Raw genomic sequence first — 243,388 nt, 5'->3', positions numbered from 1 at the left:
GCTGAAGCGTCGCATCCAGGAGCTGGAGGATGAACTGCGCGATCCGGCTACCAAGCCCGAGCAAAAGGAACGCCTGCGCGCACGCATCTCGGTGCTCACCAATGGCGTCGCTGTCATCCACATTGGCGGCACAAGTGAGGTGGAGGTCGGCGAGAAGCGGGATCGTGTCAACGATGCTCTCAACGCCACACGAGCGGCCATCGAGGAGGGCATTGTGCCCGGCGGCGGCACTGCTCTGTTGCGCTGCATACCGAGCCTGCAGCGACTGGAGCCGGACAACATGGATCTCAAGAATGGCATCAACATTGTCTGCTCGGCCATGCGCATACCCTGCATGACCATTGCCGCAAATGCTGGCGTCGATGCGGCCACGGTGGTGGCCCGAGTGCTCAACGGCGAGGGTGACTTTGGCTACGATGCCATGAAGGGCGAATATGGGAATCTCTTCGAAAAGGGCATCATTGATCCCACCAAGGTGGTGCGCACCGCCATACAGGATGCGGCGGGCGTGGCATCGCTCTTGAGCACAACCGAGGTGGTCATCACAGAGGTGCGTAATCAGGATCCTTTGGGTGCTCTGGCAGGCGACGGTGGCGGGCTGGAGGAAGCGCTGGGCGGTTTGGATCTAGGCGGCATGGGCGGCATGGAGGCTCTGTCCGCGCTGGGCGGCATGGGCGGCATGGGCGGAATGGGTGACATGGGTATGGGCGGCATGGGCATGGGCATGGGCGGCATGAGCAAGGCCGAGGAGATGAACCAAGCAGTCCAGAGCATAGCCGGCATGGAAGATGTCACTGTGCACGATATCGACAGCAGTCAGTTATAGGACGTCCCCCCTTTCTCTCTCTACCGTATCCCTAATATATTTTGTGTGTTTGTGTCTTTTCTTTTGTGGTTGTGTACCAAATTCCTGTTGATTTGCTGCCCGAATAAAGGAAAATTCTTTACAGTGCGCCAAATGGAGATCTCAACCGGGTAAAAAAAAAAGGGACATGGGCTGGCGCGCCGTGGACGTGCAACAAGCTGTGACCCAGTGAACCTGCGCTTGTAATGCTATCAATAATTAAGTGCCGCTGCCACCTCAATGGACAACGGACACGGACATGTGGACAGCTGATGGAGCCGGGACATGGGCTGCTTAATAAGCGGCGTCTGCTGCATAAATTTCCACCAAAAAACAGGAGAAACCCATATAAAATTGATGGCAACGAACTCTATATGCTCTGCAGATGACATAAACTATGGGAAATATGCCTAGCCCCAATGAAATTGAAATTCTTGTTCAGACTAGCTAAAATCGGTTTTTAAACAATCGTGAATTAATCGTAAGATTAGTTGTGCTCTAGCATTCTTTTCTTCATCCTTAAACATTTTACCTTAAAAATTAATCGTGATATTAATTGTCCTCTAGCATCCTTTTAGAAATCTCTCTATGAACGAATTGTGTGTAAAAGGTATCTAATAAATTTATCAAAAAAATACAATTGATCGAAGGTATATAATCAAGGGTTCTATTCGACATCAGAAGATGTCGAATAGCTAGCTGCAATATCTTGGCCGATTCTTAAAAAGGTCTTCAGGGTATATTGGATACGCTGACAAATGTCTACATCGTAAATTTGAATTAATAAAACGATTGCTATCATTGCGAATTCCTTCTAGAATCATATTCCTGGAAATATGATAGCTTACTTGTGGCATTCGATGCCACAGACACAGTAAATATTTGCTAAGCAGAAGTTAACCTTGCTAAATCCATATTCCATGAAGCTAGAAAACCCTGGGATCACCCCGGATTCTAAGATCGACTGTGAATATAGCCCTACACGAATAATTATAATATGTATTTCGCTGTTGCAGTCAAAGTCAGTGGGAAAACGAAATTAGCCTTTGATAGGGCATTTGGAGAAACGGACTCTGTTGTTCACTTTTGAATGCGCACGCAATGCAAAAATCTTGTTAAGAGCTGGCAACAGGCAGCGCCGAATGCTGCATTGGAACTGGCCATGGAGCTGGGCATTGGAACATGTGCAAATGCGCATGCGTAATTATTGAAACAAGTTAATTACTGTGAAGGTGCCTACGACTCCGACTCCGACTCCGAAACAGTTCGCCAACTGCTCGATTCGAACGTTGCGCGGGCGACTCTTCGACTGTTGCGACTGGTTGCTTAATATATGCATGGGGCATGGGGCAGGCAGCCAGGCACATTCCAGACTTGTGTTTGTGGCATCCTTTTATGGATATGTGGCCATAGGTCCTGCTGCTGCTGTTGCAGCTGCAGTTGATCAGCGTGCAGCGTGATCAAAGTGTGAAATGACTTGTTGCTGTCTGATGGCCGCATACAAATTGCTTGATGCCTGCGATTCCAATCACAAAGTCGCCCCCTTTCCTGTTTGATTTGCTTCTGCCAATGCCCTGGTCTTAATTAAGTTGTTCGATGTTTGCTTCCCAGGAAGCTCGCGCACTTACGGCCGCTTCCCGCTAAACGTCAGCTCCATAAAGGCAAACTGTAGAATGCCAAAGTCGTAGGAGCTAATGATCTAATGAAATTATGGCCAAGTTTAGACCAATTAAAATCACAAAAATCTCATGATTGTCATGCTTTGACAGCAGCTTCAGACTGAGCTGCAAGCCAAGGTTGAACCTGAAACCTGGTGCAAATCGTTAGCTCAAAGAAGATGGAAGATAACTGCCTTATGTCGATCCGGGCAAGGCCCATAATCTAAATTATTTCATTCAAATTTAAATTAATAAGGGGCATTAAGGTGACAGCCCAGGTTCCCGAATCAAGCCCAAAAAGAAAGCATTGCTTCGCATCGTAGGCCGTAGTCGTGACAACTTGAGTTGGACTTTTTTTTTTTTTTGCGGCTTATCTATGGAAAAATCTATAAAAATCGGCGACTAAATGCACGTCAATCATATTCAATTATATTCAATGGGTTACTTGTTTAACGCTAGAAATAAATAAATAAACGATCAGTTCCGTTGACATCGTTACCAATTTGTGGACCCAAAATTGTAGGTATCAAAGCGGCAACATATGAAGGGAATTTCGAGTTCACAAAAGTTCCGATAAGAATCCAAAGACAACAAACTGTAATGTAATCTTGGGACTGTGGCAAATTTGATAGCTGTCTGGGGGCAGCACGCGCTCATCAGCTCAAAAAGCAGAACTTTTATAGAAAAATTCAAGTTTTCGGATTCCCCAGCAATTAGCTGGGACGTCCCGCCGGCAGATGATTGGAACTGTGCTTTGTTGTATGCCCACTAATTATATAAGGTCTATCGATTAATAATCGACTCAGTTGCCGGCCGAGTCGTAGTTCAATCGAGCAACGCCCTCTCCACGGTAGTTCCACATTATTTGCATTCTTAATTTGTTCCTAATTAAATATTCATCTTTTGTGCCTGGCCAACAGCCTGGTGTGGTGCCATCTCCAGCTCCTCTTGAGTATCTCACGCTGTGTCACTTTTATGGCACTTGATTTATTCGAATATCTCTGATTAATTGAAGCCGACTCGCGTCTAATTTTTTCGGGGAGAAAGTGCGAGCGCTTGTTTTAGCTATGAGTTCGAACTCTTGGGGTTCCATTAGGGCTCGTTAAACAGGTCCCCTCTCTCCGTCTCTCTCTCCCTCTCTATCTCTCTCTCTCTCTCTCTCTCTCTCTCTTGGGCTCGTCCTACATTTGCTACGGTTTATTTTTACGCTTGAGCCACATAATTTAATAACCTCGAGCCGTTGTCTTGGCATGTGCATAAGGTCTTTAGGCTTAACAGTTGCTTCCCCTCCCAAGACAAATGGGTTTATTATATGATGTCTGAAATTTATGCGCGCTATTAAATTGTTTATTAAACGACCTCACGGCGCAAATGGCGAAAATAAATCGCTTTTCACTTTAAAATTAATTCAGCGTTCCTCTCTAACACTCTCCCTCTCTCGCGCTCAAACTACCGCTTGACCAAAGGAGCTGCTGATGAACTCATTTGTCAACGTCGCCTCGCCAACGGGAAGAGCTTTGATGAGCCCTCGGCCCATCTCTTTAATTATCAATATGCTGTTACCAAGTAGCTTGTGCATCTCATAATTGCATTGCCTTTGCTCCTCCCCAAACTCCTTCTGTTTCGCCTGCTTCCCGGCCACACAGTTTACCAACTACAGTGAAGATCGCTTAGGTACTTACTCCCAGGAAATCATTTCCACTATGGCAGATAATCTCTAACAAGGCTTCTCGCTAGTTTGCCAACTCGCCAAATCTTCTACTCGCTACTTTACTAACTCGCCACTCGTTAGTTCAACTACTAGCTAGATCGCCAGTTTCTCCACTCGTTAGTTTAGAGACTCGTTTGTTTGTCAATTCGTTACCTTATAGCTCGTTAGTTTTTCCAATTTGTCAAATAGGCCACTAGCTAGTCCATTCTCTTTCGTCTACTTGTTAGTGAAGTCTGCCTGTCTTCGCTTAACTAGCCGCTTCGCACACTCGCTGGCTCGTCAATTTCTAACAGGGCAGCTGGAAAAGCTCACGTGCTGGCTCGTTATAGTTGGCCAACTCAGATCTGCCGTACACATGTGCAATTTGATGCTCGCATGTAGTTCGTTTTTATCACATCTTTACTGTAGCTGTTGACGTGGACTACCGTGCGCGAGTAGCGGGCAAGTGGAAAACGGAAGCCGAGCTTAGTGCGAAATTCAATTTGCGAGCCTCTGGGAAACCTTTTGAAAAGCTCCAGCAACAAGTTATACTTATAATGATGGACTCCCAGGCTTGCTGACTGACTGACAGACAGACACGTTTGAGTATAAAATTTACATTCATTAGCTCGTTATCAATCTTAATGCGGTTCGCAGTCATCTTTAGGTACTTATGACTTTCAAGCTTGCAGCCAGAGGTAGCTCGCATCGACTTGCCACATGCGGCCAGCTATAAAAATTTGCAACTAATTACAAAATGTAATTAATAGTGAGCTCAGCTCTTAATGCTGCCACGGCGCCGAACGGTCGTCCAAGCCGGAGGCGGTCTTCGACCCATTGGAAATACTCGCAAGCATTTCGCAATGGCGGCGTGAAATCAATAAATTAATATGCGACTAGAAAGGACGGCTAACTTTGCATTGGATCGCGGACTGACTACCCTTTAATATATGGCCAAGTCAGGTGGAAGACATAGCTATTTTTATAATTCGATATAGCCTAAAGCCAGATTAGATTTTCCCTTTAAAATTGCCTTCGTCTTTGAATGAGGATTTGAACTAGCGTCCTATTTAATTATTGTCTTAATGAAAAACTGTTCAAAATTCAAATAATTCCAGATTTTTACTTATAAGCCTAAATAGTTCTAGGTCCCATTCTTAAATTTAACTGCTGGAACTTCTAACGATATTAGAAATTATAATAAAATAAAATAATATAATGGAAATGTTTCAGTTGAAATTTTAACTGAATTGAATCCAAATAAAAATGGTGTAATTTTGTTTACAGCTGGTTTTCCAGACTTGATATAAAGTATTACACATATGACTTACAGATTTCGAGACCTTGAACCACTCAACTAATTTTCAGAGTTGAAGCAGGAGTAAAATAACTCACATTAAAAAATGCCCTTAGTTAGGGTATGCAAAGTAATATGCTAGTATTTAAGAATATGCCAGCCATCCGGCATAGGCCCTGTGCCAGCTGATGTGGTCGTAAATTTAGCCAGCGGTGACATCAGTAGCCATTGGACACGGGACACGGACTTCGACATGGTCGTCGATAGGGATATCAATATGAACGGAAGCAACTGGGCCCCGGTCAAGGGGTATCGGCGGTGCACTCAGCAGCATTTACAAGTCAATAAAATCAATTTGGTAGGGGAAAGAAATAAACAAATTGCCGACAGACAAACAGACAGACAGACAGACAGCAAATTGGTATATTACTTAGGATAACACATGCCGCAGACCAATTATAATTCTAACGATAGCCCAGAAGGCACACAAAGCGCCTGTACAGGCCGACCTCTAATTAATCAATTATATAACAAACGAATTCGATGCGTTGATAGCAGGAGAAGCGAGCGAGACACAGAACGAGAGAGAAACGAGGGTCGCGACGCGCCAAAGGGATAAGCGAAGATTGTGTGCCACACACACACACATCTGGGACCTGATCCAAACAGCTGCTTGTGAATGGGCAACCTTTTGGCAGCCACTAAGCAGTGGACGCTATGCATCTGCAGGTTCCAAAGCCATGTCCATTACCAAAAGATATCTGAGCATTTGGCTTGAAGAACTTTTGCCTGAGGTAACACGATTTTTTATATGTTATACTCTGTTCTAATGAATAATAAAGAAATACTTAACTAGGAGTTAAAAGCAGTCGGCTAACTTTTATACAAAAGCGAAAATCTCTACATTTAAGCATAAGCTAGGCGTTTTAATTCACTTTGGGGAATTAGGACATTTAGTCAAGAATTTAAAAAACAAAAACCAAGCATTCCATGCTGAGAAAGCGAAGATTAGATTTTGAAAAAGCAAGTCTGGCTTATCTGATAGACTCGGCACTTCTTGTGGAATACCAGAGGCTGCTTTAGAAACTTACCAGAATTCCCTTCCCTTTCTCCACCCCCAACCGAGTGCTTTACTCAAGAGAAAATGGAAAATTTGCAGAAATGTTCAAAATACTGCGAGGCATTCAAAATATTGAAGGCCACTTTTTGCGAGATAATTCAAATATTCTAATCAGATGCGATACGAACTGGTCATTGTACAAATTATATTTAATTTACTCAAAGCTACAGACATGAAAAAGCCGAACCTAAATAATTTTAATTGACGCACATTAAACTGAAATTACCTAAAAAAAAAAAAAAACAAACAAAACATTAATTTGCAAAAACAAAAAGGCGAAAAACGAAAGCCAAAATGAAAACTAAAAAATTGAAACTGCAAAACAAAAGGAAAAAAAATAAAGGCAATTAAATAAAAAATGCTCAGCGCTACCCGGCTAGCCACGGCTTTTTAGCCGGTACACGCACTAATTACCAAAAGTATTTTTCATTTTTTTTTGTACACAACAATTGCGAGTAGCCATGAGTTGTTGTTGTTGTTGTTGTGTTTTCATGTTTTCCACAATTAGATTTACGAACAAATGAAATTACCGCGCTTTCGTTTTAATTGTTGCCTGCTTATTGGGCAGCCGAGGTAGTCGGCATATCTGGAATTGTTTGGGTAATCGACAGTGTGGGTAACCACACCCGCACCCTCATCCTCACCATCCAGCCAGCTGCCTTATCGTTGGCTGGGAATCTGGCGATTATGGCTTGCATAAACCAGTTAATAACGCGCTTCCGCTTAAGTCAAATTTTGGTGGCCACGAAAATTGAGTGAAAATGCACTTGGAAAATAAACAAAATTTGTGTCGTAATGAAAGCAAGACAAATCGTCGTATCAAATTACCAAAAAAAAATTGTGGGCGGGCGCTTTAGTCAGGGGGGACTGTACACAGCCCTGCCAGGGCACCTGGGCTCTAGTTACACTCCTTCATATACACTCCCCCCTCCTTGCCAGTCATCATTAGCTGTCAGTCGATTATGTCACACGCCTGCCCCATTTTGTGGCAAGCGCAGCCATTTGTAATTGAATTAATGTTAGCTGCTGTTTTTGGGTTCGGGTTTGGGTTCGGGTTCGGGTATTTAGTTGTATTTGGCCGCCTGCTATTTATGGGCCAAATGACAGGCGATGTCGCCTTATCGCTGGCATTTGATCGCGCGACTCCACTAACCCTAACTAATCGCACGTAATTAAATATAATTTGGTATCGTTTACAGTTGCGTTTCGTTTCGTTTCGTGCCTCTGCACCGGCAGGTTGGCAGCCAGGCGGGGCTACCTATGTAGGCCACACTGAGATTATGCCAAACGCATCGCTCGCTCGCATAATTAACCCACCCTGAAATCGACAGAGCCCAAGAAAGCAGCAATTGCAGGCGTGAAAGTTTTTCATACTTAATTCAGATGAGATATAACAAAAATGAAATACTATTTTTGGAGAAGTATGAAAGAAATGTAAAAAAGCCAGACATATCCGCAGTTGGACTTATTTTTTTTACTGTGGTTACCTTATATGTTGAAGTTGTAGAAGTTGTTGTGGGAAAATGCACTCGCATCAGTCAGGATAGTTTTATATAGAGAGATAAGAAGAATAATCATAAAGCTTGAGAAAGTTCCCTATCAAAATGTGCGTTAGGTATATATGGGAATGATTCTTTACACTTAAATCCTCTTCCGCTCAAACGGAATATGTTATTGCCCCACTCAAAGCGAGGCAGACTGATTTTAGAAACGTTGAATCATTCTAAATCTATGTGGTCTTCCTTCTCTGCAACAACCTCATCAATGATTCCCATTAGCTGGGCTTGTGTGCTTTAAAAAAACTAAGTCCAAGCCATTTTAAGTTTTAAACAGAATTTAATTGAATCTAATGCTCATCTGAAATATGGCATAGAATGGCATATGCTCAGCACAGAGATCTATTTCACAGCATTCCATCTGGCAGTTGCATTCGTAGTCTGGTAATGAAGAGAACGCCTCGGACAGGCGATAAGGCTCACACACACACACACACATACGCAGAGAGGATGGATGGATGCACATAGCTGCAATTTGTTTGGCCCGGACCCGGTCTCTCAACATCAACTGGCACTTAATGTGCAGTTGGAAGTGAGCGCGCGCACGCCGAGGAAAGCTGAGGAAAAGGCAAGGAAAACGCGCAGCAGAAATAAAATTATTTAATTGCGCAATTAAGTGCACATTTGTAACGTTTTGCGCGACATCTGTCCCCAGGTCGATGAAGAAACGGTAGAGAGACCAAAGCCTCGGACCCAGAGACGAGAGACCAAGACCAAGACCGAGAGACCGGAAATTCAATTGTTGAGATAATAATTACATTAGGACGTGCGCGCATGCGCGACTCTGACGCGGACACAGACTCGAATTCAAACTGGAACTGGAAGTCAAAGTCGAGCTGGGACTCGGACAGAGCATATGGACTGACCAGGGACTAGAGCGTCTGGCCAGCTACTCCAAAATGAGCGCGCACACCTTGCGCGACGAGCTGATTGACACGGCCACATGGGGGACGCGAAGACCAAAGACCAGATAGCTTCCCCAGACGACCTGCTGTACATTGAACCCGAACCCGAACCTAAGCCAGTGTCCGTGCCAGTGCCCGTGCCCGAACCCAAGTCGAGCGGCCTTTTGTTTGCATTTCGCCTGTAAATGAAGCGTGAAATTGGCTTCAAGTGCAGCGACTGCAGCGTCGCATTGTTTACTTCTTGTTATGGGCCCCCGACAATGGTATAATACCTATAATATGTCCATATAATGGCAACACCAAACTATTTGTATGCAATTGCCATTAACACTTTATTTATTGCCTGCCCGAGAAGCGCACAGAGAGGAAGGTAGTAAGGGCGAGAGGGAGAGCGGCGCAGGGGCTGCAGCAGTTGCAGCTAAATGGAGCTGTGTGCTTGGTGCCGGGTTGAGGTTTAATGAAGTAGTTAGCCTGGTATGGAATGATTACAAATGGTCAGCAACAAAATAATCATACGGATCATGTAATAGCCCAGCGGCAGGCATTTAAATATAACATATATATCAAGTGAGTTGAATTTAATTTAGACCCAGTGCTGCCAAGTGAAGTCTGTGGAGCAGCGCGAAAATGTCTTAGAAAGTTGGTCAAACTCTTGCAACTCGAAAATTATTATAGTTATAATGCTGCATTTTATTAGAGCAGAAGCATAGATAAGTCTTTTTAATTTAAAGCTTCAGGCTAAATAAGGGGAAACGGAAGTAGAGCTAACTTAAACACAGTTCAAGCCATGTAAGAAAACGTGGCGATTGTACTCAAAGCGATCAAAACCGAATCAAACCTATATATATATATATGTACTAACTAATAACTAATCATAGCAGCGTTAAATTAATGTAAATATTACGAAAAGAGATGATATAATATGAATATGTATATCATATAAAATGGGAAATTAAAAAAAAATATATATTCCAGCAGCATGGCACAAAAACCAAGTTGGCTTTAGTTATAATATATTATTTATATGTTTTGTTAGTTGCGCCAAGAATCAGCCATTAATATCATCTATAACAGGACAATTAGGTTAAATTTAGAAGCCACGTTCTGTCAAATGGACTACGTTCTCTTGTTAGTTACCTTTATAAACATAATTATTATACTTAATGCCCGTTTAGCTGTACACCATTTTGCCCCGCTTTCCCCTTTCTCTAGCCATATCAGGCAATTAAGACCCTTGACAGTCGCCTCGCAGTTGGATTCAATAAACCAACAAAGTCATTTACGAGGCCCTTAACACTATCCAACAAGAACAACAACAATTCTCAGCATATGCGTGATAGCTAAATTATTTAATTTACGAGCCGCAACAACAGCGGAGCAAAGGGAAATGGTTGAAGAGCTGCGAATGCATCGATAGAAAACGCATGCGAAAGCAAACAAAAAGTCGGGGAAATAAATTTCCATTTTGCTAATCAAATTTATTGCACTTTGTGCGAGGCTTATTCAATTATGTGCCACTCCACACACACTCGCGCACACACACATACGGATGAATACACATGTGAGAGCGAAAGCGAGAGCGAGCGAGAGGCAGGACTGCAGAGAGAGAGCTTTACAGCTTTACAACGCCGACAGCGGGCCGGTTAGCCGCCATTATTCGAGCGCTCATAGGTCGATGCTGATTGGCAGCGGCATGCGCTCTCTCGCTCGCACTGCAGCAAAGAAAACAGAGAGAGAGCGAGAGTTAGATTGAGCGAGGCGGAGCGCTGCTGCGCTGCTCACCTGCCGGCCCGACACCTGTGATCCGTTCATTGCGATCGCGCCTGCCTCGATCGCATCGCGCTCTCTCGTTTCAGCACACGGGCCTTCCAGCAGCAGCAGCAGCAGTAGCAGCTGGCGGCAGCTTCTCTCCAACAGCCAAACAACCGGTTGTTGGCGTCTGCGGCCCACCTGAAATTTTTGAAATTTGTGCCGGCCTCGCTGCCAGCCGCCGCCTGCTCTTTGTGTAGTTCGCTTGCGGCACTGACGGAGCCCGGTCATCAAAAGCCGTCGTCGTCGCGCTCGAGTCTTGAGTCTGTTTCATGTGCCGTTTACCCGCAGTTCTCTGTGTGTACGTGTGTATAGGTGTGTGTGTGTGTGCTAAAACTATTACCAAAATTGAAGATCTAATAAACGGGCTGATCTAAACGCAATATTCAATTTATTCGAGTAGCTGTTGACTTGACAACAATTGAAACAGGGCTTCTGTGCAAAGACCGTCGGCAGGTGTTTCGGTTGTGTGTGTTTCGCAAAGGTTCCTTGAAAAAAACCAGAAGAAACTAACAATATCGATAACGATAACGATAACCGTGTAAAGATCACTGCATAGTCACAGCTCTGCATTACAGCTATAGTCTTTAGTCTAAGAAGAAGGTAAGTGAATCGTTTTTAAGCACAAAATTATAATGAATTGAATAAGAACGTGAAAGTTTTAAAAAATATTCATAAAAATACTAATAATCATACCTCAAAGGTAATTAAACTTATTTAACTTACATTATTGAAATTTATATAAGTTGTTTTGAGTTTTCACCCATTTTCCACGCGACAAGTTTTAATGTAGTAGTAGTAAGTTCATTGTTTGGGAATAGAAACCACCCATGTTCCACACAGCGTCGGGGATTCGATTACGGGCAAGCCCATATGGGCTAGATACAAGATAATAAAATGTCAAACACACGCGCCGATTTTCCCAGAGAAGTTTTTCAAATCGGTTGTAAGACGTATTCATTGTTGTGTGGCATAGCGCTTTAAAGTTAGTTTCTTAGTTTCTGGGAAGATTCTCCACAGATTATCCCCAAAGGAAACTGTTGATATACATGGCTCTTATTGATTAGATAATTTATATACACATAACTCACACCCATTCTACAGACAGTAACATCTAAGAATCACATAAGTTTTGACCCACATTGTTATCTACACGAAATTCCTAAACTGTGATCTTTCTAAGCAGAAATATCGTTGTCGGAATTAAATATATTCCTATAAGAACTGTGAGATCTCACATAATCACAATTACCTCAGTCTATGCTCTCACTCTCACTCTATCTCCCCTTCGCTCGCTTTGATACCATCATCTATTCAATATTTGTCTTACAAAATAACCTAGTTTTGCGTTACGATCGGATAATATTACATATTGCACAAGTCGAGTAATCAGGGTAATCGGTAATCGACAATCACCCATTCCAGAAATTTGACTAAGAAAACGAAAATTAAATATCATTAAATTTGATTAATTCACTTGGACATATCGTATCGCCATGTACGAGCACGTACCTTAACTAGCCCAAGCAATCGACAAAATATTATTATTATTATACGTTTTTGTCTTCATTTTTTTTTTTTTTTTTTGATTAACCGTAGTTGGGTATTTATGGACTATGCCACATGCTGATAGGACGATGGGCTTATCGCTGATTGGCTTTAATTAAACACCATTAAAGAGTACAAAAAATTGTCAGAGTCTGAGTCGTTGGTAAATAAATCACGTTTTGTCATTGTGATGTTTTCAAAATGTTTGCCTAATCGAATAGCAATGAAATTTCCACTCGTACACATTGTGCTACAGCAACAACAAACTAAATGAAATTAACTGGCCGCAATTATCAAGACGAGATAATCATGTCAAAAAGCTAGTCGAAAGGCTGAGATATGCTTGGGTCAGTCAAGTAATACGAGTACGAATCCGTTTAGATAAGTCAAGTCATATCAACGTCACGTCAAGGGTGGGTTTCCTTTCCGCTTCGCACCGTTCCGTTTCTTTCCGTTTTACTTCTTTATACTCTTGCAGAGAGTATTACAATTTTGTCGTGAAATCTGTAACGCATAGAAGGAGACAGATCCGAACCCATATATATACATATTCCTGATCAATATCAACAGTATCCATCTAGTCTCTCAGTTTTAAAGCTATCTTTATGAAACCTTGCAGAAATGCTTCTTTCTGTTGCAAGCAGTATATATACCGGAACCATTATATCATATAGTTGCCATAGAAACGATCGGTCGAAAAGTAGGTTCTTGTATGATAAATGTTTTGTTTATCAAGATATCTTAACCAAACTCCAAACTAAGTTTCACTCAGTTAACTACTTTTATGCAAAATCTTATTTGCATCGGATCTCTATATCATATGGCTGTCATAGGAACGATCGATCGAAAAGTAGGTTCTTGCATGGAAAACTTGTTTACTATTCAAGATATCTTAACCATACTCGGAATTAACTATTTTCCATATGCCCACGAGCACTATGAGCATTAAGAAAAGGTTGGCTCTGCAAGGGTATTAAATCTTCGACAAGCCGAAGATAGCCGTTCTTTCTAGTTTCTTTTTCTTTGTGGTTTGTAGAAGTATCTTGACGAGTTTTGGTTTCCTGGCGATAATCGATAATTTTGCTCTGATTTAATTAATAATAATGCGCATGTGACTTGTCAATTTCGTTTAGACTGTGACGCAAATTGTCGGCCCTATCTATGAGGTAGCATCAGCTGCAGATAGTGTGGGCCACACAAAGATCTTCGCATCCGATTAGATAGTTCTTTCTTTCTTTTTTAGGGGGTAAATTAAAATATGTTCCACGCCAAAATAGCAATTGAGGTATTTGCAGCCCAATTCAATTAGGCCAACACACAATTAAAACTTGTCCACAGATAGCGTCTCGCTGCAGTTCGTATCTAACAGATACAATGGTTGGTTATCAATTCCGTCTTCGTGCTGGCTACACAACCAATGCGACACATTTCCCAATTTGTCAGAGAGAAAGAGAGAGAGAGAAAGAGAGAGAGAGAGAGAGAAAGAGAGAGAGAGAGAGAGAGAGAGAGAGAGAGAAAGAGAGAGAGAGAGAGAGTGAAAGAGACGGGGACTAGAAATACACTGTACAACACAAACTAGGCGCAACACCCACGCTCTCAGCTTTGAGCCGAGATAAGAGTCGTGGCGCCAGGGTTCGAACCCGGCCAGCTCATTGAGAGCTGTGCATATGCTTCATTAATTCCAGCCAAAGCCAAAGCCAAAGTCCGGGCCCAAATGGAACATGCGAACATGAAATATCAAGCAGAGACACAGTCCCCAAATTGCTCGGCGTCCGTCTGCGTCCCCTTATCAAAGCGTACAAGACAATGACAAAGGGCAGAAACACGGATGCACCAAGTCTCTCGCTTTCTGTCTCAGCCTCAATCTCCAGTCTCTGTCCCAGCCTGAATAAACTTAGCCAACAAAGCAGAAGGCCAGCGCCAGGCGTCGAGCAACAGTTGTTCGGCTACAGCTTCACGCCGCCGCCCGCTCCTCCCGCCTACCGCCACCAGCCTTTAGCTCCTCCTTGGTCAGCGTTTTTAACATGCATTTTATGAGTAATTGGCCTCGCATCATCCACATCAACAGCTACCCGGAACGTCGGGACCTGAGTCACTGCGGCTGGAGCCTGAAACGGCGACTACCTTTGGCTACCGTCGACAACTCTGCCATTAGGGTGGCCAAGGCGCAAAGAAAAACAAGAAAGGAAAACCCCTGCAATGCCGCAACGAAGTGCTAATACCCTTAAGGATTGTTACTTAGATTTAAACTGAACATGGAGGACAGCGAAGAACATTTGGCGATTATTTGGGTGTATTCTTATGATCATGTTGGACAGAATTGTAAAATGACCATGGAAAACAGAGGGTAGCAGAAAGTGGCTCTTGAGAGAGGTGTATGCTGTTGAAATACCATAAAAAATCTCATATATTTAAATAGTATACTGAGCTCAAAGTGGCCATGGAGGACATTTATTGGCAGAAAATGAAAATTTGTAGGAGTAACTGCTTAAGGCCAGGCTGAGATCTGAAAAGTCGAAGCAAATAGTTTTCTGTTCTTGGTGGAGTAGTCTTAAAGTGACCATGGAGGACCAGGAATATCAGATAAAGTCCGTCTATGTAGATTCCTTTAAACAACTTTTTAAAGACGCAACTTTTTACATAATATCAATTGACCAAAGAGGTTAGCTGCTAACAGATATGGACAATGGGGCAGAGTTTTGGGGCGAGGCTTACAAAATTAAATAAAATAAATAAAATAATACAAATAATAATAGGAGCTAAAATTCGTTCTCACAAAAAGTTTCTTTTAGTAAGGGTATCCGTCAGTCGTTGTGATTGTCTTTGATGGGCAGTAAATTGAATTAAGATTGCGCCATCAACAAATGAGGCTGCCGTGAGACTTCGACACAGGATATGAATAAACTAATTATAATTGGGTGTGTGTGTGTGTGTGTGTGCATTAGAGGCCCATAATGTACCAATAGCATTGTAAAGTCTCGCCCTATGCCCGGCGTCTGGGGCACAAGAAGAATGCTGTCTTATCGCACCTGGCGCGTCCAAAGCCGGCGCCAACACGAGCAGCAGCAGCTCAGGTGCAGGCCTCGGTCTCTGCTCTGGCTATCATTTTTATGTTATTTCGTTTGGTTTTTTTTTTTTTTTTTTTTGTTTTCGGGTGACTCACGAAATTGTCGCTTGTCTGCGCTTATACCAAATAAATAATTGACTTTATCAAGTGGGCAACAAAGCAGGTGGGTTCACTCTCTAATCCATCAACTGCAATTGAGGACGTCGAAAGGTGGAAGGGAAAAGTGGGCAGGGGGGGACCACACAGCATTATCGTTATGATGAGCACGAGCTTTGCGCCACCCAAAAAGCTGGCCAGGGCTTGGAAGAGGGCGCTGGTCTGATCATCAAAGTGTGACTAAAGTGGTTTAGCCTAATGTAAACCCATAAATAAGCTGCAGCAGATACCAAGCAGCTGAGCCTGAGACCTGGCCGAACAGACGCATTAACAAAATGCCAGAAATGAGCTTCTGTTTGGGCTGCTCTACCTGAACCGATCGGTTGGCCCGGGCCCGTTTCCATTTAATGAAATATGCCAGTCCCAGTTGCAGTCCGCCGTCCGAGGAGCGTGTGGAACACAAAAGTGCAGCCATAAAAACGACACCAAGCGACATGGCGCAGCACAGCGGGCAGCAAGGAGGCAGCTTAAAGGATGGACAGGGCAAAACATTGATGCTTATCGACGTGACAGAAGTGTTTGGAGGACCCTCAAGCAACTGTGCTGTACCGCATCATTGTTAGAGTACACGCATGTGCGGTTTGTTATTAGGCAATAATTTCTTAATTTCTGCACTTGTCGGCAGCAAGGACAATAAATACATGTATTGCAAAAATGCCCGACTAGTAGATACCCTAAGCTGAAGACCTAGCTGATTTTATGCAGTTCCTTTGCTTCTTCCTTTTCCCTCAGCTCCCTCCCCCCACCAATGAAACGTGCATTCCTAAACAACATTTTTTTCGGGCTTCAAAATGGCATACAAGAGTGTGTATATACCAAAGAACAAGGATTTTGCCCCAAGCAGAATCCATTTTTTTTTTCTAATTTTTGGCAAAACTGGGAGGAGGTATTCAAAATAAACGATATCTGAAATATTACTCATTTGTATATACTATATAAATACAAAAAAAATATTATAAAAATTGGAGCAGGCATTGAAAACGAAGGAATAAATATGCACAACAAAAAGCCAATATGCTCTTTACACTTTATGAACAGCGTATAATTAACTTGGAAACCCACACGCAGCTCTCACAATGTTGGCAACAAGAGTTGCTCTTAAATAATTTCCAGACACTAATGGAGCTTATCTCTAAACGAAACAAGCAACCGCAAACAAGTCTGGCCAGCACGTAGAAGAAGAAGCACCAGCTGCAGACTGACTGACTGACTGACTGACTGACTGACTGACAGACTGAGTGACTGGGGCTGAAAGACTGCAGACTGCGGAGACTGTAGAGACTCCTGAGACTGGCGCTTGACTTGATTAGCATGTGAGCCCTAAGCAAGACAGTCGCCACAGTGTGTCAAACAGTTGGGCACGACGAGCTGGTCAGTCATCCCCTTCCCCTTTCCCCCTCTCCCTACCACTTCTAGTGGACGAACCCCTCACAGCGGGGGTAGCTGCTGCTGCTGCTGCTGCTGCTGGCCAATTGACCATAGCGGGAAAATCGCACTATCTGCAATTGGGCAGAGCAAACGCAGCGCTAACTTGATTAGTTCTGGCCAAGCTCTCGTAAATAAAGCCATGAAAGCCAAATAGCTGTAAACATGGCCAAGAGCTGTTGCTGTTGCTGGGTTGACAGTTGCTGACTGAAAAGTTTTTTAATTACCGCCGCCGAACGCAACCGTCAATCACAGTCCCAAACACTTTGTTCAACTGACTCCTGCTCCTGCTGCCCAGTCCTGATTGCTCCGTGGCAATAATAAAGTCGTAACGCGTTTACAATTATAAGGCGGTACGACAACAAAGCCAAACGGCACACATTCTCCGCATAGCTGAACGAAGCCAGAGAGCACTTCCACATTTTCTGAGCGAGCGGCAGTCAAGCTGGAGTGTCTACTGTACACCGACATTGTATCTACACAGTTCGCATGCAATGAATTAATCAGCGCTTTTTTATGATCTGAGATTAGACTGGTGGGAACGGGCGGTATAGGGGGGTAGGTGGGGCTCGCCTTCATCCTCAGCATAATTGCAATTCGTACAACTAATTTAATAATTTGCAGCCGAGTCTTACACAAATTAAGTTTGTCAGCTGTCAATGCGCGGAATTTGTTAACAACATTGAAAACTGACAGTGCGAATCATCATAAAAGTTATTAATGATGAGAAATGAGTTATGAACTGACGGATGTGTGTAAAAAAAAAAAAAAAAACAAAACAAATAAAACAACTTCAGCCATGAAAAAAGTCAATTGCAACAACGAATTGCGAATACTCTGTAAAGGCTCAATCAATATAAAAAATTAAAAAGTGAACGACAAAGGAAGTTGGAATTGATTGAAAAGTAAAATGGGTGAATTAAAGTTTCCTTGAAGTTAATAAGTTCTGTACTTAACGATATTTCGATATTCGTTAAATTTTTTCCCCGATATACTTTGTAATTTATTTCGATTTCATGAGAAAGCAATTTAGTCATTTCAAAAGATTAAGAACGTTTGTGTCAGGAAATAATACGTTACAAAAGCTATCGATAAGTCGTGAAGGCATTCGATTAGTTAAGTTGCTTATCGATAATTCGTTATCAAATTAAATATAAAATATGCTAGCAACAAATTGTGCGTAATAAAACTTACGATGACCCCTGTGCCTATCGATAATCGGCACAGGGAGTAAATATAGTTTTCTTGTTTCTCTGAGCTCGATGATTTTTTGCCTATCGATATTTGTTAAGGATGGGCATAATAGCCGAGCTCCTATATAATATATAATATTTTGTAAAATCTTTTTAAAAATGGAACACAAATACAGGTTTAATACAAATACAAAAGTAAATTGCTCGATCACTTATGGGCCTATCGAAAGCTTATAAAGTACAATAAGGTAGAGCTTATGGGAGAAAGGATATTAAAATATTCAACTTCTCTACTGTTTTAAACATATCGGCCAACATAGCCATAATGCCCTTACTTGTACCTCTATCCTGTCAGTGACATGGCAACACAGTTCCTAATGATCATTGTCTCGCTCTGCCGGCTACCCATTAATGATGTTGTTGTCTGGAGCAGCGGTTGCAACTTCATTCGGCGCAAGAATGCAACTAAATCAATCAGAAGCACACTAATTTGCCATTTAACAAGGTATTTGGACAATTTTGATATATGTATTCAGCCAGGCCGAGGCGAAATGTCAACGGTAGCATCAACGAGAACGACAACGACAACGCCAACTTAGGGACGGGGCCATCAATCAAGCAGCCATTGAAGCCCCCGGCACGGCAACGATGCGACGGCAACGATGCAACGATGAGCACCTACAAAAAGCATTCAACATACAAAACGAGAAATCCGAAGTACTTCTTCGAGACATTGGCACTGGGAATGCATTGTGACGCTTACATTTTGGAGCTAACCATTTACTTAATTGTCATTAAAGCGCATTGTATATTAATTAGCAAAACATGAAATTAACAAAAATGTTGGAATTACCGAAAAGGTCGCTCGCTGACTGACAGCAGCCCCAACAACTGGCACCTGATACCAAATATACAGTTCTGATCTGAACACGTCAATACACGGCCAAAAGGGGTGAGGGAGCGAGTAGGGGAGGGCGGCAACTCCGGTTGCGGTTGCAACATTGCAGCCGTTGATGATGATGAAAATGAAGTTGCCGCCCAATTTAATTAAAATTCCAAACGATCTGCACATGAAATGGCCAGCAAAATAAACGCAGCTCGTGGAAACGTGTTGATGAAAGATCAGCTGTGCCTCGACTCCGGCTGTCTCTCTAGGCAGATGGCCGATGCCATCGATTTGCATTGAGTACGCCGCAGCTGCCGCTGCCGCTGTTGCCCAGACCAGACCATGGCCATAAGGCACGCGGCCAGACCACAACACTACGCAGCAGGGTATTAGGACCAGGCTGCTTATTTATAACAGTTAACAAAATGTAGACTTTCTTAAAAGCTCAAGCACATGTTGAGAGGGAATAACCTGGTGTCTTAAAGCGAGCTTTCAGCTTTACTGTTTGTGTAAAAGAAATTTATTGCACTTAAATGCTTGTGGGTTTAAAATAAAATAGGCATATAGCTTTTTTTTAAGCTTTGGTGCTTTTGAGCCAAAATAAATATGTATATATGTTAAATATCTTAACTTTATAATAAAGTTCATGCATATATACAGAGACAAGTATTGTCTTAAAGCACATTCTGTAAAAAGCGCGTTCATTGAGCTTTAATGTTATTGGTAAATTACATTTGTTGATCTAAAAGCTTAGTTGCGTATTCAATAGCAAATTTGGCAATCGCTCTAATGTGCTTGCATAGAAAATAATTAAAAACGTAGCTTATCATTCTAGCTTTTGGATTAGTGAGCTGTAACGCTTCATAAAGTCGAGTTTATCTCAATCGATTTTTGACTGTCCAAGTAGTCTCTCGAGTTCCTAAAAAAAATTGGTTTAATATCTCTGACTTCAGAGTGTATCAAGTATTTGTTTTGTTTGTTGTCTTGTGTAATTATTAAGCTACAAGCAAAGCGCAACCACAACAGCTAAGCTCAGTGCCGACTCGGAGCCTTCATGGCTATTGAAAATTATAGAAATTGGCGTAATAAAGTGTACGATAATTGCATGTTTAGTTATGATTGAATTACGAGCTTCTAATGCGAGACTAATTCGCTGTGCATTTCTTTGTCTCTCTTAGCAGCTGCCCGCTGGTAACTCGGCCGAATCGCTGCCTCTTGGATTATGGGCATATCGGAGGAGGTCAAGCTGGAGGAACTACCGCAAGAAGCCAAGCTAGCACACCCACATCCGGATGCCGTGGCCGAACGTGGTGTGGCATCCGCCTCGGTCACTGCTTCTGGTGCGGTGCCCAGCGGCGCCAGCGGCGGCACCAACAGCCCCATCTCGGATCCCAACAGCGATTGCGAGGCGGATGAGTATGCGCCAAAGCGCAAGCAGCGCCGTTATAGAACGACCTTTACCAGCTTTCAGCTGGAGGAGCTGGAGAAGGCCTTCTCGCGCACCCATTACCCCGACGTATTTACGAGGTGAGTTAGAAACCGAATGACAAAAGATAATAACCAAATAAACGTAATTTGCATAAATCGATTTAATAGTCCGTCTGTGGCCGCAAAAGAAAGAAAATCCGGCTATAAAATGATATGATATGACCCCCTGTGAGCTGTTCCAACTATTTGGAGCAGCATGTAGTCTCAAATTACGCTGAAAAGATTTTCAAATCGGTGTCAATTGAGATCCCCTAGGGTACAAGTAAATTCAATTAACATGCAGAAATGCAACAAGATATAGAAAACTGCATTAATAATTGCCATAAATTAGAAACACGCCTCTGACGTACCGACCAAACGACCAGAACTGACTGCAACCAGCCGCTAATTGGATTTGCACAAAAAAGCAACAGCAACAACAACAAAGAAACATTTGTAATAACAACAATTAGAGCAACTTTTTGTGGGCACTCGTCGGGTTTTCATTTCATTAATGCAACCAGTTTAAATGCTTCACAATTAATTAGGCAAATAAATCACAGTATCTCTGTTTACACTTACCTCGATTGATTGACATGAGAATTATATAGAGCGGTGACAACGGACAGTTTAGCTGCAATGAGAATCGCAAAGAGAGGCGTTAGACAGAAGTGGTGTAAATTAGAAGAAAAAAAAAAACATTGAATATTGATTGCGGTGCGATAAATATCTAATTTACATGAAAATGTAATTTCCATATAATTGTATATATTAATTATTTGTTCATTAATTTGATCATTAATTGCAAGCACAGCAATACAAATGCAATGTTTTTTTTACATTAAAGGTATATTGCCTTAAAGTTTTTTTTGTCTGACCATTTTTCTTTCTTTTTTTTTCTCTTACAGAGAAGAGCTGGCGATGAAAATTGGATTAACCGAGGCGCGGATTCAGGTAAAAGCCCAGCACCCTAGCCATACAACCAATTGTGGTTCAGTCCGATTAGCGTGCTTTAAGCAAAGTTAACAATGTTGAAAATTGAAAAATAATGGAGCATGTCGCCCCTAATGAAAACGCTTCAAGACATCTTTGGCCCATAGCCATAGATTGGAGCGAGCGGAAATCTTGCTGCCAATTTTTAGTGCCGAGTCATTATGAGCTGATCCGGTTGGGGCCTGGCTTTGATCTGGTTTTTTAATTACCGCTCATGCTAAACAACATTATTTGTTTACATACAAATTCTAGCGGTAATTGCCAGTCGAGGCCCCAAAGGGACACAGACTCAGGCTCAAGCTACAAGGCTTCCAGCTTCCAACTTCCACTTCAGTTTGGACTCGGTCTTGGACTGGCGCTGCAATCAGCCACCGTTCTCGACACGAATTCAGATTGTTATGTTAAAAACTAATTAAATGGGCGTTTTCAATAGTCACGCCCATTAATTGGCTGCCAGTGGCAGGACACAGTAGCCTGTATTAAACACATAACTCAACTCTGGCTCAACTCTTCCCCCTTTTTTTTGCGCCCCACTCGTGTAGGTCTGGTTCCAGAATCGACGCGCCAAGTGGCGCAAGCAGGAGAAGGTTGGACCGCAGTCACATCCATACAATCCGTATCTGCCGAGCGGCGCCGCCAGCATGCAGCAAGTGGTAGGTGCCGCCCTGCCGCCCAATCCGTTTACCCATTTGGGCTTCCAGCTGCGCAAGCCATTCGATGCGCCCGCCAATTTGGCCGCCTTTCGCTATCCGCACTTGTCGGCAGCACCAATGATACCATCCGGCTACTTCAATCAGTTCCAACGGTAAGCGAGATAGTTGATTATTTTTGCTTTTGGTACTTAAGCTAAATGCTTGCTTGTCCCTTTTGCAGTGCACCGCCGCACATGCTGCCGCCAGGCATGGCTTCCATGTATTCGCCCTCGAGCTCCTTTCAGTCGTTGCTGGCCAATATGACGGCTGTGCCGCATGGCCGTGCGCCGCCCATGCCCGCTTTGGCTGCCAAGCCGCCCATGCTGGTCGGCTCACCGGATCTGCATTCGCCCAATAATCATATGCTGGCCTCGCCGCCCAACTCGCCCAGCTCACAGTTGTCGCAATCGCAGTCGCAGCAGCCGCCGCCGGCGGGCCAGTTATCGCCACAGCAGCTGGTTGGCATCTCGCTGACGCATCAGGCACCACCGGCCGGCTCGCCCACACAGACGGCGCCTGTCGCTTTGACCTTGGCCCACGGCCATGGGCACTCACCGCAACGGCAGCTGGCGCCGCCGCCAACGCGTGCTGCCACGCCGCCCGAGGATCGACGCACCTCGTCCATAGCAGCGCTGCGGCTGAAGGCGCGCGAACACGAACTGAAGCTGGAGCTGCTGCGTCAGAATGGCCACAGCGGCGATGTGGTCAGCTAGCCAAGCAGCTATCGTACAATCCAATTGGTTAACTGTAGTCCTAAGCTCCTAAGTTATTCGAAAGCGGACCTTGCATTTTATGTTTGTAACAGAATTCACGGAATTTCCATTAATAAAACCAAGCACAGACGTCAAAGTGTTTGTGATATACACACAAATAAATCCTCTCTCCATTTTTATTATTCTCTTTTATGCCCTCAGTCCATTTAACATGGGCAGAAATGGTATAATTTGTGCATGTTATGTAACAGAAGGTAATATCTCCGACAAAGAAAGGAATATATATATATTTGGAAGCCATAGTTAAACCCTAAACTTTAAATAGAGAAAGAGCCCTCGAATGTGCGTAACGACGCTGGTTACAGGGTACCTCCTAGTCAATCACGCACCACTAGAGCACTCTTGTTTGGTTTTTTGTTTTTTTAGCTGGCATCGAGAAATCACGTAATGCCCACAAATTACATTTAAGCCGAGTTATACAAATGGCCTGGCCCTAATGTGCGTAACAACACCTAGTTGGGAGCAAGCGCTAACAGGGCCAACAACTGATTCACAGCCACTTGGACAAGCTAACAGGGAACAGCTACTAGCCAGGCAGGTCGGATGCCATTAATCAGCAGACTGTACATAAATCAGCGCTGGCCAAAAACAAAAACCACAAGCCGGGCGGGTGCTACAAATATAAATTTATGAATAAATTAGAAACAAATTAAGTATGTTAATGAGAGCCAGCCCAAAAAAAACGAAGATACCGAACGCATCTCAAAACGAATCACAAACGAATGTCGAACGAATATACAAGACAAAAAAAAAGAACGCCGCTTAGCGATTTCTCTCGTTTATACCCTGTAAAATAGCTGATATATGAGTATCACAAAGTCTAGCATAACTAATATAATCGAACTAACATGCACTTTGTTCCAGAAGTGCACTTTCAGATAAGTTTCAAATTTATTTAAAAAAAACAAACATAAGCAAAAGACTTAGGCAAAGAACTCGAATAAAAGACTTAGGCAACGAACTTGACTAAAAAAATTAGGCAACGATCTAACTGGTAAGATTTTTCACGTTTTTAAACTGCAAACAGAATTTCAGAGAGGAGCTTTGTGTTTTGGGTGCAAGCATTTTGACATTTGGAATATTTTATTTATAATATCAAGAATAAAAATTAATTATTTTTTAATCAGCGCAATTATTTGAAAGATAAGATCATGAGATTAAGTGTACGCATACATTAGCATCTCATAACACAAACCAGAAAACTTAATGGCATTCGCTAAATTTTTTATTACAATTACATAAACATATAAGCGAGATAGTCGGGATGTTTAGTGCACGTGAGATGCTTAAGACGAAGGGTTAATTAAATTGTGTAGAATATAGATTTCGATTAAAATAGGGTATAAGTAAAATGCATATAGAGTAAGTCCGAGTCGCGCACTCTTGACTAGTTCATCTTTTTCTCGTTCTCTTTTTTGGTTTTCGTATATTTTTGGCTTGAATTATGCGTGGTAATTAATAAAATGGAATATTTATGATAACATTTATAAAACACGAAGCTGCTTAATTCGATTACCAGATATTTTTTTTGGTTTGCTCAAAGCTGAAAGATGCCCCTCAAAAGAGGAAAACGGGCCACATTGCCCGGTAATTGCCATCAAAAGGTGGAACTGTGATAATCATGTTTAACCAGGGCCCTCGGGGGTTCTTCGACTGACTTGCTTCAGTTTTCGATTTGTTGTTGTTGTTATTGTTGTTATCTTCTTCAGATGTGGCAACGCTTCATGCATTTCAATGAGTTCGTCAAATGCAAAAGCTACCCATTAATTTGCATAATAATCAAGTCTCAGCTTTATGGATGGGGCGGAGCGTGGCGGGGGGTGCTGCGAGACTTATATTTAGTCTGGGGCTGAATAATGTGATACAAAATATCGGGCAACAACCGATATTAATAATCATTAATTAAGCCGACTAATTAACGCTGACATTAAAAGACTGCATTTTAATTACGATCAAATCACCTAAGCCCAACCTCCGCCCCCCTCCCATTGACCCCTCTCTCCCTTACTAACTTGTGTTTGTAAACAAAAAGCAAACAACACAATCGCTGCAGTTGTTCATGTTTTTTGTGCTCGACTAGTTTATTTATATTGCTGCTGGTGCTTTTTGTGCTGCTTCCTCTTCTTCTATGCGGCGGGGGGCAGCCCCCGCTTAACATCTCTATTTGCAGTTGCATTTCATTTGCACAAACATTCGTTTAAAACGTTTTTTTAATTCAATTTAACTTCAACACAACTTAATTGTTTTTCAAGAGCAATGAGCACTGAACTACAACAACAACAACAAATAATAACAACAACAACAAAAGCAACAACAACAAGCATAAGAAACGTGAGCTTGACGACGGCAACGGCTGCCGTTTATTTTATTTTTATTTTTTTTTTAATTTTTCTGTAAGAGCAAATGTTGTTGTTGCCGCTGGGATATGTAATTGCATGTGAGTGTGCGAGTGTGTATTAGTGTGCGAATGTGTGTGTGTGTGTGTGTGTGTTTCGTGTGTCGGCGCAATTAAGTTTGCGTTTAATTTGCAATTATCCAAACGACTCAAACTAATTAGCGCCACTTTGATTAAACTTTGCAAAATTGAACAATTTTTTACAAGGAGAATAAAAACAAAAAATAAAAATAAAACAAGTGTGCAAAATTGAATGCAGAGAAAACCACAACGAAAATTATGATAAGAAATTACACTTACAAATATACTCCACAAAAGAATATCTTATAGATATATACGAATTCTAAATCAGCTCTCGAGGCTGCCAAATGAAATAGAATCTACAATTTCCTTTAGTTTATTCACGAATACCCATGATTATATTCAGCTGAGCGCTTATCTAACAGCTTGCCTGAGATATATATTCTTCGTATCAATACATATCATCATCATCAACAGCGACAACATCGTCATCGGCGATTGTGAGAAACAACATTAGCTTAATTTAATAAATTCAAAGAGCACAAAACAAAAGACTTAGGCAACGAACTTGACTTGAACGAAACATAAGTTAAGCTTAAAGCAGAAAACCAGATATGAACCTGCGCTTGTTTTTATTTAGTCATTCAGCTAGCGATACGGCAAACTTGACAATTTATTGATCCTAAAAATGTTTAACTAAATTTAGACAGCTTTAACTAACCCACTTATAAATATGTATTTATATTTCCATTTCGGATTTCCTATTGGTCGATCGCTAGATTTCACTGTCATTCATCTAGTACGGCTCGCTTTTTGAATGGTGTGCATTTAACTGGGCATATTTACGGACTAGAAAACATTTCTGACACATTCGAATGCTCAATGAATGTTACTCAATGGACTCGCAAATATATTTAGCTAAGAACTGCCTTAACTAAAAGTTTTATTTAGATTTTTAGTTGAATAAAACATTCTTTGTTGTTTATTTATTTTTCTAAGTGAAACATTCCATTCTGCTTGGATAAAGTTTTTAACTGTTCAGCACATTCACTAAATTTCGTTTATGAAGGTGCAATTAGACAGTTTTTCACAAATCTTTCTCTATTCTCAGAGTTATGGGACTTAAAACATAACTCATGCTAGGGTTCATGCAATAGAGCATCATTTCGAACATTCTTCAACTTTGGATCCTGAATCAAGGTACAGTGAAATGAGCATGATTACGACTATGTAGTTGCGACACAATTCGCAGTTATTTATTACGGAATCTATTTTGCATAGTATTGAACGTTGACAATGCACATGAATATTCCTCTGAATGCCCATTCCGCCCGAAGGAAAGCCTGCCCCCTTTTGCGACCTGGCACACTTTCAGCGTTTCACGTTTGGAGTCTTTGATCAAATCTGTGTAAAATGTAAACTGCCTTTTCCTTGACCAGTTGTTGTTGTTGTTTTTGTTATTGTTATTTGTTCGTTTGTGCGTCTGCATAAATTAAATTAAGTCTGAAATTGGCGCTGCAGTTGCAGCCAATTCCTTGGGGAACATGTGGAGCTTGTCCATCTGCGACTGCTGCTGCTCCCGCGCCTGCTCCCTGTCCAGCTACCGCTCCTGCTGCTGCTCCTGTTTCTGTTGTTGCTGCTGTATGCGTAATTAACTTGTTGCCATAATTGCTCACTTTTGCATTTGTGTGTTGCATGTGACACGCTGCAACAACATCAAGACCAGGACGCAGACGCAGAGCCAGACCCTGGCCACAGCCCATTGGCGAGTGCTACAAATTTTCTGTATAAGTCATTACACACCTCAACACACACTTTACTTTATGGCTGAGCCATACACACTCAGAGAGAGTCACCGACTGACCCTTATAAGCGACCAAACGGTAACGACGTGACTTTTATTATGCGCACGAAACAACGCTGGCGATTTGGAGCTGGAGGGGGGGAGCCTACGCGCTGGAGCTGAAGAGGTGCAGCGAGACAGTGGAGAAACATTTGGCGCCGCAGCAATTAGTTATCAAAGACGTCGCGCATTGACAAGCAAAAGTCAAAGCACTCTTCGAACCACCCAAAAAAAAATTAACAAGACTCCTCTAGTCGGCTGTGCCCGACTACAAGATACCCTGAGCCCATCGCCAGGCGGGCATTACAAGAACAGGCATCTTCACCTTGATTAACTTTGGTTCTTATAGTCCGATCCTTAGGAAATTTATTGAACTAGAACTGGAACTGTCTGCATAATTTCATTTTAATATGAATGTATTCCTATTTAGAGCTAGAGTATACAAAAAGTGGCATACTCTTAATGTAAGTATGGCATATGAAGGTCTACATACCAAGTATATAGCTCTTATAATCTTCGAGATATGCATAACAAAACAAGTATCCAAAACGCTATATATCGATATTATAAAAATGGAAGGAGGTATACAAGAAATATGGTATACCTATTCGGCGTTTGGTATTCGAGAATATATATTTTCAATTCTCTAGATCTCTCGTCATCCCGCTCAATAGTATAAATCTAGACTTTCTGCCTGTTACATACATTTGCACAAGAACATTATACCCCTTCCAGCCATTTTCAAGTTCAAGGTATATAAAAATGAAGAGCAGCAAGGCTATATGCGGATTATACCTCGTATATATATACAATATAATAAAGGTTAATATAAATGACTCATGTGCCAGGCTGAAGACAAGTCTGTAAGCTGAGAGCAGCTCCTGAGCTGCTTGTGGCTGGTCTGCCATCCATCAGTTGGCAGGCAAATGGTTGCCCGGTGCTGGGCTCTGGGCAACGCCCCAAATCGTGGCAGCGTGTGCCAGAACGAGACTGAGAAGCGGGCCCTGCTACTGCAGACATCATATTAAAACGTAGCCCAGCTAAACATTGATCCTTATCGACATGTCAGCGAAGTGACGACAAGAGAAGCTGCAGCTACAGTAGCCACAGCAGCTACATCCATCTGATCCGGCCCAGTTGCCGCAGTTGCTGCAATTGGCAGCCCGAACAGCAGCGGCAACAACTTAACACGATGCACAAACAGCACGCAAGCTGTAGAAAGCTTTTTTTTCTCTTCTGAGATCAAAGGATACAAAAAGTGTGTGTTTAGGTATACGAGTACGAGGCACAAGTTATACATAAAGCTGTGTATGTATGGGTGACAGTTTAACTGGAACAAAATGTTTTCAAATGAATCTTTACACTCTTATCTACTTTTCTGCAACCAAGATGCTAGACTAGTTGTAAGAGATAGGCTTGCAAAATACAATCTTTCGGGTTAACTAAGATATTTAAGGTCATTATTTTTTAGGAATTTTGTAAGAAAATATACACAGCGAAATTTATAGAGAAGCCGTTTGTTAAAAATGGAACCAGAACTCAATTCGTTTATAATTTCTAAATAAAAAAAAAAACGATTAAAAACCACGACAAAATTATAATACCCTCATCAAGGGCATAAGAAGGAGACAAATGTACTCTACTTATATACAGGCCCAGTGAAATATCATTCAGAGTTTACTTGATGCAGCTTTGCATAGAATACCGAAAGTTCAAGTGTAGCTTACAAGGTTGTGTAATTTCTACGGTATATACATTGAAAGGATGCTCACAATTATAGGATAAGGTAGGATAGGATATGATAAAATAAAAGTATCGTAATAGAATAAACAATTAAGTCTAGCCCTTGCTTAATAAATCTGAACTTCGACCTTTGTTAGGCGGAGAAAGCGTTCGATCTCTCATAAAGATAGAAAAAACTGAAAAAAAAGTTTTAAATTTGGAAATTCAGTTGAGCTTAGTCTTTGAATCCTACGAAGATTCAACAGTAAATGGAACTGTTTACATGTCAACATTTTTATCATATTTGACACAAAATTTGACTAAAGATTTTAATTAGTTCAGAATATGACTTCGGCTACAAATTTGCATATTCGCAAGCTGCTAAAAATAGACTTTTAAAACTCTAAAAAAAAACTAAATGGAAAGCGAAAAAATATTTGAATGCCAAATTAAACGTGAATTAAGACCAAATCGAAAAAGCTTCAGCTTATCGAAATCGCGTTAGTTTTGTCATCGCACATTAGGTGGGAGAACGGAATATATTATTAAAGTTATGTTTGTCTGCGATAAGATCTGTATTTACGAACCTCGACTGTGTTTTAGATGCTTGAATGCATAATTTGAATCAAATATGCACTAATTAAATATATTAAATAAGCATAAAAATCTCTAGAGGGCATTATCTACGCCTCTTTAGCTTATCTATCTACAAGCGTAGGGCCTAAACTGTTGAGACCCTTAGCAATGGCTAAAAGGGTATATTGATTTTGTGGCAATCTATGTAACAGGCAGAAGCATAAGTATATATATATATATATATATACTTGATCGGGACGACGGGCTAACTCGATTTATCCATATCTGTCGGTCTAGCTGGATTTGAAATTTGAAATATATATTCTTCTGTACCATATACATAACATTGTCTAGCTCGAAGATTAGCAGTGCTATAAACATTAAACTTGGTATAAAGGTTCTCGAATAGTATACACAGATTTAGAATAATAATAATAATTTACTTTTCGGATAGAGTGTGGCTGAGGTAGAAGTTCAATCGCGGCGAAAGGATTTATATGTATGTGTTTCATATTATTAGAAGAAGCATCGATTGCTTGAGGATATCTTCTAGTCGAGCACTGCCTACTTCTTGTCAGACTTTTGGCCATTTGCATAGGCCCCTACGCAGCCGCTAATGAGCTGGCCCACAGCTTTTTTTTTGTTTCTCGTTTTGTGCGTAGGTGTTTAGCGTGTAAGATTAGATTAGGCTAATCAGGCAGCGAGATCTCAACTATGGATACGAACATCAAACGCAGATCCGTCCAGCGCGCACACACACACACACACACAGCCGGACAGATGACGGGCAGATGCCGAGGCGTAGGCCCCAGCTCTGTTAGAGAGTAGAGAGCAGTTGCCACTAATTGCCGATAATTAACTCGACGGCGTTGCAATCGAAATGCGATTTATAATTTCTGGTCGCAACAAATTAAAATTGCCAACGGAAGCATTTGTGGCATGCAACTCATATGAAACGGCGCAAAATCTGACAAGCAAGAACAACATCATAAAACAAGTAGCAATGAACTAGCTGAGCATGATTGACTCAGCGATACCCTGTAGCTAAGGTTTTTAGCTAGACTAGCAAGCACTTTAAGCCATTTTTACAGAAATGCAAATGGACATTCCCAGCTGGACTGCTCAGTATATACGGACTAGCACAGACTAAAGCTCTTTATGCATACCCAGTAATGTTGCTGGCAACAGGGTATGCTGGAAAGAAAAAATAAACAGAATGTGAAATAAAATAGGTTGCAGCCAGCAGCTGCTCACAGAGACTGCTTGGAGACATTTTTAGGTGTGCCCGAAAAAGGAGCAGCCGAGCGGGTCACTAATTTGCCATTTAGGCTGGCATTTGCGGCATTTGTGACGGCCCGAATGGCAACAAGAAAAACCGCTAAAAAGTTCCAACTTAATGGCTTAATGTACACACAATCACAATTTGGCCCAGCAGCAGCAGCAGCAGCAGCAGGAGCTAAACAGAAATAGCCCAACAGCTGATAATTAACAATTTCAGGTGCCATTTGAGATCTGTCGAAGGGGGCTTTTATTTTTATTTTTTTTTTTGTCTGTTTCACAGTTCACAGTTTTTCAATCAGAGGCCAAATTACGCCCGTGGCTGAAATCTTATTAAGTTTTGTTTGTTTTCATCATTATTTTGCACGGTTGGATCGCTGAATCGTTGATCCGTTGATTCGCTGCCCATTTTCGGCCATTAAGAGTGAAAATCTTGTGTAAATCGAATTATTTGTAATTTATGGTGTGGCAGCTGTTGAATAAATGGACGTTATTACCAGGCCAGCAACAACAGCAACAACAATAACGGCTGGCAACTATGGTCTCGCCAGGCATAGCCTAAACCAATAACCATTAAGCGTGCTAAAATCAATCGACCCCTCCCCCACACACCCGCTGCCCAGCTAGGTGTGTGTGTGTGTGCCCCGACCTGGTCCAAGACCACGAATCCTCCGCTCAGTTAGCTTGCGGTTGCAATTTGCAGACGATTTGCGGTTCAACTTGTGGCTGTGCGTGTGTGTGCGTGCCTGTGTGTGTGTGTGTGCAACAAAGACACAACATGGCGTACTTGTCGGATGATGCACTCGCAGCCAAGAGCCAAACTGGTTCAAAGAGATTATCGATTTTCAATTACCCGGCGAGTGTGCGGCTAAGTAGTTTGCTTTTTTGTTTGGTCTAGCAATTTTCGTAACTGCAGCCGGGACTTGGACTTGGACTTGGACTTGGACTTGGACTTGGACTGGGACTTGGACTGGAACTCGGGACAGCAGCTAAAGCACACGGAGACACCAGGCAACAAAATCTGTAGATAAGCTATAGATAAGCCTTACGAGCTGATAGACGAATATAAATAAAAACTACAGGAAAGCTAGCAGATCAAATATTCAAAAAAACAAGTATTCAAGCTGTTCGAAAGAAACTTAGAACTTCGCTTATTAAGGGCTTGAAAACCAACTAAGGCTGGTTCAATATCTGCAAATGAGCTCAATCCACTCACTTTGCTCAATCTGTGATCCCCGAATTCAACAAAGTAGGTAGCCAAGGATCTTTGAAAGCCAATTTCCGGCTGAGTTCGAGGGGAATTCTAATTACATTTAAAAATAGCTTGATGCTAAAATTATATACAATTGACTTCAAGCTGAAAAGTAAACTGAGCTGTCATAAAAAGCACCTGAAAGAATCAGAAAACGCTCAATCAAAACCAGAATCAAACAAAAGTTAATTTGAAAAGCATATGAAAGCTTTCATAATGTAAGCTAAATGCAAGAAAACTTGCAAAAGGCTTTAATACAAAGATTTGAAAGAACAACAAATCCAAAAGCACATTTGGCAAAGCTTTAATAAAGCGTTGAAAGTATATAAATATTAAAAAACTGTATTAGCTATAAGTTTTCGAAAGCTCATTAATGTTGCAAGCTCTCTAGATGGCAAGTGCTTACATAAATCAAGTTAAAGCAGAACTGAACGTCTGAGCACCTCTGAATAAAGTTTTTAATAATCAACTTGTAAACTTAAGAAACTCTCGAATTGACTCTCGCTTTAAACAGCTTCAAACTTGTTACATAGTGTTTGAGGCTGAGATTTGAGAGTAGCGAACGTCAAGGAAATTAAACAAATTAAGTGCGACACTCGGCGGCGTGTTCCCAACAGCAAACAACAGGTACAGAAGCACACACTCATATACACATAAATATAATTATATATATATATATAATTATATATATATATATATATATATATGTGTATTCGTAGCAATATCTTATCTATCAAATCGTTTAACATTTATAACCCGTTTGTCGTTGTGAGTTCGTCGCGTCTATCTATGAATGAAAGCGGTTCTTTTTTTTTTTCTCGCATGTGATGCGACGTAATCAGCGAGCTAATCCCAGAGGCAGTTGGACGGACAGACGATGAAAGCGAAGGCAACTGCTCGACTGGCTTGGTCAATCTTTTTTTTGTGGGGAAGACGGGGGGGAGCTATGCTAATCGCTTGAGTTATAATTAATTAATTAGCCAGGCGGATGGGCAGGGGCACCAGAGAGTGTGTGAGAGAGAGAAAGAGATGCAGAGAGTGAGAGAGGAAGTGAGTGCCTGCACATGCAATAGCAAGTTCGTTGCCTAAGTCTTTTGTATTTGCAGCTGGCAGACGCAAAGCGTCAGAAACTTAATCGAAAAAAACAAAAATATTTCATAAATGCAGCACGAAAATTGCGCTTTTAATGACAATAATTTGCGTAATGGATTTTCATGTTTTCGTAATTGAATTTATTTTAATTTAAACCAAATTGCGCATCACCGCAGCACAGCAGGCCGCAGCGCAGCGCACCTCAACACGGCCGTGTATATAATTTTATGCGCTCACGCCGGCCGCTACGCTAATTGATTATAATTCTGTCAGTCGCCACCGTCGATGGTAGCTGTACCCGGCCACTGGCCCAAGTCCCATGTCCAGGCCAGCTACTGCTCCACATTTCGCGCATTATTTTCGCGCTCGTTAGCTCGCAGAGGCTGCGGCTGGCAGCATCATCTGAAGATGCATCGCTAGCTGGCAGGTGTTTTGGCATCGATCGTTCAGGCTGTTAATAAATGCTTGTACTCGATTTTCACCAAAAGCCAGCCCAGCGAGAGGTGTCTGTAAATTGTTGTTGTTGCTGGCATCGGGGATAATACACGTGCATTATTATGTGAGTCGGCGACTTCCTGAGTTCCTGCGCCCCTTCGGGCCAAGTTTGGCGCTGCTGTTGCCGCAATTTACTTTTTATGAATGTCAATGGCTTTTTAATTAATTACATGCAATTGCTTTAATGCTTCCCTTTTTTTTTTGCATACCCTGTAAACCTGCTGGGGATCTAGCTAAGGCAGAGAAAAAAGAATTGGTGGCAGATCACGCAGCGTCAGCCTTAACTCAGCCTGAAAAGCATTTGAAAGCTTCTGTATAAAGGGAAAGCTCCTAAAGCACATTGTTTTGCTTTTAAAGAAACTGTAAGCTTTAATTCAACCACATTGTGAAATTCACCTACTTGAAAGCTTTCTTAAAAAAGCTTGTGATTTATTTATTCAAATGCGCGCAAAAAGCCACATAAAGACATAAAAATGTGCTTTGAAAGCTCCAAGCACATTATATTTTACACACTTAACATGGCTTAGCTAAGTGAAATCTGAAATAAGCAGATTTGCAATTTTTCGAAAGTCAAATGTTTTGCAGCTTTTTATAACTTCCCCGATTTTACCCATATAAATAAATAAGTTTGTAATTAAATAAAATACACCAATATACTAAAACAGACGCTTTTTCGACTAAAGCTTTTCGACTTTTTTTTTTATTCATTAAATCAGATTCGTTTATGTGCATTTTATGATTCCGAATATATCGAGATCTTGAAACGTTCCACATAAATCTCCAATTAATTACAGTCAATTAATAAAAATACGCTGCGCTCGTAAACTTTAAGCGGCTTTTATGCGCCAATAAATTCTAAGTGCGGCATTCAAATAATTTCAAATTTCATTGAAAACTTTTAAATTTTTTTCATGTGTATTGGCTGTTTTTTTGTTTGTTAGCGGAATGCGCGCAGTTCATTAAAGGCGCTTAAATTGTATTTCATTGTGGGCAGCAGGCGTGGCAGGCCGTTGCGCCAGAAGCGCACAAATCCAATTTAAATGCAGCCGAAGACGCGGATCGACCAGATCCAGATCCAAGTCGAACCGAGCCGAGACGAACGGAGCTGAGAGCGACCCCCTGTGCGTCTCATTGTCGTAAATCACACATTAAAATATTTATTTGTATTTTTACTTGTTTAAAAATTAGTTAAAAGCCCGCAGTGAGATGCGGACTGAGACGGAGACTGGGACTAAGACTGAGACTGAGACAGACGGACGGACGGAGGCTGAGAGTTCTCCAAGTGGAGCCCGAAAACTTCTTCGCTTCTTCGCTTTTGTTGTGTGAGTGAATTTTAATTTCCTTTTTATGATATTTTAATTTATTTCAGCGTAAATCAAAACCAAAACGAGCTGCGCTCCACAGTCGGCATACCCCTAGCTGCCCCAGAGGCTGCACTTTTAATAAATTAGATTACTTTGCTGCGCATAACGGAGGCGGCAGCGGCGACAGCGGCGCTTCCTTCGCACGAACTGCATAAATCTTGCCTGGTTCGGGCCTAGAGTTGGACGTGTCGCCCCGTGACACGAGGCAACACGACGTGTTCGTGTCTGGCGAACGTAACAACTGAAGGCAACTTTCGCCGTTTCAAATCCAGCAGCAATATTTAATTCAATTAATTATTTTTTGTGGATCGACTACCCCAAATTAAATAAACTATATATATTTTAATATATATAATGATAATAAAATGATAACTTATATATTATTTGCCCAAATCATTTTGCATCAATATACCCTGACTAAAAGTCTTGCGTGCCGTTTATTATTTTCGTGCTTTTTTATAATACGTGTCACGTGCCCATCTCTAGCGGCCGCTGGCGCATTTCCAAGCTGGACTGGAAATGACGCGCAGACCAAAAGATTACTTTTTCACAGCTTGTGGTACGTCCGGCTGTTTATTAATTTGACGTTTCCAGTTGCAGTCGCTGCCCCCGTTGCACTGCGCCCGCCCGCGCCAGCAACAATTTGTATACATTTTCAGCAGCAGCGGCCAATCGGCCATTGGGGGGCGTGTCGCAACTCCCACAGCAATTAGACGACGGGCGCTGTGCGTTTAACATAAACCGTTGCCTGATGGCCGCAGCTCAATTTAAAATGCACTCGGGCTTCATCTAATTACGCGGGCCGCCTCGTTAACGGCCAGCAGAAGACTGACAAAAAGAAAAACAACAACGCGTAAGATATCGAAATTGGGTAAAAGCTTTGCGCTAAAAGCTCAGCAATGCGCGCGGCTGTGCTGCCGATTGTCGACAGATGGCGCTGCCTTCACTCTTATACGCTGTAAAGTATGCAATGGAACCTGTTGCAAGTCCTGGCCGCCCGCGCTGTTAAGGCACGCAACATGTCCACTTCAAGCCAGTTGCGTGCTGCCACTGGAAGTGTTCATTTCAAAAACAGGGGCAAACTTAACAGCGCTGCAGCTAAATGAACACACTAACAGTGCTGCTGGGCATCACTAACACTGCTGTTGTGTGTCGCTAACAGCGACTGATATTTGTGTTGGAGGAGGGGCGCAGCAGAGAGGGGTTGGGCAGAATTGTTCACTGTTGACAGCGCATGTTAAGAAGAACGCCGGATAAGTTAATGTAAAAAGTCTGTTCGCCTTTAAAAGCATATGAAGCTGTGTTTTCTTTATGCCTGACTGGAAGCAAACTATCCCTCCCCCCACACACACACACAATTTGCATTATATTTGAAGGGGTGGAATTTGCATAAAGAAGCAGCAGCAGAAGACTGCGCTAACTAGTTAGCGGACGGCAGCAGTTTTTACTTGCATATGCAGTGACGATAATGCGACAGCCCCCCTCACCCTCTCACACATGACAGTGGCGTCGTGTGTCTAAGTGGGCAGACAACTGCACAGTAAATCCATGGAAAATTCTTGTCATGCGTGCGTGAATGTAATAAGTTGAATTCTTGTCCCACATTCCGCACGTTTTCAGATGAGCTTGAGAATAAAATCAACGTCTAGTTTGGAACCGATATCCTTATTAATAGTAGAGAGCACTTTTCCACTCAATCAGCATAACAAATTAGGAAAAGAACAAGAAACTATAATAATAAAACTAAATTATTATTAATTATAAAAATACAACTCTTTCTGTTCATATTTTTTTTGATTTGTCAATCCCAAAGTACAAAGTTTAGGGTTCGCACCTACGAGCATAAGCAGAAGATTATATAAATAAATAGTAAAATGCGTTTCCCCATTTTTATAATAAACATTTATTTATTTTGTGTTTTTAATCGAAAGGCCCAAAGCTCACAATTGACATTCATATGCATGGCACTCATATGCATGACACTCATATGCATGACACTCATATGCATGACAATCATATGCATGATATTCATATGATATACATGTGCATGACATATATATACATGACATACATATGCATGACATACATGTGCATGATAAACATATGCATGACAAACATATAGATGACATACATATAGATAACATACATATGCATGACATACATATACATGACATACAGTTGCATGACATACATATACATGACATACAGTGCATGACATACATATGCATGACATACATATGCATGACACTCATATGCATGACACCCATATGCATGACACTCATATGCATGACATTCATATTATACATGTGCATGACATACATATACATGACATACATATGCATGAAATACATATGCATGACATAGATGTGCATGACATACATATACATGACATACATATGCATGAAATGCATATGCATGACATAGATGTGCATGGCATACATGTGCATGACATACATATGCATGATATACCTATGCATGACATATATAGTTATAGGAATCGGGCTGAGCAGTAAGTCAGCGAGTATTCGTAGTTTATAATTAAATGTATGGTGTATCCTTAAAGCATGCATTGGATTAGGTATAATGGACTCCAGTTTTACATATTCCCACTGATTTTTGTTTATAATTACCAAATACAAACTTCTCTGGAATCCTGATAGAAAGTCTTGAAAGTTATCATTTGCCTTCCTCCTACTGTGGCTGCTCCTGCGGCTCTTCCTGCGGCTCCTCCTTCGACTCCTGCTGCGGCCCTTCCTGCGGTTTCTCCTCCGACTCCTGCGGCTCTTCCTCCGACGCCTTCTTCGGCTCCTCCTGCGGCTGATCCTGCTCTCCACTTTCGGGCTGCTCCCTTTCGCTTTCAACGTCTGCGGCATAGGGCAATGCTCGCAGACGTTGCACCAAGTCCTCCAGTGTCTCCGCCTGGGTAGCTGGCACATCCTTGACCTGCTCCGGCTCCGTCGTCTCCTTACAACGCTTCTTGTGGGCATCTTCATGGCGTTTCGCCGCGCACAGCTGCGCTTGGGGTTGGCTCCTGCTGTGGTTCTTCGGTATGGCGCCTGTGGATTGCTGCTGCATGGCCAACTGGCTGGCGATGGTCGTGACCGTCACACAGCAGGCGGCTTCACTGAGTTCCTGCACGGTGCTCACTATGGGGGCATGGTCCAAGCTACTGGTTGGCTGCTCCTCGACGGGCAGCGTTTGCTCCAGCAGCTCCGCCTCCTGTCGTCGGCTCGCCTCACGCTTCGCGATGCGATTGATCATCGCGGTGCCGCGCTCGGATGTGTGACTCAGCCGGGCTATAAGCTCATCTCCCTCCAGTTCCAGGCGACGCAGCCGCTCCGCTCGATTCGCAGACACGCGCTCAATGTCCTCCAAGCGCTGCTCCACGGTCTGCGAGATGCTGGCCGCGGTTTCCTCGATAGGAACTCGATCCTGACCATCGTGACGTTCGTGCAGCGTGTCCAGCTTGTTGGCCAGACCCTCGCCGCGCTCCGTGTTCCGCGCGAGCTGTGTCAACAACTGCTGGCTCTCCTGCTCCAGACGCTGCAGACGGGCGGCACGACGCGTCGTATAGGCTTCCTCTTCGGCGGTTAGGACTGTGCTAACTGTCTCCTCCTTGGGCTCCTCCTCGGTGTTGCTCTCGAAGCTCGCCTCGCGACTGGGCGCACGTCTAATCCGATCCAGCGACTTCTTCAGATAGTGTCCACGATCCGTGGTGCGTTTGATGCGCGACAGCAGCTGCCGCGACTCCTCCTCGAGCCGGCCCAGGCGCTCGGAGCGCTTGCGCGTGTACTCCTCCTCGCGAGGCGTCAGACTCCCACCGGTGGCTGGAGCGGAGCTGGCGCGCGTCAAGCGCTCCAGGCGCTTACGATTGATGAACTCATCGAGCGGCACCGCATGCTGCACGGGCGCAATCTCATCCTGAAAGCGACACAGCTGCACCTCAAGGCGCTCCCGATTGCCACTGGTCTCCAGCACCTGCTGTATTAGCGACTGGCATTGTTGCTCCAGTTTCTGTATGCGACTGGCCGTGCCCGTGTCCGCGTCTGTGGTTGTCGACGAGGGCGACATCGAGCTGACGGCGGGCTCCAATTTGCCGCGCTGTCTGCTGCGTGAACTGTGCATAGTTTTGGCCACGGCGCCGCGTGATGTTCCAGCCACAACCAGGTCGTTCTCCTCCTCTTCCGCCTCGTACTCGCTGCCCTCGCGCCAGCCGCAAGTGGGCGGCGCGCTATTCCAACGCAAAATAATCTCCTCATCCTGCTCCGGCTCGGCTTCTGCTGCTGCCGCCGCCGCGGCCTGGCGACCCGGCGATGTGCTTTGCATGCGCTTTATTTTGCGCGTGTGCTTGAACTGATCCCTCAAGTGTTTGCGACGTGGTGCCGCCTCCGCCTCATCAACGCCTGCGGCAGCCGCTTCTCCTCCCACTGCTGCATCCTCGTCCGACTGTGGCCCGGAGTCGCTGTAACCACTTTCCGCGGAGTGATTGGCATCCTCGAGTTTGCGTCGCGCAAATTCGCGCCGCCAATCGTTACACTGTTCCTGGCTCTCGTCGTTCTTGGCCCGGGCTGCCGCCCATTTGCGTCGACAATATTCCAGCTCGTCCTTGAGCTCGCTGAGCAGGCGGCGCTTCTGCTGCAGCTGGTAACGCAATATCTGCTCCTGTGTATGCAGCTGGCGATGCTGACGCTGCATTTTGCCCACCAGATGCCAAGTTTTCGTCAGCTCCAAGCTGACCGCACTTAAACGCTTCTCCTGCTCGTTGAGTCTGTAGTCCAAGTGACAGTTGAGGGTCTTCAGGCGATTCGTTTCCTTAACCAGCGATTTCTTTTCCATAATCAGATCCTAATTTCGAGTCGAGCAGAAAATTTAGCTTAAGTTTGTGGCTTCTAACACGGCGTCAAGTGCTGTGGAACTGGCGGAAGCGTAGCATAAGATATCTAGGAACTAGAGACTGCCGGAAGACAACCCTCGTAGCGCCAAACAAACATGCCACAGTTCGGATTGAATTCAACTGGTCTTTTGGTCTAGAGTCTTAGGGCTATAATTCATCTAGGAATTTTGAGATTAATGGGTTGCTGGCAGGCAAACTTCATGAAGCCTAATCAACATTCCACAGTTTGGATTAATTCCAACTAGTCAATGACTTAGTTTCCCTTTATCTTACGGTCTAGAGCCTTAGGGTTCCCTTAGGCTATAAGTTATCTAGGAATTCTGAGATTAATGGACTGCTAGAAGACAACCTTCATAGCGCCTAATCAACATTCCATAGTTTGGATTAATCCCAACTGGTCAACAACTTAAAGTCTTTTTACCTGCATTCGGTCCAGGGGTTTAGGGTTCTCTTAGGCTATAAGATATCTAGGAATTTAATAGCCTGCTGGAAGACAAAATTCGTAGAGCCTAATCAACATTGCATAGTCTCAAGTCTAAAGCCTAAGGAATCCCTTAGGTGCACTAAGGATTCAATCTGGCCTTGCCTCGGTAGACTCTTCTATTGTAGTTTTTTAATTGATTTCAATTCTAAATAACATCTAACTATTCATCTCCATTTGATTTTCAATCAAAGCTTAGAACCGACTGTGAATCTAGTTCACATGTTAATTTAGTTACACTTTGAAACTTTTGCAAGCTTCAAATGCAGTTTTCAGTTTATTTCCAACTTTCTACTCGCCAGAGCTGGTAAGCCTATCAATATAAGCTTCCTATTGAGCAGCATCTATCACAGCCCCAGGTCTTTGTTCCGACTAGTCCCAAAATATACTTTTTGTCCTGCCCATCAATATCAGGTAATAGATGACGTGAACTTCAAAAGGGGTGTATTGTAGCTTGAAGCTTCATGTTGATGGACACTCACTGGTCTTCCGGAATGGAGTGCCGAAATTGTTGCTCACTGGCTTTGCTAATCCCGTCTATTCCCGCCTGCCGAAAAAGTATGCAACATGTTTTGTGCTCAACCGATAAATTCAATTATGTGCACAACAACTGGCACAGCCCACTTTGCTGACTCTCGAAAAACCCAAGCTAGTCCCTGCCCGGACGTCAGCAATAATGAAGCTACGCCTGCTTGGCCTGCACTTTACTAAATAAAGCGCTTAAGTGAATAATGCAAAACTTTGCAACAGCACCAGGACCAGCAGCAGCCAGGACAGACAAGGACTCGGACATGGGCTGGCTGGCTGGGGACGTTGCTGCACTTCATCAGCAAACCGGATGCGACAGCTAACAAGCCCGATTGTCCGCAGCACTTGAGCAGCAGCTCGACACCCGACGCTTGCCTCGATGCCAGGCGGCACTCACCTTCAGCTTGATGTAGGTCTTGCTGACGCTCAGCTCCGGCGCTTTGCCCGTTCCCGTTCCCGTTCCTGTTGTTGCTCCTGTTGTTGTTGTTGTTGTCGCTGTTGTTGTTGTTGTTGTTGTGCCCGCAGTCTTGTGGGCATCCTCGGTGGCTGGTGCTGGCTGCTCTTCAAACTGCACGCGCTCGATTTTGTGGTGACTCAAGAGCTCCATCAACACTTTCCAAACTTTTGGCAAGTTGCCAATGATTTCTTGGGCCGTAGCAACTTTTCCCATAATTTCGGGCTCATGGCTTTTTAACGTAGCCGCAGCGCTTGCACCACCAACTCCTCCACTGCGCCTGCGATGCTTCCTGCTGCCGCCGGTCTCCAGCCTCACCGAGTCAGTGATGTCTTCGCCCACGGCCCTGACCTCACTGCCTGCTCCTTGCTCTGGGCTTGGCGTGGGCGTGGGCGTTGCGCTGCGACTCTTGTCACTCTGATGCTCGTCGTCGCCCGATTTGGCCGCCTGCTCGACCAGCTCGAATAGGAGCTTGGGCAGCGTGGCGCCATCGCTGCAGCTGCCCTCCGCCTGGGTCATTTCGTTCAACAGGTCGCGATTCTCCTCTAGCATTTGTGTCAGGCGATCAATATCCAAATTATTCTTGCCATTGAAACCCATTACCAGCTGGCTAAAGAGCTATCGAAAAAATAAAAAAAGGAATAAGTATGTGCTTATTAAGATTCCGTTTCCTATCGCTCTTCTATCGCCTTTTTATCCTATTCCGTTTAAAATTCCGTACAATATGTGTTCCAAGCTATTCAAGATATCGCTTTTCTATCGCTTTCTTATCGTCAATTGAGCGAAAGATCTTTGCCTAAATGGCAGACAAATTTAAAAACTCAAAGCGACGCCTTTAATTTCGCATTCCTATTTTCCATTGGGTTAAATCATTTCATGTTTATTCCATGCCAAAGGTTCTTTAGTTCTTTAGTTCCTTTAAGGCAAGTCCTTTTCCTAGACAATATATATTATTATTATTTTGCAACAGAAATAAGTTGAGTTCCTTTGGCAAAAAATCCTTTAGCTGGGCAAAACATCCTTTAGCCAAAGAGATCCTATCCTATCCTATTTCGTTCTATTCCATATCGTGTTTCTATCTACCGTTAAGAGAAACTTATTTCATTTTGCCAGGCAGATACATTCGCGGTAGTAAGTATTAAAACTTATTGTCTGGTTTCATGATTAGCTTATCGACAGTGAGAAAGTTTTTCTATGGAATTTCGAAGTTCCTTTGGAAGTGCTGAGCCTAGAAAATATATCGCTTTCTTATTTTCCAATAAAAATAAATTAGTCTCCTTTGGCAAGCGTTCTATGCAAAAAAAAAAAAATCCTTAAGCCAAAAAGATTCCATCCTATCTTATTTCGCCTGGAGTTCACAGCTAAGATGGGGAATCAAGTATAATTTTGTTTTATATATTCAGCCGAATCCTTCAGGTTTTTGCGTGGATGACACCGAACGAAAAACACTTTAAATTGTTAGCAGTTTTTTTTTTGTTGCGCCTACCAAATTGACTGCGCCCACTTGGTCCTTGAGCGCCCGCTTCTCGAACTTGTGTTCGGCACACTCGTCGCGCAACTTGGCCAGCTGCTGGTTGGCTGTTTCCAGCTCCTTGAGCAGCTCTTGATTGCGCTCCTCGAAGCTTTTTGTTCTGCGAAAAGGGAAATTGAAAGTGGCGCACGGCAAGGCTCGAGGCTGGCACACTTACTTCTCCTGCTCCGCGATGAGCTCATCCTTTTTAATCGAGATGAGACGCTGCAAATTCTCATATTCCGCGGCGGCAACGCGTTGTCGCTCCTCGTACAATTGCCGCAGCTGTCGTATATTGACCAGCTGACGTTCGTATTCCTGGCGCAGATTATTGGACATGATCTTCATTTCGCGCTCACTGAACGAGTTCTCAATCTCCTGCAATTTCATCTTGAGCTGGGCAAGAAAAACCAAAACCTTCGATTAAACGGAAGCTGCCTGGGAAGCTATTTGGTTAGCTGCTCGAACCTGTGCACACTGCTCCTCCTTGACGCTGAGCATCTGCTTGCAGCAGCAGATGACCTCCTTGAGGGTGCCCACCTGACGCTGCACCACATCCAACTCGCTGCGCAGCGACAGATTATCCGCATTGGCCAATTGCAGTGCCAGCTGGGCATTGGCCAGCTCAATGTTGGCATGACGACTGCGACTGCTGGGATTCTCATCATCGGGATCCAGTTGCTCCTCCAGCTGCTCTTCCGCTGGCGCTGCCGTCTCGCCTTGTGTTTGCCTGCGCAGACGTTGATTTTCCGCCTGCTCCTTGGCCAGTTGCTGGCGCAAGTTGGCCAGCTCTTCGCGCATATCCTGCACAGCCGTTTGACGCGCCAACCGCTTGCTGGCCAGCTGCTCCCGGAACTCCTCTAGCGTGGGCTCGCGCTCTGCACCGGCTGTTTCCGGCTTGGTCTCCATGTTGGCTATGGTTTGCTCCGGCTGCAGCTCCACATTAGCTGGAAGCTCGACAGGCAGCTGCTGGAGTATTAAATTCTCGTGCTCGATTTGCTGCCACCAGGGCTCATCGGGCGGGGCTGGCAACGTTGCGCCCACGCTCGCCGTGGACGGATCTGAATCATGTGCTTCGGGCTGCGTTGACTCGGCATTGCCCATTCTTTTGCAGTGCTATATTCCGCGCAGCAGGCCAAGAACAAAGAAACGATCGGTTGTCTGCCCTGTTTCTGGTATGTGCCAAATGCACTCGAATTTATTGCAATCGCAGTTGTGGTTGTTGTTGTTTTTCTTGTTATTGTTGCCAGCTATTGCGTCTGTTTACTTTTTGTGGCACTCGTTGAAAATTTACGTTAATGCGACTTTTCAGCTTTTCTGATTTTCTGATTTTCTGCTTTTCTTCTAGAGGCACAGCCTCAGAGCACAAAGAACTGTTGAACCGTTTCAAGTTGAACAAAAAACCAACACAAAAACTTGGCACACACACATCCGTCCCTATATATATATATATATAGATATATACATATATATATAGTTCTATTGCACGCGCGATTTCGCAATTTTTTATTGACTTTCACTTTTAAAGGCAAACCAGAAAAATAAATGTTCTTAGAAGTTATAGAAGTCGTTTGGCTCTATATATTTACCGAAATATATATGCGTAAACTTCTTTGTTCGGCAAAAACTTTATAAAAATAATAAATATATATATGTATATATACTATATAGAAGCGTAAAGTAATTCTCTAGTATACATATGTTGTTGTATGTATTCGTATGGAAAATTTTCGATTTTCTATCCGTTGCGAGGCACTGTGCGCTTGGCCAGCTCGTGAAAAACTGAGAAAAATCATCTAATGGCTGGCTATTTTTAAAAATATTAACAACTTGCTCTCTTGTTCTCTAGGTGCTCTCCCGAAATGCTTTTGTTGCATAGAAAATATGCTGGCAGAGTCTGGCACTCGTGCGCGATCAGACAGGATTTTCCCCGAATTCCTTAATTTATATACTTTCGAATGCATTTTAATTAAAATCTATCATATGATTAAGTTTTAAATTTAGCTGCGACACGTCAAGCCAGATTATGACTAACAGACGGCAAAGAAAAACTGTTGCCACTTTTGATCAAAACAAAATAAGTAGCGAAGCATTCATTACCTTGACACTGAAAGATCTGCACAAAACTTGCATAAATATGGGAGAACAAGTTATCTTTCGGTTTATTGCAAGTTTGAATACCCTGCGGGAATATCGATCAAATAATAATAATATCACAAATAATAACCGTGAAGGTAAATGGTATTGTAATGCATATTGGAGCATACTTCCCTATAGGGAGTAAAAAAAGTGCAAAATAAATATGATCATATTTAATTTTAAAGTGCATTTTTTTTTAATATTTTCATATTAAATCGTATTACGAGCCACTTGGATTTCAAGAAAAACACACTAAAAGGCAATTCAATATGATTGGAACTTAAACTAATGTGCAAGGAGCTTATTTTTAAAGGCATGGAATCACATACAAATATATATGAGAGGGTATTTGATACCCCATAGGTACTTTAGAATATGATAGGGTATTTTAAAATAAAATCTTTTTCATAAGTCGCTCCTAGATGTTTTAATGTATTAAAGTTATGTCGCAATATATTTATAAATAAACATGTTTTAATGCGAGAAAATTGACAAATAATATATGATATAGTAGTCCGATCAGACCAACTACGATATATGTGCTGACTGCAGCAAAAACAAAAAAAGTAAGAGGTTCTAGTCGGGAGCTCACGACTAGGGAATACCCTCTTCTTTCCACATCAAATGCATATACAAATTCTATTTTAGAAGCTATATGTCAAGTTTGGGGACTCTAGCTCTTATTATTTACCAAAATTGCCCAAAAACAGGATATCGATATCGATTTTTATCTATTGCTTGGAAACGGACTAAGTTATCGATTATCGGAAACAAACTCGATCTGGCACTAGGAGCACCTACATCTAGAATTTCAAGTCTCTAGCTCTTATAGGTTCTGAGATCCTTGCGTTCATACATACGCACAGACGGACAGACAGACAGACAGACAGACAAACAGACAGACAGACAGACAGACAGACAGACAGACAGACAGGCAGACAGACAGACAGACGGACTCGGCTATTGGTGCTGATGGAGAATATATATACTTTATGGGGTCGGAGATGCTTCCTTCTGCCTGTTCCATATATTTGCATTTTTCACAAATACAATATACCCTTATACCCATTTTTAATGGGTTCAGGGTATAAAAAAAACATCACATTTCATGCCAAGTTTATACTCAATACCCCTGGCCAATATCCTCTCCAACAACTGTGCTTATGAGCTATCATTATGAAATGGGGGTCATAACTTTCCGCAATGGGATTTTCAGGCAAACCTAACATCTAACTTATTAAGAAAGCAAACAAATGCAAGTGTTTAAATCAGAGCAGCAGAATATCTAGTATATTTTTATATGGCGCAACATTTGTGTTTGCATTGTTCTTTGTTTTTTTGTTTTTTTAGATGCACTCCCACCGAAAAAGTTTTTGGCAAAAGTTTCAAATGAAAATGCATTTTGCAACAGATTTTTCCACTGGCAACGCCAATTTTATTTTCTATGCTATTTTTTTTTGTTTTTCGGCTAACTTGGCCATTGTCGACGGCATTTGAAAAAGTGGGAAACACGCAGCAATGACTTTGAATGAGCAGAACGTGGAGGCAAGGCAAGGCGGGGCTGGGTTGGAGCAAGGACACACACACACACACACACACACACACACACACACGCACACACAGACACATTTGGAAGGGTTTCCTGCTGCTGCTGCTGCTAAGTGTCGCCCTGCAGGAAAGGAAAGAAGCGTGGGTAGGCGACACACTCGAAGAGACATTGAGAGCTGGGCGAGCAGCTCAGGCTTGAAAATGAAAATCAACAATGCAATTTGCCATGTTGCCTCTTTGTTAGCCCGGCCAAAACAGAATGGAAAATAAAATGTAAGCGACTAAAACTTGAAGCGCGTTTGCCAAAACTTGCTAACCAGCCATGCCCCCCCGCCCCTCTCTCTCTCATGCCGCCCGCTCGTCTGAGATTGTGCGCCAGCCAAATGGGCAGCAGCACGAGTGGAAGTAAGAGAGCTAGAGAGGGGATATAGCGGGAGATGGTGTGAGCGAGATAGAGCGCTTCAGAAAATGTGCATTGTGTTCATTATAATAGCATAATAAACCGAAGCGCCTGTGCTGCAGCTGCTTTTGTTACTATTGTTGTTGTTGTTGTTGCTGCTGTTGTCGCTTGGCTTCTTGTGTTTTCTCAAGTTTCAGCAGTTATTCTTTGACTGAAGTTAATAATAACTAATGAAACTTTTTGCATCTTCATTATGCCGAACAGCTCATATGGCAGGCAGGCTGCAACAGGGTCCCTGTGCTTAATTAGCGTAACTTTGACCAAAATACTGCCAGCTCCCTTCCCCCCCTGTCCCTCTTCCACTCACTCATGCAAGCAGCTTAATCCGCAATGGGCTGCTCTGTCAAGAGGCAAGCTCAGGAGCTGCACATTTGTAAGCAGCCAACTCGCATACATAACTAATGCAACAAACTTGTGCATATATAATGCGGCTGCAACAACAACAACAACAACAACAAGGATATAGCAGGACAAGCAGGCAACTTCATTTAGCAGCAACACGTTGACACTTCCGACTTAGGTTTCATTTCCGTTTATACATACAAATTGTTACAGGACTTACGTGCTTATGTATCCTTGCAGCCATTACACACGATTGCACACCAGCATTATCTAAACTTTCGCACCTGCAACACATTTCTAAACAACACGGCACATTTAAAAAGAAACACTAATTTTGGCGCGAAACTGTGCGTCAGCTGCGCGAGAATTAACGCAAATGGAAGATTACGCTCGAGTGCGCAATTTGCATTACGTCATTAAATTCCAATTGGCCGTTCATATTGTTTCCTATCGGAACGTGTGCAGCGTGACGTCACAAAACTGCCGACAAGCCACCTTCTCAGATTCAATATGCTTTGCCTGCAACAGGTTGGCAGCGCCGCTGATAAGTATCGGATACTTATCGATAAGTTTAACAGCACGTGCAACTCGAAGAACCGTTTAACTTTGTTTACGTTTTTACTTGCTGGAATTCTTGAATTATGGACAACATGAAAGAGTATCCCGTGCTGACGAATTCACGGCCCGAGTTTAAGCAAATACCCGAAAAATTGAATAAGGTAAAGTGTTGCCTGCCGCCAAGTATAGACTTTAATGTAATACTTGCAGCATCTGGCCAATTTGGGTGCACCACATGTGGACTCTTTTGATGAAATGCTCAGCGTGGGCCTGGAGCATGTGGCCAGATATATGGTGCCGCAGCAATTCCAAACACCCGCCGGCGAGCGCATTAGCATAAATATTGAGAGCATTTGGATAACCAAGCCGCAGGTGCCGATGGACGTGATTGACGTGCGCACCCGTGAGATATATCCAACAGATGCACGCCAATTGCACGCTTCCTACTCGGGTGTGTGCTCCGTGCGTCTAGGCTGGAGTGTCAACGATCTGGAAAAGACCCCAATCAATATGGATCTGGGTGAAGTGCCGGTCATGCTGCGTTCACGCGCTTGCAATCTGGGCAAGGCCACGCCCCAGGACATGGTTAAGCATGGCGAGCATGACAGCGAGTGGGGCGGCATCTTTGTTATACGCGGCAACGAGAAGATCGTGCGCATGCTCATCATGACGCGTCGCAATCATCCGATCTGCGTGAAGCGCTCCTCGTGGAAGGATCGCGGTCACAATTTCAGCGAACTGGGCGTCATGGTGCAAACTGTGCGAGACGATGAGCTGTCCCTGACCAATGTGCTGCACTATCTCAACAATGGCACCGCACGCTTTATGTTCTCCCATGTCAAGCGCCTGTCCTATGTGCCCGTCTGCCTAATACTGAAGTGCCTGATGGACTACACGGACGAGCAGATCTACAATTGTCTGGTGCAGGGCTACGAATCGGATCAATACTATTTGACCTGTGTGCAGAGCATGCTGCGTGATGTGCAGAACGAGGGCGTCTATACATCCGCCCAGTGTCGCTCCTTTATTGGCACTCTCTTCCGTTCGCGTTTCCCTGAAGTGCCCGACTGGCTGCCGGATGAGGCCGTCACCGAGTATATAATGCGCGAGCGCATTATGGTCCATCTGGCGACGAACGAGGAGAAATTCCAGCTGATTGTGTTCATGGTGCAAAAGCTATTTCAGTGCGCACAGGGCAAGTACAAGGTGGAGAACGTCGACTCGGCTATGATGCAGGAGGTGCTGCTGCCCGGACATCTCTACCAGAAGTATCTGGGTGAACGTATTGAGATGTGGTTGCTGCAGCTGCGCCGATGTCTGCTAAAGAAACTCAACGCACCGGACTCGCTGGCGAGCAGCAGCATCATGACGCAGTGCATGCGTCAGGCGGGCGGTGTGGGACGCGCCATGGAATCCTTTCTTGCCACGGGCAACGTGGCCTCGCGCACTGGCCTGGGTCTGATGCAGAGCAGCGGTCTAGTCATTATGGCAGAGAACATCAATCGCATGCGTTACATGTCCCACTTTCGGGCCATACATCGTGGCTCCTACTTCACCACGATGCGTACGACGGAGGCGCGTCAGCTGCTGCCTGATGCCTGGGGATTCATTTGCCCGGTCCACACGCCCGACGGCACGCCCTGCGGTCTGCTTAATCATCTGACCCTAACCTGTGAGATATCCAAGCGTCCGGACCCGAAGCTGGTGCAGGTAAGTTACCTTTGAGTGATTAATCCCGACAGAGTTGAATAGATTCTCCTCTTTTTCAGGCTATTCCAGCTATGCTGTTGGAGATGGGCATGATGCCTTTGTCTCAGCAGGGCCAGCCGGATGCCAAGCTATATGTGGTTTTTCTGGATGGCAAACACTTGGGCCACATTTTCCAGACCGAGGCCACCAAAATGGTCGAGGATTTGCGCTATGCCAAGATCACGGGACAAGTGCCTGAAATGATGGAAATTGGTTTTATACCGTACAAGAAAAATGGCCAGTTCCCGGGTCTGTTTCTATCTACGGGCCCGACGCGCATGATGCGTCCAGTGTGGAACCTGAAATGGCAACGCGTCGAATATATCGGCACACTGGAGCAGCTGTACATGGAGATAGCCATTGATGAAAAAGAAATGTATCCGGATTTCACCACACATCTCGAACTCTCCAAGACGCACTTTATGAGCAACCTGGCCAATCTGATACCCATGCCAGACTACAATCAGTCGCCGCGTAACATGTACCAGTGCCAGATGGGTAAGCAGACGATGGGCACACCCTGCCTCAACTGGCCCAAGCAGGCGGCCAACAAGCTGTACCGACTGCAGACGCCAGCGACGCCGCTGTTCCGTCCGGTGCACTACGATAACATACAGCTGGATGACTTTGCCATGGGCACCAATGCCATTGTGGCTGTCATTTCGTATACGGGCTATGACATGGAGGACGCCATGATCATCAATAAGTCGGCCTATGAGCGTGGATTTGCCTACGGCAGCATCTACAAGTCCAAGTTTGTGCAGCTGGCCAAAAAGCAAAGCTACTTTGCCCGGCATCCGCACATGCCGGAGTTGATCAAGCATCTGGACACGGACGGGCTGCCGCATCCGGGCACCAAGCTCAGCTATGGTTCGCCTCTCTACTGCTATTTCGACGGTGAAGTGTCTACATTCAAAGTGGTCAAAATGGACGAGAAGGAGGACTGCGTCGTGGACAGCGTGCGTCAGTTGGGCAGCTTCGAGTTGATGCCCCGCAAGACAGTGTGCATAACGCTGCGCGTGGCCCGGCCGGCGACCATCGGGGATAAGTTCGCCTCGCGTGCCGGCCAAAAGGGCATCTGCTCACAGAAGTATCCTGCTGAGGATTTGCCCTTCACCGAATCCGGTCTCATACCGGACATTGTGTTTAATCCCCATGGTTTCCCCTCGCGTATGACCATCGCGATGATGATCGAGACAATGGCGGGCAAAAGCGCTGCGGTCCATGGCGGTGTCTATGACGCGACGCCGTTCCGCTTCTCGGAGGACAACACAGCCATCGATTACTTTGGCAAAATGCTGGAGGCAGGCGGCTACAATTATTATGGCACGGAGCGTCTCTACTCCGGCGTCGATGGACGCGAAATGACAGCCGATATATTCTTTGGCGTTGTGCATTACCAACGCCTGCGTCACATGGTCTTCGACAAGTGGCAGGTGCGCTCCACGGGCGCCGTGGAGGCGCGCACAAATCAGCCGATCAAGGGCCGAAAACGTGGCGGTGGCGTGCGTTTCGGTGAGATGGAGCGCGATGCTTTGATCTCGCATGGTGCCGCCTTCCTGCTGCAGGATCGCCTCTTCCACAACTCAGACAAGACGCACACGCTGGTCTGCCACAAATGCGGCAGCATTCTGGCCCCGCTGCGTCAGATCATCAAGCGCAACGAGACGGGCGGCTTGTCCTCCATGCCAGACACCTGTCGCCTCTGCGGCGACAGCAGCGGCGTCTCCATGATCGAAATTCCATTCTCGTTCAAATTTCTGGTAACCGAACTAAGCTCGGTCAATATAAATGCCAGATTCAAGCTGACTCACATCTGAGACTCATTCTCGTTATTCAATTGTTCTGCATACCTATACCTATTATCGCTATGACTAATCCCTTACATATATTTGTAATAAAGTTACCTGCTGTAAACAAAACCCCATTCGAAATTCTGGAAATTATTCAAATTAAGTGTCAAAATTCAAGTTCCAGACAAAGAAGGATATACACATATGCGGATTCGGCTGTTCGTTGATCACTTATCAGTTAGTCAGGTGAAACAGTCTTATATATTGAGACAAATATATAAATATATATTGGAAAAATGTACTTACCTGTCCAATGCACCATTATTTGATCGTCTTGTATCATTAGACGGGAGACGAAGTTTTATATTAAAACACTGAAAGAACAGAAAAGAGGGAATTATTTTCATTAGCTTGAAAACTCAGCTTGTTTTAAATGTAAAAGGATAACTTCAAGTCTATATATAATACGTACCAGTTTATTTTCAAATTTTCATGCCGCCTCCTCTGCCGAAGCCATAGCCACCACGTCCTCCTTTGGCCAAGCTGCCCAATCCTCTAATATTAAATCCGCCTCCTTCATTGGTAAAGCCGCCGTTTCAATATTAAAGACTGCCGCGTCCTCCTGGGCTTAGACTGCCGCCTCCTCCTGAGCTCAGACTGCCGCTTCCTTCTGAGCTCAGGCTGCCGCCTCCTCCTGGGCTCAGGCTGCCGCTTCCTCCGGGGCTCAGGCTGCCGCCTCCTCCTAAGCTCAAGCTGCCGTCTCCTCCGAGCCGCCGCCGCCGCCGCCGCCTTTACTTGAACTGAAGCCTATGCGACTTACTTGAATTCATGAGAATCGAGTAGAAGGGCCTTAGTTAAGAATACGTTTTTTTTTTAAATTGGTGTTGCATATACACATACAAATTATATGCATACATTCATTAACATATATAAATGCATACACAATATATACATATATATATGCACACACACATGCACATATACGTGCACACACATATGCATATATATATAAATATTGTTATATACACACATGCATTCATACAAACATACATACATACTATATGACACACAGACATACCCAAACGCATACTCATACGTACATACATACATATACATTATTGCCTTCATATATATACATAAATACAACATAAATATACACACATACATACATATATTCATACAGACATAAATACATACATATATTCATACACACATACATATATTAATACAGTATACACACACATACATACATACATACGTACGTTCGTACGTACATACATACATACAAACATACATAAATACATAAGTACATACATACATACACACACACACACACACATTCACACACACACACACACACATACATACATGCATACATACATACATACATACATACATACAAACATACAGAAATACATACATATATACATACATACATATATACATACATACATACATACATACATACATATATACATACATACATACATATATACATACATACATACATACATATATACATACATACATACATACATACATACATACATACATACATACATACATACATACATACATACATACATACATATGCATATTTTATACATGCATACATACAGATCTATATGCATGCATGCATACATATGCATACATACATCCATACATATGCATACATACATGCATACATGCATACACACATACAACACACATACACTATTTATACAGATGAGATAGCATTAAATTGTTTGTTATATTAGATTTAAAGTCAGCTTCCTCAGCTTTACACGGCCTTTTGTACTTACAAAAACAGAATAGATATGCTTGTGAGTTACACTTTTCAAATTTCCATAGATTTTTATTTATTTTAAATACATATTTCTTTATGTTTACAGTTAAATTCCTGCATTTGCTATCTGTAGTTTGTTGTTGTTTTGTTTTTCTTTTTTGTTGTAGTTGTTGCTGTTGCTATCATTTATTGTGGAATTCGTTTAACAATTTAACTATCGCAGCTTTAGAATATGAATTTCCAAACAGCCAAATAATAGCTTAAAATGTGTGTATATTTTATTTTATTTACTTATTTTTTCAAATTTTTTATTTGAATTATTTGTTCTTGTGTCTCTTGTCTGCAACATTTTATGGCGCTTCAGATGCACATCGGGGGAATAGTTAATACTTGCTGATTGATATCAATGTACTTAATATGATTATGTCCAAACAAAATTTCAACTCGATTTTGAATTTGAAACAATTTCTATATAGTTGCTTTACTTTCTCTTTTTCGTTTTTTTTTTTTTTTTGTTTTTTACATACATATCTATGGTACATATACGAAATAATACATAGTACATGTTCAGGATCAATCGAGAATTTTTGCTATACGTTTATAATAATAAGTTGTTGTAATGGTTGTCCTTTAATATATATGTACTTGTAGTAGTATTTGTAGTATACTTTATTATTATATTAGTTTGTTCAAGTTCAACAATGTTTAATGGTTGGTATGTATGTGTGTTTTATGTGTGTGTATGTGTGTATCGAAAAAATTTGTTTGTGATTTTCACCATCTAATTATTTGTCTATCATTTAATGAGATTTACGGCGCCAGCTGCTACTTCTACTAATTCCTCAAGGACCTACGCACTTTTCTCCACAATCTCACAATCTCACAATCAAAAAACACTAAACATTGAATTTATTTTCTTTTTATGCCTTTATGCGTAATAATTTGTTGTTAATAACATAACGATTTTTGTATTTATATCATTCCATTTATAAATTGTTTATAATTTGTTTCTTTTGCTGCTTTATTACAACAATGTTTATATATATATATATATATATATATATATATATATATATATATATGTGTGTGTGTATTTATATATATATATATATACTAGGTATATGCATGTATGCTTGTATGAATCTGTTTTATATATATAAATATATATATATATAGTAATATCCAACTGCTAATGCTTGTCATACAACATAATCTAATTATGTTTTACTAATGAACTTTTTGAGCTTAACATTTACAAAGAATTCTCTCTCGTTAGCAATTACAAAAAATAATAATAATAATAATAAGTATATTGAAAATGGAAAATCAGACGCATTTTAACAACTAGCGCGTTAAGAAATATATAAAACATGTGAAAAATTGCATGCGCTGAAAATGGGAAAGCAAAACTCACTGCAGTATAGTATAATAGGTGTGTGTCTATGTGTGTGTGTTGGTGTGTGCTAGTAGAGGAGGTAAACATGTGAAGAGGCGTGGTCGTGGGCGTGGCATACAAATACGTAGCACAATTAATGGCTTAAACATAGCCCGCATTTAGGTTCGAGGAAACACGTCATTATATACTTTGATTTGATATCATTCTCTAGGTGATTGGATTGTGCATTCTGTAAATGTGGTTTGCTGCAGTAGCTCCCTAGACATATCCCCCACTTAGACGATTGTCTGCCTGATTTAAAACTGATCCGACAACAGATCGCATATCTCTCGTGTCACTGTCTCCTTGCTGGCACGTATGGTTAACCGGAACATCTACAAAAGGTATAAATATATTAGAGTTGAGTATGCAAAGTTAAGGCTAAATATATTTGCTCACCTGTGCCTGCTTATTGGGCTCCAGTCGCAGCAGACAGCCCACTTGCTGTGATTGCGTATGTATGATGCCCGCACATACCATATTGTCTGGATTGGGATCAACCTGATCGAGCAGCTGCATGCCAAAGCCCATTAGCTTATTGCGTGCACCAGGCAAATCCAGCGGCTGCGCGGCCTTGAACACCTTCTGCGACCGCTGCTGTTCGCTGTGGGTGTGATTGACAAAGTAAAAGGATTAGGTATACTTTTTGATACTTGATCAAAGCGTTTGGTTGGTTACTCACCCGCTGAGATTCTTCCATCGTGCAAAAAATGACTCGGCATTCATTTCGGTTGGCTCGAAGAACTTATTCACGGTGAGCGGCAATTTGATGCTAAACTTTTGCTGTGTGCCATTGTAACGGAAACTGATCTCAATGGTGGGTGCGTCGGCATAATCCTCGATGCATTCAGCGGTCAGCAGCTGCTGGATTTGTGCGCCAGCCTCAAGCGTTGGCTCCACGGCCTTCATTTGCACATTCAACTTGAGCGTGTCCTCGGCAGACCATTGCAGCACAGGATTAAAGTTCTAAAATGCAAAAGGAATTAGATATATATTACTATATAGATTCATCCGGACAATTACTCACCGTCAGCGGCACTTGCGTCTTGTTGCCATAGAACAAGCCCAAACGACCGAGATTCTGTCTGAACTCGGACTTGACGCCAATCTGGAGCATCTCGTTCTCGAAGAGCACGCCGTTATTTTTGAACAGAAACTTCTTGGTGTTGTAGACGGCGGCATTGTTGTTTCCATAGATGTCGCCCAGCACATCAAGCAGCGTCGAGTTGTTGCTGTTGTTCATGTTGTTGATGTTGTTAGCGGGCGGCGTGCTGAGGCCCAGCAAGTCGGCATTGGCATTGGCATTGCTATTCAGTTTGTTGTTATGATTGACGTGCGCATTGTTCTGCGTAATGGATGTGGGCGCTGGGCTCTTCGATTCGCGTATTTCATTCTCGGGCACACGGCCAGGCTTCTTCTTCTTGAGCACCGCCAGTATGGAGCTCTCGCGCTCCGGGAATGAGGGCATCTCCTCCAGCACAGTGGCCAGGACATCGGTTGACGCCACAATGCTCAGTTGCAGATATTCGCTGGCGCGCTGCTGCAGCTCCGCGTCGGCGGAACGCAAATTGCTGTGCTGCCTGAACACCTCCTGGATGTTGGTGCGTATCTCGGGAAACAGATTGATGAACTTAATATAGGTGGAGAGCAACAAGGCGCGCGTCATGGGCGAGCACAAATGATACTTGGAATGCAGCAGCTTGAACTGCACCAGCGGCGCCGACCGAGAATCGCCCGCAATTAGATTGCCAAACTCGCCCAATATATAGCCGCCCACCTTGACCATGTTCTCGTGACAGGCGGGCGCCTGCAGTGCCTCGAACACGGTCTTGGCGGCATAGCCCTGCACCTCCTCGCGATTGATGACAATCTGTATGACACGATACCAGACCTCCTCCGACACATAATCGCCGGCGATGCGTATTAGATTGAGAATGACATCCACATACCTGAAACACAAATGAAGGTTGGAATCATTAGCAACAGGGAGGGAGTGGGAATAAGAGTGCAGTCTTACCAGGTGTAGTCCGTGGCATATTTCTCAGCCAGAATGGCCACCTTGAGTACCATCTCCTCACGTATGGAATAGTCGGCCGTCTCCAGATAGTTGAGCATCTCTTGGACAATCTCCTCGGCGTTGCCGCGATCGCACATGGCATAAAGCAAATCGACAGCCATTTGGCGCACCGAAACATCCTTCTCCATTTTCATAGATAGTATAACCACCTCCTGATGCTTCTTGACCTCCTCGTGCGAGAACTCCGACGTCGCCAGATGGCACATGGACTCAAGCGCCAGATAACGCAAATTGGTCTCCCGATTGCTAAGGAACTGGCCCAGCTGATTGCAAGCGCGCACGAGCAGATTGGGCTCACTGTCGCTATGTATAATCAGATTGATGGCCTCGAAGAGGACAGCATTTTTGGCATTCGAATGCTGAACCTTCTTGCTCTTGGGCGGCTCCTGCGCCTTATTCAGTATGGTCTCCAGCGTCTCGTTGAGGCGTGCCCGCACGCCGGCCTCCTCGGTAACCGGATTATAATTCTGCAGCAGCCGCAACAATTTCACCGATAGCCACGGTGCCGGCACGAAGTAATACGTGTAGTCCTGCAGATCGGTATAGCTGGCGGTCACAATGCGCGACAGACGCGACACGGCCAGATTAACGCAGCCCTTATACTCGTCCGGATTGCGTTTGACCAGGGCATCGATTAGCGATGTAGCTGCCGTTACCACGCCCATATGCTGATCGTTGAGCAAGTGTATAATGCGTGAGGTCCACTCACCGCCGGGTATAATATCCGGCGAGGAGCGAAACAGACGCAGCAAACACAAGGCCGCCGACTGCTTGACCACATCCATAGTATCGCCCGAGACGAGCAGCTTGGGTATCTCATTCGAGAAGGACTCGGCCATGTCACGGCTGCCAATGTTAGCAATGCACTGCAGCGCCAGATTCACGTGCACCGGATTCCGTGATTGCAAATCATTCTTAATCGACTGAATGATCAATCGGATCAGATCGCTGTTCGTATTCACCAGCACCGAAATGAACAGATAGCCCTGCAAAAAGTAACATTTTTTGAGTATATTTTAATAACAATTAGCTAAGTTCGTATTACTCACGATCTGCTTCTCTGAGTATTTGTTGGAGGACAGCAGATTGACCGCCTCCATGTGGCCAAAGTCAATGTCATGGCCCAGCAGGAATATGAACAGCAGCTTGCACACATATTTCTTCTTCTGATAGCCATCGAGCGTTTTATCGCCTTTAAATTTGCTACGTATGTTGGCCAACTCTTTGTTTATGCGTTTCACTTCCGCTTCTTTGCTTTTACCTGTGAATTAAAGAGAAAGATGAGTGAGTCTTTAGATTTTAAAAATGATTAAGTTTCTATTGAAGGAGGCACATTTGTTTATAGCACAAAAGGAATATATATACATATATATCTGATCGATTGTCAGCATCAACTGTCGAGTCGAATTAGCCATAAACATCTGCCTCAGCCTCTCAGCTAAGGTATCTTGCTGAAGCTTCTTATAAATTCTTTTAAATATACGATCTTCAACATATAGACATTATAGTTTCTAGAGCTTGAGTTCTGTTTTTTGGCTTTCCAATTTCTTTACAGGATAAGATAGTCAAGTGTGGGTCAAGGTTTGTGTTGTGTATTTGTATCTTTCTATGAGTCAGGGGGTAAGCTAAGCCGAATTCAACAAGCCGGAAACTCACAACTCTCCCGCTCAGTATGCACACTCTCTCTGTCTCTCGGTCGGCAATTAGTACCAGTCACCGATTTGAGCGATCGGGAGAACGGCCGCGCAATAGATATGCTGGCGAGTTAACCAGCAAATGGGCCGTTGTGTGTCTGTGCGATAAACGAATGGAAGAGCGTCGGGAGTGAGCGCTGGGCAAAGCGACAAGTTAAGGCTACAGAGTACAAACAATTTGCGGTACACACACATACACACACACACACACACTTGGACACAGATTGATATGAAAGCCGCCCCGCTTTGCGACTGTCGTTCTTCTCGTAATTGAACAAGAAATGTCGACATTGACGCCCCTATGAGAGTTATGAATATATTTGGATAAGAAAAGCGCTGATAAATTGAATTAAAAATTAAAAATAAAATAAATTCAAGTGAGAGTGCACTCGACTAGAAAATACCCTGTACCCAGAATCATATAATTTTCTTCCCCAAGTCCTACAGCATGAAAAAAATGTAAACAACCTTGAATAACTTGTGTTATCATTATGCGATTAATTTGAAAATTGCTGTGCTAAACGATAACATCCAAACGTGGGCATATACCAGAGATCAAGGATATAACTCCCAAAATGTAGATTTCTTTGCATTTTGAGTTAACCTGATAAAGCCTATTCAAAAAGATAATTTTTCTTGAGCCGCATTTTTTGATAAACTAAGTGTTCAATTCTGTTTCTCTAGCTTAAATTGTATAAAGCCTAAATTAATGATTATTTTAAAATAAAATCTTGCGTAAGCTTGCATAGCCTTATGGATCATCGAGTTTGATGCTGCTCAAGCATGTTTGTACATACATATATGTTTAATGCGGTCAAAATTCCGCTCTATGCCTCTTTTATATTTCCTCGAAATCAATATACCCATTTAAGGTATTTACAGAGTGTAATAACAGTCTATTACTGGGTTACGTATGCAATAGCTATGTCTACTCATGTGTTTACTTACAATTTCTTATATCCGATATAAACACGGCCAGGCCTCTCATGCCATCCCCCCTCACCGGCGCCATTGTAGTTAGCTTGTTAATTTTCGCTGGTTTTATGCAAACTCGGGGCGAAGAAAGATCTGTGCTCGAGCGCTCGAGTCGATGCGGCGCTCTTATCGCTCAGGCTCCAACGACGACGACGACGACGACGACGACAACAACAACAGCAGCAAAATGTCAGCAACAACAACCGCAAGAACAACAACAACTAACGGGGAGCTCGAAAACTGTGCGACGTTGCCACTTGCTGCAGTCCGTTGCTGAGACTGATGAATGGCAAATTTTGATTTGCTAGCGAAAAACAAAATAATGTTCTTTTCTCCTGCTCTCACAATCTCTCGCTCGCTGTGGCTCTCTCGGCAGCAAAAGACCTGTTGAGAATATAATATATATTTGTTTAACAATCAATTGATATCGATAACAGTTTTGTTATTGCCTAATGGCATATTTGGCGCAATTTGAACTTTTGACATTTGGCGAGCAAGCATACGCCCCCCCCCCTCCCCCCTCCTCCTTCGGCACACATACACACCTCTCCGCAGCCCACCCACTCGTTTATATATTTGGCAACCGCGTTGGCAGCACTTGCAATGTATATATATACATAAATGTGTGTGTGTGTGTATTTTAAACAGCAACAACAACGGGAACGGCAGCTGCAGGCCTGATAACGTTTGGGTTTTGATGACCTTAATGCAATGTTTTATCACAATTTGCACTTGTTTAGGTAAATAAATGTATTACTAGTGCACGATCAGTGCCACCGGCTGGAACCCTTTGTTGTTGCCAGCGCTTATTTTGCTTTCATGTCACGTCCCGCAGCCGTCGTAGTCGACGTCACTTTTTTTTTTTTTCTTTCTCTTCACATGAACCAAAGCCAACGGGCCGCAAGATGACGAAGTCGTTTTATTTGCACAGACCGCAAAAACAGCACCACGAAACGTTCCGAAAATTTCGTTTTTCTTTTTTTTTTTATGCCATAACACGCACACACACACACACACAATTGCTGTAAGTCGCGAGTCAAATGCGAATCGAATTTGGTAGCCGCTGGTGCTTACTTTTTGAAACGCTGCAGCCAAAATGTTTTTGCAGAGAGTTTGCTGGAATTTGTGTCGTTTCGTTTTGGCTTTCTCACGGCTGCGGCTGCTGCTGCCTTTTCGGGGTTTTCGGGTTTTCTGTTGGGTGTTGGCCGCGGAATGTGTCGATGTGTGTGTGTATGCCGGCGATGCAGCACTTTATTTAACCCGTGTATGAATTTGTATTGCGTTCAATTGCAGTTATTAATTGTAAACTAACGCAAAACAAGCAGAGCAGCCAGGCATTTCACGAACTGAAAATTTCTATTGATTTTTCCTCTACACTCCTCTCCATGCAACAGCCATCTAGCGGACACAGTGCTGTTAAACGTCAGCAACTGGCGCGTTTTGCGGCAAGTGCTGCATAATACATGCAAAAGCTGCATACACTTTCCAACACTACCACTTTACAACTCCGCCATTTTTTGCGCTACAGCGTTGCATATGCCGAATGGTCGTCGACTATTTGTAGTACTCTACGTTTTTTTATACTCCAAGAAAATAAATATAAAATGCTAGCGCATTTAAATGTGCACTAAGCGAACCGGCGAGCACAACGATTGCATATACGAAGGACAAGTGAACGGTTAACAAGCAATTACGCATGTGTTACGTACTGCCAGCGCCGTGTTATCATCAGAATCAGCGCAGCCGCCATAAAACTGTCTCGAGAATTGCAATTAATTGCGGAATCAATAGGAAACAACAGCATCCAGAGCCGCAAACAAGGCCGTGGGCGTGTTTGCCAAGCGTTCCAACATGAGTTTTTCCAGCGACGAGGTGAACTTTCTAGTTTTCCGATATCTACAGGAGTCAGGTGAGTGGAGGAGGAGACGGTTGACAGACGCCCCAAAGCTAACTCTCCCCCCCTCTCCCATGCCCATGCGTGCATGTTCTTTTCCAACGACAGGCTTTCTACACTCCGCCTATGTCTTTGGCATCGAGTCTCACATCTCGCAGAGCAACATAAATGGTGCTCTTGTGCCGCCCGCTGCCCTACTCACCATACTGCAGAAGGGTCTGCTCTACACGGAGGTGGAGTGGAGCGTGGGCGAGGATGGAGAGATGGCGCGACCCATCGAGGGCCTCAGCCTGATAGACGCTGTGATGCCGGAAGTGAAGCCGCCAAAGCCGACAGTCAAAACAGAGCCGGGCAAACCGGCCGTCGATGCCAGCACGCCGGCCAATGTCAATTCGAATAGCAATCCGAAAACGGAAATCAAGATCGAGCCGGGCACAGGCAATACGACTGCTGGCGCTGCCGCCAAGGGCACCAATGCCAGCACCGGCACCAGCACGCCCACCGGCAGCAGCGGCGCCGACACCAACGAGGTGGACTCCAGCGGCACCGCGGCATCCAACAACAGCAATACCGCCGCCGCCAGTGGTAACAATGCCAGCGGCACAGCTGCCGGCGCTGCTGCCGCCAACTCAACGACAGCTGCGGCCAGCGGCAATGCGGACAGTGCTGGCGGTGCAGCTGCGGCGGCTAACAAAAAGGCGGGAGCTAACGAATCTGGAGCCACCAGCAGTACGGCGGCCTATCCGAATGCCACAAACGCAGATGATGCCGCCTCATCTACGTCCACAAATGGCAACAGCAGCAACGCCAGCAGCGTGGAACAGCCAGCGGCAGGCGGCACGCCTGCCGTGCCAGCCGGTGCCAATGCGGAGGCTGGTACAACGGCTGCGGGAACTGCTGCAACGGGCGCCAAGGCGGCCAGCGGTGCAGCTAGCACGCCGGCAACCCGAGTCGGCACTCAGGGCAATAATGTGCAGACCACCTGCCCGACGACGGCGCAAAGTGCAGTCCCCAGCAGCACCACACCGGGCAACGGTGGTAGTGGCGGTGGTGGTGGTGGAGGAGGAGGAGGTGGCGGCGGCGGCGGCGGCGGCGGTGGTGGTGGCGGCGGCAATGGCGGTGGCGGCGGTAGCGGCACAGGCACGCCCGGCAGCACTGTCGTCGAGGCAATGGACATTGATCAGAGCATAGAGATACCTGAATCAAAGGCCCGCGTGCTGCGCGGCCACGAGAGCGAAGTGTTCATCTGCGCCTGGAATCCCAGTCGAGATCTGCTTGCCAGTGGCTCCGGCGACAGCACCGCACGCATCTGGGACATGTCCGATGCGAACGCCAACTCCAGCCAGCTGGTATTGCGGCACTGCATACAGAAAGGCGGCGCGGAGGTGCCCAGCAATAAGGATGTCACCTCGTTGGACTGGAACGTGAGTAGCCAAACATGGTTGAATTCTATCGATATCTGATAAGTCGCACATATCGTTATCGATATCGTATGATACTCACGAGCAATCGCTCGACCTGCAACACTGAAATTAATTTTAATTTATATCGAAAATAATTCCAATCGGTATTTTTTTTTTCTGTTGCAGTGCGACGGCTCGCTTCTGGCCACGGGCAGCTACGATGGCTACGCACGCATCTGGAAGACAGATGGTCGCTTGGCCTCCACGTTGGGCCAGCACAAGGGTCCCATCTTTGCGCTCAAGTGGAACAAATGCGGCAATTATATTCTGTCCGCGGGCGTGGACAAAACGACAATCATCTGGGACGCATCCACAGGCCAGTGCACGCAACAGTTTGCGTTCCATAGTGCGCCCGCCTTGGACGTCGATTGGCAATCGAATCAGTCGTTTGCCTCGTGCAGCACAGATCAGCGAATCCATGTGTGCCGGCTGGGCATGAACGAACCGATCAAAACGTTCCGTGGACACACGAACGAGGTGAATGCAATCAAATGGTGTCCGCAGGGTCAGCTGTTGGCTTCCTGCTCCGATGATATGACACTCAAGATCTGGAGTATGACGCGCGATCGTTGCTGCCACGATTTGCAGGCGCACTCCAAAGAGATCTACACGATAAAATGGTCACCCACCGGACCCGGCACAAATAATCCCAACACGAATCTGATACTCGCCTCCGCATCGTTCGATTCGACGGTCCGCCTGTGGGATGTGGAACGCGGCAGCTGCATACATACGCTTACCAAGCACACGGAACCCGTCTATTCCGTGGCCTTCAGTCCGGATGGCAAGCATCTGGCCTCGGGCAGCTTTGACAAGTGCGTGCACATCTGGAGCACACAGACCGGACAGCTGGTGCACAGCTACAAGGGTACGGGCGGTATTTTTGAGGTCTGCTGGAATTCCAAGGGCACCAAAGTGGGCGCCAGTGCATCCGATGGCAGCGTTTTTGTGCTCGATCTGCGAAAGTTCTGATCCGCAGCAGCAACAACAGCAACAGCAACAACAGCAGCAGCAGCAGCAGCAGCAGCAATAATTGATACATCTGCCAACTCCCAGCACCTTTTAGGTTATGCGTATTGACGTGACCTGGATTCTAATATGCTTTTCGCTTCTGTTTTGAATGTTAACTTCAATGTTCTGCCCACTGTCCATTCACTGAGTTTTTTCTCCCTCCTGCCGCCTCCCTCACTTCAAGTCAAGACACGTTGCCCCTGTCTGTGTGCTGCAAGTGTCGCTCGCGGGGCGTGGCAAACCGAGTTTAAGAACGCCTCGCGCAGCGATCTCGACCAGTTGTCAGTCGGCGGGAAACGCGCTTTTAATTTAGCCGTAAGCTCCATATGTTTCTAAGTATTCATTTTTATACACAGATAACTCGTTTAGTATATAACTTGATGCATTTTATTGTTATATTGTATACATGAGCGCAGTCTGGCCCAGGCCCAAGCCCAAGCCCAATTAAGTCTTAATCGAGCAACCTTTTATCGTTAGACCTAAGCATTATAAAGTGCATGCAAAAATATGTTAGTCGCCGGCAAACGGAGACGGAAACGAAAACGGAAACGGATCCAAGCTAAATGGATGACAACCGGCTCACGCTTACATTCGAACAGTGTAACTGCATCCCAACGTAGTGTGTAAACGATACTAATTATAAAGAATGGCCTTAACAGCGGCTACAATTAATTAAAGCTCCAAAATCGAACTAGAGCTTTTCTTTTCTGGTGCGAAGGCACGCTAGAGATAAGGGGACCATTGCAGCAAGTTTGAATGGGAATATAAAATAAAGCAATAAAAATTGCAGTCTCCGGTAAGCCGGAGATTGCATATAGAGTATTTAACATGTGGTATTGCTTATTCCAATGGGAGTTCATATGATAAAACAAGCTGATAATACGCTCAGCGAGCGCTGCCAAGCGAAACTGGCAGCACTGGTACCTTAAGGCGATAATGCACAGACAAACTGCATTGGCAGCACTGTCTTCTGCAGCAACCAGTGGTGCCAATATCATTTGGCTTTCCTCACACGCAAAGTAGATATCGCTTAACTACAAAATATATTGGAAACATCTCTAGGGTATAAATAGTTGGTGTACAATCTAAAATTCGGTTACATTGTCCAGGTGACACTGTTTGAAGAAGCGGCATTCCTCGCGCTTCACTTCACCCGTTTTGGTGGTGCCCTTGAAGAACTTGGTCAGCTTTGTGCCCGCATATTTGGGCTTCTCCGAGTCGGGCTCATCGAATTCCATGTCGTATGCCTTGTCCGCCAGCGCATTCTCCGCCGTTGACCAGCTGAAGCGCACCAGACGCGGGAAACCAAATACCAAATCAATGTTCTCGGTAAGGAATCGTTTGGTGACAGGATCACCGGGGTAGCCGCTGCCAAATGCATTGTCCTTAATGATTAGGCCCTCGGGAAACTGCCAGACCTTCAGAGCATGATCGCGGGTTACCTTGGCGCATATACTGGCCGCCGAGACAATCGGATAGGTAGAATCGGCCTTTTTGGCTACCGTTATTTTGAAATTAGGAAACCGTTTGAGCAGCTTCTCCTGATACTTCTCCGGCGGGCCCACCGTGTCCACGTAAACTTCGGCTATATTGACGCCCGCATCGATGGCTTCTTGTATCAGGCCCATGGCCGAATCCATGGAGACCTCATTCAGCGAGCACTTGGTGCGTCTGTACATGCTGCTGCTGATGACATTGGGTGAAATGATTTCAACGGCCCAGCCAATGCAGCTGTTCGCATACTCCAGCGTGTTCAGATCGTTAAAGATGATCTCCCGCTTCTCCTCGGTTAACTGCTTGGAATCTGCGCAGCCCAGCTCGACCAGAGCGCTCTTACGCTCCAGCGGGCAGTAGGAGATGCCGTACACCATGGGGCCCAGCACGGGACCACGGCCTGCCTCATCCACGCCCAGCATGCAGGGCTGCTCCTTGCAGATTGCCGGCACATCGCTCAAATAAATTGTATTTTTGCTGTTTTCGCGCGCAGCAATAAACGGCCCGAGGGACTTCAGTGAGCTTATCCGATTAATATCACCCGCGGGCTCTTCATCCTGTAATATATTGGGTTTTTCTTCACTTTCATTCTTAATTTCTATATCTTCCATTTTACGCGCGGTTTTTATTGTTTACCTAATCGATAGGCAAGAATATGTTGATCGAACATTGTTTACGTTTTATGGCAGTGTTGGTAAGCGTACGAGCTGCCGTTCACAGCGACGCGACAAAAACACTGCTAGACGCAGCCAACTTGACGTACATCGTTCTTTCCGGTTTAGGATTTTGTTCCGTGTGCTTGTTCTCTTTCGAGCTAAGGCCGATTATTATAAAACCTTAATTTTTGGCAACTTGCACCAATTATTAAATAAGCAAACAGTTTAACAATGTCGACAAAAGCTGAGCTCGCATGCGTCTACGCCTCCCTCATCCTGGTTGATGACGATGTCGCCGTCACCGTAAGTGAAAAAATGAACTTAAAAAACGAATCTGCAAAAATTGCGACAATCCCCAGCAATTGTTTGCTAATTTGCACATAGTAATATTTGCATAGGATTTGTGAACCTTATACTAATTGTATTTATTATTTTCGGGCTTTTGCAGGGTGAGAAAATCTCGACCATTCTGAAGGCCGCCAATGTTGAGGTCGAGCCCTACTGGCCCGGTCTGTTCGCCAAGGCGTTGGAGGGCATCAATGTCAAGGACTTGATCACCAACATTGGCTCCGGCGTTGGTGCTGCCCCAGCTGGCGGTGCTGCTGCGCCCGCTGCTGCCGATGCGCCCGCCGCCGAGGCCAAGAAAGAGGAAAAGAAGAAGGAGGAGGAGTCCGATGTCTCTGACGACGACATGGGCTTCGGTCTGTTCGACTAAACAGCAGCAGCAGCAACAATCATATAACGCCAACAACATCCATCGCGTGTGTGAAGTGAAGTTTTTATTCTCCACAATTTTCGTACACGTTTTAATGTACACAATGCGAGGAAATATAAAATGTTAACTACAACTGATCGCCATATTTTTCTGTATTTTATTGGGTCTCAAAATATGCCATTTTTCAACACTTGCGCTATGGCCCGCAGGCCGGCTGTGTCCAGCTGCTTCAGGCCCAGCCCAATTAGCAGCTCGGTGGGGCACTTGTTGAGCGCCGTCTTGTTGATCAGGAACTGGATGCCGCCGCGTATCTCGTCCGAATCGATGCCCATGCAACAGTTAATTGTCACCGGCACTGACACATGAAACTGTGGATCGTCCACGGGGCCGTGCAAATAGGGCAGCACCCGATGCTCGTGCTTCACGTCGAACGTCACATTGTAGAGCGCCGGTATTTTGCCCAGCTGTGTAACCAGCAGCACCCATTTGTTCTGGAAGTCGTGAAACACGAATTCCGTGTTTATGCCATTTATGTCAATTGCAAATTGCTTATCAAAGCCGCATTTATCGTTTTTGGTTTCAAACTCGCACATTTCGAAGCTAAAAAAAAACAACAACAAAACGTACTGTATAATTTTTTTGTGTGTTGTTTAAGGTTTCAAAAAGCATATGATTCTGGGCACAACTGTTGCGGAGCTGCTGCTCAGCAGCGTGGCACACTTTGTTCTGCGAAAGCCGGGCCTGGCTTCTGCAAATATAAAACTGTTTTATTTTTGCACAAACTGCAAAAAATAACAAACGAAACACAAATTTGAATTTCAGCAGCAGCCACTTGCATTGGGCAAAACGATAACACAGTGAGTCGGCGCATATTCTCGGTAGTTGCGCGTTGCCCAACACTGAAACTATCGCAACGAAAACACGAGTCGCCAAATTTTGTACAGCACTAAGCTATCGCTCTTTTTACATGCAGCAGCTTCGTTTTTAAGCTGATAGAGGGCGCCACAATGGGTCGTAACGTATTTTCAAAAATGGTTGCCAAGGCGAATTTGTTGTTAAATCGATATATGCAGATGTAGAATCAGATATATAGCGCTCGCAATGTCGTGCATCTGCCTTGGACCCAAGCGTGCTGGCAAAACGCATCTGCTCAAGGCGCTGCAGGATCCAGACTCCATAGATGAGACAAGCTACTCCATGCCCACCATTGGCACCGGCATCTTCCGCATCTTTTTCCCCGAGAAGTCATCACATGCCGACAGGCACAAGCCACCGCCGCCGCCGACAACTGATGCAGCCGCGGCCACGCCGCGTGCCGGCAAACATCTGGCCAAGTTCATACAAGTGCTCGAGATTGGCGGCAGCATGGCACCGCTCTGGCGCCAGAGCCAGTACTTCGAGGATGTCAAGAAGCTCATCTATGTGGTGGACGCGTCCAATCTGTGTCAGATATCAGCTGCAGGTGTGTAGAGCAGCAAGTCAAACTTAAGCCTCATGCCAATTTGTTTCATTTTCAGGCGTGCTCTTCTATTCGATTCTCACGGAGCCGCGCCTGCAAAAGGTGCGCATCCTTCTGGTGCTGACCAAAATGGACTACTCCTATCGCCAGATGCGCAACGAGGCGCTGCTCATGCTGCAAATGTCCAAGCTACAGAAACAGATACGCCAACAGGTGACCATCGTGGAGGCCAGCGCCGTCACCAAGGTGGGCCTGAACAGCATCTACGAATGGCTCCAGAGACCCTAGGGGGGATTATGTTAACCTATTGATTTATATTTCCAAATAAAGCACGTTGAAAAAGCTCCGCTCTAGAGTTTATAATTGAGATCCATGTACTGTAGATTGGCGTTCACCTCGCCGGCATCGGGCAGCACGTCCTTGGCGGCATTCAGATAGGACTTGGCGCCCATAATGTCGCCGCAGTGCGCCGCCAGCACGGCCAGATTGTTGAGAGCAGCTCCGTCGCGTGCGTCGGCGGTGAGGCACAGTTGCAGGCAGCGCTTGGCCAGGTTGAAGTCGCCCGATGTCTGTGTAAATTATTGCTTCAGTTGAGAAATGAATACAAGAGAGAGCTTCCGTCGAAGTTAGACGACTAGTAGATACCCTGTAGCCTGTTTAGAGCGGTCATAACATGATTGGTATGGGGGCGAAATATTCCTGAGCTGTGCTGTGGCAAACTTATTTTGTAATCGGCTTAAGGAATGAGGCAGGGAATCGATATTAATCGATATAAGATAAGATCGATAACGAACTTGATATGTTCGTGCCTTAAGTAAGCTTTCATATCAGTTAAATGAATACAAGTTCAAGTTTTTCTTCTAGTCATGATCAATTGATCAACAAATTGGCCTATTCAAACCCGATATTTATCGATTTCGAGAAAAGTAGTGAAAAAGTTATCAACATATATTGATTACAAATCAGAAAGATTAATATAAATCCGATAAATAAAATAAATAATCGATATATATCGATTTGGGAAAGAAAGGCGACAATGATCGATTGCCCTCTAAAACAAACTTGATTTGCTTAGGTCTTTAGGCTTAGGCTTAGGCGTAGGAAAAGGGGCTGAATAGCGATATTTATCGATTTTTGGGAAAAGGGGAGAAATATATCGTCTTACAAATTTAACATGATCCGTTTGAGTTTTAAAGAGGACTTATCATTGCCATTGCATTCCAGCTCTATGATATTTATCGATAACAAGTTATCGATTAACACAAAACTTGAGCTGTGCGTATTTTGTGATCTATCTCTACAGACTCTGAGAAGATTGACGGACAGATAGACTGGCCTATAGATGCTGATCAGGAATATATATATGCCTGAGAAGGTCGTTAATTCCTACTTCGCATCAATATGCCCTTTTTCAGCTAGTTTCAATGGGAAGAATGTTTAAGGGTCTACGATATACTGACCACGGCCACAAAGCTGAGGTTATACCAGACGTCGGCCTTCTGCTCCGGCTGCGTGGCCATCTGGAGGGCGCGCTGAAAGCAGGGCAGGACCAGATCAATCTGGCCGCCATAGAGACAGCAGAGGGCAATGTTGCAGTAGAGCTCGGCCGTGTGGACGCCGAGTGAGAGGATGCGTCTGTAGTACATGAGCGACATTTCTGGATTGTTGTCGTAGAAGTAGCCAACGGCAATGCTGGCCAGCGCCTCAACATTGATGGGCTGCAGCTTGGCCGCCAGCCGATACAGCTGCAGTGCATCCTCCTGCTGCAGCATGGCCGCATGGATGCGCGCCTGCTCCAGCCGATAGGCCACATCGAACGGCTGTCGCTCCACGGCCTGCCCGATCAGCAGCAGGGCCCGCTCCGGCTGTCGCAGGCGCTGATACAGGCGCGAGAGCAGCAGATACGTGTCCGGATGCGGGAATGCCGCCAGCGATTGCTGCAGCGCCGGCTCCGCGCGTCGCGGATAGTGCAGCGCCAGCAGGCAGCGGCCCAGCTGCTGTTGCCACCACCAGTCCGTACGGCCGGCATCCGCGGGCGTGGCCAAGGCGCCCTGGGCGTGGCCGGGCCGCTGCTGGCGCTGCACGTCGAGCACCGCCTGGCAGAGCGAATGCGCCTTCTGCACGTCCGCCTCGTGGTAGTAGAGAAACTGGAACAGCGCCTTCACAATGGCCTCGCGCTCCGCATAGATGGTCGGATTGAGACGCGACGCCTGGTACAGCGCGGCCGTCGCATCGCCCACATTGAAAGCCGCCGCCGAGGTGGCGCGCACCCGGGACGCGGTGCCGCAGCGCGAGGCGGGACGTGCGCCCAGCGCGGAGCCCGGCCGGCTGACGGCCGTGCCGAGTCGCGTCTGTGCCGAGCCGGGCCGTGCGCTGTCGCTGGAGCGGCTCAGGCCCGTCGCCAGGCGTCGCTGGCTGGTGCTGGGACGCGGCTGGAAAGCCGTCTTGATGCTGCTGCCGGGTCTAGCCGCCGTCGCGATCCGCTCGAATTCCACCTCCTCGTTGGCTGTGGGTCGAAGGTGAGTTCAGGTTGTAGTTGGTTCACCTTAAGCTAGAGATGGGCGCGTGTCGCTCTTGTCTTTGAGCAGGACATATCGATATATGGGAAACACGACTTTTATGTGCTAGTCGGTAATGCCCGACTAGGAAATACCCTCTTCACGATTTAGAATTACCCTAAGTACGACATATTGATATATTTTATAATGTAGTTGGAATTACCGACTTAGAGATACCCTCTGCACGTCATATGGAGATACCCTATATATTGGAAACAAGTCTGTTATGCTCTAGTCGGTAATGCCCAACTAGAAGATACCCTCGATATATTCTATGGAAAAATTATTCTTGAATAACTTCGGAGTGTATAGTCCGATCTTAACGTAATTTGCAAAACCTAAATAAGACGAACAAGGAAATTTCGTGTAACTGGGTATCATAATTTTCGAGATAGGCCTGAAAAAGCAAGTCTGAAAATCGATATGATGGGGGAACGGGAATGATTAACTCTTTCTACGTATGACATATCCGAATATATATATATTAGCCTGCTTATGATTAATTAGAATAAAGATATATTTTATTTTAAGATTCGCTTAGCTTTTGTAGTTTTCGGCTGCCTCAGAAATAGTTCTGGGCTATGATTGATGCTGATCAAGAATATATATCTAATCTATGGGGTCGGATATGTCTCCTGCTATGCTAAATAAACTTTTTGCGATACCGGAAATATGTCATAGGTCGTGTCACGACACGCGTCCATCTCTAGAACTCTGGACTTAGCCTTGCTTAGCTGTCACTCACCCGCATCGTCCGCATCGTCCACCTCAAGATCGTCCAGGTAGACGCGCTGCGTCAGGGCGCGCATCTTTAATTGCCAGACGCCCTCCATCAGCCAGGTGGGCATTATGGAGGCTGCGGATGAGGCTGAGGCGGCGGCTGTGGCGGCGACTCCATCGTGTCCATCGCCACGTACACGTCGCCTGGGGCCAATGCGCTGCAAATTGCTACCGTATCGACTGTGGCTCGACTCGTGCTCGGCCAGCTGCTGTTCCCGCTGCTCCTCCTGCTGTCCTTCCTTCGCCTGCTGCGGCGGCTTGGCAAAGATTTGCACATTGTTCTCATGGCCGGCTTGGAGCAGCGCGTTGCATGCCTCGGCGCATCTCTCGTAGCTGCGCCGCCGATAGAGCGAGATGGCACGGAAATATTCCAGCTCCAGTGTCGCCAGCGTCGCCGTTGCAGTCGCCGGCGCAGTCGCCGTTGCCGTTGCCGTCGCAGTCGGCGTCATCAGGCTGGCCAAGTGTTTGAATTCCTCTCTGTCGCGGGGCAGCTGCTGCGTCTCCTTCTTCTCGCTCCCGTCTGCTGTTGCTGCGCGTTTCTGTTGGAATTTTAAAACCGGATGCGTGTCATTCCTTGGCAACGCCCCTGCCCCCGGCCCCGGCCCCGCAACCGCCCGCGCCACTTCCTGCCCGCCTGCCGCTAATGTTTTTTAGTGGCTGCTTCTTCTTGTTTGTGCCCGCTTTTTTCTTACAGTTTTGTTGTTTTCTTTTTTTTTTCCGCGTCTCTTCTAATTTTTCTATGGCCATAATTTGTACCTACCTTGATTTATTTCGTTTTTTTTTTTTCGGCCCTTGATGAGTTTTAATTTGTGAAATCCTTTCGTCTTGCGGTTTGTTGTGGCCCGACGACTTTTTTCGCTTGGGTTTCCGCTTGGCTCTACTGGGAATTGCGGTTGCCATGACAGCCTTTTAGAAGGCCACAACAAATTCAATTAATTGTGACTCAGTTGTTTATAGAAAAATTAAAATCAAATATTTTTTAACAATTTTTCAACATTTTTCTTGGCGCTGAAAAACTTCTTTGAATATAGTTTTCCCTTTAAATTATTTACCTGGAAACACAAGAATTTGCATTGGTTCGGTTCACGCTTGGAACCAGTTCCCTGCCCTTCGGTTAGCTTATTCTTAACTTAGCTTTATTTTAAATTTACTCAAGAAAAAAAAAAAACAATGTTGGAATTTTAGCTATTTTATGGCTAAACTTGAAGAGCTAGAAAATTTAATAAAATTCTGTTCGCTAGAAATCCTTTTATCTATAATCTTTAATCTACAATAAGGAAGTAAGGATTTCCTCCGCAGGTCAGGATATAGATCTCAGATCTTGATATAGCCCAGTCCGTTTTTCTTCTCTCCATCTCTCCAACTATCTGTTCCTATGCGAACTTGACTCTCAGTCTTAAAGCTATTATCGGATCACAGCCCTATATTATATAGCTGCCCCAGGAACGATCGGTGCGAGAATAGCTTCTGGTATATAAAACTTTTTTGTTTAGCTAGATATCTTACCGAAAATCGACATTTATAGATTTAACTATATGCGCCAAATGTATGTAAAATCTTGTCAATATCGGAGCACTATATCATAAAGCTGCTATAGAAAAGATCGGTCTAAAAGTAGTTTCTTATGTGGCAACATGTTCTCCATTTTTCTGTAAAAGAGTAATGTCTGCAAGGGCATCAAATCTTCGGTGTGCCAAGTAAGCCTGTTCCTTAGTGTTTGCAGCCCTGGTACAAAATTTGTAGTTTGAATTAAAGTTGAACATTTCAAATAGAATACTTTGCTTAGCTTTATGGCTTTCAACATTCTTCAACTTTATGGCATATTCATGCTTAGTTCGATGTAGAACATTTTGCAATATGCTCCCCCCCTCCCACCACCTACCCGTTGCGAGTTCAAACCTCTCCTTCGAACCCCACAGCAATTAGCAGCGACAGCAAAAAAAATGCAAAAGCAAGATTCTGTGAGCTGCTGAGCAAACGTTATGCAAAATTTGACACAGAATCGAAGTGGAGTTGGGTTAAGGGGAAAAGTGGGGCGTGTGGGGCGGCTTGTCAGGTGTTCCGCTGATGATCAACAGCATCTGGTGCGGCCAACAGAAGAGATGTGGAGGGGGCACGGGGGGAGTGCGGAGTTGCTCAGAGACGCCGTCTCAAGCGCTGCTGCTGTTTGGCTCAAACAAATGATAAGCGCCAAATATTTGTTGATAAATGTTTGGAAATTAAATGAGCGGCAACAACAACAACCGACAACAAGTAAGAGTGCTCGAGAGAGTGACCGACTGGCAGATACCCTAACTTAACTGAGCAGCTCAAGCAAACATTCATCTATACCCTATATACTCTAAGAAGCACCGTTATGCACACATACACACACACACACACGCTCGCAGCGATTGCGCCTCTTCTTCTTCTTCAGCCTTCTAAATTCACGTTTTATACCATGCGCATCCTTTTTTAACTCGGGTATTTACAGTCCGATCTCTATGAAATTTTCAGGTATTATTTATGGCATAGAAAACTGCGTAGATACCAAAGCCTGGAGCTCCAGCCAGACAAATGTCTTATTTTCCAATTATCTGGGTATTGGCGAAAGGTATCCAAAAAGTGATTTGATTTTAATCTGTATATACTATACGAGAGCCTACATACCAAATCTTTCGTGTCTAGCTCTTATAATTCTCGAGTTATGCAAAAAAAAAAAAACACACTCTTATATATTTTGGAAGATATTGAAAGAAAGTCTATAGCTTCTGCAGTTGGGAGAGTTATGAGAGAAAGATATGTCTAGATCATCCTAGTTCGTCCTGCTAATCAAGTACCTATATGCCTTATGGCCCCGCAGATGCTTCGCTTCTGTGGCTAGATGGACTCAGCTCGTTCTGGTCGAGAAACTATAGACCTTCTGGCCACGCAGATATTTCCCACTGCCTTAACGTACATGCGCAACAAATCTATATACCCCGTGCTTGGCCATTATCAATGGGCAACGTTGACGTCCACGTTGAACTCATCGCGCTGGCATGCAAAAGCTAAATATATTTATCAGCCCCAAGTATATACATATATGCCCCAATCGAGTACATATGTATCTATATACACGCATAGATTCACAAATATTCTATGTAAATGTATCTGTATCTCAAAGTGTGTAAGTTAAGCTTTGGCTCCCACGGTTCGCCGCGTCGCCTTGCTAATTAAAATTTGAATAATTTTCAAAAGTGGCTCTAGAAATATTTCACTTCGAATGTTACAAAAGATATGAATACTGATATGAATCGAGTGGTGAATACAGTTGTGAATCAAGCTGTGAATACAGATAAATGTGAATACAGAAATGTTTAGATTTGGCAAAAAGTTTATGGCTCATTATCTCGACTGACAAGATACACATGTTGCGCGTATCTTGTATCTGATATCTTGGCGTTTGTATCTTGACTTTGGAGACATCCTCCCACCATTTAAACAGCTGTGCTCGACTGGCATAATACCCTGTAGTCTGTGAAGTAGGAAAAATATGAAATGTGGATCTAAAAGTGTAGAGCGCAAATTATTCGAACCTATTAATTTGTTAGCAAAAGATTGCTTGAGTAACTCTTATATCTATTTATGACAGCTCGATTTGGAAGAATATATATTAAAAATGCATAAATTAGTATACTCTACACTGTTACATACACTTCCACAAGTCCATCATACCCGCTTGCACTCTGTTTGCGCTTACAGGGTATACCAAATTTTTGGCGCTGCATTTGTTTTGCTTATCAGTTGGCCAAAATGCGTCAGCATTGGCAACTTGACTTTTATCACAAGCTCACACATACACATTGTTTTTCCTTTTTTTTTCTTTTTTTGCTAATTTTTGTCGTAGCTGGCATTAATCATACGCCCCGTAGAGGACGCGCCGAGGCACATCTCCAGCTCCACGTAACGAGCTCCACGTAACCCGAATCCCATCAGCCCATCAGCTGGGCCCAGCTGTCAGCTGGCCAGATTTTTGGAGCGAACCGCGCAGCTGGCGCTAGTCTAGCAATAAAAGTGCAATATATATATATATATATTTCTTTTTTTTCTCTTTACTCGTAACGAATTCCACACACAAATATTTGGCCGGAGACACACATGTGTGCAAATTGGAGAGCTGACAGGCGGGCTAAGCTTTCGTAAACACGGCAATATGTTTTGGGAAAGGTTTTTCGCTTTTCGGGGAATAAGACAAAAAAAAAACATAAAAATGTGCACTTAGGAATGCCAAAGAATAGTTGGAAATACCCGTGAAGGGGTGGATTTTGCGAAAAGTGTGAAACACATTTCGCGGAATTCTGAAGAAGATATTTTAAAAAAAATTCTATAAAGGCGTTCAGATGGTAAACAATATCGAGAAGCAAGAAATACTTCGGAATGTCAAAGAATAGTTTGAAATCTCCGCAAGGTGTGGATTTTACGGAAAGTGTGAAATACATTTCGGGGAAATATCAAAAATATCTTTGAAAATGTCTATCAAGTCGATCATATCGTAAGGAACATATACATAACAGTAAACGTGGCTGAAAATTTATCGATATCGATATTTATCGAAGAGTTGGAAAAGTAACTTTACGTAAAATCTGGCAGCTCTAGCACATACACATCTATATGACATATGGCCTGTTTTTTTTTTTAATTTTACAGGGTATAAAAAGCAAGTCTTTTATCTTCAGCGCCATTTTTTGTCATTCATATGACAAACGTGTTTTTGAAATAATTTTCACACATTTTCGTCTAGTACTTTGAGCTTTTTGTTAGTTCATAACAACAACAACAACAACAACAACAAAAACATCGTCATGATCATGAGAATCTTAACTATTGTGAACGTATTGATTATTTATACAAGTGTTTGCGGTTTGCAAAACTAGCCAGAGTTCCCGCATAGTTTCCGCAAAGTGTTGCCAATGTGCTAAGAAATTCTCGGATTAAGTTTTCTTTTAGTTATGCAAAGGGCAGGCGCAACTGTGGGCAAAGGGGGGGCATAGGGAAGGGCAGAATGCCCAAACACTGGCATTCCAATCCTGCGGCTGCCGTTTTGGCCATGTGGCCGCCTGTGCAATATAAACGATCATTAAAAGCATAAGAAAAAAAAAAAACGGCAGCTACTGTACGGCAATTGGTTGATTTTTTCGATTTTTGCCAGCAAATGCAGCAGCGAGAGTGGGACAGAGAGAGGGAGAGAGAGAGAGAGCAGACGCGAGGCAGTGCGAAAGAGAGTGGAGAGCAAGAAAATGCGCAAGAAAGCTGCAGCTGAGGTTTACAGCCTGCAGCCTGCAAACAGGTAAGCAAGAAATTGCCAAACCAACAACAACAGCAACAACAACACTGGCCCAGACATCCGCTGAGACTGCGCACGCGCGACGCTGGCGTCGCTGCCGCGGCCAACGCGCTTTTTGGCCTTTGGGGGCCGCTGCGACTGCGACGCAAGTCCCGTGCCGCGTTGTTGTTGCTTCTGCTGCTGCTGCTGCTGATGACGATGCTAAAGATTGCAATCGCGCTGCGCAGCACAGAATTTGTATCGGCGAGTGAGTTACTTGTACATCTGCGCCCCCAAGCCGATTGGCGCTGGCCGCGTGACACGAAGGCACGATATCTATAGAATGCAGCACACGATAATTGGAATTTGTATGAAACAAACAATTGTCCAAAAAGTACTTATGCATAAGAGAGAAGAACCCTTTGGATAATAATTAAGTATTTTGGTATTTTTAAGAGTATCTCACACGCTCAGCTTCGATTAATTGGGATTTAATTAGAACACAATAGACGGCAATTCGAATGCCATTGTCCGAAAAGTACTTTGGCATAAGAGAGAAAATCCCCCTTGAATGACAATAAGGTAATTTGCTATTCTTAAGAGTGTGTCACACGCTCATCTCTAAGCGTAGCTTCGATTCTTTCATTTCACTGGAATTTATTTAGAACACATTTCAAAGGCAGCTTTTTTGTTGCATTGTTGTTATGGGCTTAGCAGCAGCAATAACAACAGACACGCTGCATTCCAATGCCAAAAAAGGCAAATCCCCCAACAGCAGCCAGCAGCCAGCAGCAACAACAAAAGGCAGTCGAAATTTCATTGCAGTTTAGTCAGCAGCAGTCACCCCAACCCCAGCCCCACCTGCCCCTCCACCCACAGTAAACTACAACCACAACGGCGCCAGTTTGCAGCTCCATTGAAGCAGCATGTTGTTGTTGTTGTTGTTGTTGTTGTTGTTGCTACTGGCATGCGACTAGAGAAAAGTTTGGCTCGAATAAATTGAATTGAGCGAGATGCCGATGCCGATGACTGGAATTGGAGTGAAAGTAGGGTAGGCAGATTAGACACCGACTGACTCTCTGCTAGTGGACATTGCACACACACACACACACACACACACACACACACACACACACACACACACACACACACACACACACATACATATACACACTTCACATTCCACAATCGCAGCGATTGGCCAATGTGTTGCCAATATCTTAAGAATTTTTTTTTAGCTTCCAGCTCTATTTGTAACGCTCTCTCAATGCATTCACTTCCAATACTCTTTTCAATTTAGATTAATTTGGCAGTTTAATTTGCTTAGCATCTCCCTTAGCAGAAGCCTTCCAGTGACTTTGAGCTCGCGGTCAGGGTTGAGAGCTTCCAAAGAATAAAACCAATAATCAACTGGAAATGTCGTTAATCCATGCAAAGAAGCATGCAAAGAGGGGAAGCTAATGCTCAGCCGCCAAATGCGAACTCTTATTTACATTCAAATAAGAGAACAGAGCAGAAAAGCTGTAAATAGGAAGTAAGTTAGTGTAACAGAAGTAATAAAAATACCTTAAGCACTTAAGAGCGTGACAGCAGAGGCGCAGACGGACAGACAGAGCGACGAGAGAGAGGAATGTCCATGATATTAACATTATCGCTTGAGTTGCAGTGCAGTGGGAGAGAGTGTCAGAGAGAAGGGAGGACGGGAGGACTGGTCAATAATTTTCGGTCATAATAAAAGCAAAATATGCGACATAGACGCCAATGAAGCGTAACGCATACGCAGCCAACACACACACACACACATATATTACTAAATAAAAAAAAAAAGAAAAAGAACCAGAAAACGCGTTTAAATTCCAGGCGAATATATCGCAAGCAGCCACAAATGACAGAAACTACATTTTTGTTGCTATTCTTTGGCTTTCGAAATTCCTAACAGCCAGCGCTAAGAGTTGTAATTTTAGCATTAAAGAGAAGATTGCCAAAGATTGGAATTTCCCATATGCTAAGCACAGGCTGCAGGCAGTATTATAAAAAAAAAAAAAAAAACAAAAAAAATGGCCAAAAGCTCGGCTCTGGCCCTGTCAAATTGCGCGCCAATTCTGCCAGAGATTCGGTCAAGATTCGGATTCAGCTTCCAAAACAAAAAAACCCAAAGCAAAAAATCCAGCGCGTTAGGCTAAAGTGCCCGCCTAGAAGATACCCTGTATGCAGCTGTGGGCTGCTTAAGATATACCCAATACGCTCGTTATATCGGGATATGCTGAATAACGGTTATTATCGATTTTTTGTAACGGTAAAAAATAGTGTTTATTTGAAATAGACTTCTTCTGTGTGTGTGTGTGTGTGTCTGTTACATGCCTATGCACAAAGCAATCGACCCTTCAGTTTTAGTAATTTTCAATGATTACAGGGTATCAAAAAGGCAACAACGACAACGCCAAATCGCCTTCAAGGAATTGCATAAAATATTTTTGTTTTGAAGACACGGCCTCGACAGGCACAGGCTCCAGCATCCAACACACACACACACACACACACACACACGCACACAAACTATGTTGACCAAGAACGTAGCAACAATAACAACAACAACAACCGGTCTTAGAACCAAAGAACCAGAAACAACAACAACAACGACAACAACAACAACGGCGCATAGCAAATACACTCGAAGAAATCGAAGAGATCGCGCCAGGTTCCCAGCGCTGCTTTCCCGCCGCGCGGCCAACAAGTTATGGCCATGGCGACCCCCGACCCCCGACCCGTCAAGAACATGGCTCCAGCTTCGTGTCCGACTTCGTACATACGTGTGTGTCTGTGTGTGTGTGTGTGTGTGCGGCATATTTGAGAAAACTTTAAAATCGGAAGGCAGAAAAAAAAAACGGCAACAAAATAATTTCGAGTGTGCGTGCGTGCGAGCGAGACAAGGGCTCTGGAATAGATGGACCTAGAGCGGCAGTGCGAGTGGCTGCGCAACAGGCAAAAAGAATCCAGCAAATCAAGCTCACATTATGCTGAGGAATGCGCCCAAGTGACGATATCGTAGCAGCAGAGAACGGCGACGGCGACGGCGCAGTCGCGCTCCTACAAATGGACAGCGGGCAGCGCAGCCCCCTTCCAGTAAAGTAACCAAGGCTTGCCCGTGTGCGTGTGAATGTGTAAGAGCGTGTGTGTGTGTGTGTGTGTGTTGGTATTTCTTTTGCGCGTTCTTCGCTGCTGAAATCGTCGTCGTCTCAGCTTTTGCCGCGGCCTTGCGTCGCGCTTTTCTCCTTTGCTTTGCGCACACTGCGCATGTAAAACGAGCATATCAGCTATACTGCACACTCTGTGCGAAGGTCAGCGGAAAAGGGGCAAATGCTAATAACAGTTAAATTAAAGTGCTAGTTTAGTTAAAGTATTCCAGTATTTCAGTATTCCGTAATAAAATGTTCACTGTCAAAAGCCAAATTGACTACTCCGATAAGGGCATCTCTTGATCGTTGTTTATTGTGTGCTTGGTCTTGTTCTTGTTCGTTGTTTTCGTGTCGGGCTCCAAATAGTTGTTGTTGTTGTTGTTGCTGCTGCTGCCAAGATAAAACATTGGAATTTCACTTACACACTGACATTTCAGTTAGCTACTGGGATTCTCCTTTGAAGTTTTTATTTATTTTGTTCAGTATTTACCTTTCTTGTGTTGTTATTGTTGTTGTTGTTGCCGCTGTCGTTGATTTCGTTGGTGTTTTGTTTTTGGGCTGCGGCTTCAAGTTCGCATCTTAGTTGAAGATTTGCAAATGCTTCAGCCGCATGTCGAGGGGTGCAAGAGAAAAAGGTGCTTCCAGCGTATGTACATACATATGTGTGTGTGTGTGTGCTGTCAGAGAATTGTGTGCTGTTCTATTGTATTCTTTATGCTGTGCTGCTTATAAGCCCAGGCAGAGAATACCAGCAGCAACAGCGACAGCGACAGCAACGCAAGCAGCGTTTGCCGTCGCAGCCAAATTCTTTGCCAGCAATTTCAACCTGGCGGCCGCTGAGCTGCCGTCGCCGCTGCTGGAACTACAACTACAAAACGATCGGCTCTCTCTTTTACACACACACACACACACAGACTGCTATCATGTACGCGGCGCATTCCAATCTTAAATCTCAGTGGGAGATACTCACACTAACGCACACGCACACGCGCACGCTCATGCTCATGCTCTGTAATACAGTTGCGCTCTCATACTGAAACTCTCTCGACTCGGACTTTAGTTTGATTTTTGTAGCTGGACGAAGCAGTTGAACTGGCAGCAGGTTGCGCGTCGTGTTAAAAAAGTAAAACACACACACACACACAACAGCACGTACGCTGAATCGGCTCTCTCAAGCACACACACACACACACGCTCAGTCGCAGTGCCAGCTCAGTCGCGATCGCAACAGCAACAGCAACGACTGCGCGGCCCCATTGGAGCTCTGGTGATTGTCGCTGCCGCAGTCACAGTCGGAGTCGCATTCGCAGTGTGCGCGTTTCGTTAAGCGTTTTTCGCTTCGCTTCGGTTTCGTTACGTTACGTTTCGATTTTGGGTTTTTGGGATTCGGATTCGGATTCGAATTCAGATTCAAAGTGTGGCGTTGAATTACAAGCGCAAGTGCAAAAGCTTACTTCCATTGTGTTTTTTTGTGTGTGCTGTGTTTTTTTGTATTTTGGGCAGCGACAAAAATTCTCTGCAGCGACTCCCAACAATTGCTGCTGGTCAAAACAAATAGCCACACAGAAAGTTGCGACCCAGCAACAACAGCAACTACAACTACAACTACAACTACAACAACCACAACGACAACCAAGCAAACGGCATTCTTTCGCGCAACAACAAAAAGCAGTTGCCAAAGAGAGAACAGCACCAATACAAACACAAGCATTATAAACGGCAGGTCGGTCTCTCTCTCTCTCGCTCAATCGCGCTTGCTCTCTGCCCGCTGTATAATTTACGTGTGTGCATACATTTGTGTATGCGTGTGTGTGTGTGTGTGTGTGTACGGAGCTGCAGCGACCGTTTGATTAAATCGTACTGGTCCCCATACTCCGCTGCTCCTCTCTTGTTTCCGTCGCATCGCGTCGAGCGCCCACACAAACGCCTGTGAGAGAGCGCGTGAGCCGCAAGCCGTCCATTGGAATGCGGCCCGCCGTTGCCGTCTCCGTTGACTGCGCAGTCGCAGCGCGCTGTTAGTGTTTGACGAAGAGGTCAGCAAAAGCTTTCGGGCAGCAACAACAACAACAGCAACAAACGACAATTCAAAAACAACAATACAATTTACTGTTATTTTGACGTCGCGCATTCAACGGCGTTAATCGATTCTCAGTGCAAAAAGAAAAACAAAGAAAGTTCGCTCTTAAATACAAAAAAAAGTAAATTTGTGCATAGAAATCAAAGCGCAGCGATTTAATTTTTGGATTACGCGCCCAAGGCGTCCCCCCGTTTCCCACACCACCACCCCTGGCAGCAACAAACACGAAAAAATGCCGTCAACTGTTGCGGCCAACATCGGCAGTGCATAAGGTAAGCCAAAGAGACAAAATCCCAAATGAAGGAAGTCTTTTTTTTTTTTTTGCTTGGGTGTATGCGATCGGGGCATTTCTTTGGAATTTTAATTGCCCTTAGACGGGGCAACAACAAAAATTATAGCAAAATGTCTTATCTGAATCATAAAACTCGCCAATGGCTCTCAAAAAAAAAAAGTCTTAAAAGTCCGTACGTCTCCGCGCACTCATTGTGCAATTAATCAGCGCACCAAATGCGAGGGGAGTGTCGGCAAACGGGGTAAATAGCAGGTGTCGTAAATAGCTACACACACACACACACACACACACACGCACACAGACACATGTGCGGTTATGTCTTTTTATGCGGGTACCGGGAATAGCGATTCCATCAACAACAACAGCATGGGAGAGGCAATTATAAAATGGCGACCGCTGAAATCGAGCAGCTGATTTGCCCACAACAATTAAATGGAAATGGGAGCTGGAGGCGCAAACAGGCGACTAATTGAGCGTGCGCCGCCATGGGCGTAGGTGAAGTGTGTGCGGCAGGGGCCAGGGCATTGGTGAGGGGACTGGGGTAGGGGTTGCTTGGTTGTCATAGCTGATACTCGAGGTGTTGTATTGCAGCGCAAGCTGCAAAATGATAAACAAATGAGCAGAAACACACGTTAAACGCTAAAAAAAAAAAAAACTGTTAACGGTAAACGTTAAACGATTTGCCACCGCAGAGATGCGATATCGATACACAGTTGTTTATCGGTTTATCTGTTTGTGTTTTGTTTTGTTGCTACGTGCTGTTGTCGTTGTTGTTTTCGCTGTTTATTGTGTGTCTGTGTGTGTGTGTTTATTTGTTTTTTCATATTTTGCGGTTGCGACAATTGACAGCCGCCCACTTGGTAGAGAGGGGCGAGCTGAAGCATGCTTGACCTTAGGCTACAACAGTTGACAACTTCGAAAATTCCGAAATTCCTGCATGCGTGCGCATTGATAAACAAAAAAAAAAAACAAAAATATAATATGCTTTAAAGCAATTAAAATGTACAGCAAATTAAATTTTGAATGACAAAGCCGAAAAGAAGAGGAAGCAGCAGTCGCTGATATGATCGCTCACCCTGAAGCCTGCTCAGCTATTTGGCTGGCAGCGACGCTGGCTGCGCGCTAAGCAGCATAATTTATGCACACACACACACACACACACACACACACATAAGCACGCACGCACGCACAAGTTGTTTCGCACGCCTTTAAATTTAGCATGCGTCGCACGTTGCTGCCGCTGTCGACGTTGACGTTGGCAGAGCACTTGCTCTCATTTTAGAGCGGCCTCGCCTAGCTGTGACTGCGCCTTTGCCTGTGCCTGGCTGCTCCTTGCATTTATTTACTCTTGCTCTCTTTTAAGTCTGCATATTTGGCATGCTAAACTGCGCGATCTCTCGCTCTCTTTGCAATGTCCATGGGATATTTTAGGGATATTTTGCAAGATTATTAAGAGTATGTATCAAAAGCTTACGAGTTAATCTTTGTTGCACTCTTTATATGCCATTGCAGGGAAATTTTAAATACACAATCATAGGTTAGGGTACATACCCTATCCTTGGCGCACAGGGTATCTCCTAGTTGGACACTTACGATGAGAATTTGCTTATTTGATATTCTTAAGGCATGCTCTGGGACTATTTGCGCATGCGCAAAGACGTCAAAATTTGCTTAGCCTAACTGGCACGGGCAACAACAACAACAACAACAACAACAACAACTTTGACTAATACTAATAAAACAACAACAACAACAACGCAGCAATTTGCCGCATTGTTTTGTTTGATTTTCTCCCCACATTCGATTTTGTATTTGCCAACAAAACGCCAAGTTATTTATTTGATGGGAGACAATAAAAACAGCAACAACAACAGCAACAACCGACTTCATAATCGGCATAATAATTATAGAAATGTGCCTCGCCCGCTGCTTAGTCAATCAGGTAGCCCAATTAGCATTAAATGCTATGAATTCGGTTTACGTATTGGCCAAGCCACGCCCCGTTTTTTGTTGCCATGACGCGCATCCGCTGGCCAAATACATATATATATATATATATAAATACAGATATATATTGATATATATAGTTTAACAACTGTTCCGTTTGAGCGTGTGAAAATGCCAACGCTCTAAACTATTTCCTCCATTGACGCCAACTGTCGAACGTCGCCAATTTGCCGTTTGTCGTAATTAAAAAAAAAAAAAATACAAAAAATAAAAGCCAGACACACGTTTTTTCTTTTTTTTTTTTTTTAGACGCGTCAATGCGAGCCGTCGCTGCCGCCAGCTCATGAGCTAAAAATTCCACGTCAAACGTCGTCATTCATTAGCTCAGCTCCAGCTTCAGCTTCAGCTTTAGTTCCAGCTTTGGCTCGGGTTTGCTCGAGAGCCAACACTTTCAATAGAATCAACGAATCCAGTTTTAACAGCCACTCGGCATCAAAATCGCAACACTCTTGGCAGAACTCTAGCTCTGTGCGTGTGTGTGTGTGTTAAAGATTAAGCTGCTCTTGTATTTGTGTATTAGGCCATAATACGCTTGCCCAAAGTTGATTCACTATGTTAACAAGCACGCGTTGGGCTCCTTTAGACGCACGACTGTAAGATACCCTGTATCCAGCATAAACAAGCTTCTAGCTAACCTATAATTGGGTATCTGTGTCTTGAGGATTTGCTGCTGCCTCAGGCTATCCAGAAGATTGCTCAGCATTCCATCAAGAATGCGTATACATTCCTTCCAGCTCAGTTGCCAGGGGCTACGGTTCAATGGAAGGCTTGAGCACAGCAGCTCAGTCCGCTTGGACTGTCGCAGGCTTGAGCTTGAGCAGGCTCTAAAAGCCTTCGACCAGCTATCGAAACCACAAAGCAAGCCGCATATCTCTAGAGAAGGCGTCGCCTTTAAAACGATGTTAACGCTTGTCCGGTCATACGCAATCCAAGTCTGAGGCAAGGTGGCCAGGATCATCCTGGCCAGGCCTGGCTGACCCCATCAGAGAGAGAGAGAGAGAGAGCGAGATGCCTCATTTGAAGACCTGCTTACCCTTTCTTGTAAATATTCGCCTTAAGTTTATATCAATAAGTTTCTTGCTTGGCAGAGATCAGAAGATATCGATATGTCCGACAAATAATAATAATAATAATATAATAATAATAATAAATTCCCAGCGAAAACCTAAAGGAAACCCCAATAAATGTTGGTTCGAGCCTAATTTGACTGACAACTGATTTCAATAATTGTTAGGGCATCTCTGCTTCGTTATGTTGTTAAACTTTTTTTTTTATGATATTTGAAATGTTTATTGAACAACTCGCGGACTCGCGCACTTAAAAGCACTTGGCGCATTCCGATGCCAATTTCAAAATGAAATACATGCGGGCACACAGATATGCACATATATATATATAGATATATATTGATATATAGCTAGATATATGTCCAGATATATGACCAGATATATGCCTGTTTGTATGTATGTGCATATATATTTGTATCTATTTTCCGATTCGTTGGGCATTGCCAATAAACGTTTTGCACATGCGGCTTAGGCATTTATCACAGTTTATCACCCCACCCCACCCCCCCTGCCCATTGTCGCGAACTCGATTGACAAAGACACAGATACACACACACACACACGCTCCGCATGAGCTCACTGCAATGGCATGCAGTTGACACGGGATTGGATTGGAGCAGCAGCAGCAGCTGTTGTGGCACGGACTTGGCAGCTAGCTTGTTGTGTTGTTGCGGGGCGGGGGGCGTGTTTAAATGTTGTCGCTGGCACAACGTGGCGTATGCGCAACGTTTCGTTTCGGCTTTGCGCTTTTTCCGCTTTTATTCGTTTGTGTTTTGATACCCTTGCAGAGGGCATATCAATATTGTCGCAAAATATGTAACGCATAGAGGCAGATATTTTTCCATAAACTATATATATTATGGATCAGATCTGCAGACTGTGCTGCCGTTAGAAAATTGTGTATTCTAATTGGGCTTTTGCCATTTAATTTTCATAATTTGATTTGTCGATCCGGCCGGATCGAACGTCTACAACATATGGCTGACATATTGGTCGAAAATTACGTTGTTGTATTGAAAACTTTGTTTGTTTTTCAAGAACAAAAGCTTCAATCTGGTTCAGGGTATTAAATCTTCGGTGTGCCCTCTTCTAACTCATTTTTTTTTTGCCCTTTTTTTGCCGCTTGGCCAGCTTAACTTGGCCGCTGGCGCCTCGCTCTGCCAAAGCCACCCCTAGCTCTGCCCGTTGTCTTACATATATATTTATGGCCTGCGCTTAATTGTTGTTTAGCGTGTCGCTCTACCTTTTTCACCCCCCCCCTACCCCCTCTCGCTCGCATTTTGTCTCTGGCTGGGCACGCCCCGTGCTGCCAACTCCCACAAGTCTTTGACTTTGCTTTTGCTGTTGACTTTTATAATTAGCGTTCGACTGTCTGTCAGTCTCTCTGCTTCTTCTTCTTGATTATCATCATGCTGTTGTTGCTGTTGTTGTTGTTGTTGTTGTTGTTGTTGTCGTCGCCCGCTCTCATTATACACTGGAATGTGGTTAATTTGCTATGATTGAAATTCTTAAATGCTTTTTATTTGTTTGCATTTTAAATTAAGAAAACACATTCTACCACTTCTCCATCTCACTCCCCCCCCCCCCCCCCTCTCGCTCTCTCTATTCTGCCTGTCGTGAGTCATTCGCAGAGATTTCAACCTGCTCGCCTACTGCCTTACTTAATGCTAACAATGATAATTGCCAGCAGGTATCATTAGATCATGCCCACTCACATATCTTTAATGAGCGGGGTGGTCGCCGAAGGGGGGGGGGGGGCGTTTCTGTACCCTCATTCATATTAGATATAAAATGTGCTTTACCTTTAACTAAGTTGGCCGAGTTGTTTTTTAGAGAGTTTCGAATCGAGTAACAGTTCAGTTAAGAGTCTGAGATTTGGGAAATAGCAAATATATATGCTATATATATTACGATTAGTTTACTTGCCCCAAACAGAGGCAAATACACTCAGAGAAAAACAAAGTTCTTAACCGAAATAGGAGCTAGACAACATTGAGACAGTTGTCCTTTTCTCTGAAACTTTTAATTTAAGTTTTGGAAGAGAAAAATATTTGAATGAAGCATACAAAACAAAGTGTATCTAAAAACTATTTTTTATTTTATTCGAACTGTTAAAAATGTTCTTGAAGTGATATAAAATTGGGTCTAAAACACACTTGAAATTGATTTGAGTAGAAAACTCTTGTCTGAACTTGTCTTGGTTGAAAATAATTAAACGAGCGAGGCTTTGTCGAGCTGTGCTCCCCCCTCTAAAGCTGTCGTCTGCATTCCTTTGCAATTCGTTTTGATGCCCAATAAATTCCAACATTTAAATGAATTCTGGAGCAGCGATTGCTTGGCTATTTCGTAAAAGATTCCAGCTACGTTTCTGTATCTATTTTTGTGCCATGAAAATCGGCTTAGTTATAATTGATTTTCAAAAGCTTTTTCTTCTATTTGTTGTTGTTATTATTATTATTTTTTTTTTGAATATATTTGGTCGTATAGAGCCGAACTCATATACATATATTCTTGGTTTCTAATTTATGTCAAATGCGCGCTTTGATTGATGATCAGCGCCGGCTCTTGGATTGAGCTGGACTTTGGGGGCAACTGGAAATGCCAGGTGGCGAGGGGGTAGCAAGAGGAGACCCGATCGTAATAATAAGTCAGGGCGGTTCCGCTTGAATTGTGGCTAAAAGCAGCAGCAGCCTGTGTCTGGCAGTTGCATATATATGTATATATATGTACTTCTTTAGATAAAGTCTCGCTCTCAACTCTCTCAACTTGACTCTGAATAAATTTATGGAACGTTGAAATTTATTAGACGGCTGCGGCGCGCCAATATTGAAATTTATGCGGCCGCGGTTCGTGTAGAAACCGCAGACGCTGCCAAAGACCAGACACAAACGTATTAAACTATATATATAAATATATACTACAGACATTTGGAGGCTAGTCCAGCATAAGTTGATTTGATTCGATTTGATTTTAATTTATGCATCAAATGCTTTTCTTTCATCACGAAGCGAACGTGTGTGTGTGTGTGTGCGTGTGCTTGGAACTTTCTTTAACTGAATTTTAATAATTTTATGCGCAACGCACGCACGCACCGCCGCCTAATCAAGTTTGTCTCCTAAGTCTTTCGTTATTGATTGGTGAAATTGTTGCCAGTCACAAAAAAAAAAAAAACAAAAAAACAAATAAAAAAATAATAAATACACAAAAATAGTCTCAAATCCACAAACCAAAACGCGGCGCCAGCTGCCCAAATTCCATGCGCTGCATTTTCGAGCTGTGTGAGAAAAGTCTGCACAGATTTTTGAATTGAAAGAAATGTTAAGAATGTTTTGCAGTTAATGAACTTGTAAAGTCCAAGATATATAGGGTTATATATATTATAAGAAGCATAAAAGTTCCTCAAATAAAGTCTATAGATCAAATATTTGGTAATTAGATAGAACAAAAAGATTTTTCAAAAAGCTCTTATGATCCAACCCTTTTCATCTGTCTGAACTTCTCGGAAACTACAAAAGCTTGAGATTTGATATTTAAAATGTATATACCACGATATGCTCCAAGACTATAGCTATATAGAGCAAACCGCGGAAAGTAGATTCTCATGGAGTATGCATATATAGTATACATAATTCACGCTTGATTAAAAAAGTTCGAACTCTTCGCTCTTTTTATTAAGCTCGGACTACAAGGACCGAACAATATGCACTGCGGCTGTATAGAATGCTTATGTGAAGCTAGAATCTTGTTTAGAAGTTAGCATCTTTCTAACGACATCTTTAAGCTGAGTTCAGGGTATTGGCTAGTCGAGCATTGCCGACTAGAGCACTTTTACTTGTTATATTATATGTAAGCCTCTGCCCTCTACACCTGTTAGTTTCTTAAGAATGGAAATGCAGGCGCTTTCTTGTCATTTTTACTACATATTTTCCACGTTTTGCCCTCTCCTCTCTTTCCCCATGCAGCAGCAACGTATTTCGAACGCGCGCGCTGGATACGGAAAATGATGCAGCATGCGAGCATTTTGCACCGTCAGCGCGCCCCTGGAAGTATGCGCGTCCTCAGCCGAGCAACTGTCACCCGGCTCCCGATTTCTGGCACTGAGGTAACGGGCTCTCAATATATATATATTTATATGTAGATATTTAACATTTGATGTATTTTGCAGACTTCTCGGCCAACAGCAGCCGAAAACCCTTTACTTCCTAGTCGATGCAAAGAGTCGCGTCCGAGAGGTTTATACGCAGACATGTCTGCACTTTGCCACGCAGGGCATGCAGGACACCGAGCTGTTTGGTCTGGCCGTGCTCATAGGTGAGTCTAGTGTGCGCGAAACGGGCTTGAGATGGGGTTGGGTCGCGGAGGGGTCACGAATTGGGTTTGTGGTACGCCCTAAACAGCCAACTAGTTGGCCACTTGGCAACAGAGCTGTGGCCTGGACAGCAACGGGGCAGCTGCTGCTGCTGGCTAGTCGTGGCATGCGATAAGGCATGAAAAATACAACTAATAAACATAAACCAGTCTTTTTAAAAGCTGCTCATCATCATCAGCCGCGCAACTGTGGCAGCCGCAGCAGCGGTGGCAGTGGCAGCCTCCTTGCCTGGCCACAAACTCTTTTTTTTTTAATATTATTTCTGTGTACCCTGTAAGCGTTGCGAGAAGGGGGTTGGTTGTACAGTTAGATAAAGCATGGATAGTCGGGAATTTTAAGAGCTGAACTATATTTTCTGTTATCGATAACGTATTTTCCCAAACAAGTTATCGATTTCCGACTTAGTTTTTGCTTGGAGATAACAACTATAGATCGGCTTATTATGTCTTTTCGATAACACTCTTGTTTCTTCAAAATCGATAAATCGATAATAAATCGATAGATATCGCTTTGCAGACGAGAGCTGAGCTGAGCTGCAAACTCTGCGCTGTGTCTAGGATATCTATCAGTCGTGCACTTTCCATAAGAGTAAAAATTTTGTTTGTCGTATTTTTGTTGTTGTTTGCTGCAGCAATGCCAAAACACATAAAAATACTAACAGCAAAAAATAACAACAACAAAATGGCACATAAAACGAATAAAAAACGCAGCAAAAACAACAACGAAAAGGAGCAGGAGTAGAAGAGGGGTAGTGAGTGGCAGGGGAAAGGTGGAGGACGGCAGCCAGGAACGCGTCGCCGTCGATGGCGAACAAACAATTTCAGGCAACGGCCAACAGAAGACACAAGACGCGTGTTCAGTAATTCAGGTAGCCGTCGCGCGTTGCATTAACACAAACGAATCGACGACGACGACGACGACGATGCGGCCCCAGCGGAGCCAACACACAGGCAACAACAACAACAACAACAACTACAGCAACAACAACAACAGGCAGCAGGAACAGCCAGCCGAGAGGCAACATCCAGGCCTGGTTGGTAGGCAAGTTGCCTTGGCTGCAGCACAAGAGACGTCTTTGGCATTGGCCTCAGATGCGTCCTCCATAAACACACAAACACAACACACACACACACACACACGCAGCACACACCAACACACTACACACACAATCTGTACGGCAACTGTGCAGGGAAAACCCAACTATGAATACGCTCACAGAACTCTAGAGTACTTAAAGTTAGACGAAACTATACGATGTTGCATTTGAATGTAATCGAATTCCACTAGCCGAACTGAATGTGTCATTCCGAAGCACATTTAAAGGAATGCGTCATTTATTTTACTACAAATAGAATGAAATGAATGTTTAATGCCAAATTTCACCAGCTAAATGTAATAAATGTGTCATTTACTATGCTTCTAGTTGAATGAATTAGTCAACAAGAAAACCCTCAGCTCTGTGACTATTTTGCATATAAATAATAAAGAACCTGAAGGATATGTTAAGTGAATCAACTCGAATGACTAGAATGTGACATACGAAATGACAAATAGGGATATTTTTGGATTAGATCGCCTGATTGATCCAGCGCATTGGAGTTGTCATTCAGACAAAATGACAAAATGAATTTCCCAAAATACAAAACTAAGCAACTGCTCGCAGTGGAATGTGGCAACATTCGCAAATGACGCAAATGAAAATCAGAAAAACACACAAAAAAACAGCTCAATTCGCAAGTCTTACCACATACCAGTTAGGGTATACACAAAAGGAACGAGAGATAGCGAGAGAAGAGCAGAAGACGTAAATTTTCGAATCTGTTCGCCAGCAGAAGTTGGCATCACTTTTGAGGGGCAGCCAGAGTCGAGGCTGAGGCGACTCGACGTGGACTGGCGACAGGGAAGACGAAGTTGCCACAAAACATCTTCAGCGAAAAAGAATTTGGTATGCAGTTGGGGGCATGCCAGCCACAACAACAACAATAACAACTAGAAGAAGAAGAAGCAGAACGTTCGCGTCGTCAGATTTTGCCAAGCTGCCACATTGCCTGATGCTGCGGCAGGAGAACAAGAATGGAGCGAGAGAAGCACGAGGAGAACGAGAAGAATTAGCAACAGCCAGTGTTGCCAACTGTCGCTAAACAAAAACAGCTGTATTCAATGCAAAAAAAGCTAAAAATGGCTAAATTAAAAATTGACTGTGCGAAGCGTTTGTTTCAAAGCCCTTAAGCCTTAAAGCTAATTCAGCTTTAAACTAGCTTGGAAAGGTATTAGCTAGGTTTTTAGCAAATTTCAGCTGAATGTGGCAAAACATCTGAATTTAGCTAGAAAATATCTGAAAGGTTAACAAAGCTTAAAGTTCCAGAAAATATGTATGCAAGAAAAAAAACTTATGCAGCTTAAAAACAGCCAGCATAGGGCATAGCTAGCTACCTTTAGCCAGAAAATAGCTAAATGGGCAGCATTGCTGCTAGTCGCAGCGACTAAAGAATTCTCAGTTTGGCCTCAGCTATGAAATTGGCCGTTTGCATTTTGCGTTGCCTCGCAAGGATTTTTGCCAATGTCAGTCGCCAGTTCGAGTTTGTGTGTGCGAGAGTGTGCCTGTGTGTGTGTGTGTGTGTGTGCATGACTGGCATGCGGCTGTAGCAGTTGTTGTTGTTGTTGTTGTTGTTGTTGTTGTGCTGCGTCCATTGCCGCCGTCGTCGTCGCATACTTTCGAGCATTTCACGCCGCGCTCTTTCACTGCACCAAAATTGCCTTTAGTGGCAGTTGTTGTTGTTGTTGTTGCCTGTTTGTTGTTGTTGTTGTTGCTTTATAGATAGCATTTGCCAGTTTAGCTTTTGGCCGAAAGCTGCGTTGCACAAAAAGTTCAAACACCGCTAAAAATGTGGCGCGCGCCCGTTTGCCTCTTTTTGTAGTGTTTTTTTTTTTGTCTAGTTCGTTGCTTAAGTCTTTCGTATTAGAGTGTAGCCAGCGGATGCTGCCGCTGTCGCTGTTGTTGTTGCTGCCGTCCCTTTTACAGGCGCTGTCCATTCAGCGCGTCCGCGTCTGTCGCTGGCCTTTTTGTCGCCAATGAATTTCAATTTTATGGCCACGCAGCCGTCAATAAATTTCATCTTTATGCAAATTTTTGCGCGCGACATGAAATTCGCAGTCAAACTGTGTGTGTGTGTGTGTGTGTGTGTGTGTTTGTTGTCTCCTGGTCCTCTGTTGCTCCTGGACGCTGCCTGGCAATTTGGCAACATTGTCACCGACTGTTGCAGCTGCTGCTGCAGCAGCAACTGTTGCTGCAGCAGCAACTGTTGCTGCTCCATCCATGGCCACACAATGGGCGTCAACATTCCTGGCTGCTGCTTCCACTCTTACTCCCGCTGCTGCTGCTGCTGCTGCTCGCATTCCTGATCCGCCTGGCCCTCAAGCTGTTGCCGGCATACTGTGGCATCTCCAACTGCTGCTCCATCTCCTCCGGCTATTGCTCCGACTGTTCCTCCTCTCTGCTGTTCCATCTTCTAATTCTGCTCCTCTTTGCTGCTTCCTGCTCCTTATGCTGCTTTAGCTTCTCTCCTGCTGCTGCTCCACCCTCAACTAAGTCTGCTCCTCCAGCAGATGCTGTTATTCTAGCTCCTCTGCTACTCCGACTCTATCTTTTGCTCCTGCTCCTAGTTCCACCTCCCACTGCTCCTGCTCCTACTGCTAAAGCGCCTTTTGCTGCTCATCTAGTCCCGTCTTCCTGGTCTGTCTCCAACTCTTGGGTCTTCCTTCTAATCTAACCCCACTTCCTGCTCTCCCGCTTCCTACTTCTCTGACCACATCCCCTGTTCTTCGCCTTCCTCCTGGTCTTGATATATCTTCTCTTGCTTCTCTTCCTACTGGGAATACTCTCCCTCCCTGCGTTTCTTTCTCCTGTTGTGCTTCTGTTCTTGCTCTGCTCAAGCTCCCCCTTCTGACTCACTTCCTCCTTGTTGTAACTGCTGCTGCTCCTCCTGCATTCACTATTGCGCCTTCTATATCATTGCCACCTGCTCCTCCTGCCTCCGCCCGCTTTCTCCTCCTCCTGCTCCCTTTCTGCCTGTCTGCAACTGCTGCTTCTATTCATGCTCTGCCTGCTACTGTGGTTATTTCTCCCTCCCTTCTCCTGCTCAAGCAACAGCTCCTGCTGCCACTCTCGCCCATTCCTGGTGCTTCTCCAGCCTCTCTGCTGTTGCGCCTTGGGCAGCTCCTACGCTGCTGCGACTCCTGCTGTGGCTGCGCCTTCTACGCCTCCTCCTTCTGCTGTAGCTGCTGCTGCGGCTGCTGCTGGTGTTATTTTTAGCTGTCGCATTGCTTGGATTCCAGTGCCGCATTCCTTGGCCTGTTGCTAGTTGTTGTTGCTGTTGTTCTTCTTCTTGTTGTTGCTGCTGCTGCTGCTGTTGTAATCTGTAGACCAGCATTTTCTTTTCCATTTAATGTTAATGGCTCATAATCATTATTATATGGCGTTGGCTTGTTCATCTTCGTCTTCGTCGTTTGCGGGTTCTATAGCCCCTGCCCGCTTGGCCACGCCCCTTCTGTGACGACCGGCCTTGCAGCCACATGCTGCCTCAGCCGTTGCCTCAACCCAAGCTGCGTGCATCTGATAACATCGGAAATTAAAATTCTTTTGGTTTTATGTTGTTTCGTTCTTTTTTCATTTTTTTTTTCTCCTCCTCTCAGCCTGTTTCCACACACACACACACACACACACACACACACGCTGTTGTTTTTGTTTTTTTTTTGGGTTATTTTGTTGCTGGTTTGGTTATTATGGCTTTGGCTTTGACTGTGGCTGTGGCTGTGTCTGTGGCGTGCCTACTCAAAACCTTTGGAATATAAATCTGAAGAATGCCTCGGCGACGGCTGCTGCAGCTGTCTCTCTGGTCTCTGGTCGCTGGACAACGGTCTCTGACCAGGCACTGCCCTGCGCGGGCTTCAATTCTGCTCTACCCTTGGCTAGAGGGTATTTTAGTTGTGTCAAGAAGTATGTAACGTATGTATGGTCACAACTCTATTTAGCTGTGCCTATGTGCATCCAGATCTCTGTCATATGCCGAACTAGGCAGAAGTGGATTATTATATTATACAGCATATTCCGCTGTATAATTGATAGGGTATAAAATGGTCGGTTAGATCTGAATATCGTATCTGCTGCTATATAACTGATAGGGTATATAATTTTCGTTGAACTGCAACTAACTGTTCTTGCTTGTTGTTGTTAAATTCCTCCCTCTCACCCTCTCAACCTCACCCCTCTGTCTTTCTCTCTATTTGTCTCTCTGGGCCACTTGATGAGTTTGCCTGCTGCCGGAATCTCAACGCATTCGAGTCTGTAATTTGTGTTGCATGTGTTTCAAATTGAAGATTTATTTAGCCCCCCTCCTCCCGCTCCTCCTTCCTCCCAACCTACCTATACCCTTAATGCCTGTGTGTGTGTGTGGTTGTGTGCGTGCGTGTTAATTGTAAGCGCTGTGGAATGCGTTGGAAAATATGTTAATTATTAGGCTTTTTGCCGCTGGGCCCAAAGTGCCCAATGCCAGGCTGCACGTTGCGTGCTGCTTGTGGCCAGTTTTGAAGCCTTCGCACCTGCTCACGCTTAGACGAAGAAGAAGAAGAAGAAAAAGAAGAGGTAGCAGCAGCAGCAGCAGCAGCAGCCGAGCCATCCATCAGCTCCTGATCTGCAACTGTTGAGGTGAAATTTGAATGCGTTGCATTTGCTTTGGGTTCAGTTTTTTTTTTTTTTTTTTGGGAGGGTTTTGTGTTTGGGTTCAGCCACGCACAAGAAAAGAAATCGCTGAAGACTTTGACTTTGAGTTCGTCTTGGTCTGCTTTTTTATATATATATAGATATATACATTTTTTTTTTTTAATTTTTTCAACTTGGGTTTCAGCTGCCACAGCACTACGTTCGCTCTTACCTGTCCGCTCAGTCTGTCTCGCTCGGCCCGTTTCTACCTGTTTTTTCTCCCTCTTCTTCTTCTTCTTTTTTTTTTTTTTTTTGATCGAGCTGCGTTTTGGGCTTGGTGGGTCTCTTTGGTATGCGACTCGCTGCGACTTCGTCTTTGACTTGGAGTTGGACTCCGTTGGGGCGACATCGTCGTCGTCGTCGTCGTCATTGATAGGCACTTATTCGGACGCTGATGATTATTATGATATTGTTGCTGCTGCTGCTGCTGTTGCTTGTGTGCCCACATATTTCCATTTCATCTTTTTCTGCTTCTTTTTTGTTGTATACCCTGCTCAATGCTCAAATGTTTGCAAGAGGTAGAAACTGTAGCGATAGATATCCATGCCCAACTTAGCCTTACTTTTTGGAACAGATCGAATCTTTGTTTCACTCAATTAATCGATATTTATCGTTGTCTAATCAAAAATTGACTTTGATCAATAGATAAATATATGTTATCAGCTTAGCTGATTTTGTTTAAATAATAAATACATCGATTAATATTGATGCCTAACCTAACTTTGATCAATCGATAAATCTCGATTACTAGCTTAGCTGAATGTTTTGCCTAAATTAATATCCATGATTAACAGATTCACACTGTGAATTGCAGCTAATGTTTGTTTCGTTTAATTAATCGATATATATATATAAGCATAACGTTGTGAAAGGAAGCAACCTTTATTTTTCCCCAAGTGAATCGATAAATATCGATGTTCAAATAAGCGTAACATTGTGAAAGGAAGCTACCGAAATTAATAGATAAATATCAGGAGCCAACATATGAAAAGCCACAGTATGAAACGAAAATAACTGAATAACCCTTTCCCCAAATCAATCGATAAATATCGATGCCCAAATTTTTCGGAATGAACTACCCATTCGTTTCCCTTAAAATATACGTAAAAGTTAGTCAAAGATGAATTTTTCAAAATGTGGAGTGTAATTTTATGCCTCTGTCAAGCAACAGGGTATCGCATAGTCAAGCACTTTGGATTACAGCACTTTTATTATTTTTATTTTTTTTTATGAGGCTGCTCATAATTATTATTTTTCATCTTCTGCTGCGGCTGCTGCTTCATTTCGTATGCAGGAATTCCAATTTTTCGTTCGATGATGAAGTGTGTGTTGATTTTGTTTTTCAAGCATGCAACCGACATTCAACAATATCAACAACAATAACAACAACAACAACAAGCACATTGATTCTCGAGCATGCGGCATGCCCTTGGGCAAAGTTTCCGAGTCGAGTCGAGTCGAGTCCCCGAACTCGAATTCGGACTGTGATGCACTGGCAACTTGGACGACAACAGACACAGGCTGACAACCTGACGTGGACGTGTCGTCATCGGCCCTGTTGACGTCAATGGGTCGCTTGTTTGCTGCCTGACAAAAACTGACAACAGATTGGGCCAGTTGGGGCTACGGGGCGTTAGGGGGGGAGGGGGGGTTAAGAGGAGCATGCAGCTGCACGGTTAGCTGGAAAGAATTCGTGCCGGCATAGCCGAAAGTTCATTTAAAATTTTGATTAGTTCAACTGAATGAATGCGACCTTGGAGTCGTCAGGACTTCCGTCAAAAGCAAGCAAATGCCAGAACCCGATTGGATTAAGGATAATGCTTGGTAGAGCAAAACTGGTTAAAAGGGAACTTTAGCCAGTTTTCTCAAGTCTATAATTTCTGTAATATTAAGGGTATGTTAGTTAGCTTTTAGAGAATTTGCAACGGGTCTAGGTTGACCGGAAACAAGGAAGCATAACTGAGTTTCTTTTCTTTTCGCTTCTCTCGTTCTTGCAGATGGCGAGTACATGTTTGCAGATCCCGAGAGCAAGCTCTCCAAATACGGCCCGAAAAGCTGGCGTTCCTCGCACACGCACGTAAGTTAATCACTCGTTGAGTCTCCATTGCTTCATCTTTTTTAATCCCATTTAATTAATGCAGGGCCTGGATGCCAATGGACGTCCTCTCCTGGAGCTACACTTTCGCGTGCAGTTCTATATCGAGAGCCCGTTCATGCTGAAAGATGAGACGTCCAGGCACAACTATTACCTGCAGCTGCGGCACAATGTGCTGCACCGCGAGCTGCCGCGCGACCATGCCGACCAGGCGCTGGTCCTGCTCGCTGGCCTCGCCCTGCAGGCGGACCTGGGCGATGCGCCCACAGCGGCAGCAGCAACTGCTACAAGCACAACCACAACTCAAGCAATTCCCAGCACAAACCATCAACCAAAGGAGGAGCAGGCGGCGACAGCAGGCACGGCCCGAAACGGCAGATCCCTGGCCATGACGACGACGTTGCCCAAGATTCGAAAGCGTCTAAGCAGCTACAACGAGCGCATGCTGCGCCTCTCCACCTACGTGACGTCCACCAGCCAGGCGGCGGCGGCGACTGGCGAGAAACGGGAGGCGGCAGCAAATGAAGCGGCCGCCATCGCTAGCTCCACGGATTACTTTCGACTGGATGATTATCTGCCGGCCACGCTGCATACGGCGCAGGCGAAAAGCGCGCTGCGCGCCTGCCATCGGGAGCATCAGGGCCTGTCCGCCGCCGAGGCGGAGCTTCTGTATATAGAGCAGGCGTGCAGCCTGCACGAGACGATCAATGCGCACACGTTCCGTATGCGGCTGGCGAAGAGCGAGGTGGGTGTCGGCAGCGCCTGGTTTGTCATCTATGCGCGGGGCATAAAGATCTTGGCCACGGAGCCGTCGACCTTTCTGTGGCCCAACATAACCAAGCTCTCGTTTGAGCGCAAGAAATTCGAGATACGTTCCGGTGAGAGTCGCATCACGCTGTACGCCGCGTCCGATGAGAAGAACAAGCTGCTGCTGACGCTTTGCAAGGATACGCATCAGTGGAGCATGAAGCTGGCCGCCCGCCTCAAGGAGGTCAGCAAGCGCGAGGAGGAGGAGGCGGAATCGCAGTGTCTGCACGCCAGCTACGCCTGCTCGCGCAGCCTGATGCTGCCGTACAAGAGCAAGAACGAGCAGCGCATCTCGGTCATCTCGAGCACCAGCTCGAACACCACCTCGGGCATTGTCAGCGATCGCGTCCACTCCGAGGATGAGCTGGAGATCATGATCAATACGCCGCCGGCGCCGCTTGCCGCACCCTCCACGGAGAGTCTGGCCCTAGCGCATCTGCTGGACCGACCCAGCGTCAGTCGGCAGACCTCGTCGGTGGGTCAGATGTCGCTCAAGGATCTGGAGGAACAGCTGGCCGCGCTGAGCGTCGTAAGTGCGCGATCTACTGAAGTGACCAGTGGTCCACGCACCACAGCTGCGAGCAACAGCCTCAACACCAACTCCGGCAATGCCAACGATTCCTCCACAACGACCACGGATTCACCCAATTCACAGCACAACATTGGCTCGCAGTGCTCCTCCACGTGCAGCACGGTGGTGGTCACAACGCCGGCCGCACCGTTGCCAGCTGCCCTGCACTCCACCTCGTCCAGCTTGGAGCTAGGCTTCAGTCACACGGCACAGAACTCCACGCTGAGCGAATCCAATCCGGATGATGATTTTCTGGCCACATCCGTGCGCGACGACACGGAGAGCGTCTCTGGTGTGTCCGGCGTGTACACGCTGGCGCACGGCATGGCCGCACCGCCCACGGAAACATCTGGCGTCTATACCATGCACAGCAGCGAGCTGACCGGCCAATCCTCAGAGCTGGCCGAGTCCGAGAAAAGCTCACACTACGGCATCTTTCAGCCGGCCAAGGGCGAGTCCGGTCATGCGCCCGGCGACTCGGTGGATGGCGGTGGTGGTGCTGGCGGTGCTGTTACCCTAACCGGCGGCTCCGCCAAGAAGTGCAACGAGTTTCGACTACGCTCCGATTCCAATATCAGCACGAGCAGCAGCTTTCGCGGCGACGGCAGCGATCCCACGGACAACAAGCACACTCTGCTCTCCGCCGAGGAGCTGACCAATCTGATTGTCGGCCGCGGCACCTACCCCAGCCGCCAGACCGTGTCCAGCACGCTGCACTCGGACTGTGATTATGTTACGCTGCCGGGCGGTGTCTCCTCCGGTGAGCAGCAGCAGCTGGAGCCGGAGCTGGCGCCGCCTGCTCCACCTCCCTACAATGCACGGCACGAGAAGACGGGCCTGTGCGGACCGCCCGTGGTGCCGCCGCCGCCAGTGCCGCCCATGCCCAAGGCCATCAGCCTGGCCAAGCCCAAGCCCAAGCCGGAGCCGCCGGCCGTGCCGGCGCCTGCACCACCGCCGCCAGCTGCGGTCGCGCCCATTGCTGTAACTGCGCCGGCTGCGGCTGCGCTGCGTCGACGCGATCCGCCGCCCTATCCCACATCCATGAAACCGCGACCCACTTCGCTCATCTCGATGGCCTCCTCGGCGGCGGCGACGGCGGCGGGGCCAGCGCCCAGTGCAGCCGGCTCGATGAGCTCGTTGAAATCGGAGGAGATAACGGCACGGTTCATCACGACACGTCCACAGATCAGCATACTGAAGGCGCACACCAGCCTGCTGCCCGACGGCGCCAAGCCCAGCTATGCGGCGCACTACTCCTCGGCGGCCAGCTCCAGCGGCTCCCTGTGCAGCCATCAGCTATCACAGCAATCGCTGCACAACTCCAACTATGCCGGCGGCTCGCAGGCGTCGCTCCAGCAGCAGCATCATCCCCACCAGCAGCAGCAGCAGCAGCAGCAGCAACAGCAGCATCATTCCCATCACCAGACGCACCATCGTCACTCGGGCTCGGCGGCCATTGGCATACCCATAGTTCCATACGGTCTGCACCACAAGAGCACCGCCTCGCTGCACCATCATCATCATCATCACCAGCAGGCGCCGCCGCCGCAGCAGGCTTGCGTTCTGTTGCCCGTGATCAAGCCGCGTCAGTTTCTGCCGCCGCCGCCGCCAAGTTTGCCGCGACAGCCGCCGCCACCGCCGCCGACAACGCATCCGCATCATTTGGCGGGTTTGTATAGCAGCCAGCTGGCGGCTCGGAATCAGCTGGAGCTGTACCAGCAGCAGATGTACAGCGACGTGGACTATGTCATCTATCCCATACAGGATCCGGCTGTCAGCCAGCAGGAGTATCTGGATGCCAAGCAGAGCTCGCTGCTGGCGGCCATGGCACAGGGTCAGCCGCCAACGCCGCATCATCCGCATTCCTATTTGGCCTATCCGGCCGGCTGGGACACATGCAAGGGTCACGCCATTTACAGGAGCACGCCGTATTTGCCGCTGGCGCTGTCCACGCACTCGCGCTATGCCTCCACACAGAATCTGTCCGATACGTATGTCCAGCTGCCCGGGCCGGGCTACTCGCCACTCTACTCACCCTCCATGGCCAGCATGTGCAGCTCGTATGAGCCGCCACCGCCGCCGCCATTGCATCCGGCAGCGCTGGCCGCGGCCGCAGCGGCAAACGCTTCCAGCCTCTTTGCACGATCGCGATCAGACGATAATATTCTGAACTCGCTCGACTCGATGCCGAGGCCCAAAGTGAAGCGTCTGCCGCCACCGCCGCCGCCACCGTACGTCAATCGGCTCAAGAAGCCGCCAATGCCGGCGCCCAGCGAACAGCCGCCGCCAAGTAAGTTTACGATGTAATTGATTTGATTGATTAACCGATGGACTGACTACTTGCCCTGATTGACCACACTTCACCGACTAATTGGCTGACTAGATGTCTTCTCTGATCAACTAACATTTGATTTGATTGATTTACTGACTGATTGACTAAACGGCTGATTAGTTATTGACACATTGACAAATTAATTCGATTGACCGGCTGACAAGTTTCCCTGATTGACCATGCTTTATCGACTTATTGATTTGATTGATTGACGGGCTGAATAGCTACTCACCCACTGATCGAAGGGCTAACTCATTGTCTTGATTGGGGAACTAAATTACTGATTTGATTGATTGACTAACTCGATTGATTTATTGATGATTGACTGCACTAACTGATTGATGATTGGCTTGATTGACTAGGTGAACGACTGTTGAACTGACTGTATTATATTGTCATTGATTGACTTATTGATTGAGCAGTTGATTAACTAACTAAATGTCTGCCTGATTGATTAACTGATCCACTGATTGACTGATTGAATACTTTCCTAACTGATTGACTGACTCAATGATTGACTGATTGATAATCTGATCCACTAATTGACTGAACATCTTCCTAATTGATTGATAGACTGATTGACCGACTTACAAATGAATTAACTGACAGAATTTTAAAGGGAATGGTTGATTAACTAACTCGACCAGCTAACAATAAAAGCTGATAGTCTGTATTTTACCAGCTTTTAACGTTTCACTTTTCTCTTGCTCTTATAGTTCCTTCGAAGCCAAATCCCAATCCCAGCTTGAGCATGCTGCCACCACGGAAGCCGCTTACCCTGAATCCGCACCAGTCCAACAGTCCGCTGATCAAGACCTCCAGCGGTGCCCAGTGGGCGGGGGAGCGCCCCCGTCCCGACTTGAGCCTGGGCCTGAATCGTGGCAACAGCAACAGCATACTGGCCCAGCTGCAGGCATCTATTGCCGCCAACAGCCAGTCGCAGGCGTCGAATGCCCAGGCCAATCCGCTGGACATTGCGCTGCTGCGCGAGAAGAGCAAACATCTGGACTTGCCGCTAATCTCGGCGCTCTGCAACGATCGCTCGCTGCTCAAGCAGACCAAGGTCGCAGTCAATCCCAAGAACGCCAAGCAAACGACGAGTGCTACAGCAGCCGCCGTCGCCGCCGGCGCTGGCTCTGCGCCTGCCGCAACCACATCCACAGCCGGCGGTGTGGTTCATCACGGCGCCAGCAAATCCCTCGCTCAGACGCAGGTCACGAATGGCAGCACGCCGACGGGCACACTGAGCAAGGGACGCAAAAGCGCAACGATCAGTCATCGTCATCCGCAGGACAAGCTGCCGCCGCTGCCCGTTCAGCTGGCGGAGGCCAACAACTATGTCATGGATCCAGCCGTGGTCATGAAGCACCACAAAAGCTACAACTCGCAGTCACAAACCCAAACGCAATCGCAGACCTAAGCGACAACAACATGAAAAAAAGGCAGAGCAGACACACTCAATTCTCTAGTTAACAATGCGAATGTGAATATGAATGTGCTTGGTGGAATTGGTGGCATTTTAGTGGTTGGTGTTTGGTGGTGTTGGTGGGTCAGCCGAGTCCAGAGTTGAGAATTTGCATAGTGCGCGAAGTTGTCGATCACAGTGTGTTGACGGCTGGAAGGTAGATTCCAAGACCAGGTTCGACAGGCGCGCTTCCAGAGAAAAGAAAAGAAAAGAGAAAAAAACAACAGCCAGTGCAACAGTTAAGGACAAAGTAACAAAAGGGAATACGAAACATAACTAACCTCAAATAGCACACACACTTAAACAGAACCCAGTCTAGTCAATTTAGGTATGGGATTGCTGAGATAAACTCAAATAAACAATGACAAAAACAAAAACAAAAAACTAGCAACAGAAAACAGGAATCAAAAGACAAAAGCAAACAAAAGAACGAAAAGGAAGCAACAATACTCAAGTATAAAATACGAACTACTTAATTTACAAACTACAAAACAAACAACTTACTTAGTCTAGTTTAGCTAGCTAGTGACCGGCTCTCGTTATCTGAGAGTCCGCTTAACACTTAGATAGGCCCAGTCGCGATTACTTAAAACTAAAACGCTGAGAGAACTAACTACTTCCGCCCAAAACAACTGTGATTGATATTTTTTTATATTTAAAACTAAACTTACTTTACAAAATACTTAAAATAGTCAACAATGAGGAGAAAAACGCACAAAAACTATGCAAATTTTTAGTATATAGACAAAACTCGCATTTAAACAGAGAGAGAGAGAAAGAAAGAGAGAGAGCGCCCCCATACACACACACACACACACACGTAACCTACTTATGCTTACCACACACACACACTCACACATACGCATGCTCACAAAACGCATCCAAGCGCAGGCGATCCAATGAGCGAGCGGCTTAAGATGAAAGAGCGCACGTAACGTGTTCTTGAGAGAACATAGCTGTGTTTTACGCTCTCGTGAGAGCATAGACAGCTGTCTTACGCTCTTGTGAGAGCATAGACAGCTGTCTTACGCTCTTGTGAGAGCATATGCAGCTGTTTTGCGCTCTCGAGAGCATTTGTTGCATCTCTCTTGCATCGATTGCTCTGCTCTTTGGCCTTGCCTGTTGCTGAACTAAAGAATTTGTTTATAATAATCGAGTGCGCGCCCTCGGAATGCCATTTATAAAATAATTGCCTAGGCCTTGCCCCACCGTTTGTTTTATTATTTTAATATTTTGATTTTGAATTTAGCGAGTGAGCGTTGACGCTTCTGTTTTAATTATTATTTCTTGATTATGATTTCGTTTTTTAAGTTGATAATGATTTTGATGCATATTCATATTCATATTATGTTTATATATTAACCACTGTCTGTATGTGTATGTGTGTGTGTGTGTGTGTGTGTTGCTTGTACACGTGTGTGCGTGTAACTGTGTGTGTGTCTTTTAGCTGCTGTCGCATATATTTGCGTAGGTTTTTCTCGGCTAAAAGCCTATGGCTAAATGAACCAGTGGCAGCAGCTAGAAAATTACACACACAAGCGCACACACTCATGCCACAACAAATACACACACACACACACACGGACACACACCATTGCAGCTATATGTTATCAAAATCGGCCATATAGTATAGAGCTATAGCAAAACGCTTAGATTCCAATTAAGTTTTTCTTATGGAATCTAACGATATGTATCCTGGCAACTGCTTGCATAAACATATATATACATATATATGTGCAGCAGTCGGTGCCAAAATAGAAATAACTATCTATACGTGTATGTGTACTATATATATATATATATATATACATATATATATATGAGTAATAAAAATCATGATTAATTAAACCTTGCTTCTCAGAGAGAGCGTGTTACAAATACTATTACTATTGTTTATAGTTAATGTACAAATTGTTGCTTCAGAACAGACAATGGAATGTTGAGGCAAGTTCATAACATTTGGGAGGGTGGGAGTCAGTTTTGGTCATACATCAAAGAGTCCATGTATATATTGTACTTAACAATAGGGTGTGTGTGTGTGTTTATCACAAATGCCAGTATATAGCACATATATATATATACACACGATCGGCATATATATCGGTTGCTATCAACTTATAAAATGGCAACTGATGCAACAGAAAAACAACAACAATGCGACTTAATAATGAACTAGCAAACGTTAACTTGTGTCCTGGCACATTTGGCATTTTAGTAAGTGTATTAAGCAGCTGCCACTAATTGGTTAGCATATCCTCATCTTCAACGGGTGGCCGCACCCAGCGCTTGGTCAGGGTAAGTACTATGCCTGTGGTCAAAAAGATGCCGCCGAAAACAATGCAGCCGATGCCCGTGTAGAAGCCATAGTCCGATAAGTTAATGGCCAGCTAAAAGCAAAGAACAAAGCCAATTTAGGAATTATTTTCCAAGTTGAGTACGGCACGCACTCACCTTGGCCCTAGAGGCCAGCTCGGGGGTTAGCTCGGCGAACTGATCAAACCAAAACATGGGCATCAAAACCTTTTGCACGCCACGGTAAATCCTAGAAAATGACAGAAGAGGCAATTTAAAAATGCAACAAACTGTGGTAATGTGTGACGTACTTGTAATCATCATCCGGCTGCAGCATCATGTTGATCTGTATGCGTCCATGCACCTGAACGGGCGCGCCAGTCCTTGGCTCCACGGCCATGACAAACTCGTGCTGCGACTTGTCCGGCTTCAGGCCGCTGACCGCATTCAAATAGGACTCGTCGGCTAAGTAGAAGTGCGGGAAGGATGAGTAGATGGGCGCCTTGTCGCGGCATGCCTTGCATTCGACAACGCCCGTTTTGGGGCACTCCTCCAGGCGCGGATCACAGAAACAGGCCTGATTTGGATAGTTCTCGCCGGAGTCGAGTGTCTCCTCGGTGCCCACCCAACGTGTGGCCGTTAGACCATGCATAACCATGGTGCCCTGCGGCCGTAGATTCATAAAACGACACGCATCCGTCGCAAATATGGTTATCTCCTCCTGTGTATTCAAATTGGGCGGAAACAGATCACCCGTGGTGCCATTAACAATGCCGCACGGCAGCTTATAGAAGCCCGTCTCGTTTTTCCTATTCCAGTGCGTCAATCGGCCCAAATTGGACAAGTCATCGGTACCCGTGTGTATGGTAAAGAGACCGTCGTATTCTAGCGAACCATTGCGATCCGCCAGCCAGCCGAAACGTGTATAGGGTATATCGATTTTGCTGGTATTGAACAGATTGAGAAAATCGGTGAGATCATCCTGATAGCCATCGAATATCCATTCGTGCACCGGTTTTGTGGTGTACAAAGAGCCACCCTCGGTATTCAGCATAAAATCAACAATCTTCTTGATAATCTTTCGCTCGTGACGCATCTCATCGGCCACGGTGGCGGTGATGACATGCGCCGTGGTTATCATGTCCATCAGCGTGCCATTGGAACGCTCCTCATCAAAGAACCAGGTGCGACGCTCGTAATACGCCACCGTCGCATTGTCGTAGAAGGTGAAGTTCTCCTTTTTGTGCTTCTCGAGAAAAACATATGGACCCATTTCGGTAAAGTGTGGCTTAATGTTCGGATTGCGTATATCCTCCGGATTGGTCCAGTTGAACATGTGAAACTTCAGATAGATAGGTATGGGTGCCTCCAGCCAGCTGTCGTAGGTATCGGTGCCGGGTTCCAGTTTCAAGCCCTGCCAGCAAAGTAAAGAGAACTTGTAAGATAAAGGAAAGAATGGATATTTGATGTACTCACATTCTCCACAAGCTTGTCGGCCAGACCGGGCCAGAACACCACGAGCAGTATGCCCAGAATGACAAAGACGCTGCCAATGCCAAAGACCCAGCTCTTGCGCTGCGTTTCGCCGCAGCACTTGCAGCACATGATGAAATCGAGCTAAAAAAAAACTGTCGTTGCCTGAAAAATGATTTAAGAGCATTTGGGATAGAGAACTAGTTGGGTTAAACCGTTGCATAAGCAGCTGGTCAATAAACCTAATCGTTGCGTTGTTAATCGCGGTATTTTAATAGACTTTGCATTTTATAATCCCAATGCCCCACGCCCCCCTGCCGAGCGTTAAGGCGTTCCACGGCTGGCCGAGCTTATCGCTTGGACTCAGGTTCACAACAATTTAAATAGCTTTTATCATATCTTCAAATTGACATATCCGTCATGTAGATTATTGAGTACAAGAGTTCTTTTAAGTTCTTGAATAGAAGTGAAAAAAAAATAAAACCATAAATAGTACACGTGTCGGGCATGCACGACTGACAGACACCCTGTAGCCAGCGACAAGGCGTCTTTAGCTTCGATTGACTTCGGCTTTTATAGTCCGATTTACCTAAAAAAAATTCACGTTTTTATATGAACATGACTCAAAATCGATTTTGATCGATATGTTGGAACTGGAAGAAGATATATATATCTTTCTTGATATATATGGAGCTGAATATATGCTTAAATTCTATAACGTGTTCACACAGACGACTAGAGAAATCTCGAGTGCCAGCAAAACGCTTTCTCCCCGGCAGTTGTGGGGCTTCCGTGCTGCGTGTTTTACTTAGATGGTTTTAGGCGCTTACGTAGAGTACGGGGACCGGGAAAAAACTGGACAGTGCGTAATCCACAAGCGCACGCTCTCAAAGGCAACCAACGACTGTGGCTCGATTAGACCATGTTTGGGTATTTTTCTTTGTTTAATCAGCGACTAAGGCTAATCTTAAGTTAGCCAAGCACTTATGAATGCAAGTGATAGTGCTCGGGGTACGAATATTCAAATGATAACAATATAAAGAGAATACAAGTATTATAATGTTGTCACATTTCTAGCTCAGCTTGGACCTTAGCTGTTCAGATAAAACTTGGTGGGGAATCGCGGCACGATTCATATGTTGGACTAGGTCGGAGAATACGGTCTTATGTTTCAGATATCTTAACAAAACTTAGCATAGACGAGCTCGCCTCTCTAATGCCCCGCCCTCACCAAGATATATATATATACAATAATGGGCGGGGTCGACCCCCCCCGTTTAAGTTCGGGGTTAGTTCTAGGCAAGGGCCATTATTTATAGCCGTGATAAGATAGGCGTAGCCAAAACAATTCGCTGATTAGCGATTGTTTTGATATGGGAGCGTTAACTATATAAACATGCACTTGTATATACCGATAAGTTAACAGTTAAGGCATGCATGTACATAGCTCCTAAGCTAAATCAAAGTGCTGTAATTGCGAGTATTGTCTATTATATAGAAAAAATAAACAAAAAGTAAACAAAAAATAAACAAAAAAGTAAACAAAAAGTAGTTAGTTTACGATTTTTACACAAATTTGGCACATTCCTAGCTTATTCAAATGGTATGATAATGAAGAAGAAGAAGATGAAGAAGAAGATGATAATGGAACATGTACGAACAGGCAGGCTGTCCGTTATTGAAGCTTTAACTGTACATGCACAACTGTTACTTTGTACGCTTAGAAATAAAATACACAAAGTGACACAATCTGTAAATACAATAAATATACATATTTAAATAAATAGCTCAACAAACTCCTTTGTTCGCTTGGACTTTGCATAAAACTAAAGATAACCATTTCCGACAAGGGTGAACCGCCATATCGAACTCTAAGCCACATGAATCATTGAGAGTAATGCAAGCTCGCAGCTTGAGTTGCAAAATTATATATTTATATATATATATATAGCTCATTAACTAGTGTTACTCACCACTTTTGTTAATTTATACACAATAACACAGAAGACGCCGCCCGCTATCCTCGACCCGCTTCTTTGTCGTCTTAATTATTGCACTTAATAGACAACCTTGAGCATAATTTATGGTTGGCTTTGAAATTCCTTGGCTCTAACAAGGACAAACAAGCACAACTATATATAAGGACACTTATTTTGCTTTGGCGCACTCTCTAGAACAGTAACTAAAGTTAACTAAGACGCCAGAATCAACAAATTAATAAAAAACACTCGCGCTCACTGCTGCAAAAACATGCTACGTTAACCAACACTGTTCTTAGAGATGAGTAATAGTTAGCGCACATTGTGATGTGCTAAACAGCATTACCAGAAACAGCTGAAATAACCATTATTTATATCAGATTCGACTTTTTATTTTTAGAATAGCAATTTCTTAAGCCACTTAATGGATGTTGTGCTAAAACAGCTGTTAAGTGTTTTTGTCAGTTATCGTTTGAGAACATTTAATAGGCGTGCTAGTGAAAGTTCAATTTTGCGAACAATAATTCAAACGAAAAACAGCTGAACAGCAGTACATATATATATTTAATATATAGTAAGCACAGAGAAAGCCAATAGGAAAATAAAAATCTTTTTATTTTAGGCTTTGCCGATTATTCTTGCACATGTGCTTTCAGTGTGACCGCAGACAAGTGAAAATACTAAGAACACAAACAGCTGGAATATAGGATTAGGTGGCAGCACCACCACGCCGGTTTCGACCAATCAACAGCAACCACGACGCACACACACAATCATAGATAGTTTTTTGATAATTTTTGCCAGCCGTGTTATTTTGACGAGCTGAAATTCACTCATAAGACCAGAAAACGATGTTCAATTAAATAAAACCACACATCGCAAAGACTAACCACGTAGCCTAATTAACACACACACACAATGCAGCTAATCAAGGGCCTGCTACTCGTGCAGCTAGCGCTCCTCCTGATAGACGAGGCGCTGGCGGGGCGAGACTTCTACAAGATTCTCAATGTGAAGCGAAATGCCAACACAAATGAAATAAAGAAGGCGTACAGGCGTCTGGCCAAGGAGCTGCATCCGGACAAAAACAAAGATGATCCGGATGCGTCCACCAAATTTCAGGATCTTGGCGCAGCCTACGAGGTGCTCTCGAATGCGGACAAAAGGAAGACCTACGATCGCTGCGGCGAGGAATGCCTGAAGAAGGAGGGCATGATGGACCATGGCGGCGATCCCTTCTCCAGTTTCTTTGGCGATTTTGGCTTTCATTTTGGCAACGGCGATCCGCACCAGCATGATACGCCCCGTGGCGCAGACATTGTGATGAACTTGTATGTCTCCCTCGAGGAGCTCTACTCGGGCAACTTTGTGGAGATTGTGCGCAACAAGCCGGTAATGAAGCCCGCCTCCGGCACGCGCAAATGCAATTGCCGGCAGGAGATGGTCACCCGCAATTTGGGTCCCGGACGCTTCCAAATGATACAGCAAACCGTTTGCGATGAGTGTCCCAACGTGAAGCTGGTCAACGAGGAGCGCACCTTAGAGATTGAGGTGGAACAGGGCATGGTCGATGGCCAGGAGACACGCTTCGTAGCCGAGGGTGAGCCCCATATTGACGGTGAGCCCGGCGATCTCATTGTCCGTGTGCAGCAGATGCCACACGCACGTTTCCTGCGCAAGGCCGACGATTTGTACACAAACGTGACCATTAGCCTGCAGGATGCACTCATTGGTTTTACAATGGAGATTAAGCATCTGGACGGGCACAGTGTGAGCGTGACGCGCGAGAAAATCACTTGGCCTGGCGCACGCATACGCAAGAAGGGCGAGGGCATGCCCAACTTTGAGAACAACAATCTGACGGGCAATCTTTACATAACATTCGATGTGGAGTTCCCCAAGCAAGACTTGACCGAGGAGGACAAAGAAGGTTGGCTACCAAATCCGAATCCCAAGTTAACACCTCTAAACTTGTATTGTTTCTCTTTGCAGCGCTCAAGAAAATACTCCAGCAGTCGTCCATAAATCGGATCTACAATGGATTGTGAATCGTTCGGACTTGAACCAGGGCTATACTTTAAGTAGTATTTATTGTAGGTGTCGAAGACTTTTGTTGCCAGTAGATGTTGTGTGCAAAACCTTAACATAGTCTAGTAATTGTAAAATATATATCAATTCGGGGTCGTTCCACAAGCCACAAACGACTGTAGCAACATGAACAGAAAAAACAAAAGAAAAATAAATTACATTAAATTAAAAAAAAAAAAATTGTCTTATTTGTGAGGCCTGAGAGTATGCAAGGTATGCAGACTCGTGTACAGGGTATGCTGTGCCAACTTTCTGGCAACGCTGGCCAACAGCTGTTAAATTCGGCGCAGGACAAACAGGCGCTGGAGCTTGAGTAAGATAGAGAGGGAAAGGGGGGCGAGAGAGAGCGCGCGGTCTGCGGGTTAAAGAGCGCAGAATTTTTCAGCAGTGCGGACGTTCAGCAACGGCGCTGCAGCTTTAATTAAAAACAGAACGAATGAAAAAAAAAAAAAACTATATACAAAAGAAACGCTACTTAACAACTGTTAATTTGAGTTAGTTTATCGTAAACATTTCAGTGGCTTGGTTGCATTTGGCAGGCAGTACCGTTACAAGCGCACCTAACCTCAAAGAAAAGGACTGCTCAAGATTTGGATTAAAAATTCAAGAGCAACCATTTTGCAGCAATAATAAATTGCATAAATGTAATGCATGTCGCCTGATTCTACATCAATTCAAGGTGAGTGCTTATGCTATTCGATGCCAATTTTAAAAGGGCAGCCAAGTAACGCTTGGCTTTAACTGCCTGCCTGCCAGTCCCCCAGCCCCCCATCCCCCAGCCCACTTCCACCCGCTCGACCGCATTCCTTTATCGATTTTCTGTGCGCGTTGCCCCTTTTACTTGAGCTGACCCAAAAAAAAAAACCAAGAAGCAGGCAGGCTGCCCAGGGGTGGCAACCGGCGGCAATTGCGTGCCCAGGGCTACTAAGTGGGCGGCATTCGTTATTAATTGGCCAGTTGGTCAGTAGGTCCTGGCCCACATCCGCATTGTATTAGCCCAACCGTTACAGATTGCATTCGTCCACTCGCTCCACTTGATGACATCCAGGCAATTTCTGATCTTCATTCTGTTGCTGATACCATGGCCGCCGTCCAACGTGATCAAGATACTCTGCTCGCGAGATAACAGCCGTCTGGTGCGCAAGATTGTGCGCTCCAAGTGGACGCCCATATTGGATAAGCATCAGGTAATGTTGCTAAACAAAATAATATTAAGAAGAGCCGTACTGATGCAGCTGGTTTGCGCAGGTGAAGCTGCCCTTGGAGTGTCCGCTGCATCCGCTGAGAGATGTGTTTGCGCCGCGTCAGGATGAGAAGCAGCGGGATCGGCCCACACAGTGGACCTGCCGGCTTTGTGGCAAGAGTTTCTATCAGGAAAAGTATCTGGACTTGCACTTTGATACGCGCCACAAGCACATCATCAATGAGGTAAGGCCTGATTAACTGGGAAAGCGTATCCTTCTAAAGTAAATCTCCTTTTAGGCAGAGGACGCCGTTTGCCTGGCCGACTTTTGCGATATAATGCGCTGCGAGGTATTCCAAACGGAGGACGCTTCTAGCCTGAAGTTTGGGGATCAGCACATTGTCACCGATATCGAAGTTTGGGGTGACTCTCTGGGTCAGAACTCCGCACTGGCCAAAGCGAATGCCGCATACTTGAGTTTAATACCAAGGCAAGTCTCAGATAATCCAATGGAATTGTTTGCTGATCCATTTGCTTGCAGAACTTCCACATTGAGTGCCACACGTGCAGCTAAAGTACAAAATCGTCAATTACTCCAAGAGAAGCCAAGTCCCAGCAAGGAGCAGCCATTGGCCGCAGATGCCAACAGCGCCGAGGAAGGCTCAGCGGCGAAGCCCAAATCTGCCGGCGAGAAACTGCTGCTGAAGCTAAAGGAGTTGAGTCAGACGCATCTGAAGCGTGCGGCACAAGCCGCGCCGGCGTCCGAGGCCAAGCAGAACGCGACAGCGGAGGCGGAACAGAGCGGCGACGGAGAGGGCAGCGGTCAGCCGGATGCCGCCAAGAGCTCGGACGCTGGCAACGGTCAGACCAAGGTGCGTGTCAACTGCAAGCCGGAAGAGCTGAGCAAGCTGAAGGCACGCTGCGAGCTGCTGTTACGCAGCTGCATTGGCGGCCTATTGCTGGCCATGTCGGATCAGGCGTTCAAGGAGATGGAGGAGGAGATGAACAAGGCGGTCTGCTGGTATCTGACATGCGATCGGTACTGGGAAGATGGCCCGCTGGAACCACGTGCCTTTCCCTGGGGTCTAATCGTCATACTCATATTCGTTCTATCGACGGGCATCTGTTTCTGCTACTACATCATTTGGATACTGTTTGAGTAAGTGTGTCACGGCCGCAGCAATAGCCCCCAGCCCATTTGAGATTGAGCCAACCCCAAGTCATTTGTTTCAGCTCCGAAGAAACGACAATCAATGCCAACCACTATGCCGGCGTCGGACCCGGCGGCAGCATATACATGCCCCATCCCTCGCACCACTACCAGCACGACTATGCCACCCAGCAAGAGCTGCAGCTGGACGCCGGCGCGACACCTGGTCGGACTGCCGACCTACAGCAGCAACAGCAGCAGCAGCAACAGTTCTACTACCAGCAACAGCAGCAACAGCAGCAGCAGCAGCAGCAGCAGGCGCGCGAATTGTACCCCGAACCAGTTCAATATCATCGGCACAGTCCGCGTCACACGTACATCGCCGATCAGCGTCCAGCGGCGGGGTCGGCGGTGGCGGCGGGGGGTCAGGGAACGCCAACCAGCTCGTCGGCAGGCGGCCGGCAAGTGGGGGGCTCGTCATCCAACGCCAACACGCCGCTGCATCGACACTCGACCAGCCTGGTCTACCCACAGGACATTTTAGACCGACGCGACTATACAAATAGCTCCGGCCGGCCCATAGCCACAAGCGTGGTGAGCAATGTGAGCACGTCTGGTGTTGTCTCCGGTGAACCGTCGCGTCACTACAATACGCATCCGCGGCCGCTGGACACGCGACACCGTCATGTGGGCGCCTCGCAGCAATCGTTGCGTGGCTCCTCCTCCACGCACGAGATTGTGCAGAGCGAGGTGGGTGGACAGAATGAACACTACATATATGTCACCTATCCGCCGGATCTGAAGAAGCGGTACTTCGACAAGTACGAGTAGAAACAGAGACCAAAGAGTTGCAGAGAGCGACAGCGTGAGAGAGAGAGAGAGAGGGAGAGGGGAAGAGAGCGAGAGAACAACCTAAACCCAGTTGGTTTTTTACTTTAGCCTGCAAATACTAGATTTGTGAACTGTGCTGTATTTTTGAATTCTACAAAAAAAGAAAACAATCGAATAAAATCGCAATATATTGCTATATTATAAAGAAAATGTGAACTTTTTGTTATTATTATTAGTGTACTTACCTCATGTGATGAATGCGCACGTTAAGATGGAGTGCCGCGAAATTCCACTCGCATGTGTGGAAAGATCGCAAAAACGTTTGTATGAAACTTCTTTGATTACCGTCCAATCGTTTCACACTTCCCGAAAAATGCATCCCTCCTTGATGCATATACATGCATACATGCAAACATACACACATACGTACATACATACATACATACATACATACATATATACATACATACATACACACATACATACATACATACATACATACATACATACATACATACATACATACATACATACATACATACATACATACACACATACATACATACATACATACATACATACATACATACATACATACATACATACATACATACATACATACATACATACACACATACACACGTACATACGTACATATACACAAAAACCACAAAAAAAAATACACAAAAACCACAAAAAAAAATACACAAAAAAAAAAATAAACAAAAAAAAACAAAAAAAAATACCAAAAAAAAAACAAAAAATACCAAAAATACCAAAAAATACCAAAAAAACACCAAAAAAAAACACCAAAAAAAAACACCAAAAAAAAAAACACCAAAAAAAAAAAACACCAAAAAAAAAAGCACCACACTACTAGCTAAGCATGAAAACTGCAGAGCCTACTTGAACTTTTGAGAATCGAGGAGTAGAGCACTTGGCAGAATTCGTTTTATTTAAATTTGCAGCAGAGCGCCAAACGAGCTTGCTCTGCATTTGATATTAGAAAACAAACACGTATGCATACATATGTACACAAATGCATACATACATGCATGCATACACTTACACACATACGCCCACACACATACACACATACATACATACACACACACGCATACAAACGCACACACACAAAGATAGATATTTCGGCACCTATATAAATAACCATAACTCGGCCAAATCTCATCCGATTTTCACGAAGTTTAGCTTTTTGTTCATGGTTTGGCCTCTTCTTCAATTTGGCAAGAAGAAATAGGAAGCATAAGACACACGTTTTTTTTCATTTTGCAATAACATGTACATAAAACATTTATTTCAATCAATTGTTTTGTAGTGGATTTTTTCACTTTTCCATCTAACATATTGAATATTTTTTTTAATATACGCTCAAAAAGACACTCAGATTTACATATAATTATGTATATATATATATATATATATATATATAGTCACAATTTGGACATATCGTATAATGCTTAGGGGCTAAAAAAGGCTATTAATGAACAAAAAACTCTCGAGATGTACACGGCATATAAATAGTTATAGATTTAAATTTACACATATATATATATATATAGATTTAGATAGAGAATGTGGGCGTGAAGGACATTTAGATGATGTACATATATAAATATAACTTTGCTATATATATTTTTAATTTGGGGCATACATATTACAGCTTGCATAGATCATGTCGTAGTAAGTATAATAAATATTATTACATTTAGTGGGCATTTTTGCATTTGATATTTGCTTTTGTACTAAAATTAAGCGTATTACATTAAACTATTTAATTTGATTTGCTTTTCTTTTTTTTTTTTCAATAAAATATTGCACAATTTTGGAGGAGTTAAAAAAAAAAAAAGAATAAACAACAACGTGTACTCGAAAGTTTTTCCTCTTTATATCATATAATTATTATAGTTTTATATAAATAACATTTGCTTAGTGTTTGGTTTTTTTTGTTTTTGTTTTTAATTGTTTTTGGTCCTTTGGAATGTGTGTATGTTTCGCTAGAGATTTGTTGTTCTATTTAGTCTAATTTGCAAGTTAACTATATATATCCGATCTGTTCTAGTCTTATATAAGCCATAGCATATCGAAATAGCAGCTGCATTGCGAATTCTATTAACAAATCATTTGGTTTATCTACAGTTCCGGATCGCTTTCTATATACTATATATAATATATAGTAAATATTTGTAAACGATTCTCTGTGAAAAACAAGGCCATTTAAGAGTCTTCCAGACATGAATACATCAATATATATTATTTAAATATATACGTACGTCTATATATTTATATTTGTTTATATTTTCAACAATTCCCAACTTAACATAAATTGCACTAAAGCAAAAACAAAGTCTTGAACTAAGCACAGAACTAACTGAACCAATTGCTACTCTAACAATCTAAATCTAACAGTTTTTCGTTCTATATATATATTGTATACCTCTTCTTCTTCTTCTTGTTGATTTTTTTTTTTTTTTTTGTTTAATTTTATATTTTTGGTCTAGGCTGCATTTTGGTGGCCTTCATTGAACAAAGGCAGTTGGCGAAAATCTTAACTTAAATCGAAGGCAACTATTTCAAAACGATGATAAACTAAGTAAGAATGCGAGAGTCAAGGCAAGCCGACTGCTAGATGCTCTGCTTGGCTGCAGTGTGTGTGTGTGTGTGTCAATATTTGACTGAGGCCTGGTCTAAAAATATTCGCATTACATTTTGTATATTTAAGAAACATCGAAAGCTTATGGAAAATATAAAGCTTAAGCTAGAAGAAGCACAAATAAATGACAGCGCATCAAGCTCGCTCTGAACCTAACCGAATAGGGTATACAGCTGGGAAACGGGGCGTATTGCTGCTTAGCTGTTTTTTTTCGGTCTTTTTAAAACCACATGGCCATCAACTTGAAATAAAAAAAGAAAAAAAAGGGCTGTACCTGGTCATAATTACACACAATTTGTGTGTCAACACGCAAGGAACAGACCCCCCCCCCCACACACACACGTTCGTATACGCGAGTATACTACTAACCATGGGGTATATATATATATCATATATGTGTATATCTCTTCCGATATCTCTGGCTGTAGCTGTACCTGTATATCTCTCGCTATCTGCTGTTTGACCTTTGACGAGCGGCACTTTAAACTTAACCGCACCGACTAAAATGCTGATACACTTAGCTGATAAAAACATAATAATAAAACAAAAAAAAAAAAAAAACAGATATATAAATTTTGTGTTCTCTCTGTCTCGCTCGCTCTCATACAAATTTATAAGTATATATAGATAAGTATTAATATATGGCTGAAATGACATATGCGCTCGATTTTAAAACCTAATTGCACGCGAGCTTCACCAACACACACACGCACACGCACACAAGCACATCTACACACACACGTAAACATATGTAGCTAATTGCGTATACGCCAGGTGTACGCCCCCGCCCTCTGCCCGGTACTAAGCTGCACGAGATTCGAATTTGTAATGTTTGTAATTTTAAAATTAATTTAAAAACACGTTAATTGCATGTCAAAATATTGCACAATTAGCTAAAGTATTTTTATATATAATTATATATAAACTATATGCTTAACATTTAAATATAGGGTGACAAATATGGGCAAGTCCTGGCTAGATTCCAGTGTGAACATAAAACAAATCAATTAAAAGTGTCAACTTATGTATCTGAAAGGATCCGCAAAATTATGTGTAACAAAGCTCAGGTAAACTATTAAGGAAAAGCATTGAACATTAAATTAAATGAAATTAATCAGAGTAGATATTGTAATGTGAAACAAAAACAATTTATCAATAATCAATCATTATTTATAAGAAATTAATCAAGGTAAGAAAACTTTCATTCATCAGCAGCAAGTTCTGATGCCTTCGCGGCTTTAACTTGTTGAGAATTATAAGCGGCGAGCAATGAAACATTAGAGTAAAGCAAGCAAAGCGTGCAAAACACATGTTCACAACAAATCAGAAATTAATTAAATTGCTTTTCCTTCTCTAAATTTTTGTTCAACTCGATTCAATGGCAAAGTCAGCAGATTATATTATATCGGATATATCTTCAATTAGTTAAAGAGAGAGTCTGTTAGGCTAAAGAGCTCAATAAAATCAATTGTATTACGAAACTAACTAATTTAGGCTTAAACAAAAGCAAATTGGCTTTGCTCTCTTGACGAAATAAATGGAAATTACGAGATCCAAAGCTGTTAGGGTATACAAACTTCGGCTTGCCTTAGTCAATTCCTTTTTTCATATGATTATATTAATGCCTGGCGCTGGATGTGCCCATATTTGCATTGAGAAATTATGTTTTTGCTATGCTTTCATATATGTATATATACAATATAAATAAGCGAAAGACTATTCAAATAAGTTATATATATAGCATATATATAGGGTATATGCACGCTTATATATAGGGTATATGCGCTCATATTTATAGGGTATATGCATATTAAAAAATGACAAAAAATTTGATTTTACATAAACAAGTCTTTTGAGATTCTCGAAATGTGTGTGTGTGTGTGTGTGAGGGGATGTGTAAGGGTGTGTGTGTGTGGTAGTGAAGGTGTGTGCGGGTGTGTGTGTGTGTGGATAATTTGAATTCAAATTTCTAATCCATTAGGCACGCCAAGTTGATTTTTCATGCGAGAACGACAAGTCCGACGACTTTGTCGTCAAATCCCGTTTCCAGTGGTCCGGAGGATGAGGGGGATTTCGGGTGTGTGTGTATGTGTGTGTGCTTGTGTGTGTTGCAGCTATCTTTGGTTAACAGCGCGTCTTCCTGGACCTCGCCAGGCGTCGCCTTCTGTACTTCTTGAGCACGCGCTGGGCATGGTAGAAGCGACTGATATTGTTCTGGACATATTTGGCGTGGAGATACTTGAGGAACTGTCGGCGCTCGAATCTCTTGTAGTTGTCCGGCACCACCTCCTCGTGGTGGATGAACTGCGGCTCCGGCTCCGGCTCGGCCAGCAGCTCGATCAGCTGCAGCGTATTGACTTGCTCCTGCTCCTGTTCCGGCTGAGCCTGCTGCTCCGGCTGCAGTTCGTCCGCTACCACGCCCAATATGTTCTCGTTCATGTCGCATTGCACCACGTACAGATCGCTGCTGTTGTTGTCGAAAATCTCGGCGAGATTAATGAGCAGCACATCCTGTCCATTGGCTTCAGAGGCGGCGACAGAGGCGCCTTCCAGCTGCTTGGCCACAATTTCGGTTTCATCTTCCGTTTCGTCCGCATCGGAGGTGACGCCTATTTGCTGATACATCTCGGCCAGCGCCTCCTCGACGCTCAGCTCGCGCGTAACCGGCGGCGTCGCCTCCATGGACACACCCGGTTCACTTATGACTAAGTCGCTAACTTTTAAGGAACTATTTAAGGCAATTTTACTAAGGTCACTTAGCTTTGGTACGTTGTTGGACCGCTCCTGCTCCCGCTGCGGCTGCTGCTCCTCCTCGAGGTCGTCATCGCTCTCCAGAATTTGCTTGAGCTTGGCTATGTCATTGTTGGAGACTTGCGCCTGGCTGTCGCAGCTGCTGCTGGGCAACAGCGCCGGCTCCGGCTCCGGCGTCGGTTTGGGCAGCGACAACTCCTTCTCCAGCGCGGCCATCTCATTGAAGTCGCTCTCTTCGCCGGAGCGGCTGCCACCGCTGCTGCTGCTGCTCGTGCTGGAGCTGGACGAGGAGCTGCTCGAACTGGCAGACGAGGACGAAGAGGAGGAGGAGGACGAAGAGGACGAGGAGGAGGCGGAGGAGACGGATGCGATAGCGGCTGAGTTCAAGCGGGTGACTTCTTGTGGCACTTCTTGCGGGGTCACTTGCTCCGTGCTCTGATGCAGCCAACGCTGTACTTCCAGCTGCTTGTCCACATTCCGTTCCACCTCCGTTTCCGTGTCCGCATGCAGCTTGGCCTTCGGCGACAGATGCGTATTCTCGACATCGTCAAAGCCCTTGAAGCTGCCCACGGACTGCAGGGTATGATTCGAGTCGCAGCCATTTTGCTGCTCCTCCAAGACCTGTGGCTGCTCGCGCAAGGCATAGCCACGCTTGATGACCGTCTCCCGATCCGAAACGGCGGTTTCCGTGCCGCCTAAGCTCTTCAGGCTGCGTGGACTCCGCCTGGCATATTGCCGCTTGATCAGCGGCAGGCGATGCTCCGCCGTGCGCAGCGCCAGCTGTCGCCGCATCCGCTGCCCGCGCTGCTCCCGCATTCGGCTCAGGGCGTATTTGCGCCGGAGCAGCTTCAGCGTGCGAAAATAGAAGCGATGCTTGATCTTGGGACTCTCGAACTCGAGTATCTTCAGCATTTTGATGCGATTGCGACGACGTCGCGCTACCCTTTGGCGACTGGCCCGGGCCGAGGCCTTCGGCGAGAGCGAGATCGGAGCAGCTGCCGGGGCGGACTCCACAGGAGCTAACTCAGCCGTTGGCTCCGTCCGCTCCGTTGGCTCCGTTGTCCGGCGCTTGCGCTTGTAGAACTTGTGGCGATACTCGCTGTCGTCCTGGGCATTGTTTGGCTCCTCCACCTCGCTGTCGCTGCCGCCGATCTTGTGTATGAACGTCTCGTACTCCTTCTCAAACGTGGAGCCGTTCGAGTTGCTGTTGCTCTGATCAAACTCAATGGCGGGCGGTTCCAGCAGCGGGCTGGCCAGCGGCAGCTCCAGGCTCGGCTCCTCCGGCGCCACAACCGGATCTCGGAGTATCTCGGCCAGGGCATCCGTGTCGGCCGGCTGCGATTCGCTGGCCTCAATGCCGCACTTCTTCAAGCGTAGCTCGTCCAGTTCCTTTTCCACATCGAAGCTGCCAAAGGAGTCCTCCACCTGGCCCACGCTAGACTTCTCATGATGATGATCGATAATGATGTCCGGCAGATTCATGCTGGGGCAATCATTGACCTGCGTGGCCACCGGACCCGCTGGCGGCAGCGTCTCGTACATAAAGCCGGACGCCGTGGCAAGTGTCGGAGCCGGAGCTGGAGCAGCTGCGACGGGCGCAACCACAGCAATTGCCGTTGTTTGCTGTAGCTCCGCTTCAAGTCGGACCGGCGCCGGCGGCAACTCCTCCTCGTCATCGTTCCAGCTGGACAGAAAGTCACGTATATTGGAGCTATTCGAGCTGGGCGGCGACTCCGACTTGTGCTGCTGCGGCAACTGCGGCTGCGGCGCATAGTGTGTCGCGGCGGAGTTTGCGTGCAGATCGTAGCCCACATAGCTGTCCACGGGCGTCTCCAGATAGCAGTTGTTGCTGGGATTTGCCCGCTTCCGATAGGCATACTCTAGCGAGCCGGCGGCGGCGGCGGGGGCAAAGGGCGGCGTTCGATGCGTTTGCTGGCCGTAGCCGCTGTCCAGACTGCCGAGATCATTGTAGTAGGCGGTGCTTACGTTCGCCTCCAAGCCCATGCTCACGCCCATGCCCACGCCCACGCCCATGGCCACGCCCACGCCCAGCTGCGGCACATAGCCGCGACTATTATTGCTGGGCGTAACAGGATTGGGCGCGCCGCCATTGCCGCCCGGCTGTGCATAGCCATAGCCCAGCGGGTCGTAGCTGCCGTAGAGATCAGTCGGATGCTTGAGCTTGTGACTGCCGCTCACCTGGCTGGGATACTGTGGCGGAGGCGGCTGTGCTCCATAGCCATTGCGCGGATAATAACAGCTCTGCTGCGGATACGACTGCGTGCAGCAGCTCTGCCTGGAACTGGGTGGTGGCGCCTGTTCCACCGGATTTGCTGGCCACATGCCGCGTGCGCCATAGTTCAGGTTCGCCTGATACGGATTGCTGCCCATTGCCGCCGGCACCGCCGATGATGACGTCTGAGCCGTTGGATACTTCTCATATTTGTAGTACAAATCGCTGCCTGTTCCATGATGATAGGCGCCTCCATTCCCATTACCATTGCCGTTGCCCGCGGCGCGACAATTGGCCGCATTGTAGTCGACATTCCAGCTGGACTTGCGATACGCGGACTCCGCCGACTGCAGCTCCGGCGGACTGTAGAGCGGCGGTGCGGGCGCACCGAAGCTCAGTCCAGCTCCGTTCGGCGAGTAGAGGGACATGGCATATTTGTCGTAGTAGGCGCCGCCGGCTACCTGTGCCGGGACGCCAGGTGTGCCAGGTGCGTTCGGACTGGCATAGACCGCAGCCGGCGGCATATTACCATACCGACTGCTCGGCTTGATGGCGGCATAGTTGGGCTCGAGCGGCGGCAGCAATTGTTGTTGCTGTTGTTGTTGCGGCGGCAATTGTTGCTGTTGCAGTTGCAATTGTTGCTGTTGCAATTGTTGCTGCTGCAATTGTTGCTGCTGTTGTGGCAGCAACTGTTGCTGCTGCTGGCTTGGCTTTTGCTGTTGCATGGCCATACTCTGATATTGCACCTGGTGCTGTTGCTGCACCTGCTGTTGCACCTGCTGCTGCTGCACCTGTTGCTGCTGCACCTGCTGCTGCTGTGGCATCTTGTACTTGTAGGCCTCGTACGCATAGCTGCTCGGCATGGACATGGCCATGCCCAGCGCTTGGGGTTGTGCATAGAAGGGCGTGGCTGCCGCCTGTGGCTTGCTGCTCCCCATCATGTTAACCCCGACCCCGCCACCGCTCCCGCTCCCGCCCACGACACCGCTGTTGTTATTGTATTTGGGCGCCAGCTTCTCGTAGCTTCTCGTATAGTTGCTGGCCGCATTGTAATTGTAGGCACTATAGTTGTACGCATCCAGACTGCCATAATTATAGTTCTGATGATAAAAGTGCGTTTGCTGCTGTTGCTGCTGCTGCTGCTGCTGCTGCTGCTGTCGCTGATGATGGGCATCTAGGCTGGTCAGGGCTTCGCTGTAGAAGGGCGCCACCGTTGCGATGGTGGCCATTGGCGTTGCCGTGCCCTCATAATGGCCGCCTCCGGTGCCTATTGGCGTTGTGGGCGTGGTTGTGGCACTGCCATAACCACTGCTGGCGCTGCTGCTGCTGCCAGGGCCAGAGTTGCCGCCGCCGCCGCCCCCCACAGCAATGGCCATGGCGGCCGAGTCCATGTTGCCAGCTGCAAATGCAAAAAGTCGAGCCACATAAGTCAAGTGCGAAGGCACATAAATAAAAGCTGGAAAATGTAGGAGTGCTCCCGTAGGGTGTACACGACTAGCAGATGCCCCAAGGTCAAGCAGCCCTCACAAATATTCGTTTGCCTTCCCTTTCACCCTTCCATCTCTTTATTCCTTCTATTTCCTTCTGTTCTTTTTCGTTTTTTCTGAAAAATTAAACATTCTGTAAAGTTCCCTTGCTCTTGAGACCTGGAATGGAAGCTTTTGTTTGCTCTTCTTTAATGGTATATATGTATATGAACAGAAGATTCCAGGACTATAAAACTGGAAAAAAGGTAAGCAAAAATTGTAATTCACTTTATCATAAGTTGCTCCTGGTCGTACATCATATATATTTTTTTAATATGGATGTCGCTTAAGAATCGCTTTCTATATAGATCATAAAACATTCTAATTTCTGTTGGGATCTAATCTCTTTTTATGCATGACTGAAACATAGTTAACACGAAAACGAAAGTTGACAATTTACGCGGCTATATAAAGGTACATGTGTGTGTGTGTGTGTGTCTATAAGCTTGTGCGTGTGTGTGTGTGTGCAAGTAATGCTTTGTTTACAGTGAACCCCCCACCCCCACCCCTATACACATTCCCCACCCCCGCTTGCCAACACACACACAGAGAGACAAACACATGTGCGCTGCACTACAGGAAAAAGCAATTATTCCATGGCATTTAAATGAAAAATGGAAAAGCCCCAAGCCACCCTCCAGCCCCAACCCCAACCCTTATTGGGGTTGTTGATGTTTTTGTTGTTGTTCTTGTTTTTGTTGTTGTTGTTGCTGGCGACTTTAATGGTCATAAATGTCGCATTTCGCGGCACGACGAGCCACGCGCAGGTCCTCTTTCAAGTGTGTCAATGGGGTTGATGTCTAAATGCTGGCTAGCTGGATGGGGAATAACCGCCTCCGCCCGTTGCTCTGCCCCCTCTCTTTAGAACCAACCCGTTCTGGCCAGCAGAAAATGAAAAAACGAACTCGCTTCAACTTTGTGAAATGCGATTGTTCATTAAATATTAACGATTGTTGCCACCCAGCGCAGAGCAAACATGGCCAACGCACAATGGCATATGCGGGGCACAAAAAACGAAAGAATTACACTTTGTTTATATTTTTGAAAAGTTTCTCTTTTCAAGTCTTACAACATTTACTTTAAGTCGGAGTTCCTGACAAACAAACAGCAGAATACTTATCTTATTGGAAGCCGATAACAAAAGAAATGTAGCATATGCAATTTTTAGGAATTCTTTAAATTATCTTAAAAGCACTTGGCTAAGTTAACTTCTTCTTTGTTAAGCAAGTTTGATGTACTTTGCATTTCATTAAGAAAGCTGCTTTTGAATATTTTTTTCAACCTTTCGCTTAACAGTTTTTATTTGAACATATTTAGCTAGCATATGTTAGCATACAGCTGTTATCTTAACAGCAATTGGCAATGTTAAGAGCTTTATTTATTTTGACGAAAGGAGTCTTAAAAAATGCTAAGTTAACAGCTGTTATCTTAAAACCAATTGGCGATGTTGCTTTCTTTTTGCTATTTTACAGTTTTTGTATAACCAGCTGTTGCCATAACAGAACCAGGTAATGTTAATTATTTGTATTTTGCGGAAAAAACGAATTCTATCGAAATTTTTGTTTTTTAACAGAGACCGATTATATTTCAGCCACAGTGCAGCAGCGCAAAGGGACAGTGGGTCGACGACAGCACGTCTGGAGTACACGGTTGGGCGTGACGCCGGACGACGCTCAATGTCAACGCCCACAACAAAGTGTGCCACACACACACACACACAAACGCACACTCACACACACGTACTTCAAAGCAAAAATATTAATTGTGGCGACCACGCCCCCAGCTAGACAGCCTTGCATATGAAATGTACTGCGTTAAGGTTTTCCCACTGACACGAAATCCGACGGCGACGCCGCCGCTGACCACCTGTGACTAGCAGGCGTAGCAGGCAGCGGTCAGCGAAAGCGCAAGTTGCAGCAGCACGCATACGCCCCGTGCTCCTCCGCTGGCAATTGTCATGATAAATGCACGACGGCGCAGCTCCACTAAAGTACACGGAATTCATTATGTTAATTCACTTTCGTTTGTTCGCGAATACACGTCTGTTATGATATGTGGAAGGCTGGTTGGCTTTGTGGGGGCCGATCGCATACCCTGCACTAATCACCTAATGAGCAGGAACATCGATGGGCTTTTAGTCTAATTGAGCGTATCGAATTGGCTAAATCATCATCATTATGTTTATCGATAAGTGAGATCGAAAATCGAAATTACAGTGAAAAAAGAGGAAAACAAACAAAACGAAATACTCTGCGATATGAGAAATGCGAAATATAATATTCTGAGCTCCGCACTCAATTTTCTCAATTTCAATTAACAAATCCTGAGAACAAAGCTTTTAATTTTAACTCGAGTAGCCACGAATTTTATGTATGGTATATATATTATATAACTCGTAGATGCTAAAAACTTTTAAGCCCGAATTGCTTTACATGAATAGAAAAAATAGCCTACGACCTATCGCGCTTAAGGCAGCTATATCATATACCAATTCGATCAAATTCGTTAGCTATAAAATGAAAGATACTTGATATATATACTATATTCAAGAAGCTACATGCAAAATTTGTTGACTCTAGCTTTTATAACTTACGAGATTTGCTCAAAAAACAGGTTTTCGATATCGATTTTGTTCGATTACTCGGAAACGATGCAAATTATCGGTTATCGGAAATGAACTAGTACTACGCGGGCACTAGGCGGAGCTACATTCCAAATTTCTTGACTCTAGCGCTTATGGGTTCTGAGATTTCTGAGACGGACGGACAGACAGATAGTTCAAGAATATATATTTGTTATGGAGTCGGATATGCCTGCTTCTGCTTGTTACATACATTTAACCTTTTAACCCATTTTTAATGGATTCGGGGTACAAAAAATGTGTCTACCAAATTTCGGCGGGATAGAATCACAAAGAGCTTATTTTACATAGGTCACATGGAGCTGACCACAGCTCGAAATCCAAAACAGAACCCTAAGAAACGTGTTATTTTTTAATTTGGAGACGTCAAATGTTAGAGTTTTAACCGGAAGTTTGAAAACGAAAAGGGAATTTCCACATTCGATTTCAACACCCATACATATGTATGTAACGGCAACCAGGCCAGATGTTGGGTTCAATTGGGTAACACCATAAACGACGTGTTGAATAAAACAACAAAACTGCACAACAAACAACAAAATTTATGCATAAATCGACTGCGACTTCAGAATCGACTCAATTATGCTGCCATATGTTGATGTCCAAGGAGACAGAGTAAGAAAAAAAAACGCGCGCAACAGCCTCACACACGGCACACAGACACACACGCACACAGATGCACAGCAAGAGGTTGAGAGCGAGAGAGAGAGAGAGAGAAGAATAGCTCGTTGCACATTACTGTTGTTTATGGGCACGTGCTCGTTGCCTGACCGCGCTCGATAGTGTAGTATAGTTACGGGCTGAGAAACGGGCAGCGCTGCGTATGCGTAATTTTAATTAAATATTCCCGAAACTAAAAACAAAAACAACGCAAGTCTATTTAAACTTTGCGATGCGTGCGCGCGTGAAACTTTTTCATCTGTTGCCGCGGCGTAAGAGACGCAACGGAATGTGAATGCCGCTACGGCTGGCGTCGACGCAGATGCTGACGCTAGCTGTGACGCTGGCGCCGCTGTCGACGCGGGCGACGCATACAAACAGAGCGGAAAGTCCTGCTTAAAGCAGGGCGGGTTGAAACTAAACGGGACACTGCCACATGACAAGCCATTCACTGTTTGTGTGTGTGTGTGTGTGTGTGTGTGTGTGTGTGTGTGTGTGTGTGTGTGTTTGTGTGTGAGAGAGTGAATGAGTGAGCGCTTTTTTTTTCTTGTGTGTGTGTGTGTGTGTGTGTGCGTTGTTGTTGTGCTTGGGAAAACAAGTGGTTGCCGTGGTGAGAAAACAAGGCGCACACAACTTAAGCGCCGGCTGGCTAGCCCAAGAGGTTTAGGGTGTGGGAAATGGACTATGGGCAGGAATAGCTGGTACCTGACGTCTCTGCACATTTGACAGCTAGCAGCGCCGGCGGAAATGAAAGGCAGGCATGTACACACACACACACACACGCTCGTAAGCAAACATGACAGTTGCATGGCAGCACTGTGGAACGACTAATGGATAAACAACTAAAATTAAAGTTCAATAATTATAAGTTAATGCAAAATCGATTGCAAGATATCGATATCAAGTGCTGTTATCGATTCACAGCGAAGGCGTGCTTAACAACAACAACAACAAATAGGGTACAGCTGGAAGGTTGTTTAACATTAACATTAAACATTACATTTTGCAAGATCATAGCCAAAAAAAAAAAAATGCAAGTCGTGATTTCTTTTAATTTCGCACCACTGTGCGTCGCCCCCAATGCAGTACACGCTCCCATTAACGGCTGGTGACTCTGCCTAACGGTACGATGCTGAAGCGTGACAAACAAGCGACAGGCGAACGGCGAACGGCGCAACTGTTAACTGCAACAACAAACAACTAGAGACAGACAAGCAGACAAACAAATAGGCAAATAAAATACAAATTAAGAAAAATGTGCAGCAAATGATTTGCGCCGCTGGCGTTGACAGTCCAGGTGAAAATAGGACCAAACGTGGCCACAAAGCAAATTAAAAAACAAAAAGGTAAATTGAACAACGCAGCGACAGCGACTAATTGATACAAAAACAAAGCCAAAAACTGTTTTGCGGTTGCGTTGCAAAAAGGGAATTGACAAAAACAAAAACACACACAAGCACACACACACACACACACACACACACACCAAATAGGCGACAAACAGCAGGAAAATAACAACAACGGCATCCATAAAAGCAGCGCAATCAAATGATAATAAAAAAGCCGCGATTACAGTGACAGCAACAGCAACAGCAACAACAATAACAGTAACAACAACAGCAACAGCAGCAGCAAAGTTGGCAGCGCCGTCGCACTCACACACACATGCACACACATTTGTTGATTATGCATGCGTGAGTGAGTCTCGCGTCGCTCAAAGGTGAAACGAGAATAGAGAACGAAGAAGCAGCAGAAAGCAGCCGCAGCGACAGCGGCGTCGGCGCCGAAGCCACAGAAGAAGCAATAGCAGTTCAAATGCAAAACAAATTTCAAAAATCGAACAAAACGTACAAAAAAAAAGAAAAACAGAAGAAAAAAAAAACAACAAAATGCTGAAAAGCACAAGGCAAAAGACACAGTTGCCACGAGCGGAAGTGAGGGGTGAGGAGAGCCACCATAAATATTGATTGAAAATCAATAGGTTGCGTCCTCCCCACCGTCAGTCAGTCTATCTGTCTGTTTGTCTATTTGTCAATTGTAGTTGTGAATTGAAGCCCTATGCGCACTTCCAGTCCAAGTTCCAGCCCACCGGCACAGTTACATACATACAAACATATGTATTTATGCCTATATACATGTGTACACACTGCTACACAGCTGTATTTCTATTTACATGCATATACATATGTACGTACATATGTGTGTATGTGTGTGCGTGCTGGCAGCGCTGACAAGCTCGGCTTGATAATTTAAACACGTACACTACCCCTGCCAGGCAGAGGCACTTACACACATATACAGCTACATACATATAGAGCAAAACAGACGGAAAAGCACAACAAAAGCAACAACAACAAAAATGTCAACACACTTTTGCTGTTGCCGCTGCCATTGTTGTTGCTTGTCGTTGCCTTTGTATGCGTATGTGTGATGGTAAGGGGGGGCATTTTGGGTTATAGGCTGTAATCAACATTGTCGCTGTCGCTATTGGGGCGCAAAAAATGCCAAAAGAACAGAATAAGTAGAGCACCCCAAGTCTGCGTCGACTGCGACGCTGGCAGCATAAGCCAAACTCGCACACAGAGGACAGAGGGAAAGAGCGGCGCACGAGGCGGAGACAGAGAGAGTGAATGTGCAAGAGAACGCAGGGGGATTGGGGCAGCATGAAGCCAGCGTATGCACTGAAGCAGCAAATAAACCACGTATTCACACACACATAGAAGAGAGCTCAGCATTCATAAAGCACACACACACATGCACACACACTTAACATTACATTCACATACATACATATATACGAACCTCAACAGTTTTTCGACATTTTGTTGCTATTTTCGCTGTCGCAGTCGCTGCCTCTGTCGCTGCGGCGGTCGCTGCTGATGCTCACTTAAACGTTAAACGTTCTGCCGTTAGTTGGTTGTTATTGTTGTGTGTGTTTGTTTTGTATCTGCCGTTTCGCTTGATTATATTGTTGTTGTGCGCTTGTGTGTGCACTATTAGTTGTGATATAATTTGATAATATTCTTGTTGTTATTGTTGCTTTGACTTTTTATTTATTGCATTCAATTATCATTTTTGTACGCACTACACATGCAAACGCGCGACGTCAACGTCGACAGCGACGCGGCTGCCCCACTGCTGCTGCTGCTTGGCACAAATTTTTATTTGCCAAGGTAACTGATAATACACTCTATTTTGTTGTTGTTGTTGTTGTTGTGGTTGTTGTTTTGTAAAAAGATACGTTTATGGAACAATTTTTGTGTAATTTGGTGGCCTCAGCTGGTGTCGACGACGCTTTTTGCACGAATTCAAGTTAGAGATACAGATACACGTACACAAAACGCGACTTTGAATGCAGCCGGCATTGACAGCGTTTCCAATTATTATTATTATTGCTGTTGTTGGATTGGGGCTGGGGCAAGCGGGCGGGCGGGCGGTCAGAAGACACTGGCCGAACGCTGTACAGGTGGCAGCGGCGTGGCGAATTGAAATAGCAGCGCGTAAATTGTAGAGAACTAAATATAAACGACACACACACTATATATATGTATGTACATATGTAGGTACGAGGAACGTAGACGTAGTAAATATAAAAGTTAATAACAACGCAAAGAAATAAACACACACACACACACGAACGAGCCGCCGAACGAGCAACGAGCAAACGGACGTGCGCTCTGTCTGAATGTCGAGATACGAATGAGCAACGGTAAAAAACGGTGAGCCGGAGCAGAAGCACGCGCCAAAACGAAAGCTAGTAAAAGTTTAGAGCGCGCGAACGTTCTCTGTGTTGTTGTTCGTGTTTGTGTTATGTCTGTGTGCTGTGTGCGAGAGAACTTCATACAGGTGGTTTAGTCAGTTAATTGTTCGTACAGCCATGGTGTACAGTAGACTGAGTTGGTGCTAATTGAATATGTCGTTCTGTATTTACAGTTAATACAACACGTGAGCGCCAGCTCATAATTAGCTGGTTTATGTTTATTCTTCTCAAGCCCAAGTTTACGCGCCAGAAATAGCTGTTGGCCATTAGGCTGCCAGACTGTCAAAAATAAATTGTATGGTAAACACAAGCGTAGCGATGCCACATAGTGCCAGCAAACTAGTGCAATATGTAAACACAAGCGCAGCGTTGCCACGTACCGATAGAAAATTAATAAATCGATATACGCTATCGATAGCAGATGTGAAAATCAAGCGAAAAATTGCGAACGCGAGTGCGTAAATTTGATTAAAAATCTCAATAAAGTTGTTTAAACAAAGCTTAATTGTTAAATTGAAACATGGCTGAAGAGTGGCAAAGCCAAAACTTTCGGCAGAATGTCATCTCGAAAATGTGAGTAGTCTTTTTTTCAAGATAATATTGTGTTCTTAATGAGGCTTTCCTATGTGTCGCAGCCACGACATGTTGCCGCAAAATGGGCCGGAGCCCAATAAAAACGCCAGCATGATGGAAAATCATATTTTTCGCAAGTCACACACAAAGGATGAGTATCTGGGACTGGTAGCCAAATTGTTTATGCACTACAAGGACGCGTCCCAGCGCAAATCTCAGCCACAACAACAAAGGCAACAACAACAACAACAGCAGCAGCAGCTGCAACAACAACAGCAGCAGCAGCCTGCCCCGTCGAACGCGGAAATGGGACAGCAGAATATAATGCAGGATCCGTTGAATGCGCTGCAAAACCTGGCTAGTCAGGGCAATCGTAATCCACAACTGATGCCAATGGGCGGCGCGCCGGGCCCAAACCAAATGGCCGGTCCCGGTGGACCGGGTACTGCCTCCAATTTGCTGCAAACACTGAACCAGCAGCGACCCGGCCAACAGCAAATGCAGCCCATGCCCAATATACGTGGCCAATTGCCAATGGGCGCCGGCGCCGGGGGACAACAAATGGTACAAGTACAACAAATGGCTGGCGGCAATGGACCTGGCGGTGGTGCTGGTGGCATGCAGCTCAATGCTATGGGACCCGCTGTTTCGCAGGGCCAGGGCCAGATTGTGGGCAATGCCGGCGGCATGCCCAATCAAATGGTGGGCCCGGGACCCAATAGTGGACCAACTGGCGGTGCAGCCGGCGGCATGCCCAACCAAATGTCGCCCATGGTGGTGAGTAGTGTGTCAGCATATTGCAAAAATTGTATACTTATTCATAAATTATCTATTAGATGGGCATGGGCAATCCGATGATGCGCATGAACCAGGGCATGCAGGGCATGCCGTCCAATATGCAGCAGCAGCAACAGCATAATGTTGTGGGCGGACCGGCCGGACAGCAACAGGTGGGCGGACCCGGCGGCTTGCCACCCAACGCAGTGCAACAGGGCGGCGGCGCTATGAATCCCATGGCCGGCATGAATGTCAATATGCCGCCCAATATGCAGCAAAAGCCAAATATGGGCATGGGCCAGGCGGGGCAAATGTTTGCGGGCAATCGCGGCGGTGTTGTTGGCGGCCAGCAGCAGCAGCCGCAGCAGCCTTTTATGCGATCCAGTCCCTCGCCAGCTGATGCTCAGCAATTGCAGCAGCAGCAACAGCTGCAGCAATTACAGCAACAACAACAGCAGCAGCAGCAACAGCAGCAACAACAGCAACAACAACAACAACAACAGCAGCAACAACAACAACAACAGCAATTAGTGGGCAACCAGACGCCCACACAGCAGCCGCCTACACCACAGATGCCCACACCACAAATGATACCCAGTCCGGCCTTGGTGCCGCAATCGAGTCCACAAATGATGATGCAGAACACGCAACGCAACATACGGCAGCAATCGCCGAGCGCATCGATAAATACGCCCGGTCAAGTGACAGGCAACAGTCCATTTAATCCGCAAGAAGAGGCGCTTTATAGAGAGAAATACAAGCAGCTGACCAAATACATTGAGCCGCTTAAGCGCATGCTGGGCAAGATCAGCAACGATGGCACCAGTCAGTCACAACAATTTGTCGGAAATTATGTATTCTAATTTGTATTTGCGTTTGCAGATGTGGAAAAGATGACCAAGATGAGCAAATTGCTGGAGATTCTATGCAATCCCACGCAGCGTGTGCAGCTTGATACGCTGCTCAAGTGTGAGAAGGCGCTGGAGAAGATGGATCTGGTCTCCTACTCGGGTCAGCAGTTTGGTGTAAGTCAATTTCGCTCCCCGGCAAACCGTTCTCTACATTTTAATACTCCAACAGAAATCGTCGAATCCTCTGCTGGAGGTCATAAATACAACGCTGCAGAGCCCATTGGCAAATCACACGCTGCATCGCACCTTCCGGCCAAGCTTGGAGCTGCTCTTTGGCACAGATATATGCGCACCAGTGCCCACAAAGAAGCCGCGCCTTGAGGAGAAGACCACGCCATTTGAGCAGGATGTGCCGCATGTGCTACAGGGCGAAATTGCACGGCTCGATACCAAGTTTAAGGTCAAACTGGACACGACCGCACAAAACAATAACAAGACAATACGTTTGATATGCTGCTTGGATGACAAGCGTTTGCCCAGCGTGCCGCCGGTGAGTGTTAGCGTGCCGGAGGAGTATCCATGGCAATCGCCCGATTGCTCGCTCACCGAACAGGAATATTCGGCCACGCCGTTTCTGCAAACTGTGCAACAGGCATTGATAGCGCGCATGTCCAAGCTGCCAAAGAACTATTCACTCTCGCATCTGTTGGACACCTGGGAAATGGCAGTGCGTCAGGCCTGTTCGCCCCAATCCAAGCCACGGGCCATGTGCGAGCTAAGCACGCTCTTGGGTATATAAATTGCAGCCCTCACGTATCCAAAGATCATTTGCCTCAGCTATATATAGGAATAACAATGCAGAGATCTCTTCGGGCTGTTCTACACTATGTTTCTATAAGATTTGCTATAGTTGTGAGAGGCATTAGAAGTTTATAATGCTCTTCTGGAAATTAAGTGGTAACTACTCTGATCCCATAAAGTATATATATATAAATTCTTAATCCGAGTCAACAGCCTACTCGGTCAATTTTTCGACGTATCAATTTCCCACTCGAATATAATCTACAATATGAATATTCTGGTTTTATAGAGACCCATATTTTTACGATTCGTCTCTAAATTGTTGCCAATTTAATTCACTTTCTACCTGATATTATTCCCTTATGTTAAAATAATTAAATATCCATAAAACCAATTATGTAAAGTATAACCATTAATTATAATAATAATTAACCACAGTGTTAAACGAAAATCGATTCTTATCGATATCTTGAAAAATGAAAATTTAACAGAAAAGCTGCTCCGGAATTTTATTGAAGCTTTTCAGCCACTGATTGAGACAATAACCCGCTCTCAACGATTCATTAACAAGAGCGTCGAATTTATTGATAATCTCGACAAATATTTAACTAGTTCAGTTTCCGACCAATTGGACAGTTATCTACAAAGGATTATCTACGACCTCTCCGATCTCTATACCAACAGTCTTGAGCACATTTGCCAGCATCTAATAGACCCGATCGTAAGTAGCCAAGCCTCATCCATTTCTATCTCATATCCATTAATATCTGATCAATTGCAGAATGCATTCTGGGTGGGCGTGCTGCTTAGCGCCCTGTTGCTCCTTCCGATCCTGTATGTGGCCCATCGACTGATCTGCCTCTATAGGGTATATCCAGTGTATGTGGCCAAAATCCTATATCTGGAGCGAGAAGGTTACCCGTAAGTAGTCTCATTCGATTACAAACTACGACTGACCGTAACGATCTGATAATCTTCCTCAGCTGTCCGACCTGCTCAGGTCTTCCATATAGGCCCAATCCGATCATCATCTGCGGCGGAGGCCAACAAGATGGCGGCGAGTGCCCGTGCATTGACACTACAATCAAAATATCTGGGTTGGGTGCAACACCCGGCGGCGCCTACAAACGTAAGCGTGAGTAAGTAAGCATTAAATTTTATATTAAATCTTAATATAAGACTGTTTGCCTAGTTTTTTCCAAATCAGAAATGTTGTATAAATAGCTATAGAAAGAGGCAATCAATTTTAAATGATACTTGACATTGATTTAGACGGCCTACTAAAAGTTAATTAAGAGACATGATATTTTAAAAAATCGGACAATAGGCACCGAAGAAGGGCAGAGCAAGCTTCCGTTTTCACCCGGACGCGTGGATTCTATGAAATTGGGGAAAGACTTTTTTTAAAGTTTATTAAATGTTTTTTAAACAAATGGGTTTGATCAAGGCTTTTCAGATTTAAGTGTCAAATTGTTGGAATGCTTTTGGTAGTGGAACGTGGTGCTCATTTTATTTCTTGAAATGAAATTGTATGGTTCAGATTGCGTATTTGTATTTATTTATTTTATTTTTTTTTAATTATAATACATCGAGTTTTGATGCAAACAGAAACCGTATGAAAAATCTTTGTTGTTAAATTTTATATTTTTACATGGTGTCAGAGAGCACGAAACTCTGCCAAGATGAGGACAGTCAACTGGTTGATCCAATGTCTGGTCGCATGCACTTCTATGGCATTCCTGGCCTGTGCCGAGGATGTGATATGGCGCGAGGGCTATCAGGGACATGGCACCGTTCACGAGCAAATCGGCCAGCCCCATGTGCCCGACCCTATGTTCAGCGAGTACGTGACGAAGCCAAGGTATAGAAACGTGACCAAACTGAACCGTATGACCTTGGGTCCGGTCTACATTATAGCAAATGGGCTTCTTCACCTTTTTTATAAACCCGGCAAAGTGCAATTAAGTGGTGGGTATATATTGATATATGCATACAGCTGGAACATCTAATTGATTTCCCTATTCTGTAGATTATATTACGATTTCGAACGGCAGCACCTTAACCATAGAGCGCAAGATGAAAGCGAACGAGTGGAAGGATCTGCTTGCCGCCAACAAGCTGCTAATATTATGGTTACTGTTCTTCCTGTTGCTCATGTTGGTCATACCGATCCTTGGGTTAGTCAAATAGTTGTCCATTTGCAGAGAGTAGAATCTAATTGAATCCAATTACAGTATATTGTATTGTTCCTTTTGCTGGTGTCGCTGCAAACGAGGCTGTCCGCCGTGCACATCGCAACGAGATGCCAAGCTGCGTGTGGTGCTCAGTGTAATCATGGTAATCCTGCTCATTGGATTGATGTAAGTCTGATATGTCGGTGTCGGTAGTGGGATACGTTTCTTAATCGTCGCCAGTGCACACAGAATTGGGACCCTCATTGCGTTCCTTGCCAATAAACAGATCTGTCGAGGGATGCGCTCTGCCAAGGAGAAACTGAAGTCCTCCGGCGAGGATACCTGCACATTTCTCAGAGATATCTCCGATCACATAGACCATTTGGTCATCACCAATTATCATGAGCTGAAGGAGCACCTCGTCGAACAGGCAACTGGTATGCAAATAATTTCATCTATGCAGAGCATCTTGTGGCCCCGTAAAATATATGTAACAGATTTACCTGCCATATCATAAGATCTATGCCTCTGCATATTGTATTCTACGTTCTTTCTTTATTCATTTTGTTCATATAATGCGATCCCCGCAGATGCGTATAAACATCTATTTTTGGATCTGGCTGATACTTCCGATGGGAATGCGTTGGTCGATTTGGAGCGAATATTGCAAAACATGCGAGCGGCGCGAGCAAGAATGAAGTCGAATATATGGAACGTGGATAGACTTATGTTCCTTGTCGCCAATTTCCGGGATGGTAAGTAAATAATTCATATACTCAATCTATATATACTATATAGCTATTTTTTCGACTGAGTGTCTGTCTGATTAACTGACTGATTGACTTACTGATTGACTTACTGATTGACATGCTGATTGACTGACTGAGTGTCTGACTGATTGACTCACTGATTGACTGATTGATTGACTTACTAATTGACCGACTGAGTGTTAAACTGACTGACTGACTGAGTGTCTGATGGTATGTCTGACTGATTGTTTGACTGACCGAGTGACTGATTATCTGACTGAGTGACTGATTGTCTGATGGTATGTGTGACTGACTGACTGAGCGAGTGTCTGACTAATAGTCTGACTGACTGAGTATCTGATCGACTTTCTAAAAGTTGAAGATTGACTGATTGATGGAACCGACGACGTAGTAAATCAAGAAAGTGAATTTCTTCAAAATAGTGTGGAATCTAATCTATCTATTGTCTATTTAATCTAGCCATGCGTTACTACTATCGTGAAACGTATCGCGGATTTATCATTTTATGCCAAAAGCCACAGTGCGATGAGAAAATGCTGTCTTTTGGCTTTCAAACTTTTGCCACCAAATGTATGCATTTGGATGGGGTAAGCACTTCAGATCAATTATAAAATATTGAAAATATAATTTGTTGTTTTTGTTTTTAGTTGCCCAACTCAACCAAGTTTTGGCATGCAATGGATGAATCAGTTAAACTTAACTTAGACAATATACCGAGGCTAGGTATAAAGCGCCTATGGGAAATTGGTGAAAATTTAAAAAAAATTATGGATCCAACTATTCCGCCTCTTATTGCAAAATTAGATCGATGTGGTGACCTACTCATACAGCAAAGGGATGAATTAAAGAGAATTATTGGCGAGATGCTACAGAATGCTCACGATAAAACGATAAATTCTGAAAAATCATTAGATAACATTCTAACCAACTTTGGTCGCGATCGCACTGCTATCAATATTATTGTCTGCTTCACCTTAATGCTGGTAAGTCCTTGAATATCATAAAGAACATGACAGTCCCATTGACCCCTTTGCCAACGACAAATATCATTTCAGTGTTGCCACCCTTTCGTGTACACATGTGGCAGCATCGAAAGATGTTTGTTAACAAGACACAAATAAGAATTACCCCACCCTCGAAATCGGTTATTATCGAGATAATATTGTGCTAACATTGTCTGTTCAGGACGGGTTATTTTTCACGAGCTCGCGAAAAAAAATATATATGTATTGTGAATACAACTGTTAAGATTACCATAAGTTTTATTGATATATCGATAACGAAATAAGCGATGAATGTATCGATATATGGATAATAATCGAATTGTGCAAGCATCGGTACTATTGGCTACGACTTTTTACCGTTTTAACTGCGCGAACGTGTTGTGTGTTGATTTCGTGATGAATATATTACCTGGTCATTTCAGATAGTTTTGATGTTGATAATTGGCCTAGTATGGGGCATGTGTGTGCGTGCAAACAACGTGGGATCTGGTGCCATGCTAGTGTAAGTAATTGATTGCCAGGCTGCCTTGGCGCTTGGCGCTTGGTCCACAAGTTGAGAGACATTGTTATTTGAAGCATTTGAAAAAACTTACAGATCCGTTCTGCTGATATTTTGCGTGTTCTCGTTTATAACGATCGTTGGGCTATTTTATTTTATGCTTGGATTTCTCACATACAATGCTGCCTGTCGGTCGGATATTACCACAACGAACAGCTTCATGGATTCCGGGATCAAAGTACCCGATGCCAATAATATGCCGGACAGAGATGCGATGAACACGACAACGACAATTTCATATAATGTGTTCGAGTGCAATAGGAATGGAACCATTTTCGATTTGTTGAAAGAAAAGGGCCTATACGATGTCCAGAAATTGAAGGGCCTCCTGCAAATAGACGAGGGAGAAACAGACTTTAAATGGCATTCATTTAAAGGCGATTTGTCAAAGGTGGCGCTGATAACTTCCAGAGAGATGCGTTTGCTTTATAAAGTCCTGGGGCCATTGTTTTTTTATCGTAGCAATTTATACACGGATGTTATGTGTCTGCCATTGACGAGCACTCCTTTACAGGAAATGGACGATAAGGTGGTTACAACGGGTTATAGCTTAATTTACAACTTTTTTAAGGGCCGGGCTGACCTATCAAGAATGTGGATGAGCTCTTGTAGCTATTTCACACTCAGTCGTGATATTCAACCATTTAAGGAAGTAGAAGCTGAAGTTCCAAAATATATTGAAAAAATCAAGAGCAACTTGGAGGTGATCGATAAACTTATAATGACCGAAAACGTTGATTTTAATGAAACCTTTCAGCCAATGATTGAGGCAATAATGCGCTCCCAAGAATTCATAAACAACAAGGGCGTCGAATTTATTGAACATCTAGGTAAAAATTTAACTGGTTCAATTTCCGACCAATTGGACAGTTATATAAAAATGATTATCTACGAGCTCACTCTTCACGTTGGTCCCTGTAAGCACCTCTCCGATCTCTATACCAACAGTCTTGAACACATTTGCCAGCATCTAATTGACCCGATCGTAAGTAGCCAAGCTTCATCCATTTCTATCTCATATTCATTAATATCTGATCAATTGCAGAATGCATTCTGGGTGGGCGTGCTGCTAAGCGCCCTATTGCTCCTCCCGATCCTGTATGTGGCCCATCGACTGATCTGCCTCTATAGGGTATATCCAGTGTATGTGGCCAAAATCCTATATCTGGAGCGAGAAGGTTACCCGTAAGTAGTCTCATTCGATTACAAACTACGACTGACCGTAACGATCTGATAATCTTCCTCAGCTGTCCGACCTGCTCAGGCCTTCCATATAGGCCCAATCCGATCATCATCTGCGGCGGAGGCCAACAAGATGGCGGCGAGTGCCCGTGCATTGACACTCCAATCCAAATATCTGGGTTGGGTGCAACACCCGGCAACGCCTACAAGAGTAAACGAGAGTAGGTTCGTATTGACAACACAATTTAAATTATTGTTAAATATACGAATTTTTGTTACAAACTGTGGCAAATTTAAATGTTTAAGTTAGGTATTTACGCTCATGGCCTAGTATCAGCTACAGGTGTTTATTCATTTTGTGGCAGGTATGAATGCGCATGCCTAAATACCTGCTTAATATTTCTAAGTTAAACCAAATCGATATTATGGAAATGAGATAGATATTCGGATTAACAAAAATGAAAAGCTCTTTCTGCGCATAGATATATAAAAGCCAGTATTTCTCGTTCGTATTGTTTCACAGAGAGTTAAGTGAATCTCGCAATTACAGAGTTATATATCAGATCAACTATATATATTCCATCGTGTCATTTTAATTTGAACGATTCTCGATCTAGCGTATTCAATGATCATCTTATTTGATCCAAAGATTTCCCCACATTCGATAGACTTGAGTTAAATATTTATATGGAAAATATATTTTCGTATTGTTTTTTTGTTTTCTTGAGATTTGTACCTTGGCTTTGTACCAGGTATTTTCCATGCTTCTTTTCTTCACATGATGCAATAAATACAATTTCGTTAAGATTACAAAAAAATGTAAGAGCGTTAATTATTGTACAATAGAGAAAGAGTTAAGAAAACTTAAATATCACAGAATCGTAGCTATATAGTATATAGTATATATATGCACTAGGTATTATCAGAAGAGCTCTAAACTAAAATGTGTGCTTGGAAACATGTTGTGTTGTGCAGCATATCCATAAGGACATAAGGACAATTGTGTAATATGAATCTAGAATAACGATGACAAGAAATAGCTCTTAACTAGGTCTTAAACTATAACGCCAGCTGGCCCGCATATGGATGTGCTCCAGTTTTGTGATTGAGCTGGTTCATACTGTGTCGAGATGAGATTGTGGTCCGTCTGTTTATCGGGCTTGAACCGCAGCCGCTGCCGTTGCCACAAACGGGGACGATCGATGCTGTTGCAGTCGCAGCAAATCCGGCGCACTGTAAATGTGTAGACTGCTGGAGGATTGGCTCGACGAGGCGGATTGTGAACTCGAGGCGGAGATAGCAGCGGCGGCAGCGGCTGGTGCTATTGCACGCAGCTGTAGCGTTGGCTCGCATAGCGCTGACGTCGCCGTAGCAGCAGCAGCAGCGGCAGCGGCAGCTGCTTCGGCAGCCGACGTGGCAAAGCTGACATTGCGATTGACTCCGTTCGCCTTGTCCTTGTTGTGGCGCTTCACGTGCTTGGACAGATGATCGCTGCGCATGAACTTCTTTGAGCAGACGCCGCACTGGAACTTCTTTTCGCCGGTGTGCGTGCGCTTGTGCCGCGACAGCTCATCGGAGCGAGAGAAACGCTTGTCACAGTTCTCCCATTTGCATATGAACGGACGCTCCCCAGTATGGACGCGCTGATGTGCCTTCAGGTGGCTGCTCTTGAAGTAGTTTTTGCCGCAATCGGGAAAGCTGCACTCGTAGATGCGGCTACGTGTCGCCGCCGCCTGGGCGGCTGTAATGCGTTTGCCCCCCAACGAGGACAAGGCTGGCGATGCGGATGAAGCTGGAGACTGGCTTGGTAATTGAGGCTGCTGTGCACCGGCGGCGGCGGCGGCAGCGGCGACGGCAACGGCAACATTGCTTAGCAGCAGCAGCTGAGAGTTTGCAGCAGGTGCTGCAGCTATATAGACGCTCGTCGCGGACGCTGGACAGGATGTGTTGTTTTGCTGGTCTGTTGCTGATGATGGTGCGCTGCATGGTTCCACTGTAGTTGGTTTTGTTGTTGCCGTGGGCAGTGCCACCTCAGCGGCACGTTTGCGATTCATTTTGTATTTGAGATTGCGCCACACATTCTCCTCTGGATAGTCATCGGCAATGGGTGTGCCGAGTGCGCCAGTGTTGGAGCAGCTGGAGCTGGAACTGTTCTCCTCATTGGTTGAGGAGCTGACCGTGCCCAGGCTATTGACGCGCATAATGACACTGACGCGTTGTGCCAGTGCATCCTCCGCCTCCTGTTCCTGTTCATGCTTCAGCTGCTGCTGCTGCTGATCGGGTGGAGGCGTTAACGTAACCGCCGGCTGTTCCAGCCGCGCCTTTTTGCATGGCAGCACATCGGCGGCATCGTCCTCCGTGTCCGAGGGATTGGGTGTTATGATGCCGGCGCCATTTTTTTGACTCTTCTGATTGGCGACCAGTTTTAGCTTGGCCTTCAGTAGATTCTCATTGACCTGTTGTTTGTCCTTGGCGGCCTAAAAGGTGACCGAGAGAGAGAGAGAGAGAGAAGGAAGAGTTCGATTAGCAACGGGTTCAATAAACACATTCACTTTTACCCTGCCTGAGTTGACCTACAATAACTTTTTGCAGCGGGTGCAAAACCACGAAAATTCGGCGTCGACGTCGACGTTGGCGTCGGTTAACAGCGACAAGGCCGTTCACATTTAACCTTAACCCGCCGCAACGGCCCCCACGCGAATTGAACTGAGCCCAGCGCGGGGTTAATGCACGTCGCAAGTTTATAAATTTTTGTATACCCTGCACACAGTTCGGTCGGGTTATATGCACGCAAAATAACAATGACGCATTGAAATGTTCGCAAACTGTGTACAGGGTAGCTACCGGTCGGCTACTCTCGACCATGTCATTTACTGGTTTTTGAACTTTCGAAAGACTTTTCGGCCATAAATGAGAAGAATATTTTTGCATTTGCGCCGCAGCCCAAAAGCATGCATTAAAAATGGCGCTGCCTTCAATGATTTTTATGGGCTCGGCACGTTGCTAAGTTTCTGTGTGCGTGTGTGTGTGTGCGTGTACGTGTTTTGTTTGTTTGCTTGCGGGCCAGATAAGCCGAAAGCGAAAAAATGTGACATATTTTATGTGAGACGCTGCAGTCGACGTCGGTGCCTGTCTGGGGCTTGGCTGTGTTTGTTTTTGTGCCGTTTGCCTTTTATAATTGGCAACTCACCTTCGCGCGCTCTCACAAACTCAGACACACACACACACACAAACACACACGCACGCTAATGCTCTCAAACAAATGCGCTCGTCTGACTACGTCAGCAGAGACGCTCTCTTTGACGCGCTCTCAGCAACACACAAGGCGCGCAAATATAACTACGACATCTCCACATTGCTGTGGAGTCCAATGTTCGCCCTGTATGTGCATGTGTGCGTGTTTGGGTTTGTATCACTCGTTGTGCATGCGGTGTTCACGTGAAAGCGTGCCCGCTGCGTGATCGCATAGCGCTACACTAGAGCGAACGAGATGCGAGACTTTTGTTTTTAGAAATGCGGCGAGTGCAAGCGAGCGGGCACTACACTTAATGGTTTGCCTTGCCATATATATTTTTTTTGTTGCGTGATTTGTCAAAAGCGAAGGCGTCTCCACTGTCTGGGGGCACGAAATAAATGCGGGAATTCGCTGTAGCTGTATATATGTACATATATGTGTGTGTGTGTGTGTGTGTGCAGGCTGCATTTTTCGCATTTAATTTTAATTAGTTTGCACTGCACTAATTTACACACATTTACACGCTCCACTTTGTAGGTCAATCTCTTTAAGCTCTGAGTCACTTGGACTTACGTTTTCCACTTTGTTATCCCGAAGCGGGGGCGTTGCAGGCGGCGACGGCAGCAGCAACGTATCCATATCCATTGTGTATGTAGCTAATATTATTTAAATTTTTTATTGCACTTTGCACTTGTTCAACTGTCTTTGGCACCTGCACAGAGAGTTACTGCAGGGGCACTGGAGTCTGTTTGGTTTGGCTTGTTTTTCTTTCTTTTAATTTTTCTTATCACTTATCTAAATCTGTGTGAGCACTTTTTGATTTACACAAGATTTTTAGGCTTTTTTATAAAGTTTATTTTTTTTTTTTAATATTTCACTAGATGCGGCTGCTTGAAGAGAGCCCGAGTGAGCGAACCGTAGCGTTCAGAATTCAACAGACGAATGAACAACATACAGACTGCGAGCTTCCACCAGACCATCGCTGTCGCAGCGCGCGCACACACTCACACACGCATACGAGCTGGTGAGAGTGTGAGAGTGGGAGCGCATGCTGTCGACGTAATCACTTGCAAGTGTACTCTGCTGTGGTAGCCGAAACGCGCGGGGGTGTGCCGGGCGTTTGTACAAAAATCGTCATCGAATATGTTGGCGAAGCAACCAGTGCATTGGAACCCAGCGGAGGACATAACTGCGGCTGTAACTGGCCATGTACGTATTTCGGCATCAGGCAGTGACAACGTGGGCAGCTCTTGATAGAGCGGGGCGCGTGTCACGTCTCGAGCACGAAGCACAATTCACCAAACACGACCTTTCAAAAATGAAGTATAGGATACAGTTACAAACTTTTGAACTTCACTTTTTATTTGAGTAAGTGAAATTTTTCTTTTCTACTTCGAATTAACAAAAAATTTAATGTTAACGCCCCTAAAATTTCGGTGCTAATTCGTGCTCGTGATAAGGCGTGCATATTTTAATAGACTTGTATTTTGTAAGCCGATTGAGGCTCGTGTCACGAAAGCTAAAACGACCCGCTCACTACTCTAGGTATTTATAGTACGCCCCCGCGGCGCTTAAATATGGCCGAAGCGTAGGGGCTGTGTGTTGGCGGTAAAAGGTCAGGTCTGTGCCCACGCAGGGCCCTTAGCAGGCAGAAGGTAGCGACAAACACACAAAGAGCACGTAACAAGCGCATGGACGTCATCAGCTGTTTACCTCACGGCTCTCGGCCGCGGGGCGCTCGGGGGAAAACACAAAATTTCATTGGAGCTATCTATTCATAGCTGTTGTTCATGCACATGAAGCGTGCACAGCAGAGGCAAAAACAAATACACACAAATAACACACACACACACACATATATATTATACGTACATATGTATGTATGTATGTATGTAGTGAGAGGCACACACAGACACACCCCGAAGCCATGGTTGAGTCTGAGGCCCGGCCATACCATTGACGCCGCCAAAGCTGAAGCTGCGGCTGACGCATTTGTTGCTACGGAAGTTCGTGATTAAGCGCTTAAGGCAGAAGAAGAAATAAACACAGCAAAAAAAAAAAAGGCAGGCTTGAGCTTGGACTGGTCAGTGGCTTTGTCCAGACAGACAACACTTTGGATCGGCATTAATATATCGACTTTACTGCATATATTTGCATGTACATTAGCCGCATTGTCCGACATGGGGGCAGCTAACACACATCAACATTTGTGCAAAAGTCCAGACGCAGACAGATTTCATTAATGGGCAAATGGCCAAACCCGTACGGCGGGGTGTGGGGTCTATGGCTACGCTCACCAGTTGAGCTCACCGCGTTGCCAGCTGCAAAGCAAATCGAGCGCAAGTAAAGCCAAATAATGTTACTTGATGACAGTTGACTTGATAATTTAATGCCCACGCTTAGCGGCTTGCTACTCACAATTCGTCAAGAGTTAGTCAAAGGCATTTGAGTCTGGCAACGCTGGCCAAGCCCGTAACAGTTTCTCACAAGCAAAAAGGGGCTCGTGCCACTCACAGACAATCAGCGGAGCGCCAGAGAGCAAAAGCAAAAAAGAGAGAGAGTGAGAGAGAGACACCCATCAAACAGCTGTGACTATTTTGTATTGTGGCGCTCTTGCGCAACAAAAACAACAACATGGCGGGAGAAAAACTGAAACTAGCACGCCATACAAAACACGCGCGAGAGAGTATTATCATTCTGTGTATCACGCGTTGACCTCATGATGTTCACGTGAACATTTGTTGATACTTGCCAGCCCAGCTAGCAGCTAGTATGGGCCGCTGCGAGCGGTCGGGCAGGTGGACGGTAGAAGGCGGCGTGCCTATTTCACTATTTATGGCTGCTTGTACATATGTGTGTGTGTGTGTGAGAGAGACTGAGTGTTGCGGTTGGGGGTGTTTGTTGTTGCGTGTTTTGCTTGTTATTGGAAACGGAATTAAAATTTGTGCGGAACTCAAGTGCAATAATAATGAAGCGTGGGCGTGTAAATGGGCTAACTCTGCTTCTTCGTGCTGCAGCGCAAATTTGGTTGAATGCAAAGTGCGCAACGCAATTGAAGCCTGTTCCATCATATGGAGAGGTGCGGCTCGCCCATGCAAATTAAATAAGCATACCAACATAGATTTGGTTACATGCGTGTGTGTGTGTGTGTGTGTGTGTCCATTGTGCTATGTACGTTTTAATTTAATCAGCACTACGAAGGGCATCTAAAATTAACAATAATTCCGGTTCCAGGCAGCAGTTCAAGTTCAGTGTGGGACTGGTACGCTTTTTGCCTTGATATGCATTTGGCAAGCACCTACGTAGCAACTGCAAGCTTCACCAACCCTTGAACCGTAGGGGGGACCACCCGGTGCTCACAAACCTACGCACATTCACAAGTGCACGTAGGCTGCCGCCGCCAACGCAAAGGGTTGCCAGACAGGGTGAGATGGACTAGAGCGCGCAAGAACGAACATGTAAGAGAGAGAGAGAGAGAGAGCTAACGCCATTTGAGAGCTTGCGCATTGACGTAACCTGATGTAATGGTTACGTAGCCTGCTCTCGATGACGTCACACGCAGTTTCCTCCTGTTGCTCCAAAGGTCAAACAGAGAAGCAACACGGCCAATGACGTCGCAGGGCCAACGGATGACGGTTCAAGGCCTCTGCCATATGGCTTATTAATGAACTCGAGCTTTCTGGGTATTTCTTTTTCTTTTTTTCTTTTTTTGTGCCCCCAGCAGCGTATAATGTTATGTGCTGGCTGTTTGTGTCTTTTTCCACGCTTGGACGTCAATCACAGGTGAACGTGACGTCAGCTGCTAAACGGAACATGTACACAGTGAGTGCTCGATCTTGTTATTGGACATGCCATTAACTTTCTGGCAAGCCTGTCCGAATCAAAATTCTTGTGTCTAAAATCCGGCACGGCAACACCATACAATTTCCAAATGTTATTTTCACCAATGTCCAAGTCATTCACATTTCGCTTTTCTTTCGATTTATTGCTGTTGCTGTAGTTGTTGTTGTCAATTTTTCTTGGCATCCGAATGCGAATGGGTGAATGGGTAAAACCCCCAAACTTGTCTTTGCCGCGCTTCGTTTCACACGCGCCACACAAAATGCTGCTCAAAATTTGCCCCCATGACGTCATGCTCGTGCCCAGCAGCAGCGGCAGCAGCTAACTCGTGACAATGCAGCGCGACACCCTCCTGACCACACCTGAGATACAATAAATAAAATTTTGTTTAGCGAAATTAGAAATAAATCAATTTGTCGAGCGATAACAGCTGCTCAAGTAAACAAATAGTTGTTGGCTCCATCCAAAATTGTACCATTTCAGAAAGTTAGGTTAGGTTTTGGAAGATGATATAGAAAAGAAAGAAGAAAAAGAATTTAATCTTCATTTTTATTTTCTCGTTTAATTGTTTTCCTTATCCAGCTATACCTCTTGTTCTCTTCTTCTTTTCTCAGAGTGCCCAACTTCTATTTACAAAAATACATACATATACCTATTGCTTTACAACACTGGTTGTTGTGGCTGTTAACTTTGGAAAGTTACACAACATTTTTTGCTTTTTAAATTCTTTGCTAAGGAACTAAACAGGAAATTTTTCAATGTATAGCTCATCTTTTAGGAAAATTGTACATTTAACTATGAATTTAAGGTATAAAAAATAATATTTTTTCGATAACAATTTCTAGCACTGCAAAATTTGGAAGTACGCTCTGTTTGCTCTGTATTTGATTTTTGTACACCTAAATAGTTGCCCATTTGTTGCTTACTGCAAAATAACTGCCCCTCTGACATATCATTTGGTTGCGCCCGCCCCCGCCCACGCCCCGCGTCCCGAAAAACAGTCTAATCCCCCATCTGGCTGGGGCCTACGTGCCGGCTGACGCGTTGCGCACGTCTATCTCTATGTAGAGCTCCACGCCAAGAGAACTTTACTTCACATTTTGGATTCAATCGGATGCAGGCTCTGCGTATGGAATATTGTTCTCAAATGAAAGCGAAGGCCATTTACATGTGCCCCGTGGAAATTTACGTACAAGTTTTTATTTTTTGTTTTTTTGTTTTTCACCCAGCTGCCAGAACAGAAGATGATAATGATGATGATTCTGTTCGCCTTGGCATGGCATTCCCCTTTTACCTGGTATTCTGGTATTCTGTGTGCGGCATTATTCTGGCTTGCCCGCCGACCTTGGCCCAGTTCCTGCCCTTGCCAAATCCACCAACTGAACTTGAAAGTTGTTGTCCATGGACAACAGGACGGAAGGCGACGACGACGACGACGACGACGACGACGACGACGACGACGACTTGGTCGACTGACCCTGAACCGGTTCATCTGAACGCCTTTAATGGGGCAATGGCAGTTGGCTTTGTTATTTCTTCTTTTACTTTTTTATATATGCATATGTATATATATATTTTTTTTTGCCTATGCCAACATCGTGGCCATCATCATCATGTTCGTCATCATGATGATCATTATTATAAGCAGTCGGGGGAATCGTGAGTAGTCTCAATGGGAAATCAACAAACATCATCAATAAGATCAAACGGAATAAAAACAAAGCCAACAAGTACTTGACCGACTGCGCAATACCCTGTACACAGTGTTAACTTGATGACTTTCAACTGACTGTCAACAAATTACAGTTGCTTTCAAACTGTGACGTCAGCAAATCTCGACTACAGTTGAGGTCACGATTAGTTCGCCCCTAGTGGGCGTGGCACACACTCATTTCTTTCTTTTTTTTTAACGGACGATAAAACTAACTAACTCTCGTTCACTTAGAGTATAGGGTATTTAAAAAAAGGTATACGTATATATGGCACAAAAAGCAACAGAAATAAATCTAGAATATAGGGTGCTAAGGGTGGGGGAGGAGTAGGAGGGGGGGCAAAGGCAATCTATAGTCCAATACGCCGGAAAGAGCGAATGACGACGAGGTCGCATATTCTGCGGCTGATTTGCACGTGAAGTCAACGTGAACAGCAACACGCTAGAGCGAGACAGCACCAAAGATAGAGAGAGAGAGAGAGAGATAGCACGCAAATAGATTAACAGTTAGAGAGCGGCAGACTCGCATAGTGAAAGAGCGAGAGAGGATGAGACATCTTATTATTGCGCTATTCACAATTTGCATGACGTGCGCGCAGGGCCCCAATTGTCCGGCTTGCCCGTCAAAGGCCAAGCCCATTGCGAGTTACCGTAAATTGGCACTGATAAGGCCGACCAGCTGGCCAGCGCATGGTCAGCCGTGTGGGCGTGGCTGTGCCAGCATTATCGTTGCGGAACGTGCAAGTCGAGCGCTTATCGCTGGCATCAGAGCTTACGGCGTGCGCCCCCAGCGTACGGCGTAGCTGTCGATTCGGTCAATAGATTGTGCAGCTGATATGCCCCGTCCGGGAATCGGGCTAATCAATGGGCAGCCCGGCGCTCGGGTATATGCAGCTGCTGCTGCTGCTGACTGCAGTTCCAGGCTGACATTTCATTTGTATTTCCTCTGAATGGGCCTATCTGGCATTATGAGCAGGTGAATGGCATACGGCTTTGTACTACGATTATGTGAAACTATTTGTACCCTGTTGAGTGGCTAAATGGGGTATGCTGAAGTGGGTGCAAATGCATGTAACAAAGATATATGTATATTTATATTGCTGATCAGTCAGATCGAGCTCTGTCGGGTTGTCTGTCTACATCGATAGCCGATAATTTTGTTATCGATTTCACTCAATACTGCAAAACTCGATATGTATCGATCTCAGGCTATATCGATAGCCGATATACTTTTATCGATAACTCATTATATATTGATCCCAAGCAACCAAGTTAGCAGTTCTTCTATTTTCTCTTCCACTTCATCTAAAATATAATAAATTCTTAAGGGCTTCACCTTGATTTTTGGTATAATCACGCCCCGAAATGGCATTTGTATGAGCGCAACATTTCACAATAATCGAACAATAAACGCGGAAGTTACTTCAGAAAAGATTTATTATAGTTTGGGTCTGAGATAAGAGGAAGTAAGTTGGTAGGAATGTTGATTACAGGGTATCTGCCAGTTGGGTACACACACTCTCTCTCTCTCTCTGAAAAAGCACTTCTACTTGTTTGCTTTATTGTATTTAAATTGATTTTAAATATATGTTAATGAAAGCCACTTAAGTCTATACCTAAATGGGAATTTCCTTGGGAATTCCTCAACATTAGCTTAAGGCGTAAACTGTTTGGGAATTCTAAAGTATTTGTTCTTCATCGCTTGATGGGTTGTCCGAAGAGCCCAAAGAAATTCCCCGCAAATGGGCATGCAACAATATTGATTCAATAGACTTATCTATTTAAGTTTTTCTCTATTTCTATGGTTGTTTTTTTTTTCACAAAACTTGGAAAAACAACAAATATTCTTCTAGACAAAAGCCTAACAGAAAAATATATAAAAATGCAAGTGTGACTAATGCGAGCTCTTGATTGCGAAATACATACATAAATTCGAATGACTCAATCGACATAAAATTTAAGACTTGTAAACAACAAACAATAGTTAAAACAATATAGCTAATCAATTATCGTAAGATGCGCAAGATTCCATATTCCCTTCAACTCAGGAGCTCAGTCAACAATTGTACAAGTATTACCTGCCAGATTTAGTCTGTTTTAACTGGGTCTTATTTGGGTCGATTTACGTAGTCGCAGCTAACAAAAGTGACGTGTGCCATGTGGCTGACAATTGGAAGGGGCGTTGTTTAATTACGACCTCGGCTCGTCTGTGGGTCGATAACTGTCCCTCGGACTTGCCATTGTTGATTAACACTCGTTGTTTATTGTGGGTGTTGTTGTTGTTGTTGTTGTTGTTGTGCAACCCTTGGAGGCTCGAGCAATGGAAACAACCCAAGTGCGCAGCGCTTTAGTCTGCCAGAAGAGACAAGCAGCAGGCCAGCCCACCTTGTCAGTTGTTGACGCTGTTATAGGAATTGTTGTTCAGATTTGATTGTTTGCTATTCTCTATACCCTGTAATTAGCGGAAATTGGCAAAAAGAATAGTCATCATACGAGGCCATCGGGTATACAACATATACATATATTCCAGATGAGCAACAGCTGAGTCCATTTGGTCAGATCTAAGGTCTATTCCAGAGTTAAGATAACGTTTGGCACTTGAATTTGAAGATCTCCTCATGGAGAATATATTAAACTTTCGCAATATCGATAAATATCGTTTTAAATGTGTGCACAAATTGAAATAAGAATTTCTAGCCCTCGAACGATAAGCACAAAAGTTATTAAAGAATGAAATATGTTGAATGAATGAATCAGGGCAGGGAATCTGACAAAATGTTTTTACAGGGTATATTCTAGTCAGTCACACTCACGAATAGAGCGCTCGTTGTTTACTTTTGCGAAAGTGCTTGACTTAAAGTCGGATATTTTAGAGTCTGTGACGAATGTTGCCCGCATGACGATCGCCCAATGAGTACCGCCAGCTATATATATATATATATGTGTGTGTGTGTGTGTGTGTGTGTGTGTCGCGTTATCGCTGCAAGCAGCTTGAACTGATTATTCGCACACACGCATCGATTGAGTGCTCGACTGATTGATGGACCCGTGACTACCGCAAAATCGCATTTCACCAAAATAAAGAGTTCTTATTCAAGAAAAAGACCTCAAAAAAGAGACAGGAACAAAAAAAAAAAAGAAGTGGAAAGCAATTAATTAGATTTATGGCGTACGACCTAGCCGTGGGTTCTAACCTCCAATATTATTTTTAGTCAGATAGATTACGTCTCGAATTATACTAGACAAATTTTTGCTTTAAAATATTCAACATGAATGAACTTAAAGTTCTAGAACTAAGCATGCCGCGTGCTTAATATCATTCGGTTCATCTGGTTCCAAATTAACTAAATAAAGTCCTTCAAGCTGATGAAAGATTCTAAAATCCAAGAAAAAGCTCACTTAATTTAAAGCTTAAACCAGCTTCTGCAGACAACAATTATCTTACAAAGTTTTTCAAATCTTTCTTTTTCATATGTTTTTTTTGGTTACATAACAGCAAAGTTACGCCCCCATTAAGTTAGTTATAGGCACGTTTTACTGTAATTTCTAGAAAAAGTCTTTCAAGCACGTCCACAAGTTCTGGTTTGTAGATCAATGAAAGAGATTTTGTGTCGCTTTGTGGCTTCCCGGAGCTACGACAAACAGGTCTACGCCCATCCAAAGTCTTGTTTGAATGGATTTCTAGGTAAATTCCATGCAGAAAATGTGACGCAAATGCGGCCTTGTCTGGGCGATCAGCTTTGAAAGCCAGACGAATATGATTTTTGCCCAATAACTGAGTTATTTACATATTTATAGCAAGGGGCGGCGATGAAAAGAAAAAGTCAAATATTAGATTAATATTCAATTGTGGCTGGGCCAAGCCAAAAAGCCAAAGACCCAAACCCGGGCCATGTACAGTGGGCATGAAAATGGTTTTTGTGCATGGATGGGGTACGTGTTCAGCTTGAAGCTGGGCCGGAGATCGGATGCGACTGAAGCTGAGCAACAATTTAGCACATTTTCTCTGATTATTGTTATTATTGTTGTTGTCGTTGTTGTTGTTGTTGTTGTTGATCGCAGCACGAGCAACATTTAGTCGCCTATTTATTGTTTATTTATTTTTAGCAGCTCGCGACGCGTTTCCATTAACAAATATAAGCAGGTCGTCGGCGTTTTAGTCCACTAGAAGATACCCTGTGCACGGCTGACGAGATTCAAAAAATATTTAACTATTGTCTTGAACATTATTTGCTAGTCTTTGATTTTTTTTTCTTTTCACTTTGTTCAGTTAATTTGCACTTTTGCTATTGTCATTCTATTGCCATTCACACCCAACGTTAACAACAAGCGTTGCCACCTTATTTTCATATAAGTACATTTGCATATATGTGTGACGTCACAACAGCTGCAAAACTATCGATAATTGTATTTATTTATGCTACCTATTCATATTTGCATATATCTGTGACATAACAACGTGACTGCCAATAATTGTTTGTGTTAATTCATTTTGCTTCAGTGCACTTTTTGCGGCCCTTGAACTTAAAAGCAAATCAACTTTGACCTAAGACCTCTGATCTTGTGCCTCAAGAGCGTGGCTGATCAAGGTATGTGTTTGTTTATCAATAGAATTACAGGGTAGAAAAGATACAAGATAGATGAGATATATATATCTCTTTTATGATACGAGCATTTTGGAAAGAGTGCGCATAGCGTAGAATAATACGGTTTATAATTAAAGCGTAGAAGAGGCAGAGTTTAATGAAAGAAAAAAAGGCAAAACAAAAACTAATTAACATATTTTTGCAAATTATGCATCGTGTGTTGTGATTTTGGGGGCCATAAATCGATCGGATGATCCGAAAGGCACAGAGAAGGAGAGACAGAGAGAGAGAGAGAGAGGGAGAGCGCGGCGCTGAGCGAGCGAGCGAGAGAGAGAGAGATAGTACGAAAAGTTAACTAAATATTTCGACTTGAAAGGCAATACCCAGGTCCAAGAGCATATTTTTCGCCCGATTAACATGCGCCGCGAGGCGTTGGCACTTGGCAAGGACGAGGAAGCAACAATTGCAATGACAACAACAACAACAACAGGAACAATAAACAACAAACAAACAACGACAAGCAACAAATTGCGCGAAAAGGTCAATGAGCAAAAATTCAAAATACATTGAACCAGCCCCAGACCCTGAGACCCGACGATGAGTGGAAAAAAATGTAAAGCAGGCCGGTCGCAATATCATCAGCAACAACAACAACACAAACAACAACAACAGCCACAACTCAGCTTTGTTGGCAAAATGTATTGATTTGAACTTTGAAATGATGTCACGCATTGGGCTAAAGATCGCAGACAGATATGTCCCCTAGATTGGCGGCAAACCCCCCTTGAGAGGGAACTCATGTGGCATGCAACAAGTGGCACGTCCACAAATCAACCTTATCAAGCTTTCAAGCTGTCAAAATAGAAATCTTTCACCAAAAAGGAAGATCATACTCAATATGGTTTAAATATGGCTAACGGGAATAGGAGTCGGAAAATTGGGTAAGTGGAAAATGCAGTTCTATTTTATTGTGATTTATTTGCATGCACTAAGCACTCGTTGCCCGTAAATCGATAACTATCGATTACAAATAACAAGCTTAACAATCGATAACAAGCTTACGACAAGCTGTTGGACATAAGACAAAAAGACTTTAAAAGTGTCTACAGGGCATCTGCTGCGCTGGTACTCTGCATCAGTTTACAGGGCATCTGGTGCGTCGAGCATTTTTGCTGCGCAGGGTATCGGCAACTGTCGCATGCAGCTATAAATAGCTGAGCCGAAGATTATTTAAAAATTGCCTAGTCTGATAAGCGAATGGTGTGAAGGAAGCGCCGCCAGGGCCACACGGGTCGTATGCGTGATATGCGGGCGGTGTCTATATATATGTATTTACATATAACAAATAATAATACGTATACGTATAGAAAAACATTGAGCATACGCAGCGTGCGCCGCGCATGAACCTACCGCAATGGCAGGCAATTAGCAGCTGCTGCTGCGAGCAACAACAACAACAACAACAACAGCTTTTACTAATGCATTGCTATTCACTTGTGTTGTTGTTGTTGTTGTTGCCATTCTATAAATAGGCCCAAAGGCAGGGCGCCAGGCCAATTGGACTTTGGGACTCGAACAGCTTTTGGTGGGCGTTGCGAGCGCCTTGTAAAGACAACAACAGCAACAACAACAACAACAACAGCAAGAGGAAGAGCGGGGCGTGTAAAAATAACTGCATAATTTTAGTTCTTTTTTTTCTGCCCCTTTTTTTTGGCACCTTTTGCCAAACTGTCTTTATTTTCATTTATTATCTCTTTTGGCCAGATTTTGTTGTTGTTGCTGCACTTTTGGCCGCTTATGCGAATCGTCTGGCAAATTTCATCAGCACTTTTAATTTATGCATCATGAGCGGATCGAGAGCTCATCATCGCGCTGATCATAACGGGGCGTGTAAGGCAGCGAGAGTGTTGCTCAGGCGGGGTGGGCTTGAGAGAGGGGGGCGGGAGAGAGGGGGGGCCAATAGCTGTCTGGCAAACAAGGTTAAAAACAGTGCGCGTGTATGTGTGTGTGTGTGTGTGCCAGGGCTGGAGAGGCGGCGGATCAATGTACTCCAAGCGAAACACATTTTCGAAACAAACAAAAAACCAGTCAGAACAGCGCAAACGGCCATAAACGACTGTGAGATACGCTGAGTACAAAACAATGACTTCCAAACTGTGAATTGGACAATAAAAAGAGCGATTGCAATGTAATGTGCCCAATAAATAGGTCTTAGAATATTATGCAGGTTATTTCTATATGCACTTTCTCGCTAACTTAGCGTCATGGCCCCAACATCGATAAATATCGTTATCGATATATATCGAATTACGCTTATTATTCTGCATATCTTTCAGTTTATAAAACAAGAGCCGCCCCATTTGTCATATTGTCGCTCATAGCACACAAATCACATTTCTTTTACTTATTAAATACATCTATTCCGAAATCGATAAATATCGATATCGCGGCTGCTCTCTGCATATCTTTTCATCCATACGAGTTAGAAGCCTCCAATTTGGCAAAAATATTCTCATGCCACATAAAGCACATTTATTATGCACATTTAATACATGCCAACATCTTTTATAAAATCGATAGATATCGATTTCCAAGCCCATCTCATATTTCGAACAATATAAGAGCTATAGAACCTACCAGAACCAATGTACGCCACTCGCAGTTAGAGAACGGGGCATGCGAAACGATATAAATGAGTGACAGGAGCACAAGGTAACTGCACCCTTGGGTCAATGATATCGTCACGTATGCGATACGATTATTCAGTTATGGCCCCGTCGCAGCAGCAGCAGCAGCAACGGCAGCGGTCAACCTCGGAACTGAGGAAGTTGCTTGACCTGGAAGTGGCCGCTGCTCGTTTTGGCCGCGAGAGTGTAATGCACTATGTTTACGGCTGACCAGATACACATACAGCTACAGATGCAGCTACAGATACAGATACAGCTGCATACAGAGATGCAGCTACAAATCTAGATAGAGATACAGATACAAATAAGGTTGTAGCACAAGTCCACTTAGAGCTTTAGCTACATATACATTGACATATATATATACAGAAACATTTAAAATTTAAATGTGACATACAGATACATTTGTTAAAGCTGCAGATACAAGGTTTGAAGGATAACAGATTAATTGAAATAAATACAAATACAGATACAGATACAGATACAGATACAGATACAGATACAGATACAGATACAGATACAGATACAGATACAGATACAGATACAGATACAGATACAGATACAGATACAGATACAGATACAGATACAGATACAGATACAGATACAGATACAGATACAGATACAGATACAGATACAGATACAGATACAGATACAGATACAGATACAGATACAGATACAGATACAGATACAGATACAGATACAGATACAGATACAGATACAGATACAGATACAGATACAGATACAGATACAGATACAGATACAGATACAGATACAGATACAGATACAGATACAGATACAGATACAGATACAGATACAGATACAGATACAGATACAGATACAGATACAGATACAGATACAGATACAGATACAGATACAGATACAGATACAGATACAGATACAGATACAGATACAGATACAGATACAGATACAGATACAGATACAGATACAGATACAGATACAGATACAGATACAGATACAGATACAGATACAGATACAGATACAGATACAGATACAGATACATTCAGTAGGAGGCACAGCTACAGCCTATAGATATTTTTTTTATTACTACTACGGATACATTGTCTGAAGGAGACACAGATACAGATACAGGTACATTACGAGTAAAAGACACAGATACAGATACTTACGGTTCGCCAGATATTTATAGGTTTTTGGGCGAATGTCGAATTGCATTGACGCTGCCCGAAAAAACAAAATAAAAGCCAGGCGAATGAACGCGCCGAAGGCCAACGCGCCGAATACTTCATTAAAGACGTTGACCAAAGGGGAGGGGGTGATTGGTTAGAGGGAGGCGGGTGGGACGGGGTCAGGCAGCAGGAGTTATGCTAACCGCCGGCGGCTAATCAGCTGCGCCATATGTTAGCGCGGATTATTCCGCACATTTTCTCCATATTTATTGCCCAATGCATAACTTGTGCCACGCCCACGCCACAGCGCCCAATTTTGGTAAATGTCCCTTTTTTTTGTGCCGCGTTCAAGAGGAAGCATTTCATTTCCGGTGCTGTCGGCATTTCTCAAATCTATGGGCGTCCAATGCAAAGCGCCGGCCACCAAAAATTTCCATTAAAATGCAATAGGTGCAAATTAGAAGACAAAAAAGCCACCCGAAAAAAAAAACTAAAAAAAAACCGAGGGTATTCAAATAAATAAAATGTAGTCAGGCGTGCGCGTGTGCACGAGTGCAAATACCCTGTAAATGAGGTGGCTAAGGGAGAACTTTTCCAATACATCAATCTAATACTATAAACTGGTCTAATAGGAATACATATCTGATAAGATATCCTTTAATAAGTCGTTAATTCAAAAATCGAATTTTTAAATATTTATTTTAATTTTTTTTTAAGTTTTTCTTGTTTAAAGAATTCTTACTATTTTTCAAAACTTTATTATATCTAAAAAAGTATTTTTTTAAAGATTTTTGGCTGCATTTGCTAATCAGCACAGTTGAATATCTAATTAGCAGCATTATCACTTTCCAATAAGATATTTAAGTATGACGCCCAATAGTATGTGCCACTTTTAATAATATATTTTATATAAGCCGCCCAAAAGTATGTGCCAATTTTAAATAATCCAATATGTGTTGCCAACTTATATTCACAGCGTTGCCAATTGCCGCGAATACGTCTATCGATATTTGAGACAAACGATACTTGGTGAGCGCAGCTATCGGAGGTTGTGGCGCAGCGAATCGCTGCAGTTAACTTCGCCGCGCTTTGTAAAACGTGCTTTTCACGCCGGTTCTGCATTAAAATATGTATTAAATAACATTTTTATTAGTTAAAAATGTGTGTGAACAACTTAAAAGTGTCGTGCAGCAGTTGCAAAGTGTTAATTTCGAGAATTGAAAGCGAATAGCAGCAACAATTGGCTGCGTGTGGTGTGTGAAACGTGCGTTGTGTTTCGGCTTTTTGTTTTGATTCTTATCACGCTGCGAAACAGACGGCAAAAACGTGCGTCGCAATGAAAAATAAAGTAAAAACAAAATGGAAATGCTGTGAGAGTGCGCGCGCAACCCAAAAAAAAAAAACGATGGAGCGTACGTTGTGAGAGACGCCACCGGTTCTTATGCTGCCCGCTGCTTGAGAGCTTTCGCCAGTTGGAGCAGCGCAGCGCAGCGACGGCGACTGCGACTGCGACGGCAACGTCGACGACGGCGGCAGCAGCAGCGTTCAGTTGTGAGCAAGACTTTGCACTGTTCGGACGTCGCTCGCCGCACGCCCACGCAACGCCGACGCCGACGCAACACGCGACAACAGCAACCAAAATAACAGCAACAACAACAACAACTGTAAGCAACAATTGTAATGCCAATAAGAAACATCAAATGATTGGGTTTAATACGTCAATTGCCAATTGCGTTGCCAATCAGATTCTCAGTGCGATACCGTTACGTGAACTCGCGATCGTCGCGCGCCTCGTTAAAAATTAATTAATTATTAATATGCACGCTAAAAGGTCAATGCAAATCACATCTATAATTAAATATAAATAATAATTTACAAATAACAAAAAAAAAAATAAATAAATTGATAACTGCATGCGAATTGCATTGCCAATTGGAAAACGTGTACGAACGTGTTCAAACGTGTTAAAACGTGTACGTGTGTGTGCGCGCGCGTGTGTGAGTGTTCGTGTGTGAGTGTTCGTGTGTGTGGTGTACTCTACGGTGTTTTTTTTATTTCCACGTGGATTGGAGATTTCTTGTCCGCCGGTAAATGTGAATGTCGGCACGGAGCACACGGATTTGATGTAGACGCCGCGCCCTGGACGCAGCTCTCTACATTGGGGCCCCCCACTTTGCATTGGTACCAAACAATGTCACGACGCAAACAGTCGAATCCAAAGCCGTTGAATAAAGGTGAGTCGTACGACACCACCCTTTCCCCCCTCCATACCACCTCAATCAGCAGGTAGCCCACAATTTACACCTGCTGCGACGAAAATAGCTTTGTCAGCTCGTAATGTATTTTTTGGGGTTTTCCATTACTCGCATAAAACATGTGAACGAACTGTGCGCGGGGAGGGGGGTGGGGGGATTAACACGCGCCAACTCCCCCCCGCCCACATCTTGACAGAATAAAAAAAAAAGAGTAAAATATAATAATAAAAAAAAACTATGCGATTGTCAACTAGATTTCAGCTTGTTTTGTCCGTCGACTTTATTTAAACGAAATTTCTTTGTTCAAACAGCGTCTAGGCAGGAGAAAGGGGGGGGGGGGGGTGAACACACCCTAATATGATTATTAAACAAATTACATTTCGTTGTTTGCCATTTGATATACGAGCCATGAGCTGAAGCTGTTAACCAATGAATGCATTTCGGAATCGATAATACGTGCCCCACCTGAAGCTGAAGCTGACGCTGAAGCTACGAGCCAAAAGTCTTCGCTAATCGCTGACGGCTTCGCAGTTGGACTCCTTATCGCGAGCACGTTTCGGTTTAGGTTTAGTTGGATTTGTTTTTTTTTTTCATTTTCATTTTATTTATTATTTTATTATTTTGTTGTTGTTATTGTATGCAATGATATCACCGCAGTCGGTGTAAACGAAATGCAAGTGTGTACACACTGGATAAGAGGCAGAACAAAAAAAAATGCTTTATTTATGCATATGTGTTAACACTGTATCAAAGCATTAAGAATATAGATCGTTTATTGATGTGTGTACACACTGGACAACAATAGCAGCAGCATTTATGCTGCGCGAGATGACATCAAATATTTGGGTGAATTCCCCGAACTCAAAAAAAAAAAAAAAGAGTTGAAACATTTTGAAAGACATTCAATTTAAATAGGTTTAATTATATGATAATTGGAATATTGTTCTATGCACACACTGGCTAGCAACAGCTTGTACAGAATATGCTCTCTTTTAAATGTGTGTACACTGTTTAACAACAGAGGGATTCATGACATACATATGTATGTGTGTGTACACAGTGTATAACATGCTACATATGTAACATTTATAGCATATGTGTGTGTGTACACACTGGATAACAGCCAGAGTGAGCAGCGGCTACAGTTACGATAAATTAACGGTCTTATCTATGCAGCTGTTGTTGTTGCTGTTGTTGCTGTTGTTGTTGTTGTTGTTGCTGCACCTGCGCCGTTTGCTTTCTTCTAGCACATTATCGCAGGCTAGCCCTAGCTCTCTCCCTCTCCCTCGCTCTACTACTCGCTCGCTCTCTCACACTCTTGCAGCTGGCTGCGTCGCTTTGCATACTTATCTTTAGCGCTGCTGTTCTTATTGCTAACTGTTGTTGTTGCTGTTGTCGCTTGACATTTTTGTGTTGCTTGAAAGCGCGCAGTCGATAAAGTTTTATCACAAATGCAGCAGCAGCAAACGAAAACTGTGCAAAAGTCGTCGCCGCCTCTGTTGTTCTTGTTGCCGTTAGCTTTACATAAGTTTCATTTGCGATATGCCCGTTGACACCCCCCCCCCACCTCTCACTCTCTCTCTCTCTCTCTCTCTCTCTCTCTCTTGCAGTGTTGGTAATCGTGACACTGTTCTGCAGGTCGCCAACGAAATAGATAAACATGCATAACTATATATTTTTTCTTTTTATATATTTTAATTACGTTTTATCACTAATTTTATGTTAATTGCCAGCTGTTGTTGTGCTGTCTGCTATCTGCGCCGAAAAATGCTAACTAAAGGAAGGCAGCCTGCCCCGCCCACTCGCAGACACGACCAGCACAACAACGTTGCTGAGCGTGAAACGCGTCCGCATGCGGGTGACAATTTTCCATTTTCCAAGTAGAACTCCGGGCTTCAAAACAAAACACGACTCAATGCGAGCTCGTCAGCAATCGCTGGCTACGTGTCATGCGGCGCTTTTTTTTTTCGACTGATAGCCAACCATATACATATAGATATATATATATATATGCATGCATGCATGTACGTATGTATGTGTGTGTATATCTATGTACACATGTATTTGCAGTTTGCAATTGCAGTTGCTGGCGTTGATAAAGGCAAAGCTCAGGTTGCGCTAGATAGCCAATAACCAAGGCCACCCTGTGGCTGGCCAGTGTGGCCACAGCAGCTGCAGCTAACGATGATGTTGATGATGATGTTGATCATGATGAACCGTTACAAGTTCGACAATTGCGCGCATCATATTGGCAAATGCGAGAGCGAGATGGCAATGCGGGAGATGAGAGAGAGAGAGAGAGCGGGATGAGGGCAACTGGCAGATAAGCTCGATACGAGCTTTGGTCATTTTGACATTGTGTTTAAAAAGCGCGATAAGCTTTTGTTGTTAATGCTGATGTATATTGTTTTTGTTGCTGTTGTTGCTGTTGTTTTGTTGGAGTTTTTTTTTTTATATTTGTGAAATCGCACCAGGAAATATCACAGCAGATAAATAACAACAACAACAACAGCAACAACAACAACAACAACTTGCAATACAAATTACAAAATGTTGTTTTTCGTTTTGTGCGCTCGTATTAAGTTCATTTTGTTGTTGTTGCTGTTGCCTTTGGACAGCGCATTTGCATATCAACTGCGATAATAACACATGACGGAAGGGGAGGGGCGGAGGGAAGGGGGGCATTTGGGAACGCTTGAGTCTTGAGTCACAACCGCGCATAAACAATTGCGATATCGTGTCGCTCGTTTATCGAACTCAACTAACAAAAAAGCACTTGCTTTTAATACCATATTTAGAAAACGAAACGAAACGAAACGAAACAACAACAAAATCTGAAACAGGAATACAAAAGAGATTATCCACAGGCAAGAAAATAAAGCGGATAATGTGGCCAGATTGTTGATTGTAGTGTTGGAAAGGTCTTAGATATCTTATTTTCATGTGGTTATATTTTTCAAATTAAATCCACAACCATGAACATAATATAGAGATTGGTATGCTTAGCGGATAATGTGGCCAGATTGTTGATTGTAGTGTTGGAAAGGTCTTAGATATCTTATTTTCATGTGGTTATATTTTTCCAAGAACATAAAATAGAGATTGGTAGGTTTAGCAGATAATGTGGCCAGTTTGTTGATTGTAGTGTTGGAAAATTCTGAGAATTGCCATAAATTGACATTATATCATACTTTACTTATGAAATGATTTTCAAAAATATTAAATGATAAGGATATTATAAAGAACTAGTTAAGAATTCTGAAGTTAAGATGTTAGACTATCAATTTGTTTATAGATGGGAATGCTCTTATAAAGATTTCTAACAATTTATGATTTATCTAGAATATGTCGTAATGTACGAGTGCGACCACGTGTCTTGACCTTTGACCCAATTGTCGACATATATGTGTGTAAATCCCATATATATATATCTAAATGCACACAAATAAATCCAATAAGAGATATGTTGTCTATAATACACACACGCGCAACTAAATGGATTGGAATTTATCAAGATCCATTTGCCAATGTGATCAATTTTCCAAACGCAGCTGATTTGCTGTGTCAACTCCCTCTCCACTCCATTCCGGCTACCCCCCCTTCGGCCAACGCGACTTTATCAAGGTTTTCAGTTTCGGGCTGGAAACGTGGCTCTAATCGCCAAATGCAATCGAAATAAGCTCGAAATTTGATGCCCAAATGGCGATAATGTTTTGTAGTCATTTTGAGAGACAAGCCGAGAGTAAAGAAAATAAAAAGCTAAAACACCAGCAACAACAACAACAACAACAAACTTGAACAGCTGTCCGTTGTGTAGATAGCTATGTTGTTGTTGTTGTTGTTGTTGTTGTTGTTGTTATTGTTGTATGATTTGTACAGCTCGCGCTTATCAGCTGATCTGATGGCAAGATTGTCGCGCTTTGCTTCAAAATGAGAATGAACTGAAAACAACGACAGAAATTGTAGCAACAACAACAACAACAACAACAACAACAACAACTAAATACTGAAAATACATAAAACAATTTTTGTTGCTGTTGTTGTTGTTGTTGTTGCTGTTGTCTCGTCGTCTCGCTGTTTTATAACAATTTCAAAAGATTTTCAACAAATGAGAAAAATGTCAATGTGATTTGGCTTGTCGGATTGCGGCTGGGCCCCGGCAAGGGGTTGGGGTGGCAAAGCCAAGTATGCAGCTACTATGCGATTATACTTATGTGAATGCACTGAGAGAAAAAAGAACGGCAAGCATTTTGCCGAAAAATCATAGAGAATTGAAGACGCTGTCAAAATGCGATCAAACATGAAAATTCATATGCTTATTTCAAAATTTTTATTTTGAAGAACTTCTTTTTAGGCTTTCCAGTTTTACACTTGCAAAAATATTAGCTTCGTTTTGGCAATTGCATATAGATAAATTCGATCATTTGACATGCAGTTTTATTTATTTATGTTATTTTAAATATAGGAAAACTTAAATCTAAAATGTTTATTTATTTTTATTAATATAATTTCTGAATTATGAACAAGAGGCTCTCCTCTTTTGAAACATAAAATAAATCTTCCTTATTTCATTTTTCATTAAAATGAAAATTATTTTTCAATTAAAAACCTTTTTAGAGATCAAATTAATCTCTATACTGAATTAATATAACAACTTTTGAATTATATAAAAAATGCTTTAAAATTTTTTTTTTATATTTCTGAATAAGTATAAAAATTAATAAAATTTAAAAAAAATTCCATTCCAGATTTTTTTCAACATCAAATTAAACTCTTGATTTCTGAATCAAAATAAGAATTTTTGTCTGATTTAAGGGAAATGTGTTTTCTTGATATTGCAGACTTTTCTAAATATCAAATTGATCTCTTATTACTTTGAGATTCATTTAATTTAGCTATAACAAAACTCTTCAAAGTGTTTATGCAATATAACTCATTTTTCGTCTAATAACTAAATCTAAGAAATGTTGTGCTTCATTTAAGCACATTTTGGTTTTTGTTAAATTTATTTATAGGGTTGTTTTTTGGCTTTTTTAAGCCTGATTCACATTTAGTTTACAAACATTCCGTAACGCAAAGTACTTGACATATTCTAGAACAAAACTTTCAAATGCGTTGTGTGTATTTATTATGCCGAGTGTATTTAGTATAGAGACTCGTTAGGGATACATGTAGAATATGGTATATATATATATATATGCCAGGTTTATATATGGTTATATTGTTTGTTCAGCTATCGCTGAAGCGATCTGCTACGCCTCGCTTTGCTGATGATTTTGCCAAACTGATGGTAAACGGGTGGAATGGGGAGGGGGGGGGGGGGGGGGGGCTTACGATATCAAACTCGCACGCCTAATTAATTTTCGTTTGCCGGCAGATATCAGTGCCATTTTTGTTGATTCACTTTTCAGCTCCAAATATATATATATATATATATATATATATATATTTCGCCAAAATCTAAATCGGCAATCATCAGAGGTCTGAAGCCGCCCGCTGGACGAGATATGCAATGAGAATCGCTGTCGCCTGGCAATTGATAACAACCAAACGTCGGTCATAAATCTTTGTCAGCTGTTCTCTGGTACGTCCATCCGTCCGTCCGTCAGTTGGTCTGTCTCTTATCACTTATCAACGATAACTATCGGTTGGCCGCACTGATTTCAGCGCCTTTATCAGGGGCGCGGCTTCCGTTCTACGTGTCTGTGCCTGTGTCTGTGTGTGTGTATCTGTGTGTGCGTGTGTGTATGAGTGTGTGTGTGTGTGTGGTTATGGCTATGAATATTTTCATGATATCAGTTTGGGAGATCTCATTTCTCATATTTCTACGCTTAATCGCCATCGGTTTATTTCTTCAAGTGTCACCGACTGCCTGATAATCGTTATCGTTATCGCAGCGCAAAGAATTCGCTTAGCCTTACGCCACATATATCATATATATATATATATATATGTATATATATATATATATATATGAATATATATGTCTGTGGCTGCCACTTAAGATTTGCCGATTTCAATTTCGTGCCGAGCGTAACATAGCCCGATTATCATCAGCTCTTCATTATTATTGCTTCGTTTTGTTTTGTTTCGTTTCGTTTCGTTTCGTTTTGTTTTAGTTTCCTCTGGGGCCTTCCCACCCACTTAATTAAACGCTGTTTGGCTTTCGCCTTCTCGTCATTGTCAGCCTCTGTGCTCAATTTCGATTTTGGGCCTTTCTTTATCAATCTTTTTTCGCGCTTATCTTGAAATAAAGTTTAGCCAAGGTCCTATTATCTATGCCCAGCGATCAGCAGCTGCCGCAGTCGCTGTTTAATTGACCAGCCGCAGCGAGCCGGACAATGCCTGGCAATCCCCCCCTTGCCTGTCTGTCTCTCTTGTCTCTTTTGCCCATCTCTTTCGCATCGGGCCACATCTCTGATTAAGTCGGCCACCTCGTGGACCTCGCGGACCTCGCGGACCTTGCGGACCTCTTGGAACCCTTGGATCACATCAAAACCGAACGCAAGCTGATAATCCAATGCGCCCTGGTGGTCGCATGTATTTGCCGGCATCCTGTCTTGGCAAACTCTTAGTTTTGCTTTCTCATCAATCAATTATTAATTACAGCATTTTCTCCGTCGCTTCGACTGACTCAGCTAGCTGGCATGTGCGATAACTTGATTAAATTTATACTTCCAGCCAAACCAGAACGACATCGACAACAACCTTGCTATCATCTTCGGCTCCTAGCCTGCTAGCCTTTCGCTCCCGTCTAGCTTTTACTGCTCTTTCATTTCGAAAACCTTTTCCACTGTCTCTTGTACAACCTCTCGATTACCTTCTCTACTATCTCTTCAACTACATCTTCGATTACTCTCTCTCTCTCTCTCTCTCTCTCTCTCTCTCTCTCTCTCTCTGACTCACACTTTGTTTAGCTTTTCGACTTCCTCTTTGATAACTGCTTTCAGTCCTTTTTTTTAACAACTTCGTTTGGCCCTCTAACTACAACGTCGATTAACTAAATGATTACCCTTATAAAATCACCCATTACCGTCTCTACTACCTTTTCGATTAATTTTTTACTACCTCGTCGATTACCTCTTCTAGCACCTCATCGAATAAATTTTTAATTACCTCTCTTACTATCTCTAAGATAATTTCTTCAATTACTTCAACTACCAGCTCTGCGTTTACTTCTTTAACTATCTTTTCTATCACCTATTCGATTATTTCTATCAATATCTCTTCGATAAACCCTGCAACTATCACTTCGATTACATCCTCACTACCTCTTCGATAATTATATCTGCTACCTCTTCGATTACACTTCCTCCTTCTTTTCGATTACATCTTCTACTATTTTTTTGATAACTTCTTTTACCAACTCTGATTGTTTCTTATAATATCTCTTCGATTATACATTGCGTCTTTTACTATCCTTTGATTATTTCTTCGATTGCCTATTCTACTTCTCCTTCGACCTCTTTTACTTTACTTTATCGATAAACTTCTACTACCCCTTCGAATATCTATTTTTCTGCAAACTCCAGTCCATTAACTGTTCTACAACCTTTTCGATTATTTCATCTACAACCTATTCGATTACCATTTTACATTCGATTATTCCTTTTTCTACCTCTAATATCCTTTTTGTTCCTCTTCGACATGCTCTTCCATACCTCTTCGGTTAACACGGTTACTATTCTACCTCTTTGATTATCCCTTCTGCCATTTCTTCGATTAACTTCCCTTCTAACTCTTCGATTATTTCATCGCTTACCTACTCGATACTTGTCTCGTTGTCTCTGATTTGGCCAAGCACTTGTCTTGCCGATACTTCAATTCCACACACACAATTCAACTTAATTTCAATCGCAATTGAATCGAAATCGAGCCCCATAGGCACATTTCAAATGAAAATTTAAGTGCTGCGATTAATTTGGCTTATCAGGCGACGCAGCGGCAAAGCCGAACGCCTCCCCCTCACAAATACCAAATACCAAATACGAAATACCAAAACAAGTGCAATTAAAAGATTTTTAAGCAAACATTTGTCATTAGAGATAACACATGGATGGGGGCGGAGCGGGGCGGGGCGAGGCGATACAGACACCGGCGACTACCTACGCATAAACCAAAATTGGGATGTCTCAATTGCAGGTGCTTGGATGCGCAGCGGGACGGGGGACGGATGTCGGGTGCTCCGCTTGCAGCTGCCTTTAAAAAGCAAACTAATTACACGATAAACGACGCACGACGTTTGTCTCGAATGTCTCTATCTTTCGCTGCCGGCGAGCTTCGGCGACACGCAACCCCTCAAAGGGGGCTGCCCCTAGGGCCCGCTCCTCATGCGGCCTGGCAATCAAACCAAATGAATGGCTGGCAGTTTAAACGTTACGACGGCGACGCTAGACTCCGCCAATGGCCTGGCCAATCGATTAAAAATCCATAAAAATATATTTCTAGATTTTATGTGCTGATCAGAAAGCACAGAAAACAACAAGAGAGAACCCCGCACCCCCTTTCCACTGCGCGCTCTCTCTCTCTCTCTCTCTCTCTCTCTGTCTGTCTGTGTGTGTGTAATTAAGTGTGTAGTTAAGGGAGCTGTGGGGTTGTGGGGACAATATGAAATCTATTTATGCCATTAGCTTTGCGCCGATCACACGCAGCGATAGCAGGCAGCCCCAGCTCCAAAGGCGGCCATTTTGTTTATCTGCAGCCCCCGAACCTGCCCTCCTCTCAAAGAGTGCGGGTAATCGGGCAACAATCGGACAGAGACAACGCAACGAAAAGTACACAACAAATTAAATCAAAGATTAAAAACGAATCACTCATGTTCCCAAATCGAAACGAACGAGTCTTTCAGCCGGGACAGGCATGTTGTGGGGGGTAACGTAGAATATCAAATGATTCTAATCGCATTGTTTGCCAAAAACAAAGAACAAGCGTACTTTGGTCGAGGCTGACGGACTGGTATATACCCTGCAAAATAAGCAAATACGCAAGCTGCGCTCTCATCTCCTTCTATCCTCAGCTTCACGCGTTTTGCGATAATTATGCTCAAGTAACTCGAATGTGTGCTGTGCGATCGTTAAGAATTTCACCTGGCATTAGGATGGCATTCAAATGTATTTATATGCCAAAAATCAAGGCTATAACACGCTAGCGTCGGAACATCTAAACAGTGAAATATTCTTGATTTGTGTTACACGAAAAATTACTTTCAAATTTTCATGTCGACAACTCCTTAGAATTAGAATTGATACCAAAATTGCAGCTAAATATCCCATATATATCCCATATGAAACAGATGTTATGTATTTTATACCTAAATACAACATACCCAGTTTCAGTGTTTACAGGGTATTGAAAAAGAAATCAAATCAAATATAAGCTCTGCATCGCGTCATCATAGCACACAAAAATCTCATTAGCTCAATTTCAAATTATGTTTCTCGCCAGATACTCGTCGATCTCCAGATTCCGATTAGTCGACGAAATTCGTGTGCCTTGTTTGCCCAATTTTGACAAACTCAATCATGTGATTTCATTTTGCTCATACGATTCGATTCAATTCGTTTCGATTCGTTTTGGTTTGTTTTCATTTCGGTTTCGGGCTCAATTTGGAGCTCTGGCCTGCTGCCTTGGAGCACTTTAAGCGTAATCATTTGAATGGCCAACTTGCCAGGGAGGAGACTGAGGCCGAACGGAGTGCTGCCTGATAGCTGCAGTCGTTGTCGCCGTTGCCGTCGCCGTCGCCTTGTCCCTGACAGCTTATCTAAATGCCAGCCTCAGAGTCTCGTCTTCCATTATGATACACAGATATGCACACGTGGACAGCCGATGAGGCTGCGTTGCGGGGCGAGTATCTGTCGGGCAATCGAATGCGTCGCCAGCGCGTCGCCGTCCAAGTCCAACTCCAGCTCCAAGTCCAAGTCCAAGTGAATGCAGCTAAAACAGATGACAAGCTGCGGCTGCAGATTCTAGATATCGAAGCTCAGATGCTCTTCTATAAAGAGAGAGAGAGAGAGAGAGAGGTCATAAAGTCGCATTCAGATTTTTAAGAAAAACTCTCTCCAAACAAGATCAATTGAATATATGCCAAATGCTTCTAATTGTACCCATATGGACTCTGCTCCTCCTGAAGCTATCTAGAAAAAACTAGGTATAGTTGCCTCTGTTTGTTGCAAGCAGCATGATATGCCGGATCGGATCATTATTGTATATAGCTGTTACATCAATCAATAGAAAATTTGGTTTTTCATGAAATATTTGGTTGTGAATTTACTTAAAATCTAAAAAAGTGGGTAAAAGTGATAAAAGACTGATTGATCCGACTGACTGATTGACTGACTCACTGCTTGACTGATTGGCTGGCTAACTGACTGACTGGCTGACTGATTGATTGGTGGACCAATTGATTGACGGGCTGAATAATTGTTTGATTGACTGCCTGACCGATTGATTGACTGATTAACTGACTGATTGACTGACTGATTGATTGACTGATTGACTGATTTACTAACTGATTGATTGACTGACTGACTGATTGGTAATCAACGTACAGTTCAAACCCAAAAGATTGTTAGCTTATAGTTACCTTATGTGATGAAGATGTATGCTAAGACGTGGATTTGGGAATATGCATATTGTCGCTGGTTGTTCATGTTACCCCGCTGTGCCTTATCGGCCAATTGCAGGGTATGCTGCGAAGTGTTGAGGAAGCATAATTTACATGGCAACAGGCGCCATTAGGCGCTGCTCAAGCCTCAAGCTGGCAGCCGGGTGAATCGCATGCGAGAAGAAAACACACACACACAAAATCAAAAATAAATAAATAAATAAAAATATATAAAAAAGCCAGAACGAAACGAGTTTCTGCACGCTGCAGACCTGTTGCAAGCGGCATGTGTTTGTGGCAGCCGCACCCCCCCCTCGCCAAGCCTGCCCTGATGGATGCGTGTTTGTTTACAGCCTCGCTGTTTGTTCAGTTTAGCGTAATTGCCGCCGTCGCCGACGTTGCAACTGGCAACTGGCAACTGGCGACTGTGACGCGCGCGTCGCTGCAGGGCGCAAAATTAATGTTAACAACGTGTTCCCCTCCCCCCTCTGGGCACTGGCTTGCTTTTTTTTTTATATTTTGTTTATTAAGAAATCTGGTATCCTGTTACTCTATGTTAGCAACTTTTATCAGAGTGACATAATTACTTAGCTTAGCGATGATTGTGGTTTTACAATTAGTTATACAATTAGGTTAACAGATTACAGAAACATATTTTGGTGTAATTAACGAAGCTTGTCACCTATACATAACGATCGATTAGGTCGGTTGGGTAGGTCCTCTTCAGTCGCCTTCTTCTTCGCCTCCTTAGCAGGCTCCTCGCCAGGATGTTTGGATGGTTGTGGAGCTTTGTTGAGTAGCTCGCTGCTTGCCTGTTGACTATGTCGCCCACCATTGGAACCTTGAGGTCCTTGGCGATGTCGCGTGTGCGAATATACCATTCGGCTCCAGTTATTTTGCGCAGGGTTTTGGCCTGAATGATGCGGATTTTGTTCAGGTGTGTTTTTGCAGCTATACCGTAAACTTGAAGCCCGTAACGCCACACTGGGGCAAGGATTACCTTGTAGATTAGGACCTTGTTTCGGAGCGAGAGTTTGTTTTTGGAGTTGAGGAGCCAGCTCATTCGCCTTATCTTAGATTTGATGTTGCTCGTTACTGCAGAGACGTGCTTACTAAATGTAAGTCGTCTGTCGAGAGTGACACCTAGGTACTTGTGTTGACGATATTGCTCTAGAAGCTCACCATGAAGAAAAAGTCCGGGGCATGAGTCCTTGCGTAGAGTGTGGGTAACCGTGGCGCACTTTCCAGGGTTCACTGCGATGTTCCATCTACAAGCCCAGTTTTCAAATCGCTTGAGGTATTCCTGCAAGAGGTCAGTTGCCACGTACACACATTTGTTTTTTGCAAGGATTGCCGTGTCGTCAGCAAACGTGGCCACCAGAAGGTCCTGCCGATCATTCCGTCTGCTTGCATTTGCTGTGGGCATGTCATGTGTAAACAGGCTATATAGCGTGGGACCCAAGACGCTGCCTTGTGGAACGCCCGCTTTTATGCGTTTGGTTTGAGAGGCTACTCCATCCTGCACCACTTGAAAGGTTCTCTCAGTTAGGAAGCTCGCAATGGTGCTAAATAGCTGCGGATTCAATTTGTCCTTTATCTTAGAGAGGAGTCCTGCGTGCCACACCCGGTCGAAGGCTTCTTGGATGTCAAGGTATGCTGCCACCACATACTCTTTCCTGTGAAAGCCGTCCAAAATATAATTTGTGACCCGATGTAGTTGCTCAGGGGTACCGTGTTTGAGTCGAAACCCAAACTGGAACTTCGGGATCAAGCGTTTTATTTCCGGGGTATCCAGGACCCTTCTGAGGATGCACCTTTCCAGAATCTTACCAAAGGCAGGCAGGAGGCTGATGGGGCGATAGGATCCCAGTTGATTAGGGGGCTTTCCGCTCTTGTGCAACATGATTATATGTGCCTTCTTCCAAGCCACTGGAAAGTAACCTAGCCGAAGAGCTGCATTAAAAATGGCGACGAGAAAAAGCACCGCCTTGTATGGCAGTAGCTTGATTGTATGGTTGTCCAACCGATCTTCCCCAGGGGCTTTGCTGCTTTTTAATCTCTTCATCTCCTGCTCTACTTCTTGGAAGGTGATTGGCGATACAGGGAGTGACATTTGGAGTGGCGCCTCCAGGATTTGCGCGACTCGCTGTATCCTTGCATGCGATGCGGTCTCAAACGGCTTGAAGCGCTCCTCCAAGTTGCAGGCAAAGGCTTCGGCTCTGTCCATTGGTGATCTGGCCCAGGTGTCATCGGGAAGTCGAACGGGGAACTTTGGCGCAGCTTGCCGCTTGTATCGACTGCTAAGTTTCCACAGCGCGAATTTGGAGCTCTCGTCTGCCGTTGCTTCCTCCAGCATGGTGTCTGTGGCATTTCTTTTCGAGATAATCAGCTCCTTCCTGACCCTGTTAGCAATACGACGATAGATCCTGTCAATCGTGGGGTCCTGGGTACGGACATACTCCCTCCTCAGTCGCTTTTTTAGGGCGAGAAGACCTTCCAATATGGGGGAAAACGTCCTTGGCCGCTGGCTTGTAGGGGCTGAGTAGATATGTGCGGGCGCAGCGTTGGCGGCTGCGGCATGTACTTGGTCCAACAGGGTTTGTACTGCAGCGTCGACGTCCTCAACTGACAGAATCTGCGTGTTTAGGTTGATCAAGCTATTTAGTTCGGCCTTAAATCGTTGGATGTTCGACCCAGGGAGGACAAGCCTGCGCTTTTTTGGGATCCTTTGTGCAGCCGTGTTGATCGTTGTGAGGAGTGGCAGATGGTCGGAAGATAGATCATACTCTTCGCGAACCGATAGTACGCTGTTGGGGATGCCCTTGAATATAAAAAAGTCGATACAGGAAGGCGTACTTTGCCGGTTGTACGGAAAGTGGGTAGGTCTACCGGTGGCCAGTACCTGGGCTGAGCAGGGAGTGAGCGCCTCATGGAGCGCAGTGCCTCTGCTGTCAGCTCTGTAGTTTCCCCACAGTCTGTGCTTAGCGTTGAAGTCGCCTCCAACGATGAATTTGGGGCCAAGCTGGCCAAACAGGGAATCAAATTCCGCTCGGTTCCAGGGGATGTTTGGTGGTAGGTATGCTGCCGCAACGAGGATTTCGCCCAAGGGAGTCTCCACCATGATAGCAGCCAGCTGTGTGTCGCTGGAGGTCACTGTGTGTAGATGGTAGTGTGCTAAATCCTGCTTTGCCAGCACTACAGCACCACCTCTGGCTCGTCCTGTAGGGTGATCCGCACGGTAGCAGACGTACCCCTCCATTGTTAGGTACAAGTTTGTGTGCAGATGTGTTTCTGAGATGAGCATGATGTCTACATCATGCTTTTTCAGAAAAAGCTTGAGCTCGTTAGCATTTTGGAGGATGCCACGAGCGTTCCACGATCCGAGACGTAACTGGGTAGCCATTATTTGCGGCTTTTTGGGAATCTAAGCTGCGGGGAACCTTGCGCATCCTTTAGCTCTTTAATGCTAACCAGAATGGTTGCAACTGCGGCATTCAGTGCTGCAATGGACTGCTGGAGGTTTTGAAGGATGCCTCCAAGGGAAGCGTCTTGCTCCTGAGGCCCTTGCAGTGGTTGTTGGAGCTGCATTGGATTGACGGTGGGCTGAAGAGTGCGCGCTGGGGGTTGGCGGACTTGTACATGATGGCCTGGCCGTAGCGCATCAGCATACGACAGGCCCTGTTGCACAATTCGGGAAGGTACGAACTGCTGAGTGGTTCTTCGTGTATTTTGAGGATGGCTATATCGTGTAGGAGGGGAGACATTGATGGCCGGCTGCCTGGCATTTAGTCTCACCTGATAGCTTTTGCATCCTTTATAGGAAGCAGCATGGTTTCCCTCGCAGTTGGAGCATCGCAGGTCTGCCACTGTTTTGGCCTGGCACTGCTCGGAGTTTGTCCAATGGGACTGACCGCACCTACCACACTTGGGCTGTTTGAGACAGTAGTTTTTGGTGTGGTCGAACTCGAAGCAGCGGAAACACTGCCTTATACTATTGTTCTTCCTCGGAAGCTCAATAGTGACCCGTTGGCGGCCAACCTTGTTGAGCCGCAGCGCTTCCCTGTTGTTAAGAGACTGCTTGAGATCGACAAACCAGAAGTTGCGACTTGGAAAGTCGTTGGTGGAGTCTGCATCACTTGTTGGCTGTCTGGCGCCCGGGTTGTAAAGGTTCGTCACAATATGGCCGTGCGATGTAAAGGCAGCTTCAATCTGGCTTCTGGGAGTGGAAGCGGCCAGATTTTTAACCACAACGCGGTATGGTCTGTCTTCCTTTAGGCAGAAGTGGGTAAATTGCACTCTCACTTCAGTGAGCTTGCGGACAATTGCTCTGTGGGTGTCGGCATCTTTGGCGTAAATTCTTAGATAGCCAGAGGGAGAGACCTTGAATTCATAGGCGTCTGCGCCCACTGCCTGATCTATGGTTCGCTCCATTGCGACAATATCGCTGACTCCAGGGACTGTTATCGGCCTGGGTTTGGAGATCTTTTTCGCTGATTGTTGTTGGTCTGTGACTGGAGGCGCTTCGTCGGCAGTGTCCATCTCGCCGTCATCGATTACAGAGGCGTCTTCCTGAGGCTCAAGGGAGGCATATCTGTTGCTAATTGCCGAAGCGGTACTGGGAGTTGCGGGCTTAGCTCCAGCGCGGCTGGTGTTGCGGTTATTTAGTTGCTTCCCTTTTTTTACGCCTTCGGATAATAATGTAGTCCCACGCCGTTTTTTTGCGGAAACCGTTTGCCAATCTACCAGTGGCTCTTCGAAGGCTGGCGTAGCACCTGCGTTCTTTATGGGAGGCAGAGGGGGGTTTGTGACACAAGAACCAGCTGCCTGGGTGCCATAAGGGGTGGACTGCAAGGTCGGATTGGCGGCTTTGGGGCGGGTCCCGATGGGCTCTAAAGCGGCGCGGCTTGTGCCTGTTGAGGCAGATGTCCTGCAGCCGCTGCTGGGCCACAAATGTGCGCAACTGTCTTGTTGAAAGGTGTGTCCGTTGCGGCTTTGCCACTTGCCGCATGCCGCATGCCGCATGCCACATGAGTGGGCCGCTTCGCGAGGCCTTTAAATGGCATTTAGATAAAGTTGCGCATACGCCGGGTAGGTCTAGTGAGGCATTTTTTGCATTAATTATTGCCGCATGAACTTCGAGCTGATGGCGTCTTTAGTCTTCGTAGAGTATCTGCAATTTGGTGTGCACTCTTTTTAGCTGCCCCCTCCTCTCACTCTCCTTCTCGCTCCCTCTCTCTCTCTCACTTTGTCGTCGTGCGTCATTTATTGAGCACTTGATAAGGCCGCGAAATATGAATTTCATTTGCAATCAAATTGAGCAAAACCAAAAAAATAAATAAAGACATTTTGTCGCCATCAGTTGTGCTCTCTCACGACCACTTCTCTCTTTCTCTCTCTCTCTCTATCTCTCTTTCACACGCATTGCCGCGCTTTTTCCTAGGCTAATTGCTTTGGGCTGTGATACCCTTGCGCAGGATATGCGCAATGCTTCAAAGTTTTGGCAACAGAAGCAGCTATCGGTGTTGAGAAGTAGATGGAGACATTTATTTATAAATATATCTCTCATATATATAAAACGATTATACATAGTCGGCCTAATTTCATCACGCGGTTTGGCTGGCAACATTATTCATGTAAATGTATATATAGATAAATGTATGGCTAGATATGTAAAGAACAACTACAATTTTAATGTCTGCTTAACAAGGAAATACACAAAATTAACAAATCTGAAATATAAATATTATCAAGCTGGCTGCCTCTATGCATTAGTCTGAGTGTGGATTTGAACCAGCGTCCTGCACAGTGAACTATCGCATCTGGTCCACGCATGTGCTACACCTTCAATTCAATTTCCTACCAACTCGAGCCCAGACTACGCATAGGGTATCTCGAGCATCGTTCGGCTCTCGTTAGCTTCTCTCTTTCCAGCTTTTGGTTATTTTGCGTGCTGATATCAGCACAAGGCAGCGCTCGGGCTCCGCAGTCGCTCATCTTGCCCTCCGCTTATCGTCGCCTATCGCAGCCATCTAGACAAGCTAATAGTACTTTGACTTGGTCTTGTGTTTCGCCTGGCCTGCTACTGATATGGCTGCCATTAGTCGAGGGGGGGGAGGGTGGGAGAGGGTGGGTTGGGGACTAGGAGAAGGTCTGGTCGAGCCATCCATCCATCTATCGCTTGGTTGTTGGGTCGTCATTTGGTTTGGTTTCATTTGCTTCAGCCTCGTCTGCTGTCGCTTTGCCTCTTAATTATGTTTGTTGTTGCTGTTGTTGTTGTTGCTGTTGTAGCTGCTTCTGTAGCATCCGTTTGTCGATCTCTTGGACTGATAGCATTTATGATTTACGTGGTACATTGCGTGGCATTTGTTTTGTGCTTTACATTCATTTTCATTGCCTGTCATTATTTCGTTTGCTTTCGATTTTGATTTCAGTTTCGGCATCGCTCTTCGGTTGCCATGCTCAGTATATCTGTGTGTGTGTGTGTGTGTGGTGTTTGTGGTGTGTGTGCGTGTGTGTGTGTGTGTGTGTTTAATGTCTCTCTGTGCAGATCGAGGTCAGCGATAAGTCCGCGACGTCAACGTCAAAAGTTAAAGGCATTTTTCGATTACAGCGCGAAAAGCAAAAACGTCAATTCCAAAACTCTCAAAATGTTCCTACGAGGGTTGCCTCTAATATTCTACAAATCTTAAGATATCTCGAAGTTTTGTTCTACATACCTGGACAGGAATATGTGCTCACCGAAAAAGTTGTTAGAGGCACATCTAAACTTATTTCAAAGCAAGTCTTGCACTTGTATTTGGGCTCGAACAACTAAAAAGAAATGCCTAATTTATGTGTGATTTTCCGTTTTTATGTAATTAATAGTTCATAAATTAATATTAATGTGATTTGATTTTGTGTTTGCCCAAATTGTAATTTTTTGTTGCAATTTTAAAGGGCGACCCTCGCAGCAATAAGAGGGTTATCCAAACACACGCACACACATTCATCAGCTAGAGCTTGGTATTGCCCGCATATCCAGACTCTCTCTCCCCCCCTCTCTCTCTCTTTGGTTTCATGTCACTATCCACTTTTCATATCCATTTACTCGCATATGCCCTCTGCTGTGCTGATAAAAACGGCAGCTCTTCAAAATGGCCGCAACGATAACTTAGCGCCGGGCCTGCAGACTCCCAGGTGGGACGGCGGCGACAGGTGGTGGGGCACGCACGAGCAGGGACTGTCGATAGCTGAGGCGCCCTCGTGTGTATGTGTGTGTGTGAGGCAGAGCTAATTCGACTGCTTATAATTATTTTATAAGTGCAGGCAGCGTTGCCTTATCCGTGAACCGGCATGCCAAGCCGCATGATTCACTTGGCGACGCTAATTTTCAATGTCTCGGCGCAGCACACACACAAACACACACAGAGTCGGAGTCATAGCCAGCGTGTGTGTATATGTGTGTGTGTGTGTGTGTGTGGCGATAATTCCATGTAGATTAGCGCTGAGTGCAGCAGTAAGAAGAAGCCGATAAGCGCGCGTTCCAGAGCATCCCAGTCAAGGCACTGGACCTGGCTCTGGATCTGGACCTGGGCGGCCGCAAACGTCGACGTCGGCGTCGTCATAATGTAAGGCAAAACTCCACAGACAACAACAACAACAACAACAACAAAAGTCCAAGCAGCTTTTGGCTGACTGAGTGAGTGGCTATCTGAAGTTTGTTATCCAAAATGTTGGCCTCCACGTTGTCCAGCCTATGGTCCTACACTGTGAGAAAAATCAAAGCAGCTCCTTAAATCCAATCGAACTCGTTTGCGTATAATTATTTTATAGTTCTGAGTCTTAAAGAACTTTAAGCTTAAAACAAGCTCTAAAAAGCTTGAACAGATTTTCTTAAAGCTTGTAGCTCATTTGCTCTTGACAAGCTTGGATAAAGTAGACAATACTAATTACAAGCATTTGCATGCTTAAAATTAGTAAACATAATTCTCAAAGCAAGTACAATATTTCTTATACAGAGATCTCTAGAAGAACTTAGTGCAAGAGGAAAATGCTTGCTTTAAGAATTTGCTTGGTTAAAACGTTTTTAATGCCAGAACAATAATTCTCCGAAATAGTTCTTAGTTATATAAGTTAGGTGCATTGCGCTTAAAATAAGTAAATTGAAGCTTAAGAAAAGCCTTAATAGATTTTAATAAAGCTTGTACTTGATGGGCGTACATAGAACTTGATTTTGTTTTCGCTGAGTGTAAAGGTGTGAGGGTGTTAGGAGGGGCGGCGGGGGGTTGGGCCAGCTCAGGTGAGGGCCGTTCGAGGGTTGTAGCTGAGGAAGATTCTGTTGGCAACTGTCGCCTCAGCTTTTTTTTTTTTTGTTGCAACTGATTTTGTGGCGCTGATTTTTATTTTAGACTTCAATTTCTGTTCGCTTTTCATGCTGTTATCTGTCATGCATATCCATGCATGTGTGTGTGTGTGTGTTCGAGCGTGTGTGTGTGTGTGTGTTCGAGTGTGTGTGTGTGGCTCAGTAACTGGCAACTGTTGTCCAGCTCAGCTTTGCAAAACAAAATTCGCTCTTATCGCTGCTTTTGGGGCCACGTAATTCTCAGTATTTGTTCTGTTGCCGCTTCTGAGGGCAATTTCAACAGAGTTTTTTTTCTTGTTTGTTTGTTTATTGTTGTTGCTGTTCTTGTTGTTGTTGTTGTGCTTTGCTAGATTTTCGATTTGTTTATTAGCCAATTTATCGCTCAATGCCGGCTTGAACTCTAGATCAGCAGCAGCAGCAGCTGTCGCAGCAGCGGTCGCAGCCTACGCAATAGGCAAAAAAAAATCCTCTCCAAAAATGGCACAGGAAAAAGACAATAGAAACCAAGAAGCACTCAAACTAACTGACTGTGCGATACTCTGCTTAAAGCGCAATAAAAATCTCAAAGGACCTTGGAGTGCTAGACCAAACGAGGTCTTCTTAGTTTTTGATTTGTAACTGGGCGTGGCAGCTATGTTTATTAGATTAAATCTATTCAAAATGTCTTGATTCGCTGAGCCTTAAGGCGGAAAGACTATAAAAACCTCCTTTTCGAATACAATAATTTGCCTATTGGCTTAAAAAAGGGCCAAACTCTTAAGATGAGAATGCTAGGGATTAGCTTAGCTAATGCTTGCCATCTACTTACATATCCAGAAGTAAGGCAAATCTCGATTTCATTCATAAGTCAGTGCAATTTCCATGTGCAACATAAATAAGGGCGGAGCCTCATCGAAATCAGGCGACAAACATTGCGCGCAATGCAATAGGCTCTGCTTTAACATGAGCAATAGTGTATACAAATGTAATGCGAGAATCTTGAAAATTGATAAACTGTGAATTTTCTCACTCTCGTTTTTGTTTTTTGCTTGTTGCGCCCGAGCAGGGAACCAAATGCTAATAACAGCGCCGAGGAGCTGCATCGTCACATGTGAATGTGAGCAGGGGCTCAGCTTGGATTTGGTTTGGGATTTGGTTTTGGGCAGCGGGTCCCCCTTCCTCTCTCTAGTTATCTCTCTCTCTCTCTCTCTCTCTCTCTCTCTGGTGTGTGGGCGTTCGTGTGAAAAGCCGTCTCGATGTCCATTCAATGCTCGCATTTAAGCCACAAACGAGCCACAACAATGACAATGACACTGTGCAGAAGCAGTCGGCCAGACTGTCTGTCCGACAGTCTGTCCCACTGTTTGACTGTCTGTCCAGATACGCCTGGTAGATCGTGTTGAACGCAGCTTGTTTAGCATGCCAATTAGGCAACTACCACAGCTGCGATCGCTGGCTTCTCAACCCTCCCCATCTCAAATGCAAAATCAGCTCTCGTGCTCGTGCAGCGGCAGCCGCAGCAGCAGGAGGCAGCTTGAAAAGGTGTTAATTTTGTTTGGCCCAACTCTCTGGCCGAATAGTTGCGGCCACGTTGTTATTACCGCAAAAACCAAAAACAGAAAAGAAAATAAAAAAAGACAAAAAAAAAACAGAAAGCAACACGTCGAGCGTGCTGGTTCAGCTGGGGTCACAGGCTTCGGCTTCAACTCTGGACTCTGGATCTCTGGGAGTCGCAGACAATTTGTAGATGGATTTTCAAATCGTTGCCGGCACGAATTGGGCACCCACTGGGCGCTTGTATTTGTATACGAATTTGGGCTTTGATTTACGCTTCAGCCTCAGACTGCTTTAGACTGGGCCTGGCCCAGAGCTCGGCTTACACAGCAAAAAGTGGTTTGTTTGCATGGGAAAATTGATATTTTAATATACAACTAAACCAATTAATATTTAAATGAAATTAATCAGGTGTAAACTATAGTTTTCTGTTGCTAACATAATTCCTATTGTTTAATAAGAGAGTTAATTAATTAAAATTATAAAAAATAGACACATTCCAAATATATTTAAATCAACTAGCGGCTTTTGCGAAAGTTTTCCATCCATTTCCCACAGTTACGCGTGGAATTTGCCAAATCACTGAAACATTTATTTATCAAGCTTTTGCTTCAGAGCTTTGGGAATAGGTTTTAAGAAGCGTTCACGAAACTTGGTTTTTCCAAAGCCAACTTTGAAAGAGAGAGAGGGAGAGAGAGAGACACCGAGCGAGAGAGAGAGAGAGAGCGAGAGAGCGAGAGCGGGAGAGAAAGGGAGAGAGAGAGACAGAGAGGAGTTTAGGTTTAGATTTTAATATTTTCTTAATTTTTAAATTAAAATTAATTTGAATGTGATAAAAAGCAGGTAAACAGGTAATCAATTTTGGACTTGAATTAAATTTGCAATCAATTGAAAGCCTTCAAAAAATTTTAAATTGAATGCAGAATTTTTTTTGCAGTGTAAATAATTTTGAATTTCCCTACCGCCGCTTATCGCGCCAAAATAAGTCCGGCTGAGCTCTACTGCATATGGGCGTGGCCTATTTAGCGATTGTGATTATGATATCAGTTCGAGGCTCGAAACGAGCAGAACTAAAGCCAAAGCCAAACAGCGTGCAGCTGCCAGAGCCCGTGCAGTATACTCTTCCCATTATAACACTTTCACGGCTCGTTGCTTGCCCCATTGCTGCGGCAGCAGCAGCAACTGTTGCAGCAGCCGCAGCAGCATCAACGGCGGCAACATCATCAGAGCAGATCATCGGTAGCTTATAAGCCCAGCCAGCAGCACGAGCAGCTAAAACAACTGCGCGCTCTTTCAGCTCCAGTTCCAGTTTCAGTTCTTGCCCCTGCAACCTGCACCCTGCACCCGGCAACCAACTGCTGTGGCAGAGCCGGGGGCGTTGCACACTCGCAACGTTTGCATGCCATCGTGATTGGTGTGTGTGGATCACAGTCGTAGTCAGTCTCAGCCTCACTCGAGTGTGTGTGTGTGTGTGTGTGTTGGTGTGCACGATTCGACACCATCTTTCATTTTGGCCTCAACTTCTTAAGTTCTTAACTGCTTAACTGCTTTGCTAGGCCAGGCATTTTCAATTAATGGCCACACATTCCACAGGTCCAGCTTTTGGAGTCTGCCACCAAAGTACCAGCAATTCGCCAATGGCAGACACTCTAACTGTACGTTTACACTGTGCAGCATGAACTAATATATAATATCCAGCCAGTTTCTAAGCGTGAGCTGATTGACAGACAGACTGACTGATCCAAGCACAGAACAGAAATTTTGATGCGTACGCGCACGATGTGTTTGTCAATTCCACGGGTTGTTGTGAAAAATGCGCGGAAAACAGTTGGTGACAACTTTTTTCGATCGGCCTCTAACTAATTTTCAAAGATCTCTGAAAAGGTTCATTTGTCTGTAGTTTCACATTTTCCGCCAAATCAATCTGTTTTTCTCACGGGTGGAAAATTGATGGAAAAGTAAGCAACTTGGCTGTGCAAAGCTGAGTAATGTCTGCTAACTAAGAGCTTGTTAGCTTGTCTAAAATTAAATAAATTATAAATAATATTTTGCAAATTAAGCTAAAATTCGTTTCTGCACATTTCGCCCCTTTAACTTGTTGACTAGTGTTGCATGGCAGATTTTCCGTATGGCAAACAAATTGTTGCAAGAGTCAGCCCATCGCATTTGGCTGCCTCAGCTCAGTTGCAGCTCGACTTGAAGCTCTGCCTGCTGCCATCTGCCATCTGCGCTCTCCCCTTGATTCAAGTCGGACGGCCATTTCCTGACCTGCTGCAATCTCTGCCAGCCAAACTTCTTGGCTGGCCGTGCACTTGGGACACGTTTCGTGATTTATGAGGTGCGAATTGCATTGAAATCAGTTTTGGTTGCCCCGCCCTGCCCCCAGCCTCGCGTAGCTGCCATATTAAATTGATGCCGATTTTGTGCCACAAACACAGCCAGTTTTCTTTCATCCCCTCGTTTTTTTCTTGCCTCAGCTATAATAATAACAACTACAACAATGGAGATTGTAGCTGCATTTCCCTGGTGCTGGCTCTGATTGGATTTGCAACGTGCTGCGAGTTGCAGCGAGTTGTTGCAGCTATTGTTGCGGCATTGCATGATAAATAATGGCATCGACAGCCTCAAAGCTGAGGCAATAGCCGAATAAATTGCACTGCCAACTTTTGGGCTTCTAATTTCGACTGCCAATTAGCTGTTTACAGCTCATTTCTCACAGTCTCACAAATGAATCATAATTCGCTGAGCACACTGCAAGTGGGCGAAATGGGGTATATTAGTTTTGTTAACAAAAATCGATAAATATCGATTAGCAGACATGTCTTTTTTTATAGCTGGAAGGTAATGGATGCTACATACATTGAATTTGGTATGTGGGCTCTTTTATGGTATACGCAGGCAACGAAATGGGAAGAAAACAAATTGTTATTTATAGAGCCTTGGGCTTGGGTATGCCAAGTTGAAGCTGTATAAATGTTAAGTAAAAGTTCCTATTTTTCTGCACAGAAAGCAGCCGTAATGTTGAGTAATGACAGCTTTACGCTAGCTACGGCGTATCTCGCAGTCGAGCACGCCCAACTCGAGCACTCTCTTCTACTATTTTTGTGGGACTTTTACTTAATATTTTAATTAAAATATCGCGTGCAAGGCGCTCGTTAGGGTAACCAACAGAGCCCCCCTCGCCCCACCCGCATTATACTCTATCAATTGCCCTGCATATTGGCCTTATCTTATCAATTCCGCGCCGGCGCTGATATCTCGTGCTGATAAGGCAATGTGCTCTGCGCCAATCGGCTGCTAGCTGGCTTCGCCATTTTGTTTTGACTTCTTTTTCCAATTGTTATTGTTGTTCTTAGATGCGGGCTTGTGCTTTGTCGCGGAGCTGCTCCGCTCCTTTTTTTCTTTATTTTTGGGCTCTTTTGGACGGGGCGATAAACCACTCAGAAATCTACATGAGAGCTATATATATATATATATATATATATATACAGATATCTTGTCTATATCGTATATATATTCGCATACTTTTATATCCCACTTATCGGGCCACATAAAATTTGTGGGCGGGCACAAAAAACGCAGCGAGCTAAGCCGCGGATAACAACGATGATAAAAACTTTATAAAATACGTAATATGCAAGCAGTGTAGAGTATGCTCGACTGTGAAATACCCTGTAGCAAGAACTAACAAACTTTAGTATGGCAAAGATATTGAATTAATGAGGACTCAAAAGCAAAACCGTGGAAGAGCGCTCTACCTGGCAATGTCCAATTTGGAGATACCCTGTACCAAGCGTCCTTTCCCCTTTTTTGGGGGTTAATGGGGGAGCTATCCAAAAAGTAAAGTACTCGTAATCTACATAAATCATAAAAGTATCTAGGTAAACAGTTTGGTGTATCTATATTTTATAGATATATAGATTTTATAAAAATGTACTAAAATCGATATTAATCGATATTTTGGAAATTGTGAAAGATATCGAAAGAAGGCTCGTGTCGCGTTATAGATGGTATAGAAGAAGGAATACAATATTTATATTTAATATTTAAGCAACATGCTTAAAGACCACTTAAATTTATAAGCGGGGTATTATTGCATCAATTTTGCACTGATGTCCTTTTTGCAATGCCAATAATAAATACAAAAAAAAAAAAAATAAGCCAATCAATGGCTCTGCGGGGATCATCAAAAAAACGACAACACCACAAATCTCAAATACGCGCTTTAGCAACAATAGCAAAGAGGAAGATGAAAAAAAAAAAATGAATGAAAACTGCAAATGAAATCGCGCATAGGAAATCGGAAAGCAAACAACAAAAAATGTGAACAGTGTTGGTAAATGTAAAATGGCGGCGTGCAGCGGAAGCGGACAGAACGCCATTGCGCTGACACTGACTGATGATGCCGATGCCAATGCAGTTGACTTTCCAACAAAATCATATAAACAAACAAATATTCATATATATATATATATATATATATATATATATATATATATATATCTGTATATATCTGCAGATATATACTATATAGCTATGAGGGTGAAAAAAGCAACACACACAGCTTATGTTAATTTTTCATGTTTGTTGTTGTTATTGTTGTTGTTTTATGTCAGTTTTATAGCTGTGATATTTGCACAGTTTTTGCATGCTGACAGCTGAAGGATGCGCGATTGCATCGGGCAAAGGCAAACCCTCCACCCTCTGGCCTGCAAATTAAGCTTATATATAGATATATATATACATATGTATGTATGCAGAGCTGTCTAAATATGGGATTTACAAATGCCGTTCTCCAAAATCGTTTCAATTTTGATTTGCATCGTTTTGGCAATCGCCGGGCATTAACAACGCATTTTAGTTTTAAGCTTTTAAGTTTCTTATCTGCCGAATGCTCGCAATTTCCATAAATTTCTAATTTTATTGAAATGCCCATTAATATATCTATCTATATTTATATAGTAGTATATAGTTAGGCACATTTAAACAATTTGGGTCTGTAGCTTGTGCTCTTTTTTGTTTTGTTTGATAAAAACAACAAAGCCTTGTGTTGTTGCCAGACTGTCAGGCTGTCGAGTTGTTTGGGCTGCCGGATTGTCGATTAAATTCCGTATACGCAGCGTGCGCAGTCGACGTCGCTGTCGACGTTGTTGCTTTCAAGATTTGCCAGCACGATAAAATAGCTGGCATATCTGTGCGTATAAATATTTTGTCTCGTAATTTATGGCATCTTGAACACACACACACGCACACACGCACACACACACACACACACACACACACACATGCCATAAAGAGCATATGCAGATTGCGGACTTAAGTGATTTTTATTTCATTCGAGGTGTGATTTAAAATTCGTTTCGATTTTGATTTGCTTTTTGTTTTGCTTTGACTTTTTTATACATTCATTTAATTCTTTATTTTCTTTCTTTTGACTTTAATTTGAAATTGGCGCATGAAGTCATCAACTCTTTTATTATTTGCTTATCTGCTGCTCACATCTGGCCTCAGTCTTTGGCTCGCTTCAAGTGGACCAGTTTTAGATCATGATTAGAAGATCATGATGATCTGTGCACTCAAAATTGATTTAAGCACCGAATATCTACGCACTGAGTCAGCAATAATTGATTAAATAAACTTTTTAATAGTTTTCTCAATACTCTTCAAATGTCAACAAAAATAAATTTTGTAATAGAATGGTTGACTTTTAAATCAAATATTAATGTCAACAAAATTTTGAAAAAATTAATATTTAATATTTATAAAATATGTATGAGGAATCAAAGAAAATTACATGTCTTGCAGGGATATTGTTTATTGCTGCTGAATTTGAACCAGCGATTTTTCTTGCTCAAGCACCTGAGCCGCTCAGGATTTCAAATTGAATAAGTGGGTCAATGGAAACAAAATCAAATTAAATGAAAAACAAATAATATTTTTAAAAATATCAATCAATTTAAATGGCAAATCAGTTACAATTTAACAAGCCCATAAAAAGCTTTTTAGTATAAATATATATAGTATATTGGAGTATATGCATATCAATCAGTCAGTCAGTCCTTTGAATGAATGGGATAAACTTATCTATGTTATGCATATGGCATATACATATATATGACATATGGTATATATAAAACGCGAATAAGTTTATCCCTTTCATAGACAGGCCTGGAAATTTGATTGTCTGACTCATTGATTGCTGATCACAGCCCAAGCCATAGAAGATAATTGTACGGCCTGACGGGACCTGAAGAATTCCACTCGTAAGTGTGGAAAAACGTCGGAATACGGCTGAATAAAGTTATTTAAAGAGCTTAGCGCAGTTTTTTTTTTTGGATAATTACTACCTTTTATGAGGGAAATGGGTTTCAAAATGATAAGATACTCCAATTGACTGGTTCCAACTCATTATTAAATATTTTTAGGCAAATTAATGTGAAACGTGTTTCACACTTTTCTGAATATCCAATCCTAATTCTAACCAGTCACAAAACAAACTAAATTTTAGATTTGCCTATTAAGGCTGATTAGGTTTTGATCAAGCTTTGCAAGTTCAAATTTCAAGAAAAACTCCTCATAAAGCTTGGGAAAAATGACAAATAAAACTGGTTCTCATAAGAATTGCTACAGCTTTGATAAGTTTGAAAGAGTTAAGAGCTTAGCTGTGGTTTTTCCGCGGATATGAAGCCTTACCGGCCAAAAAAGTCAAAAGGAGGCCCAGACTGAAGCCGAGATTCAGCGATAATTGGCCAGGCGTAAGAGCGTAAAAAGCGTCAACTACATATGCAAATGCAAAACAGTTAAAAGATCAGAAACTGGTTTCTCGAAAACGATGCATAAGCAGATGTATGTATGTATGGGTAGATGTACATAATGCAATGCAAGTGTGTCTTAAACGTGTCTCAAGGAGCCGCAGCTTGCTCTCCCTCTCTGTCTCTCTCTCTCTCTCTCTTCATCTCTCTCGTTCACTTTTAGAACTGGGCTTGGGAGTGGGGAAAAGCTTTGGCTCGTTGCCGTCTTGTCTGATCTGAACGCACTTAACGCCTTATCATCGCATCGAGCCGCCGGATCTGCTGTCGCGTCAACCATTTTGAATTTGTTTCTGTTTTTTTTTTTTTTCTCCCACTGGCCACCGCCACGCAGTAAGAGAGATAGAGAGAGCGAGCGAGAGGGAGAAGGAGAGAGCGCGCGGCGAGCATAGCCCTGATTGGTGGCTCCACTGGCAGCCAGTCTTCCGCTCTCTATCTCTTTCTCGCTCGCTCTCTCTGTGCCTGTGCGGCGCCGCCCCAATCTGGTTTTGCAGCCCACGTTTTGTGGTTCACTTTTTTTTTTTAGTTTTTCAGTTCTTTTATTTGTTTGCTTTTGTTTAGGCTGTTGGACAACTTGTGCTCGCATTATCAGCTCCAGTTCTCCCTCTCTCTCACACACACACTCTCTAACGCTCTTTTTTCTCTCTCGTTGCAGGTGAGACATTGCTGACCTTTGTGCTGCTGTCATTGATGCACTGCCCCGATTAAGCTAGAGTGGACCCAAAAACTGCGTCTGCTGCGGCTGTTGAAAGCTTCGCTCAATGTTGCACGTATCGCTTGCATTTTAAATTGAAATCACAGTTATTATTTTTCCGTTTATTTATACCCTAACTTTGCGTACTATCAACTTTTCAGCAAATATGTGAGGCATTCTAAAAATATTTCTGTAAGGCGAAGAAGCAAGCAACATGTTGCAATATGTCGTCCGTTTATACACTCAGAAAAAGTGGGTGCCTTGGAAAATTAGCAGATGATGGGAAATCTATTTTAGTCATGTTACTTGTACCAGAAATTTTTTATTTTTTCAAAATTTAATTTAACATGCCATTTTTCGATCTCAGGAAATGTATTGGCTTAAAGCTTGGTATAGGAATTTTATTTTATGGGCGACAATGCATATGCTGACATCAGCCTGATTGAAGCTCTATATTATATAGTCATCACATAAGTCAGGCGAAAGTTTAGCCTTATTTTGTTTTAAGTGGAATGAAATTTTCTATTTAAAGAACTTTTCGATATCGGACTTCCATTGCATATGCATAGTTCCCATAAAAATCAGCTTTATGTCTGTAAGGGTATTCACCTTTCGGCTATAAGAAGTTTCTTGTTATATTTTGTCGCGAATTTCAATTCAGTTCGCACTTGTGCTCTTTTATTTTTCAATTTCGCAGCTTTTGTTGTTATTATTGTTGTTGTTGGATTTCCTTTGGCGCGTTGACAACTCGACGACATTCGACAAGGACCTGCCCAACTGTTGCGCCTCGCATTGTTCAACTGTTTGTGTGTGGATGTAAATGTGGGCGGGCGTCTGACTGTGCGAAGGGGGCGCGTTGCGCTGCGCCTGCCGTTGACGCTTTTTGTATGCGCAAATTGAAAACGCTGACAATATTATCGCAATTTTTAAGTTTACACATCAATGGCTTTAATTGCAGGCAGCAGGACGTGAGGCTAGCAGCAGGCTGCAATTGTTGTTGTTGTTGTTGCAGTTGTTGTTGTTGCTGCAAACGTCACAAATTACAGCGCCGCAATCGACGGCAGCAATTTCGATTCTAAATTGCATTTTGATCAACAATTCCGCAATTGTTTTGTGTTTAAATTCAATTTATATAAATTGTATTTATATTAGATATCATCTATAATTACAACCAAACTGCGAGCTCCAGCTGCGTTTAGGCATTGTCCTGACAGCCAACAACTCGGCCCCAAGCCCAGCCCAAGCGGAAAAATAAACCCAAATCAAACACTCATTTGCCCACTTACTAGCCCATATTTTTGTGATTTTTACACTCTATATTCATTGAAAATGGATAAAACTGGGTAAAATAGGGTATATTGGTTAGGGTCTATAGAAGGTATGTAGGTTCTCTTGTAGCACAGATCTCTAGCAAATCACTTTTAAGGCACATGTGGAGCTTCCTCATTAACCAGGAATCTTTGAGTATTACCCCGAGATTTAATAAATTGATGGCACATTAAATACAGAAGTTATTATTATATAAACTCTTCTTAGTATGGAGCAGAAGTTAAGTGGAGGGTGTGTGTGTGTGACAGGGTAACTGCTAGTCGGGCAATCTCTCTAATCTCTTTAGCCTACTCTAACTTGTTAACATGTGTAATTAGCCAAACGGGCACTGGTCCCGGCCACGTAACGAGCACCGTTTCGATCTCATTTATGATTTTGATTTTGATGTTGTGCATGTGACTATGTGTGTGTGCGTGTGTGTGTGTTGTGTGTGAGACTGTGTGTGTGTGTGTCTCTGACACGAAATGAGCACAATCTGCTCATCTCATCTGCTGATTGGCGAACTTTTCAAATAACGAGCATATGTGACTATAAAAATATATATAAATACATATGCATATAGATATATATGTATATATATGTATATATATATATATATATATGTGTGTGTGTGTGTGTGCGCGCGCGTGTATATGGAGCACTATAAATGCCATCATTTGCACAGCTTTGCTTATCTAACGAGCCAGCTACAAAATATGCCCCAACTATCCAATGTTATAGTCGCAACAGTCGCATATCCCATTGCATGTGCTTGGGCTGTTTGATAAGGCAAGCAGGCAACCAGGCGTGGCAGTGGGTAGCAGAGAGGTGTGTGTGTGTGTGTGGGGGGGGGGGGGGCGGTTGTGGGTGGCAGGCTTGGCTTATAATCAGTTACTTGCAAGCATTTTGCATCCTATTTGCCACAAACTCCTTGCCCCCAGGGCCCAACATGTCTGTGCTTATGCCACAATCTTACACTCACAGAAAACGTGAGAAAATTGTTCGAAATTTCTAAGTAGATTATAAACTTATTAATTAAAGAAGTTTGCTTTCTTAAAATAAAGATCAAAGAAAATTGTCAGCAATTTGTAGGTTAACTTAATACAAAATCTGCCTTAATCTGAAATTTCTTCAGTACAGTATAAAATGTAAGAATCAAGAAATTTTTTCTTAAGCAAAAGAAGCTCTAATAAATATCTAGAATTTTGTTTTTACTCAAAACAAGTTAAGAATCTGTTCAAGTACATTATTTCAAAATGAACTGAACTATAAAAACTGAATTAAAGAACATTTTTTGAGTTTTTCAGAAAAGAAAACCAAAATCTTCATCAATTTCTAAATAGGTTTGATTTAAACTTTTTGTAAGAGTTGAGTTTTTCGCCGAGTGTGGCCGGAAATCACATTGCACTCTGTTGGCAGCCCAATGCGGCGTATGAGCAATATTATGTTACGTATACGCAACAGTGCTGGCAAACTTTTTGGCTGCCACGCGCATTGCGCACACTGAAAAAAGTTTTGTTCGTCTTTTTTTCTTTTTTTTTTGTAACGTCTTTATTGCCAGGGTGTTTGAGAGTGTGCGTGTGTGTGTGTGTGTGTGCGCCTTACGTGCCTGTTAATGCAATATTCAAGTGATTGCAGACTTGCCACGCCCCCAGCCCCACCTTCGCTTGCCCCTGCTGCTACTGCTGCTGCTGCTGCTACTTCTACTTACAACTTCTTCAGCTGTCACACGAATGAGCAGCGCGCTTATCTTGTGTGCACTCGCTTGCAGCACATGCATGAATGTGTGTGTGTGTGTGTGTGTGTGTGTGCTGGAGTTTTGTTTCCTCTTTTTACAGCAATCTGTGCTGCTATCAAGATTCGCATTAAAATGTATCATTTTTGCTGCCTTCCTTGTGCGACACTAACTACAATAACAACAACAACAACAACAACACACACACACACACACACAGCCACATACACCCCCTGCGCTTGCCTGTGGCAACGTCTAAACTTCGTAATCAACTCGTAATGACGTTGCATATAATAGTTGCCTGCCTGCTTGGCTGGCTGGCTGACTAGCTGCTGCTTCTTCTTGCTACTGTGTGTGTAGCTGTTGTTGTTCTTGTTGTTGTTGTTGTTTTTGTTGCTGTTGCTTGTCTGACAGGATGCGGCATGTGCAGGCAGCAGCATCTTGCGACTTTGCTTATCGCTAGTTTTACGTTTCATAAAATTTTGCCCGCCTTTAAATACGTATTTATGCATTTGCTTTTCTTTATTATTCTTTTTTTTTTTTTGAACCCTTTTAAACACACACATTTATGCATCATCTGGCAGATATGAATTATTATTAAGTTAGCAGCGCCTGATTATGCTGCCCATGCTCTCTCCCACTCTGCCACTCTCCCACTCTCCCACTCTCGCTCTCTTTGCATTTCAGATTTATCAGCTAAGCACAACAACAACAACAGTTACGAAGCTGACACGAAGACAATTGCGCGCGACAGCTTCGGTGCGAAAGCTCTCACACGCTGTCGCGCTCGCTCTCGCCCACAAACAGGATAAGCACACACACACACACACACACACAGACACCTTTGCTCTTATTCTTTTTGGCTGCTGCTGCTTGCACTTTTTATTTGGGTGGGTGAGCAAAACATTTGTTGTCGTTGTTTTGTTTTGTTTGCATTTTCGGCTGCGCCGTCGCGCTCGCTGAAGCCGGTCGCTGTTTACGTTTTGCTTACGTTGTTTGCTCACTCTGTGTGCGTGTGTGTGTATGTTTGTGTGCGTGTGTGCATGTGTGTGTGTTTGCCTGCCTGCCTGCCTTGTTTGTTGTTGTTGTTGTTGTTTGTTTGCTAATATACATTGTTGCTGCTGCTGCCGCTGCTGCTGTTTCTCTCTGCGCGCTGTGTGTGTGTGTGTGTGTGTGTGTGCGTGCGTGTGTTTGCTTGTGTTTATTTGTTCTTGTGTGTTGTTGTGTTTATCTTTGTAGCCTTTTTTGCGCGCTCTCACACACACACACACACACACACACACACACACACACACTCGCACAGTTTGGCAATTGCCTGGCGCGCCTTATTCGCTGACGTCGTCTTCATATTTGCCTTTTTGGCGCGTCTGTGTTTCTGTATTTTGCTGTGCGCCTGTTACATGCCGGTCGCGAATTTCAACAAAAACACAAACAAAACAACGGACAAACAACAACCAACAACAAGACGAATATTTTTTGACTGCTCTTGCGTCCTTTTCTCTTGCGCTTATCAGCTGCGCCCGCTTGACTGCCTTATCCTGCGGCCTGTTGTTGCTGCTGCTGCTGTTGTTGTTGTTGTTGTTCTTCTTCTTCTTCGTCTTCTTGTGCTGCGCCCCGTTAAATGGCGATTTTTCACTTGTGATAAGCAAAATTATTATATTTTAATATTTCTCGCTTAGAGCAGCACAAAACTGTTATCCTTGAGCCGCTTTTTGCTGTTGTGGACGATGGTGGGTGAATAGAGGGGGGAGGGGGGGGTGGTGTTCGGGTTGGGTGGTCGCACAGCTTGGCTTGATTTGTTGCTTTGGCTGACTATGCGCTTTTTTTTTCACTTCATATTTTTCTTTTATTTGTTTCTTGGTTAAAGATAAATCCAGCATTTGCTTAGTCTGCCCGTCGCCAGTTCCGTTAATTCGTAACGGCTAAAAGCTAAATTTGTCAACTTTATCGATGGCATCCATCAATGGCTCCAACTTTCATAGTTCATAAACTAAATTGTAATTAATTATGTGCCGACGCTGACGCCGCCATCTCGCTCGCTCTCACGCTCGCGCTGCCACTAAATACCTCGATTTGTCACACCGTGGCCCCCGGGTGGCCGCCGCAACCCCCCGCCCTATCTCTGCACGCACACAGGTGCTCACTGGCTTTGGCGTTGTTGTCCGGCGTTCTCTTTTGCTCGGTCAGCGCGCTTTGCATTTTCATAAATCATTTTAATGAAAATTATTTGTTTTTTTTTTCGACTGATAAGATGAGCCGGGGGTCGGTAATGGGCATGGAAAAGGCAACAACAACGACATCGACAACGGCATCAAGACATCTCATCTAAGTGGCGCTCGAGTGCTGGCGCTGCCGGCGGCTTCGTTTGATGCAACACGCTGCTGTTGTTGCAACCGCCTGGCGCTGGCGCTGTCGCTGTCGCTGGCGTCTTCATTATCAGAAGACGACGACGACGGCGTCGCGCGTTTGATAAAACGCTTCGAGCCATAAGCCCTGCAACAGCGACTGCCATGTGGCACTGTGCATTTGGGGGCAGGTGTGGCAGGGCATATGAATAAATATGCATACACTCGAAGAAAGCATGAAGTACCTGATGAAGCATCAAATTTACCGAAATGAATGAAGATTTTAATAATTAAAACAAGCAAGTTCGCCTTTCAAAGCACTCTTAACTTCAAGCAGGAAATTCTTAAATCAAGTCCAGAATTTATCTAGGATTAAGAAATTTTCTTTTAGCTATGAAATATTTTAACAAATTATATTTTTAGTTATAGAAATACTTGTATTAGGCGAGAGAGCTACAATTTTTTCCACTTATTATAATATGCTTGAAATTTAGATTGCCAGCATTTGTTTATACTTTTCTCTCAGTGTACATACATAAACAGCCTCGAACCCTTTGTCTTTCCCATTCACACAAACACACACACACATATATATATATATATAGGCGCTGCCTTGGAATCAATAAAGTTAACTTTTATTCAGTTAGCAGTTTGCGGCTTAGCAGCTGCTGCTGCTGTTGCCGTGTGGCAGGCCCCGATTGTGGCACAGCTGATAACAGAGCCGGGCCGTAACAATAATTTCAAACATTTCATTTGTGGCTTCGCTGTTTCGTTTCACATTTCTCGCTTAATTTCTGGCCAACTTTTCAATGTTGTTTCGCCAACGATTTGCCGCTGACGAAACTTTTGTTTTAGGCCACCTGCCCAGCACATTGTGTGCCACGCCCTCAAATACCAACATGCCACCCGTAACCAGCTATGTCTGTTTGCTGTTTGCGGGCTTTATGCGATCTGCGCGTTCTGATTAATTAAGATTGATTGATAAGGCGACGTATGTGTGTGTGTGTGCGTGTGTCTATAAAAACTTTTTTGCCTTTATTGGCAAATATCCTGCTGGCAGCTACCCAGCTACTATACGGCTCCCATTTAAGGTAGAAACTCCCGCCAAACACTAAAACCAAAAGATGCCCGGCGACGATAACTTGTTTCTGGCTTTTCCAGAGATCCTTTGCCGTCGATAAACGCCACGCTGTGCACTCGATAGTCGTCGATATGTGTACCTGTCTCTCTCTGTGTGTGTGTGTGTGTGTGTGTGTGTGTGCGCGCCAGCCATAAACCAGAAGTTTATGACTCTGTTTGCTCATGGCACATTTAGTTATTTAGTCATGAGGCGCCAGCTCCACCGAACCAAAGCCTCATCAATATTGAGCGATATCCAATGCCTTCGGGGGGCCTTTGTAATCGAACGGAAAATAAATCCAAATCAAGTCACAAATATATGTGCATAAGTTATGGCAGTCGTAAACGACATGAATTCACATAATTCCGCTCTCAACTCTCGAGTCCATTAAGTTTCGGTTTATGGCGAAAAAGAGCGAAGAAATTGTTACCAGATATTACACTATTTATATGACCATTGATTTGACACCCATCTAAAATGCTTAGAAAGTCGATTTGCATTTTGATGAGAATTAATAAAACAGAAAACGAGAGTGCTTCAGCTTTATTCAGCTTGAAGACGCATCAAATATATAATAAATATCCATGAACCCAAAATCATTTCGTGTAGCCTATAAAATTATATTGAAATTGTTTTCTTTATGAATTAAAATCGATTGTTATTGTTTTTGACAATAAATGTCAAACATAGAATCTATAAAAATCGTTCTCTTTTGGAATAAAAAGCAAACTATAGGGTGACAACTAGTATTAGAAACTGCTATTTATCGCCTGGTATCGATATTTATCTTTATTTATTTATCTCGATATATTAAGGCTAGTCGAATTTCATCATTCATTACTTTCATTAACTTATATTAGTTATCGGTTGATGATAGTAAAAACAATCTTAAAGTGCTTACCAACACGAGAGAGAGAGAGAGAGAGAGAGAGAGTGAACGAAAATCTTTGATTCATTATTCTTTAACGATAATATTTAAACATTAATGAAAGGATAGCTGGGTAGCCGGCGGGGCGGAGGTGAGCAACTGCCTCGGCTTATCATCAAAGAATCCATCAGTCGTATCGCCAGTTGGCATCGGGCCCGGCGACGTCAGTGGGGAGCATCGAAAGCAAATTATTTTGTGGCTCGCCAGCCAAAATGTAGAATATAAATAACAAATTATTTACAAACGAGCTAATAAATGTGCGCAGGGGACGGTGGGGAAACTTAATAAATGTTATCAATCAGGTTCAATCATCATTAAAAACTCGGAGAATGCGCAGCAGAAATAATCGATAACGATTAGTTGGCCGAGCCCAATTGACCTAGGCTTTTGCTCTTTTCCTTCTATTTATTTAATTTACTTTTCTTTTTTTTTTTTTTTTTGGCAACATCTTCGTCATATTGGCTAATTAGAGGCGCATGCAGCTGCGGCTGATAGGGGCAGCATATGGGCTACCGATAGCTAATCATGTCTAGCAGCTGTGCGCGTCGCGGCCAGCTGTGGGCTAATCGGTTGATGCTCTTCATGAATTTAAGCTCGGTGCACGTGCCGCAACGCAGCGCGTATCTGTATCTTTGGGCCAGCGGTATGCGAGGCACATATCATTGACTGCGACATATCTCAGCACGCCGACACGTGTACACTGAGCGAAAACATCAAGAATGTGTAGCTTGATTAGAGTCAAGAACTTTGTGCTCACTTCTGCTTGTCAGCTCTTGCTTCAGCTTTAACTTACTCAATTCAAATCATTGTAAACTTTGTTGGTTTTCAATATCTTTTCTCTCTGTGTACTCGATTGCGTAATCTGGGTCAACGAAATACCTGCCTGCCTGCTATTGAATGCCACATGCGGCAGCAACAAGCGTAGCGCTTGGTCTTTGGGTCTTTGGGGTATAGGAAGTGGTGTGTGGATGCAAAACAAAGCACAAGCTAAGTATCCGCAGCCGCTTTACTTCGTAGCACTGCGTGTGTGTGTGTGTGTGTGTGAGAGAGATACAAATGTATCTGTGTATCTATAGCTGGCAGCAGCAGAAACAGCAGGAACAACAAGTCGGCATCCTGTAGCAGCATTTGCTGTACGCCTGCTACGCAACACACATCGGCACACACGCAAACACAACGTCAACACACAGCTCAAGTGTGTGTGCATGCGCATGTGTGTGTGTACGAGTGTGTCGGTGAGCCGGAGAGTCAGCAACAGGAACAAGAATTGGGAACCGAAGGCTAAACGCTCCCAAAATTATATACCAACACTTCTCTCTCTCTCTTACTCTCTCCCTCTCTCTCTCTGTGTCTCAGTCTCCTCTCACCTGACGCCTTTTGTTCGACGCACTTTTATATGGCTCGGCGCAGCCCAAAGGCCATCCCCTCCCACTCCCTCTCTTTCCAACTAAAACTAGCGCTGCACGCTTGAGTCCTGCGTCCTGTGTCCTGAGCATGTGTGTGTGCGTGTGTGTGTTTTGCTCGCTTATCGCTTGCCCCGAGCTTCGAATGGCTTGGCACATTCCGCAGCGATAAGCCAGGCTACCAGACAAACTAACACAAGCGCCCGCAACTCCCCGTTCCCCCTCCACCACAACAAACCCTCTGCCAAACACCTTCCTACCGCCCCCTCTGCCAGCTAGTGCAACTAGCAACAAAAACAAGGATAAGAAAGAAAGCTGTATTAGGCTGTGCATAGCAAACAGTTTAATACCCTGCCAAATATATGATATTTATCATACATAATATAGAAGTTCCTATGTTCATATAGAATGCAAGAAAAGAAAACGAGCTTTTCATTTCTTATTCGATATCTCCTCTTTCACAATTTTGATTAAATCGATTTGGGGACTTGGCTTTAAGAGCCTTATCCAGGCACATTAGATATAAGGTCAACAATAAGCTGACCTGAAAAAGAATTGCAGACGATATCTAAGTCTATGATATAGGCTGTAGATCAGTTGGAGAACGCTAAGATAGAAATGTGTTTTTATAAGCTGTTCAAGACAAAGTAATATGTAAAGTCTTAATTTTCTTTAATATTATTTTCGAAAAAACTCTATAAGCAAAACTTTGTTTCTTAACTCTCTAATAGACAGACGATATAGCGCATAGGTATGCTTCAGTTAACTACAAAAATCGTCATCTACAGCAAGTTTTATTCAGTTAGCTTCACGGGCAGCTGAGTTAACATAGGTAGAGATGGTCTCAGCTGTAGGTTTTTATCTAGCTCGTACACGGCTTGTTGCTTCTTTGATTTCTGGACGTTCTTTGCGTAATTAAGTAATACCCATTGCTAGGGTATACAATTTACTGGTCCGAAACGCTGCGACTTCAATTTAGTGTGCCCCATTTTTGGCGCTCTAGCCCAGTCCCAAAAATTCGACACTGTCGAAATGTTGTTTTATCATGGCCCGAACAGAAGCCGGTCGCTATTTTCACTTCAGTTAATTAAGTGAAGGCGCTACATGGCAGCGTTAAATAGGTTCGTTGTGGGCGCGAGTGTGGGTGTGGGCGTGGCACACAAAAACACACACACACACGCACACGCACACACAGTTTAATCAATCGCCTGAGCCTGAGCATAAAAGCTCTCACCCAACGGGGCACAATGGTGAACAGCGACGAGCGAATCATTTCATTAAACAATTTCATTGAAACGGGGCATTTTCCAACACTGAAAAGGACTTCATTATGCCTAGAATATGCGCCGCATCGCCGCCGCCGCCGCCGCACCTGCTGTCAACTAGCTGTCATTGTTTCAACCGAGTCTCCTGTGTTTGTCCGTGTGTGTGTGTGTCTTTGTGTGTGTCGCGTTGCCGATAAGCAACTGCGCCACATCCTGGCTGGCTGCCTGCCCGCCTGCTTTTGGCCAGCAACGGGTGCGCCCGCTGATAAGGGCCGCCAGCGACAACGGCAAGTGAAAATGTTGAAACGCTCGCAACATGCTGCAACTGTTTGGGGTAGTGTTGGCAAATGCCGCTTTAAACAAGTAGCTAAATTGGATTGAGAAAAGGCTTAATTAGCCAAGAGAACTTTCCTTGAACTTGCTAGCAAGCTATAAAGAAAATAGTTTTTTTTTTTTTTAATTTTAAAACAATTTCAAAAAAGAGTTTTTTAAAAATACATTTTCTTAGAAAAGTCAAATTTTTTTTTTTTATGAAATTCTTTTCTGAAAAAATCTTGGAAACTTAGTAAATAATACTTTTATGGGCTAAATTAAATACACAATACTTTTATATATAACTATATTCAAGCCAAGAAGAAGAGAAAATGTCATTCAAAATATGCCAATCTTAGCTGTCACATAAGCTGATTTGGTCACATTGTTTTGATGCAGCACCAGCCAGTGTTGTCAGTTGTCGGGTGTGCTTCAGCACCTGACCAACACATGATTGCACTAAATTTCAGGCTAACATGCATTTTGCCCCACTGTCACGTGCGCGTTTATCTCGCTTTCGCAGTCGCTGCGACGCGTCGCTGCTGAATGAAAACCCCCCCGAGCAGGCAGCTGGCACTATCCAACACTACACATGGACTGCGACTCCGACTGCGACTGCCTGCTGCTGCTGCTGTGTGCACTCCATTTAAAATCTTTTTGCTTATCGGCCGCTGCTCGCTGCTCGCCTGATTGATGGCCATAGATAAGGCCTAGCCTAGCTAGGGGTCGGGGCGTGGGGTGTGCCAGGGGCTGTTGGCATATTTTGCTCGGCTGTTGTGTGTTCGCTTTGCTGTTGTCCTTGTTGTTGCTGCTCGCTCTCTCTCGCTCTCTCTCTCTGCCAGCTGCATTGCCTGCTGCGCTGCTCCATTTGGCATTGTTTGGTCCCATTAGCGCGGGTGTTATCAGCTCCAGCTCCAGCTCCGGCGAGTCGAGTTGATTCCTTTTTGCGCTTGGCTTTTGCTCTCTCCTCTACCACCCCCCAGCCGTCCCCTTGTTGCCGCCTGCTGAATGGCTGAGTGAGAGTTTGCGATAAGAATGTAAAATATAAAATATGGCGCTCTGGCTGTGCTGCTGCTGCTGCTCCTGCTGCTCCTGCTGCTGCTGCTGAGGAATGTCCTTTTTGTGGCTTGGCCCACAGTTCCCCAACCCCACCCACCCCCCTTCCCTCTCTTTTTACTATCTCTATCTTGTGGCTGTTGCTGCTGCTGCTGTTGTTGTGTGTTGGTATTTTGTCAATTTAATGGCCCCGCGCACACACAGCAATACGTATAGAAACGCATCGGTTGTCCTTGCTTCCCCCCCCCTCCCCCGCCCTATCTGTTTGCCCCTTTGCCAGTGCCTGCCCAGTGCTTGCTTATCGGCAGCGCTGCGTCCTGCGTGCTCCTTGCAGTTTGTCATGCAGTCGCAGTCGCTGAGAATTTATCATTGCCCAGTCACAGGCAGCAGCAGCAGCAGCAGCAGCAGCAACAGGATAAAGGATAAGCGATTTATGTGTGTGCGTGTCCGAGTTTGCTTTAATGAACCTGAACACCAATATACCCACACACACACAAGCACACACATACACACCCACACACCCGCCCGCGCTCACTTGCGTAATTTGTAATTTAGCAAAATTGTTATTATCCTTGTAGTCCTGCTTTTTTATTTGCCACAAACCGCACGCGATTAGCATCTGCCTGCTAAGCATGTCAAAGTTCGTCCAGCTGCTGAACCCCTGCCCTCCCCACCTACGGGGCAACATCGCTCCGGCTGACTTTGGGGCCAAGTTGTGGACATAAATGGTTATGATTTTTATGTTGCCGCCTGACACTCTGGGCCATGATTCACACACGGCTGGCTGCCACTTAAAGTGGCATGCCCCGCCGGCACGCACGCCTTGGTTGTCTGCTGGCCTCACAAACGACAAACGGCAACAATGCGAAACAGCAAAAGGAATGCGCCCAGATAACCAGCGAGCTACGTTTCCGATGTGGCCCCCTCATTTCATTTCCCTTCATGCTGCTACAACCTGCTGCCACATCTTGCCTGTCATCACATGTGGCGCACATCCAGAGGGACAGAGAGAGAGAGAGAGAGAGAGGGAGAGACTCTGACTGAGACATTGTTGTATGCCCTCACACGGCGTGTCCTCTTACTTCACGATTGTTTTTGTACCACAGACATTTGAAGTGAAGTCCTGGTATTTAGTGTCCCAGTCGAAGATCATATCTTTAACGATCTGCCATGGTTCAGACCTAATCATATATCTAATTATAGTATTAAATATTCAAGAATACCCTGTCTAAAATGACGTACGTAGGAATATGGAATATGCTTAAATTACCAATCATCCGATCAGTCAATCAGTGAATCAATCAGTCTGTCGATAAGTCTCTAAAATTGTCAGAGAGTCAGTTAATTGCTAAGCCAATCAATCAGTAAGTCAATCAAAAATTGACTATTGATCACCCAAAGCTATCAATCAGCTTCAACTAATCAATCAAACAGTTAGCCAATCAGTAGTTTGATAAATTACTCAATCATTCAGGCATTTAATAAGTCGGCAAATCAGTCAGTCAAATAAATTCTATGTTAGTTGTTGGCTGGTCAATCAATCAATAAGTCTCTCAATCAGTCAGTTAATCAATAAGTTTTTAAAAAGTGTGCGAATTAGTTAATCAATCAGTCAGACTGTCAGTCGATTACTAAGTTAGTCAATCGGGCTACATCGTGGTCAATCAGTCAATCAATTATTTACTCAATCAGTCAGTCAGTTTAGTATGTATATCGGTCAGTGCTGATGTTGGTGTCCCATTCCCTGAATCTCCCTTAATGTTTCACCAAGGAGCTTATGATTGAATGAACATATAGCAGGGTATACGAAATGCAGTGTATGGTTCATTCGTTTTATTTGCCCCGCTGTCAATTGACATCGTCGCCGCCGTCGGATGATCAAGAAGCAGTCAGACATCGAGACAGTCATCCAGTCAGACGGTTAGGCATTTAGCTGGCACCCTGGGCGGCTCTGCATGGGACTGGAACTGAGGCTGAGGCTGAGGCGTGTGTGTAAAATATATTTTTATTGCACCTTCCTTTTATGATGGCACTTCCGGCTGCGATAGCGCCCGGCCGACGACAAAAACTGTTATCCACTCGAGATCTTGACGCACTGAAGCCGTTGACAGCCGTGGGCGAGCGAGAGAGAGAGAGAGAGGGCTGGAGGGAGAGCCTATTGCAGGTCCTTTTGCCTTGATACGGCAATTAGCTGTGGTTACCATGTGTGCTGTATCTGCATCTTTTGCATTATTGCAACTGTCCTGCTCTATCCCTTGCGCTCTCCCTCCCCTACCTCTCCCACTCTTCCTCTCTTGTTCTCTTCCTCTTTTATACACTTGCTACCTGCTGCCCGCCCGTCATTTGCTCATTTTATGCTGGCGACAACGCATCGGAAGCGTCCGAGGTAAAAGCAAGGCCAGAACGAGTACGTCGAAGATTAAATACCCTACTTTATTTACTGAATATTCTATATAATATATTATGTTCTGATAGTCGACAGATTTTGCATATATGTTAGACGTGTAGCAAAGCTTGTAGATTTCAAATTTAGTTATGTTGTGTTTATTTTATAGATCTCAATAATAATTGTGTATGTATTTTTCATATATTCTATCCGTACATGTGCTTCATATATTAGGCCAGGCCTTGCATATAGTGTGCCAAAGCTAAGATGCCCTCGACTTAGGGTATAATAAACGTTTATGGTTTTACAAGCCACTTTTGAGCACAATTTGCGTGCGGCGACGGCGCCCATTGACGTCGACGTTGACGTTGTCTCAATATCGGTTATAGGATCATTGACACTTTTGTGTCACTCCCGACTTTAGGCTGGAAGTCTGAGTCTGAGTCTGAGTCTGAATTTGGATTTGGTCTTGAGTTTTTATGACTGCGTTTTTGACTTTCGCCGTGTGTCTCTTTAAATGAGTCTCGCCCTCGCCATTCCTTTCTCTCTCTCTCTCTCTCTCTCTCTCTCTCTCTCTCTCTCTCTCTCTCTCACACACACTTCCTCGCTTGCAGGCTTTGTTGTGCTGCCTTTAACGACGTCAAGTTGACGCCGAACTAATTGATGCGATAACTCGTGTTTATCACTCACTTACGGCAGAGACGGGAGATGCAGAGACGGGCGATGAGTGAGACGGGAGACAGGAGTGGAGAGAGGGGAGACGAAAGAGCGACATATTCAAAACAGGCGATGTCGATAACGCACAAATATTTTCGAAAGCGACGTCGACTGCGGCGTCTGCTGCCCCACAAGAAACGTTTCCATTTCCATTTCGATTTTTGTTATCGGGACTGTGTGCATTTCTGCTGCCGCTGCCGCTGCCGCTGCCTTATCCAATATTTTAATCTCGCACTTACCAACGGCTGACTGAACCGAGTCGAGTCGAGTCGAGTCGAGCCCAACTGAACTGAGCTGAAAATGAGTTGGCATCGGCTTTTTGGCTGCAAGGCCAAGCGGGGCAGCCGTTCGGCCGGTAGATAACGCTTTACGTTTTACGTTTTACGACATTTACTACGTTTAAGTGGGCAGAAGGGAAAGGGGTGGGGGGTGAAGAGCACCCGCACCCTGGCACAGCCGGCAACGGCAACAGCACCCGCATAGCCTCGGCTTCCTGATGCATTAAGCATATTTTATGACCACTTAGAGCTCTATGAATGAGAACAACAACAGCAACTACCATAAACAGCAACAAAATTTGTAGACAAAATGAGATCAATAAAAACAGGAAACGAGTCATCCAAATAACTCGCGCATCAATCAGAATACCTTGAAATTTTGAAGGAGTCAAATGAATAGAAAGGAGAAAAATAAGAATTGAAAACGAATAATATGCTTTTTTAACTCTCTAATATCTATAACTAAAGTAAGGAGTTAGTTGTAAGAAAAAAAATCAAAATTTTTATATAAAACATTCAATTAAATATATAGGTAAAGGTTTAAATTTCCGACCCTCACACCGCGGTCAAATCTCATCCGATTTACATGAGGTTAAGCTTTTTAGTGATGGTTTGGTCTCTAAATCAATCCAGTATTTAAATCTGGCAACTTTATTTTTGGTCGAAATTCATGTAAATATGGTACCCACAAATATCATATATATAGTATTAGATCGAAAATTTCCCACCCTAGTAACTTGGTCAATGTTATAACAGAAATTAATTGCAGACTTCTTATTTCCTTAAAAGACGTGTTTTAAAGTCATATCATAAGCATTCACGTACACGTCACACGGACAGCCGCGTGTTGAAAGCCTAGAAGCTCTCACAAGTGCGAAACTAAGCGAAACACACTAATACACGCGCACACACTCACCAATACGCCTGCATTGTGGCATTTCCTTACATCGATTTGTTGTACTTAAGACTTAAAGCCACAGTTTTTATGCCGCAGCAGACTTGAGAATGGTTCCCCAGCCAAGTTGTGTTAAGTGGGCATTGCTTAACTACATCAAGACTGAGAAACGTGGCATGAAATTTAAATCATTTTTGATTGATTGCTAGATTAAGACTCCAACTGGTGGCAATGTGGCAGACAGTGGTGGCAAGCGATAAGGCTGTGCTGTGCGGTTGGTTGGCTGGCTTCAAAGTGCCAAATGAGGGAGTCACACCTTGTGTTTATGTTAATTGATTTAATTTGCGCTACAATGAAGTCATTCGAGTTGTCGACGCCTCATAAATATGCTGAAAAGTACACTTAAAAATAAAAATTGAGCGCTTGAACTTAGAAGAAAGACATGCAACTTTTCTTGAATTTAAATCAATTAAAGGAACATTATTTTGAATGTAAGAACTTTTTTAAAATTAAAAAAAAAGGATATCAATTTTTATTTAATATAAGCCATAGAATTTTTTTCGAGTGTAGAGCAGTTAAAGACGCAATTTTAGAGTTTGGGTGGGACGTGAATACTCTAAAATGAGCTGTAGTAATTGCAAGGTTAGGTTGAGTTGTTCATGCACATGCATATAAGACTAACAGATACCCTCTGCGTTGATTAAGCTGCGCACTTTGTGGCAAGTCTCCGGTTACAGCAACAGCAACAGCAATTGTTAAAGCGGCACAAAACAAAATGCAAAGAAACAAAAATAACAACGAACAAAAAAAAAAAAACTTAAATAGATTTATTTCATGATAAATGTTTGCCCGTTGTTGTTTTGTTTCCCTTTTTTTATGTGCTTGCCACAGCAACAGCAACAACAACAGGCAAATGCTGCTTTTGCTAATCTTAACGACGCATCTGCGAGGCGAACGAAATGAAATAACGCGACTCGCGGCAGCGTGTGGAAAAACAACAAATGCAGCAGCAACAGCAACCGACAACAGCAACAACAACCAACAACAACAACCGACAACAACAACAAGAACTGATGAAATAACCCCCCAACTGCGGCAGCGGCGGCTATTATCAGCGCCAGGATCTTATCAGTCGGTTGCATCTGCGCCGACTTCGCTCCGAGTATTGAGCTCTGAGCTCTGAGCTCTCTCCGAGCTCTGAGCTGAACTCTGCTGTTTGCTGTGCTGTGCCGCGTATATCGAGGTCGAATCGGGTCGCTCTCTCTGTGTGTGTGTGTGTGTGTGTGTGTGTGTGTGTGTGTGTGTGTGTGTGTATGTATGAGCGGGTGTGTGAGCGGGTGTGCCTACACTTGTATGCCCTGTAGGTTTGTTGTGTATGTGTGTGTGTGTCTGCAACATGATTTGCTTTATTATTTGCAGCATGTAAAAACGCGTTGAACAGGGTATTAAATGTAAAATTGCGTAAAATTATAAATACCCTGTTTTTATGAAAATTAGATATGTGTAAGGTGTATATACATTCTAGAAAAAACAGATAAATAAGGTACATCAATTAGTCTATGTAACCTATGTAATCGATATACATATAAATATGATCTTTTAAGCGCACTCTTTCATCTGTACAGTACAAAAAATAGGTTATGTACCAGTCGATATATATGTACATTTGTTCTTTCAAAAATACGGCTCACAGAGAACCGATATATATCGTTTAATCGAATACAGATGCTATATGAATAGATGCGTAACAAAATATCATGTCCATGTTTATAGGGTATCTGTGAGTCGCAGCCATTTCGGTTTTCTAGTTTTATTTAATACTTTGTTTGTAAACTGTTTTCGTGGCTGTTGCCTTTATTTATCAGCAAACGTTGATCTGCCTTTATTTAGCTGCATACATATTTATGCCAATAAATGAGCACGTAATAACAATGACACACATAGCCACACACACACACTCACACACACAACACACACACTCGCACACTCGCACAGACAGCTGTACTTAACATAAACATAATTGCAAAACAATTGCTCAGAGCTGAATGCAACTGCAACAGTTGCAGCCGCTGCCGCAGCCGCAGCGACTGTTGCCACTCGGCTTGTTGATAGTTCATCACCCTAGAAACAGCAACAACAACATTAACAACAACAACAGCAACAACATTAACAACAACAGCAACAACCAGCAGCAACAACAACAACAATTACCATGTTAAGCGCATTTATCAGAAACCTTTTGCAGATATTCACGCATGAAGTGTTTATCGCTGCATAAAACTCAAAAAAACACCCACCAAATGTAAAAATGTATTCGAAACAAAAAAAAAAACAAGAAAACGTGAAAACACAATTAAGGCAAGTCGCAGCTGTTATGCCCTTCCGCTGACATTATCTATAAACATAAAATTATTTTTCCCACCCAATCGAATGATCGATTAATGATCTACGCTTAATTTATGCTAAGTATATTCACTTTATTTAGTGGAAGTGAACGGTTTTTTTTTTTGAGAATTCCACCCGCAATTGTGGAAAATTGGCGGAAAATCTTCGTATGACATTTTTTGCTTATCATTCGATGCACCTCAAGCAAATTTTCGTTCCCAATTTTCTAATCCAAAAGTAGATAAACTTCTAGTTCTTATTTGTTTTGGCGTGCCAAAACAATTATATGAATGCTAGAGACTCTGTGAGAGTGTGCGAGGATTCTTGTCTTTGCCGGCAGGGCCCATGGGCCGAATGGGTATTAGGGTTGCAGGGGGAAAGCAGGGTGTCAGCGACGTAGACGGCGACTTCGACGGCGACGGCAAGCGGCACGTTTAATGAATCTAATTAAAAGTCAACAATGGCAAACGAGATAATCGTCGTCAAAGGCAGTCCAAAAGCAACAACAACAACAATAGCAAGGCCAGAAGGGTTGGCTAGACGAGGGGTCCGGGGTGCGGGGTGATGCTGGTGGTTTTAACGCTTGGCTACGACGCAGGCGCAACATGCGAGCGCAGTCAACGCAGGCAGCGACGCAACCAACAGCTGACTGAGAGCCGAGAGCAAAAAGAGAGAGAGGGAGTGGGAGTGGGAGTGTGTGTGTGTGTGTGTGTGTGTGAGGCAAACAGATAAAATCTGGCAAACGTTTTGCATCTGGAAAAGCTGCCAAGGAAATGAAATAAACCAAAATGCAGATAAAAGCAGGAGATACAAACTAGAGAGAGCGAGCGGAGAGCAAGAGGAAAGAGAGAGAGAGAGTGTAACCCATGGAAAGGGGAGCTGGGCGAGGGAGTGTTGGCTGGCGCTGGCAGCCAAAGCAACATTAAAACAGATCAATGCTCGCTGATAAACACAATGAAAACTGAAAAGCGACAAAGCCCGCAGGGGGGCGCAGAGGAATATGTGGAAATTGCGCGGGCGGTGTCTGGCGGGGGGGTTACATGGAGAATAGGGGCAGGTGTTGTGCCAGGAAATAAGCACGCTGCGAGGCCCAAAGGCTTGAGATAACAGCTGCAGCGGCTGCAGTAGTTGTCAGGCATTTCTTGCAGTGTATGAGAGCGCAAAAGTAACTATAAATAAGAGAAAAATTTAAAAGAAAAGCACAAAATGCTTGTCATACGTTTCTTCACACAAAAATAAATAAAAATAAAAGTAAATAAATTAAAAACTAAAAAAAATATTTAAAAAAAAAAAACACATACAGATACAGCTTGGCAAGCATTTCTCGCAGTGCATAAGATCTAAAATAATATAAATAAATAAAAGAGAAATTAAAAAAATTAAACTAAAACAGAACACATGCAAGCTGGCAAGCGTTTCTTGCAGTGTATGTGCGACCAAAGAAAAATAAATAAAACAACAATTAAAACAATAAAAAAAAAACAGATAAAGCTTGTCAAGCGTTTCTCGCAGTGTATGTGCCCAAAAAAAAATGTATTAAAAAAAAAACAGATACAGATACACAGATACAATTAAACACAAAACGCTTATCACTAAGCAATAATCAGAATTCCATTAGCCGTGCGACGCGATATCGCACAAAAGCATCTACCAGCACACATACACGCGTACACACACACACACACACACACATACGCGCACACTCACGCACACACACGCACAACAACAGCAGCGTTCGCTTTTGTTGAATGTATCTTTGTATCTGTATCTGTAAGTGCACAGCGCACAGCGCTCAAAATTGCAACTGTGTGTGTATATTTGTGTGTGTGTGTGTGTGTATGTGTGTGTGTATGTGTGTTGGTGTGTATCCGTTTTGCTGCTGGTTGGCTGACTCGGCTGCCTTTGCCGGCTGGCCTCGCCAACTGGTTGGCTGCTTCGCTCGATGTTATCTAACTGCGCGCCGCGCTGCGCTCTTATCAGTGCTTTATCAGTTTTTGTTTCGAATAATTTCGAACGATGTTCGTTGCGGCTGGGCGAAGGAAGCGACGGCAGCAGCAGCAGCAGCAACGAGAGCAGAGCGCGAGCAGATATCTTATTTCAGTTGCCACTCAACCGGCGACCGTGTCTGTGTCTGTGCGTGTGTGTGTGTGTGTGTGTGTGTCTGTGTTTGTCGGATACAGATACGAATCCAAGAGACGACTGCGACTTCGAATAGGACTGCCTGGCTAGGCAGGCGGACAGGCGGGCGGACTCTAGATAGGGCTGCAGATAGACGCAACTGGCAGACTGGCAAATGAAAGATAAACAACTTTAGCCAGAGAGACGCAGCCAAGGCGAGCGGGTCGATTGGTTCGAGCGGGGCGAGCGGGTTGGCGGGCGCGCAGTCATCAACAAACATCAGCTGTGCGCGGCGACTGAGACGCGGGCGTCGCTGCTGCGACGTCGTCAGCGTCATTCGGCTGGGCTCGGTATCTCACTTTTGTATCTCACAGATACACAGACAGACAGACGAGTGAGAGAGAGAGAGAGAGAGAGAGAGAGAGGGAGAGAGAGGAAGAGAGAGCGAGCGAGACACTCGGCGCGCAGACAGAAAATTTCATTAGTCAGCCGCTTGGCCTGCGCTCAGTTAGCTCTAGAACGCGAAGCGAACAGCAACGGGCTCCGTGTTCCGTCAATCACAAATAGAAAAACGCGCTCAATCAGTCAATCCGTCAATCATTTGTGCGTCGCGAGCGTGTGCGAGTGTAGCCAAGGCTTAAACATGTGCAACATTGTGGCAAGTGCGGGGCAAACATAAATTTACACTTGCAGCTAACACACAACCCCCCCTCCCCCCTCCTCAATTTGCAAACACCGCTCCCCCGCCCACTCGACGGCTCTTGTTTTTTTTTTTTGTTTTGGATATTTAACAACAAGATGATCAGCAGCCATTCGACAACAACAACAACAGCAGCAAAAGGTGAGCAGCGGCTGATCTGTGAAATCTCTCTCGCCCACTCTCCCTATCTTCTCTCTTTTGCCCGCTCTCTCCCTGTCTCTCTTGCCCTCTCTTTTCCTATCCCTGTCTCTCTCTCTCTCTGCTCGAGTCTCCAGCGACAGACAGCGCAACTCAAGCGAGTGGTTTTTACCCCCAAAGAGTTGAGGCAGCTTTTTGGTTTTGCTTATCAGTCGACTATCTGCGGCTGTGTGGCTACACATTCATTCCTGGACACACACACACACACACACACACACACACACACACACACACAGATACACACACACACATGTGGCTGTGATATCTACAATCTGGCGAATGAAGGAGAAATAAAAAAAACGACGAGGAATTCTGCGGATTGTTGTTATTATTGTTATTATAATTCCTTGAAGTGAATATCAGCAAAATATAATCAAAACGAGAAAACAACAACAACAACAGCAACAACAACGAGTGTAGCTCTAACTTGGACTTGGACTTGGACATGGTCTTCGTCTTCGCCTGCGTCTGGGCTGCGACTGCGACTGCGACTGTGGCAACTACTGAACTACGTTGAAACGCGCGTTGTGTGTTGTGCGTACTTAACAGATGCGATGGCGATATGAGCAGCAGCAACACCAACAACAACAGCAAACAACAACAACAACAACAACAACAATTGAGCAAACATTGTTTTCACCTGAAGCAATTATTCTGTATTATGAATAACATGTATATAGGGGGAAACATGGAAAAAAAAACTACATTCGATTTTGTATCTTCCGCCTGCAGTTATCACAGTTTTAGCTAGTTTCCCGCTAAAACACTGCACTTAACAAAATCGCATAGCTACAACTTTGTCTTAGATCTGGGCACATTAAGAAAACAAACTCAATCAAAGCTTTGCTCTAGCAGTATTGAAAATTAAAGATGGAAAGAAAGAAGCAGTTATGCTTTTTTTCGAACGAAATCTTTTTATATAAACATGTTTTAATTCAATTTATTTATTTATTTGTAATTTTAATTTTTGTAATTTTCACAACTACATTTTTAATTTGTAAACCTTATAAGGCAATTTAATTTCTAAGTGCATTGCAACTGCCTTCTCACTCACTCACTCTTTCTCCCTCTCTTTCCTTTGCTCTGCAGGTGATTGTTCCGATACCACAGAAGAGATGACCGTCGACAGCAGAGGTGAGTGTGACGCTTGACTGTACCTAGCCCAACCACACCCCACAATCCCCAAGCCACAAGCTGCCCCATGGCCCCGCTCTAACCCTTTGCGAGTAGCCAAAACTGTTATCAGTTTGCAGTCAGCAGCGCATTTCCCAGAGGCAGACACGAAAACGGTTAATGCCAAACATAAATTGCTTGATGTGTATGTGTGTGTGTGCGTGTGTGTGTCTGTGTCTGCGTGTGCGGCAGTTGTCGTCTGCTGGCCTGCTGATATTTTGCCAATAAAAATTTAATCTGCTCTCATATCCAGTGTCAGCGCGAGCCATCCTTCTAATTTAATACCAATTTCTCCTGCTCCTCTCTCCATTTATATATATATTCATTTTTTTTTCTCCCTCTATTATCAGCAGGGCTGCAAGCCCAAAAGCGTTGATTGGTCGAGCAAAGCCAAAAGCTGAAGTCACAATCCAGTCAGCACCCTGCCCGGGGCTAAAGCTGCGACTGCGGTTGCGTTTTTGACACCTCAACTGTGTGGAGTCGAACCCTTTGCCGGCTCGAATTCTGTCAGCCCAACCCCAGTCAGCGAGTTGACAACCCCTTTTGGTTACATTTTTTTTTTGGCTCAGCACAGGATATGATGAAGCAACCGCCGCGCCCTGCGCTGAAGTGCTGTCAAGTTGTGCGTGTTTTGACTTAGCTGGCATCATCATTGGCATCAATTTCATATCACTTCATAATCATCAGCAATGTCAACGTTCACCCCAACCCAACGCAGCCCAACTCTAACCCTAAACCTAAACCTAAACTGAACCCCGACCACATTCAATGATGTTCTTGCTCCTGCCGCTGATGATGATGATAATGATGATGTTCGAGTGTGGCGCTGGTCAACCTGCGACCTTTGCTGGTGTTTGGCTTGCTGGAGGGAGGAACGGGGATGGGGGTGGATTGCTGCCACATTCCACGCCATTTCGCTGCCTTCTCAAGCATTCATCATTAATAATCCCCCAGCCGGCAGGCATTGGTGTTGTCCCTCGCCCGCCTTCAGGCCCTACCACGTGGCCTTTTTGTGCTGCGTCAGTGAAAGATTTGCAGCAGTCACACACAAAACACACACACACACACACACAGAGAGACAGCACGAGTGGCCCAGTGGGCGTAACAGCGCGCCAAAAGTGGGCGTTTGTCTGCGCTAATCTTTATCTAGCTGTTGACACTCCATGGCAACGCAGCAGAGCAGCCATCTAGCAACAACAACAACAACAACAACAATAACAACCACAAAAAAGTGTGGCAAAGCGCAGAGTCACATTCCTTTCAGCCTTCTCGTTTACTCTCTCCATCTCTCTCTGTCCTTCTCTCTCTCTCTTTCTGTGTCCACTTGTCCGATAACTGCTTTCGGCTTTTGTGTGTGCGCTTGAATTCTAACCTGAGTGAAACACCTGAAAGGGCATAACAACTAGAGCGAGCTCTTTACTGAGCACAGTGTTGTAAAATGCCAGCATAACCAAATAATTCGATAATACACATCTACAATGCATCAAATGAACAGGCTCTTCACGTGTAGAATTTGTCTTACAATTGCTTAGCGAACACTGGCAATTAAATTAAACTATCTATATAATAATTATCGATTAATAATTAACAATTTCTTAACTAATAATATCGATAATACCATGGTAAGCTCTTTGGTTGTCTCTTTCAATTAAATTTATTTGATACTACAATTCGTATTGTCATCAAATGTGCTTAAGATAGTACTTTTGTTTATGGAATCGATAATAATAAGGCTTTCGATAAATCAATAAATCAATAAAATGAGTACAAGTAGCGGGCCGATAGTTATATCAATCATTATTTCGCTAGAGTTGTCGATAATGATATCGATCTTAACAGCATTACTATCGATAGTGCACGCATCGATTTTTTTTACTTGTACAACTCGATACCATTGTAAATTTTATAATTTTATTGCCGTTGTTCGTTTCACATCACTGACACTGAGCAATTGCTAGTCGTGCACGCCCGCCCGTCTGCCGTATTCCTACATGCACTTTGCGGGCTTTGTTTGTTGCTGATTGCCCAGCCCTAAATAGGGAGGTGGCCGCCCATCGAGGCAACCTTGCGATTGTTGTTGTTGCTGTTGTTGTTGTTGCTGCTGCTCACTTTTGGCGCTCTTCATTTGCTGTTGTTGCTGCTGTGCAATGTACTGTAAGCGCATCTACAAGCTATGTATCTCACTCGCTCACTCTGTGTGTGTGTGTGTGTGTGTGTGGTTTTTATCTGTAAAATTCATGAATGCTTCGGCTTATCTGGCAGAATTGCATACTTGCAGTACCCCAGCGCCTGGCCTCGCCTCAGCAATTGTTGTTGTTGCTTTTGTTGGCAACGTTTTTTGGTTGGTTGCTTTTGCTGCTGCTGCTTTTGCTGCTGCTGCTGCTGCTGCTGCTGCTGCTTTTGCTGCTGCTGCCGCTGGGTGCTTGTCTTCTAATGGCGCTAAGTGAGCTGCCCGCCTGCCACTCCCCCCTTGCCGCCTGGCTGTGCCCACATGCACACTGGAGCGCCGCTCTCTAATGGCATTTTATCTGAGGCATAATTTTTTATTATTCGTTGTTGCTATTATTGTTGTTGTTGTTGTTGTTGTTGCTGTGCTCCTTTTGCCCTGGCTTAATGACAATCCAAAATACACACAGACAGCGAGTCAAATTGTTAGATAGCTTTTCGGCATGTAATTAATCATTTGACGACCGACTTTTTGTTTATTTTCTTTACTTTTTTTTGTTTGTTTTTTTTTTTTTTGCTTTTTGACTATCGCGACCAAGTTAAAGGCAGCAACAACAGCGCAAGTTTGGCATGCGGGACGCATTGCTGCGGGCTACAAAATCGTCAACAGCAGCAGCAATTGCTGCTGCACCACAAAAAAAAAAAACCAACGAAAAAAAATGAAAATAAAAGCTAACAACAAACGCCCAACAGTGAGGCCAAAACAAAAATCCATTACGCGCCTGGCTTATCGGCAACGTCCATCGTCTCCAACAGCAACAACAACAACAATAACAGCAACAGCAACAACATTCCACCTCACATTACGCATACGCACTGTGACCGCATTGGCAACCGAACTGAACGGAACTGAAGGCAACTTTCGCTTGAATTGAAACTGGCGCCTGCTCATATTTTGTATTTATGATTAAGTGCATTGCATGTGTGTGTGTGTATGTGTGTGTTTGTGAGTTGGGATATCATAGATTACGAAGCAAAAATATAGTATACCCTTGCCAAAGGGGTTTTATAAGTTGCTCTCTAAACTTGCAACGCATTGGAGCAGACACTCTCGAGAGCCTATTAAAAACATAGCTTCATTTTTTAAATTGCTTAACTAAGTCGCTGAAACCATGCTTCACTGTCTGTACCTATGGGAACTTAGTTTACTGTACAGCTATCTTGATAAAGCTGCCGCTTCCATTATATATATTGGATCACAATTTCATAAAACTCTCATAGAAACAATTTGTCGAAAATGCAATTCAAGTTTAAGAAAATCAAAACATATTGTCGATAATATATTCTTCGAATTTACATACTATAAATATTATTCTGTATTCCTAAGATAGATCGGGTCTGGGATTCCAGACTACGCCGGGTAATTTCCTCTATTAAAAAATAATAGACTTTGTTTATTTTTAGTAGGGATGACTATATATCATTGCATTTTTACCATTATTCATTTGAACCAGACAACGCCGGGTAATTTCCTCTAGTAAATATTAACAGATTTTTCTTACCCCAAGATAACTATATATCATTTGCATAGGTTTGCCTAGGGGTACATTAAATGAGTTATGAGGGTATCAAATCTTCATCAGGCCCCAAGCTCTCGCTTCGCGTTCTATTTTGCGTTCTTTTTTGGCTGACGCCCATTTCTTGAGGGGGTGGCAAATAAAATTTACTTGAGTTTTTAACAATAAATTACCCAAGCATGCTGCACATGTGCCCAAATATTGACACACACACACACACGCACACACGCTCAAATTAAGGGTATGAGGTAGGGGTTAGCAGGCACTTGGCCTCGTAATCCTTTTACTGTCGCGCGGGCATTTATGAAATTTATTCGCTCGCTTTAACAAACAACAAAAAGTGTGAGCTCTTGTCGGCACTGCGCGACTAGCAGATACCCTCCGCTCAACGAGAAGGACTCACTAATATACACAAAACGCGAACTGCAACAGGTGTGCTTCCTCTTACCTTGCTTTTTTAGTAATCGATATTTATCGATTTTTAAAAATCGACAAATTCCTGTTGAGTATGGTTTATATATTCGAAATTCCACACACATTATACCCATATTACACATATAAAAACCTTTGTCTTAAAATCGATATTTATCGTTATTTTAAAAATCGATACATTTCTGCTGTTTTTATAATTGAAATTTAAAAAACATTATACCCTTTTTGCACACTTTTAATGGGTTCAGCATATAAAAATGCGGCTTATCGCTGGCCACAGATCAGAGAACACAGCGACGCAGGCAAACAGCCAGCGGCCTAAGTCCTGAGCTCCTGGCCAGGGCCTGTGCGGCTCCTGTCTTGCCATCACAAGGATGATGATGATGATGATGATGGCGATGCCTTCGACTTGAACTGGTCATAAAATGTGTGCGTGTGTGTGTTGGGCTGAGTTGGATTGGGTTGGGCTGTTGTCAGTTTTGGCCTTGTCCTTGTGGTTACAAAGCTGCCAGGGGTTGGGGCAGGATGTTGACTCGGACGGCAGGAGGGTAGAGGGTGGATGTTAGCTGCCCAACTGTCTGAGCTGGTGAGTGACTTGGCTCGGCGGTGGCCATAACACCACGCAATCCTTTGGATAAATTTCCTTATCTTTGTCGGCCAGACGACGATATTATTTTTAATACAGCACCCCAAGTGTGCACGTGTGTGTGCGTGTGTGTGTGTGTGTGTGATTTATGTTGTAATATTTTTTATGTAATATAAGGCGCATTTTATTCGGGCTGATTTTTCATCATTTTTTGCATGCCTTAAAATAACGTTTGAATAAAATGTGAATGCGAATAAAATGAATGAGTGGCATTTGCTTGACATTCGAGTATATTCAAATGGCTGTCAATTAGCTAGTTACGAGTCGGAAATGTGCCCTACCCCTACCAGCCCCCTCCACACCACCCGCTCCAGCATCCAAGTTGAGGCCATGATTTGGCTATTTGGCGATTCATTTCTGTTTGTAGTTGACCCTCGTCAATTGGCGTTTGGCTGTAATATTTATTGTAAATGTTGCCTGTTGACACTTCCAGCTGTCACAAGTAATGTTTGTGCAGCATTCGGTGGCAAGTCCAACTATTGGCGTAGGGAGAGGGAGCGGGAGACACATAAATCGAATCATTTCAAATTGAATTCGAAACCGTTTTCTGATTGAGCTGATTTGTTGAGTCAGCTCTGTATGCGTCTGTGTGCGTGTGTGTGTGCGTAAATATGAGATTAAGTGTTGCGGGATGGCAAATAACATTGCAGCAAATGTAGCTCCAACATAAGCTACCTGTGAAAATAGTCAAGAATTCTTTTTTTTTTAAGGCACAGTTTCAAGGCATAGCTTTCAATGAAAGCTCGCTTAACTCTTAAGTTGGTATAAGCAGAGACTTTTGAAAGCTCTTGAAAGCTTTCCGCTAAAGTTAAAGCAAATATGCTTGAAATAAGTCTAATGAAAATTTTAAATGTTTTATGCTGATGGTGTCCCTTCTCATTAATTGGACAGTGGAAAGCTTTTAGCTTAAAAAAAATGTGCTTGCAAAAGCTTATTTGAAGCTTGAACCTGCTTTAAGCCGACTGTATTCTGAAGTGCATGAAGAGTTATTAAGTTAAATTTTCTTTAAAAACAATTTCTAACTTTAAGAGACGATGAAATCAATTTGTGAATACCAAAATTAATTTTTTTTCAATTTCTCTGCTAAAACACACAACTGAATATCCATGATCGGAATAGCATAGGGTATAAGAATGGAGGTGGAATGTCTAAATAGAGTTCTTTTGTTAATAAAAAAGTTGTATTATAAAAAATTTTAATCTAGGGGACACCCGGGTTTGAACCGGGGACCTCTCGATCTGCAGTCGAATGCTCTACCACTGAGCTATATCCCCAGATGTAAGTGAGATTAAGGATGTTGAAGATTAAGCTCCAGCTGAGAACCTAGGTGGCGCCACGAGACAAGCAGTGTTGCACAGTGCCTAATATGGTTTAAACGCGCCTCTATGCCACACACACATTTTTTTAAGTGCAACTTGGCTTTTATGAGCCAGCTCCTCAGCTCCTTCTACTGCTTTATTTTCTCATGCTGTCTGCTCGTTAAGTTTTTGCATAAAAGGCCACACTTTGAACTCATTACAAGCTGTTAGCGAGCACTTTGCACTTCATCAACAGCAGCAAGCAGGCAGGCAGGCAGGTAGGCCAAACAGGTAGACAATTCGCCAGCTTCCACTGTTCTCATGGTTCTCCACCTCTTGTTGTTGTTGTTGCTGCTTCTTCTTTGGCCTGCATTATGGCTTATTTCGCGTTGGCTGTCTTGTCAGTCACTCGGCCTGCCCTTCGCCCCTTCGCTGCATGTTGCTTGTTGTAAACGTTTATTGTGCCACCAAACGAGCAGCTCAGCTCTTCTTCTGCCCCACACACACACTCACACTCACACATAAACACACACACACTCGCACACACACGCGCTTTTTGGGCGCCTAATTGGTAGGTAATGATGTGTCTGCTGCGCCGCTTTGTTAGTCACTCGAGCGCGGTGGCAAGCTCGTTGCTGCCGCATGTTGCGTGGCCTACCTTTTTATTTTTATTTTTGCCAACTGGATTTGGTAGCTGGACTTGGCTCGGCAGCGTCTGTTGCTGCTGCGTGTCGGCATTTCGCTTTGTACTCTTGTTAACTGCCCGTTGTTGTTGCTGTTGTTGCTGTTGTCGTTGCCTGCGCGCATCTTGTTAGCAACTTGAGCGAGGCGACGCCTGTTGCTTCCCCCTTTGCCACCCGGAGGCTCCTCTGCTGTGTGTGCGGTCCGTTGTTGTTTTTTGTTTGTGTCTTTGGCTTGTTGCAATTTCTTCACACAGCTCGCAGCAATGTTCGCGCCTCTTTAATTTACGGCTAAACAGATGCCAGCTGGACAAACCCTCCCCTCTCTGTGTCGTGGCTGCTTTTTGTTGATAAACTCATCAAAATGGACAAAAGCAATGAAGTTAACACAATGCCACAGACACGATTTCTCAGTTGCAATCAAACCCCTCCTCCCCCCTCCCGCTCTTTGTGCACCCTGTGCGGTCGCCCTGCTGTGTTTTGGGGCGTGTCGCCGCCCTCACGAATTTATTGTAACTGTAAAACGACGGCAGCGCCAAACGAGAGAAATCTCTTTCCCTTTTCGCTGTTGGAGTATTGCCGCCCTTTTCATCTATGTTGCTGTCGTGTCTATGAGTTTCTGCACACAATTGAATTGTCAGCAATGGCTGGCAGCAATTGTCAGTTTGTTGCTGCTGAAATGTACTTGATTGATCTGGCAGAAGCGTGATTTGTTGCCAATGTTGTTGCCGTGCTGTTTGCTGGATGTTGCTGCTGGTTGTTGCTGTTGCTGCAGCAACAACAGCTGCTGTTGGACTGATGATGATACCCAGCGACATTGCGCTGTGATGTTAATCCCTAAAACAAGCGGACGTTTATGCAAATGAAGGCCGTGTTTAATAAACGCAAATTATGAGACTGCCAGCAACATGTTGCTGCCGTAGACAACAGCAACATGGCAACACACACACACACACACACACACATGGCTGGCTGGCAAAGCGATTATAGATTAGCAACATTTAAACTTGCACTTGGGTCAATTTAAATTTGTGCAACAGTTGCAACAGGCACGGAAACAGCAGCGACAGCAGCAGCAGCAACAGCAGCAACAACACACGAGATTGTGGGAGCAACAGCAGCTGAAACTGCAGATCGCAATTGATCAGCCGAATGTGTGTCTTTGTGTGTGTGTACTGCTAACAGACGACAACAGTTGCTGCTGCTGCTGCTGCTTCTCCTACTGCTGCTGCTGCTGATCAAGCGATCAAGCGCTCGCCGCAGCCAGCAACAGCAACAGCAGCAACAATCGACGCTGAGCGTGCTCACACGAAATTTTCAAGTACTGTGACAATTTCTTAACCCAAAACCCTGCCACAACCAACTCCTTCTGCCTTCCCTCCCAGCCCTGCTACCTTATCAGCATGCCGTGCCGCACTGGCAACAACAACAGCAACAACAACAACAACAGCTGCAACAGCAACAGCAGCAACACATCTCAACAGTTGCATCAATTGCTCAACATTGAACTCGGTGCACACAGAGGCCCTCTCGCCTCCTCCAATCCGTCCCGCTGTACCCGTCCCCGCCCCTGTCGCATCATTTGCACGTTTTTTAATTAAGACATCAAAAAGAGTTTGAGACTTGCTTGATTTCGAGGAATTGCCGGGCCAGGCAGTCCTTCGCCGATTCCGTTTCGCGAACCTACACTCTGCCCGAAGACTTTGTGTTTTTGTGGCTTCCATAGATTGCAGATAGAGTACATGGTTACCCACTTTTTCGGAGCAGCAGTTGTCGATACCTCGCCTGGTGACATCTACCTGGAGACGCGCGCGCTCCGTGCGCTAAATTAGTCGCCAGCTCTGAACTTTGAGAGCCAGGTCGAAGTCGGCGATCGCATTCATACGAGTCTCTGTATGATTCGTCTACTAGACAAATTCGCAGCCAAGAAGTGACTGGATGCCCCTAATTGGGCGTCCCTGAACGGGGGGAAGTTCTCTACTCAAAAACCAAACGGCTCGACCTTAGAATTGGTTCATAAGAGCTAGAATTTTGCTGGCATGTGACGCAGTTTGAGTTTGCATTTAGATGCGTTATGTTTTTACACAGTTTAAATAATTACAAATCGATTTAAACTAGTTAGGTTACTCTAGTTCTGATTGTTCCGGATCTCGACAAATCCACAAACTGTCCAACTACTTGAAGGTATTTTCCATAAATCGAAATACCTGCATTTTGAATTTATATGCAAGTGCCAATTTTTGGTTACTCAGCCAATTGTATAGAGTACATATATATATATATATATAGAGAAGAGCTGAGCAACCAAATTGCTTATCCGCGCTGATCAAAGAATTTGACTGGACCGCCGTTTCCCATAGCGCTAAGGAGGTGCTGAAAAAAAAACAACAACAAAACAAAAAAAAAACACAAAAAAAAACTGCGAGTAAATCACGAATAGCTGCGCGAAGCCCCCAAGATATGAGAATGTTGATTATTTGCACGGGTTAACGCTCAAGATGCAGCCAGAGTTGCAGCCGAAAAAAAACGTGTATGTGTGCTAGCATTAGTCGACTTGCAGATACCCTATTAGGTGGAAAAATTAAATTTATGGAATTTGAGAAAAGTTTTGATAAGGCATAAGATAATTATAGTAATATTACATAAATCCGAAAATACAGATAAATGTTTAGGAAAAGGAATACAAATAGTAAAAAAAGTACATGAGATAATTATAATCATGTAATATATAATCGAGATTTCAGATAAAGATAATTATAATAATATAATATAAGCCACAGACACCAGATAAATTTTTAGGAAAAAGAATTAAAATTATATTCATTTTTTATCGGATTTTAGTGAGATTGGGCCAAATGTTTTTAGTTCTCTTAAATGTTAATTTTATTTTTGTCTATAATCTTTCTTGTAACTGTTTTCCAACTTTTTTTCAACTAAATACAACATTTTCTGGCTGCAGCTGGGTTTTGCTCGAAGATCTGAGAAACAGACGAGCTAGACTTGGCTCAACTGTTCATTTCCATAAATACCGACATATATCATTCTGTCCATAAAAGGTCGCAGATTAGAGCATCCGTATCTTAAGCTACCCTTTAACTATTTTCAACTGCCACAGGGTAGTCAAGAGCCAAAGTGTGAAATGAAATGTTGCTCGCAACGCGATTCTTTTTTTCTTTTCTTCTCGTTTTTTTTTTTCTTCTTTTCGATTTGGCGAATTGCTGAATTTAACGCTCTCTGGATTTGTTTTTGCTGCCTTTTGTTGTTGATTAATAACAATTGATAAGCTGCCCCCGAAGGCTGGCGAAGCCGAGTCCCCACTGGCTGCCGATGGCGTTGATTGCCACAAGGTGGCAACATTTTCGCGCGAAAATGAAGATTTTCGTTATCAGCAGCTCCGGCAACGCCGGCAACTTCGGCAACTTAGGGCCGATTGTCCGACTCACGTTTTTCAATTTGTTTGGCTGCAGCCCGCTGGGAAAATTTGTTTAATTATAACTAACTAAAATAGTTGCTCCTGCTTCCACTCCCACGCCCCATGCAAAGCGAGCGGCTCTTGGCACGCCCCCAACTAAGCATTACGCATACGCCCCATGCAACTGTTGCAAGTACAGCCCAGCCCAGCTTGGCTTGCAACAGGCCGATGCGACCAGACCAACTGGCGTCGCAGCTGGAGCTGCCTAGGCGCGACTGGCTGCGTCTGCTTTGCCACACAGCGATCAAGATTCCAAAAAACTCTGGCCAAAAAAGCTTGAGCTTGGTGCTCACCTACACTTTGAAGTTTTTTTTCCATATATATACCCTGTACTGGTGCGTTGAATGGGGTATATTGAGTTGTGTTTAAGCTTGGTAACAGATAGAAGAAGGCATCTTTTACACCCTTATGCTATGAATATCCTAAGCAGCCGAATTGCTCTTGGCTTCGCAATATCATCAAAAATTTTATAGCTACAGACACAAAATTTGATATCTAGCTTCTACCAAAATTGGAAAAGTAGAAGCAGGAAGCACAGCTTCACTCTAAACTGCTTGTGTATTTGTTTTCTTCTAGACATGTTCTGCTGTTCCCAGGATATCTTTTAGTTGTGCTTTCCCATTTGGAGCTTTCTTGTTACTTTTCTTCTTTTTTTGTTGTTGAGTTAACTGACCTTCGGCTCGCAACGATTAGCCGCGATGGCGGTCCGGCATTCACCAGCGACAAATGAACAAAGGGTCGCCTTGCCCTTGCCAGCAGTCCCCCCTCCTTAATCGAGCCCGACTCCACACACAGGCTGGCCCTGGTTTAAGCCAAATTGCTCGATTGTTTATGGCTGCATACAACGCCCACCAGCAGCAGCAGCAGCGGCAGCAACAATGCTGGCCAAGTGAGAAACCAGCAACAATAATCTGCCGGCTGATAAAGAGCAACAGCAGGCTGCACCCGCTGCCCCCCAACGCTCAAGATGTGTGTATGTGTATGTGTGTGTGTGTATGTGTGTGTGTCGCTTATCGGCGACGATCGATCGCAAACGGCGACGGCAACGGCAACGGCGCGGCGCAGCTGATTTAACAAATTGATAAACAATTGTTGGCGTTGCCGTTGCAAGTGCGAGTGTGTTTGTGTGTGTGTGTATGCGTGTGTGTGTGTGTGTAACTATTACTGAGGTGCGCGAGACGACCTTACGAAATGGCTAAACAAACGAAACAGCAACAACAATAAAATGACGCAGCGCAGAGCTAATCCTCAGCAACAGCAGCAGCAGCAGCTGTCGCTGCCGGCAGCAACTGCAGCTTTTGGAGCCCATTGTTAGCGTCTTTGCGCCTGGCTAAGCTTTGTCCATACACAAACTGGATAAGCTGCGAAGCTGGAGCTGAAGCTGGAACTGTTGCTGCTGCTGCTGCTGCTGCTGTTGCCGTTGATGTTGTTGCTGCTGCTGTTGCTGGCGTGTAGTCTGCGCCGTAACCGGCAAACACTTTACGTGTGCTGCTTATCGCGCGCCAATCGATGGCAATAAATATCTTACAAATAAGCAGAATGCGCTGGAATGCGCCGGGCCAGAGAGGAGTCGAGACGGAGCAGCTCCAGCTTGAGCTGGGGCCATGGGTCGCTTTCAATGGAAGCTTTTTTTTTTTTGGGTGCAGAGATGGCAAACGCGCGATGCTGTCTGATTGTTCACGTGGTGCAGCATTTGTGTGTGAATTCGTGAAAATCGACACTGCAATTAGGGCGAACGTGCGGTGGGCGCAACCGCGGCGCGTCAATGCGTCCCCAGCAATCAAAAGACTGAGGCGACGAACTTGGCAACGAACAACAGCAACAACAACAGCAACAACGGCAACAAATTACAGTTGCAACAGGCAAAGCGGGCAACAAGTTGCGCTGACATTTCAATAGCCCACAATTGACAGGTCAACGCGCATTGGCGGCCCGCACGAGCAGACTCTCTGGTCTCTGTGGGCTGGTTTATCGGCGCCTTCATATCTATTTGCTGGCCATGTTGCTGTCCGCCGCGCAACTGTTGCTGCGACTGTTACTGCTGCTGCTGCTGCTGCTGCGCTTATCTGCCGCATCGCTGGTCGTTATAATATTTTGTGGCCAAAACAAATACAAATCAGATGTCAGATGCCTGGCCGTGTGCTCTAATCATCAACTGTGCCAAGCTCTGACCACCATGCGGCTTTTCCAGTTGCCAGCTTTTCCACGTAATCCGCAACAGCCTCGAGATGCGTTCGCGGGATAAATGTTTAAAGCCAAATGGTCGATTGGTCGCCAGTTCGACTGCCCGGCCTGCTCAGCTTGGTCAACCTGGTCGACAACCTCGCGACTCTCGAGTCTCTCAACTGGGGACAACGTCGCATTGTTTTCACAGCTGCCTGTCGACTCGACTCTCGACTCGACTCGACTCTCGCAACGCTGACAATTTGTTCGATAATAATTGCTAACCTCTGGCCGCATTTGATGCATACATGGAATTCGCCTTGGCAGCCGGGCAATCAAATTTGTTAACTGTTTGGTCTTTTATACAGATACGGGCAGAAGTTACCCGGCATCGTTCGCTGCTCACTTTGTGGCGTAATAAACAAATATAAATATGAGAAATTGCTGCTAGTTTTGAACCATCGATTTCTCACTTATTAAACAAACCAAAAAGTTTTCCATTTCATAACCATCCCTTACATTACTTTAAATATATTCTCTTGAAATCCTACGTTGGGAGCCTTTATTTAGTTAGCTCGACGCAGGCTCATGGAACTTAGACGCATTTATCAAAAATAAAATAAATAATAATAAAACTATACCTATTTGTGCATACATCCATGCCTTATACAACCTGAAATATATTCTCTTGATTTCACACTTTGGGCGCCATTATTTATTTGTTTTTGCATCTTTACAGAATCCAAAGATTTGGGCGCACACGAGCTTAGCGAGGAGAAACAGCAGCCGCAGCAGCAGCTTGAGGACGAGCAGCTCGAAAACCAGAACCAAACTAGCAACGCCTCCGAGCAGCCCGAGGAGACAGACATGGATCAGGACATGGTCGAGGAGGTCCAGGCAGCGCAGGAGGCCAGTGTGGCCGACAGCTCGACGACGCCGCCGCGTAGTCCCACGCCCGAGCTGGTGCCCAAGCTGGAGCGAGCTGATACGCCGGTGACGCCGCCTTCAGCGGCAGCCACGCCCAGTCCGCCGGCAACGCCCACACCACCGACAATGCTGCCCAAGCTGCGTCTGAATGCGCTGCTTGCCTCCGATCCAGCTCTAAAGCCGGACGCCAAGGAGCTACATCCGCACGAGCCACGCCTGCTGGCGCCACCGCCGCAGCTGGCCAAACCCGAGCAGAGCCTGCCCGATGCCAGCAGCCTGGTGGAGCCGCTGCTGAAGCCGGCGCGGTTTATGTGCCTGCCCTGCGGCATAGCCTTCAGCTCGCCCTCAACGCTGGAGGCGCACCAGGCCTACTATTGCTCGCATCGCAACAAGGACGCCGATGAGGAGCAGACGCCAGCCGGCGACAAGCTAACATCCGGCACAGCAGCTGGCGCCGGCTCCGGCAGCAATGCCAACAGCAGCTCCAGCGGCGGCAGCTCCGGCTCGGAGCCACCAGCAAAAATGGCGCGCACAGGCAAGCAATACGCGTGCACGCAATGCTCCTACAGCGCCGACAAGAAGGTCTCCCTCAATCGGCACATGCGCATGCACCAGACCTCGCCGGCGGCGCCCAGCCTTAACAGCCTGGTGGCCAACGGCGGAGTTGCTGGTGTTGCTACGGCCGGCGCGCTCGAGGAGAGCTCTAGTCAAGTGAGTTGGTTGACACACTGCTTGACGCCCAGCCCAATAGCTAACATGACCTCCTTGCATTCCCCACAGCAAATCGATCGCTACTGCAGCGACTGTGATATACGCTTCAACAACATCAAGACCTACCGCGCCCACAAGCAGCACTACTGCAGTTCCCGGCGCAGTGACGGACAACTGACGCCCAAGCCGGAATCTGGCGCCGGCACAGGCCCTCCCGTTGCAACACCAGCACCAACTGCCACTGCAGCGGGCAAGCACAGCGGCGCCCACAGTCCGCAGAGCACGCGCAACAAGACGCCCACGCCGGCAATGGTTGCTGCTGCTGCCGCGGCTGCCGCGGCCGCAGCTGCTGCCGCCGCCTCGCTGCAGGTGGCGCCGCCGCAGCCCTTTCTGGCGCTGCCCACCAATCCCATCATTATAGTGCCCTGCTCGCTCATACGCGCAGCCAGCCTAATACCGGGTCCACTGTGAGTATTGCTCGATAAATATAACCTCGACAGCAAATCCAAATGTAAAAGTTGTTTCTGCTTAGGTTCAGGGTTCGAACTAGAGCTCAGCAATGAGTCAAACGTAACGAAATGAATACTTTAACAATTAGTCAAGACTCAAACCTGTTCTGCTCGAGTTCGAAGGAGTTGCAGAAATAAAATTGAGTCGTTGGACTTAATCAAAAATTCAGTTTATTTTGAAGTATAACCTCAAGCTGATCGACCGTTTAGTTAGAACTGATAAGCTCGAACCAATTAGCTCGAACATGTTTGATCAGATCGAACCTAATTTGTGTGAATGTCTTCGAACTTCAGCGTGATGCTTTAATAAACTATCACAATGAGCTTGGAAATGAGCTTAAAACTATTCTAAAATATTAATAAAAATTCGTACAAGTGGATTCGAACCGTCATTTTTTCTTCTTATGCTTAACACTACATGGATTTCGTTTAACTCTCTCCAATTGTTGTCCTTTTGCAGCACCACCTCCACGTCGGGCATTGTCAATCCGGAATCCACGTGCTTTACGCTCGACAATGGCGCCCTCAAGCCGCTGGCCACGGCTCTCAATATCAATGCGCTCACAGGCAACGCCACGCCCACGGCCACGCCCAATCCAATGGCCAGCAACAGCAGCCAGCAGCAGCCGGGCCTGCCCGCACAGGAGCCAGAGCGTTCAAGCGGCATGGAGCCGGAACCCAAGAGCAGTCCGCCGGAGCCGAAGCGTAAGGAAGCCGGCGGCACACGGTACGTTGCAACGGGCTAAGCTTTGCTTAAATTCCTCTATTAATCCCTCTCTCCCTCCCGCAGTGAGACTACGCCGCTGGATCTGTCGCTGCGCCGCTCGCCAATCGCCGCGCTGCTCCAGCGCCAACGGCTGGTGCGCTCCGCCGCGCTGCTGGACGCCGAGGAGGCGCTACTGGGCGCTGCCAAGGAGAATCTGGAGAGCGGAGTCGGCGGCAGCGTTACGCCGGAGCAAATAGTATGCGCGCCCTCGCTGCCCAGCAGCCCTTCGATGAGTCCCTCGCCCAAGCGACGCGCCATCAGTCCGCGCAGCTCAGGCGCCGGCAGCGCTGCCTCCATGTCGCCGCCGGCGCTGGGCGTGGCCGTGCCACATCATCTGCTGGACCAGCTACCGCCACTGCGCTCCATGCTGCCGGCGGACTTTGCGCTAACCGAATCGCTGCTGGCCAAAACGAATCCCGAGCTGGCGCTCAAGCTGGCGGCTGCCGCCGCCGCAGCCGTCGCGGGCAGCAGCAGCAGCGCCGAGCTGGCCACCAAGCTGGGCTTTCCCGCCAGCGCCGCTGCCAATAGCGTCGCGCCCGGCGGCCAACAGCCGCAGATCTATGTCAAGCAGGGCGTCTCCAAGTGCAAGGAGTGCAACATTGTCTTCTGCAAGTACGAGAACTATCTGGCCCACAAGCAGCACTATTGCTCCGCGCGCAACCAGGAGCCGACCGGCGAGGCTGATTCCAAGATCGGCGCGGTGACTCCGCCCGCGGCGGCGGACCGCAGTGGACCAGGCGCCGGACCGGGCGGCGCGGAGACCACGCCTGTGGCCTACCAGCAGCTCATCTGCGCCGCCTGTGGCATCAAGTACACCTCGCTGGATAATCTACGTGCCCATCAGAACTATTACTGTCCCAAGGGCGGGGCAGCTGCAGCAAGCGCGGCGGCGCCCGCCGAGGCGGCAACTGTGCCCCAGCTTAAGGAGAAGTGCGCCAAGTGCAAGACGCTGCATGAGCCGGGCCAGCCCTGCGTTGTACCGCCGCCGCCTCTGCCGGCAGCCACGCCCCAACTGCCGCCCGCCGTCGTTGCCGGTTCGAACAGCGTGAACAAGTGTCCGGTTTGTGGTGTCATCAGCCCAACCGCGGCGCTGGCACGCAAGCACATGGAGATGCACGGCACGGTGAAGGCGTTCCGCTGCAGCATCTGCCAGTACAAGGGCAACACGCTGCGCGGCATGCGCACCCACATACGCACCCATTTCGACAAGAAGACCAGCGACGTCAACGAGGAGCACTACATGACCTGCATCTTCGAGGAGGATGCAGCCGGACAGGCAGCAGCAGCTGCAGCAGCGCAGCCACCGCCGCCAGCCTTGAGCCTGGATCTGGCTGGACAGGTCGAGCAGCTCGACCAGCATCCGGCCCAGCTCTTCAACTGCGATCACTGCAACTATGCCTCCACCTACAAGGGCAACGTGGTGAGTATTCATCGCTTTAGCCTAATTCCAAGCAGCTGTCACTCTAACGAATTGCTTGCCCCGCACAGCTGCGCCACATGAAGCTATTGCATCCGCACGTGGCCCTCAGTTCGCCCTCCATTTCGCCTGAGTCGCGCGAACTTGACGCCAATCCGCATGCCCTGCCCGAAGTAGCCCTGGTCAATGGCGAGCGCGAGGCCAGGTAAGCATATAGCTCGGCTAAATAATGTCCGATTATGGAATTTTATACCATTTTGAACTCATAAGGATCCGTACTATCGATGGGCATTAAAGAAATGAAAATCTAAATGCCTGGATTCCTTAATTTCTAAGTCCATGACAGTTCAAAATGAGTTGAGGTTATAAATAGAATTAATTTCTAAAATTAAAATGCAAATTAGCGCCAACTTAAGATCTCTTGCTTAATCTCTTGCAGCTTCCACATCAAATCGGAGCCCTTGGAGCAGCCGGTGGCCACGCTAAGTCTGGTGCATGAGAACAACAATTCGCCGATTGGAACGCCACATACGCACATCAAGGCCGAGCCGCTGGACATGGGCATGGAGCTGTCGACGCCCGCGCTGCCACCGCCGATAGCCAACTCGCCGCTCGGCCCGAGCGCTGCGGAGGCCATGAAGAAATACTGTTCCACCTGCGACATATCGTTCAACTATGTGAAGACCTTTCTGGCGCACAAGCAATTCTACTGCAAGAGCAAGCTGCATCGACCGGAGGCCAACGACAGCCCCAGTCCCACAGTGCTGATCGGCGGTGGCGGCGGCGGCGTCGGTGGTGGTGTTGGGGGACCGACCACCATGTTGCCGCTGCAGTCGCCCAGCGAGCTGCTACTACTGCAGAAGAACAAGGAGAACCTGCAGGAGGCGGCCATTTGAGAGAGCCAGCTTATGTGGGAGCTGCAGCGCAAGCAGCTGGAATGGTACTACAAGTGCTTCTAACCCGACCACATAAAACGTAACCACCAGCACCATCAACACCACCGACAGGATATCGAAAGTATTTGCGGAGAATCTCCAGCTGTGCCGCCTGCAAGGACACGCCGATAGATAGATCCAGATTAATCATAACCAGGCAATATAGATATACATACATGAAGACAACCACACCTAGATAGATATAGATGTAGATATAGATAAAGATATATACTATATATGTATCTGTACCGTAGAAATCATGACATATAATGCATGCCAAAGCTTACCACTTAGAGAAGAAACCACAATCGAAGTGCAAGAAACTACAAGTTTTCGATATCTATAGCATCTAGAGTTTATCCTGGGGACTATGCTCTCCCACTCTCCAGTTCTCTCTGAGAACCTACCCAAAAACCATTTTGGGTTAAGCGGTAAATAATCCTAATAGATCCAATAATATGCATAATTATTATTGTACATCGTGACGCGTCTAAAGCCCACAAAATTATATAACAAATAAAACTGTGTAATTTAAATATATACATATTTATATATATATATATATATATATATATATATATGTATATATATAAATATATATATTTACGTAAATAATATATATGTAATACGTATTTAATAAGAGTGTGCGACAATAAAAGTAATTAATTTATTCAAAATAAACAATTAAAATATAACCCTAATTATCCGATTTTCCCAAAACCAAAATGTAACGAAAATGTTCTGCTTTGTTTTTTTAGAATGTGTCCTGCAATTTCATCAAGTCCTGGATTCTTAGATGACCCCATATTTTGATGCAGATCGATGCGGCTGGTCCCTACGATCCTAACGCACCATGTCCTTTGAAAATCTGCAAGGATAAGCCCGAGTTATGGCTATTTTTCTAAAAAGGACATGATCACAAAATCGGCGATAACTCGGGCAATTGAAGGACTATCCGGATGTCCTTCGGTGAGCACACTGTGCTTATCCTGCCAATTCAGAATATACAAAGAAAAGGACGAAAGTCCTATTAAGAGCCGGGATATAAGGACATTTGTTTTGTATATTAGAAAGGCCACAGCTTAGCTGTATCCTTATCAATCCTGACGAGTCCTGTGTCAAACAACTCCTATTGATCACACCTATCAACTGTCCAAAGGACATCAAAATCGTCCTTCTACTTTCGGAGATATGGCCAATTTTCTAAAAAGGACATTTTTCAATTAGCCATAACTCGGCCAAATCCTTAAGGATAATGGAATGATATACCTTGTTGAACTCGTGAGGAGCAGGACTATCGATTGGCATTCAAGGATTTCCAGGATTCGACAAAAAATTTCACCAAAATTTTTCATAGGGGTTTAGTCGCAAAATTGCCAAAAAGCGAAAAAATCGGGACTAACTTGGCCATTTGAAGGACTATCGGGATGTCCTTTGGACAGCAGATAGTGCTCGACCTCCCATTTAAGAAAATACAACAAACAGGACGATAGTCCTTCAAATGGCGAAGTTTTAAGGACAATTTTCGCAAGAGAAAATAGGCCATAACTCGGTCATATCCTGGCGTATCCTGTCGAGTCCTATGTCAAAAAAATTGTATTGACCAGGACTACCAACTGGCCAAATTTCATAAGGATCGTCCTGGTAGTTTTGGAGATATTCAAGGATTTGTGTTTTCGGGCCATTTCCGTGCACTTCGGGAATAAAAATTTCACAAGTAAAAATACAAGTCCTGTGATTCTTAGATGACCCCATATTTTTATGATGCAGATCGATGCAGGGGGTCTATACGATCCTAACGCACCATGTCCTTTGAAAATCTGCAAGGACATTCCCGAGTTATGACTCATTTTCCTTACAAAAAAAAAATTTTTGTAATTATTTGCTTGTTTAATTTAAATGTTTAAAATGATTAAATTAAATGTTTTAATTGAAAAAGAACACGTTATTTTTATTTACAAACTCAAATTTCAATTTCAGGAACGATTGTTTGCATCCGTTGGCTGCCGAGATTTTTCCTAAAATCTGCCAAAATACCAGGCGAACATAAATGCCCAGCAGGTCGACGAGTTCTTTGAATAAAAATTTTCGTTGCATAGCATTAAGGGGCAAAAAATTTTCGTTGCATAGCATTAAGGGGCAAAAAGTAACTCAATTTAAATGAGCACTGTTAACTAACAGTTAATGTAAATTGAGTGATTTAAGGCCGCTGTTAAACAACAGCAGCAGCTGCAGTCAATGTAAAAGGGCACCTGAAAGAAAAATCATGCATGTTTTTGGACCATTTCAATGCAGATTTTGCAGGGATCTGATCCTTTAGGTTCCCAAGGACTATATCGATGGTATGAGATGACCAAGGATATGTTAGTCAACTAGAAACCAACAAAGGGGCGTGGCTGCTGTCGGGGGCGGCTGTAAAGGAAAATATTTTTGGAACATGGCGTATCCTGACGAGTCCTGTGTCAAACAACTCGTATTGATCACGGCTACCAACCGTCCAAAGGACATCAAAATCGTCCTTCTACTTTCCGAGATATGGCTATTTTACCAAAAAAGGACATTTCTTAATTAGCCATAACTCGGCCAAATCCTTAAGGATATTGGAAGGATACACCTTGTTAAACTCGTGGGGAGCAGGACTATCGATTGGCATTCAAGGATTTCCAGGATTCGACAAAAAATTTCACAAAAATATTTCATAGGGGTTTAGTCGCAAAAGTGGCAAAAGTCGAAAAAATCGGCTCTAACTTTGGCATTTGAAGGACTATCGGGATGTCCTTTGGACAGCAGGTAGTGCTCACCGTCCCATTTAAGAATATACAACAAAAAGGACGATAGTCCTTCAAATGGCGAAGTTTTAAGGACAATTTTTGCAAGAGAAAATAGGCTATAACTCGGCCATATCCTGTCGTATCCTGACGAGTCCTGTGGCAAATAATTTGTGTTGACCAGCCACACCAACTGGCCAAAGGACATCAAGATCGTCCGTGTACTTTCCGAAATATTAAGGATTTTCTGTTTTCACCTCATTTTCGAGCAATTTTCGGCTGAAATTTCACCAAGTGCTGGATTCTTAGATGACCCCCTAATATTTTGATGCAGAACGATGTGGAGGGTCCTTACGGTCCTAACGCACCATGTCCTTTGAATATCTGCAAGGATATGGCCGAGTTATAGCGATTTTTCTATATAGTACGCAATCACTTCTAATGCTGCCAATAATAAATTTACTTTAATTTACTTTAAATAAAAAACACTCACCTCCCTTCCCGATAAAAGCGTGCGCTTAAGCATTTTTCGTTTTGAATGCATTCAAATGAAACAACTCAACGAGAACCGAAAGCCATGGCAATATGCCACGTAAGCGGGCGATGACGTCATCAGCTGTGTATAAGACAAAAGTGAAAATATATACATACATATACATATATGTGCTTAAGCGAACTTACATTATTACATACATATATCATATAAATTTATTGAAACACAATTATTATGCGAAAATTACAGTGCTGTGAAATAAGGAATTCTACATGATGTAATTGTTAAGTGTAAGTAATTTATATGTATATATATAATTTATAATTGGTGCAAACCGAATTCTTCATATTGTTTCTTTTGTTTTGTTTTGTTTTCTCTTTTCTTTTTATCATTTTAAATCAACTTAAGAATTATTAAAATGTTTTTTTGTAATTAGAAAAGGCATTCCCGAAAACGCCTCGTTCCTAAATGTTTGTGTGTGTTCGTGTGTGTGTTTTTGTCTGTGTGTGTGTGTGTGTGTTGGATGATCACTTGACTGCCTGCCCATTGAAAAGGTTGATTTGAATGTAAGTGTGTGTGTTTTTGTGTCGGTGTGTGTGTCTGTGTGCTTTCATGGAGAGTAGCGGTATTTGTTGCTGCCTGCTTAATTATAAATCTATTCGGTGGCAGCCATGGCGCGGGCCTGAGCGCGGACACGCTTCTCGTACTCCAACCGGTTCTGACAGTAGATGGTGTACGCCTCCGCTTGGGCAGGATCCTTAATATTGGGCTCGTTAAGCAAATCCTGTATGCCCAACAGAATCTGTTTGATGGTAATGGCTGGACGCCAATCCTTTTCCTCGTCAAGCAGCGACAGGCAGACGGTGCCCGACGGATAGACATTGGGATGGAATAGCGGCGGTTCGAATTTGCATTTCGGTGGCGAGGTTGGATAATCATCCTTGAAGATCATGCGCAGCTTGTAGAGGCCACCTTCCCAGGGTGTCGATTTCTTGCCGGGAATGGCGCACTCCCAAATCATGAGGTTCAGTGTGCCATCGGGATTTTTGGCAGGTCGTGCCACAAACCCAAACGGATGATCCTTTCGCCATGCCTTACGCTCCTCGCCCAAACGTGTTATAGCAATGCCAGACATCTTGTGTTTTGCACCTTTTGTTGCTTTTTGCTTTTGTGAAAACTATTGCCGTTTCTCCGTTTTGTCGCTCTGCTTCTACCTACGCTGTACACGCTGCTTGCGTCTGAACGGAAAAAAATATGCTCGCTATAACGCTAAAATAATGCAAACCTATGCATTTCAATGCGTGTACATACCTTGGTGTTGCGTTTGCTGCCGTGGACAGCTAAAATAACTTTCAATTTTGTAGTTTTTCCACCAAACTTGAAAATTTTTTACACAAAATTAGCGCAATTTGACGGCTTCGGCTTGCATTAGGGATGGCAGAAAATTTCGATATATCGATACGCGCCACCTTCGGAAACAGTGTGGCCACATCAAGTACCCATAAATATACCACAAAATACTAAAGAAAGCTGCTAACAGAGAAATTAGCTTACATTAATTTTACATATCGCTATTTAAGTATAAATAATTGCGATTTGTCTTGATTTAAAATGTACGCCTTAACTAGTTAGTTGAGCTCGGTCACACTGCGTGCTAATGCCCCACCGGATGCCCCATCCATTTAGTATTTGGAATATTTCAATTTATTGTTATTGTTCTTAGATGTAATTTTGTTACAGTTCATTTAAATAGAATTATGGACTTTTGATTTTGGTATAAAAAGATTGGATTTGCAAAAAATGATCTCTTATTAATAAAACCTAATCGAACAGAAAGGAGGAACATGCCTAACTTCCTAATAGTCAAAATCGTCTTTTATAAATTGATTGCAGTAAATTGCATTAAGCATAGATGGAAGCTAATTTAAGAAAGAAAACAAAACGCAAAATAAAAATTAAAAAAATGTAGTGCTTATTACTTGTTACTAGCCAAAAATAGAAGACTTGTACGCGGGCTGCTGCTTGCTGGTGGAAACGGCGCTTGGAATTCATTAAATGAATTATTTGGCCTTCTTGGAGTCCTTTTTCTTGCTGCTGCTGCTGCTGCCGCTGTTGTTGCCTGTCTCATCCTTCTCCTTTTTCTCCTTCTTCTCAGGCTTCTCCTCGGGATGATCTTCATAGCTGTGGACAAGCAAATAAACCATGTTAATCTCTTTGAAAAATCTAGGCGGGCGCAAGACTCACGCAAAGAGCACCTTCAGCTCGCCGCGGATCAGGGCCACCAGCAGGGGCGTGCCCATGCAGGCGGGCACCAGATAGAGCAGCGCCGGCTGTGCATGCTTAAAGACGTGCATCACGAATATCGTGGCCATTAGACCCATGAAATAGGCAGCTAACGTGGAGTAGAAATAGATGCGCGTCTTGCGCTTTTTGCTGTCATCGAATCGCAGCAGCAGGGCAATAAAGATGCCGGGAATAACAATGTCGCCCAGGCCGAGCATGGCAAAGTTCGAGGCGTTGAGGCCGTTGTCGAGTATGTCCTGGGGAAAGACTAGCTTGATGGGTGCCTCGAAGCTCTTGGCCACAGTGACCATGACATTGGTGCCAAACACCCAGAAGATATCATAGAAGAACAATCCACTCAGCAGTATGACACCGGTGACAAAGTTATTCAAATGCAGCATCTCGACTCCGTTGATGGCAAACGCCAGACCGAACATGTTGTTGGCGATCCAGTGCTTCTTCAGCAGATACCAGACGCCGATGATCGACGAGATGATCAGGCAGACAATGTCATGCGTGGAGAATTTGTAGTTGATGATGTCCTCCTTGTGTTTACCCTCACCCTTGGTGAAGTGTATATGGAATGGTACTTTTGGCACGGCGGCCGGCATCAGCGAATTAATCACCGGACTGAGCAGATGGGCCAGCGCGATGACGCCCAGCACAAAGAAGTAGCCGGTTAGCAACAAGTTAATGTGCACTTTCTGAAAGATCTGGAAGAACATGTACAGGCCAAACAGCGCCACAGAGGCGATCAACGGAAAGTACATGGCATCCTTTTTGGTCATTGTGTCTGCCTTCTCGCCTGTCGACTGTGGAGAAAGTCATAATGTGAAAACGATCGGGGGCGACATAACAAAAGGTACTCACCTTTTTCAGTTTATGCAACTTAACGGAGCGTATGGAGCCGAAAATGATGGGCAACATGGCCATTATGACCAGGCTGCCATACGCCACGGCAATGCCTTCCGGCGTCGATGGCTTCTTTTCGTTTGTAATGGATTCATTTTTTGCATTTGCATTCGCATTTCCATTCACATTCTCCAATATGCCCTTGATTGCATTCTTAACGCTGCCGATGACTTCCTCCGCCATGTCTGTTGTTATGCGTTGCCTGTCTCACTTAACTTTAACTCTATATTTTAGTTGCCGTTGACGATTTCTAACAAAAATCGTTTGGCTCGCGGTTTAGGGGTAACAATTGTGACACGCAGCCACACAACAACAACAACAACAACACTAAGTGCAAACGACGCACACGTCAACGCTAGAGACGGCCGATAACATGTGATTTATCGTTTCGGATACTTATTGTTAAACATAAGCTAATTGTTTAAATTTTTTTTTAATATTAAGCGAAATTCATAGATTTAAATTTATTATCTTATAATTTACTGCCTCAGGAAATATATATGCATTTTGGTTTAACTTACATGCGCAAAATGTTCGTGGGGAAAATTATTTTTATGAGATGTTAGCTAGTGCTGTTAAACTCAAAATGGCACTGTGCAGCCTCTTATCACACTGTTAACACCAATGATAAACCGTTGCGATTTAAATTTCTCTGATTGGAATGTGTATGAGCTAGAATGTATGTATCCAATTGAATTGCTAGTCGCCAAGTATAGTGTGTGGGTGTCTGCGACATCCACTGTACGTACGCTGGCTGCATACAGTTGACTGCATAAGTAAGCGCTTGTGTTATCTTTTATAATACCGCTCGCCACAACTGTCGACGCCAGCGACGAGGCTTGCTTTATCACTGGCTGCAGCCATGTGCGAAACCCTCGGCTGGCTCTGGAGTCGATGCTCAGTCGTTATCCAGAGACCGATGGGCGCACATTAAATTAGAATAACTGAAATTCTTAAACCAAAAACAAAAAACAAAAAAAAACGCACACTCTGAACTTGAGAAATAACAATGTCGACCAAGATAAAGACATTGATTTCCGGTCGTGGGCTGCTGACGATCTTGCTGGTATTCCTGCTCGTTTCCGTACCAAGCGCCAGTTGTAAGTACACATCGTAAGACTGCAAAAAGAGTTGTTTAATTTACATTTTAAAAATTAATGGGGTACGAACCGAGCCTCAGCCTAAACTATTTCTTTAAATTTAATCACATGCTCCTTCGGAACAGCCCAACAGGATGATGCAGAGGGAAGCGGCTCGAAGGCGGCCAATATCAGTGCACTCGATCGGCTGCAGATGAATCTGTTCATCAACTACGACGTGAACGCCGAGCCCACTGTGCAGGGCAGGCCGACAAACATAAGTCTGGGCCTCTCGGTGAACTATATAGATATCGATGAGCTGAACGGCAAGATCACGCTCCATTGCTGGCTGAGCGTCGTGAGTGAAGAGTGGAAAACAAAGAAACATGTTTATTCAGTTGGGTTTAATTGCAGCGCTGGCAGGATGATGACCGCTCCTGGAATATACTGCAGTACGATAACATAACCAAGCTGCATATACCGGACCATAAGGTGTGGAAACCGCAGATAACGCTGTTCAATGCCGCCGCCGATGTGGTCAACTATCTGGTTAGCACCCAGGTGATACTGTCCAACGACGGCAGCTTCCTCTGGGTACCGCCGGCTGTCTATACGGCCTATTGCAATCTGAATATGGTCAATTGGCCGTACGATGAGCAGACGTGCAAGCTGAAGATTGGCACCTGGTCGTTAAGCCACCTTCAGGCGGAATATAACGCGCATAACAAGAAGGCGCTCGACTATGAGGAGCTGGTGCAGTCCACGGAGTGGGAAATCGTCAGCGGCTGGACACAATTTGTGCATCAGGACTATTATAGCTATGTGGAATTCATATTTACAGCGCAGCGACGCTCCTCCATGTACACGGCCGTCATCTATACGCCAGCCACGTGCATTGTGCTTCTGGCGCTGGCCACCTTCTGGCTGCCGCCACAGATGGGCGAGAAGATAATGCTCAACGGCATACTTATCCTATTGATTGCCGGCTTTCTCATGTACTTTGCTCAGCTGCTGCCGGTGCTGGCCGGGAATACGCCGCTCGTGGGTGAGTTTGCTTTACGCCACAACCTACCGAATAGAGTTTCGAGTCTGTCAATTCACTTACTTCGAATTCGGCTATTCAATCGAATCGGCTCGAGGTAAACCTGCTCGAGTCAGCCACAACATGTTCGAGCTAACCGGTTCGAACACAAACGAAGTAGTCGACTTTGCGGCGAGCTCGATCAGCTCAAGCTTAATTGTTCAATTTAAACGCATTTTCGGTCGACTCCAACTCCGGGTGCAATTCGCAACAGCTCGAGCCGAAACTATATGAGTGTTCGAAGCGCGTGTTGGTTGACTTGAGACAGAGCTTTATTATCTAAACACATTGTTGAGCCACTTACTCTTTTTTTATAGTCGTCTTCTACAGCGCCAGCCTGCTGCTGCTTAGCATATCCACTGTTATTGAGGTAGTGGTGCTCTATCTGGCCACGGCCCAGCACAAGCGTCGCGTGCCGGACTTTGTGAAGCGCCTGCTGCACGGCAAACTGGGCAACTGGCTGCTACTCTCGCAGTTCATCAACGTGACTGAGTTGCCCGCCTCGCAGCAGGGCAATGGCGTTGCCAAGGAACTAGATGAGCACGTGTATGATAATGCCGATGATCTGATGACCAGCCCGTTGGACATCAATCCGAGCGAAACGCCGTCGGCGCGCGCCCTTCAGTTCGACTGGGTGCTGCTGGCCACCGCCGTGGATCGACTATGTTTTATTGGCTTCAGCCTGGTCTATATTGTGCTGGCCATCGTTTATTCCATCTAATATTATGTGTATTCCATAGAATTTTATTAAACGCATACCGTTTTGTTTTTAACATTTGCAAGCACCTTCTCGAATCAAGCTTAATTGCGTCAAAATTAATGCCAAATCAGAACGTGCCATAAAACGTAAATATATAAAAGAAGAAACTATATATATATATAAAACACAATTTATACATAAGTTTTAAAGTAATGCTTACCTAAAATATGCGTAGCGTCTGCTTGATAAAGACTTTATGTATAAAACAAGAAGCCGCTCTTTAAAACCCTTTTTTTCAGGGCTGCACATCACACAGTCAAAAGCAAAATGGAATTTTAGTCAGTGAACCGAACTCAAATCAGAATCGGTAAACGAATCAAAGTCAAAATTATATATGAAGGTTGCAAGGTTTTGTACATTCTTTTTTTTTGCAACAATATTTGTAAATACGATTGCGAATTTAGGTAAATTAAAAATATGTAGTTGTATAACACTTACATGTTCTCTTGAATCTAAAACTGGTTTCAGTTCACGGTAAGCCAGGTTCACGAACCAAACTCTTGTGCAAGGCATTGCCACGAACTGTTAACCGAACTAGCAAAATGTTTTGCTTACGCTTGCAGCCCTGGTTCGCCGTTAAGTAAATTTGAGAAATAACTGTTGTTCTTTTTCTCGGAGTGTATGTTAATTTCTATATGTGTATTTTTTGTGTGTTTGTTTTGTTCATGTCCAATTTGAATGTGAACTTAGAATTAAGTACGTTTTAATATTTTGTGGCGAGCTCTATTTAAATAGACGCACGCATTAAAAGTAAATTATGTAGGCTTATAAGCAAAATTTAACAGACGTTGTAACAAATTAGACCCCCCTCGGGTTAGTTCCCGGATACCTTTCACTTGTATTGCTTCTTCTTGTTTTTGTGCCTGTTTTTGTTTATTGGCAATGCTGCCCGTGGCATTGCTCCGTGTTTATCACATACGAGAAATTACGCAATTAAACCAAAAGTAGCTGGCATTAGGCGAAATGACCTTTTTACAGTTTGACCCAAGTGCCCGGACCGGGTTGGTCGCGGCCGGAGAGCGAGACGGAGACACGGCGAGTGTGCGCAGCGGGCGGCCCTTGCGCAAGCCCAGCCCCCCGCCTCCTCATAAGCAACCCTCCGGGACAAATTGGGGTTGCCATTTCAATTAAATGCACTGCTGGGCGGAGTGCGCTGCTCATAGGTCACCGTGGCGGCTGTGCCGGTCGTGCTGGAGGTCCTTGGATCTGACGACTGGCTGGAGATCGCGCCGGCGGCGGCTGGGGCGTTTGCATAGGCGCCGGGCCCGGCAAACGCCGACGACACTTGACCAGGCGAGGGCAACGAGGAGGCTGTCGAGGGCGAGGGAAAGCCCAGACTGGAGCAGGTCGATGCCGGCGATGTGAGCTCTGATGCGGCTCCTGCCGCTGCTGTGGCGGCGGCGGCGGCGGCGGCATGTGGATGCAACAGCTGATGCGGATGCACATGCGAATGATGGCCATGATGGGAATGATGCGCCAAATGATGCGGCAAATGCTGTGTGGACAGCGCATGTGGGCCACCGCCAGCGGCGGCATGATGATGATGATGATGATGATGATGCTTGTAGGAACTAATCATGCTGCTGGCCGGATCACAGCCCTGCGCCTGTGCCTGGCAAGCGGCCATCAGGCCGTGAAAATCAAATTTGTACGCATAACGCTTGCCATGCACCTTGGTCATGATATTCTTGTCGTAATAGTAGCTAAAAATAAATAAATATTAAAAAAAATAAGTAAGAACAAAGAAAGATAAATTTAAAGAATGAAAGCAAGTAAACGTGTGCAAGTCGGGAGTGCACGACTAGCAGATACCCTGCTTCCAGCTGCAAGCTGCCTTAACATTCCAACTTTCTTCTATGCTTGCAAAAACATCTCCCTCTGACCTTCCGTACCCTACACTTAAGAGGACATATAGAAAACACAGCTTGAGCTGCGTAAAATAGACAAAAATATCGAGCTCAAGTTTCCACTCTCTTGCTTTTTAGGCTTTCGAGATTGCAGTGAAACAGACGGAGGGATGGATATACGGACATGGCTGGATCGGACATGGCTGGAACGGACATGGCTGGATCTTGCTCAATAAAATCTCTGGTATCTGGGTATTTCTGTGCCACCTTTAGCCTGTTACATGCATTTGCAGAAAATTCTTCCAACTACTTTAACTGATTTCAGCATATAACTAGTTTGTCTAGCTTGGGCTTGGGGATGAGTCAGAGCGCCGGAATTGCTGCTCCAGTTGTGTATTGGGTCCATTTGCTACTCACCGTAGAGCTCTGCTCAGCTTGTCGTAGTTCATGTTTGGCTTGGCCTTGCGTTCGCCCCAGCGCTTGGCAACCTCGTCCGGATCGATAAGCCGGAATTCGCCCGATTGGCCCTCCCAGCTGATGCAGTTGGCGTTCGACGAATCAGCGAGCAGCTCCAACAGAAATTGCCACAGCTGTATCTGGCCGCCCGAGCCCTGGGCGACCAATCGGTGCGAGGCAGCGTTCAGCAGCTGATACGGATCTAAAAGAAGCAACAGAGACAAACAGACAAATCAGCTAACAGATACACACAAGCACACACACACACTTGAGAGAACGCGTGAGTAGATGGAGAGAAAGAGCGGCACATGAACTCGTATTAAAACGAGATTTTCTGGTCAATGGCTGCAACGAAGTGAGGAGGAGTGGGGGGGAGGGAGACGGCGAAGGGGCGTTGGTAACGTGGCATGCAAACCAAATGAAAGTCGATAAGCCGCCGACCAGATTCCACGGAAAGTCAACCACAACAAGCGCACATAAATCCTCGGAGCGAGCATATGGCAAAAAACTTGGGATATTCCCGCAATTAAAAGACGTGCCTAGACCAGGGTCTCTCCAGCAGGTGTCCAAGTGCCGTCGACTTCAAGGCTGCGCTAGGCAGAGTGCTTCAGTCTGGAACAGCTGACCGACTAAGAGATACCCAGCATATAACATATATATCCAAAAGAATACTCTGTATACACTGTGCTTCTTCCTTTCCTTAGCCACAAGCTGGAATTTCTTCTATTCTGAAATAACTTCTTTGTTTATTCTTCGAGCATTATAAGACTTGTAGGGTTTAAAGGTAACACTCAAAAGTGTGAACATGCCAAAAATGAGAACAATATCTTTTTATTTTCGATTGGGAGTGGGAATGCGGTAAGGAACCCAGAAAGTGAATGGTTCTAGATAGGTTTGTGCGAGAATCTTAATTAAAATATTGAGATCTTAAATAGTTCTCAACACAGGCACAACTGACCTAGGCGGAGTATCGATATATATCGATTTTGAGTAAGAGTAAGAAATTATGGAAAAAATATGGATTCGATTTTTTTGCATATAATATGCGAGAGAATATATCAGCTCTTATAAATAATTGAAATTTGAAATATATAGTTCTTGCTACAAAAGCAGAACTAAGCTGGGTCGTCTCGACTGTTCTAGCTGATCAAGAGTATCGATATTTATCGATATTGAGCAGAAGTTCCAATTGAAAAGTTATGAAAAAAATAGATGAGTGTTTTCTGCACATGATACGTCAGAGGCAACAATAACTCTTATAGAGCTAGATAATTGCAATTCGAATCCCCTTGACTATTCTAGCTGATCAAGATTATATATGATTTGCACAATTGCCCAACTGCATTAGGCCCATGGATATGCCATATTTGAGGGCTACAGAGTATTTAAAAAATTCCCCCTACACAAATGTTGTCGGCTGCAGTCACGAAAACAACATAATTCCAGGTGACTAATTGGTCAAGAGAGGCGAAGATAGCGAGAGAGAGAGAGAGAGAGAGAAGAAGTGCTGCGCTAGATAGACAGAGACATCGCAAGATCGCTAGAGTTAGGAATTTGCCGGCACTTCATCTATTGAGCTCAGGCATTTCTATTCCTATGCCGGAAATGCCGAATGCTTTACCATTGAAGATCATGGAGCTGTGCGTGTGTGCGGCATGGCCAGCCGCATGTCCAGCATGTCCGGGATGATGATGGTGCTGATGGTGATAGTGATGCACGGCCGTGTGATGCGGATTGAGCGGATGATGTGTTGCCGTCGGCGCGGTCTGCATGCGCAGGCCAAAGCGCCGGTTCAAATCCTCCGAGAGGCGCCACATGACGCCGACATCAACGCTTACGCTCATGGCGCGACGGGATCGACGGGTAATCACAGAAGATGCTGCCTTAAAGCGACATATTCCCGGAATAGGCGAGTGTTTAATTTAAATATTTGTTTTTGTTTTGGGGCTTTGAGTTTATGCCAAAATTGGCCTTGTTGCGCGTATTTGTATATGGCAAGAAAATTAACAATTGATGTGCTTTGCCTTCAACTGGGTCACTTCGTGTTAATTCGTCTTAAAAATTATAAAAATAATTATTTATATTTATGTTATTTTTTTTTTTTTGTTTTTTTCGGCGACACGGTGTAAAATGTGCGAACTGTTTCGGGCTAACTCCATGTGGCAACTGATGCCAAACAAAGCGGCGCCCAGTCAACTATGCGCCTTATCAACAGCTCTACATATAGATAGCGTAAACACACATATAAGAATATCTGAGTGTGTCTGTGTGTGTGTGTATACGAGCGTGGCCGAGGCGCAGCTCACCTGCGCAGCTGGTGGTAAGCGCTGGGCCTCGGCGAACCGGGCCAAAAGTCGCAAAGTCACACAGATTCACAAAGGGCCACGTGCAGCCACTCAACCCTCGGCACAGGGCAGAGGTGGGCGTGGCTGGGAAGGGAGGGGGGGTTGGGGCAGCTATAAGCTCTGGCACGACAACATGTAATCCTCTTTGGCATAAAAAACAAATCAATTAAATTGGCGGCAGTCGCTCCTTAACATATACGCCAGGCGATGCGGCCAAATCTCAGGAAGGATGCAACGAATTGAATATTTTCCTGAGCGCCCAAGCTCAGCTCCAAAGAACGACCGCCCGCCCCCAGCCCCTGCTCCTGCTCCCCAGGCTGACCGCCCGTGGAGCTGTTGTCAGTTGTGGACTCCTCCTCGCTGCCGGCTTTTGTGACTTTTCTGACTTTGCGACTTTTGGCGCTTGCTAGGGATTATTTTGATTTTATTATTAGATGCCACATCCTGTGAGAAATTATCATATTTACATCGTTTATTATTAAGTTCATCACTTGAAACCCCCCAACACACACACACACACCCACACACACACACACCCACACACACACACACCCACACACACACACACCCACACACACACACACCCACACACACACACACCCACACACACACACACCCACACACACACACACCCACACACACACACACCCACACACACACACACCCACACACACACACATCCCTCCCTCTACACGACCACAAACTTAATAACTCTCGAGTTGGGCGGAAAAAAAGTGTTGCATACTTTGCGCCGCGGCGCGAAGGCGTTTTGCAAGCGATTTACGTTTATGGGGCGAAAATGTTGTAAAAGCCACTCAAGAATGCCGCGAGAACAGGTAACTGTATATATATATAGTCAGTACAGTGGGCACTCGCTAATTAGAACGCTTCATTTGCAGAGCTGATTTTAATTTGGGCAAAACTCCAATTTACGGCACGGATTTTATAGCTTAAACAGTTTGTTATTATTATTATTATTATTATTTTTTGTATTATATTAATTATTAATAAATTCGTCGAGGGCCAGAAGGATCGACCGATTGAATGATTTAGACTATACTATTTAGACTGTTTGTATAGAGAGAGAGATTTTGACTAAGATCCTAATTTTTTCACATTCAGAAAAAAATAGTGTTATTCTAATAATAAATATTGTAATTTTCAAAAGTATTTCTTCTAGTTTTAATGATACTGGTACCCTAATAAGTAAGTCATCGCAATATTAATATATGAGAGCACATTTTATCGTTTAAGTAAATTATTATATGCCAAAACCTGAAATTTTTAAACTTTTCATTATTGAAACAGGATTAAAATCATTCAAAAAAAGAATTAAGGACGATTTTTCTCATAGAAGCTTTATGATATATTTCTAAGATGATGCTTCACATGTAAGAAGCGCTTTAATTTAGATAACACATTATTTAATTTATTTATTTTTGGTTAGTTCCAAAATCGATGTTCTAATTAGCGAGAGATCACTGTAGTGCCTGACTATAATTGAATAGTATATAAAAAGAGTCGAAGTTGGATTTGGCTTTGTCTACACAGGGGCTGCCCCACATCCAATGCCCAAACCCACCCGCCATTAATTTGACGCCTTTATCAATAGCTGGGCATTTCTTTGGGTTGGGGTGGGGGGGTTGTGGAAAACAATCAATGCAGGACATAAGTAACGTTTCTATCGGCGCCTTCACATCTTAATCAGTTGCCATTAAGTTGAAAGGATTCAATGGATGCCCGAACGAGACCACAAAGAAGGACACACACACTCGACTAGGAGCAGAACTGGACCGTTGATTGCTTGACCTTAAACGTGCCACTGGGAATACGACGTGCTGCCAATTACAAGCAGCTCTCAATCTGGGCGCACACATCAGATTTATGTGGCCATAGATTAGGGCCTTTTACTTACTTGGCTCGTTCTCGTTGAGCATGGGACTCGTCTCTCTGCCGGTGGCATGGTACAGGCTGAAGGCGAAGTGCTTGGCCAGGAGTATGCCGCCGCGCCGGGAGCCGGCACAGACCCAGAAATCGGCGCGACTCAGCTGGCAGAGCTCGTTGCCATCTTTGGGAAAGCGGGTGATGTCCGGCTCCGGTTCGATTTTGAATTTGCGCGTCAGCCACTTCACCCAGCTGGCAATGTCCTCTGTGGTCCAGGCATGCGGATCCACCGGCACCACCACCGGCGTGCCTGGCTCGCTGTCCGTGTCCGAGTCCCGGTCTGGAATAGGTGACGGCGGGGAGTTGCTGGCGGCCAGCGGCAGGGGTAATTGCAGCGGCGCGGGCAGGCGGGAGCTGCGGCCACTGGAGCTGCTGCTGTCACTGCTGGAGCAGCTGCTGGTATCCGAGTCCGAATCGGAGGATGTGCTTGTGCTTGTGCTGCTGCTGCAGCGACGTCGACGTCGTCGCGGACGAGCAGCTGCCTCTTCCGCCGCCGGCGAAGCATCCAGCGCTGTCGCTGCTGCAGTTGATGTCGCTTTGGGGGATGCACCGACACCTTTGGGTCGGGCATCTTGGTGCATGGCATTAAAGCTCGACACCTGCACTGGCCACCTATCTATGGCTAGGCTGGGCTTAACACTTTGGTAACAACTGCTCAAAATGGCCATAGGAGGACACTGACGACACACTGAGGCACTTGAACACTGCCACGAACTCAGCTGCAGTTTTCAGTATATATCACAATTTTCTTTGAGCTGATCATGATGCTGGAAAAACACACGCGCCAATGTCCGCATGCAAACGGATTTAGGATTCAAAAAACCAGCAACGCGGTGAATCACACGATATTATATTTTTATTTTATTTTTTTTTTTCAAACACGCGCGCCTAAGTCGAGGTGCTTAGGAAATTTTTTAATTAAAATAAAAGTCCAGTTCGCACAGTGAAAAACGCTGTGGAAAATTCTATCGCAATAACCGTTACGTAGCGAACTTTAATCGCTGAACGGAACAAGCATCCGCACAGGTTCGCGTATGACAAGTTAATGATCGGCAAAATTGAACCACGATAAAGTCGTGACGAAATCAACGCGTCAAAAAAGCTCGAGCTAACGCTCTCGCTCGCAGATCGCCGCTCTCAGCTGCTGCTCTCTCAAAG

General features: G+C 44.4%; 24 protein-coding genes and 1 non-coding gene across 36 annotated transcripts in view; 13 read left to right on the top strand and 12 right to left on the bottom strand.

The window, feature by feature from the left end:
• Hsp60B (Heat shock protein 60B) overlaps positions 1-952 on the top strand; it is a 2,188-nt gene extending 1,236 nt beyond the window's left edge. The window contains exon 1 of the mRNA XM_002052786.4: positions 1-952. This exon is cut by the window's left edge and continues 1,236 nt beyond it. Coding sequence (XP_002052822.1) covers positions 1-826 — 826 coding nt within the window. The 3' untranslated portion in view covers positions 827-952.
• Positions 953-11,063: 10,111 nt separating this feature from the next.
• al (aristaless related homeobox) lies at positions 11,064-23,190 on the top strand. Of its 4 annotated transcripts, none has more exons than XM_032438079.2 (5): positions 11,064-11,482; positions 20,336-20,681; positions 21,530-21,575; positions 22,157-22,419; positions 22,488-23,190. In XM_032438079.2, the coding sequence occupies exons 2-5, from the start codon at positions 20,377-20,379 to the stop codon at positions 23,017-23,019; spliced, it is 1,146 nt and encodes a 381-aa protein (XP_032293970.1). In that variant the 5' UTR covers positions 11,064-11,482; positions 20,336-20,376; the 3' UTR covers positions 23,020-23,190. The 4 variants fall into 4 exon arrangements, with proteins under 4 accessions (XP_032293970.1, XP_015028546.1, XP_002052823.1 ...); XM_015173060.3 differs by having other exon boundaries at positions 20,333-20,681; XM_002052787.4 differs by lacking the exon at positions 11,064-11,482 and adding an exon at positions 20,089-20,246.
• Positions 23,191-37,592: 14,402 nt separating this feature from the next.
• On the bottom strand, positions 37,593-44,396 carry LOC6627593 (myosin heavy chain, skeletal muscle). Its single transcript, XM_002052788.4, has 5 exons — positions 43,453-44,396; positions 43,163-43,380; positions 42,961-43,105; positions 41,418-42,092; positions 37,593-39,962 (listed from the first exon to the last, which is right to left on the bottom strand). Exons 1-5 carry the CDS (start codon positions 44,086-44,088, stop codon positions 37,809-37,811), a joined length of 3,828 nt encoding a protein of 1,275 aa, XP_002052824.1. The 5' UTR covers positions 44,089-44,396; the 3' UTR covers positions 37,593-37,808.
• Positions 44,397-48,030: 3,634 nt separating this feature from the next.
• Polr1B (RNA polymerase I subunit Rpl135) lies at positions 48,031-51,702 on the top strand. Its single transcript, XM_002052789.4, has 3 exons — positions 48,031-48,192; positions 48,242-49,741; positions 49,801-51,702. Exons 1-3 carry the CDS (start codon positions 48,115-48,117, stop codon positions 51,598-51,600), a joined length of 3,378 nt encoding a protein of 1,125 aa, XP_002052825.2. The 5' UTR covers positions 48,031-48,114; the 3' UTR covers positions 51,601-51,702.
• A 1,699-nt stretch (positions 51,703-53,401) lies between these two features.
• On the bottom strand, positions 53,402-60,980 carry AP-2alpha (adaptor protein complex 2, subunit alpha). Of its 3 annotated transcripts, none has more exons than XM_015173092.3 (8): positions 60,853-60,980; positions 59,514-59,924; positions 57,921-58,132; positions 56,812-57,857; positions 55,822-56,743; positions 55,477-55,760; positions 55,194-55,398; positions 53,402-55,129 (listed from the first exon to the last, which is right to left on the bottom strand). In XM_015173092.3, the coding sequence occupies exons 2-8, from the start codon at positions 59,575-59,577 to the stop codon at positions 55,052-55,054; spliced, it is 2,811 nt and encodes a 936-aa protein (XP_015028578.1). In that variant the 5' UTR covers positions 59,578-59,924; positions 60,853-60,980; the 3' UTR covers positions 53,402-55,051. The 3 variants fall into 3 exon arrangements, with proteins under 3 accessions (XP_015028578.1, XP_015028579.1, XP_002052827.1); XM_015173093.3 differs by having other exon boundaries at positions 60,615-60,952; XM_002052791.4 differs by lacking the exon at positions 60,853-60,980 and adding an exon at positions 60,086-60,584.
• Positions 60,981-61,052: 72 nt separating this feature from the next.
• ebi (transducin beta like ebi) lies at positions 61,053-64,599 on the top strand. Its single transcript, XM_070209434.1, has 3 exons — positions 61,053-61,449; positions 61,543-62,858; positions 63,024-64,599. The coding sequence occupies exons 1-3, from the start codon at positions 61,392-61,394 to the stop codon at positions 63,867-63,869; spliced, it is 2,220 nt and encodes a 739-aa protein (XP_070065535.1). The 5' UTR covers positions 61,053-61,391; the 3' UTR covers positions 63,870-64,599.
• Positions 64,600-64,932: 333 nt separating this feature from the next.
• Positions 64,933-66,068, bottom strand: LOC6627598 (ribonuclease H2 subunit A). The gene has a single exon (XM_002052793.4). It carries the CDS (start codon positions 66,011-66,013, stop codon positions 64,994-64,996), a length of 1,020 nt encoding a protein of 339 aa, XP_002052829.1. The 5' UTR covers positions 66,014-66,068; the 3' UTR covers positions 64,933-64,993.
• Positions 66,069-66,166: 98 nt separating this feature from the next.
• Positions 66,167-66,906, top strand: RpLP1 (Ribosomal protein LP1). The gene is made up of 2 exons (XM_002052794.4): positions 66,167-66,361; positions 66,507-66,906. Exons 1-2 carry the CDS (start codon positions 66,290-66,292, stop codon positions 66,771-66,773), a joined length of 339 nt encoding a protein of 112 aa, XP_002052830.1. The 5' UTR covers positions 66,167-66,289; the 3' UTR covers positions 66,774-66,906.
• Positions 66,907-66,910: 4 nt separating this feature from the next.
• Positions 66,911-67,604, bottom strand: LOC6627600 (uncharacterized). The gene has a single exon (XM_002052795.4). It carries the CDS (start codon positions 67,364-67,366, stop codon positions 66,941-66,943), a length of 426 nt encoding a protein of 141 aa, XP_002052831.1. The 5' UTR covers positions 67,367-67,604; the 3' UTR covers positions 66,911-66,940.
• An 84-nt stretch (positions 67,605-67,688) lies between these two features.
• Positions 67,689-68,552, top strand: LOC6627770 (ADP-ribosylation factor-like protein 16). The gene is made up of 2 exons (XM_002052796.3): positions 67,689-68,235; positions 68,291-68,552. The coding sequence occupies exons 1-2, from the start codon at positions 67,875-67,877 to the stop codon at positions 68,518-68,520; spliced, it is 591 nt and encodes a 196-aa protein (XP_002052832.1). The 5' UTR covers positions 67,689-67,874; the 3' UTR covers positions 68,521-68,552.
• Positions 68,530-72,586, bottom strand: BBS8 (tetratricopeptide repeat protein 8). Its single transcript, XM_002052797.4, has 4 exons — positions 72,331-72,586; positions 71,536-72,109; positions 69,693-70,738; positions 68,530-68,801 (listed from the first exon to the last, which is right to left on the bottom strand). Exons 2-4 carry the CDS (start codon positions 72,017-72,019, stop codon positions 68,583-68,585), a joined length of 1,749 nt encoding a protein of 582 aa, XP_002052833.2. The 5' UTR covers positions 72,020-72,109; positions 72,331-72,586; the 3' UTR covers positions 68,530-68,582.
• Positions 72,587-81,087: 8,501 nt separating this feature from the next.
• ex (FERM domain containing expanded) lies at positions 81,088-105,177 on the top strand. Its single transcript, XM_002052798.4, has 6 exons — positions 81,088-82,379; positions 89,436-89,575; positions 89,639-89,784; positions 97,598-97,677; positions 97,742-101,363; positions 102,122-105,177. Exons 2-6 carry the CDS (start codon positions 89,484-89,486, stop codon positions 102,823-102,825), a joined length of 4,644 nt encoding a protein of 1,547 aa, XP_002052834.2. The 5' UTR covers positions 81,088-82,379; positions 89,436-89,483; the 3' UTR covers positions 102,826-105,177.
• Positions 104,714-108,899, bottom strand: crq (croquemort). 2 transcript variants are annotated; one of them, XM_015173090.3, is made up of 5 exons: positions 108,609-108,899; positions 106,639-106,800; positions 105,474-106,576; positions 105,322-105,412; positions 104,714-105,257 (listed from the first exon to the last, which is right to left on the bottom strand). In XM_015173090.3, exons 2-5 carry the CDS (start codon positions 106,765-106,767, stop codon positions 105,108-105,110), a joined length of 1,473 nt encoding a protein of 490 aa, XP_015028576.1. In that variant the 5' UTR covers positions 106,768-106,800; positions 108,609-108,899; the 3' UTR covers positions 104,714-105,107. The 2 variants fall into 2 exon arrangements, with proteins under 2 accessions (XP_015028576.1, XP_002052835.1); XM_002052799.4 differs by having other exon boundaries at positions 106,639-106,779.
• A 357-nt stretch (positions 108,900-109,256) lies between these two features.
• Positions 109,257-110,840, top strand: shv (DnaJ homolog shv). The gene is made up of 2 exons (XM_002052800.4): positions 109,257-110,544; positions 110,607-110,840. Exons 1-2 carry the CDS (start codon positions 109,533-109,535, stop codon positions 110,660-110,662), a joined length of 1,068 nt encoding a protein of 355 aa, XP_002052836.1. The 5' UTR covers positions 109,257-109,532; the 3' UTR covers positions 110,663-110,840.
• An 85-nt stretch (positions 110,841-110,925) lies between these two features.
• Positions 110,926-114,077, top strand: LOC6627775 (uncharacterized). 2 transcript variants are annotated; one of them, XM_002052801.4, is made up of 6 exons: positions 110,926-111,381; positions 111,713-111,889; positions 111,951-112,130; positions 112,185-112,375; positions 112,427-113,044; positions 113,119-114,077. In XM_002052801.4, exons 2-6 carry the CDS (start codon positions 111,740-111,742, stop codon positions 113,864-113,866), a joined length of 1,887 nt encoding a protein of 628 aa, XP_002052837.3. In that variant the 5' UTR covers positions 110,926-111,381; positions 111,713-111,739; the 3' UTR covers positions 113,867-114,077. The 2 variants fall into 2 exon arrangements, with proteins under 2 accessions (XP_002052837.3, XP_032294238.1); XM_032438347.2 differs by having other exon boundaries at positions 113,106-113,740.
• Positions 114,078-116,343: 2,266 nt separating this feature from the next.
• LOC6627776 (uncharacterized) lies at positions 116,344-130,274 on the bottom strand. The gene is made up of 2 exons (XM_032438339.2): positions 129,151-130,274; positions 116,344-122,920 (listed from the first exon to the last, which is right to left on the bottom strand). Exon 2 carries the CDS (start codon positions 122,910-122,912, stop codon positions 118,662-118,664), a length of 4,251 nt encoding a protein of 1,416 aa, XP_032294230.1. The 5' UTR covers positions 122,913-122,920; positions 129,151-130,274; the 3' UTR covers positions 116,344-118,661.
• A 241-nt stretch (positions 130,275-130,515) lies between these two features.
• MED15 (mediator complex subunit 15) lies at positions 130,516-133,561 on the top strand. The gene is made up of 5 exons (XM_032438345.2): positions 130,516-130,681; positions 130,744-131,458; positions 131,518-132,283; positions 132,341-132,483; positions 132,539-133,561. Exons 1-5 carry the CDS (start codon positions 130,629-130,631, stop codon positions 133,106-133,108), a joined length of 2,247 nt encoding a protein of 748 aa, XP_032294236.1. The 5' UTR covers positions 130,516-130,628; the 3' UTR covers positions 133,109-133,561.
• A 330-nt stretch (positions 133,562-133,891) lies between these two features.
• On the top strand, positions 133,892-139,081 carry LOC26531600 (prominin-like protein). 4 transcript variants are annotated; one of them, XM_032438342.2, is made up of 14 exons: positions 133,892-134,031; positions 134,094-134,245; positions 134,772-135,078; positions 135,140-135,287; positions 135,345-135,470; positions 135,534-135,721; positions 135,875-136,039; positions 136,514-136,641; positions 136,702-137,037; positions 137,481-137,560; positions 137,654-138,320; positions 138,375-138,602; positions 138,663-138,802; positions 138,865-139,081. In XM_032438342.2, the coding sequence occupies exons 1-14, from the start codon at positions 133,992-133,994 to the stop codon at positions 139,022-139,024; spliced, it is 2,865 nt and encodes a 954-aa protein (XP_032294233.1). In that variant the 5' UTR covers positions 133,892-133,991; the 3' UTR covers positions 139,025-139,081. The 4 variants fall into 4 exon arrangements, with proteins under 4 accessions (XP_032294233.1, XP_070065526.1, XP_015028960.2 ...); XM_070209425.1 differs by having other exon boundaries at positions 137,654-138,602; XM_032438343.2 differs by lacking the exon at positions 133,892-134,031 and having other exon boundaries at positions 134,119-134,249; positions 137,654-138,602.
• A 393-nt stretch (positions 139,082-139,474) lies between these two features.
• Positions 139,475-143,329, bottom strand: cbt (Kruppel like transcription factor cabut). Its single transcript, XM_002052805.4, has 2 exons — positions 142,608-143,329; positions 139,475-141,276 (listed from the first exon to the last, which is right to left on the bottom strand). Exons 1-2 carry the CDS (start codon positions 142,677-142,679, stop codon positions 139,951-139,953), a joined length of 1,398 nt encoding a protein of 465 aa, XP_002052841.1. The 5' UTR covers positions 142,680-143,329; the 3' UTR covers positions 139,475-139,950.
• Positions 143,330-152,258: 8,929 nt separating this feature from the next.
• Positions 152,259-226,815, top strand: ush (Zinc finger protein ush). The gene is made up of 9 exons (XM_032438340.2): positions 152,259-153,112; positions 156,983-158,240; positions 208,480-208,524; positions 221,737-222,635; positions 222,705-223,102; positions 223,605-223,871; positions 223,935-225,330; positions 225,399-225,532; positions 225,767-226,815. The coding sequence occupies exons 2-9, from the start codon at positions 158,198-158,200 to the stop codon at positions 226,221-226,223; spliced, it is 3,639 nt and encodes a 1,212-aa protein (XP_032294231.1). The 5' UTR covers positions 152,259-153,112; positions 156,983-158,197; the 3' UTR covers positions 226,224-226,815.
• Positions 214,587-214,658, bottom strand: TRNAC-GCA (transfer RNA cysteine (anticodon GCA)). Its single transcript has one exon. It is a non-coding gene; the product is annotated as a tRNA-Cys (tRNA).
• Positions 226,816-229,981: 3,166 nt separating the features above from the next.
• Positions 229,982-230,991, bottom strand: lwr (ubiquitin conjugating enzyme lesswright). Its single transcript, XM_002052808.4, has 2 exons — positions 230,835-230,991; positions 229,982-230,761 (listed from the first exon to the last, which is right to left on the bottom strand). Exon 2 carries the CDS (start codon positions 230,656-230,658, stop codon positions 230,179-230,181), a length of 480 nt encoding a protein of 159 aa, XP_002052844.1. The 5' UTR covers positions 230,659-230,761; positions 230,835-230,991; the 3' UTR covers positions 229,982-230,178.
• A 481-nt stretch (positions 230,992-231,472) lies between these two features.
• LOC6627850 (minor histocompatibility antigen H13) lies at positions 231,473-233,048 on the bottom strand. The gene is made up of 3 exons (XM_002052809.4): positions 232,677-233,048; positions 231,768-232,618; positions 231,473-231,704 (listed from the first exon to the last, which is right to left on the bottom strand). Exons 1-3 carry the CDS (start codon positions 232,899-232,901, stop codon positions 231,584-231,586), a joined length of 1,197 nt encoding a protein of 398 aa, XP_002052845.1. The 5' UTR covers positions 232,902-233,048; the 3' UTR covers positions 231,473-231,583.
• A 627-nt stretch (positions 233,049-233,675) lies between these two features.
• On the top strand, positions 233,676-235,750 carry nAChRbeta3 (nicotinic Acetylcholine Receptor beta3). The gene is made up of 4 exons (XM_002052810.4): positions 233,676-233,818; positions 233,944-234,155; positions 234,212-234,842; positions 235,196-235,750. Exons 1-4 carry the CDS (start codon positions 233,728-233,730, stop codon positions 235,597-235,599), a joined length of 1,338 nt encoding a protein of 445 aa, XP_002052846.1. The 5' UTR covers positions 233,676-233,727; the 3' UTR covers positions 235,600-235,750.
• On the bottom strand, positions 235,578-242,898 carry LOC6627852 (DNA-binding protein D-ETS-6). 2 transcript variants are annotated; one of them, XM_032438348.2, is made up of 5 exons: positions 242,202-242,898; positions 237,903-238,143; positions 236,077-237,341; positions 235,799-235,998; positions 235,578-235,678 (listed from the first exon to the last, which is right to left on the bottom strand). In XM_032438348.2, exons 1-3 carry the CDS (start codon positions 242,896-242,898, stop codon positions 236,762-236,764), a joined length of 1,518 nt encoding a protein of 505 aa, XP_032294239.1. In that variant the 3' UTR covers positions 235,578-235,678; positions 235,799-235,998; positions 236,077-236,761. The 2 variants fall into 2 exon arrangements, with proteins under 2 accessions (XP_032294239.1, XP_002052847.1); XM_002052811.4 differs by having other exon boundaries at positions 235,611-235,745.
• Positions 242,899-243,388: the final 490 nt, after the last annotated feature.

The sequence above is a fragment of the Drosophila virilis genome, chromosome 4, assembly GCF_030788295.1.
Source record: "Drosophila virilis strain 15010-1051.87 chromosome 4, Dvir_AGI_RSII-ME, whole genome shotgun sequence".
Lineage (NCBI taxonomy): Eukaryota > Metazoa > Arthropoda > Insecta > Diptera > Drosophilidae > Drosophila > Drosophila virilis.
The sequence above is the reverse complement of the archived record's forward strand: the minus strand, read 5'-3'. Positions and strand labels throughout refer to the sequence as shown.

Coding starts and splice junctions, on each gene's coding strand:
- al (XM_032438079.2), top strand. CDS start 20,377: ATGGGCATATCGGAGGAGGTCAAGCTGGAGGAACTACCGCAAGAAGCC. Junction 20,682..21,529: donor TACCCCGACGTATTTACGAG/GTGAGTTAGAAA, acceptor TTTCTCTTACAG/AGAAGAGCTGGCGATGAAAA. Junction 22,420..22,487: donor TACTTCAATCAGTTCCAACG/GTAAGCGAGATA, acceptor TCCCTTTTGCAG/TGCACCGCCGCACATGCTGC.
- LOC6627593 (XM_002052788.4), bottom strand. CDS start 44,088: ATGGGCAATGCCGAGTCAACGCAGCCCGAAGCACATGATTCAGATCCG. Junction 43,381..43,452: donor AGGAGGAGCAGTGTGCACAG/GTTCGAGCAGCT, acceptor TTTCTTGCCCAG/CTCAAGATGAAATTGCAGGA. Junction 39,963..41,417: donor AGACCTACATCAAGCTGAAG/GTGAGTGCCGCC, acceptor ACTCGAAATTAG/GATCTGATTATGGAAAAGAA.
- Polr1B (XM_002052789.4), top strand. CDS start 48,115: ATGGACAACATGAAAGAGTATCCCGTGCTGACGAATTCACGGCCCGAG. Junction 48,193..48,241: donor TACCCGAAAAATTGAATAAG/GTAAAGTGTTGC, acceptor TAATACTTGCAG/CATCTGGCCAATTTGGGTGC. Junction 49,742..49,800: donor CGGACCCGAAGCTGGTGCAG/GTAAGTTACCTT, acceptor CCTCTTTTTCAG/GCTATTCCAGCTATGCTGTT.
- AP-2alpha (XM_015173092.3), bottom strand. CDS start 59,577: ATGGCGCCGGTGAGGGGGGATGGCATGAGAGGCCTGGCCGTGTTTATA. Junction 58,133..59,513: donor TATATCGGATATAAGAAATT/GTAAGTAAACAC, acceptor TTTAATTCACAG/GTAAAAGCAAAGAAGCGGAA. Junction 57,858..57,920: donor AATACTCAGAGAAGCAGATC/GTGAGTAATACG, acceptor TACTTTTTGCAG/GGCTATCTGTTCATTTCGGT.
- ebi (XM_070209434.1), top strand. CDS start 61,392: ATGAGTTTTTCCAGCGACGAGGTGAACTTTCTAGTTTTCCGATATCTA. Junction 61,450..61,542: donor CCGATATCTACAGGAGTCAG/GTGAGTGGAGGA, acceptor TTCCAACGACAG/GCTTTCTACACTCCGCCTAT. Junction 62,859..63,023: donor TCACCTCGTTGGACTGGAAC/GTGAGTAGCCAA, acceptor TTTCTGTTGCAG/TGCGACGGCTCGCTTCTGGC.
- LOC6627598 (XM_002052793.4), bottom strand. CDS start 66,013: ATGGAAGATATAGAAATTAAGAATGAAAGTGAAGAAAAACCCAATATA.
- RpLP1 (XM_002052794.4), top strand. CDS start 66,290: ATGTCGACAAAAGCTGAGCTCGCATGCGTCTACGCCTCCCTCATCCTG. Junction 66,362..66,506: donor ATGACGATGTCGCCGTCACC/GTAAGTGAAAAA, acceptor GGGCTTTTGCAG/GGTGAGAAAATCTCGACCAT.
- LOC6627600 (XM_002052795.4), bottom strand. CDS start 67,366: ATGTGCGAGTTTGAAACCAAAAACGATAAATGCGGCTTTGATAAGCAA.
- LOC6627770 (XM_002052796.3), top strand. CDS start 67,875: ATGTCGTGCATCTGCCTTGGACCCAAGCGTGCTGGCAAAACGCATCTG. Junction 68,236..68,290: donor GTGTCAGATATCAGCTGCAG/GTGTGTAGAGCA, acceptor TTTCATTTTCAG/GCGTGCTCTTCTATTCGATT.
- BBS8 (XM_002052797.4), bottom strand. CDS start 72,019: ATGACGCCGACTGCGACGGCAACGGCAACGGCGACTGCGCCGGCGACT. Junction 70,739..71,535: donor GGACGATGCGGACGATGCGG/GTGAGTGACAGC, acceptor TTCGACCCACAG/CCAACGAGGAGGTGGAATTC. Junction 68,802..69,692: donor ACCTCAGCTTTGTGGCCGTG/GTCAGTATATCG, acceptor TAATTTACACAG/ACATCGGGCGACTTCAACCT.
- ex (XM_002052798.4), top strand. CDS start 89,484: ATGCGAGCATTTTGCACCGTCAGCGCGCCCCTGGAAGTATGCGCGTCC. Junction 89,785..97,597: donor TGGTCTGGCCGTGCTCATAG/GTGAGTCTAGTG, acceptor TCGTTCTTGCAG/ATGGCGAGTACATGTTTGCA. Junction 101,364..102,121: donor CAGCGAACAGCCGCCGCCAA/GTAAGTTTACGA, acceptor TTGCTCTTATAG/TTCCTTCGAAGCCAAATCCC.
- crq (XM_015173090.3), bottom strand. CDS start 106,767: ATGTGCTGCAAGTGCTGCGGCGAAACGCAGCGCAAGAGCTGGGTCTTT. Junction 105,413..105,473: donor CAGCCGGATGATGATTACAA/GTACGTCACACA, acceptor GTCATTTTCTAG/GATTTACCGTGGCGTGCAAA. Junction 105,258..105,321: donor AGCTGGCCTCTAGGGCCAAG/GTGAGTGCGTGC, acceptor CTTTGCTTTTAG/CTGGCCATTAACTTATCGGA.
- shv (XM_002052800.4), top strand. CDS start 109,533: ATGCAGCTAATCAAGGGCCTGCTACTCGTGCAGCTAGCGCTCCTCCTG. Junction 110,545..110,606: donor GACCGAGGAGGACAAAGAAG/GTTGGCTACCAA, acceptor TTCTCTTTGCAG/CGCTCAAGAAAATACTCCAG.
- LOC6627775 (XM_002052801.4), top strand. CDS start 111,740: ATGACATCCAGGCAATTTCTGATCTTCATTCTGTTGCTGATACCATGG. Junction 112,131..112,184: donor ACAAGCACATCATCAATGAG/GTAAGGCCTGAT, acceptor ATCTCCTTTTAG/GCAGAGGACGCCGTTTGCCT. Junction 113,045..113,118: donor ATCATTTGGATACTGTTTGA/GTAAGTGTGTCA, acceptor CATTTGTTTCAG/CTCCGAAGAAACGACAATCA.
- LOC6627776 (XM_032438339.2), bottom strand. CDS start 122,912: ATGGACTCGGCCGCCATGGCCATTGCTGTGGGGGGCGGCGGCGGCGGC.
- MED15 (XM_032438345.2), top strand. CDS start 130,629: ATGGCTGAAGAGTGGCAAAGCCAAAACTTTCGGCAGAATGTCATCTCG. Junction 130,682..130,743: donor CAGAATGTCATCTCGAAAAT/GTGAGTAGTCTT, acceptor TATGTGTCGCAG/CCACGACATGTTGCCGCAAA. Junction 132,484..132,538: donor ACTCGGGTCAGCAGTTTGGT/GTAAGTCAATTT, acceptor ATACTCCAACAG/AAATCGTCGAATCCTCTGCT.
- LOC26531600 (XM_070209425.1), top strand. CDS start 133,992: ATGTGGCCAAAATCCTATATCTGGAGCGAGAAGGTTACCC. Junction 137,038..137,480: donor TCTGCTTCACCTTAATGCTG/GTAAGTCCTTGA, acceptor TGGTCATTTCAG/ATAGTTTTGATGTTGATAAT. Junction 138,603..138,662: donor AGCATCTAATTGACCCGATC/GTAAGTAGCCAA, acceptor GATCAATTGCAG/AATGCATTCTGGGTGGGCGT.
- cbt (XM_002052805.4), bottom strand. CDS start 142,679: ATGGATATGGATACGTTGCTGCTGCCGTCGCCGCCTGCAACGCCCCCG. Junction 141,277..142,607: donor GGGATAACAAAGTGGAAAAC/GTAAGTCCAAGT, acceptor GTCACCTTTTAG/GCCGCCAAGGACAAACAACA.
- ush (XM_032438340.2), top strand. CDS start 158,198: ATGTCACGACGCAAACAGTCGAATCCAAAGCCGTTGAATAAAG. Junction 223,103..223,604: donor AGCCTAATACCGGGTCCACT/GTGAGTATTGCT, acceptor GTCCTTTTGCAG/CACCACCTCCACGTCGGGCA. Junction 223,872..223,934: donor AAGGAAGCCGGCGGCACACG/GTACGTTGCAAC, acceptor TCCCTCCCGCAG/TGAGACTACGCCGCTGGATC.
- lwr (XM_002052808.4), bottom strand. CDS start 230,658: ATGTCTGGCATTGCTATAACACGTTTGGGCGAGGAGCGTAAGGCATGG.
- LOC6627850 (XM_002052809.4), bottom strand. CDS start 232,901: ATGGCGGAGGAAGTCATCGGCAGCGTTAAGAATGCAATCAAGGGCATA. Junction 232,619..232,676: donor AGTTGCATAAACTGAAAAAG/GTGAGTACCTTT, acceptor CTTTCTCCACAG/TCGACAGGCGAGAAGGCAGA. Junction 231,705..231,767: donor GAGCTGAAGGTGCTCTTTGC/GTGAGTCTTGCG, acceptor GCTTGTCCACAG/CTATGAAGATCATCCCGAGG.
- nAChRbeta3 (XM_002052810.4), top strand. CDS start 233,728: ATGTCGACCAAGATAAAGACATTGATTTCCGGTCGTGGGCTGCTGACG. Junction 234,156..234,211: donor TCCATTGCTGGCTGAGCGTC/GTGAGTGAAGAG, acceptor GTTTAATTGCAG/CGCTGGCAGGATGATGACCG. Junction 234,843..235,195: donor CGGGAATACGCCGCTCGTGG/GTGAGTTTGCTT, acceptor CTTTTTTTATAG/TCGTCTTCTACAGCGCCAGC.
- LOC6627852 (XM_032438348.2), bottom strand. CDS start 242,898: ATGGCCATTTTGAGCAGTTGTTACCAAAGTGTTAAGCCCAGCCTAGCC. Junction 238,144..242,201: donor GCTCAACGAGAACGAGCCAA/GTAAGTAAAAGG, acceptor TGCTTCTTTTAG/ATCCGTATCAGCTGCTGAAC. Junction 237,342..237,902: donor AAGCTGAGCAGAGCTCTACG/GTGAGTAGCAAA, acceptor ATTTATTTTTAG/CTACTATTACGACAAGAATA.